The sequence below is a fragment of the Balearica regulorum genome, chromosome 5 (genome assembly GCF_011004875.1).
Source record: "Balearica regulorum gibbericeps isolate bBalReg1 chromosome 5, bBalReg1.pri, whole genome shotgun sequence".
NCBI lineage: Eukaryota > Metazoa > Chordata > Aves > Gruiformes > Gruidae > Balearica > Balearica regulorum.
This window is the reverse complement of record NC_046188.1, coordinates 12000796-12243853: the sequence shown is the minus strand read 5'-3', so window position 1 is coordinate 12243853 and position 243058 is coordinate 12000796. Positions and strand designations below refer to the sequence as shown.

General features: G+C 44.7%; 3 protein-coding genes and 2 long non-coding RNA genes across 15 annotated transcripts; 3 read left to right on the top strand and 2 right to left on the bottom strand.

Annotated features, from left to right (window-relative positions):
- Nucleotides 1-5931: 5931 nt before the first annotated feature.
- AMN (amnion associated transmembrane protein) lies at nt 5932-26826 on the top strand. Its single transcript, XM_010311353.2, has 12 exons — nt 5932-6033; nt 8274-8392; nt 8518-8562; nt 17407-17494; nt 18994-19229; nt 20823-20960; nt 21042-21150; nt 22230-22312; nt 23286-23472; nt 23728-23902; nt 26300-26402; nt 26527-26826. The coding sequence occupies exons 1-12, from the start codon at nt 5991-5993 to the stop codon at nt 26635-26637; spliced, it is 1437 nt and encodes a 478-aa protein (XP_010309655.2). The 5' UTR covers nt 5932-5990; the 3' UTR covers nt 26638-26826.
- Nucleotides 26827-32792: 5966 nt separating this feature from the next.
- On the bottom strand, nt 32793-127432 carry CDC42BPB (CDC42 binding protein kinase beta). 11 transcript variants are annotated; one of them, XM_075753500.1, is made up of 38 exons: nt 127002-127432; nt 98153-98244; nt 86093-86176; nt 82579-82674; nt 77998-78146; nt 75077-75170; nt 73625-73825; nt 71685-71933; nt 70312-70391; nt 69135-69301; nt 68916-69035; nt 66893-67026; nt 65079-65321; nt 62715-62825; nt 62017-62261; nt 61737-61842; nt 61031-61155; nt 60113-60218; nt 58372-58520; nt 57657-57751; nt 57490-57569; nt 54808-54897; nt 54288-54377; nt 53771-53876; nt 51623-51759; nt 50897-51036; nt 49244-49325; nt 45738-45954; nt 45265-45327; nt 41323-41919; nt 38633-38730; nt 38469-38553; nt 38196-38316; nt 37987-38104; nt 37016-37054; nt 36776-36884; nt 36613-36683; nt 34257-34539 (listed from the first exon to the last, which is right to left on the bottom strand). In XM_075753500.1, exons 1-38 carry the CDS (start codon nt 127177-127179, stop codon nt 34408-34410), a joined length of 5199 nt encoding a protein of 1732 aa, XP_075609615.1. In that variant the 5' UTR covers nt 127180-127432; the 3' UTR covers nt 34257-34407. The 11 variants fall into 11 exon arrangements, with proteins under 11 accessions (XP_075609619.1, XP_075609622.1, XP_075609625.1 ...); XM_075753501.1 differs by having other exon boundaries at nt 38196-38313; XM_075753502.1 differs by having other exon boundaries at nt 54288-54362.
- A 138-nt stretch (nt 127433-127570) lies between these two features.
- On the top strand, nt 127571-129494 carry LOC142601985 (uncharacterized). Its single transcript, XR_012835558.1, has 3 exons — nt 127571-127630; nt 128216-128337; nt 129356-129494. It is a non-coding gene; the product is annotated as an uncharacterized LOC142601985 (long non-coding RNA).
- Nucleotides 129495-175085: 45591 nt separating this feature from the next.
- LBHD2 (LBH domain containing 2) lies at nt 175086-199462 on the top strand. Its single transcript, XM_075753521.1, has 5 exons — nt 175086-175299; nt 184990-185092; nt 189360-189450; nt 194352-194550; nt 196208-199462. The coding sequence occupies exons 3-5, from the start codon at nt 189361-189363 to the stop codon at nt 196282-196284; spliced, it is 366 nt and encodes a 121-aa protein (XP_075609636.1). The 5' UTR covers nt 175086-175299; nt 184990-185092; nt 189360; the 3' UTR covers nt 196285-199462.
- Nucleotides 199463-211371: 11909 nt separating this feature from the next.
- On the bottom strand, nt 211372-213542 carry LOC142601902 (uncharacterized). Its single transcript, XR_012835475.1, has 3 exons — nt 213479-213542; nt 212124-212270; nt 211372-211479 (listed from the first exon to the last, which is right to left on the bottom strand). It is a non-coding gene; the product is annotated as an uncharacterized LOC142601902 (long non-coding RNA).
- Nucleotides 213543-243058: the final 29516 nt, after the last annotated feature.

The window sequence follows — 243058 nt, the reverse complement described above, 5'->3', positions numbered from 1 at the left end:
GTTCATCCGAATGCCCGTGTCAAGAGTCCTCGTGCAAATAGAGTAGAAATAATTGAAATGGCTTTTTGTGCATTTGCGGTACACTGCTTTCCCAAAGAGCTGTGGGAAAGTAGAGACAGAATGGACAGAATGTGCCTTGAATGTCTGAAAATGTAGATTGATTTTTTTTTTTTTTTTTTCTTCTCCAGTGTCATTAGTGACTCTTCTGAAACTCAGAAATGCATTTCAGGTGTATGTTTGAAATCATGGAACAGAGTGCAGTCTGTAAAAGCAGCACGCTGTTTTGAAATGGGTGAAGCAGTAATATTTTTTACCACATTTCAGATTCAGCCTAGTGACGCAAACCCTGATCCCTACACCTCTTTCTTACTTTCCCATTTCCCCTCTTTGATGTCACTGCAGGGGTAATACTGGGTTTAGCAATGTGGGAATGTCCTGCCTGTGCTCAGAGGCAGGACCGTGGTGTCTCTGCAAAAGCCACCGCCATGCCACTGGCACCCGGGTGTGAGTACTGTCCGTCCAGCCGGCACCGGCCTCTGCAGCAGGTAGTCTAAAAGTGCTTGGGTGGGCGAGTGCCTTGCCTTTTCTCTGGCATCCCCATTTTATCAAGAAAAGTGCAGTAAGGTGGGTATGGTGAGAGGGAAGGGTGGCTAAGAAATGCCGTCCTCACCCTGCGCGGGATGTGCTGAAGTGGATGTGCCTTCTGCTGCTGAGAGCCGTCACAGCTAAGTGACTCTCCGGATGCTCCGGCAGCCCCTGCCCTGCTCATCGCACTCTCCGCTCGTACTCCCACGGCTGGCACTCAAGCCTGTGCCACCTAAAGCTCTTCACATCTCACTGTGGAGTGTGAAAAGATGGTGAACTTCCTTGCCTTCTTAACAAGTGGGTTACCTTCAAGCAGAGCTCTCTTAAGGAAGAGCGGCCTTTGCTGTCCCCAGAGCTGCTCCTCCTTCCCAATTTTTTTGCTTGGTGCTGCTCAGACATGACACTTACATCAGACGTGATAGTTGCGTCGTTACGGTGCAGCAGGATAGGTGGAGAGGAAACAAGTTGCTTTAAACATGAAGGCAAACACCGATTCTCTCCTCACCTCCCTGCTCCTCCTCCCCCAGCAATGAATCATAATTGAAATGGTATGTGATGCTCTTCCTGGCAAGAATAACGTGTGACAGGAGTCGTCTTCGACAGGTCACAGAAGGCAGCTGGCACCTTGTGGCGTGCCTTCCCCCGGCGGGTGATGCGGGACTGGGGGTGACGGGAGCGGAGAGCCGGCTCTGGGGAGCAGAGCTGTCGGGGAGCGCTGGTGGGGAGCTCTCCTGGTCTACAGAGGGTACTGTGCAGACGCGTATGTTACCTGAGCCCGGACCTGCTGCTGGGGCCATCTCTTGAAAAAAGTGCAGGAGCATTTTTTAAATTTTTTTGAAGTCTTCCAGTGTTTAAAGACTTGGGTTGGTTTGTTGTCTGGTAAGGAGAAGCATTTTCAAAACCTCTGACTTCTTGGTCCTGCAGATGGACCTATCTCCTGCTCTCTGGGATAGCCTGCTTTGATGTGACCAAATCCTGGAACTGCCTGAAGAAGGCGGAAAGATCCAGTGGTCAAAACAAGTGGCAAAATAGGTGATTTCCCCCGTTCTTCCCCAAAGCCAGTTTTCCATGAGTCAGTTGTGTAGTTCCTTCCTGCACGCCTGGGCTGAGCCCTGGAGGCCGTCACCATCGAGTAACCCATCTGGCTTGTCCTTGCTGTTTGGCCAAAAGAGGTGATAACCCGAGTGTCTTCCCCTGCCCCCCTCAGCAAGTATGGGACCTGGGGAGGGTGAGCCCACCCCGCTCCTTCGGGGTAACCTCTGGCAGCGGTGAATGTTGAACCCTGATGCGTGCTCTCACGTGTCCCATAGGCTCCGGAGAATGGGGAATGGCCCAAGCTGGGAGCTCAATTCCCCCCCCCCCGGCTGAGCTGGCAAACACAGAAGAGACTCCAGGGACTGACTTCCACCCCGCGGGCTCCAACTTGGGTTAAGCAGTGTTTGGCCACAGCTTGTGGTGAAGGTTGTAGCTGGTGGAAATGTGTGTTTTGACAGCATCGCTGTGCTGGTGAGAGGCAGGAGCTGTTTGCAGACATCGCTATGGACACTCGATGGCTGTTTTGTGCCAACACAGAAGCTCCTGCAGAGGAGATTATTTGGATCAGCCCTGGCTGGTAGAAATGGCATCTGTCTCAAGGTACCTGCGCCATCGGCCAGCGGGAACGCAGAGGAGGGCTGAGCCTGTCCCCGGCCGTTGCCTCTTCAGCAGCTGTCCCCGGGGTAGGCAGTGGTGGCTGGTAAGCAGCACCCAGTCCTCCAAGGATGAAAAGAAACCTTACCCAAGCACAGGGGCTGGAAGAGGTGGGCTGGTTAAAGTGTCCGGCTCAGGACTTGAGAAACAGGGCTGGGTGCTCAGATCCCCACACCCACACAGATGTAGCACTGTAGCTGCCGCTTGCGGCCAGCCTCAGCAGGAAGCCCTTGTTCTCCTGCTTCAGACTACGAGATAAGAAGCGAGTTGGAGCGCAGCTTCCAGAGAGCTCTGAGATCAAATGTGATCCCCTCTGGTGACTTCTCCTGCCTTGCTGCTCCTAGGGGAGGGGACTGTGTGGCTGCTGGATGGAGCCCTGTAGGTGCCAGGTGAGTTCCTCTTGCCGCATCAGCGCAGCATCCCAAAGAGGGTTTAACTCCATGGGCTGGCTGAACACTCAGCTTTAGGTCCTGAGCGGCCCCGGCATGGGGCCGTGCCTGTCCTGGCAGCACATGCAGCTCCTCTGCCACTGGAGATCAGTCATAGCAGTATGGACCATGCTGTTGCACCTCAGACTTTAACATTTTCTTAAGTAAAAGGAAATCCCACATGGGACCTTATTCTGCTCCCTCTGATCGCAGCTCGGGGCTGCCTGCTTTCAGGACAGCCATGAGATGTAACAGCTAGAGGGGCTGTCACCTGGCAGGGCATTTCTCCCCGGTTATTTAAGACAAGCTTCACGTCCAAACCCTAAGCCATGATGCACCGTGCCAAGACAACTGGCACATAACATGTGTTTGGGTATAGCCCGGCCTGTCAGCATGCCCTGGGAGCAGCTTTGTGCCCTGGTACCTTCAGCACCGGGGGGTTTGGAGCCAGCTGGTTTTGGCATGCCTCTGCCCTCTCCCCTCTGTTTGAGGCCACGGGGCCTCATATGTTTATCACAGAACAATTTTTCTGTGTGCTTAATGACTTTCTGGGGATGGTGCTATTGCTGCTTGGCCGTTTGGAGGGTTGCAGGGAGCGTGAGTGTGTTGGGGTCGATCACCCACCTTAGGGACTGGTGCTCACAACCGTCGCTGCTTTGTGCTCGGCACTGGGCTCCCTTTCCAGCTGCAAAGCGCTGGGGCTGAGGGCTCGCACTGGAGAAGTCCCTTGTGTTGCAGGCTCAACTATTTTAAGTGGTGAGAAGAGGCATAGTTGTAAAACAGGGAAATTCAGAGAGGTGCTGGATGTCCCTGACGGGCTTTAGGAGGAGGCTTTGCCGACTGGCCAAGGGAAACAGTGTTTCTGGCTTTGACACCAGTTTATAACTCCATGCTGGGAAGGTCGAGCACCCGCTGTGCGCCATTTCCCCCTGTGCGGTGGCGATGGTGCTCGCCCTCCCCAGGGGCACCACGGGCCACCAGCGCCAGGGGAGCAGACTGGGGAGCAGAAGGGTGGGCTGGCAGCAAGGAGTAAAACGTGCTGATCTCCATGTTAGAGCAGCCGCTTTCATTTCTGGGGACCGATTTCTGCTTCCTTTCATCTTTGTTTCTCTCTCCCTGTAACCACCTGATCCAAATCTGGCTCCCTTGCAGCCTTCCGTTGTGCCTGCCTGGTCCTGGGGCGCAGCCGCAACTTGGGGCAGCAGCAGCGACAAAAGCTGGGTCGGAGATAGTGTGCTCCGGCCCCGGGGAGGGACCTGCAGCAAGGGCTGGGTTATTCTGTCCGCTTGCTCCCAGCAGTATCGCTGCAGTGAGCAGCTGTCCCCAGTAACAGGTTTTGCTGGGATTCCTGTAATTTCCCTGCCCTGCCTACCCAAACGCTAGAGTGACGGGAGCGGGGACTGTCCCTCCGGGGACAGGATTTCACAGGCCCTTTGCTGAAGGCAGGGCAGATTGGGTATGGCAGACTGGGTATTTTAGACCTCTGCCTGCTTGTCAGATGAATCCTGGCTCACTTAAAATCAAACAAGTATCAGCTTTGGTGAGACTAGAGCTGTAGAGCAGCTGAAAGGAGCAGCACCCAAAAGCATGGCTGCAGGGTGCAAAAAGTAAAAATAGGGGTCTGGAACACCCCCTGAAACACTGGGTGTCAGGGGCCATGGCATCGCCCTCTGCACAGGGTCCCGTGAGCAGTTTCTCCCCTCCTGGCTGTGCTGTGGGATGCTGAGGCCACGGACAAGCATGCACCCTGCCCTCTGCACACTGCAGTCCTTTCTCCAAGCTGTTATTGCTGACTATTCACGATTTATATTTTTTCCCCCTCTATTAAAATACAGGACATCTCACTGCAGCCAGCATTCACCCCGAGAGTCCCTTGGGAGAGATTTGTGAGTGGTAATGAGAGCGCGGGAGCCTTTCACCTCGAGGACGTCTCTCAGCATCCAGCGCTCTGCGCAGAAAGTGCTGACTCTCTTTTGGCTGATGCCCAGGTCGAGAGCTTTTTCTCTTGGCAATTCGCAGGCTACGCTTGTGACACTGATGGGGACAGAGCTCCAGGCAGGGGCACCTCCATCTTCCTGCGCAGGGCATGGTGCATCACCCGGGGCTGTGCCGGGGCGTCCTGGGGGCAGGACCCCCCCGCTGCTCTTCTCACCCCTGCTCTGGCTGCAGAGGTGGGAAACGGCACCAACTGGGCTAAGGTTTTGGGAGACAGAGAGAAGACTTCCAAAGAGTGATGGGTCCCTGGTCCCCACTCCCCACCTTCGTCTGCCTGGTTGGAAGCTGGGAAGTGGTGGGAACCTGAAGGGTGGGATGGGGGTGGCCTGTTCCCCCTCCTGCACTCCCAAATCCTCACTGGTGTCAGGTCAGAGCTGCTTGTGGTTTGCGGCCCCTCCACTGATGTCCCTTCCAAGCACTTCTCCGTCTTCTCCTGGGCTCCTGTAAACTCTTAGATCTACAAAGCCTCTGCCCTCACCCTGCTTCTACCAGTATCAGCCAAAGGGTCCCTGCTGGAGGGGTGCTGAGCCCTCCAGCTCTCCCCATGCTGTGGACCTCTGTCACCATCCCCACGCTGTCCTCTTCCCAGGCTGTCGTTGCTCTCCTGTCCATTTCTGGTCCTAACGCACCCTTGTAAAGACACGAGCGTTGCTCCATGCTGGGGCAGAGGGGTGGCGGGGTCCTTCCTCCTCCTCCTGCAGCCACGTGCACCGGTGGCACTGCCAGCTGCCCCCTTCGACCCCCGGCAGCCCCAACAAACGCAGTGTGGGGCTGTGCTGGCGCTGCCGCGGCGTGCGCCGGGTAATGAGCAAATCAGCTGGTGGCCAAAGTACAATTACAAGTTGTTGCTGGGAGCTGCTCTCTTCCAAGTGAGCTAATTGAAAATACATTGAGACCATTATTAGTAATTACAAGGTAGCTGGCGTTCTGCAGGGGAGAGTGGCACGGGACGGGCATGCGGTGCATTCACGCTCGCCACCCTTTAGCAGGCCCCGGATGGGTGGAGGAGGCGTGGATGGCGAGGAACGGCAAGCAGAGATGGGGGACCACCGCTCTCGCCTCCCCAGCGGCTCTCCCAGGCTCCCCACGGATGCCAAGGAAGTGGGGAGATTGGGAAAGGAGCTGAGAGCTAACCATCTTCTGGGACTGAGCAAGGCTGGGGGAAACCTGCCTCCTGTACTGGTTTACTCCCTTCAGCGTCTTCTGGGCTGAGCCCATCACGTGCCTCTGAGGAGGGTCCAAGGTCCGGCGGGGCAGGGGCAGTGAAAGCGAGAGCTGGCAGCCTGCTGCAGAATGAAGTGCCTGTTCTTCCTCCTCGGTGTCCTGCAGCTCCTCGGTGAGTGTGCCCAGGGCCTGACCGCCATGGTGAGCAGGGGTGATCGCTGGATGACTTCCCCATTTCGGGTGTGCTTTTGGCAATCCTGTTTCGGGGCAGAGCTGCCGGCTCTGTCACTTAAGGCGTACGCGTAATGCCAACGGGAACAGGCATTTCCAACCGGACAGAGAGAAGGCAGGGGAATGAGGCTGGGATTACCGTATTGTGCCTGCTGCACCTCCGCAGTTCGGGTTTTCCTGCTCTTATTTGAAGCCAGCAGCTTTGCACTGCAGGACACGCTCTCTGTTGAATATGCATGTCACTTTGACGTTCAAGGACTGCGCTTCCCTGGAGACAAGGCTGATTAAATAGCACGCTGATATTTCCAGGGCTGTGGAGGGTGCAGGAATGCATCAGCGCAGCTGCATGGGGGAAAAGGCTTTGCACCGGGAGATTAACCTCCGTGGCTCCAGAGTCACAGGCCGGAGGAGATGCCGGTGCCGCTGCACCCAGGTCGGCGCACAGACCCATCTCCGCAGTGTGGTGTGGCACAAGCTCGCTTGACACAGCACCTCGCAGCCGTGGGAATGAGGCGTGTGTGCAATGGGGCCGGCTGAGCCTTTCTGCTGGAGATTTAACCTCTCCGTTCTCCGGCTTCCCAGGACGTGAGGGACACAAGTCAACCGCAGCAGGGACAGAACAATTTGCAGTTACCATCTGGGGGCATTTTCCTTTCTTAAGCTCTTTTGGAGTCCAAGCCAGCAAGGTGTTTGTTCCCACAACCATGCAAGCAGCTGCTTGGGTCCGGTTCTTATCACTTACAGGGTTTTTTTCCCCTTTTGGTAGGTTTTAAAGTAGATATGGGGCGGGGGGGGGGGGTGTTTGCTGTGCCTGAGGGCTCCTTCAGGCGGCTGAAAGCGGTGGCTGCTGCCCGGCATGGGGCTGGGGGAGCCCCTTTGTACCTTGCACCCATGCTCCAGCACCCGTTCCTACCTTAGGACTTTCCTTCTGGTTCAAAATACATTGTTCCCTCTTTGCCAGGAAGCAGCTACATACAGCCAGTGGTCTCAGCAGAGCCCCTGGCAGAGTCAGTGCAAATTACACTCCAAGGCGATCGTTTCATGCTGAGCAAGTCTCCGCAGAGCCTACAGAGCACAACTGGCCACATCCCTCCCCCTCATTCGGACTAGCAGGGTCCAGACTTTCTGCAGTGCACCTCCTTCCATCAGCTGCAGTCATTCAGACCCCTTCCCTCCCCAGGCCGGGCTGGGGGATCCCCCCTCCCCCCCCCCCGACCTCCAGTGCCCCAGTCCCGCTCCACTGGCCAGTCCTCTCCAACATTGGCTTTTGATGTATTTTGGTAGTTTTGTGGGGTTTTTTTCCCTAAAGAAAGGATGATCCATATTAAAAGCCAAGGGGTTTTTTTCTTTTTCTCTTTTTTTTTTTTTTTCTCTTTTCTGTCTCATAGCTCACTTGCCCGAAGCCATTTAGTTCAGGCTGCTGGAGATCCATCTCCAGCTGAACGCGTCTCTCCCAGCCAAGCCCGGGCAATGTCAGGCTGGAGGCGTGTGGCTCCGCCGCGCTGGTGCAAACAGAGCAGCTCGGAGTGGAAACTCACCTCTGCCATGGCCCGTCCCTGGCCAGGGGGCTCATCCCTGTGGGGACCCACGGGCAGGACCACCACCATCCCAGCAAGCCCCATTGGGAAGACCTGTATTTCCCAACCTGCCGGTGCCTCAGGCTGCAGGGCACCCTTTGAATCCTCCCCCTCCATCCCCAAATACATGAAACCAGCCCATCTTTTGTGCTCCAGGTCCCATAACAAATGCCCTTTCTCCTCTCACCCTGTCCCCGTGGTCCTGCCGGCTCTGCATGCCCACTCCGTACCTAGTGGACACACCAAGGTTGAGGGGTGTCTGCACATTTGATTACTCTGTCACAACAAAACCCACTGCAAGGAAGGCTTAGGTACCAGGTGTACATTATTCTTACCCATTGCCTGCAGGACTCGCCTGCCTTCTCTCTGCCTGCCAAGTATTTGTCCCTTACTCCTCTTCCTACCTGGGTGGATAAAAACCATCACCCAGCCAAAAAAAATCCCTTGTGCAGAGGGAGGGCTGTGACTGCTCAACTGGGAGCACATAGGGGCTGCTCTGGGGTGGAAAATCCCCCAATCTGGCCCAAAAAGGCCAAGCCACCCCAGAGGGGGCTCCCAGTGCCTCCCACCGACTGGGTTACACTGATTTCCCTGCTCCTCCCAGCTGCCGCCGCCGCCGTGTACAAGCAGTGGCTCCCCAACACCAATTTTGAAACCGCCTCCAACTGGGATAAAGGAAGAGTCCCCTGTGCCAGCGACATGGTTCGTTTTGAGAAGCACAAGGTATTGGACATTTTTATTTTATTTTTCTTTTATCTGTCTTTTTTTTTTGCAAAACGCCGCTAGGCATTGGAAAAGCCCTTTACCTGCTGGGGGAAAGCGTGCTTTTATTTTTGCTTTTCTTACAGGTCATCTCAGTCCTCGTCGGGTGGCCCCACGCGCTGACGGACATGGTAAGGCAACGTGTGGTGCCGCGGGGAGGGCAGGGCCAGCGCTGGAGGACTGCCAGCCGGGTGGCATCTCCCCCTCTCCCCTCTCCAGGGACTTTGACGTTTTGCTCCGTGATCCAGCCAGGGTGGGGGACAAGAGTCACAGCAGCCTGGGTTTCTCTGTACTGTGGAGCCAAAAAAGCCCATTTCTAGATTTTTATTTTTTTTTCATTAGGGGAGGTGGGGGAGAGCACCCCAAAACCCACTGTCATTTGGAAGAAATTAATTTTTCCTCCCCAAAGGAAGGAAAAAGGCCCCTCCATGGGATTGAGACCTCGGCAGTAGTTTACGCCAACCCACAGCATTGCCGATGCGGAGCAGGTTTTAGCCCCGGGCAAAGGCTAAGTGAAGCTGACATCAAAATATCTTGAAATGAAAACAAACCATTTTGGGAAATCCCAAAATGTTGCTGAAGAAATATTTTTCTGTGGCATTATTAGCCTGGCTGTGGCAGGACGGGCACGACATCCTACTGAAATGCATGTGTTGAGTGAGATAGGATTGGGGGGGTCTTGCCTCGGAGGGGTTTCTGAGGAACCCGGTGTCCACCCAGAAGAGGACCCCTGCCCGGAGCAGGCTGACGGGCAGCTGTGATAGTGTGAGGTCTTGATCCCCGCAGTTTGGAAGGTCAAATTTAACAGGGAGGAATTAAAGGGAAAAGGAAACCCACTGCCCCAACACACTGGCATGGGACAGGTCACCAGCGAGCCCCATCCCAGCGCTGGGATGGCACGAAATGGGCTGGATCCCATTTGCAAAACCTCCCCCCCTTGGACAGGATGAGCTTGTGGCCGAGTTTTCTCTCTCGATTTTAGGGCGGTTTTGTTCTTTTATTGGCCATTAAATCCGAACAAGCCCTTGAAATTTATGTGGTGTAATTTGTTCAGGCTGTCTACGCCACTAATAGTTTTGATGCTTTAATAACACCATGCGCCACATTTAATCCCTCTACAAATATTTGGAGGAGTTACTTTATTTATATGGCATTTTAAATATGAATTTTTGAAGGAAAGAATGTACTGGGGAAATACGTACAAATATAATGTAATAAATGATGTGGAATTTACCCAGAGAAGAAAAGAGCAAAATATCACTCCAGTAGATTTTATTTTACTTACAGATGAATGTATAATATTTCTCAAGTAGTTTCAGCAGAGGCCTGCAAAGTGCATAATTGCAAAGCAGCGTTATTCATTATGGCGTGAGCCTTTCACAACCAAACTAAAGAGCTGAGCTGGAGCAGCGCTGCGGCTGGCTGAAGGAGAGGGAGGTGCAGCACAACCTTTGCACAACTAATGACATCCATGGCCGCGCCGCCGTCCCGTCGTCTGCCGGCTGCTCGGGTAGACGTTTCCTATCGCGGCTGAGTGACGGGCTCAGGGTGCTGGAGTGGCCCCCAACTCATCCCGAGCAGAGGATCCAGCGGTCCTCACGGGAGCCCCCAGGGACCATCTGCTGCCCCAGGGTTTCTCCGGGATCCCACTGCTGGGGAGCGGCCGTGCAGGCTCCAGGGTTACAGTGAATATTGTAGTCCCACCACTGTGCAGGAGGAGAGGAGGGCTGGGGGAACCCAGAAATGAATAAATCATCGCGGCAGCACCAGCTGTGAGAGCACAGCACTGTTTCCCTCCGGCCAAGGGCTCACCCCACTGCTGCACCAAATTGCACCGCACCACCTGCGAGCAACCACGCTCTTACCAGGCTATAACCCGACGTGCAGTTCGTGCCTTCCTTCTGACACTTCACCACAAACTGTCCCAGCGAGTTTCCTAGCGTGGTGGCTAATATTTCTTTTTGATTTCAGCTCAGCCACTTCCCTCCTGGGTGCTGCCGTGCTCTGTTGTCACCAGGTGATAAGGGGACTGCCAAGATTAGGGATGAAAAAGGACTGAAACCCAGCACCTGAGCCGGTCTGCCGCTTGTGGGGATGGCGTGAAATTTGGCAACCAGCTGGTTAGGAAATGAATTGGTCGTGAGGCTTTTTGCAGAGAGGCTGGGCTGCACCTGTTCGGCTGCCGGTCGCGCTGCACCGGAGCATTAATCACTTAAATCAGCAGGAATATATTAAGCTTTAGAGTCGCCATGGAGATGCTATACAGCCTTTGGCCAAAAAAAAAAAAAAGTCAGTGTTGCTTGCTATAGTAGCACAGGAGGAAATTCATGGCTGGGGAAGGGGATGAGCTCTCATTGACTTTCATGAGGACGGTGGCTGCGGGGGGGAGGGCAGCTCAGTGCCGGCATCTTGCCGGCAGAGAGGCAGCATGATACCTCCTATCCCAACACACCAGCTGAGTGGAGCAAGACCTAGGGTGCCAGGAGTCCTCATGTACCACTGTCTGCCCCCCCTAGACAGTTATATTAAAGGAAACACTTCTGTACGGTGAGCCCTCCAGCTCCCCTCCCCATCCATCCCACATGGCGCCAGCAGGGTGCCGGGAGCTGCTTTCTCAGGAGGAGGCCGGGGCTGTTGGGACACACAGCCCACCTCCCTGCTTGGAGGAAACCCGTTTATCGCCCAGCACAGTGCTTATTTGGTCTGAAGTTTTGAGTGGGTCCCTAATTCAGCCACACGCTAAATCCAAATCCAGCTTAAGCATAGGTGACTTTGAAGCACAACCGTTGTGATTAGGCTGGATTTTCTATGGCATTTAGCTGCCTAAAGATGCAAATCAGCATTTAGCTGGCTTTCAGAGGCACCTGGGAGTAAATCTGCAAAAAATGATGGAGGTGCTCAGGGTGGCAGTGCCTGATGCAGGTGCTCTGGGGCAAGGCGAGCTTTGGCTTTGCTTGTCACCCTGCTGGGAGAGAAGGGCTCCTCCGAGGGGGCTGAACCCTCTGGCTATGGCTGCGCTTCCAAAGGGAGCCAGGCCAGGGCACGGCTGCGGCTGCGAGCCCAGCGTTTGCCCCGATAACACCAGCCCCGGTGCACTTTGTGCCCGAGCCAGCCAGCACCGCAGTGTGGGCCAGGGGGTGGATGATGCTGCCTGCTATTTTCGGGGCAGCAGGAGCTGGGTTTAGCCACGTGGGCAGAGCAGCCTCGCTCAACCCCTGTGGTGGCAGGGTCAGGGCACTGGCCGGGGTTATTCAGCAGCACCGATGACAGCTTTCCAGCTCTGCCCCATCACTGAGCCCTGCCAGAGTGGTGGCAGCTGCCTGTACCTCCTCCCTGCCCCCCCAGTGAGGGGCTGCAAAGGCTAGGCGAGGGTTTGGAGCGTGCAGGGCACTGGGTCTAACCAGGGACGCCTCACCCAGCCTTTTATTTTTAGCTGCCTAATTGCGACAGCAGAATGTACTCGGCTTTGCTGCAGGATGCTCCCGCTCAGTTCCTGGCAGAGATTGATCTCGAAATGCCAATTGCTCTCCAGGGGCGCCGGCTCTAATGAATTGCCACAGTTTGCGCTTGTCCTAGGCACCAGCGCTCCCTTCCCCCTGCTTCCCAAACAGCAGGGTAACGAGACACCCAGAAAAGAAATTATTTTTCCTTCTCCTGAGATGAAGGTAAAAAAATTTCACAGGAGTGTGTGTGTGTGCGCGTGTGTGTGCCAGCACATAATTACAAGCCTGAATCCTGCAGGCTTTTCTCCGGCAGCGTTCCTGCTGAAGGTTTGCCCTAAGAAAGGAGTGCGGTAAAAACAGCCTTTTGCAGTCGCCTCCCCGAGTTTATTTGTTTCTTGCATGCTACTTTCCAGCAGGAGGAGTTGTTAAAGCCTGTGATGAGCGGAGCAGCTTGCCGGCATCCTGGGCTGGAGCGGATGCTGGGGTAGGTCTGGCTGGGCGGCTGCTCCATGGACCGGCTGCTGTCCTTTGCTGCCGGGGATGGCTCCTCTGCCCACACCTCGAGCTGCTTTCCAGCTCTCTCTGTCTGTGGAGGGAAGTTCAGGAAAATGAGCTGAACTAACCTGAAGTAGATTTAGCAAATGGCTTTAAGCCTCTGTGTGCCTTCTGCATCCATAACTCAAGTGTCTTGCGCTGGTTTAATGCGCTCCCCAAGGGGCTCCCAAAACCCTCACATCTCCTCAGGACACCTGATTTCTGCACCCTGCTGGGACCTCTTTGCTGCGCATCTGGAGGCGTGTGCTGTGGGGCTGCACTCAAATTCATGGCCTTTTTGGGCCCATTGCTTTTTTTTTGTCCCCCCATGGTTTTTATTGGGGTCTGCGAGGTGGTTTGGCAGGGGCCATGCCGGCCCAGCTGTGCTCAGACCCCCCCGGCCCCAGTAGGTATTGGGAAAAACCCCACTAGTCCCACGTGTGGGCAGCAACGGGCAGGGGCTGCCTGCCTGCTGCCCCCGCTGCCTGCTACCATCTGTGAGCTGTCACTGCCCCGGCAATGCAGGACCGGGAGAGATGATACAGAAATCGTTTTCCTTGCATGTTAACGCCTGTGATGGATTACAGCACTCCGTGCTGGAGAAATACCCCCCACCCTGCATCTTACCCCAGGAATGTTTTTCGATGGGGTGCCACCAGCACCGGCCCCAAAGCTGCCTCCCGACTGGGTGCTGGGCGGGGGGACGGATGTACCTGGGAGCCATGCACAGCCCTGACAGCTATCCACCTGCTCACCGGTGCACCCATGGGTGCAGCGCTGTGGAGCCCAGCACTCCTGGGCAGTCTTAGTGTTGCAAGATGGGGATGGTGGCACCGTCTCACCCGAGGAAGGAATTCAAATGTGTTGATGCTGTGAATTACAACAAGGCTGAGGGCAGAGCCGGCTACAATCTCAAGCATCAGTCACTCGGGTTTAAAGCAGAAGTGCTGCATTTTTTCCTGAGCTGATGATGGTGGCACGCCAGTCACACTGCTGCTGTCAGTTATCTCAGCCTGATGCTCATGAACCAAGCAGAGCCAGGATGTGCCGGAGGCCAGTTCAAAGCCACCTGCCTCAAAAGCCACCTCTAAGGCCTTTGCTATTTTTCTCCTTTTGCGTTTTGGAGGTTAGTTTCATTTTCACTTATGCGTTAGGGCAGCAGGGTTTCTTCTCAGTGGTGCAACGCTGGGGTTGCAGATGTGGTGACTGGACTGAGAGCCACGTGAGGTCTTTCCTCTTTATTTTGCTGACTTTCATGAGAAAAATGATAACTCTGTTTCAGTTGTCATTACACTTGATAACCATGACTGAGGAGATAGATAAGTCATTTACCAGTATCAGGGATGGGAAATGACTAATGGGACACTAAGCTAGCTGTATTAATGGCCCTGGAGTACAGGTTGGCAGGAGCAAGGGAAAGCAAATGAAACTGCCAGCTTTTTGGCTCCGGTCCTTTGGTACATGTCATTGCTCAGTTCAAAATGTACTTGGAAAGTGGCCCAGCCTATATGCAATTTCTATACTAAACTCCCAAATGCAGAAAGCCACTGCCCAACCGGAGTCTCCATTTGTCCTCTGCAGAGAGCTGAGATGCTTAACCTATGTTAGGAAAAAAGAAAGGGCAAATTATTTACAAACTAAGATCCACTGGATGGCAGAGCCACTTCTGAAATGCTGCCCAGTGGTGTGCATCTCAGGGAGGGCTGGTGGTGGAGGGGCAACACGATCGCCTCGGTGGACTAGGAGCTGTAGCTGCGGGGGGCAGCTGCAGAAATTCCTGCTACAAAGCAGAAGTACGGGGTTCTTCTTGCACTTCATGTTTGTGGAGATGAGGTGATTCCATCCCCTGGCTCGCATAATGTTGCATTGCATTTTAATTCCAGGACTGGTGCTAATAGCATTTGAACAGCCCCAGAGTGTGAAGGGGTCAGAAGCTGGGATGCTGTGTGTGCCGTGGGACTTTCATTTCCCTGCCACACTCATGTGGACAGTTTCTTTTGGGCTTGGAAAGTCCAGCCAGCCTGGGGTTTTGGCCTCGGTGGTGGAGGGGGATCTCCAATGGTAGCTGGAGAAGCTGCATCTTCTCTGGAGAGCCCAGAGGCCAGTGCCTCCAGAGCACTGCACGGGCGCTGCAGGTGTGGGGCAGGTTTAGCATGAGGCATTGTCTCCCACCTCTCCTCGTGGGCAGGATTGGTGCCGTGCACTGCTGACCCCGCGCCTGCTCTGCACCCCAACCAGACCCCGCTCACCTGGGCCCTCCCAGGCACAAGAGGATGCGACCTCAGATGGTCATCGGCCCATTTGTGTGTGCACGTGCATGCGTATCTCTAACCAAGCAAGCCCACTTCATCCCCGCTCTCGCCACACTGCGCTCAGCCACGCCATGTGAATCCTTGCCGGGTTTTCCTTGCTTTGCTTGTGCATGATGTGTGCACACAATGCTCTTGCATTGCTCCCTGGAGCATCGTGAGTGATGCAGCTTACAAATGTAGGCACATATTTGTCTAAGTGTTGTCTCTGTGGCTTTTTTCTCCCCCCTAGTTAATTTGTGAAGATCTGAACGAACAACCCCCTGGACAGGAAAGCTCATTGTGTCCTGTGTGGCCACCGCAGGGCATTTGGGAAGCTCAGACCCACAGCCATAGTCAAAGTGTTTGGTAACTACAGGGGAAAGTGCTGTCAGGCAGGCAGGGATGAGAGCAGGGACTTCCTAACCCGGTGGTCTTGGTCCAGCCACAACACTCACAAATGCCAACTTCTGCAGCCTGGGGAAGCAAGCAGAGGCCAGCCAGTCATGGCCCTGCTGTGCCACCCATCCCTGTTACCAGCAGCTGCTGTCTGTCCTCCACCCAAAGATCCCTGCAGAGTGCCCATAGGTGACTGCTGCGAAGAGCTGATACCCTGCCTTGTGAAATGATCCATTGCACCCCGTCCAAAACCCCACCCTGAGCAGCTCAGCTGGACCCCAAGCAGCCAGCTGGCCACCGTCTCTGCTTGGCCACATCATGCACAGGAGGCTGCAGGGTGGCAACCTGCAAACTGGGCAAGAGGCAGCGGTGAGGGGCTCCAGCCTGAAATGGTCCAGCTGGTCTGGGAGAAGGGACTTGGCCAGCAGTGCTGCTGGGACCTGCCCTGGGTGTAGGTGTTAGCTGACTGCTCCAAAGTGTCCTGCCACCCATAACTGCTTGGGCTCACAGGAAAACAAGCCAGGGCACTTCTGCAGTGAAGCACCTTGTGAAAGAAGCTGGTAGCATAGACCTTGCCCAGCTCAAAGCAGGCCAAGTCCTAAGCCTCAAAATGTCACTGGACACAGCTTTTATATCTGCAGCTAAAAGGCACGTTGCCATTCATATCCTGGCAGTCCTTTCAGCCTCTTTCAGTGCTTCAGTATTGGAACAATTGGCTTTACTCAAGAGTAATCGAAATTCAGCGAATATGATGGCATGGCTTGCGGGTAGGCATGACACATGCTGTGGTCTCACGAAGCAGTGCCCATAGACAAAGGTTTCTCCTGGCCAGTGGGCAAACTCCATACCCTTGGGGCAGACGTTGCCCAGACCTCAGCTATTCACCTCGTCATCCCCTCTTGTCCAGGCCAATGTATGACATTGCTGGGTCTGAAGCAGATGGTACACAGGAGCGCTGCAGGGTTCTTCTCGGAGGCAGCTGCCCTCTGCTCTCCGCCCTGGCTTCTCATGGCTCCTGAACCAAGAGGCAGACCTGTGCTATGGCCTTCAAAGCACCACACCACCAAGGCACTAAACTTCTAAACAGCTGCCCACAGCTTGGGATGAGGAGCTTTTTGCCATGTCCATTCCCCTCCTACCCCCCAGGTGGTCTCTGTGTGGGACAGAGCGTCCTCAGGCAAGAGGACAGAGAGCTATCACAGCCACCCACAGCAGTCATTCATAAGTCTTGCTTTCTCTAACCTACATACATATTTAAAGACCAATTAAGTAGATGAAACCTTAAAATCCCATCTAACATGCTTCTGCCTGCGCACAGGACCCAGTGCATCAGCATAACGCAGTCCTGGAGGGCTTCCAGCTGCTGTCTGGGGAGTGATGCTAAAACCCTGGATAGACCGAGTTAGAGGAGAAGGGAGCCTTGAACGTCACACACTCCTTGACATGTGAAAATACTGGGGGAAAACCTGACTTCCTCTCTGGCAATTTCTAAATGTAAAAGAAGATGAGCTGGGCTGAATAACCCATGTGCTGTGAACGAGCCGCCTGACTCAGTCATTTGCCAAGGCCTGTCCCGGAGTCAGCAGGGCTGGCTGGTGACCCGGGTGGCTGCAGCTCCTTGCCAAAAGGGCTCCCACGGCAGAGCTGTGCCTGTTGAGGTTTGTCGTTGTGCCCCCGAGCAGAAGCCTGGCCGGGATGAAGCCAGGGAAGCGTGGTGACCCTATCTGCTGGTGATGTCCAACCCAACAAGAAGAGGGTTTAGCTATGGCAAGCTGCACCAAAGGCCGCTGTGCGCTTTCCTTAGCTCGTGCAGAGCGTGAATCCAGCAGCTGACACCTCACCAAGCATTGCTTGGGTCCCTGAGTTATGTTTTGTGGAGCAAGCGCAGCCCCCTGAGGTGGGAACCCATTACGCGAGGGGACCTCAGGGCACTTGCAGAGTAAGGTTAGGTTTTTTTGTGGCATCCTGATGTAGAAAGCCATTCCTGAGCTGCTGGCAGTGTGTGCAAGAGGAGAAAGGAGCTGTCAAAAGACCTTATTTTGCTTTTTCTTTGTTCTTGCTTCCCTGAGCACTTCATGCTTTCTGTGTTACTGGAAGATAATGTCAAACTGCCTCTCCCCATCGCAGCATCCCCATCTGTAAAAACAGGAGCTGATACTTTCCCATTAACTCAGGGCACGGCGAGGGTAACTCCTAATGACTGTAAAGTGCCTCAGAGACAGCAAGCGTAATAGGCAGCCTAATAATTAGCACTGTTATTTGATTACAAGCCTGGGGACCGCACAGTAATACTCTGAATCCCTTCATCTAGTACCTGCCCCTGAACGGAGAATTCCTGCTGGCATCTGGTGCAGGATTTGCAGCTTTCGATGGCAGCTGGGATCCAGGCTGTGACTCAGGTACTTTGTGCCCAGACCAGTCATCCCATCAGCCCGTGATTAATCATGCAAATTCAGCCCAAACGCTTCTACAAAGGTCTTTGCTGTCCCACCTCAGAGCAAAGTGAATCACTCCTCTTTTAATACCTACCTTTTCTTTGATAAACTCCCTCACATCAGATCTCTTTTTTCCTGCTAGATCACCTGTCTTCTAAAAAAAGTAATTACAGTAGGGAAGCCTTTGAAGTGGTAGCAGAGAGGCAAATATTGTTTGTGTTTTACCCTGCCTATTAAGCATGTAGCCACATCAAAGCCTTCATTTTCTTTGCCACGGTATTTCTAAAGAAAACTGGTTAGGCATTGCACACCGGTGAGCTGAGCCGCAGCCATCGCAGCAAGCTGGCCTTTGGCCCGATGCACACAGGCATCTCGGCGCGGGCGCATCCTTTCCTTCCCTCTTAGCCTCCAGCCCAGGTTTGCCGTGACTGAGACAGCAGGTTTGTTTCATCGGTGCCTGTTATCATTCTGAAAGCTGTTTGCCAGGGAGATGTATTTTGGGTATTTAATAGCTACCTAATGTTTTCAGTGGCGACTAACTTTTTAGTTCGGCCGCAGGAAAGGAAGAGTCCAAGCAGAGCGCCTGTGCCTGTGCTCCAACTGAGGAAAAAAAGAGAAAAAAGAGAGAAAAAGCCCAAATGGGTCTGCCCAGAGAAAGGACTGTAGCATCAGGCTGTCAGGAGCCACTCTGAAATCTTCATCCCTATCATTTTTCTGCTTTGGGGCTGTTTACCCCTCATCAGGGATGCTCTGGCAGCTGCACTTTGCGCTGGGCTTTTCCTGCTGACCATGTGCTGCTCTCCTGAAATCAAGAGGTGTTTCTGGGACAACTTTCACAGATGGATTTTTTTAAAGCATGATTTTAAAACGAATGCAAATAATGCAGTCAACAAATGCCTGCATGCTAGCTGAATCGGTAAAGATTCAGCTGTTGGGGAAGGGTGAGAAGGAAGCAGGACACTGTGACCAGCAGGCAAATGGTTAATGGTTAAATAATTAATGTTTAAATGGGGCACTGGTTTTGGGGATACCCGCTGCAGGGAACAGGGCTGGTCACATTTCTGCAGGCCTGCCAGACTGCTTGGAAACCGGGACATGAATTATCATCCCCATTTTTATCCGGTTTAGCTGTTATTCAGCATTTGGGCGGCCGTTTTCCTCCCTAACCATAAGAAGGGTGAACCTTAAAGAACAGGGGAAAAAATGGGGGAGGCCTGCAGCCAGAAGTGGGGTCCGGCCTGAGCTGCTGAGACCCCAGCCCTGAGCGCTGGAAAGCTTTGCCGAGCTCCAGGAGGTGCCTGCGGTGGGTGGGTGATGCCAGGGCCAGCCCTTCGCTCCCTGCCCGCAGGCTGAGCTCCTCTGCCTTGAGCCAAACAGAGCCTGGTGTTACCAACCCAGATGCATCCCCTGGGGCTCTGGATGTGGGTCCAGGTCATGCTCAGCCTTTCCCGTTGCTTTTCCAGGTGCAACAGTGAGGTTCGCCGATGCCGAGCACCACGCGTGGTTTGACCCCACGCTGTGGCAAGCTGTGTCCCCTGACGGGGAGCTCGAGCCAAGCGGGCACATCTTTTCTGTGGATGAGGAACGCGTCCCGTGCCGCTATGATGATGTTATTTTCCAGTCCGAAACCTCCTTCCGGGTAAACGTCGACTCATCTCGGCGAGTGATTCAGCTCCGCAGCATCTCTCTCATGGGCCAGGTAACATGGGGATGATGAGAAACCAGCTCAACGCCTCCTCGCCATGGCCCCAGAGTAGGTCAGGAGAGGAAGGACCAGCCAGGGATGGAGGAGCGGTGCTGCGCAGGGAGATGGGGCACTCCCATGGTGCTGCAGCTTCATGGGCTGCTGCTGCTGTGGACGGTCTCAGTGATTTTTTTTTCCTCTACTGATTTGTTATCGCTTCCCTCCCTGCGGTGTGGGAGCACAGGCCATCTCGCTATTCACATTTAAAAAAAATGGCCAGTGTGCCTGGGTCAAACCACCAGCAAATGGCATCTCCTCTGGCACCCAGGGGCTGCCCCCTTCCCAGGCATGTGTCCACAACCAGGCTGCTCAGGGACCTTCTGGGGACACCTCCCTCCTGTCCCCAGCCTCACATGGCCAGTGGCCCAGTGATCGTCTCCCAGCTTTGCTTCGGTACTGCTCTTTAATTGATTGAGGGATAATTATAGAAACACTGGCAGCCTGCTGTGCTTCAGCCCGGGAATCAGGTGCACAATAAGCCCCGTCCCTTGCCGGTCAGAGGAGTGAAAGATCACAGGCGCTGCAGCAGTAAACACAGGCTCCTTCCAGGAGTGGGAGATGCGGCAGACATTTCATAAGTTATTTATTATTTCTGCTGCTGCACTGCCTGGCATCTGCCATTTCAGGGCCAGGCATTAGGTAACCGGTTTTTGAGTAATAATCTCGGTCGGTGTCCAGGCAGGTGCAGGCAGGTCTGGACAAGGCAGGACGGTGATGGAACTCACCTCGGGCACACGTAGCCCCAGGGATGCAGAGGTGGGAGGCCCTGGATGCTCGGAGTGATGCTGGTCCCGCTGATGCCTGGGGATCACCCCATGGCACATCACTCCCCCTGCCAAATCCAGCCACCTAGGGACTGCAGCTGGCCATGCCCTGGCATGAAGGCTGCTGCTGAGTGATGAGATGGAAAGAAAAAGTGCTTTGTATTTTTGTGATTATAGCATATTTCCTAAAAACTGACTGGTTACTTTGTCCCTTTAAAGCCTGCCCGCTCCTTGCTCTGTGTGGGGTATTTGCACCCCAGGGCCTGACAAATCCTCCTGCTGTACCAGGGCATGGAGCAGCCTCCCATGGAAGGCAGTGGGTGAGGGACCTACCATTGGCTTGGTAGGACAAGGCTGGTCAGTCCAGCTCAGCTTTTGCTAATGCCAAGCCCACTGAAACACTTCCCAGATTGAAGGAAAACACCTCAGATCCAGCCCCTTTCTCCCAGTAATTAAATACTGATAAATTGAATTCTTTGGGCCAGCAGAAAGTGCAAAAACAAGAAGAAAGAAAAAAAAAAAGCCCAGGCATCTCGTGATTTATTTGTGGTCCTTTTTGTTTGTTTGTTTTAAATTAGAAAGCGTTTTCCTGTTGGCCCCACAGAAACGCCTGAATGGGTGTAGCGGTCAGATTTTCCTGCTGCACTCACCACCTGCGGAGGGTTGCCCCAAGCTGGCTGTCAGACATGGCACTGGGCACCCAGGGACACGGCCGGGGGGCTGGGGACAGCGCTGGGACCTGGCTAGGGATGCTCACCAGCTTGTGCTGCTCTTCCCTGCTCAGGAGCTCAGCAGCCCCGAGGCCTGGGCAGCGTACCTGCGGGGTCCCTCCGCCCCACTGCAGTTTCACGGCAATGGCACTCTGCAGGTGACAGGCACTGGCTGTCCCGACAAGTCTGGCTGTGCCTGCGGGAACGCCCTGGTGAGTCCTCCCGTTGCAATTTAGGGTGGTGCCATGGCAATTTGTGGGGTGCGGGACTGACGCTGCCCTGCTCTCCTTTAGGATGGCCGACGCATCTGCGCAGCCCTGCTCGGGGCGTCGGAGGGGCAGTGCCCAGCGCCAGCATGCCGGAGCCCTTTGCAGCCCCTTGGCCACTGCTGCGGGGTCTGCGGTGAGTGGGGGCTACAGCCCTATTCCTCCTCCCCGCTGCGCCGGCTCCACGGGGGAAAGCTGGGTGCGGGGAATGCTGCTGGTCGTGGGCTGAAGTTTTGCTGTATCACTGCTCCCACGGGTCCCTTCCGCAGGTCCCATCCGCTTCCCACATGCCACCCTCCCAGGGCATCTCCCTCTGAAGCATCAGCCTGGCTTTTGGGAGTCTGTTCTGAGTTGCAGCCCTTTGTCCCTGCCTCTGGTTTATCCTGTCAGGATGTCACAGCTCGTCAAGCTAATAGGGTTCTGCTGAGTTTATGCAGCGGAAAACACTCAGAGGAAATGCACCTTTTTCACCATAATGTCAGCTTTCCAACAGCAAGTTCGTTTCATTTCATTTAAAATAAAAACATGCAGATTGACAGCGTTCCCTCTGCAATGGGCACTTCTCCATTAATTCACCTGGAAGGCTGCAAGGGGAATTTTTTTATACACAATTGTATGTAGATGTTTGGTATGTCGTATTTGGCATATTATACCAAATTCATTAAAAAGGCACTATATGTTTCTCCGACGTGATCCTAAAAGTGGAGCCTCTTAAAGCCTTTAGGAGAACTTCATATTTCAACAAATGCTTACTTGCATTTTTCCCAAGGAAAATATTTGACTCGATGACTGCAGTGCAGCCGTACAGGGAGCGCAGGTGTCCTCTCCTCTCTGCCTTCCCTCCAAAGCCAAGGTAGTGTTGCTGAATTGCAGCCTTGTGGCCTCGAAACCCAGGTACACGCAGAGCTTCCTGGGGTGGGGTGGTACGCAAGAGAAAGCTTTCCAGGGGAAACTTCTCTTCAGAATATGGTGGAACCCAAAAGTCTCTCACCAAAACCAGGAGATAAAAAGACCAGGGAGGGAGGGAGAGGTTTTTTGGGACAGCACTGCTCAGGCAGGGCTGTGAAGCCACCTCTCCTGAGCCCAGCCAGACCAGTTGCACAGAGGTATCGGAGGATCCCCAGTGCCTTTCGTGCCAGTTGGAGCCGTGCCGCTGTGGCAGCTCTCTGCCCGGGCTTGGTGACAAAGTCATGTCTGTCTGGTTTTGTGCTGCAGGAGCCACCATTAACCTGGATTTTACTCCCGATTTTGACCTGCGGAAGTACCGGGACAGACTGGTCCAAGCCTTGCTGAGCCAGGTACATCAGCTCACCAGATCAGTAGGGGCTAACGAAACCGCAAGCCACCGGTCACATCTGCTGGTGACTCAATGCTGGTGGGGCTGTCTGAGGGGGCATGCAGTCCCAGCAATGCAGGGGTTCAACCTCTCTCCCCACCACCCCACAGGGCTCCACCCCCAAATTTGGCCTCTTGGATGTGCCAACTTGCCATGGTGCAGCTTCCCTTGCTCCCCATCACAGCCATGCTGCCCCTCTCAACGTGGGGCAGAAACGGCTGCTGGCGTGCACATGGGGAAGGGTGCAGGAGGGCTTGTTGGAAACTCTGGGAGGTCAATCTGGAGGTAACGTCGAGAGAACATAGGAGGTCAGCCCCTGCAGCTGGGATCCTGCAAACCTGCTGCAGCACATCCCTCAGGCTCTGGGAGATCACTCCCAATGCTGGGCTGCTTTTTATTCCCAGTAGGCAAGCACTGGGTGGGTTACCAGCACTGGTCAGCACTCAGATGCATGCTCTACAAGGCATCACTCCGTGCTGCTGCTTGTCAGACACAGTGTGACATCCCTCCTCCTGGCTGGGAGCTGCCGGGGTGGGAGGCATGCTCTGGCATTACACCGGGAGGATCGATATCAGAGTATTGCTCTATTGATCCCGAGCTGAAAGCCTGCTGCCTGCCCTCCTTACAGCTGTGCACATCTTAATACAGCCTTTAATGGGGGTGTGCTACACGAAATTGCTTTCCCGGCACGCTTGCCTCTGCATGGAGATCGAGGGGATGCTGTGTGCTGGTCACAGCTTGGAAGGGAGCTATGAACCTCTCATTTGGGAAACCCAATGGCACTGTGGTAACAGGGATGGCAGCTCTGTGATGGGGCTTTCATGAAGATTAATAGGTGGGGCTTGCTGGTACATCCATTGTGGCTGTCTATAGACGTGACTAATTTCTGCCTACTGCTCTCATGGGCTTTATGTGTTGCCTTGTGTTTTGAAAAGCCCAAGTATGCCGGCGTGCAGATGGCCATATCCAAGGTGCACAAAGCACAGACCTTCCTGGGAGTCATACCCCGAAGCTCCACTCCTCTCATCCAAATCGTGCTGATCGATGATGGAGTGGGAGTGCAGACTGGCACCACTGCAGAGCAGCTGGCCGCAGACATCATGGAGGACATAGCACAGCACGGTAATGCCTCCATCCTCCTCGGCAGGTCCCCCACGGGTGCACCTGAAGGCATGGCTGTCCAGAGCTCCTTGTCCCCTGCCAGCAGCCCCCATGGCAGCCCCGTGTCTCTGCTCTTTCACCAGCAGCTTGCTGTGATGGGAATCACATGGGAATCAAGTGGCAGCTTGGTTGAAGCTCCCTGAGTTGAAAACTGCTAAAAGGTCCTTGTCCTTGTCGGTTTTGTCCTCACCACTATTTTTTCCTGCCCTTTCCCAGGTGAAGCACTTGGCATTTCAAGAGGCAAATTGGAGGTGGCCACTGGCAGCACTTTCAGTGGGCAAGCGGGGAGCCACCCATTGAACAGGATCACAGCGGGGACCGTCTTGGGGCTACTCTTCGGTCTCCTGTTGCTTGGAGGGATGCTCTTTCTATACAGAAAGGGAAAGCTAAGGTAGGGATGAGGCTTCTGCTGGCAGCGTATTGCCAGGCTTCTTCTGCCTGGGGGCAGCTATCATCCCAAGGCTGTCACTCCAGCCAGCCTGGTGGCACAGAGGCATGCAGGACTGCCCACAGCTCCCATGGTGGTGGGCATGGCCAGGTGGTCTGCTATACCCAACATTACTAGTTCATAGCATCACAGAATTGTTTGGGTTGGAAGGGACCTTAAAGATCATCTAGTTCCAACCCCCCTGCCATGGGCAGGGACACCCTCCACTAGACCAGGTTGCCCAAAGCCCCATCCAACCTGGCCTTGAACACTTCCACGGAGGGGGCATCCACAACATCCACAACACATCTGTTCCAGCATCTCACCACCCTTGTACTAAAGAATTTCTTCCTTATATCTAATCTAAATCTACCATGTTTTAGTTTAAAACCATTGCCCTTGTTGTCCCTCACAGTTAATTGGAGGCGGGGTGGCTGAAAGGCACTTCTGTACGCTTGGACTGGTACTTGGCTGGGAGGACTTGCTTCTTGGTGCCATGTGGCACCGTGTGCTCTGGCGGGAGTGGGGCTGCTGTGGCTCAGTTGGAGCTCTGCACAGCGTGGTCGTGCTGCCTGGGGACATCTCCTGTTCCTCGTAACTGTTAGTTTGTAGTCCTGCTTGGGGGTGGAGGACTGAAACTGCCAGCTGCTAAATAGAAATGCATAAAAATAATTCAAAGCACTTGTCCCACAGCTTTGTTGCCATGAAAGGCAGTGACAGCATCCAGAGGCAAACGCAGCTTCTGGTGCTTCAGTTGCTCACACTGTGTGGAGAGCGGTGTGCAGGTCCCAGGGGAGGGATGGTGGGATGCCTGGCACCTGACTGCACCCAGCTGAGAGCCGGTCAGAAATGCCCCTTCTCCATCACCTTTTCTCCTCACATCTTGGAGACGGGCTCCAGCAGTGAACAGGGCATCCCAGCCGTGCCCACAGCAGGTGCTGAGGGCACCCACCTCTGCTCCTCACTCATGCGCCCACCTTCATGTGGAGGGTTTTGTAGGGTTTACTGGTGGATGTCTTTGTGCATGAGGCCATCCACTGAGCTGCTACAGGTCGTCTCACCTACCCAGCTGCGGGCAAGTGGGATGAACCCTATGCAGTGTATAACCAGGGGACAGGAATTGCTTAAATTTGCACATGCAAAGTGCACTGATGTCTGCCAGGGGATGCTGAGCTCCCCAGTGCTTGGCCTGGCCACGTCGCAGGCTCACAAGTCAGGTTGGTTCTTCCCTCCTGATTCCTCTACCGGGGTTTTCTCACCGCACAGCAGCGGCCGTGGCCAGGGATGCTTGCCCTGCTGCTTGGCACGTGCTGACATGACATTTCCCAGCAATAAACCTGCGCCTTCATTTAATTTCTAAATAAAACTCCCAGCCCCATAATTGCTCCTTGATGATTTATCTTCCACTGATACTTCTTTGGATGCCAGACAGACCTTTGAAACCGGCTCCGTCAGCAGCAGGAGGGAAGTTCGTGCAGCCACAGGAGACAGAGCTGAACCTGACCCCCAGGCCACGTCCCCAGCTGACCCACTCCTGCTGCGTGTCCCCGGGTGGCTCCAGAGCAGGTGCCTTTTCGGGCAGCGCTGCCGAGCATCACGGAGACATCTGACACCGGCAGGGATGCTGCAAATTAGGCAGGTGGCTCTGGGAGCCTGCGGAGTCTGCCTCCATGCAGCAGAGCCGTCCTGACCAGAAGCAAACCAGTGAATTCAGCTTGTTGCCAGCGCAAAGGGCCTGGTACAGCCTCCCTGCAGATAACGCAGCTCCTCCGATTGCCTGTGTACAGCCTACGCCAGGGCGATCACAGTGTTTAAGTATTGGTGGGCTCTCAGGACCTGTGGTGACGTGTGTGGACCCACTGCTGAGCCCACCCACACCAGGTGCCCGGTGCAGGGGGTGATACTCGGTGACTGGGACCCTTGGGATAGGAGTAATGAAGAAAATAATAAAAGTGGTGATGGTGATTAAGATGATAAAATGATAACATGATAAAAGTAATGATAAAAGTAATCAGCGCTTGTTGAGATTGCAGTGGGAACAGGTGTCAGCTCTGTGGCAAATCATTTTAGGCCACGGGGGGGGGGAGAGCGATGGCTCCGAAGCAAAGCCTGTGCTGGGGTTGTCTGCCTCTGACAAGCTCTTCCCTCCAGGATGCTGGTCCCAGCCCTCTGGGCTTAAATGGTTTCTGCTGGGCAGGGCAGCTTTTCCCTGGGAAAGGGTACGAATATTGCATTTCAAAGACAGCCTGAAACCTTGCCCCCATATTTTCTCACCCACCTCTTGAAGATGGCAGTGTTTTGGCTGGGGGAGCTGCTGGGATGGGTGGGACATGGGTGGGTGATGCCCAGGTCTCTCCCCAGGCTGCCTGCCCTGCATGTTCCCCGGTCCTGGGACAAAGTGGAGGAGCTGACGTCCCCTGAGGCAGCCACTGACAAAGGCTTCGACAACCCCATGTTTGACGTGGTGAGTCGCTGCTGCCCAGGGACACGGGGATGCTCGGGGCCATAGGCAGGAGGTGCACCTAAAGGCATGGCTGTCCACATCTTCCCTTCTCCATCTGTTGCTTTTCCCTCCCTCACTGCTGCAGGAGCCACCAAGCACTGATGCTGGAGAGGATGTGCCACAGGAGATGGCCTCCAAAGACCATGAAGTCTTCTACCTCAACCCTCTGTACGATGCAAGCGAGACGGAGACCTAATGGCGTGGTCTCATGCTGGGGGCAGCCGCCACCTCCCTGGGGACACGGCTGCGTTTCCAGCCCTCACAGCCCATCACATCGCTCCTGGTGGGATCTAAACCACAAGCAAGCAGATACCACTTGAATAAAAGTATCCATGCAGTGAAGGAAACCACAGCAAACCTTCTCCATAAGGGTTCAGCCACGCAGGCATGGCCTCCCTAGTGTTGCTTCTGGGTTTTAAACTGTATTTTGTCCTTTTTAGACAGTTCAACATTGAGATTTGGGTCTCAGGTGATACCTGGGGAAGTCAGGGTCTAAGTCAGCACCCTGGTCTTTAGCCAGCACCGTGCTGGATTTGCCCAGGGCATGCAGCAGGTTGAAGGACACATCTCTGGATGCACGATGGAAATTCAGTGCTTAAATTAATTTCAAAATGTGGCTCAGAGCCTCCAGGGCTTGGACCCATTGGTTGGGCTTAAAAGGAAATTATCTGGCTTTCCAGCAGCATGCTCAGTGCCGGGGGATCTCTGCATGGAGTCCCCTGTCCCTCATCTCTGGGACCTTGCTCCCGTCCCCGGGCGCTGGCGTGGGGCTCTCTCCTGAGCAAACATTTCCCTCCCCTTCCCCTCTGCTGAGCCGCCTGTGCTTGCTCCTTCCCCCCCCGTGCCCAGGCCCATGGTTGTCAGACCCTCTTGGACCTACCTGGGGATTTTTCATGTGAACCCCCATGGCGAGAGAGCGCATCTTCTCGTGGCACACGGGGCACCCCCCTGTGCCAGTGTCAGGGGTGCCCGGGCAGGGAAGCAGGCCGGGACCGATGGCTGGGGACAGTCGCTCAGGCCTGTCTCTAACGAGGGTCGGGGTAGCAGCAGCACTGAGGGGGCCTCGTTAGCAGCGATGTTTGCAACCTGGCGTGTGTCAAATACCTTCAGCTGCCTGCAATGTCAGGCAGTGCTTCATTACGGGAGCAGGTCTGATGGGTGAGGCTGAAATTATGGAGATGTATGCAAATTTATGCAAATTTACACTCTACTGGGTTTTCAGTAGGGCTTGTTGGCATATTCCATAAGGAAGCAGCTATTTTAAGTTTATTATATTTTGTTCTAGTCTCTGGAAGACATAATCCCTTCTCAAAGGCCTGGGAATTCATCATTAGGTACATCAGAGCCCTGACGAAGGGTGATGGGCAGCGCAGTGATGAGACCGGCCCTGCCGTCCCCGTGCCGGCAGAGGGACCTCCGGTAACAGGCAACGTGAACAGGCAGGACACAAAATGCAAGGCAGGCAGGGCACAAGGCCACCGCCAGGCCCTGGTTGCTGCTGTTGCTTCGCGAGCCAGGGCAGAGCCGGGGCTGAGAGGAGGAGTGGGGATCTCATCATGCACGTCTCTCCGGAGAGTGCCCCTCCGGCAGTACTGGGATGAAAAGCAACTTGTCCGGGCAAGAGGTTCAGCTGCGGCTGTCAGGCACTTAGTGCTGAATGAAATGGTCACCAGCTGGGTCAAAAATGCAGAGGAAGCCATTGGCTGCTGCAGGCAGGTTGGAAATACCCAAGTCCCACCATCCCGTGGTCCTGCAATGAGTGCATCTCCGCGGAAAGCAGTGGCCCAAGGACAGGTCCCCAAAACTTGCCCCACAGTGCACGGAGTCACCCCCATGATGTGAACCCGAGGGAGACTCCCCCACACCCCAAACCCTCATCTGGACATTACGAGGCTGGACGATACCCTGCAGCCGAGGGGCTAGTGCAGAGCTGGTGCAGCACGGTCAGCGTGTGCATCGCTTGCCGGCGAGGTGCCGCGATGTTACCATGGTGCCTGTGAGAGCAGCCGCAGCATCCGCCGGCTGAGTCTCGCTGCGGAGGGGAGGATTCGTATCCATACGGGTGTTACTTGCTGCTCTTTTCCCCTTTCAAATTGTAAGTGACTGAAGCTCCTCTAGCTTACAAGCCTTCAAATACATGTGATCTGGTTTTCTCTGGCCAAGGCTGATGCAGTGCTGCATGCTGGAGGCCGTTGCGCCAGGCAGCCCATCACCCCAGCTCTGCCCCGTGCAAGGAGAGGGCTCAGGGCCATCCTCCAAGGAGCCCCTCGCCACTCGCTCTGGAGTGAAATGCCTCCCTCTCTCTGCTGTTTTTGGGCCCCTCACTCTGACATCGCAAGGAGTCTCGATGGCTGCATCCCCGTGATGTGTGCTGAAGGTGAGCAGCAAGACCATCCCATGGCTGCGTGCTGGGGAAGGGAAAAGACAACCCAGCGGGAACAGGGACAATCGGGCAAGATGGTGGCAGGATGGTCTTTGAGGACATCAGCTCTCCATCCTGCCTGGGCACCTGGGGATTTCAGCGTGAGCCGTGGGCAGGCGCGTACCCGTGCTGTGGGATGGTCTCCGGGGACATGCAGCCGACTGCACAGCCGGCACAGAGGGAGGCAGGCCGCCCTGCAGCACGGATAACTGCCCGGTAACACCTCCGTATTGGGGCGTATGGATCTGCTGCTGGTGAGGCTTCATTTTTAAAATGCATTAGCAGCTCGAGGTCACTCACAATAGAGGCTTTAATTAAAGTAGAGATCAATTTTTGTCAGCACACTAGCAGAGCACATTCTGTACTTTTCCTTCAGGAGCCACGTTCACTCGGTCATATAGAAAGCGTAGCAGGGAGGGGGGAGCTCTGCAGAAAAACTGAAGCACCAGAGTCAGTTTGTGATGCCGGGGCCAACAGCTGCTGGAAAACCAGCTGTGTGATCACCACCCTGCGCACCGGTGCACACAGACAGCCCGTGGTGCAGGCAGGGCAACACGATGGGTTTCAGTACGTAAGGGTCTCTCCTGGGATCTTGTCTAAATAAGGAATTTAATTCGCAGACATCTTTGGTAAGCAGCGCATTAGACAGGCGGTTTATGTGGGCGAGGCTGTGCACGGCATGGCTGGGCACCTGATGGCTTTGTTTTGCTCTTGGTCCTGAGAGTCAAGGGTCCCCCGCTGTGACAGACTAATGCAAAATGCATTAGTGTTAATGGCAGGATCTCAGGAGTCATTGCTTCCTGGAGCCTTAAAAGAAAAAGCAACCTGCATGCTACCGAGGGACACCAACTCGTATCATTGTGCCGTCCCTCCATGCGTTACAGCTTCTCACAGAAGTTGTGCAAATCTGGATTCAGGCAGTGCAGCAGGCAGCAGTGCTCAAAATACTACCGAGCCTACAAACAGACTTGGCCCAATGCATTTTTTTTTTCTTTTTTTTTTTTTTTCAGCAGGAGGTAGCAGCAGTGAAAGGGAGGGGATTTGGCAAGAGCTGGCCAAGGCACTGCAGGATGGCAGCAAAGCAGTGGCCATCTCCATCAGCACGCAGGGCTCTGCACTGCTCTTCCTCATGGGATCGCAGAGCAGGGACTGCGTAAGAAACTGGAAAGCAGACGATGCTGCAAAAAATCTGAGGATTTTATCTATAAGAAAACAACCAGTAAAGCTGCACAAACCTGTGCAGTCAGGTGACAAAAAAATGCTGCAGCTTATTGGGGAGCAGGGAAAATATTTGCTGCAAGAAGGGGGAACCGGCTGATTCTTGAGTTCATGTTCCTCCTCTGGCTGGAGCGCAGCACTGCAGCTCTTGCTTGCTGAGCACGTCCTGCTGTCTTCTGCTCCTGTCCTCAGCTAACCCCACCAGCAACACTAGTCTGAGCATCATTCGCCACTGAGACACGCTCTGCTGATGTTTGGCTTTCCCTGGCATCCCACAAGAGGTGTGCAGCTGATGTCCGGTCTCATCATCACCCCACATCCCCAGAAACATGTTTAGGAGGGCTTTGCAAGGGAGCGCCGAGATCCTGCTGGCTCTTTCCAAGCACTGCGCCTTCCCTCCTGCCTCCCTGATGCGGTACCTGTGCCCATGGCACCCCTTCCCCTGAACCAGAGCCCCTCTGACCCCACGCTGCGGCACTGCCCTGCCAGCAGCGAGCCCAAGGTCGCGGGGCGGCAGCAGCTGCAGCTCTTGCCCCATGTGCTGCGATGAGCCCAAGGCTGCTGAGGAGGGATGTAAGGGAAAACAGAGAGGGGAGCCACATTTACAGGGGTGCAAGCAGATAGGAGAAGGCGGTCCAGACTTGCTGCCACCACAACGGAAGGCGAGGGCTGGGCAGGTGAACGGTACCTTCTGGTACGTCCTCCTCACCCCTGCCTGCTGGAGCTGCTTCGCAGAGCAGGCAGGGTGCAAACTGGAACACGAGATGCTCCAGTAGCTCGGCATGTGAGAAAGCCATCTCTTTTACCTTTTCCTTTTAAAATAGGCTAAACTCAGCAGCAACAGAAGATTGGGCATGATGTGACACGTTCCTTTGGCTGTTACTTTGCTTAACTGTCCTAAGGGTGCAGTTCAGTTCCCACAACCATCTCTTCCCTCCAGCGCTTCCCTGCTTCGCAGTGCTTTAGGCTACCAGTGCCAGCCCTTCAGATTTTTATGCATCTGCTTCCTCCCAAGGATGCTGTGGACAACAGTGAGCGTGTCTGGACGTTCAGCATTTCCACGCTAAAGTCCCCTCTCTGTGCCCTCGCTGCATTAAGCGATTACCCTGCAAATGTAAAGCGAGTGTTTATGCATGCGCCCCCACCCCAGACTGCACCCACTTAGGAAACTGTTCTCAGCACATCCGTGCTGCAGACGGAGGCATTGGCAGATGGGTTTAAGTTCTCGGGTAGCAAGTGACACCAGGACATATTCCAAAATACACAGCCTTTCGGGACAAAGACCTGTGCTGGAAGTGACCAGCATGTTCTGATGAGCGGTTTGCCCATCGCCCCGGCTTCGCGACCTGATGTAATGCCTCTGTGAAAACAGAGCGGGCAGAGGAGCAGGCAGAGACCAAATTATCCTCATTCCTTGCATAACTCAATTTCTTACTTGCAATACTAGACTGGTAGCCATCAGGGAGAAGAAAGCACACCGTCAGAGGAACATTTCACATCGAGTCTTGAATTTCCGCATTTCCGAAAGTTCCCCTGAGGGCTTAGGAGGACTTTTTAGGTAACCAGCATCAGAGGCCTTAAGGGAATAGTTTTGCACAGGGCTGTGGTGGAGGACTTGGGGAAGAATTCTGCTCCACCAGACTTGAGGGGAAAAAAAAAAAAAAAAAATGTATTCATACTGAGCAATTAATTTATTTTTCTAGAAACGTTCTCTGCTTAAATTATAACCAAGCCTTGGCACTGCTGAGTGCTATGATTTAATACCCCCATAATTAAAGACTTTGTTGTCATCCAAAGTCCTCATTGTGCAGAGAAAAATCAGCTCAAGAGCAGTAGAAACGTTTTTTAGAAGTCAAAGGCTGATTAGCACGACTACTTGTGAGAAGGCTTCCGGCACCCAGCCCTGAAACCTCCCGTCAGCCATCACCCCCATCCCCAGGGCAGAGTGCGGGTGCACTTTCGCAAGCCGAGCCGACCCAGCCGGCTGGCCTTGGCCCAGGTAGGTTTGGTCAAGCAAGGAACAGCAGGGGCCAAAATATCAATCTAGGCCTTCCCCATTAAGATAACTTGGAGTAAGATGGGCGAGACAAATCAATTAGTAACCCAGGAGTGCTTGGGCACTCCGTAAGGGATGCAGGATGCTTACCTTACCCAGGACACGCTGGGGAAGACGTTGGTGCTGTTCTAACTAGTGAGCTCTGCAGTGCTCACATAGTGCAGCATGAGGGGAGCTTTAAAAAACCACCCCTGTATTAGGGGCTGCATCATTTGCACACCAGTCCTTGAAATGTTCCTAAGCGTTTCTTTGGGACTACTGCTTTGACAAGAAGTCAGGAGTCTTTATTTTATCACACTTTAGATGCCTGAATGGGTCCTGCAGCCTCCTTACTCTGCTTCGGCCATAAGGAAATAACCATAGAAATAATTTCAAAATGAATTAATAGGGTCAGCGACTCAATGAAATGACAACTCTAACGCAAACCGAGGGCACAAAATTTCAACACTGTATTCCACCAAAAGGACTTCCATTGCTCCTGAACATGCATTTACGTGCAGAAACACACACCTTTCTCGTAGCATTCAGGGACGGAGCTTCAAAGTATATTTCAGTTTATGTAAAACATCCGTGTGAACAAAGTGAATTTACCATGAAACTAAGGCAAGTGTCAGTGGTAGACTGTTTTCACATGTCAAGACAGACGACTATGAGCTTTAAAACCTCCCTCTTCTGCTTTATTGACAGGTAAATTGTTCAAAAATGTTCTCACAATTCAATAATTACAAAGACTTAGACTTACATTAAAAAAGTAAAAACCAGAAAACCCCCAAAGCAGTAGTGTCCAGCTCTAACTGAGCCCCTTTATCAAGAATCTGAGAAAAAGAGCAAGTACTGTCGAACACTTAACGTAACAGGATTAAATGTTGACTAGAACACTCAGTTTAAACTAAAGATAAGTGCACGTCCTATACAGTGTTTCAGAAAAGAACATTAGCCATTGGTATATCATTAGCCCATTTAAACCAAATTTTAAATAAGTGACATCCAACTGTCATAAAATTGGCACAGAAGGCACACTAGTGTGACAATGACAAACTGGATATGCCAGCCACTGAATTAATTACAAGCTTTTAATGAGACATGGTCACAAATCTGTGATTACTAAATGTATAATACATGGAAGCATGAGATTAAATATACACGCAAAACATCACCACTGCACGTGGGCCATAGCAAAATATACAGGAGTGTGTTGTGCATTTTTCTACATGATCAATACTTGATTAATAATCATGGGGTCTTCATGCAGGTGAGGATACAATTAATGAGAAAAGCAGCACCCCCAGTTACACATCCTTCACGTTCCACTTTGGTAACTGATAAAACAGACCGATGTTTTAGTGCGACAGAGTCTCTTAGATCAAGCAGACTTCGAGGGCAATGCGTCCACGAGAAGGCTTACTAGCTCAACAATGTAGTGTGTCCTTACACCAAAAAACCCAGGAGAAACAACTTCTCAGGAGGAGATAGGCAGGAACTAGGAGTAAAATTTTTTTTCACAGCAGTAATTAACAGTATTTTAAAAGCCCAGACTAATGGCTGATTGATGAGGACTAAAAAGCAGAGTATGGGTAAAAGGTAACTGGCAGTAGTCCTATGTACAAGACTAGAAAGTTGGTAGAAAGATAGAAAGACATTTATGCAGCTGAATACGTAATGGCTAAATGAATTAAAAGGCCACAAAACTATAACCAACTTTTACTGGACTTCCTGGTGATTCTATTGATGTTGGCAATAACCTACAGCTTCCTAGCATTCTCCTTAAGATTTAGGAAACAAATAGTTATGGGAAAAAGGGAAAAGTGTATCCATCTGAGGATGTAACTAGACCTGCTCACATTTCCTATTTAGAGGTCCAAATTGTGTCTAAAAGGATTTCCTGCTAATGAGACATTACATCATTCTATAGAAAAATAATATTCCTGATATTGTAGCAACATTATCAGTATCTCTCTCTATTTCTTTTTCAGCATAAGAATAAGACTATTTACTGGTGGCCTTAAATGCTCCTATGCAATAAAACTGTGTCACAGCTGTGCAGAACCGTAACTGAGCAGTGAACAATTCTGCATAAAAAGCTCAATCACTATTTAGTAAAGAATTTTCTTCAATAGTTTGTATCTACAATCTGGATATATAATTATTCTTGTACAACACTAGAGATTCAGTGTCAGTCTTGGCACTAGCATCTGAGTCAGCTTTGCCCTGCTCTTGAATACTCCACGGAGTAGTGGATGACCGAAGCCAGAAGGGTGAGAGCGGTAGTATTATGCATCACAGGTTGACTGATCCAGTCCGTCTAGCGTAAGCTGATTCCTATGAGGAGAGTTGGGACTCGGGGGACCACTTGGATTTGAGCTGTTAGATGGAGTAGAGTGTTTGGTGGAGTCTGAATCAGGCTGTTAATGAGAAATATTAAAAAAAAAAAAATGAAATACACTTACTTAAAATCAACTCCTCACACTTGAAAGCTTTCAAAGGCACTCAAAAATTAGGGTGAGCAACACCTATGAAGCAGTGTGCATTAGATTCATTTTATAGCTAAAACATCCATGCAAATACTTCCATTATCATCAATAGGCTGTAGTGCAGTCCTGAAGGTGACCTTCTGACGTAACAGGAATTATGGCAAAGTACGTGGAAATTGCTAAATCCTGGGCTCCTCTCCTTTAACCACTGCAAAGCTTTCCTGAAGGAACACACATATCTGTCCACCATTGTTCTGGATTTACCAGCCTGTGTTTTTAAAGCAATTTTTTATAGGCCAGGAGTAGATTTATCTGCCCATACAAACATGTAAACAATTATGGTCAAATCATCTTCAGTTTGGTGAGAAGGAAGGAAACAAGCGTATGAACTGTTTACAAAACAGCAACAGTGACAAGCACGTGAAAAGAGTGAAGGCTGCCAAGTATCAGGCTGGAGGTCTGGAAGCAGAATATACTTACTGGAGACACCCTATGTCAATATCTAATAAAGACAGTCTATCCACAGTTATTTCCCCAGTGTTAGACCGGTTGTTGGATATTTGCCTTCACAGGCTGGTCTCACTTCAACAGGACGGCTGCAAGTTTCCCGCTATTTCGGTGAGTTACAACTCTGAGCACTGCACATATTCACAGCTAAAGAAATACTGCACAGGAAAAACTGGCACCATTGCAGCAAGTTATTTTCAAGAAAAGGAATGTATATTTAGCAAATAGATTGAAAGGTAATATCCTTTAAGAATGCTGTTCACGAGGTTTTGCACGGCTCAAACAATAACAAGATCATCTATAACAAGATTATCCTAACACGATCCAGTTCATGCTGTGATAAAGCCAAAAGCTATGGGAAAAACAGTATAAAGCCAAGAGGTGGTATTAGAGTCTCCTTTTTCAAGTTTCAAATTACAATTTTTTTTTAATTTCAGAAATTGTAAGATCTACCAAAAAAGAAAATGTAAAAACCTTAGAATCCGTCACTACTTGTGCCTACAAACAGCACTTATCATTAGAGCATGGAATGTAACGGAATTTGGGAAGGATGCTGCAGAACAACTAAGCCAACTGACATAGGCCGTCATCAGCACCTTTGAAAATCAAAACAGTTTCAAAAATACCTGTGTTTAGAGATCCCCATTTCCACCTGCTTTTAATGGCTTACTCAACGTGAGAAAGGAAGTCAGAGCACGGCTGTGATCAGAAATCTGAACAAACGCTTTGACTTGGGGTGTATTGAGACATCCTGCAAAGGTCTGGCTTCAGGAAAACACCCTTCAAAATCCAGAATGTCACACCGGCCTGTAGTTGGGTACCAAAAAGCGCTAAAAAGATGCAAAGATCTTGATCTAGGAGTTTGCCTCCCAACAATAATTCCTAAAACTTTCCTTGCCCAGGCAGTGCTTGAGCAAAGCTTGGAAGAAGCTACACCCATGATAAATCAAGGAAACAAAAATCATCCATCTTCTCTCCTTAGATGCAGGGACACCAGTTTTGTACAGCCAGGACATTTTCAGTTTGGCGACTACTGGCACATACTTTTACTCTTGCTAAAAGCAGTTTCACGTATTTTAAAACGATTCCTTCTCAAGTTACACGACAAAATGTCTTCCTTAAGGCAGCACAGAAAATTACTTAACTAGTCGTATTACTTTGCTATTCCATGCTAATAGCCTAGAGAACATTTTTAGGAGCTTTGAGGACATTTCATCAATTAGTCAAATTTCCCTTGTCTACAAAGCTTAATCCAAGACATAATACTTCTTAAAATATCACCATAAAAAGATCTTTGCACAGCTTTGCTTTAGCGCTGGCGTGTCTAACTTGCAATCACATATTACAGGCTGGAGAAAACATTTGTGGAAGGAAAACATCTCCATAAATAACAAGGTCTTTATGAAATATTTCCTCAGAAATGTAATCTATTGGAAAAAGAAAACAATCTATGGCAACAGGATATCATCAGTCTCCATTTAATAAAAGCTACTTTACCTCTTTGTCAAACTCCTGGTCAGGGTCAGACATACTTCGGGAAGGCATGGCTCCTCCCACATCACTGCCACCTGTAGAGAAAGCAAGAAAAAAGGCAGGTTTACACTTTTTGTAGAAGCCATAAATTACAGCTCAGAACTGACAAGCTTGCTTCCAGCCTTACTTGATGAGGGCCATGAAATATAGGTTTTGTTTCTCTGCTGCTGCTGCTGCCGTGAGAGGTTAGCTGTAGATGGACATGGTTTTTCATCCTGTGCAGCAGGTAGGACACTCTACAGTGAAATGAAACACCTTGTTAGCCAGCAACAAAAGCTATCCAACTAGGAGTTGTTACTCATGAAAAACTTTACTGTGCTTTTGAAGCTATTACAACCCAGTGTTGGTAGAAAAACTCTGAACTTACTTGACCACATCCACATATTTTCAGTAACAGACACAAACCCTGAGAAAGACAGAGAAAGAACTAAGCCCCATAGCAGCCACTGGAACCTGTCAGCCAGCAAACCCTCTACGAAGGGGCAGGGACCGCACCAACAGCTCTGCTTTCTTTCCTCCTCCTGCTGAACGGACAAACACATTACCCTCATCTGGGCTAGCTGAGAAGGACAAGAGAAAGCCTGGCTAGCAGCTGTAAAGTAGAGGGTACAGAACAGAAAAGCATACCTTTGCACCTTCCTCTCGTGGATTTAACACTAAAATAGCTCACAAACCGCTGTATTTGTTAAATGCAAAATAACAAAAAATAATGCTATAAAGCACTGCAACTTACATGCACTTGAGTTACCTCCACAGCATTAGTTTTTCCCCCCTTGTTTTTGCTCTAGAATTGGCGAAGTGCCACAAGTACACCATTCCAGTTCCTAACAGTTTGTAGCTACTCCTACCCTTGCTAGGGAAGCAGAGGAGGGACAGGAAGAGGAAGAAAGCAGAGGGGAGCCTTGCAGTGAGGAATGGTCGCTCTGGAGAAAGATTTCAGCAGAGATAGGGCTCATGTGAGAGACGTGCTCAAGGCCTGTTGGAGGTGATATCAGAGCAGAATGTCGAGAGGATGAGGGGGAAGGAAATTCATTCTGTTATTTTAAGAAGACAAACAAGAAAAAGGAAGGAGGAGAGACTGATTATTTATAAAACTACTAACAAGATCCTGGCAGTGATACCTGTTTCTTTCAGTGTCTCATTTGTAAGTCAGCTAACAGTATTTCCTTGCACAGGATTTAGAAGCATTGCACATCAGGAAGGTTCACCTTTCTTAAAACGATTAGAAAAATAACTTGGTACAGAGGTAATACTTGACCCCTACACAGCTCATCTGCACAGTTTTTCTGAGCAAGAACAAATAGACATATATCTCCCTCCCTTTTAAATGTATTTTACCAGTGGGAGGTCCATGAGAACCTGCATTCCATCTCCTGGTCCCATATGAGCCACGTGGTTGAAATTTGTTGGGTTAGAAATCATCTTTGACCTTAGCTCAGGGTCTCTAAGCATTTCCCTAAAAGAACAGAGTGAATTTTGCTATTAGCAATCCCAGTCTCTGCATGTCATCATGTACATTAAGTTACATATTGCGATTAAATTCTTACCGCCTTTGTTGTAATCGCTCTTCCTCAGGAACCTTAAATACAAATCTTCTTTTGCTCCTAGTTCGAAGCATTTGCTTCTTGCTATTGTCAGACGTTTCTGGTACGCTGAGGACAGCTCCTGCTGTAATATCACAATACAATTTCACATACATAGATACATGTTGACCCAGATGCATCCAATACAAGTTTCATCTCACGCAAAGGTAACATTGCTTAAAACTACCCAGTTAGGCTTGGCATCATTTTCCATTTCTCTCCTTGCTCAGTACTCACCTGCAAACTTGTTCTTGAAATATATTAGTCTTGGTGGCTCACAGTTAAGGAGATTCAGTGTGCCGTCCATGTTTAATGGTCTGATCTGTTTTGAGGAAAGAGGCAGAGAATTAACACAAGCCTAGCATACAAAGAAAATTCTATATTCAAAGAAAATTACTTACCCTTCGTAGGCCAATGGTCTGGACCCATTCCATAGTGTTAACATCAAATACATCAACACCATACTCGCTATACACTGTTACGTATGAAGAATTGCAACCTGCATAGATTAAAAACAAACAGAAAACCCTAATGTGGTTTCAGTAGTTCAGAACTGACAGATATTTGAGCAAATTTCAGTAGTTACAAGCTTTTCACTATGTGCAAGATACATTTTAAAATACTTTTTCCCAGCCCCACTTTCGAACAGATATTCTGGTGATAATAGATTTGCTAACGACAACTGCCAGCATCATGGAAAGATTTAAATTTGACCCTTTCAGTATTTTTAAACTTCAAATTATGATTTCATGAAATTGTGAAGTGGCATCTGAAGTTTTCAGATGCATACAAATTTGCTACTTGGTAGCAACTGAGCAGCTAGCTCTTCTACAGATGCAGATTACTTCATTCTGGAAGCAGCAAACTAACTATACATCTGCTGTGTGCAGGGGAAAAGAGAGGGCCACCATCTGTGAGGTGGGTCATGAAGTCATGATGCGGATCTGTTCTCAATTTCCTTCCTCTTTTGCTAACAATTATCTAGCTTTAGATATTCACGTATGGGTTGCTTTCATCAGGTTAACAGAAAATTGTCACGATGCTTAAAGCCCATAACCCATTTTCTCTTTTCAACTTTTTTTTTTTAAAGCATAAAAGGTATCAGGAGACAAGTTTATTTTAGGTCAAATGAAAAGCAGAGATCCCTAGAGCTTCATATCAACACGCTTCTGCTCATCTAAAGACTGTATCCTGATATAAAGAGCTGTTACTAGAAATTTATGGGATTTAATAGAGAAAAGAGCTGCTTCAATAAACAAAGGGAAAATAGCCCAGTAGGACACTAAACACATCACAGAATCTTCTTAAAAGAACTGAAGTAATGGTTGTGGTGCTATTTTTTAAACTTGTTCACAGAAAGCCTTGGACAGCTGTCATAAATATGTATCCCAGAAGTGATTTATGGTCAAGTATTTGATGTCCACATCAAGGGAGACCACCGAGCATCAGACAGAAACACCAACTGCTTCTGCCCGGCCAGCTTGTAGCCAAAGGCCAGCACCTACCAGTCAGAGCTGATGAGCTTGGTCAGATCTCAGCTGGTTCCCAGAGGCATGTCAATGTCTGCACTGGGCTTGCCCACGCTCCAGCTTCAAGACCTGCTGGCTCCAAGTCTTTGCACTGTGCCATACTCAAGCTAAGCAGCCCCCCAACGCCTACACTGACTCAGCACAGAACCAGCACATTAAGCTGGTTTAACTGCAACCTAGGCAGGCCACCTGAGATTACAGAGCTGACCTTGGCCTCTCCTAGCGTGAGAGGACTGAATGCCCTTGAGACAAATTCTCCATCGTATCTTAAAACTGCTCTACAACATGGTCCTTTACCACAGCAGAAACTGCAACGGGGGGAGCCATTTCCACTTTGATGATCTCCTGATGGGACAGTTAAAAAAGCGCCACCATCGCTAGTGACAGACCCCAGGACTGAGGAGGGAGGACAAGGCTAATGAAAAGGGAAGTACTCCAGTTTCCTTTGGCAGTGGAAAAAGTTGCTCTTTCTACAAAAACAGCCGTAGGCCAATGCCACTCAGGATTGCACACACAAGAATGCTATAAAATAGTTTACAGTAAGAACAGCTTCTAATAATAAGAGACAAAACCATTAACTAGCAAGCCTAGTTTGCTGAAATGCAAAAAACTGTAAAGCTGATAAAGGAAAAGGAAACATTAGCTTTGGCTAATGGTGTTTTAAAGTAAATTTGCAACTACATTGTTTCCTTGGGCCTTTGCTTCAGAGTTCTGTACAGAACTAGGTCAGAGTAAAGTAAGCAAACAATTTCAGTTCAAGACAATTAAAATTAAACAAACTGCTATTAGGGCCTGATCAAACCAACACGCACCTAACTGTTCGCTGTACTATTTCAACAAAAAGCTATTTCTTGCCTTCAATCATTCAAAACATTTTAATTGCTATTTGAGCTCCAAACAGAAATCCCAGTTTTATCATGAACTGCCTTCAACAACCGAATACCGAAAAATGCTCTGCATGTGCTTCTATCCTAAGTAGCTGATAAACCAATGCTCCTGAAACAAGCAGAGCAGTTGAAAAATTACCCTCCACTTGCCTATGTTATTTTTGGAAATTTTCCCCCCTAAAAATAAAACCAAAAGGAGAAAAATTGCTACCAGTTCTGTCAAAAGCAATATTTTTACCTCTTATTTTGTTATATTTATGAACCTTTAGAGTGGCAGTTACATTTCTTCTTCAACTTTCTAGACATCCTACAGACAACTAGAACTCTACACTCTTTAGGGGAGCAAAAGTCTTCACAGAATTCCACAGACCGGTAGTCTTGCACTGTCCTGCATCCAGCACCACTCTCTGTAAAAGTTATTTTGTATTCCATTATTCGTTCTTCTGTGTTCTGTAACAAGACAGCGCTTCTCTTCTTGCAGCATCCAGGATCTCAGCCCAAGAGATGGCCAAGTCCAAAACTACTATTAGGGAGAACTATATATCCTGTTAACTCATCAAAACTTAAACTGTAGATATTGCAAGACAAACCGAAGCAAAATAGAATACAACGCTGATTATTTTTAGACAAGTAAAGCAGCAACAGGGATATGGCAACAGAAAAACATATACATACTACAGGCAACAGGAGTTGCAGGCCACATTAGTTCCTGCATGCGTGACCTTCGACCTTGCGAATCGACGTATACTCCCATATGGCTGAAGCAAAGCAGGTATTCCTCATTACTGAGCTCCACAGCACAAAGGGCATCAAAAGACTGCTGTGAGAGGAAGATAAGCGAGGGGTCATTAGGATTTACCAGGTTTATAGATTGTCCATCTCCCTGGATGGTCAACAGAGAGAACCCAGACTGGTAGCCAACACAGAGCTTGTCCTTGAACACTGTCATCCACTGTACAGTTCCTGGAGCCTGAATTTCATTGAATTTTTTGTGGAAAGGTTTAGTTCTGTGAATTTCATAGCAAAAAACCTGTCGTTTGACAGCCACAAACAAACAAGTCAAAGAACTCTTCTTTAGTGTTCCAGTTGTAATCAATTGGCAGCCTTTAGTTTCTGCAAGCTTAATGTCAAAGTTTCCTTCCGACCCATCCAGAGAGGCCCAGGGGTAAAGGTGAACGTGATGGTTCCGACCGCAGATGAGGATGATAATTTTCTCTTTGGGAGCAAGCTCTATCTGGTAAACCTTCTTGCAGTCAGCAGCTCGGACTATCACTGCAAAGGAAACAAGAGCTGCCGTAAGTTAAACAAGAAAACCATCAGGCCTGGAAGCATTGCAGTGTTACATACTGATGTCTGAAAATGAATCTAAACGCAGACACATACCAGATAAGAAAGAGCACTTATTACACATGCTCGATGCTCTGTTATTAATTCTCAGAGCAAACAATGAAACAAAGCATTCCTGTAACTCTTTCTATTGATACAAAGCCTCAGCAACACTTTGCAGGAAAAGGCTGCTACACACCTGGGAAAAATCGAGAAATTTTTTATATAATAATATCTGTACTATCTATACACTGCAAGATACTCTATCTTCTGAAAAGGGTCCCACCTTCAGGAAAATACGAGCATCTTCAGTAAATTATGGAGGAAGACCAAATTCACACAACACAAAGAAAAGAAACAAAGTATTTAATGCTGATAACTGAGGATACCAAATGCTGTACTGTTGGCAAATGTCTCAGCCAAGTACAAGAGCAGCACACTAGGTGGGTGTTAAACACCTATATGGAAAGGCAAAAAATACTGTGTGTCATGGGGAAAGGATAAAAAGGAATGGGCTTAAGCTGTAGGAAGAGCGGTTTATGACAGGCACCAGGAAAAGCCTTCTCACAGCAAGGACTAGTTAGGCTACCCATGGAAACTGGGGAGTTTCACTGTTTGAAGGTTTTTTTTAAAAAAACCTGCTTTTGGGATTGTGGGTATACAGGCAGTTTCAAGAAAGTAGTGAGTATTTCATGGGGCACAAATAGAAGAGATGAAGCAATTCCAAATGAGGAAACATAATACACATAAGCCAATAATATTAAAACATCACTTACATTTTTCTGTTAGCTGAATGCATTCAAAACATTTGTGAATTATAATTAAAAAAATATTAACTGGAAATGATATCCATTTTTTCAGAAATAGTTGAGTAATCTAGTCAAGTTACCAAATTCTGTAAACTTTGTAACAAGACATTAGCTGTTCAGATCACAAAGCCAAGTGCTTTTGTGGCATCCCCCCACTTGCACAGATATATGATATGTCTGAAGAAATGTTCTATGAAATAACCAGCTGTTGGAGCTAGAGGGGCGGGGGGGATCTTTGTGGCAAAGTTCCAACCGCAGCTTACAGTTTAGTTTATTCGTCAAGAAGTAAGTGATATTCTGACCAAAGACCTTTGATATAAGCAGCTGGCAGTTAATTAACACTGAAAATTACAACTGCCATAAAATGAAAAAGAGGTTACGATTTATAAAAATGCTATTAACTCACAGAACTGGCCATAGAAAACTCCTGCAAAGTATCTCTTAACTTAAAACCAAAATTGATAATACATTTTCACATTTATATATGACACGGTGATGCAGATAATTGTTCCTTTATGAAATGACCTTTCGAATTAAATGTATAATTTGCTTTTATGCAAGAAGCTGTACTGGAATCTCTGGAATTACTTCCATCTAAAGTTATGTTTATATCTAAGTACTTACAGAGTGGTGATCACTGGAAGTTTACTCAAAGGAATGGCATTTATCACTGCTAAAAAGAATTTCAAATATCTGCAGTTTCTCCTGGAATTGGGCAATGGCTTATTCTAAGCAAGAGGAAGCAATAAGATTTTGCTTTTTGCCACAAAACTACATCCCTGACTTCATTTGATTTTTTGAAAATCAAGTCTTTAAGAACCTGTATTCATTGCTTTACATCGAAATGCAAATTTTAGCATGACTGCAATCCAAACTTCAAATAGCCACAAACTAAACTGCATTGAAAATTCAAATTCAAATTCTTCCATTAAGTCTAAATTTAAAGAAATTTCTTCTTTGAAATTGGAATGGCAATAAGTAAAAAGAGTCAAAGGAATATTTCAGGACTGTCCCAGTAATTTTTCCAAAGTTGGAAAAGGGACCCAAAACCCTTTTAATTTTACAAATCTATATCACATAAAGACATCAGAAGAACATAAGCTCAGAGGTTACACATACAGATGAAGAAAGCATTAGGCATTAATGTTGGAAACAATCCTACCAGAGTACCAAGGCTGTTAGCTCTCACACCCCAAAAAGCATGGATTTAGATTTGTCTAAATTTAGAGTGCCTCAGGAGTTACAAGCAAGCATCGATTTCACAAGGTGTGTTTGATGCTTTTGAAGTCAGACAGAAAGAACGAACTAGTATTTCCTATGGTAACTTGGAAGAGGATAAACAGTAGTAGATTATTGCATTTTACATCTGCATTGCTTCTTAGAAATACATTACTTCTATAAATTTGGTTTAACTCAACTAGTTGTTTCATTTTTTTGTTCATTTGTTTGTCAAAATAAGAGTGTCTTATTTTGGAAGCAGATGGCAAAATTAACCAAACTTGTTCTTTGCTTTTTGATGTTTAAAATTGCATTTGGCATGGATTGACCCCAAACAAGCCCCATGCTCATGTGCTAGTAATCCTTTCGGCCTCCACACTTTGCCCACCACACCAAGGCATGTCTCCCACTGTTATCTGTAGCTGTGCTCAGCGTACCAGGTCAAAGGGAAAAATGCTGTGATGCCTAATAATTCAACGACAGAGGGGTACGCCTGTGCTGCGCAGTGACTATGCAGTATACACTTTGCTGTGGTACCTGTGTGAATTTCTGGAATGGACATGGTAAATCTTCAGAAAGAACAGGCTAAACTGATTCCACTTTTCCCAAAGCAGAGGGCAGAGTGTATTCAGAACAGAATCAAGAAAGCAGGTTCAGAAAGAAGCACGGGGTCAGGGAAGTAAAGAGATAATGGAAAGGGGCAACAAGGCATTTGCTTTGGCCACCATTGGTCTGAAACAGAATGTGAGTGGTCATCAAATTTCTGGAAGAAACAGACAATAATACATGGCAGCTTTAATGGAAAGTCTTGTGTTGCTTGCACTGCCTAACTTCTAATTCACAGTAGTTTAAGTCCTCTGATGGTGTAGGTTGAAGCAAGCCTGTTCCTATGTCGAGTTTTTCCTCACTCAATTCAAGTTCTATTTAGTAAGTGCCTGATAATTCACTATGCATCAACTGCTGCTGTGTGTGCTGCACGTGCTCTGTGTGCTGAAGCATTTTGCTACCTGCTGTGGGAACACAGTTAAGGTGACAATGTGTCAGAATATGCCCAGTAACCCATCCCTTCAATTTCAGCCAGTCAACTGAATGTAATGATAATGACCAAATTAGTGTTTACATCTCACATTCACTTCTCCTTCTCATCAATTAACTGAGTGCTTAATACTTACTATACATGAAGGGCTTATATTATAACAGCACTAAAAGTTATGGAGCTCATTATTCTGTATGTAATTACTGCATGCATTATGGCCTAACTTACCGTCACGGGTCACCTCTATCACATACAGTCCTTCTTCTGAACCAATTGCTATTCTATCTCGATCTAAACCAGGAAGGAAGAAAAAAGGCTATTAATTCAGCTATACTTAATCTTATCTTTAAAACAGACTGTTTGCTTTGAACAGCTGGAAAAATTTCTGGACAAATGGATTTTCAACAGCAAATCAATTTTGCTCATGCAGTTCATACAGTCACGCAGTCAAAAGCATGCTATGGAAGAGATATACCATATTCCTGAAACAACCTGTTAAACAACTAAATGGTATTATTTACTCAGAGTGGATGAAGAAATTTGAGTATCAATGCAAGATAAGCATTTTCTCCCCATTATTAAATTCCTATGAAGGAATTCAGCTGAGGAATTTATTTCAAGGTGTCAGTGCTCTCACTACAGAAGCCCATCTAAAAGCTCCAACAACCCTCACACACTTCTAACAGCGAAAACAAACATACCTACAATAGCAGCAGCTAAACTTGCTTTAATAAGAGGCAGTGTACTGTCATAGGCTTCTTGTGGAATATGTACAACCTGGTTTTTCAGTCTGTTTTTGTGCAGGATAGACTGCAACCCTTCTAGGATTCCAACCCACTTTCTCTTCTCATTCTCATTTTCCGTCAGGATCAGTAGAGAACAAGACTTTGAAGGCAAACCTAAGAGAGAAGCTGTCACCTTTTAACACACAGAGAAAGCAAAATTAATAAGAGTAATAAAAGTCCTTTTTGTCAGTATTATATACCTCACAGAACCGTGAAAGTAAAACAGACTTTGTCATAACAATGTGATGATGTATTCGAGTGGTACGCAACACAGCACGCAGCTGATATGGCCGCAGTGCTTTGAAAAAATGCACAAGCCTCAGTGGTTTTGTTTAAAAATACTCAGTCTTGCTTAATCATTCTGAATCCTAAAATATGGGCAAGGAATATTACATTCCTTTCCTACAATAAGCAATATATGCCAGCAAAAGGCTCCTTCCTGCTCTGAACTGGAATGACAGTAGCATGCCATAATTTGTCCCGAGCTCTTCCCTCACCATCTTTTAAAAACTTACTGAAAATGACACACATGCTTTCTGAGTCAGATGCATTTAAACCCAATGGCATTGCTATGATCGGTTCTAGATTTTGATTTTGCTACTTAATTTTCAAAGTATTTGTCCAGGGGAAGGAGCACATCATATCTGCATTAAAAGCTCTGGAGGAAAATAATCTTTTGAGACTGAAATATTCTCCCACTTCCCCATGTTAAAAGAAAATCACAATGGCTTCACTTAATTTTCAGGTAAATCGTCCTATAGATCTCTGTTCTGAATAGAAGAACTATCCAGGAACTTTCTGTTACCCGAAGTATGCATTTACTAATTCTTAATGTTAATTTTGTGTTCTGTATGAAGAGATCGAAGGGTTGTGAGATCACGGGAACTATGCTTTTAGCCACAAACAGGTCATCAGCAGGTATCAGCCCTCACAACAGACTTTTAGAATAACAATAAACAGAAAAAAGCAGCAAAAGGTGCAAAAGTGCAAAACTGAAGGCTGTAAGTATTCATACATGGCATAACACCCCTTCAGCCTATACGCCTTGATAAGAAAATCACCACAAAGATGGATGATGTGGTTACGCAACATACACTTCCTGAAAGAGTGAATTAAGCAATAACATTAATCTTAAAGAAAAAATACATCTGAAAGTAAACCTGGGACAATAGGATGTCAAAGACAGAACTCCTGAAGTAAGATGAAAGTGAAGAGCAGTAGGAAAAGAACCGACTCGTTTGCAACTGCAATTGCTCATAGCTCCTGTTACTCTGCATCAAGCTTTGTTCATGTCTAAACTATAACTAAGCATTAATATTTTAAAGATGGATGGTGGCATAATGGATAATATTTTTAAACTTGAAAACAAAAAGAAAACCAAATCAGACTTCAGCTATGGTTTTCCCTTTGAAGTACCACCATTTATTACTCCTCAGTCTTTTGAAGGTGGCATCTTACATGCAGTCAAATGCGGACAAAATGGGAGAAGTTGGTTATAATATACCTAGCATTATTCATCATACAAAAATCCATGAATATTTGCTATGAAACCCAAGGCTTCTTAACTCAAACTGCTACTGTGGAAGGACTCCACTACAGACACTCTCACACTATTTTTAAAAACGTATCGATGGCAGCACTTAGACTGCAGTGTCTGGATGCCAGGACAGCCTAACATCCAGGTTTAAAATCTGATTACCAAGGAGAGATGTTGAGACATCTCTGAGTCTGAGACAAGTTCTTCCTCTTCTTGATTTCATTGGGGGGTCAGAAGTGGCAATATTTTAGTGTTTGGCAGCATTCTGGTATTGCTTTCTGCTGGTGGAAGATCCAAAAGAAATGACAATCTGTCTTTGGTGGGCCACTGACATCATCACGTTATGTGAAATAACACATAGGAAAGAAGGACCACATTTTTACACAGATGATGTGAAGTAACAGTTTTAGCTGTTGTGTAGAAGCCACTTTACGTCATTATGTCAGCAAGATGCAAATGTAGAATTAAATAGAATTGAGAAAATAGTGTCCCTTGCATCAGAAATTACTGGTTTCCAGTTTTAGAAATTCCTTCTTTTGAAGGACATAAAACTGAGAAAAGAGATAGACTTTGGCAGCATCTTCTCTGGTCCCTGTCAACAGGGTATCTAAATAGATATACTCACACACCAGGCTTCTAGTTAATTCATCAAATCTCTTTAGCAGGGTATAATCTGATCAAACCGTGGAGACATTTTGTCATGTCTATCCAAACAAGTATTCTTACATGGGGATATTTGACAAAAGTTTTTTTTTCCTTAGATACCCTTTCAGTTAAAAACTGCAGGCAGAAATTAGAGCAGCAAGTCAGGCAGGCTAAACTGTATGGATGCCTTGTTCTTAAACGAATCAACCACCATTCTGCATAGCTCATTTTCTCTCCTCAGAAGTCCTTTCCCATAGTATTCCACCTTTGCTCATCTGAGAAAAGAGCAGGCAGATGGGAATAAAAAAACCCCAACAAAACCATTTAGAAATGAGATGAAAATGAAGGTAAAAAGTAGTAGAAAACTGAAGGATGAAAATCCACTGCAGAAAATATTTCTATAAAAAAAGCAGAAAAGCAGTCATAGAAGCATTCAAGTAGCCAAGACATAAGCCAAGTAAAACCCTAAAGGACTAAATGATTGGGATTGCATGCGACTGTCAGGTCTCTGGCTTCCATGTTCCATTGATTCGATTCCAAATGACATCAGAGATGCTGAAAACAATGAGTTTCTGTATTCAAATGCAAGGGATTGTAGATATTGGCTATTAATATACTCTTCTCTGTATTTTAAAATTCCAGATTAAATATAATTCACATAAAATTCTTAGGGAAGAAGTTTCTGTTGTTAAAAACTAGGTAATACAGCACTCGGATAGAACATACAACCAAGATGAGATTATAACTAAGGTAATTATTTTCTCTTATTCTGAATTTTTTCTGCAATACCTAAATATGAAATTAAGGAAATTGAAATTTCGAATTTAGTGCTTTTTTATACAAGACAATACATGGCAAACTAAAATCAATAAGCACAACCCAGCTTCAGCCTACTTTGTTACAGCATCAGTTCCTAAAACTAGAGTCCTCCAAAACTAAGATGGAAAAAAAGGGTTCTGGTAATACCAGTGGAAGAGGAGACGAAACTATTTTAAAGCAATTGAATTATAATAAAAAAGCACCAAACTTTATATATAAAGGAAGCAGCAAAAATTTGTTCTTTACAATTCAGTTATAAGAGGAGTAGAATATTGTTTTTCTACACATTTTGGCACCCCTTGTAAATTCTTATGCTTTTGCATGACTTAATAAACATTAAACATGAATAACATACTTCACTATGAAAACAAAACACTGTATTTAACTTGTATTTTCTTTAAGAGTAAATTGGTAATCATACCCTGAATATACAAGGGATGTCTTTACGAGTCGCATGTATTACATCCGATGCTAGGACAGAGCTCACACAAAAATCTTCATCTCTAGTAAGAAAGAGAGCAAGAGAATCACATCCATGCTACACACTAACATTATTCAGCAAAATCTACTTGATATCACAATTGTTCCAACAGGCTGCAATCTCCTAACACTGCACAGAGGTCACAACTGCCATCACTGCTTTGTTATGCTCTAACCACCCTTGATCCAAACGACTCACAAGCTTTAGTTATGTTTCTACAGCACTCAGTACGTGTAACTCGGTCCACCTGAAGTTAACTGGGGTGGCTTTGTGTAGTTTTGGTTTACCAACCACACCTATTCTACAATTAGCAGCAAGAATATTGCTCTTCCAGCCCAGCAGACACATTAGAAATGAATAATTCATACCTCAATGTGTAGCAAGAGAGGGGCCTTTGGAAAAAAAGAAAAATCACATAAAAAGCTCTTGGCAATGTAATTATAGTTTGTGGGATTCAAATAAAGGTTTTCAAAACAACTAGATTTTATTCTCTATTACAGTAAAATAAACAGACATCAGAACAACTTTTGCATTTCAGAGTGCTCCGCCCCAGAGGGCTTGTCTACACAAGCCTTTTTAAACTGAATTTGACCAAGTTGATCACCATAATTGCCAATTTTAGTGTGAGGATGACACCGATGCCTGAAACTTGCCGATGCTAGAATTCATAGGTGCGGTGGTTAATGTCTATTAAAACATTTAAGAATCCTCAGAAGACAGACTCAAAGAGGCAGCTACAATAAGCAGATGAAGTATGGGACAGCTGGTATAATATCTGGCTGAGTTGCTTCGAGCAACGTACTGACGTGAATGCTGTTATTTGCAATACATCCATGTTTCCGCTCCCACTGCCAGCAATTCAGAGAGAACTGACACTGATGGTTCTCAGAGAATAAATGTGAGAACAGAACAACAGTTCTGGTGCAACCCCATGGTACTACTGCCTAGAAAAAATATAAATCGAGGTGCTTGTGAATGCAAACTTCATATTCAACAGAGACAGAAGGTGCTGTAACAATAAAAAGTGTTACACTTCCTTGATATTTCCATAAATTGGAATTAAAAAAACCCCAACCAACAACCTTCTTGGTTACTCTGATCAATGAAAGTCTCAGATCTTTTGTAGACAGTGTTCTGTGGTTCAAATGGTTCACCACGAAAAAATAACTCCTGTGAGAAGGCAGGGTCAGATTCACTTGCATTGTAAATTAGTTGGTGCTTTTCTGAAGACTACTACAGTTTTTCTAATGTTCCTGAAATTATTGGCTATGGGATGATCTGTGACTCACCACTGAGGTCAGAGTGCAGGGGAAAAACCAATATACCAAAGTCTACTTGTTTTCCATGTGTGCATATGGAATTCTAGGAATAAGCATGGTAACACTGTAAATATGAGTGACTATACAGTCACTTACATGACTTCCCGTTGAGCCAATTCATTCAGCATAAACTTAGCTGCAGTCTATATTCAGAACACACAGGTATTCTCAGACCAGAGCTCTCATGATCTAAAAGTTTATTGTGTGCTATAAATAAATATACTTGTTAGGGAAGAAATACAGAGGATTTCTACTCTGTCATACTAGTACAAACCTGAGATCCAAGACTTGACTTGCAACAACTCCAGGCTGGGTGGATTTTCCTTCAGGCACATCATATAAGAACAGTTTACAGTCACAGACAACTGCATAAGCCCTCTGCCACCCTTTCTTAACTCCTGTAGGCTTTGGGACCTGCGTATAAATAACTGATTGCTTATTAAATGTAAGCACATGCAGTAAACACAGAAAGCAGGGACATTTAGAAAAGTTTACACTTAGGATCAACAGAATTAGAATACGTTCTACTTGCCCTTCAAAACAGAGTGAAAAATGTCAAGTAATCAAGCAATCATTTTTCCTCACTTTTCAACCATTCCCTGTTACAGTTTAATAAATATATTAGGTAATATTAGGACAAACAATGGGGCTTGTATATTCCACAAATGCCAAAATAGTAGGACAGTTTACCTTTTCTATTATGCTTACATGAACAATGACAGAAATTCTTCCTTAAAGCATGCTTCCCCCCTCTACCCTCCCCGCTGCTTATGAACATTGTAGCTACTAATCTACTAACCTTTAGCTCTTGCAGTAAAACCAACCGTTTCTCCCACATCTAGAGCAACGAAGGTTAAATAAGTTACATAGATAGCACACAAAGCCTTAAGGCTTGAGCACAATTTAGGAGATCTGTTTAAACATACTTAGAGGTTCCAAGCTGCACAGCTGTAAGTGAAATTTAGTATTCTTCTCTTGTCCAAGAACAAAAGACTATTACCTTGACATAACCTTTATAGGCGGTTCCTATTCCTCTTTGCACATCTACTCCAAGAGGCCTTTTGGCTTGCTCAGGGGGTATAGGGCAGACCTGAGGTGCGCTATCCTTGCAGGAAACATGGCATGCAAATGAACACACTAAGTACAAAAGAGAAAATTCACAATGAAATGCGTGTATGATTCAGTCATAACAGGAGATTAACATAGTCTACACTGATGCTCAGCAAATTAATTAATCACACTGATACTGGCAGTCAAATATTATAATAGCCCACTATGCTAAAGCAGCGAACACACCTAAATACTGTATGAGACTCTTCAAAGTGCTTTTATTTTCTCTTTTAAACCTATTACTTCCATAAAGGGCAGGGACTTAGTCCACATTTCAAGGCAACTTATGAAAGCACGTTCCTGAAGGAAAAGGTGTTGGTCAGCCTCACTGGTATTAAGTAGCAACTAACCCAGTCACAGAAGAGAAAAAGTATTAATAAAGGAAGAATAAAAATTACAGGGCAGTGGTAGGAGATAAGATAAATACAGTAGGTGTTTAATTTGATCCAAGTATGCAAGAATACTGCAAAGACAAACTAAAACTAAGCTGACCAAAACCAACCAGAATGGGTTAATCTATTAAACACAGGCAATAGACTAGAAAGCATAATAAAGTAGAAAACAGGGGACAAGGACTGAAATGCTGTGTGGTGATGGAGTTCAAATAAGGAGCAAACGGTCTACATTAATTGTTGCATTCCTTCTTACCATTTACACCACTTTGCACCACTTTGTGCTGCACCAGCAAGGGACAGAGGTCTCTTGCCCATAGAGCACTTCACACAGAAGCACTGCACAGAAAAAAAACCTCAGAATATATGCCACTTCACATGAGACAGACTAAAAGAACTCTGGAATGAATTAACATGTTATACTGAGGCATCCGACCCACAATTTATGGGCCAGATCTTTCCACAGATATTTTGCCTGGTTTGTCCCAGCCACCCTGTTTCTACCAGCAGGCTTGGGAAGGCAGCGGGAGAGCAGCACGGCACTGTGATCTCCCCTGTGCTTCCTCCTAACCACAGCCAGTTCCACAGGCCTCTGGAAGTGCAGCTGTATTTTACCGTAGCTTCCAGCATTAAAAAGAGGAGGAACTGGGAAAAGGAAGTGATTGGGAGTGGAACATGGGCAAGTTTTGTTTTACTGGAGTCATCTCTATTCTTATATCAATGTGATTCTATTTTTTTTCTGTAGCTATCAAGTTCTGGAGTAGAAGAGGCAAACTGGAAAACTAACGATGCAGAGCTTAATCAAAAACCGTAAGAAAAAAAAGAGCAAAGTTGATAGCTACACTGAGGGAAAAAGACCATTTCAAACTTGCAGGAAGAGATGCAAAACGAGAGTTCAGAACTGTCAGCAACAGGAGACAAAAGGCAGCCCCAAGGCAAGTGCTGGCAGAGCAATAGGTGCCCCTGGGGAAGAACCGCCACCAGAAGATCTGCCAGGAAAAAAGCCCTGAAGGGCAGATGAGGCAATCTGAATATGATACTGAAGGTGTCAGTGGAGAGAGTGTCACTAGCAAGAACTAAGCTGGCCAGAGAAATACAATAAGGTTATTTATACTGCAGTGTCTTCAACAGATTTGTGGACTACTTACTGAGTTCATGTGTCTAATCAAGATATATCTATATGGAATTCAATAGTGACACATGCATCAGAGAAAGCATTTTAAATAAAACTAATGGACAGCAAGATGGGCTACAGGCCAAAAAATCTAGCAAATAGTCCTCCCAACATATGGGGTTTATGATCAGGATAGCACAAAATAGACTCAGATTCATGTTACCAGAGCATTCCCATAGTCCTCTCCACCACAAAACCAGAAAACACTCCTGCCTTCCCTGCCTCCCCCCCAACTCATACTATAACAGCACTAATGGTGGCAGAATTAATCAGTAACATGAAAGGGAACCATGAGGGCTTATATTAAATCTGTGACTTTAGAAGTCTGGTGATGTTGCAGAAGAAAGGAGAACCATTCAGTGGCAGTCACCCCTCTCTCTCATTCCCTCTCCAAGGAAATGATTGCCTTAAAATGCATGCTTTGGGATGACTTTTTCAGGGACTTGCTGGAAATGTAAAAAGTTTAACTCACCGTCACAGGCATAACCTTGTCGAACCAATCCCACCATAAGAGAGGTGCAATGACTACACTGAGTAGGGCTTGTAAATGACTTGATATTGAGCTGGTGAGCTTTAGGCTGAAAGATACATTCAGGATAAAAAAAGAAAAAAAACTTTTCACTTCCTGTACTTATGTAATGCAAGCATCTCCCTTCGCCACCCTCCAGTATATCAGAGCACACATGATGAAACCTGGGCTTCTTTTAAGTAAGTGCAGCTTATAAAAGGTGCTGCAAGACAACAGTAAGTGTTTTATGTCCAACTGTGTAAGACACTCAAACCCAAACCTAAGCCAACTATTTTTTGTCATCCCTTCTGACAAATCAAAACCCATCAACTTGCATTTGGAAACATTAGATTAAAAACACAGACCTAACAAACAAACACATGACAAACCCAAACAGGACAAGAACAAACATGGAGAGCTAATTTATAAATGATATTCTTTTCCTTTGTTCTTTAGAATAAGGTTAGCACAGTCCCCCTACCTTTGGTACAGCTAGAGAAATGGATTGAATGGTGGGGGAAGGAGCAGCAGGCATCCTCTGAAGCCGAATTGGTTCCTGAATCACAAAAAACTGTAATTGAGCAAAATGAGGCTTCAAGAATTTGTTTCAGACTCGGGGTGGCAAAGCTTATTGTTTTCTGATTAATTTTTTTCCTTTTTTGAAAATTATCAAAAATTTAATTGTCACATAAACATCGCCATTCTGATTTAATAGAAACAGATTGTGTTTTAAAGCACTCACAGGAAAGCCTGCACACTAACAAACAAGCAGCAATACAGAAAACATATGAAAATGAGGTACATCAACATACACAGAGCCAGCAAAAAGGTTTCATTTGCAACTGTCCTCAAAGCAGGTGCAATTAACACTGACACATTGCAAATAAGCAACATTCAATCCTGCTTCTTCATAATGAATGCTGCAATACATATTTATCATGAACAAGACAGAAAGACTTCCTAGTGAATTACTCTTCAGGGTAAAATAACGGCTCTCTTACTTCTTGTTGTTGCTCTGCAGTTACAACTGAAGTAGATGGTGAAACTTCTGACTTGGGACCGTGCGTTTCCTGCTCACTAATAGAACTGGTCTGTAAAAGCGATAGCAAACATGTTAGGTTAGAACACCACAGATCTGATGAAGTGTTCTCACATCAACAAAATGGAAACAAAAACCAAGGCTGATTTCTATATGCAGTACACACATCTACCAACTTTCCACTCTGGGGGAAAAAAAAAAAAAAAAAAAATCTTTCCTCAAAACAAACCCTGCCACCTGATGGAAAAGCTGCAAAGCTGGAAGTACTGAAATGCAAAACCTCATAGTAGGCAGCATAAATGCTGTAATGGCCTTGTCCCAGTGAGACTGTGTCTAATCTCTTGCACACAGGTATGGAAGGATGTTTGAGAAGCTTGGCAATCATCCATAAATCAGCTTATTTCTCATGGTAGCTTACTACGCTAGGATTTTTCTAGCACACAGCAGCCAGCAATTCTGTCACAAGAAAAATTCTTAAAGTAGTATTATGCAGTCTTTTAAAAAGTTGTTTAAAAATGGTTGGCCTCTGTCATTAAAAGAACCATGCCTACTTAATCACATTGCCTTATATTTCACCAAACTTTAAGACCAGCATCCATTACAAGTCTTCTATTAATTTCACACTTACATTAGCAACTACTAATTGCCAGCACAAGGGGGAAGTATGCTACAATTCCAGAGCTAAAGAATTTGGGTGTGGAAGTAGGATACTGTATTACTGTACTCTGAGGACATCATAAAAATCATGATTAACAAACATCAGATTAGACTTCACATCAATGATGTAATTAGTACTAGAGACAACAAGTAATGAATCACTCACTTCCCAGCCAGTTTAGACAGAAAGATGGCTCAAGTTCAGTTAGCTCACTGAATATGTTCAGATATTTGTCATTTTTTTTTGTTATGAATTGATTTGTAGGGCTGGGCCAGTTACAACCAAATCGTACCATTATTTAATATGAACTATTTACCAATGCTAAGTGTGATTCAGCTTTAGCTGTATAAATAGTCAAAATATAAAATAGTAAGCCTGTAAAGAGGTATTAAAAGAAAACTAAACTAGCTCTATTTAGTGGATTAAGGAAGCAAAATATCTAGTTTTAGAAGGCCATTTTCACTATGACAGGTCACAACAAAATAAGGAGACAAAACTACTAGCAAAAACTTACTTCTTCCCAAAAGGCTAGCAGAGAAGATGTAGACGAGGTAGAAACAGAATCCTTTGTTGTAATGGTATGAGGGATAAAAATGATCACTTATCACCCACAGGAAAACTTCAGATAGAGTATTAGTAGGCTAGCTAAATAAAATGTTTTATATGGCCAAATGATATTTATTCAAATTAAATTAACCCAGAGCAGATGACACAGACTATCTTTATAAGTACATGTGAAAAAAACTGTTAATGGCAGTCATTAAGTATAGTATTAGCAATTTTAATGTAATTCATCAGAAAATGCCACCTGCATTTCCATAGCAACGATATATCTATTGCAGTATCTGTAGAATGGAATCTTGATTAGTTATGGGCTTGATATTCTACATGTTACTGTTTTAAGTATATCTGGTACTTCTTAAAGCAATGTTTTAAAATACCAAGGTCAGTAGATAAAAATTATTATTCCAGTAGTAGCATATATCATGTTTCTCTCTTTTCGCTCCACCTCATCCATATAGCACATCTTGCTGCTTCAGCAAGAAAGCCAGCATGGACATTTTGTGACTGGGAACAGCACATACACAAAGTGTATGTAAATATTAGAGCATGTTGATACACTTTCTTTTTAGCGACAAGGAAAATTTGGAAAAAAAATAATAAAAAATAGAGTACACATTTCAGGCATAAAATCTAAGCAGACTGATGAGGTTTTAACCTGAGCCCCTTTACCTCAGCTCCAGAAAAATAACAGATTATTCTTTCCAGTTCCAGCTCTTGGTTTTATCCTAAACTATGTGTTTTGCAAAAAAAAATCCCAGAAAATCTTCATGGATCAAGAGTTCATGAAGTAAGGAAACGTGATTCAGTGTTGCATTTCACAGCTGCTTCCTCAGGGAATGCACAAACCTTTTTAGCTAAAACGCCCACTTGGAGCTGTGATTTGTATCATTAGGTTTCTAAGGATCAGAGGGTGTGTCATGATAAACTTATTATACCAACATCTGCGGGTCCTCTGATTCTCTTCCCAGTTCCTTCTATTCTTCTAACCACTCCATTAAGATCTGGAGCCAACAATTTCACATATCTGTTTAAACACTCCTTGAACTGTGTGAATACTTTTCCTTGTATTAATCAGCATCTTCCAACTGCAAAGCATTTAATCCCTTATTTGTAACAGGGTGTGCCAGCCTTTCCAAAAAACCCTGAATATATATTATTCAGCCAAATGTTTGAGATTAACCTAAAGAAAGAAGCCAGAATGGGAAATAATTAATGTGAACTTCTGAGAATATTTCCAAAGGTGCCAGCTTCCCTACAAAATGCCAAGCAATCTGACATCTACTCAATATCCAATTCTGCATCATGCTAATTTGGCTAATATGCCAGATCCAAATGTGGCATACAGTGCCCAAATATTACTTTTATGTAATAAAAATATAATTTAGCTATCACATTTTATAGTTATTTTATGTAATAACTCACTCTGAAAGTCAGATCACGTGCAAGAGGAGAGGTGTTGAAATATTCAAAAATGGAATCTTGAAAGTCTGGAAGTTTGAGACCTAAAACCCAAAGCAGAACAGGCTTAGCTAAAAGGCAACATTGCAGGTGGTGTCAGAACTCTGTTAAGACACAGTAACTTTAATTACCTGAATCTGTTCTGTATTTCTCTTCCAGTTTTTTCTTCAAACTTTCCATCTCTTCCAATAGCTCCCTATTTTTTGCTTCCGATTCCTTTAATTTACTAAAGCAAGATAATATGATCAAAATGCAATCTGAAATATCTCAAAGGCAGGAATGCCAGTGCACAGGGTTGTTCGCTTCTGGTTCTACACCTCAAGAGTTTTTGAAATTTTTATTTTTTTTTTCTGAGGACTGGTGGTGGGTTTTTAAAATGCCCTTTTTTTTAAGGCTGATTAATTTTATTTTCCCCCTGAATAGACACCTCACTACTTGACTAGACAGTGAAAACTGTACTTGGGACTCCGGCTATTGTTGTGGTTATCTGCCAAACAAAATTATTCTAATAGTAGTTTGGCTTTTAATTCCCAAGAACATGTCTACTCCCCAGTTAGTCTAAGAAAAGGTATCGAATTTGCTTTGAATTTGCTCTTATGCTTTTTTTCCTCAGGTGCCCAAGATCCATATCTTATTACCAAGCTATTCACAGCAGTGAAATGTTTCCTTGAAGAAATTTTTACAGATCTCATTTGACTATGTAAGATGCGTGTAGCCTGTGGAATGGGATCTTTCTGGTGCAGTCCAATATCCCAGGCACAAGGCGCCATTTTAAGAAAGTTACTATTCTAACCAGCAGTTTAGAGCAGCACATGAAACCCCAAACAGAACCAAAGCCCTTATTACCTTTCAAAAGATATGTTTGCATCTTTAACTTTTCGTAGCTCTTCTTGAACTAGTTGTTTGGCACGAATTTCTGCATCAAGGGCAGACTGTAATTCCAGCCTAGCTGACATATCCAACTTCTGACTGCGTCGCACTTTCCAAAGTGGATCCTGTTGCAGTAAGTTACTGAATATTAATATCAGCTGTTTAAAGATATTTCTATTCTTGTTAAAGACATAAAACAACTTTCACACTGGTTCAGAGAATGCTCTTTTAAATTACTTATGGATGGTATATCTGCTACATGGAAATCAGTCCATAGTCAGAATTTGTTACACAAAAATAATGAGCAATTTTTATAATGGTTAAACCACTAACACAACATGCTTGAAAACAAAAAGCTGGGTCACTAAGCATGGAAGTCAAACTGAGAGAAACCATTGAAAATGGATAGTTTTTGTTCTCCAAACTAGAAAAAGAGTATAAAACTTGCACAGTTACATACTGGACTGTCAAACATTAGAAAAACATAAATATTTCATGTAAAACATACTAATTTAAAACATACCAAGAATGGCAAAAACATGAAAAAATGAAATAATCCGGATCTTGAGATACCCAAGATACCTAGAACCTTTTCCTAAACAATTCTTACACTTGCTAAGTGGCATAAGCTATCTCTGCATACACCATGCAATTCTGCTCTACTACCCTCAAAAGCTTATTTTCTGAGCTTTTCCAAGCATTTTTCAGTGTGGACTACATTTTTGCTATTCCCTAATGGACACCTCTTGCATGAACTTGCAAATAACAGTCAGGAAAATCAAAGGCATTTGTTTACGTTGAGGTTCTGCTGAAGTTACCAAACCAGTTGCAATATAAAGAAGAGACAGTGTTCTCTATTCTGGCAGTAGCTAAGAAGAAAATGCCAACTGCATTTGATCCGATCTTTCTTTCTATTAAGCCTCTCAACATTATAATCATCCCTTTATGATGTAGGCAAATGTTAGTTCATAGGAAGTCATAACTTCCTCTTATTTTCCCCTATTCATAAGTTTGGAAGGGATGAGTAACTTCTTATCTGTATCAACCAGCAGCAGATTGTGCCTTTGCATGGCAGACTGTGCAGACTGGCACTGCTAGGGACGTGGGCTTCCATGCTTAGCTGCAAATGGCTCTCCCTTTCCTTAGGTAGGTATCTAGTACCTACCAAGGCAAAACAGTATTTTCATTTTTGAAACCATACTGGTTCGTGAAGAATCTTCTATTTTGCAGATTTTTGGGGGAATTCATGTTACTACTGTATGGGAAAATTATGGCATAAAGGTCTCATTGTTCTGCATGTACATAAAGCTACATGCTCCCAGTGTGTCACTAGTTTGTAACAGTATCAATCACCTAATACTTGTTCACAAAAGAAAACTTACTGTTATCTTACTGTAATGGCAATTAAAATTATTCACTTGCATCTAAGGTGGCAAGGTACATTTCTGTACTCCCCATTAACAGTTCAAGTTATTGTTTCTTCTCTGTACTGTTTAAAGCAGTTTGTGATGGCAGGTATTAGTATGAAACAACTGCTTCCTAATTATCAAATTCTGATCAGATTACCTAGATGAATTTCACAAACAATAGATAAAAACTAGAAAGCAGAGCAGAGGATTTATTAGAAAAGAATTCTGATTATGAACAGACAGCTGAAACTAAAAATGTAGCTTCTTAGACAGCCCCAGAACAGCCCAAGCGGTTGCTATTTTCTTACCAGTGTTCGTGAGCCCAGACTGGAACTTCTCAATGATTCTAGTTCTTCTGTCATCTTGGATGCTAATGCTTGGAGATAGCCACGAGCATCCTTCTCATCGCTTACCCTGTTGGACAATTACAAAAACTGTTACTTAACAGTTTCATGGCTCGTACCACCAAACAATCAGAGTGTCTGCACTGGATTTAGGGACATCACAGAAATGGACAGAGCTGGGAAAACTCTCCCAGCAACAGAAAACTGAATACATCTTAGATTGCCTGCTTTAGATTTTTCTTTTATCTGATTCTCTTGATCGTGGTAGTTGCTAGGGAAACTGAAGTTTTCCTTCCACCATCAGCAAGATTTTCATTGTTATTGTTCGAAATATTATCTGCATATTTCTTGCTCAATTTTTATAAAGGCTACCCTCAAGTCTTTCTGTAACATCCAGAAGGGCAGATACCTGCATCCTATGAATCCCTTCACCGTATCCCCCTCCACTCACTAGCTGAAATACTATTTCAGGCATAAATATTAGCCAGAAACTAGAAATTAATCTAATTGAAAACCACTGCCAAGCCAGTGGGTTTCAACCAAGGCCTTGCCTGCAACAACATTCAACTTCAGCCAGCAGAAGAATTTCAAGCAGGAGACACGTATAGATGACCAAATGTCTTGCATGCTGAAAATAGCAGCATGCTGCTGGTTTAAACAGCACCTAACAGAGGGAAGGACTGATGAGCGAATTAAGTGCAAGTGCTTGTCAAGTACAGTTAGTGCGGTTCTATATGTTAACATGGACCTTTTAAATCATGACATCCTCCTGAATGAATTTATGAAAATTAATCAATATTCAGAAGTACAAGGCCTGGCTATACATTAAAAAAGACAGTCAGAAGTTGAAAGTGGCCATCTTGATCTCTACACAGCACATACCATTGAATAATTTCTGCAATCTGAGCTTCCCAGTGAGCAACAGACTCTTTCTTTGCTGCTAGGTCTTGGAGCTCGTCTTCTAGCTGTCTGTTCTGTGCTGTTAATTTGTCCACAAAGGAGCAGAGCTGAAACAAAAGATTAATTTCACTCATGGCTTATGTCAGTTCCAGACTTTTTACGTATGTGTACGTCTATACATCCATAGAATCTGAACAAACAGGACCACCCTGCGCTATCTGGATGTTCTAACACAGACCAAAGAACTGGAAGTTACTATTTTCTTGTGGAACTGGAGACTAGCTCCTGAGCAAAGAACAACACATTGCCAGGTCACACAAAACAATCCAAATCAAAGGAAAAGAAGTAGTGAGTGTAGAGGCCATCAAGAGGAATAAGGCTTATCTGTAAGCCATCAGGAAGGCAGGCAGTCTTTGTAAATGCTTCCCTCTCTATACAGCCTTCATGAAGAAATCAGAAGATGGTGCCTCTGAGTTGTGGGAATCAATCCCACAAAAAACCCAATGTATTGAGATGGTAGTTACTATTTAGCCAGATTTGACATTTGCATGGTGAAAACTACATTTGTTTTATCCAGATATTGCCTGAACATCCACAGATCTCTTCAGATCAATGAGTAGACTACTTCAACATCAGAAAGTAACAAAGTAAGAATGTTTTGCTTAAAATTGTTTCCTAGAATAATTACCCTCTCATTTTCTGTTGTTAGCTTTTTGTTATCTTCCAAGAGCATAGATCTTTCACGCTCGTATTTCTCTTTCATTGTTCCTACTGCTTCCTCCATTTCACTGTGCCTAAGGAGAAGGACAAGAAACAGAAACACTTATACTGTAACACCACTGACCCTGTAGAGGGGTTTTCAAAAAGGAATATAGTTAAGGTGAAGTACCATCCTGCACAGATACCTATGCAATGCAATAAGCACAAAAAAGAAACCCATAATTAATGACTCACACCCAAAAGCTTACCTCTCTCGCTTTGTTTTCTCTAATTTATCCTTTAATATCATGATCTCTTTCTGCAGTGCAAGCTGATGGCTCTCTGAATCATGTACTTCCTTTTTCACATTTTTTACTTCCAAAACATGTGATGCTTCTCGTCGGACCAACTCCTCTTCATAAAATAAGATTTTCTTTTCCAGCTCAGACTTAATTTTGGAAAGCTCCTGCTGATGTTCTAGTGTGGCACCTGCTGCCCGGCCTCCCTGCTTCAGCTGCAGAAGAAGAGGAGAAACCATCAGGAAGAGACTATAATCTTTATATTTTGGGAACATTATTTAAACCTAGAATTGTCCAGTTGGTGGCACCTTGGAAATTTATCGGGGCACTAAGTAATTTAAAAGGTGCCTATCTCCAAGCATTCAGCCCCATAACTGATGCTGTGATTACACAACTCTAATGGGGCTCAAATGGGTTGCAGAGATAACAAATTTTGGACCACATTGGTTTAGTATCTGCTTAGAATTCATAAACTGGACATTTTCAAGACATTAGTGTCCAATGAGATATTAAAGTACTTCAAGTAAAAAACCCCAAATAAATCTGAACAGGTTAGGTCAGGCTTCTAGTAATGCTGTAGTTTTGATACCAAAGGTATCAACAGTTGAGCAAGCAAAACTATTGCAGCTCCTGTGCTATGAGTAAAAATTTGTCAAAAAACATGTAACCTTTAGAGCTTCCAGTTCACTTTCCAGTTGTTTGGAGAAGACCTCACTGTGCTCACGAAGCTTGCGTTCTTTTGATGCTTCTGCTACAACTTCTTCAAGTTGGGCTTCCAGCTGCAACGAAGGTATTTTTAAGTCACTTCAACACAAGATAGTGCTATCTGTATCATTCCTCCATATGAACGAGCAGGAAGTTTTTTCTTATTTCTATTTTGCATTACACCACAATAACAATTATCTCAGAATGCCATAATTGTTTTGCCTTCATTGATCCAGGCATCCGTCTCATGCAGTAAAACTGTTACTGTATGACTTTTTGTACCGACATGACCTACACCAAGTATGTGCAGGGTAACTGCACAGCTTCTACTAACGCTAAGAGAAGGAAACGGCACTAGGAAGTCATTGCAGTTGTGAAAGAAGAAAGCCTCCCACATTTACAGGTCAGCTCCATGCCTCGGTCCACTACGGCAGCTTAAAAACACTGACTTTTGAGCCAAATTATTGCAAAGTACATAAAATACGAACACTGAACACTTTTACCTTGCAATTATGGAACAAAATAAGCTTGATCATCCATTTATTGACTTCAGAAAGCTTATCAGAAAGACAATTTAGTGACAACTAAGGCAACTGTTGCAGTTCTAGCAATAGTGGCATAGTTTTAAAACCTGACAGGAAAAGTAAGATTTGTTTTTCTGTATTCAAATTCAACTAGCAAAGTTGTTTTTAAAAGGATTGTATTTAGAATAGTGGGCCAAGATAATGAACTTATAGACTATGTTCTGAATAGAAGATTGATAGCTGTTAGGAAAGGGAGAGCAGAGGAATTTGTAAGACCAAAGACAGGAGATTATAAAGCCCTGCACAGAAATATTTAACTGACTAAGCAACAACACTTGAATGCCTGCTGCACTCTGCTCTAGAGATGAGGTGCCACAGCCCTACGCATCAAATACGGTGCCACAGACACCTTTGCCTTTCCCAGTTAACAACCACTTCTTATTCGTGATAAAAGTCTGAGAAACTTCATCTCTTACTACATTTTCGTAGACTGCTTTTTAATTTGCTAGAAGTTTTCTAGCAATGTTTATGAAGCTCTTGAATTTCTCTTCTACATTTCACCCAGAGAATACATAAAATTTGATGATTTTTCAGGGATTAAAACACTCTGGGTTAACCACAATAGTTGTTTCTTATGCCCTCTTCGGGTTATCCACTTCATCTTCTGTAAAACCATAAATTGCCTAGAATACTAATTGGAAATTAACTTGCTTAAAGATATTACAGACATTCTCTACAATGACTAACTACAGATGAAGGAAAACCACCTATTTAGTCTAAATCACTATTCCTCCCTCCAGCTGAAGAGAAAATGCAGTAGAAAAAAAAATAATCAGAATACTCCAACCTTAAAGCACATGAAGGCATTAAGCTATGAGTCAGAGTCTACAAGAATCAAAACATGAGAACTAAGAATCTGGTCATATAGTAAGAATAGTTTCCCCCCGATTAAAATCAGCCTAAGTACAAACAAAAAAACCCAACTCATTTTGTTTCCTGATACATCAGTAAAACATTTAGAAACAAATTCAAGATTTATTTTGTGAACTGTAGAAAAGTTATATGGAAGAGTTACTGGGGCAATTTCCTTGGGCAATATCTTATAGATGGACAGAGTAAACTATTGTTAACAGTCTCAATTTTTCAGTACAATCACCTGTGAGATACTGGATAAGCAGCAGCTGAAACACATTATTATTAACTATTTTATCAAGCTACCTGTCATGGTTTAACCCCAGCCAGCAGCTAAGCACCACACAACCACTTGCTCAGTCCCCCTCAGTGGGATGGGGGAGAAAATCAGAGGAGTAAAAGTGAGAAAACTCATGGGTTGAGATAAATACAGGTTAATAGGTAAAGCAAAAGCCATGTACGCAAGCAAAGCAACACCAGGAATTCATTCCCCACTTCCCATCGGCAGGGAGGTGTGTTCAGCCATCTCCAGGACAGCAGGGCTCCATCACGTGTAACCATTACTTGGGAAGACAAACACCATCACTCTGAATGTCCCCCCCGCCCCTTATATGCTGAGCATGACGCCATATGGTATGGAATATCCCTTTGGTCATTGGGGTCAGCTGTCCTGGCTGTGTCCCCTCCCAACTCCTTGTGCACCCCCAGCCTACTCACTGGTGGGGTGGGGTGAGGAGCAGCAAAGGCCTTGGCTCTGTGTCAGCACTGCTCAGCAGTAACTAAAACATCCCTGTGTCACCAACACTGTTTTCAGCACAAATCCAAACCACAGCCCCACACCAGCTACTGTGAAGAAAATTAACTCTATCCCAGCCAAAACCAGCACACTACCTCTTTTCTGATTTTCTCCGATTTACGGATGTCCTGTCGCATAGCATCAATTTTCTGCATGCTCACTTCCACCTCTTCTTCTTTGTCGCGGAGCTGACGGGATAGCTTCTGCTTTTGGGACCGCAAGTCTCCCATCCTCTCACTGAGCTCGGAGAACTCCTGCACAGCTAGCTTTCTTTGCTGGTGGGCATCCCTCAATTCTTTGGATTGTGTCTTTAATCTCTCTGAGGCTTCTACAAGTTGCTGGTTTAAATAAAAAAAATATAATTATAAAGTCATTTGAACTCCGTAGATTCTTTCCGAGAAGAAAGGAAGTGGACCTACATAAGCATGACTTGAAAGCTTAACCACCTCACATAATTTTTTAAATATTATTTATAATACTTAATTTACACAAAGGGTTGGAGTTTTTTTGGGTAAGCAGCAGCAACAACATACTAAGACAGCAGTTATTCTGCTTCTAGTGTGGCAGCTCCAAGAGTACCTTTGCTGTTCTAGAAGTCTTATAAATCTGACTACACAAGGCCACTTCACTGCTAAATAACTTAACTTCAGATTACTACCACGTACCTGCACAATAATAATCTTTTTATTAAAGGAATGTTTTAGCAGACAGCACATTCAATCAAATCCACTGTACCAGCACTGAGATGCTGCAGCAAATCTTGTGAAATTCTTCAGAAAACTGAGGAAGATTCCTTAGAACAAACTGTGAAGCTCTAATAGCTTTTATACTGTCAATTAAAGTGTTTCCTTTACAGCAAGTAGTTAACAAAAATTAAAAGGTTAAAATACAAATTGAATGTTCTACCTAAAATAATTTGAGAGAGAGGGGAAAAAAATTTAAGAAAAAGGGCAGAACTAGACAACAGAATAAATGTATACTTGCCAAGGGACTTCTAAAAACTTCTACTGACAGCAGGAATATTGCAGGAGCATTCATTAACCTCCCAAAAGGCATGTGTTCATATCAGGAGGAGGCGATTTGCCTTCTCCGCTACTCATACACCCTGGTGAATAACCCTTATAACCCTTATCCCTGATTAATGGACTGAAGAGAGACCGTTAAATCATAGTGGGCAAAAACCCCTGAGATTTTGGCCCATGGATTACTTTTGGGTCCATCTAAATGCCACGTGAACAATACAGCTGCTAGATTTTTCCAAAACTAGCTGTTTGAATATAGGTAGCTTTTTTGGTATTACTGAAAGTGGTATGGAGTATATGCAAACCCCTATTTACTTTACTGCAAAATATTTTGCTGACTTAAACTAAGATATTGTTCCATTTTAGGAAGCAAAGTGTAATTTACATAACAGTAAATAAACTCAGCATTTACACAGAAGTCATCCTCAGCCTTAAGCAATAATTAACCTTGTGGTATTACAAAGAGTAAGTGGGCTCAAGCTGGAGCAGTGACCTAGTCCTATTAACCCTTTCATATATATATATATATGAATGCATGCTTTTTTGGTATCTACAGGACTGATGACTAGCCATAGATCTGAATTTAACTCCTGTGTATATTGAAACAGCTAAGAATAATTAAACAGTTAAACTAAACCCATTCTTTATGTGTTTGTTCTATCTAGCAGAACACATTTGAAGTAAATAAGATGCCTATCAACTTCCAAAAAAGAAAGTGTGCTACTTTGGAAAACTTCTGTACTGCTAATGAAAGTAACAGGTTCATTAACATCTCAGTACAGTTTTTAAAAGCAGCATTTAAACCACTAAAATTGCAATCACAACAAAACTGTTCTATAAGTACTTTACCTGATCATTTTTAAACATATCTATCTTTGGATCTATACCTTATGAAGGTCCTCCTTTTCTTGCCGCAGTACTCTGCACTGTTTTTCTAGTCCTTTCAACTTGTGTATAGAGTCTTCATGTTCTTGTCGAAAAGCCACTGCATCTGCAAGCTGTCCTTCCAGTTTACTTATATCTGCAGATTAATACATATTAAAGTTAACTGGTCCCAAATTTACACCAATAAAGCAAGCAACTTTACTCGAACTGGCATCACTTTGCTTGGAAAAAATCAACTTTTTCCCCGTTCCCACAATTCTAGACAGTTTAACGTAATTTGAGGGCATTCACAGCTCCACATAATTTTAACTTTCTCAGCCTATTAAAGAAATCCTCCCAAAGACTGGGATCTCTTGAAGTGAAAAAGCCTTAGCACAGGGCTTTGTTTTGTTTTGAGGAATGCAACTCCTAGCCCTTGAAAACACTGAATTAAACTTGAGTTGTTCGAATTCCAGTTTTAGTAATTTATCTCCTAAATAGTTTTCATTATTTGACAAGCAAGGCTACTGTCATCAGTGCATACAGCAAGACAGGAGAGGACTATTTATTTCTCAGAGTAGACAAGAACTCACAATCTGGGAAGGAAATACCATCCTGCACAAGGCAGGCTGGAGACCCAACTGCCCATATTTATGGCAGTATGTTCTCCTGGTAGTTCTCCCTTTACTCTCAAATAAAATTAAACAAATTTGATTTGAAATTATCACCTCTAAGTACAACAGACTAACTACCTTTACATATTTCTGCTCATCTTAGAGCTGGTAAGAAAATTAACTGCCATTCTCCATTTGGTTTTAATTACTACCTCTTTTAAACAAATACATAAGAAATTGCACAGGGAATAACTGTCTCACTCAAGTTTCACTGACGTCTGTGGCAGAACAGGAAATTGGACCTATCTATTCAGGGATCCAAGCACTGCTGTAATGATTAAATTAATATTCCTTTTCTCATTTCAACACAAACATCCTCCCACTCTACACGAACCAATACTACTTCTTTTTAAACCAGACCATACAGCTAGTTTTTAAATTTAACAGGACACCATCGGCTGAAGAGCCAGATAAGCCTGAACCATTTCCAGAAGTAGCACCTTAATCTACCTATTTTGACTCAAATCTAATTCCAGAATACACAAGAATAGCTTTTTTTGGAAGGATAATCTACTTAAAGCTGAGTTGATTTTTGCAATGCATGCACCTACAAAAAGGGAGTATATCGCCAAACGGTAGAGGGGCGGGGGGGGGGGAGGCGGAAATCGGCATCAGCAAACTCAGCATCTGAACTCACTTAGGCTATACGATGGGCCCCTATAAACCTCTCAGCCAGGTCATCAGGATTCAAAACTACCATTTTGTTTATACTGATTTCCACTTAAAAATTAGACGCGAACAGAAGGTTTGTATGGATAAACTAATAGCATTGTCAAGCAACAGATTTTCAGCGATATGGATGAGTCAGTCTTCTCTCAGGACAGATGCCAGTATTTGTTTTTCTGCAATGCTCAGTTCTTCCTAATTAATGCATCACCAGACAGAAACACTAAGGGAGCAAGAGCTCAGAAATATTTAAATGTGAACTATTATTGTACATCCCCCCACCTATCCCCTTATGTTACTAAAGAACAACTAATCTTCTCTCCCTAGTGTCTCCCACACCTACCTTCAGTAAAACCTCTCCAAAACAATACTCCCCGCAAAGAGGAGGAGTAAGAGAACAGGATCTCCTGAAATTTTTAAGGAAACGAACATCACACGAAATATTTAACTGATCTCATCCACACAATTCATTGTACTCCCCATGCTAGTATATTCTAGTAGGCCAAGGAAGTGAAAGAAGTAGTGCTTATCTGGAAAAACTGAAATGTCTCTTGATATTGAAGGAGAATTTAAAAAAAAAAAACAACACTTTTTTTTTCAGCACCTCAAGAACGTTAATTCTACTTATTGCCAAAACACAGTACATAATGTTACTAGGAACAGCAAAATAAATTGCATTACTATAATTACCACGCCAGAGGCCTACCTGTTAATTTGTTCTTCAACCGTTCAATTTCTTCATTTAATTTTTTTATCTCCTTATCACGGCTTGTATTTACTGTAACACACACTGGACCTTGGAGGTTTTGCATTGTTTGTGTAGATTCTTAAAATCAGAAAAGGAAGGAAAAGATTTTCAATAAAATACATTCCAATTCCTCCTAATGAGCAGAGATAAGAATCCCAACAAATGTAAACCACTAACCTTGCAGCTTTCTGTTCAAATCCTGCTTTTCTTGCTCTAATTTCCGTATTTTCTTTTCATAGCCTTCTATTTGTGAAGTGTTCTTTAAGTCACGCTGTACATCCGTATCTTTGGTTACAGTGTCAGGCTGCATTGCACTCGTTAAAGTGCCTCTATCAGATAAAGAGCTGAAAACAAACACGTAAGTTAGAACATTTTAATAAATACTCACAGCAGTCTATAGCAGTGACACACTGGGATTCCGCCAAATACGCACCTTAAATTTACAAGAACAATTAGTGCAGTAATTGTTACTATTGAGACAACTGTCAGGGTAGATAAATTATTATTCCCTAGCTACCATATGTAACGCTGCAGTAGAATTAAGATACTTGCATTCAGGACATCAGTGATGCTGATGTACATTCACTTCACAAACTGCCTGAATGACTGAAAATGTTAACAGTCCTATGCCAATGGTTACTACTACCTGACAGCAAAGTAAGCAGAACGGAAAGCATACCTGCACTGAGAGAGCTGAGAAACAAACCCAAAAGTTTAGTTGCAAGTGTGACAAAGATGGATTTAAGTCAAGCCACGTGATCTAACTCTGAAAAGGATGAGATGTGTATACTGGGTTCTTTCTGAAATAGTACTGCATGGGGTAACAAACCCCAGTGAAGGGAAATAATGGAATAACAAACAGGGCAGAATAACCTTAAGATCAGAGACAAGTATATGTTTGAGGGATTTCAGAAGTCAGATGGAGGCCAGTTCAAAGACGTGCAAAGTGATCCACTTTGTCCATGCGCAGAACCATCTATGTTACCTTAGCCTGCCAGCAGAACTTTGGAGCAATGAGCTAATCCTGAACTGTTCCTGGCAGACATGCAATGTGGACCAGACTTGCTCTCAGCCTCTCAATGCAGGAACAGCAAGTTTATACCCAATTGCAAGTGACACATCTAGTCCCTTAACTTTCATTCATTTCAAATACATAAAATATTAAATACAAAAGCATCTAATCTTGGCAAGCATGATCAAAATATGTTCATTGAGGAAGAAAAAAAGGGTTAAAAGCTTATCCACGGGTACACTTATGGACATCAACCTTTCTACATGTTTATAAACATGAGAATTTCCTAGAATTCACTGCATTTGGGAAACAAGTTTAATGAACAACATATCTTTTGCTTACCTATCAGTTGTGTATGTAAACCCAACGAATGGTAAATGCAATCCAGAAAAGCCTGTATGAGAACTTGGTGGCACCACTTCCTGAATAAAAACAACATACATGAAAACCAGAAAGAGAACCCACCCGGAGGTAAAGGCATTTGATTTAGCCTCTATGGTTAAAGAGAGACAGCTAATGCAGAGATGTTTCTTAACACATACCAATTCAAAATTGGGAGTTACGCTTCATTGTATAGCCTTCCATTGTGCCTGGATGAATTTTATTATAATAATAATAATAATAATAATAATAATAATAATAATAATAATAATAATAATAATAATATAACAACCTGAATTTAGGAGCCTCTTGAATGGGCAGCTTTTCGACAAGTTCAAAGCACAATGCAACCATTAAAGAAAACCTGAAATTTCAAGCTCCTAATTAAAACTGACCTGGCACCAAAATGCATGCTGTTAGCTTTAGCATACTAGTTACTGTTAGTTATATAATCAGAAAACATGGAAAAGCTCTTAATTTCTTGGAATACAAGCTGATGGAAAAAATTACCACAAAAGCCCTCTGCTCCTCCTGACAGGAGTTAGCAGCTACTACACAACAGAAATGGAAGAGGGGAACACCAACATCCCCACTCCAAAAATCAACCTCCTGGTTCTTGAGTGAGTGGAGAAGTAGCAGCAAGCTGCATGGAGAATGTATGTGTATTTCTGAAAACGATTTTTTTCCCCTCACCTTTGAAAAGGAATAAATCCACATACAAGCTCCTTGTAAAGGTAAACTAAAAAGGCAACTGAAGTTTTTTTTCCACACCAAAATACATTTTCATTTTGATTGACCATGTTATTTAATGCTAAAATATGAAACATTAGTCATTTCAATTGTGAAAAATTAACGTTTTTTCCTTCTTCAGCATTTTGGGTTATCAGAAATTGTGAACTGCTGTTCTAAGTGGTAGCAATTGCCAAAATGGATTAGTTCAGATAAATGGCAACAGGTTAATGAGGTTCCATTCTTTTGAAATTTCTCAGAGTAGCTCTACTTGTGATCAGCTTTGAGCATTCCTGTCATTATGACTGCAGTAAGAACACAACATATGCCCTGTGGTAAGGCTGCACCACAGTGCACATCCATAAGGAAGTACAACTAAATCTGCTAGACTCAGGAATCTCTTTCATGACTTTCTGGAATTTAAAACAATAAACAAACTTATTTCATTAGCACAACTTATTAATGAATCTTCTACTTACTTCTTTTACTAAAACTAAAAAAAAACCCAACCAACCATTTATTCTGAAATAAGTTCTCACTACTATGTTATAGTGCAGCAAGGTTGCATACTTGCAGTAGTAATATTTAAAAAAAAAAAGACTCACTGGATTCCTTAATACATCATCATCTACATCAAAGTTTGAGGTGTCAGAAGGGCTGCTAACATCTGGAATATAAGGTGCTTCTAGGTTTCGGATGTTATCCCAATTCAGTCCTTCAAAAAATGCATGAGACTTAAAATCCTCTATTCCATTCTGTCCTAGTCTACGCTCCCTACTGCAGATAAGTCGCTGAATAAGATCTTTTGCTTCTTCAGATACATCTGTAACGTGGGATGGAAACTGAAATCGTTCCTAGAAAACAAAACAAAATGAGAAATTTTTAGAGAAGGAATCCATTTCATGACTTTCAGAAAGAATGTGCTAAGTTACACTAATAAAACTGGAAATGAATAGTCAAACATTGTTCTAGTTCCAGTGAGCAGCGGCAGAGCACAATGCAATACGTTCAGTGATAGACTCTTGGTGATAAAATGGATTTTGAGGACAGGTAATCATTTATCAATTTCTTTAATACAGATCTGTTTGAAACTCACTCTATTAGGAAAAGCAAACTTTTTTTTTTTAACTGGAATTTTGACACACTACAATGTATTAAAGATCATACGATAAAGGCAGACCCTCACTGGTATTCTCAGTCACAGATCTATCAACATTCTGAAGATGTACTCCTTGAGGTTTTATTAATTTCAACTCTTAAGAACCCATGATGCTAGGAAATTCTCCACAAAATATGATTATATTTAAGGATGCATTTTTCTAATTTATAGGTTAAATACCTGTTTACTTACCAAAATATAGTTTAGTAAAGATTTATATTACCCTAAACAAACACAATATCTAAAAAAGTACTTACCACGAACATCTGAAATTACTCTAGATAAAAAAAATCAGGAAAACTTTTCCTGTATTTTAGCTTGCTACTACTTCCACTGCATAGTCAAGAAGGGGTTTATGGTGTGTTTTTTCAATAAAGGACAATAGTATATATATCTTTTTATAATACTCTTTTCAAGTTTAAAATGAGATCATTAGGGACCAAGGCAATATAAGTCAAATTAAATGAGATTAAAATATAAAGTCTGCCGGACAACAGCTTCAGACTTCCTTGCAAGTAGCTTAAGTGCCAGGCAGTCAGAATTTACCCTGGTTACATTTGCAACCAGTTAGTTCATTGAAGAAATTAGAGCGAAAGAGATTCATAATCATCACAGCAAGGGTGTCAGCTCTAGCAAGGATTTAATGTCTTATCCATCGCCGCTTCACTGCGAGAGCACAGCACTGGAACCAGCAGTAAACTGCGCTCATTACACCAATACACCCTACACAACCTTCTGGCTACCTAGGATGAGTTTGCACATAAACACAGCTCTTGAAAGGACACCATGAACTGGTTTATTCTTATTCTCTACTGTTCAAAATGCACCCAGAAGTTCCAACTCTTCTCTACCACTTTGACCCTGGACAAAGCCCTGAACCTCAGGTTCTTCATGCAGCTCAAGTTCACATTTTTCTACCACTTCTACTCTGGGCAACTTCCTCCAACCTCATGTTCTTCATGTGGCTCATGCCTACCGTGGTTGGCTTGCCTGTTCCTTTTTTTGTACTGTTATCAGTGTGACAGAAAATGTGCACAGCTGTGTAAATAATGCATTACCTCATTTCTCCTGCACAGTCCAGAGGAAACTTTCAATAGGCCTAACACGAGAGTTGGTTTTAATTTTGATTTTGTGATGACTGCTTAGATTTTTCCAACCAGAACATCATCCTCATTTAGAGAAAAATTTCAATTTGACAAAGAATTCAATTTCTGCAGTTCAGAAAAGCAAACATTCCTAAAACCTCAACCAACAAACCTACACAATATGGTTCTAAAACATCAAGAAAAAGAGAACTACTATCCCTTCAATATCTTTAAGTGATAACAGTTTCTCTGTAAACATTATAAACTCAGTGAATACACAGAGATTTAATATAGCTCTTACTTCATGATTCATAATCTTCCCATAGGTTTCCACTAATGACTCTGCATAAAAGGGTGTTTCCCCATACAGCATTTCATACATGCAGACACCCAATGACCACCAGTCACATTCAGGCCCATATTTTCCCATTCCATCTTCCATTGCTTGTAGGATCTCAGGGGAGATGTAGTCAGGTGTACCCACTGCTACTGATGACTGTACCTTAAAAAGGCAGCAAACATAATTGTTGTAAATTTTCAGGTTCTCTCAGCAACTTTCACACTCACACACTAGTATTTCTGACAAAGAGAGACAGCAGGACATGATTTTGGAAGAAATTTATAAAATCACAGCAACAAAATAAAGAAAATATTAAGAAAGTAACAAAGACTGCAAAGATTAAGTTCCAGTCCACTTCTACATAAAATCTGTTGATACGTTTTATTCTGAACACAGTAGAAACCCAAAATAATCACACCTATTGTGAAAGCCGAAAGACAAGAGGAGAACACATTTTGCCTTTGTGTCTGTTTATACTTTAAAATTGCAATTGGCTGCCAGAAGTTGAAATAAAGAACGAATAAGGCGTTCAAGTCTTACGCCCAAGTTTTACAGTTTCATTTGAAGATCATAAAACAAGGTCCCAGGACAAGTAATTCCCTATTTTTATTATGTCAGAAATTGGTTTAATGCTTATTGCATAATGTGTAAGTGGATGCAATACAGGTGTAAGGTGGGGAATTGTCCTGTGCCCAAGTAGTGGGGAAGCCCTGACCATCAGGGCAGTGGCAGAGCAGCTCGCATCTCTAGGAATACTTTCTCAGGTTTCACATAGAGTTATAACGGCTCCTTCCAATTTATTCTGCCTTTTAATATGGTAAATTTTTGACAGGCATTTTATGACTACACAACACCACCAAGACCTGAGTTTGTGCCAAAATCAATGAATGATGTTGGATGCCATACTTTGGGAGGACTGGCACCTCTGGAAGCACCCTACACCAGGCAAAACACACAACAAACCTCACGAGTGATTTAGCTTTTAGGGATGTATCCAATGTGGTGCACAAGATGGCCGATTACCATAATGTCGCTGTTCCTTTTGTAAAAGGGATATCAAATAAATTGCTTATTAATTATCTCCTCCATTTTGGTAGGCCTATACTTGAAGTCTGTTATGACTGCTAGGTTCCTGGTCACCTATGATTCCAACACATAAATAACATCAAACTTCTATCCTTTTTTTAACACAGGATCTTTGGATAGTTCATAAAAATCTCATGAGAACTCAAATAGCTAGTAGGAAAAAAGGTAAAAGGTAGAAAAATATAGCGAAGTAACACTTTAAAAGGTAACAGTGTGTAAAACGAGGAGACAGAGATGTCAAAAGTGTTTTTTATAAATATGTTGAGCAGCAAATTACTTAAAAGGTCCCACTGCCAGCAACTCAATTAAATTTTGCTTCATACATACTGTGCCATCTTCACTCATCTTCAGACAGGACCCAAAGTCTGCCAGTCGTATGTGGCCATTCATGTCCAAAAGAACATTATCAGGCTTTATGTCCCTGTTATAATAGAAAGAAGTGAAAAGTTATAAATATATAATATTAGCTCTGCTTGTAAAGATTAATCTTGCATCAGAATAACAAAGAATTTTATGTTGGGGTACCCATGGATGCAAACTCTTTTCTTCCAGTATTTACAAACCTCTCCTCCCACTGAGCTTAGATTGTATCAGAGATTCAGCTCAAAGTTGAACTCTGAATGGTCAAATAACCAAACAGAACAATTACGGTGAGTCATACAACTGTAACTGATAGGTAGTTTATTTCATCAACATAATTTCCAGATTACATGCCTCACAATACATTGTTTAGGGACAAGAAAGACAAAAGAGAAAAGGTAATCTTTGCATCTCATGTTTTTCACCAAGATTGATAACCAATTTCTAACTTGTTATCTAAGAAGATTTTTTTACTGCTTCTCTAAATTTTGTCCAGCATTTCTGTTGGCCAGTATTTTTCACTTGCTGTTCAAGACTTTCTATACATTACTTACTGCACAGCATATTTTCTTCTATGGGTACCTAAAGATCCTTGGATCCTGTATACATGCAGCAGTTACAAATGACTGAATCCCTTACCTCTAGAACATCCAAAGTCTTGCAAGGTAACTCATACCAGTCTCCTTTCCTTTCTTTAGCCACACTACCCAAGATCAACTCTCAACATGCTACCATATCATCATGCCATTTTGAAATATTATTATTTATCTAAGCTAGCAAAAAAAGATAACAAGACCTATAAATGCGTTGATTTATTTAGGGGTTTTTTTGTTGGTGGTTTTCAAGGTTTTTTTTAGACATCATACTTATTCAAATATAATGTATTAGTAATAAATAAAACCACATGCACTTTACATTAAACCCACCAGTTTTGTTGCGCCATAAAACACTGTATTTCTTTTCAAATGAGAAGTTCCAAATGCCACTACATGTGCTCAAAAACTTAAAAATTGTAAACAGCTTCAGCTTTATTTTTGAGAAAGAGATTAGAGTCATTAGGAACAAGGGGAAAAATATGGTCAAATACACCTTGCTACGTAGATGTGGAAGTTGCCAATGTCTGATTTTTAAGGTGCTGAATTCCACAGTTTCACACTTGAGGAGACTTATGAGAAAAACCACGACAGGTTTAACAAAGGCTCCTCGTGTGTGTAAAAATCCTGCCAATCTGATAATTTTTTTCAACATAACCCAAATTTGAATTAACACTTTTTAACCAAGGGCTAATGCTTTGAAATTAATTACTGAATCTTCACTAATACTGTTGCTCATTAGCAGTATTAAGACAAAGTGGTAAATGCTAATCTATGCCTGTCGACAAAAATTAAATGCCTATATTCTTGTTATAATACAGAAAAATATGCACTAACCCAGAAAATTAGACCATCTCACTATGCTTTCTCAATAAACTCATTAGTAATTTTCTATTGTTAAACTTATTCCATACATTTCAGTTCCAGATATTGTCAAGATTCTCTTACAGTCCCATAACCACCAGTCAAGCACAGTAGGTGCAGAGGACTATTAAAGCCTACATACAACTACAGACCATTTTTTTTCCTTTGTTTGTTTTTTAAACACTGCTCACAGTGCCATTCGAAGCATGAGCCAATCTCATCCAACAGATCTCTGCTCTTCTGCTTTGCATGCAGATCTCGCTTGCCTAAGGGAACACTGTTTCTGTTCAGAAAAGCTTAATGCCTCGACTCCAAGCTCCACTGTTTCCTATCTACAGCTAACAGGTCATATAAGCCTTTAAAGGGTCCTTGAAATCCTCTCCAGAGCAATCATGCTTCCTCCTAATCCATTCCAGTTGCCAAGCAGTAATTTCTTGGGCATTCATACATCTCCTATTCAAAGCATTTGTTTTGGCCTCAGAGCCATTCATTCCTACTGCCACAACAGACATTCATTCAGCCCCATGCAAAGATGTAGCTCCTCAGTTAGTCAGGCCACCTTCCTCAGAAATGGGTGCAATGGTGCCTCTGAGTCCATAACATTTTAAAATCCCCACACATTGTCCACATTTACTCACAGGACCATTACAGATTTCATGTGTCTCTTCTCTTTTTAATTTCTGAACAGTGATCAAAGTCCGAACAGAAAAGTTCAAAGTGTTATAGCTTGAGAATTCACTGTGTCTTTTAAACATTATTTGTAAATAAAAATCATCTCATCTAATGGATTTCACCCATAAATTTCATAAAAGAGACAGTAAAACTGTCCTTATTTCACAGACTAAGAAATAAAGGCATAAAGAGGTAAAGGGACCTGCTTGGCCAAGATGTACCTGCCAAGTTAGATAGAAAGCTAGTATGAAGTCCACTTCTCCTCATCCAGGACTTTCAGTGAGCTATCATGACCCTGCTCGTACAGCCATAGGCAGTTTTTAGACAGGCACATGCCCACTCATCACAAAAACTGGTTTAGGACAACCTCAGGTAAACAGATGCACTGACACTATCATGTCTGCGTAAATTTTGCAGAACATCTAAACATTTGCAGAGAATTCAGTCTGCTTCAAACTTCTAGGTTGGCTTGGACAAAGGCAGATAAATATTCATGAAATGAATCGAGAATAAGTCAAGAAGCCTGATTAAAAATAAAAGCTTTAGTAAAAGGTTAGTCAGATAAATGTCACTGCTTATAATATCAATCCATCAAAACCTGATATTTAAAATGTAATAGCTTATACAGCTATTATATATAGTAAGCAACTACCCACAGCAGTTTGCTTGTGGCTACTGTGCCCGTTTGTAGATGAAGCAATATCTTTACAACTTTGTATAACTGTGCATGTATTTTTCACAAGTGAGACAGTATTTTACCTGTGCACATAATGCAGCTCATGTATGGAATGTATAGCAAGCACCATTTCACCAATGTAGAATCTAGCCATATCTTCAGGAAGCTTGTCTTCAAACTTACTGAGAAGCGTCAGCAAGTCACCACCAACATAGTAGTCCATTACTAGATACTGAAAAAGGAGAAATAAAGCAGTTAAGTACTGAGAGACAGGTGGTGAGAAAAAAAATAAAATTCATCAGTTTTCTGCTGAAAAAAATCCCTTTCACTAAGTTTTTTTCTATGCCTGGGGAAAATTGCCAAAATTAGTAATAATTTGCATTATTATTTCCTTATTTAGTGTAAACCTATACCATATTCCTTTAATAATCACAGTAAGGGTGACACATCAGCATTCAGCTCTTACTGTAAAAAAACCCACACAACCAAGATATGGCAGCAACAAACGAGTAAATCAGGGTGAGTTTATTTCTGTCTTAACTACAGAGAAGATTATCTAGTATCATCGAAACTCATGTAGGTTATCAACCCTTAAACTGACAACTTCCAGAGGATGCAGGAAGAAAAAAAATATAGTTAAAAACAACACTTGATGCAGCTTAGGCTAAAATATAGATTTTGTTACTACTTTTAGTTTTGTACCATTTCAGTACTACTAGTGGTTCCAAAAGTGGGATTTAGCACATCAACATCCTCAAACACTCATCTTGGCACATGCCACATCATGGATGCATAACATAGCTGGCAGGAGCTTCCTGACACTATACATTACGGATGCCCATGACAAGCCAGAAGCACTGTCAAGCCAGAGGTACAACAGTGGGGAATTTAAAAAAAAAATTAAAAAATCCAAACATTAATGTTCTTTTGAATCTATTTCAATGAAAAAGTAAGCAACCTCCTAGGCCATTATCCTATCCATGGGAAGGACCAACACAGATAGGGTAACATGAAAGAAAAGTACTCAGACTTACTATTTGTTTCTCATACCACAAAACAGGGATTACATTTTAGTTATTTCCTAGCAATAACAACCTAAATCCAGACCATCACTTCAAGTATAATGACTTTATCAAGTGCTACCAGTCTTGAGCCATTTTGTTCCATGCTTCCCAAGATGATTTGATACGTGGTTTTAGGAATAACTTTGGTTATTCTGGAATTAACTTTCCAAAGCAGTCATTTTCTACTCAAGGTAAAGCAACCTGCAATCCACTGTTCCTGCCACAGATTCACCTTCCACAAGGGAAGCAAATTAAAGAAGAGAGCAACACAAAGGAACATATAGTACAATACTAACCAGTTCCTCACTGTCTTTCAGCTTAAAAGAGTGACTCCAAAAGGCACAGGTTTTAATATTTTTCTCCATCTTATTCCAATTACAGCTTAATTTGATAGGCAAATTTCATCGCTTACATTGAAATCAAATCAGTTCATACTGCACAACCCATCAAGGAATTTTAAACGTGTGTTGGAACACTGTACGCATGCAATTATGTTTGAAAACAAAAGGCAACAGACAGGAACCAGCAATCTTTGAAAAGGAATATTGTATTTAAGTATTTTCTCTCAAATTCAAGGCTAAGAGAGCTTATACAGCCTTGTGTGAAAGCTGAAATATCCTGCCCATCAAAGAGACAACTTCCCTCAGCTCCCATGGCGTTCATAACTCAGTAAGAACTCAGCTGACCCATGAAATGAGGCACTTGGATCAGAGGAAGATGGTGAAACCTCTTCTATAAGAAAGTCACATCTTATTCATCTTCCAATTCACAACAATCTTCATGCCAGGAGGCACTTCTCCCTTCACATGGGGTTAAAATAAAGGCTATTCTGATGCTGAAATCTAGAGGTATCACATTTCTTCCAGGGAAGTGACTACATCAAACAGGGGGAGAGTAGTTGGAAATCAAAGGAAAAAAAGACATCAAAATACTCTCATGAATACTCAGAAGCCTTTAAGAGGCTGACAGGAAACAAACACACACATGCCCTTCTCCATGAATGAGACTGGGAAAGAAAATTTTTCTGCTAAGTCACAAGAAAACTAACAGATTTGCATCTGGAAGAGATTAAGAACTTCAGGTCCCATACATGTTTCTAACATTCATGAACTATGTTTCACCTACACCATATCTGCTACAGCAAAATCACCAAAGGCTTACTTAACCCATCTTGACTCAAACTGTCTCTACGAAAGCTTTCTAAGAACAGAAGAAAGTCGTGATAGCATTTCCATGTAATGTCATTTAAGAGTTGGCTGTCTAGAAAACACTACCACATGGTGTATTTACCTCTAAACCATTTTAAAACAGGAGCAGAACCAGAAAATGAACATTTTGTGTTTCTTGCTTATATTTACGTTCTGCATCATCACATGCTCTACTAATACTAAATAGAGGGAATAAAACCCCAGTTACTTCTAGACTTTCCAAGGGCAGCTACTACTTTTCTACCTTATCATCTTACCTTCTCTTTGTCTCATTCTGAACCCTTTCTCATGCAGCCAGAGGAGGATGGCAAAGCTCTAGGTGTGGGAAGACACCAAGGTTCTCTCTCTGCTTCAGGGTTAGCGTACGGGGTTTTGCATTTAAGAATCACTAGCTACAATGCACCAACATCACTGGGAGCAGATATCAGAACCTACAGCTTTCTCTTTCAGAGGACCAATATCCACTCTAGGCTGGAGAACCAAGCTCTGTTGTCTGTTCTTGTTTTGTTCTCAGCTTTGCATTTCATTCTACAAGGATCAGGGACGAACAGCACAGCTAAAAAGTAAACCCAATCTGCCTAGGTTCTGTAACATGGTAGCACCCTCCCAAGATGTGGAAAAACACGGCTATAGACTTCTTCAAGCTTAGCAGAGAATTGAACAAAGATCTTTTAGCCCCTGGACAAGTGAACCAATTACATGTTATGGAAAAGAATCTTCTGTCCAGGTTTTTGGATGAAAGTGTTTCACTTTTTCTTCATGCATCACTTACAATAGAGTGACTGAGATGCAGATTCACTCCATCTGCGAGCACCAGACATCTACATGAGATGGATGCTGAGTAACAGACCAAACTGGAAGGCAGCATCTCACCACATGCAGAACCAGACCTCAGGCAAGCTGGGAACCTGCTGACTTCGGCTGCCAGGCAGAGTTGCTGCCTTCTTAGATAATGGATCTTAGATGCTAGATGTCTAAATTCTGCTGTCAAGTGAAACTTCAACATCTAAATGTCTTTGGGAACTTGGGGGAAAAAAAGATGTATTATACTGCTATAGCTTGCTTGGAACAGATTTGTATTAAATTGTATTAGCAACACTAGATCCCTCTCTATAAAGTCATTACTAGTGCTTGCTATCTTGCACAGCTAACATTTTTCTCATAGGTAACTCCATTCTTAGAAGCTACTTGGAAATACTACAGTACAGGACATCTCAGGTTATTTTTATGCAAGGCTGAAGGCTGTTCGGTTCTGTGGGAATTTCAAATTACAAGTTATCTTCATGAGGCAGTGTCAGAGATCACTAAACTTAGAGAGGGTGAAAATCTGTCGCAAAGCACTCAATGGAAATAGCCTGCAAACGAGGGTCTGAGACCCAGCTACTTATTTGCTTTCAATGTGCTTGTTATTCTGAAAATACTTTTAACACGACACTCAAAATAATTTAATTTAAGCACCTGTGAAGAAGTTTGAGTATTTCCCAACTTCCATATGCTTACCTCCTGAACTCATTGGCAGCCTTTTATCAATACATTTTTTTTTCTTATTTATAATCACGAATTGCTACTGTGATACAATCTAACAAATGTTAAGAAGGTGAAAACTTTCACACTACAATGATGTCAGTTCTTACAGAAATAGCAGGTTCACAAACCCAGCCTCACGTAGCCACACGGAAGCTGTATGGTTCAGTATATTGTAGTACGTTGGGGGCTTTACTGATTTTGCTCCTGACCAGCTCTCTCCTGACTTCTGTGACTAAGGTAAACATAGCTTATATGTTACAGTTCTAGTAATCCATCTTTAAAAAAAAAAAGTAAGAGGAATAATGAATTTCTTTACAAACGGTTAAAGTCTCTCAAACTACTAAGACCAATGTGCTGATTTTAAAACATCTTTTATTTAGTTTATATTGAGAAATAGACTACTTTTTCCTGAGCCTTTTAAAATATCAGTTTAATCATTTTTTAAAATAAAATTTTAAATTACTTTTGTAATTTTTAAACAGAATCTCGCTTCAAAAAACAGTCTGAAAGTTTAAAGTAAGATAAAAATATTTCTTACTTTCATAGAATTAACACCTTCCAAATTATTTAATTGCAATGTTATCCAAAACATTAAACTTAAGCACAATATATTTGGTGCAAGGGTAGATTAGTTCATTTAAGGTGCTTAAATAAACCTCTATATACTATAGTACTACAAGACTTTCTCACTCTCCTGGAGTTACAGTCAGTCTTTTGAAGTTTTTCTTCAAGGAGAAAACAAGATGTCGAAATACTGCTGTGAAGCATGAGGTGGACTGACTTATTTCATTAATATCCTCGAATGTACCAAAAATAAAGTTTTTTCATAATCTAAAGCTTTTATTTGCTAATGAATCAAACATACCAAATAGTTCTCATCTTGAAAGGCATAGTGCAATGTCGTAATCCACTGACAATCTCCATTCACCAAGACATTTCTCTCTTCTCGGAAGCAAGCTGTCTAAAGGAAGAGAGGGGAAAAAGCCATTGTCAACATCAACAAGTAGTTTTCACAGGATTAATATATATGGATGTTTCATGGGATTATTTAAAATTACTGAACAGAGGCGTCTATTCACTGGAATTCAGTCTGCACTAGTGACAAGCCAGGGAATCTCTGCAGGCTTGTAGTCAGGCATTCAGTCACTCTAATCCTGACTGTGACCTTAAAAAATAACACAACACATCCCCAAAACACCAAAAAGCCTGCAAACAAGTTTGAGCCTACACTGAGTCTTTGTTCCATAAGGTATTTATAAATAAGACAGAAAAATGATAACTTGTCATTGAAATCTGTAGCAGAAAGAGAACGGCTCTAGGAAGTCAGTCTGGTTCTTGTGAAAAAGACCTTTGAAAAAATAAGAGTTTCATGTATACTTTTCTTACATTGCAGTTCCAGTTCCAGACACTGCCAACACACTATAGTAAAATCTACTTATTTCCTATTACTGTCTTACCTTTGTCCAGTATAATACAATTTCATTTTCAATAATCTTTCCTCTACTTCAAATAGCACACTGCAACACTTCAGAGAAGCAAGCTCTAAAAGGTTTTCTCAGCATCTTTACATAAAACCAACTTTCATAAACATCAAGCGAGTCCTCCTTAGTAAAAATATAATAAAGTTTTTATTGGATCAGAACCATCAAGATGCAGACCTTGGGACTCTTCCACTACTCTCAATCCAGAAAGCCATGATTAGGATATTCAGTAGCTGCAGATTCAAGTGTTGGGGTTCTAGATAATTTTTTTTATTTTTTTATTTTTTTGGCCATTGCCACTTGTCCAGATGTCCTGGAAATTGTGCTAAGGAAGGAATATTCCTGGGAAGCCCAAGCCTTACTATACACTGATTACATCTTCTAAAGGTATTTCAACCATTTTTCCCCCAAAGGAAGCAAAACTCAATTTACATTTCTGCTGAAGATGACCATACTACGGCCATGTTGTAAAGTCAGCAGTTATTGGTGCAAAGAGATTTAAATTGTAATTAAATGTTAACTGAGAGTGGTTTAACGGTTTATGAATACAAGGCCAAAGCATCACTCTACAAAAAGTTTGGCAGCAACAGCAGCTCCAAGTAATCCTATCCCTGCCCGCAGCACCAGAGCACAGCGCTTCTCAGTTCTTCTGGCACCATGACGCAGGGAGGCTGCCAACACAGAAAACTAGTTTGTTTATTTTTGAAGACATCAATTCCTTGATCCAGTTCACTGTGCAACCTCAAATAGCGAGGGAATGTTATGAACACTTCAAAACCAGTAATGCTGCTGAACACTTTGCATCATGAATTCAAAGTCTAAACCTCTCCTTTTCTGCTTACCCTAGCTTAAAAAGGCCTCGAGACGAGCTTTGAAAAAGCATGACAGGCTACCTAATCAGCCAGTCAGGACTTATTTGGAACTGTCAACAGTAATAGACTAATGACTATGTATTTTGCTGTCAGAACAACAAATACAAATGGTCCACCTTATCAACATAAATGGCATGCCTAGTTTTGCTTGCAAGGCGTTTAGGGATGTCAGTTGATATTCACTAATCCTTCCTGTATTTTAGTGGCTTCCAACCATATGGGGATTTTTCTTGCAGCTGGTACACAAGTAAGCAGTATTTAGATAACTTTTTACTATGTTTAATAAGTCATACAAACCAAACGTAAACCAGTATAACAACATGCTTTTTAGACCACTCGGACAGTGGATAATAAAACACCTGAACTCTGATTTTCAGTGGAACTGCCCACTTAAACTACTGTATTCTTGAAAGCCTCATTTTAAAAGCTAACAAGTTTTCCCACATTTGGGAAATTTTAACACCCAGATGTTTTATGAACTTGATAAGCAAGACTTTATAACCTGCATATCCAGAAAAGCCAAATCAAGTGAGCAAACACAGGAAAAGATAAAGGGCCACAGCAGAGAGGACAGTTCCTTTATTGTCCTTTGTAGATGGAGAAAATCAGTGGAAAGATAGCTTAGCTGGACTGTTACTTGTCCTAAGTGTGTTTTGGGAAAACTACTGCTCATTATACCTCTTCCTTGGTGGATAACCTTCCTCCTCTCCAGACATCTCTACATGTAAACGTTTCGGCTATTTAGGTTGGCCATTTAATTAAGTCACTTTAAAAATGACTGAAGTAAGCCAGCATAGCTGTATTTCCATTACAGTTTGGGACTCTCTTGCAAGTATTTATGTTTAAAACAATTCTATATTGACCAAAGAATTAACCCTATTGAAACTTGTGTAGAAAGGGCACCAAATTTCCCCCATATGTGGGAAGGCTTTAATGCAGAACCGCTGATGCAGCACAGCCAAGAGCGTGAACTCTCCTGATGGCTCAAAGAACAGCCGAGCGGCAGTGGCTGCCGCCACTTGTAAAGAAGAGCGTGGACCCATGGATGGAGTGTGACTAAATCAGTCAAAGGCGGTGGTGAAGAGGGGCTTAACAAGAGGGAGGAGGTTTATTCACAGGAAAAGAGCTGGCACTGACTCACTAAAAGGAAGGGAGGGACAAGGAAGGGCAGGCTGGGGGAAGGAGGTGTCAGGAAGGGGACAGAAGAATAGGACAGAGAAGGGTCAGCCAGCTCAGTCCTCGGCAAGCAGCTAGCCTTCGCCCCTTAACAGAGCTGCTGCACGTATCGATGGGATATGTGTATTTTCCCCTAAAATTTATTGCTCTTAACTGCAAATTTATATAATATTACATTTGCTGTAAGGTTTTCCTCTACAGTGCAGTAGGTATTCTAGGACTATGCCACTTCCCATGGCATATTCTCAGCAGGTCCTTTCCTAATCTGTGAAGTACCCAATCACATTTGCATAAGTTGTTGTGGCAATGTACATCTCCTTTCATCAAAAATACCCTTTTTAAACAGATTTACCTTTTTAACACATTTTCTTTTACAATCTGAATCTGTGATTCTAATGTATTTAGTTATAGTTTTACCAGTTATATAAATCCTGTTGCAAACTGTAGGATGCAAAAGCTCCTTAATGTATGCTTTCTGAATGCAAGAGAAAAAAGACCTTTTCATAATGTTTTTGTATACAGCTGTGAATGTCATAGTAGCACCAATCTCTGCTTTCATGTAGTCTTTAACTTGCCTTTAATGTAAACAAAAATCTGGCCAATAAATTCAGGGTAAGAACTAGGGCAGACTGTCTGGTAAACGAATACACAGTAATGCTGAGAACAACAGATGCCTGGAAGGGTCTGTCAGACTTGATTGCATTAAAACAGCTTAAGAAAAAAAAAAAAAGAAAAAAAGAACGAAGCTCCTATGCTCATGAAATAATTCTTACTAATCTGGAAAAGCTTCAATGTCATTTTCCTAATGCCATTTTAAAAACTCTCTGCATTAGAGAACCATATTACTTACCTCTGCCCTTTTAAGCATTTCCCATTTATTTAGAATTTTCATTGCATAAATGCGCTCTGTACACTTCATTTTAACAACTGCAACCTGAAATAATAAGATATCTTTATTTAACAAAAGCATGGTCAGAGAAATACAATATTTCAACAGCTTAATATTCACACAAAAGCATGGTCAGAGAAAGAGAATATTTAACAGCTCAATATCAGCAAAATATTAATAAGTTACTAAGGAGTCATCAGCAATCAGCTCACACACTGAAAAATTACAGGTCGAGTCTTTGTTCCTTCTATACTCCTCCTACATTACTGCTATGTACTTGATGCACAGTACACCATGTGTGGTCAAGTGCTCATGATCTAGCACATGGGGGATGATATAGGAGGAGTATGAAGCTTTTCATATGATGATGCGTAGTAAAGCTGCATTGTTTGCCAAGAACAAGTGATGCTTGTACACCATGCCTGCAGCCAATGAGGCAACATTTAAAAGGGCAGCCTGTGAAAACAAGGAAGGCTGCTGTCAATAAAAACACACTACATTTGACTAATTTGTTTTCACATTTCAGGTTTCAGAAACTTGATGGGTATTTGCAAATTAACATGCTTTTGTGTACTGTATGTAGATATTTAAAAAGAAGCAAAAACAGTATTCATTTACTTATTCATCATTTTGCTTGAAGCATTTTACTATGCATCCTGTGTATTAGACTTGCTTAGACTGGTCTATTACGAATGGTAGCTGTGCACATAGCTGTACAGTGGAAGAAAACACAGAAGAATACAAAAACTTCAAGGCTTAGGAATGCAAAGACTTTATTTTGACCAAGACTTGTATTCTCAAAGACCAAAACTAATTCTTCTTGTAGTAAAGCCATCATTTCCACAAACTTCTTCCAGCTGGCAAAAGAAAAGCAGGCATCATGACTAAGACAGCAACATTTTCACAGGACTATACATGGACTGCTTGAATATTTCTGCTGCTTCTCAGCTCATCTCTATTTCAGAAGTAGAAAACTAACCAGCATTCATTGCTTCCAGCAGAGCTCTGAATAGCAGTGGGAAAAGTAACAGGAATCACATCAGCTTGCCTCTTCTGTTGCTTAAAAATTCTTATACATAAGGGATTCAGCAGCTAAAGCAGCTCTAAGAAGATGCTGACTATAAACCAAAGTTGGAATAGTGTGTCAAGCAGAGCAATGCTATACGAAATCAGAAGTCCTGAGGAGGGAAGAGGGAAATATAACGCCTCCCTGCACCTTACCAGTAAAGAAGTTCCAGATGAGGAGCAGGGGGATGACTGCTCCTCCAGCACCATGAGAATGGGATATTCACATTTACACAGATGCATACCTAAGCCTCCCACCCCTCGGTGCGTGTAGCTCCGCTCACTAGGTCACATAACAGATGAGTGACAGCTAGTACACACCTGCACTGAGTGATGTAACAGAACCATATATAAAGAAAAGGACTAGCAGGTATCCATCACAGGAAAGACATGGGAAAGCGGCCCTAAACACAACTGGGAAGGACACAGCATGAAGAAGCTGCTCTAAGTTACATAGGACATCCACAGCTGCATCACATCCCAGTGTCTCCTGGTCTACAAGCACCTCCCGCAGACACTGCTCATGCTGCAGGGGAAGGATGAGTAAGATGAGAATGTCTCATCTGAACACATAAGGTTCTTTGGGACATATGAAACTATCCAACACTGACCTCCAGTAATGGCCTAAAACATTTAGTTTTGTTCCTGTCCTCGTCATGGCCTTGCAGTTAAAAGCCATTGTAACAACCTCTTTGCATACCCTTAATTGAATTATTTGCTGTATTGCTGAAGGTATGCTGTAAGTCAAACTGCACATTAAAAGCTTTGGGAAACTGCAAGATGCTGACATTACCTGCTATACATTGTAAACTTTGTTCCATACAGAACATGCTGACTCAGGAAATGTCCCCATCTCCACTGAAGGGAGAGCTGAAACTGAGCAGAAGCAATTTGCAAGCATAGCTCTGCGAGCCCTGAAGTAGCAACGTTCAGGTTTCATTACACCACAACACTAGAACTGCTCAGCCATTTAAGTACAAATATAGTGCACAAATCAGAATCCAGATATTCATCTACCACACTTTATCTAAGGCCATCGCTGTCTGAAAACACTGCAGACTGGCAGAAGTTTGAAGCGTGCTCAACTGCTGAGGAGTGACATGAACCTGGCATCGCGGAGGACACACACAGCTGAGGAGCTGTGCAAACATTAGAATAGAAAGTGGTGAATGAGAACAGGCCTGGACAAAGAAAAAAAAAATAGAAAAAAGTCAAATCTGTAGGAACTATTTAGCAATTCCCCAGTTGCTGTCTATGTTAGTGCTATTTATTTTCAACTGAAAGAACTGCTTAAAAAATATTTAAACTTTCTGGAGGAAGAGAATTGTCTTCTGTGGAAGAAAAAAGTGAAATGAATAAAAGGAAAGTTGACTCATATTTGCACAATAAGTGGTTATCAAGTTATGGCATCAGTAAATGCACTGCTGCTTTAGTTTTAAGGAGGACAGTGGGACAGCTGCTTGTGCCAGCAGAGAAATTCATGTAACCACACAGCAAAACAGGCAGTTCCCCAAGAACTTTTTCTCTGAAAGGAAGTCTGACAAGTGCAGAAGATGCTTCACAGAAGCAACAGAACTTCGGCCTGACTAGACCTGACTCCTCAACCCATTCTAATCAGTAGGATTTTTTTTTTCTTTAAGAAAACAAACAGAAATGCAAAACTCAAACCTCATTGATGTCTGAACTAAACCAAGGAAGCACAAACTAAATTATGCCTAATCTCAGTACTATTATAAGCAAGAATATAGTTGCAATACTGCAAAAAAATCCTACACCCTCTGTTCCATAAAAAACCTCAGTGTTTCCTTGAGTTAGCTGTCTTTTACTTTCTTCATCAGGTGGCAGTATTTCTAAGTTTACACTTGTCATATAACACGCTGTCTGCTTCCGAGATGCTGCGGTATAGTTGTTTTTTCTTACTTCTGTATTAATTCCTCTTTCTCTGACATACCTCAAATTCAATTACAATAACCACACTGACCACTTTGTGAGATCAAACAGAAACCTCTTATATTGCAATTGTGCTAAGCAAGCAAGATGTCAGGTTTTAAATACGATGGCTCCTATACTACATACCAATCCACCACATCTAATAACATAAGAAAAAATACACAGTTGGTGTTCAGATATTCCAAAGGATGCAGATTGGTACACTGCGGCAAATGTTTCCTTTAAGAACAAAAGCATTACTTCTGTCTTCAAAGTTTAAAAGTCTACTGGCTGAACAAGCGCTCATGTTATGCAACAACTGTAAAAGATCAGGATTTAATTTTGATGCTCACTGTTCATTTCCAAGGCTATTACAACTTACACTGTAATAGAAGTTTAAAAAAAAAGGTATGTTAAGGATAATGAAAGGAAAAAAGGCACAAGCAGAGGTATAAAGTAGCTTCTGAAGAAGATTTAATAACCTAAAATATCCCAGGCCTGGAAGAGATAACAGCTATGACAGGCATACAAAACCACGAATGTCAAGGAGAAGATTAACAGCGAATAATTATTTGCTGTTTCTCATAACATAGAAATTGAAACGCATCAAATAAAATAAAAAGGTATTATTGTCACACAACAGTTTCAGAACTCAGCACAGGCTGCTGTGGACACCTAAGTATTCAGAAAGTAAAGTACATGCTTAATACCAGAGTAACACACATAGGAGAAGTCTCAGAGACTACTGGCCACTGAGCTACAGGTGTGGTTAGGGAGTCCCTGAACCCCCAGCCGCTGGAAGCTGGGAGGGTTCAGCTCTGTTCTGGCCTTGGGCTTTTCCTAAACCTCTCTACCTGGCCAAAGGGATGGAATCTGTGCTAACTAATCCACGCACCCCTTCAACCCAGCGCAGCTACCTTTGATACCTGTGTCAAATTAAGAAAATTAGAACTTACCCAACTTGCACCTCACTATGCTAGGCTGGAATGGAGCATCAGGGGTTCCGAATACGCAGAGTGGTTTGGTAGAGATTTAGGCGATTTAGGTGTTTTACCAAGGAAGTCTTCACACTGATAAAGAAAAAATCCCCCTTCCAGGCAAGCCCCTATGGGTCTAAGCTGTCACCGGCTGATTTGATCACTGTTGCTGTGACTTGTCATGCTCAGGATTCACAGCAACAGGGATACTGCAATAAAGATCAAGGATGTTTCCTCAAGGACCTCTGAAAACCCAATGAATCCTACTGCCTACGCTTCAACCAACTTCAGATATATTTATGTCAAAAAAATGTATGAGAACTGAGGCTAAAGCATAAGTGAGAGCCAGCTGTAGTAACTACACGCCACAACACCCTATCAGATTTGTATTACTTCTGCCATCCATTTTCTTCCAGCACTTTTTGCCTCAAAGCTCTGTTTCACTTGTACTGCAATAAAAAACAGAACCAATATAGCTAAACCAACATTTTTAGACTTTGGCAAGAGCTAGTATTTTGCTTCCTGAATCGTTTTACAGAAGTATTTTGCTGCATTTTCATCTTCAAGAGCCACTTAATTTATTTAAGCCACTTAACATTTAGGGTTGCAATGTGCAAAGCCAGCCTAGGCCAAGTTCCACCTTTTCTTATGCCCCAGTGAAACCTACGGGGTTGGAATCTGAGCCAAATCAGCCTCTACAAACACGACAGAACTTCCCACCACTGTACTCTGCCCTTTGAGTGACATATCAGCATTACTAAGCAGCATCAAGTTACAAATTTTCTTTTATGTGAAGTGTAAGTATGGTGTAAGAAAGTGCAAAAATCATTTAAATCCAAGACTTGATATCCAGAAAACAATTAAGATTGTTAACAAAAAGACTTTTTACTGGAAAGTTTGTAGATTATTTAATGTTCAACTTCTTGGAAACCATGCTGGCATTCATTTCAAAGCAAAGATAAAGCTACCTAGCACACTATTCATGTTCATGGCATGTTAGACTTTCAGGTAAAGCTCATTCTCAAGGACTGGACTTTCAGGAATAAGGTGAAACTTAAGTGTTGAAAGTTCTCAGCTGAAAAGGAGATGGACACAGGTATATTGGTGATAATCCTCATGCAATCAGCTCATAATGACAGATAGTTAAGACAAAGGCAAACAACCGTGGAATTCACAGGCAGATACACACCTATATGAATAGGTAAACATCACTGCCCTGGAGAGGGGCAAACTCACTGGAAACTCCACACACAGCCACACCCCAGAGAAATAAACTATCTGGAGCAGGTGTGAAGGAGGACTGTTGAGATGATCAAGGAACTAAAGAGCCTCTCATACTACTATAGGAGTAGAAAAAGCTTTGCCTGGTTAAAAAAAAAAGTGAATATGATTGCTACCTACAAATAAAATTGGAAGGAAGGACATCAGTAATAAGGATGATAAAAGATAAAAGATCTGCTTAGGCTAATGGACAATAAAATTACATGGATAAAATGGTGTGAAATTACCATGAATTAACCTTTGGCAGAAACTTGGAATGGCTTTAGACATTTGAGAAGAGATTTTAGACAAGCCTTTCAACCAGGAGAAGAGACAAAATGCCATCTCTGATGTAAACAATTTATCTGTAATGTATTATTACCAGATTCATAATTGAATATTACAGTCATTTCCCTCAGTTAAAGCTTGTGTACGCCACTTTTAGTCCACTATTGCTGTCTCATGCTATTGATACCCTGGACACTAGCTACTGAAAAACACACTGCAGGAACTGCTTTATCCTCCCAGTATTCTTGGATATGAAAACTCTTTGATATATAGCTCATTAGTTAACAGTTTTAATACTGCATCTTTGAGGAAAAACTGGTCTGGACTGCTATATCAGGTTTCTTACGTCTATTTTCCATTTAAAATGAGCAACCAGAGTGTCTTTGGTATGGTTCATATGCCACGGTGCACATTTCCAAAGCAAAATCTTTTCTTTTTTTTTTTAATTTTTTTGTATTTTTAAACACAGTGTTCACATCGTGCAAGTAAGAAATCACTTACAAGTGCCGGCAGGAAAGGTTCCGCAAAAAAAGAATAAAGGCCTCGAGTAACACCTAAGCTGTTCCTCAGCCATTGGGGGATCGCAGAGACAACGGGCCGGGCTCACAGCAGCACCAACACGAACTGTGTCTCCCCAGCTCCTTGCAACCTGCCTGTCACCATAGTAACTCGGTGCTGCCATACAAACAAGCTGGGGAGGACTAAGACAGCAACCAGCTCTTCTGAAGCATTTTTCATAACAAAGCAGCTTCTTTCTCTGTCCGTTTCCACAGCAGAAAATAGCTTGCTCTGATTTATTTTTTTTTGTGAAGAGCATACTGTAGAAAAAGCAAAGGTAATTAAATATTTCTTCTGCATCGTATTCTGAACGCTTTGACTCTTTGAATAGCTGGATGAAAAACGTCATATGTTGTGTGCAATACGTACGAATTCTGTTAATCTACAACGTATGAAGGCACAGTCCCTGCCGGGTACCTAATACCAATCACCAAAGCTTCTGAATAGGTGAGACAGCCCTAATTGCAGTCTGTAGGTTCACTGTGCCACAGGTTAATTTCTAGAAGTACATAAAAACATTAAACTCCGTACCCTACAGCTGCAATTACAAGGTGGAGAAGGCACAGCTCTGCACCACATTGCCAAGCACGACCGTCCACGGGAAGCTTAGGTTTTGCATATTCACTTTGAGTCTCACTGCACCCTTAGCCGGTGTATCTCATTAGGAACCACGTAATCGATCAGAAACCCGTGGTACACAGGGGATCAGTCTTGTTCTCTCAACCATTATTTATTTTCTTCTGGAAACAGTTTTTTATGTCTGTTGATTCCAGCTAAGACTCTGACTAAGCATCCTGAGTCGAGGTGACATGTCCTATTACTAAACACTACACAGATCAAGTCTGTACACAACAGCATTTATATGGAAAGGTATTTCTAATCCATCCAGAGCAGTAATACTTAGGTGGGGCACATTAAGAGTTTTAGTTATTTTTGTGCTAAGCAAGACCAAGCAGTTCCACCCTTCCGCTGCAACCACAGTAAGTGTTGCTCATTCAAGAAATCCTTGCTAACAAACAAGGGAAGGAAAACAATTGTTTCAGTCCCATGCTGCCAAATTTCCAGGAGGTGTCAGCCACATTATACAATCTAAGTTCTCACACAAGGTACATCTTGACACGGTTCTTCCTTGAACAACTGCTCTCTTCATTAAAATGCATTAATCTACAGCAGCGTGCCTAAACGGTCCTTTACACAAAATGAGGAAAAGTGATCTTAAAGACTTACAAGTACATTACTAAGAGGTCAGATGAAGCTTGCAAAGGAGCAAGTGCAAGTATTTAGAGCCAGACAGTCCCGAAACACAGGATCCTCCTCCTGTCCCTCTCACCATACTGTAGCACTGGTACTCCCAGTTCCCTCGGCATGCAGAGGCAAACACCAAGCACACGGAAGACACTTCTTAGGCTGCCGTATGTTTCTCAGGTAGGCACAATCCCACCAAGCACAGGTTCTCAGGACATTACTTCCTTTCCCATAACAGTCCACGGTGTTTCTAGACAGAAGTAGTCAGGCACATGTAAACTTCAAGCCACAGGTGGGTTTGGTTTTTTACCTTGTTGTTTTAGTGTGGGTTTTTAAAGGTCTAAAAGCTGGAGTTTTCCATTCTGTGCCCATATTCTTTAAATCTTCTCCTAAAGAATGTGTATTTTCACTAGTTAACAAAGAACTTCACCCTATACAACATACTCATTCTTGTCTACAAAGACAGACTTCTACATTAATTTTATTAATAGAAACCAGAATTAAGATTATAGAAAACCATTTTAGTTCTAATTTTATTTCAGGGGGGCTTTTTAATTATTATTAGTTTTATTCCTCATGGATCTTGCCCATGACCTGTCTGCCTGTATGACCCACAAAAAAAGAAAGACTGAAACTAACATTGGGGTACTCAACAAAAACATTAGACCCAGGCAAATACACCCTAGAAGACAGGGAAGAACCACGAAGTTTATCCTTCTTACAGCTAGCATTTCAAATTATGTGCTATTCTAGCTGTCATGCACTCAAAGAACATTTCGAACTTTTCTTCATAACTATGAAACCTCTGAAGAAATTAAATTATGTTCTCAAGCCAGTGACTCCAGGAGTCAGAGCCTTAAATGTTGCTGTAAAGGATATTCAGACATTCAGTTTACCCTGTAGCTGGCTTAGTTTATGAGAAAAGGAGAACCGTGTGTTTTGGCAGGTGGCTAGAGAAGAAATTTTCTAGATTCTGAGCTAGGCTATTTCTGTCCTAGCATAATAATGAGAACTTTAAGACATTTTTTTTATTCCTCTTGCTTTCTTAGATCTCCCATGCTATAAGAACTTTCACTCGGGTGGTTTTGGATTACCAGTTGGGTTTTGTTCTCATATTGCTGAAGAAAGTCTAAAGAACCAGGTTGAGTTCTGCTGGTTTGAAAAGAAGAAAGAAAAAGGCACTGACATGCCAGTACAGATATGTGCTGGTGATTGTATCAATCTGCCTTAAATTAGATACTGATTTTGCAGTTCTGTTCACAGGGACAAGCTCACATGTGGTCTCAATCCTTTCTCTAGTCAAAGACCATGTTTCCTTGGCTTACATGTTACGTGGCAAAAACTGACCACTGATCCTGACTAATAAGTAATATCATGCCATTATTTTGTTTAAGCTATTTTTCTTCAAAGCCACTGATTTATGCAAAAGTTCTTTGGTAAGACTAAAGCCCCTGGCATTCTCTAAAAAGCCCAAAGTAGCTAAACGGAGAAGAATGGAATGTAATTTTCCTCCTTTTTGAAGTCTGGCTTGTTTAGCTGTTCAGCGTTTAATTTAAACTACTTAATTCTAACAGGAGTCTGTTTAGTTTAATTCTGATTAATTTCTTTATGCATTCTAACAAATATTTTACAACTATTTTTAAAATTTATTTCTAGTAGATAGTTGTGTTTGGGTTGTATTTTTTGAAACAAGAACTAATGAATAACCTTGTATCAATTAATTTCTAACATAGTTTCTATGTATGTCCCAACATCCTATGGAAAAATTACTTACAGCTCCCCCATTCAGTTTTCTGAAGTGTTGCTTTATACAAGTCAGATGCCACAAGTCCTTCTCAAGAAACTAGATTTTATTTTCTTATTATGGAATGTCAACCTTTATATAACTGCTATTTTATAATGCCTATAATATTTGGCAGGTATAGCAGCATAGTATACACAAGAGTCAAAGGATTCATTCATAAGCAAAAAGCATGAAATATTCTCTGGCAAGTGGGATTAAAGTATAATGAACTTAAAAATCAATGATTCTTGCATAATTTAAACTGATCAAAAAGTTTCAAGCTGCAACTATAAACTAAAACTTTTATAATTAAAAGATGAACAATACAATGTGATATTGACAGATAACTAACACCACTGATTTTGTGAGCACTCACAGCTCTAACAGAAGGATGAAATTAAGATACTTTCTCGTTTCACTTCTGTGAAATTTAATTTCAACTGGGGGATGGGATGTACAAATTGCTTTAGTTAAGTTTCATGCTTTTCCAAATGAAAGAATATGAAAGACATTGTTGATTTAAGCACTCCAAACACTATTAATATAAGTTTCCGCCCAGAATTTCTATCTTTTATACACCTTAAGACTCTTGATCCAAAGCTAAGAAAGGTCATCTTAAACTCCCTAGCAAGTACAAACTGAAATCTCTTGAAGTTCATCTAAATACTTCATCTGCTGTTATACTGAGATTTCTAGTTGGTCAATTCCTTAAGTGGAGAACATAATTTTTTTTTAAAAAGAACAGAGCAAGTACTATGGAAAACAGCCCTTCCTTAAAGTTATACTGTGTGAAGGTATTCCCTACACTGACTCCATCTGCAAGTCGCTATAAAGTGTTTCCTTGACCTGAAACCATTTTTGATAGCTATAGCATTCACAAGTCTAGTTCTGAAAAGATCCAGAAACCACTTCTAATCCTACCAAAAGACAAACTGCCAAAACACTAATCTAAAATTCTTTAGCTATCAGTGGTCACAGCCACTATAGCAAGTAATTTGGCACAGCAAGACCAGAACAACAGATGAAAGTAGCCTGTGCTGAGCCTTCCCATCTATACCGTATCCAGTTCAGGAATTTTGCTTCAGACTGTGTCTAGCCAGGTCTCCTGAACCAAACATGCTTTGAAGCTGTTAGGAGAGTCAAACCGAGTAATTGATCCTTATGTGCTCCTTGGGGCCAGAAGCACATTTGGTGCACACCTGGACCAGAGGTTCTGGTTTAGTTTCCTCCAAAGATATCCAGCTCATGCACAGCAAAATCATTCTGCAGTAAGTGGGGACACTCTCTTCAAAACTGTGCCTCTGCTTTGAATCAAATGCCTAATGGAGCAGTAGACAGTTATCTACTACCATCTTGATTCTGTAGCCCTTTTATCTACTGCTCAGACCTCTTTTCTGGAATTCATTTGCAGCTTTCAGCCCTTAGACTTACCAATTTTTTTCCCTATTTCTGCTATTTCCTGCCAAACCCTCTGCAGTAACTTTTCCTTCTAAAAGCTAGGTTCAAATAATACACACCAGCTAAAAACAAGGAGTCATGCAACTACCCTAAAATAAACCTTCCTTTTTTGTAACAAATGTTGCAAATCATCAAGTTCACTAGAAGGTGAACTTGTTGGTCTTACAGGTCAAGATCACATCATTAGATGATGGTACAGATTAAGAGATGTTCCTGAAACACTAAGTTCTGTCTCTGAAATAGCTTAAAATGATGTGGATATGATGCCATTACTTCACCCACTACCAAGTGCATATGCACACAGAAACCTCATTGCTTTCTGAGCCTAGGTCAAGTATGGTCCTGGGATTTTTCTAGCTTAGTTTCTGGTCTGCCTGTGATACCTCTGTCCCACAAACCCTACATGGAAGAGTTTGACATGTCCAGGACACACTACGCTTGGAAGGAAAGCCCTGCACAGTACTCACTCCTACTCTCTGCAGAGATAACCAGAGATTAAGATAAGGAAGCCCAGCCTTAGCTATGGGCAGAAGTTGCACTCAAGTGCTAATGGTCTGAAATGAGCAGCTAATGGCTGTCACTATATTTGACTTTAGTATGGTACTACTTAAAAGAAGCTTCCTGAAAGAAATCTAAGGGGTTTTTCACTTGCAGAAATTCTCTAGTTAATAACCTCTTTTGCTGACAGCTATCACTTTAGTTACAGGTAGGTAAATGCTGAAAGGGTTATCTTTGAGGTTCTCCAAAGTCTCAGGTATCCTATGCCTACTGGAGGGGACATGCTCGTGAATGCTTTTGCCAGTGGCAAGCCCTATCAGACTTCTGTGACTGATGAGACTTTCATCATGCATATTAAGAAGTAAAGCTTCAGTCCAGGGTCCTGGGACTGACGAGTCCTCAAAACACAAGGCGTTCCTATCATCCCAGCATGATTCAACTTGCTGTCCAAAAAACAGATCCAGCAGCCTTTGATCTTCAAAGATGACAGGGAACAGCCTTTGAGGCAGCCAAATGCGTCTTTCTGCATTACCAGATTGCTACAGAGACAGGCAGATGGGTGGAGCAGCCTCCACGTTCCTACCATAGGAGCAGCCCGGTTCTGTGTTAAATTATAGCAGCACAGAAGAGTACATATGGCAAGTGGGAGAAGAGATCCCAAATTCAGCTGTGCAGCTGCTAGGTAGGACCACCCGCTTCATACACATAGTGGAGAGACACTTGTTTTGCTACACAGAAGTCAGAATGAGCCCGTCACAGAAACAGCAGAACTGGACACTAAATACCCTGCTTCAAAGGGACCTTTCACTAGTACCTAGCTCCATGGCACATTTGCAAGTATTTTAACACATCTGTGTGAATCTTTTGTCTTTAGGACAAATGCAGGTAAACTGTAGCAAGAAGTCAGATGTATGAACGATGAAAGCTACATTATTACAACTCAGAGTAAAAATCTCTTACCTCACCAAATGCACCTCTTCCAATTACTTTTATAATTTCAAAGTCATCGCGATGGAGTTGCATTTCCTTTACCAATTTTGTAAATGGTCTTGCTGTTTAAGGGGAAAAAAAGAAAAAGAAAATTCAATTATCAAGAGAAATATTGTAAGCCAAAACAATCCATAAACCAGAGGTCAAAAGTACTCATTGCATACCCAGTGCAACAGTAATTTTTCAACTACTATTAGAACTATGAAGGAAAAATATTAATTATGCTAATTAACACCTAAATTTTTTCAAAAAGTTCAATCCTACAGTTGGTTCTGCCCTGCTGCCAGCAAGTAAAGAGTAAAGTAGTCTTTCAGAAGGAATTTCCCCGCCTCCCTCTCTTTAGGGTTTTGTGAATCAGTAAAGGACCATATGAAAGGGAGAGAGCTGATTCCTTATTGGTAAACCCTAGAGAAAATCTGTCCTATACTTCACCCGCTAGAATAATTCTCTTAAGCAGAGTTCAGCTTTACTTTTTATTATTTCAGCTAGTACCAGCTAAAGCTTTAACAACCCACTCTCAAGAGATAGCTATCTCTATGCAATAGCAATGAAACCATTTTCTACAAGATCTGTGGCCAATTTAAGATTTTTACTTTGAATTATCTTTTATATTAAGCAACATTCGCCAGATCTCAATTAGACCAAGTATTGAAGGACTCCAGCCTAAATGTGTCCAGCAATTAACTACCCTACACTTACTTTGTTCTGGTGGTCTCGCTAGACTCAAGACATTTCTCAAAATATCTGGTTGATAAATTCTACTGCACCAGCACATCTCATCAATTTTCTCCTCTCTAGTTCCCACTCAGAATATTTTACTTAGTTTAGATACTACATTTGTTACAATTCTCTCCTCTGATTACGAAGACCAAATCAATAGGGAAAAACAGTGGTGCAAGCTGCACAAGAGCAAGTATGGTGTCTACAAAGATGTCTATACTTATAAGAAAAAAAAAATTAAAAAATTGCTCTTCTCTACGTTATCACAAACATTAGTCTAAAAGACTGAAGTTTTTAAACAGGTGTATTTTTTTTCATTTGCAACTGATTAAAACATCACAGAATTACTACTTGTAATTCAGCCCAGACTCCCATTTTACCTCACCTTACTTTGCTATTAAGCTAATGAGTTACAAGCCAACAGAATTCCTACAAGAGGGATTGCTGCCTTGACGATATATTTCAGATGCTAACACAAACCAACCAAACCTTACAACCGCACAGAAGATACAGAAGTCTGAGCTGCAGATTACAACCTTCAGCATGAAGTCTAACCAAGAAAGCCTGAAAAACTCTCATCAAAAAATCATAAAACACCTAATAAAGTGAAGAAATAGCTGTACTGAAGAATAGCCATGCTGCTACTTTGTACTTAGGAGAGGTGTTAGTGGAAAGGTTTCCTCCACAAGTGATACCGCTTTCACTGGATGCTTCTCATCCATCCAAACTACAAAATTTAAGAACAAGACTCTACTGGATTTTTCTGCTAGATTCCCTATTTTGGCTGAGCAGAAATGCCTACCACGGTCTCCCCCACCACAGGGCCATTGAGACTATCATCCCAAAACCCCAAATCGTTTCTAACAAACTTACCCAACACCACCAACTCAAACCAGTTACACCTACACCAGTCCACTCAGACACCTACACAAGTAAATACCACTGCCGATGGCTGTGATATGTATCAATTATTTTACAAGGTTCTCTTGCCTCCTTCCCTTCCCATCAAATCAGGACAGATTGAGGAAACGCAACTACAGATAAGAAATAAATGTGAAAGTTCATAACATTATCAAGTTATGAATCGCTACTACAGAATGTAGGTCATTAGACTAATTTTGCAGAACACCAGGTTCTGTTATTAGAATTCAAGGGGAAGGGAAATGAAAGCCAGTAGTTTTACTTCTGAGGGATACTAACCCAAGAATAATTATTTTTTTTAAAGAACCAATTTTAGCAATAATTCTAGTCAGTAAACAGAATACCAAAATAATTGGTTTAAGTATTTATAAAAAATCCTGCTGCAGTAAATTGATCACAAGCAACTTTCAAAGCAGGAAGACACAAACCTACGCAAGTTAACGCTGTCTTGTACACTTAAAATAAAACTCCCTTATTTCTTACATTTTTCTTATTTGTCAACTGGTGACAAAATATTTTATTATTTTGTCTACAGTTTTCCCTGCTTTGAAGTGCATCAAACTTCAACTCTCTAAAACCATGATTCGGTTTAGAAATGAATTCACTCACTTCAATACAACTTAATGCAATAGTTTTATAATTTAAAAAATAATAAATATTATGTACCAAGCAGAGCACGTACTTAAATTTGAGTAAACAGAAGAAATAGCATCTGCAGAGAAGGGCATTAATGCTATCTTTCTAGGAATTGTATCCTTCAAGAAGGCAGGATTAGCAGACCTCACTCCCTTTACCATCATTTCAATTCAAAAACTGCAAAAGTCCTAGGTTGGTCTGGCTTCTTCCATCTCAATTGGTCATGTGAAGTACTATACATTAAAATTAATTTAATACATGTAAATGAAAAAAGTATTCCCTCCTAAAAGGAAGGTACTATTTCTACAAGCTATTTGTGCACTAAATTAATGTTGGCTTTTAGTATTTAGCAGGTGTTGAAGTTCAGAAACACTGCAACTTCAGCAGTCTCTCTCTTGGACAGCTAAGCACCAAACATGAGTCTTTGAATGTACAGAAAAAAATTTTCAGGACTTCCCCTGAAATGGAAAAATTCAAGTCTTTGTCAAAGCATCTAAGATTCCTTAAAAGCAAATAAAATTTGAAAATAAAACCTAACATCCTCAGGATCTCATAATCACAGAGACTACAACACAGGTTGCGCAGATCAGAGCTCAGAGGAGGGAACACACAAGTAATTCATTTAAACTGAAACGTACTTTATTGGCATTTTGAAGTAGAACCCTGATTACACCAGGATGTGACCTGCTGCTTTTAAGTACTGGATTGCACAATTTTTATCTTTTGGTAAGTTAAATCAAAAAATATTTCCAATTGGCTTTTTTCCCCCCCCCAGGAGGTTGCTGTCCCTCAACCCTTTAATATCCAGATGAGTAGCACACACAGAACTGGCAAAATCGAGGGAGCAGAAACTTGCACCAAAAAGTATCAGTGAGCTGTGCTGGCTGGGCTTGCCAGGATGATGTCAAGTGATATACCCACCACTATGGAACTGGTAAAAAGCACCAGCTTCTCGTTTCACATATCACTATTTTATAAATAGGGAACTCAAAGCAATTTTTTCTCCATATACTGGAATGAATAATTACACTTTACTGATCCTAATATTAAAAAACAGGACTTATGATTTGGAGTTGATTTAATACTTAGTGGAAGTATTTCATCCTAGCAAACAGCAGCATTAGCTGTACCAGGGCTTTTGTTGGCAGTGATTACTGAATTTTGTTATATATACTGTTGTCAGGGTAACATTAGTCAAGAGTAATTGCAGGAGTTTGTTTATTCATGACTGTAAGGCTGTAATCAGAATTTGGGATAGGTGTTCTACGTGCAATATATTTGTATGCATCACCGCCTTTTCTCTCAAGCTGATTTTGCATTATTGTACTTACACTTGTTTGGAAGAAGGGTTTTCTCCGTGAGGCCACACAAGGGAAAAAAAAACAAACTAATTTTAAGGAGCCAAGAAATGTATGTTCTCAAGAATATAATACAAAACAGTAACAGTCAATGTTTTGACCAGTACTCATAATGGCAAGTGAAATGCCAGCATTTATTTCTTCATCAAAAACCAGCATACGTATGAAAGACATAATTCTCCACCCACGAGCAAATTCTATTCCGATCATATTCTCCTCTTCACCTGATAGAAGAGACTAAGATATTCTATTTGCACAAAAAGAAAACATCAATTTGAATAATTAGAAAACATAATTTGAAGCACAGTCATAGGTAAATAGGTTTGTGATTTAGGTTTGTGAGCTGGTGCATCTACACCACAGTCAATTTGTATTATGCCACCTGATAAAAGATATTTGAAGATTGTTTCAGAAGGACTAAAAGCTGCAGGGAACACCAGCAGAGATGATCTGACACGGCAGATTGGGCACTCTGCACTGCTACCCCAGGAATGGGCGCACGTCAGCCTCTGTCAAGGTCAGAAGCATATGCCAAATTTCCTCTCATTTCTGAAAGCACGTCAAGGAAGGATGGTAGTATTGTCAACATCACTCTCAAAAAAATAATAGAACAACTTTTCCCAAGCTAGAATGTGGTTAAAAATGAGAAATATTGAGGTATGTTTTGGATTTTTATTTTCTGTTCAGATTCTGAATCATTCAATGTAGGTCAATAATCTACTATGTGGAATCACAAGAGCTTCACCTTTACATTACAGTGGACAAAAAGACTGCCTGCTGGGTTTATGGCAGCTACTGCTTCAGCAGTGGAGTTACCCAATGGCTCTAATTTGAGGACTCCTGTGTATTTTGTTAAGCAGTGCAAGTTTCCAGAAATTCAGAGTCACAAAAACCACTGAGTCGAAGCTGCCAAATGTTCAAGAACATCTGATGTTTTGTATCATTGGCAGCTTCAAGTTTTAAATAAATGTCACAACTGCAAGAAAATAATACACAGACTTACAGGTCTCTCTCAACAATTTAGGTTGAAAGGGACCTTAGGAGGACTCTAGTCCAACCTCCTGCTCAAATCACAGCCAGTATTGTTTTCAGACCAGGTTACTCAGGGTTTTGCCTGGTCAGGTCTCAAAAACTTCCAAGGACAGAGACTCCACGGCCTCTCTGGACAACCTATTCATATACTGGACTGCCTTGCACCAGATAATTTCACAGTTTAGAACAGATCTTGTGAGTGATTTGGGGTTTAAGTTATTATCTAACATGATAACATTGAGGCAGACCTACCCAGAAGGTACATCCAAACTGTCTGGTCATACAGAAATTCATTTGCCACCATGCTCCCTTTATCTACTCATCCCCTTTACAAAATGTTGTGGTAGGAAACTATGCGAATTGCAAAATGTTAATGTCAGGGAAACAACAAAATGACGCAGATAATTGTCTGTGGAGCCATACTCCCACCAGGCAGATCCAATATTTTATTTAAGATGTTTTCTTTGGAGGAAGAACATGAAAGAGCAGCAAGTTTTACCATTTCCCTCAACCATTCCTCTTCACTTACATTCTAGAAATCAAGTAACTTGTTTGCCCTTTGTGCACCCTTTTCAAAGAACCAGCATTCCTATGATATTGCTACTAAAACAGTAGGCTGACAGGTTTAACAAGTTAGCGCTTGTATACACGTTTTGAGAGATACCCACACCCAGGTAGCCCCAACCTGCTTACTAGGGTGATAAATACCTGTTACAATCCACACCTGAGTTTTAAAGAAGTACAATCCTCTTGCTACCTGATTGTGAAGTTTCCCCTGTATGTAAGAAATTTAAATTTTTGTTAATTCTTCCATCCTTTGCTGACTCCAGTCTTAATTTTTCCAATTATAGATCCTTGCTTGCCTTCTCCTGTGCTGGCCTGTTTCCTCTTACTGTCCACCCCTCTGAATGCTTTTTTTTTTTCCAGTCTGGTTTCCTAAGGAAATAAGGTATCTGTGATCACACTGTTAGGCAGTCCTAGTCCATTGCTCCTGCCCAGTACTTTTGATTCCAGTGAAGACCCTTAATATCCCCTTTACCAAATGTCACTGACGTTGTCCAAAGATACCAAGATGCTAAAAGTTTTATAAAAAAAACTGGCAGCAAATAGGAAAGACACCCACAGTATCATCTCCTCTAAGGGAAAGGCTGCAGCGGGAATATAGCAATCACCTGCTTAGCTGGGCAACCAACATATATGACGGTGCAAAGCAGATGTACCTTGCTGTCCCTAGTCACGGACAGACAGCAGAACAAGACTGAGACAGAAGAGGACAGAAAGGAAGCATACAGCAGAAAAGGGAAGGTAGTACAGTGGGAAGGGCAGGGGGTTATTCCACTAAGCATAGTAAAGGAGGTAGGTCCCAATTCTACAGGAAGCCAAACTTCAGCAAAGTTCTGCTGTTTACAAGCAAAAGGTGACAGGTTCTGTGTTTTCTGACATATTTTCTGCTGGGTCTTTGACTTCTGCCATGCCCTCCCTCCCATATTTATGGCAGACATACACACACTCCACTTACTCTGTCTGCTTCTTGCTCAACGATCTGATTCTTCATCATTCATCAACATCCATTAGACAAATAAGTTCAGTGATGCAAGACTTCAGTTATCATTGCAATGACACAAGCTCCACTGGGTTAAAAACCTGAGCAGCACGACCTGGTTACCTCTTGCGAAGTGCTTTCAGTCCTTGCAGAACAGCCTCTTGATACGGGACACTGCCTCACACACTGTCAGAGTCCCCTTTTTCCCCTGAGCAAGGCTGTTCAGTTTTATAGTACCTGGCCAGTCAGTACTTCCTAACCTTAAGATATTCTCTTCTAACAGTATTTATCTGAACTGAAATGGCAGTATAGACAGACGTATACACTAATATAACATCAAGAAAGTCTCAATCTTCGAGGCTGATTGCCAGCATTTTTCAAGAGAAAAAGTGAAAACTCTATTATTAAATTCAATATTGTATTGTGATACTTAATCTAATATTCCTTTAAAAAAAAACAACCCTCAAACTTTTCTGAAGAAGTAGCAGAGAAAGATATCAATTTGCAGCCATGATTATGGATTTTGCTCTGTTTTATGAAAGCCTTCTGACATATGTAAAAGAATGCTTGACCACTTTCAATCAGATACCTGGCTGGCACTGAACAGAACTATGGGTTTGGACACGATTTGGATTAGATAATTACATGCAAAATCCTCAAAGGTTTAAAAAGATAAAACCGTCATTACTTTTAAGTGTAAACCAAGACTGAGTGCTTGTAGCTTCTGCCTTTTGCCCCATGAACAGCTTTATCAGTTACAGAAGAACTGATCCTCACATTTAGAATTTGTATACTAGTTTGCAGTAACTGCATGAAAAATTTATCACCATGCTAAAGGGTAATGGCATTCGGAAATGTTTTGAAGAAAAATACTGAGTAGTAGTTCTGGTGCTGATCCTATTAGTGTCACTAAATTTGCGAGCAGAACAGCAAAGCATTTACCTTGACACATCACCCCTGTTCACTGTTATTCTTTTTGTGTGGTAAGCTCCAAGAGCAAGTACCACATAGGACTCAACCCGCAGCAATATGCTACTATTCGCCAGCTCGTTGATGAATGTTACCACAAACACTTAATAGCTGGCTATCTGCCCATTCACTGCTTTTCATGCTTACAATGAAAGGACACCAAAGATAACACTCAAGATTTATACAGACAAGTAGTGAGGAACACACAGATAGTTCTGAGTAGTCCAAGGGACAAAATGCATTGATTGCCGATTTAACTCCTGTCAGAGCCACCGTGCTTCTCTGAGAACTAGACTGCAACAGAGTTCTAGCAGGCGAGAGGAAGTGTTGGCTTACATATCCAAGAACACCAAATGACTATTTGCTGTACCCATAGATCTATGACAGTAGCCTACCTATGGAAAAATAATGGTCAGGTAAAATAAAAACCACAAGCCAATCAGCCCTAAAGGTAGCGGCTTGTGCTAATGAATGGATGCAAGCACAAGGGAGAGGAAGCTTGTATCCGAGATCTAAGAGAGGAAGAAGCTCACTGACCAATTTCTCATCTTCATGTTGCGTTACTGTCATGGAATGATCCGTAATTTAGGAAAGTACGACTTGGTCTCTGGAACCAATTCAAGCAGGGTTTGTCTTTTTTTTTTTTTTTTGATACTGAAGTTGACCTTGGAAGATGGAACTGTTAGTACCAAGACTGAAGAAAAACATGACTGTGAATAGCTTTTAGTCTGGAAAACCCAGAAGTGACTTAACATCCGCGCAAGCTTGGTGCAGCTTCATAATACGTAACATTTTAGCATACAGCTATCAGGCCACAGACAGACTTTTTAAAGCAGGATGACACATTCCGAACAAGAAAACTTGCACCTTTATGAGTACTAACCAGGGCATTTAAAAAAAAAACAAAACAGCAGCTCGAGATGAAGTTCTCGCCCAACTCTCACAGGAGAATTAAGAAAGCTCTTAGAAAAACTGTGTTCCTGACTGCAGTTTGTAGTCCATTTTTTCAAACCTCTTTTCAACTTGTCACATTTCTTTGGGAGAGGGAAAGCTGCCATGCCTCTCTAACCTTTCCCTGAGGTTCCCAGCTCTTTCAGCAGACAACATACCAACCATGGATTCCCTGGTGGTCTATCAGCCTCTTCAGCCTTAGAGACTTCACTGACTCATCTATTGTGCAGAAGCCCAATAATGTCTGCAAGTTGTCACCTTCTGAAAAGACTGAATTACCAGATCTTGCTTCTATTCGAATTTCATAAGGTTTTCAACGGCGGTACTTTCTTTCCTCTTAAGCCTTGCTAAAAAAATGCAAAGAAAAGATTACTATTCCACAATAAAGAATCTTTTCTGCTCTTGAGTAACTGTTGATATCCAATGCCTTCTTAAGCTTCATCTTCAGTCCTTTTATTTTCCTCAAGACGATCATATCCAGTCCAGAAGACACACACACATCAAGTCATATAGAGACTCTCTGAATCACAGATTTTCCCTGAGACTGACTGACATCCCAGACATTTGAGACAACTGAATCGGGAGCTACATGACCACTTTAATCCAGGAAATCCATTCTGCTGCTGAACAGAGTTCCTGCTTGTTCCTTCCCACCACACTCCACTCTATTGTTTGGATCATCATCAGCGTTCACATGCTGGAACCAAAGCAGGAAACATTTCCAGGCAAAAGCTAACTTGTCTATCCCATCCTCTCCCACCAAACAATTCACCTAATATAACTCACATACAGCTGTGATGTTGGAGCCCCAGCCCAAGGCAGCAGGACGAGGCTGGAGAAGGGCAAAATGGCCTTTTCTGGAATCAATGTGGATCTGCCTCAGGCTGCAGTGAGCATGGAAGTGCTGCGCAAGAGTCTGTTTCCAGCCAACCTACAGCATATTAGGACAGGATCTTCCAAGATACACGTCAAAACGTTTTAAGAAATGGATGGCAACAAACAGCACAGAATACAATCTCTCTTTAATACAGTTTTATTTGTACCTCAATTTTTCTGTACTTCTAGTCCAGGGCCAGGCTTTGCAGGTATTGGAGAGGCCATTTAAACCACAGCAAACAGTGATCACATATTGAAACACATCAGTAATGGAAAAATTGTTTCAGGCTTCTATATGAATCGCTAGTTCCAAACAGTAAATTTTCAATGATTCAATTTCTTTCATTCCATAACAAAGTCGTAAACGTTGGTAAAATCCACTTAGTTTACTGCATGATGAATAATCTAAAAAGCAGAGTTGTTAATTTTTTGTAGAATAGTTTGAGAATTATGGCTGCTCAGAAAAACCCTTTGACATTGTCACTTATTTTTCAGATAGTTTCAAACCAGAGATTAAGAAAACCTCAAACTTAAGCTCACTCAAATTTCAATAACAACATATGAGTGAATCTAAATTTCATCAGACCCAGCACCTCTTGCACACCCTGCAATAAAACAATTCCAATCTGATGACCACACTGTGCTGATAAAAGCTTACGTACACTTATATTAATTAAGAAACCACCACTTACATCAACGTATGAGCAAATTCTAGTTTACTGACTGCATGCTTTATTTCATCTTAAAAGTAAAACTTAGCAAGACAAGCAGCATAAATTTTATCAATTATTTACAGTAAATGCACATCTTTTGTTTTCTCCAGATATATGCAAGATGTTACCTCAAGTTACTAAAAACTTAATACATGCATTATGTAACAGAACAATTCATACTTTACATTGGTGCTGTATTTACCACATGCCACCTCTTTCATTTTAAAGGTTAGAGGTTTCTATTAATAACTTCTTCTTGACAAAGCACCCTACACAAATGCACTTAGAGTGACAAGAGAGAAATCCACCTTATGAGGTATCTCTTTTCTCTGCTTAGAAACTTAGAGTGAAGTCAAGGCGTAGTTCCATGACACAACTGAAGTGGATCCTGTGACAAGAGGGGCAGCATCACAGATCTGCTCTGTTCCTTGTATCAGCTTCAACAAATTCAGCTGGTCTCACCTCACTGACCTGATTCTGCTCACTAAACCAGCAGAAATCCAACCTACCAAGACACAGAACACATCATCCTGCAGTTTAACAAATTGAATCATCATCACTGAAGGGTTGGGAGAGGCTGCTACACCAGTACAAGTAAGAAGGATAAAGGAGCGCAGCCCTTTTTAGAGGCCATCATCTTGAGTAGCGCCAACCAAGGCGAGATGAACTGCCCACGCAATGGCCAGCGCAGCAGTTGAGTTGCTGCAGAGGTGCCCTGCCTCGGTGCTAACATCCAGGCAGCTGCACAGAAAGCTGGCTGAGGGAGCAGAGTCAAGTGACAATTACCTTTTTCCTGATACTTTAGTTCTCAGCCAGATCAACACAATAAACTAGGAAATATAAGATTAAGGGGATGGGGCATTAGATTAGCTTACAGTGCTACAGCACTGCACTTCATTTTTATTTCTTTTTGTGATGGCTCACGGCTGCAACACTATGCATATAAATACCCTGAGCTGTTTTTTCAATTTCAAGAGTTCAGATAGCAAGAGTTACTTTAAGCACAGGTGTGGCACATCTTTATCTTGACTCCACTTCCTTTTAAATGGCAGCAGGCAGGAGGACATTTTCTCAGACATTACTCACCCTGTTTCAGAACTTCCCTGGAGCTCCAGATCTAATTAAAAGGTCAATGAAAGTCAGATTTTTGCCACAGGAAAAGGCCACGAAGACATGTGACAAGCAATTACTGTACTCAGGCACTAGAATATTTGGAGCAGCTCAAGTTACTTAGAAGCAGAGAAGAGGGGGATTGTCTTTAAATCTGCAGAGAATACTGACAATTCCCATGCCAGGATTTGCCACACATCACAGCGAAAGGCTCAAAGTGGCTTTTTTATCATTATAAATACTTTCACTTCTTCAGCTCCCTCTCTAGACCCAAAGCCACTCTGCCTTGCCCAGCTCCTTCCAATGCCCCTGGCTGGGAGCGATGAAGACCATTTACAGCAGAACTATTTTCATTGACTCAAAGTGCTAAAAAGTCACTACCAACATAACACAGGGCATTAGAAACATGGTCAGCCATCTGCAACAGAAAAATCCCTGGGTTTTGACGTATTTGGAAGGTAAGCACATCTCCTGAGGGCAGGATGCTTCCTGACACTTCCTCAGAAAGGATGTAGAGAGAGTAGAAAGGGAAGAGAAATACATCTCAGCCTTCCAAGGTGCGATGAAGACTTTATCCGGATAAAGCAACGTGCTTCTAATTTCACTATGCAACTTTTCCTTAATGTCTGACACTGACTCAGCACATTACAAAATTTGTCTTTGTCTACCTCCAGGCTTTCCATATACTACAGTTAAAATTTAAATTAAAAAAAAAAGTCTCAATTGGGGGGGGGGGGGGGAATCTACTGGAAATCTATGAGGAGATCCTAACCAGGCCTTAGATGTAGATTTCTAGAAATGGAGTCAAGCTGTATGGTACATGGATCAATAGCAGTACAGATATTTTAAAAGGCCTCACGGCTCAAAAAAGCACCAAAAGTTGTCATTATTAAGAAAAAAAACGAGAAGCCTGCAGAATTCTGTTTTAGAATATTGCCCATTTAAGTTATCAGTTTGCTAAACAGCATCAACTAATTATTCTGAGGATTCAAAGTGACCAAGATCATAACATCTGCTGCTAAATAACAACCAAAGTCCATCTAGAGGTTACTTGGAAGCATGGAGGGGTTTTTTAGTACACATTGGATAGCCCTGAAAGAAAACATTTTGGATAAGTGTTTGGAATATTAGACACATGACAGTTTATACATGTTCAAATTTTAAACTGTCCTTTAAATCAAACAGTCATCCTTCCGGAAGTCAAATCGTGGAACAGTTACAAGTGAATTTTTAAAATCCAACTGATTTAGAGCACGACTAAAGAGCTTTAGCATTGCATGTATATGCAAAGCATACACAATACGAATCTAAAAACAGAACACCATGCCTTTTCCTAGAGACATTTCCAAGTCTCCAAGCATTATAAATTCAACTTTCTCTAGTACAGTCAGGATGGAGTTCTTCCTTCTTCTCTTCCCCTCATTCTGCATTTTTGTCACCCTTCTTATCCAACTTTTTGCCAATTTATGTGCCGTACACCAAATAAGCTCTTTCCCCCGTATCTCAATATTTTGTGTATCAAAGAACACATTTGCTTTTGGTTCTGTTTAGTATTTTAGCCCACCTTTTCCTAAAAATCTTTGCTGTGATATCTTTCAGAAATTCATAAATCTAGTTTCTGGATGATGATTTTAGACAAGCAGCTCTCAACAGACTGCCAGCCCACATGACACTGTTTAAGGGACATGCTTCGAGGCATTCCAAAACCTCTTGTAGGCTCCTGGAAGCTTACATCCACCACTTTACCATTCCAAACCAGAACGTACCTCCCGTTACAGCACGCCCCAGTGTGATCAGCAGCAGGCCAAGCTCCCTGGGTTCTAGCTTCTCCCTCTTTCTTGCATATGCTTAAAGCCAGTAGGAAACAAAAATCTGTTCGTTGTCCTTATCTGATACCAAAATTACTGCCATTAAAATATGGAAAGTATTTCAATCATTACACTCACAGTTGTAAATACCACATGTCGCATCTTTACATCTCGCTCCTCAGCTTTTCAAGGCAGGCATATCAAGTGAGGATCATCCCAGCAAGTTTTTACATCAGATGCAGTATCTGATAGAACATTCTGGTTTTAAGCTTATAGTTTAAACACAACTTTTCGGTTTTGTACACTCCTCTTTACTTGAATTTAAGAGTAAGATTATCCACATGCCATCTTTGTTTAACAACCACTACATCCATAATCCTTTTGCCCTAAGATTTATTTCCACGCATTTAAGTAAGGAATTCCTTTTCCTTTCTCATTTACAGCCCATCTAGACAGGGTGTCAAAACAGAAAATCAAGTACCAGGACATTCACAACAAGCTTGTAGGAGGCTGGCAATCTCAAATCTTCATCTATACCTCAGGCTCCATTCTGTTGGCTGCCAACCTTTTTCCTTTACTCATACTTGAAAATAACAACCAAATGTTTGGATGCTCCAATGCAACACCAGGGTGAGCACCTGCATGCCAGTACAGATGCAGTTGGAAAACTCTACCAGTGTAGATGTGCTTTTACAACTTTCCATTTCCAGAGCAGGAGCCAGTGAGGATGCATTAACTTCCTTCCAGAAATCTGACCTAGTACATGGCCTCTGAGGAGACCACAAGCAGAAGAAGGAATTTCTGCCAATCTTCAAAATACTTTAAGCTGTTGCAATGTAACTACAACTAGTACAGACATCGAGTCAACTATTAACACAGAGAAAGGCCAAATGGTTGCCTTTCTACTTCCTTACACATCGTTTTAGCTATACTCCATTCCCTTCTCTTTTTCCACCCAGAATTTAATGTTTTCCTTTACTAATTTATCTCCAGTGTCATCTAAGTAAACCTTGGCTACTTTGCCCATTCAGTGATTGTTTTAGCTCTTAAGTAATATTTTCCACTTGCATTGGCTCACTTTTAAAAAACCATTCAGTTCCAAACCACAATCTTTTAAAGATTGTCAAACTTTTCATCCTTGATACTGTAGTGCAGACACGCTAGTTTCATTTTTGATGCTAGTATTGTGGAGCTGAAGCTACGTAATCCTTTTGTTCCATAAACTTCTTTGGAATGTTCTAACAGAAAAGTCTGGAAGAGATGTAATCTTTAATTTTTTCCTTTACTTTTTCATCTCTTCAGATTCTCAATATTTATGCCACCTACATCATCGTTGTTTTTTTTTTAACCTACATGAACAAGGTGCTCAGAACTGCTTGTTTAGTGACACATCATTCCATCTTTGGGTCGCCACTGTGAATCCAGCAAGGACATGAATATTATCAAAAATGTTTTTAATCTCTTGGTAGTTTCATGGCCTTTAAAGTAGCACGCAAGCTTTGATCTAGTTCTTATGGGCAGGCGCACACACAACAGAAGTCTGTAACAACGGTCTCCAAGACAGAGATCTCATACAGCATTGAGGGGAAAGAAGGCTGTGCTTATAAAGCTTGCATTTTTGTTGTTCAAATCTTCTGTAAAGGAGTTCAAGTCGTGAAGACTTCTCTTTTGGCAACCATCCCAATGTTTATACCCTAACAGCCACACAATTTCACTTTTATCATAATTTCTGGAAGCTTAACTCATTTCCTATATACTTTGAATTTTAAAACCAGCCTCATTTAAAAAAATAATCTAGGTCCACAAAATCTTTAAAAAGAAATATCAGGAACAGCTATATGCTGAACTATTCCACGGTATTATTTACTTGAGCAGCAAGTGTCACTTTGTCACAATTTCTATTACAGTGCTCAGACTGCACCAGTAGTTACTTACACAGGAACAAAAACGTATCTAATTAATTTAAGAAATTTTACAATAGCTGAGTAGTTTGTGCAATTGCTGGAAAAAGTTCACCCTGACTGACTGTTCAGCTGTATTTTAAAGGAAGGAAAGAAGCCAAGAGTGTTCACAACTGTATTATAGGAAAGCAAAATATAAGAAGTTGTCCTTTTCTGAAGAACCACTTTGTAAGAAATGCATGTTCAAAAACCAAGAAGTCAATTTGGAGCCTCATCTTTCTCACGTGAACATATTTTAACACATCAAAAACCCTAAAAATCTAGTAAGAATCTTTTAGTTATCACATAGGAAAAAGTTTTCTTTGAGTATCATCAGTTCCATCTCTCTCCTTCAAAATCTTATTTAACAGACATTTTAGCACATAAGCCCAATTTAAAGTTTTCCTTAAAGTATAGGCTATCACTTCTGAAAGTAACAGGTAAAGATGTCTGGCCTGACCACTGTTTGTAGTATATTGATCAATATTTAGGATTGTACATGATGCTTTTCCTAGTCCTTTCTAATTCATGTACCTGCTTAATTTTTTATTCCAATACTGCAAATTTTAATTCAAATACTATGACTCCTCAACAATCTATTTCTGGACATGTGTTAAAAGATTACAAGTTGACAGTGTTGATTTCCTCTTCCAAGAATTGTTTTGCACAGTTAAATTTATTTCCTTGCCAATTACTTTTTAATTTTTTTTTTAAACACGAAAGTGATAACAGTCTTCACCTAAGTCCCTCAGAAAACACAGGACAGACTTTTAAGTGTTATATGAGACATGAGGGGGGAGGGAGAGATGAAGGCAAGGAGATTGAAGCAAGAAGTAGGTCTTGCCCATGCTTCTCGCAGAAAGATAATCCATTATCTTTTACCAGCTGTCACCCATTTCAGAGCTCCCCACAGAGTTCTAAAGGTAAACTACTGGAGCACATTTTCCAGTAAAGTCTCTGTATTATTTATTCTGTAGCTATCAAGCATATACTTGAAGAACTATGATTACCAATGTGCCCAATGACGTATTACAGCCACTGATGCAAAAGGCATCACAGCAATGTGTGCACAAGTGTGCACTGCTGTTTTAAAGACATCACTTCAAAGTGCCTTCTCCAAATACAAATAAGAAGTAAAAAGTCTGAAAAATGAAACAAAAGAGGAAATTAAGGACATGAGAGGAGGGGGATGGTATTTCTCAGTAGTTTTAGGCAGCAAGACTCAGTCCGCAAAAGAAGTTCTTTCCATTACTTCACTATCTGCTTTTCCCCCCAAGGTATCTGCACAATGTGCAGGTACCTCCCAAGAGGGAAGCAATACGCTGCAACTAGAACACAGCGTGAACAACTTCCATATGTCAATCACAGACACAGCTGAGGTCTCACAACCACAACATCCAAAACAACTATACAACACTTTGTTCAAAATTTCTTCTGAAAATTTCTTCTGAAAATTTAACACACACATTATAAACTGCTCACATACACAGTCCTTGCCCCAGAAGGGTAATGAACCATTACATTATATAGCACTGTCAATGAACGCCTTCATGACATAGCTGATAATGTATGTTCTCTGGCAAGAGTGTCTACCAGACTTCCAGGCATTTAGGCATCATGAAAATTTTTTAAAAATCTTATTATTTTCCCAGAAGTATGCTGCAAGCAACGTACTCAAGTGTCACTTGGGATATTCTATTAATAATTACAACACACCACTAATAAAGGATTCAGCTCTTGGTTTTTTGTCCCATTTGTACATTGTTACCCTCGTTGACAGCATTTCCCATGCTATTTTCCATATATCAATATGATTTTGAAAGACTGAATTTGTTGTGCATTCTGTTTTGCTAAGTGCACTATCACCAAGAAAGAATATCACTGTTAAAACTATGTTGCAAGTCCAACTTCATATAACTCATACAATATCTTATTTTACAGAGGAAACCAAAAAACAGCGAATATCTCCCATTAGATCTTTACAGCTATGAGGAAGATTTGTTTCACCCTGTTCTTAGCAACTGCTTAGTCAGACTCCTTTTAATGTCAGATATAAGGATATTAGGAACCCTACCAGATAGAGATCCCTTTGTGATAGGAGAACATATCTAGCAGAACAACTAAACCTGTATTTTTTGTAAAGGATGATTCAGGCTCACAGTCATGCAGGGATTGCAGGCTCTTCTGACAGCTCCATGGAACAAAGCTTTAAAATACTTCAACTGCTATCAAGGCTAACAACTAGACACAAGGAAATCACACTTGGGAAAAAGCACTAGACATAAAACATAGGTTCAAAGTTCTTGAAAACTGTTCTGGCAATTCACTTCCAGGAACAAGGAAATTGGTGCTTTTATTAAATACATGGCAGAACAACATGAACAAAATTTAGTTTCCCATCATTTTGCAACCCTAAAATTTAGTTAAAAGTTTGTCAATACTTGCATTCAGACTATGTGGTAAAATGCCAGTCAATCAGGTTAAACACTTCAGATTACAAAAAAATGAATAGTAAATTTTCACAAGTGTCAACTACTTTACAACAACACGATTCTATTTCAGATATTTCTTTTAATTCGGAGAAGTACAAAGAACAACTGTTCTCTATTAAAGCAGCCATGATGTTAAATAAATTTGCTAACAGGGGGAAAAAAAAAGATGATACTGAACCACAGCATAATTTTAGGTTGGAAGGGACCTCTGGAGATCAGAGTCCAACCTCCTACTCAAAGCTGAGATAATGTCAAAGTTCAATCAGGTTGCAGGTGGCCTTGTCCAGCTGAGGTTTATCTCCTAGGATGGAGCGACCATCGCCTCTGTGGGTGTCTCTCCAGTGCCTGACCACCCTCAGGAGGAGTATTTTTTTTTCCCCTTTACACAGTCAGAATCCTCCCTGCCACAGCCTGTGTCCATTGCCTCTCCTTGGCGGCACAGTCAAGAGGAGTCTGCCTCTGTGTTCTCCCTAACCACACATCTGGCAGTTCAGTATCATGATCAGATTCCCCTTCCCCAGGCTCACCAAACCCAGGTATCTCAGGCTTTTCTTGCACATCACATGCTTCAGGCCTCCAGCCACGTCAGTGGTTCTCTGCTGGATTCACTTCAGTTTCCCAGTGGTTTTTATGTGCTGGGAAGCCCAGAACTGGACACAGTACTCCAGAAATGGTCTCACAAGTGCTGTAAGGAGCAGAATAACCACTTCCCACAACCTGCTGGCTACACTCTTGCTGATGCAGTCCAGTACACAGGCAGCCTCCATTTCTACAATGGTACATCACAGACTTTTTCAACTAGCTGTTTATCAGGATCCACAAATCTTTTTCTGCAAGACTGCTTTCTAGTTGGTCATTCCCCAATTTTTCCACAGTGCAAGACTTCGCACTTGTCATGCTGAACTTTGTAGGGTTTTACAGTGTGAACAAAATATAATGCTGGTATGCAAAAGGTAAAGTATAGAATGTAATCTCTGCTATCCCTGCACTTAAAAAGTGTCTGAAACATTAAACAAAGCCTTTACAATGTTTAATATTACCCACAAGACCAGAAAGTTTATAAACTAGATTACCTGTAGCTCTGATTTCTGTCAAAAACCAGTGGCTCCTGGTTTGAGCCACTTGGATGCATGCACACCTTTAACAGTGAGGATGATTACAGAATCAGAGAATGGTTTGGGTTGGAAGGGATCTTAAAGAACATCTAGTTCCACTCTCCCCCGCCATTACTGCCAATCCCTTTCCTAAGAGTAGTAAAAGCTTCTCCATCATGTTTTTGTTGGTTTTTTTTGTTTTTTTTTTAAATTAAAATTCCCCCCCCAGCAAAGTGTCAGGTCTTTTGTCTCTACAATTCACATCAGAGTCAACTTCAGGATGCACAAGGACTGATCATTTCTAACCATGGATGTAGACCTGCCTGGGTCAAGCCTGACCAGTACGGCCCTGTTGTATGACACTACACCCAATCCAGTAAATCCTGCTGGCCTGCAGTAACATACACAGAGCGATAACCACAGCTCAGTTGCCTTAATAACCAGTAAATACTTCTAAGGGTAAGATAAAGACAGTCTGTAGGCCTGATACAGCCTCCAGTTAGGTATCCCCACTGTATGTTGTCCTACATTATGTTATCTGGAGTACCACAGTTTAAAAACAGCTGTTTGATATTGTCATTATTCCCAACTTAAATATTAACTGTCCAGGAAACCAAAGGCTGAACTTACTAGTAATGGAAATCTTCAGTTACATAACTTAAGTAAGTGTTAACTTACTCTGTTAATGCTTAAGTTAATTCCTCCACATGACTAAGGCATTTTGCTACAAGTAGTTAAAGCGGGTCTGGAAGGAGAATGTTTGTGCTTCTTCCCTGTGACACAACAGGCTAACTCATCTGCAACTTCCCAGAAAGTCTGCTCTGAAAAATGAAGTGTTGTGAGTTTAGGAAAAATACCATATTACCCATAAAAGGCAGAAAGATTAAATATCACAGACTCCAGCCTTCACTCTGCATTTATAACCCAACATCTAGCAGTTACTAGCTACCACTGGATCCAATAGGACTTTTAGATGACTTTTAGCCAAGTTCTTTCTCCCAGCCTCCTATAATAAGTCATATAGGGTGAGGTTCTGATTCACAAAAACGTAGTTTCCTTTTTTTAGGTAACTTGAGAGTTGCCGGGCAATAAAGCAACCCTAAAAGGAACCACTGATAGCAAGCACACAGCAAGATCCCCTCCTTGCCTTAAAGAACATACAAACAAAAAAGAAAGGAAATGTGGACAGATCCTACATTCCCACTTCGCCCAGATGCAGTGCAAATGATCACAGACTAAATAAGAGAAACCAAATTCCTTATTTTAAAATTTTCAGTACAAACTTCTTACTCAAGTATACCTAGCCATAGAAAAAATGCATTTGCTACTCCTCTTTGGATCCACAGTCCAAGAGCAGTGAGACGACTGCAGAACAAAGCCTGCAGAGCATGCACACTAGGCATCCATCTCAGTGCTGACAAGGAGACCACAGCCATGTAGCCATCATACACAGAAGTGGGGGTGGAGGGAACAATGACACGTGATGACCTAACTAATCCTATCAGAAAAAGAGCTAAATTTAAAGACTAAACATGCATCTTAAAAAGCAAACCTTTGGGAACATATTTCAAAATGATAATAGAATCTTCATGCCTAATGTCACTCTCCTGCTGTTTCAACTCTGCCTTAATTACAGTAAAATAAAAGACACTCAGAACCCTCCAGCTTTCGGTATTGATAATCCAAGTCACACAGGCAGCAATAAAGCCAGTAGCACACAGAAAAGCTCCGCAAAGAAGCTAACTCTTGAGGAAATGAAGATCACAGAAGTCATGCTGTAACAACAGCAGAAAGCCGAAGGTGTGCAAGGCAATGGAGACAATCCCCATCCATCCCAAGGTACGCATGGATCTCCGGAAGAGGGGGGAAACCAGGGACAGAGGAATTCCTCAAGAGTGGTTTCACATGCCCCAGAAGTATTACCATGCAATTACTAGAAACCTTGTCTTCCTCAGATGAAGACAGAGATTTCCCCCATCCCACACCCATTTACCAAAACTCTGAAATGGATTCAAGTTTTTAATGCCTTCAATTAAAAAAAAAAAAAAAAAGGATTCTTTGCTGGGAGAGGGTATTTGTTGTGGGTTTTGTTTTTGGTTTTTTTTTTTTACAGTACTACAGGGTTTAAACCAATTTAGAGCATGACCTATTTTTATACATTTGGAAAATTTCTAGTGACCCAAAGTTCTTCCTTAAGTCTCATCTATCCAGGGAAGGCATACGGTTTAGTTCTTAGGCTAAGGGACCAATACTAGCAGGGAAACTGTAATATACTAAACCCCCCCATACTTCTATAGTGGTTGCTACATTTTGGGTGAAGTTACACCATCTATGAAAAGGGTGAATCCACATCCCAGGAATTACATATCCCAAATAGAAGTACAATACTGCTAGAATATCTGCAACACTTCATTAAGACTGACTTCCACGTACCTACTTAAGTGCCTTTAAAACTGGTTTCATCTTACTTATTACTTCTTTTTTTTTTTAAATAAAATTAGAACAATATAACCCAAGTTTAAGCTGACATATTCATGTTTATTTTTATGTTGGAGAACAATTATAAACAGTGAAAAGAATTTGGGATATATCTGGAATTAAAGCTGTCCTGATCTCTTCTTGGCCTTTTTGGGAAAGGCAGCTACACATATTCAGCCCTCAATGGCACTGCACTTAAGCAAATTAAGAACTATACCTCAGCCTTCATTAATGCACACCTGATTAATAAACTCCATACATTTTCAATGATTCAATACTTGGGAAGACATCCCCACCATTTTCCAAAGCTCAGACTCCTTTATAGAGGTCTCAGGTTGGGCATCCAGAGGTACTAGTCACATCTGAAGCTTTAGGCCATGGTTAAGTAATAACAGGTTTCAGCGTTAAGACCCTGATGACATGAATGACAGAAATTAAGATCTCAGGCACTTCAGGATGCCTAAGGCCTCAGCTGGCAATGATGGATGCACACACTTAATCTGAATGCACTCTAAGTATATCTACAGACATGATTACTGAGGTCTATGCAAAATCAAGGCTTAAGAAAACAGTGTGTAGTTTCCTACTGAAGAAAGCTACATTCATTATATTGAACAAAGATCTTTATAAATGAAAGCTTGCATTCTGGCAATCTGCATATGCTGATGAGAAAAATAGAGTGGAATATTTTAGCATTAGGAGACAGCTAAAATGAACAGATCATATTGAACCACAGAGCAAATGTACTTAGAAATTCCTAGACCTGGTAAAGCTTTTTAAAATTAAATCCTTTTTCTTAGGAAAAAAAAAATACTAGAGCTTCAGTGAGATAAATCAGCAAGCATGATACAAGCTCTTTGGTAACTACATCAGGAATATATTAGAATTCTCAAGTGTACCTTATGAAAGACTCAGAAAATTGATCTCACCTCCATTTAAAGAATTATCAAAGGCAAAAATACAGTAAAAAGCTTTAACAAGTCCCTTCTATTTTTCTAAACAGATTTGCTTGTGTTTCATCATCCTATTCATCTTTTCAGACATGGGTAATGAAAAAGGATTAACCCATAAAATTTTTCCTTATCCTAGGCACGTTATGCTGTTAACAGCTCAGATAAATTTGCAATTGTTTAGGTAAGTATTATAATTCTTCCTTTTTGTAATACTCATCTAAAAACAGCTTGCATGAATTGCCTCAAATTACAAGCAAGGGATAACATGTAAGTCTCAAATCTGAAGCATCTGTAGTTAACATTCCCAACTAATCTCAGCTACAGATCAACATTTCTAAAACCCAAAACATTAATATATAAGCAACTTGCTAAAAAAAGCTAATGAAACAAGTCTCTTCAGTTCTGACTCACACAGTTAAAATCATTTGTTTCTAGTAGGTGTAGAAGAAACTGACTCACTCCCACATGTGAATTATTTGCAAAAAAAGGTTAGTTCAACTCTATTTGATAAAAAAAGTTCATTGCACTGAATCTGCTGATTAAACCAACATCCAAGCCATTTCCACTGATAACGCATAACTGTGCCAACCATGGAAGTTTTAAGGACGTAATTTTTTTTTTTGCAAAAATATTATAACTTAATATTACTTATGAAAAAGCATCATGAAAATAATTTAGATTTCTAAGTGAAACAAGTCAAAAAATGTTAATTTATGAATGCTTAGGAAACCTTACTTCTGCATTCTATACCTTATCATGTACCATGAGTGAAAAAGTATTAGCTGCAGATGTTTTTTCTAAATTAAGACAAATTTATGTATGACTTATTTACCCCTGAGTTTTCACATATAAACAAAATTAAGATACAAAATATAGGTCACAGCCTTTAACACACCATATAATTCCTCAAGCCCTCAGTAAAGACTGTTGCTATTTATTAGCAACTTTATCCACAGGAGAAAAGCGATACCAGCTTCCTTCTACGGGACAAAAGACAAGCTTCACCCAGGACATCTGTCATTTTAACAGCACACGTCAGCATATCTCATCCTCCAGACCACATTACTTTCCCACTGTCAAAATATGACTGTGGCATTCAATGCCAATGTTTCACAGCATAAAGTTTTACAGAACAACTCATTAAAAGATATTGCCTCATTCTAAAAATAAGAGATTAGAACAGATGTACTGTAAAGGCTCCATCATACATTCAGCAGCAGGCTTTGAACCTCATGCCTTCAGATCACTAGCCCTGACTACAATGCTAAAGCTAGCACGGCAGTTCGCGCTACTTCAACATTAATTAATCCTAACATATATTTTTTTGAAAGAAGAAAACCACTTCATGCAAAGCCCAGAAAGTGGGAATCTGGGATTTGGTGGCCATGCTCGCACTATTCTGCCAGATGACCATCAAAGGCTTCATTAGCAAAGGTGATCCAAGCTACAGTGCCCCATCCCTGATCACAGGAAAGCCCTCAGGGAGCAGGAAAGGGTTCAAAGTTGCATCCACACTGCACTGTGCACAAAGAAATGGCGGGCACCACCACGGGCCTTTCCAGAACCTCTGCAAGGCACCTGCAGCTGCCCCAGCGGGCCCTCATGCACACCCTCCTGCCGCTAGCTCTAGTACAAGGGATCGTAATGGACTTTGATGGGTAGAAGATGGAAGTACGGGAACTTAGGCCAGAATCTGAAATTCAATTTTCTTGTTCATCAGCTGTCTTTGTTATCCAACCACACTCACGTCACACATGTGCCCAACAGGCTTATTGCTCGCTGCTTCTGCCTGCCCAGAGAAAGACACTGTAGAAGCCGGCAGAGCCTAAGGTCCTGTCCTGGCTTTCTATGTGTATTTCTGCAAGCAGGGGAGGGGGAGGAGTGCTAAAGGGAAAGAAGAGAGGCATTTAGGCCCTCAAGTCAGGAGACAGATATGTTATCAAGTGACATTTTTCCTGGTGTAATCCAAAAAGGCCAAAGAAAAGATCTTCATAAGTAACCCTCAAAGTCTGAACAACTCTATGGTAATTTCAAAAATACTTAAAGATAGTTTCTACCTCCTATACTAGCAGCACAGCCACACACTGTACCCTCATCCTTACCCAGAACTTTTTCTAGTGCATCAGTGCCTGTGGCAGTCAGAAGACTAGTTTTGAAGATGCTGCTGCTTGCAGCTAGTTTTGAAGATGCTCTAATGTAGGCTGGGAAGACCTTTTCTCAGGTCCATATCTATGCTTCTGAATACAACTGCTTTCAGGCTGAGAAAACAGGCTCTACATTCTTCTGACAGACAGGCCACCCTGCAAGGTTCTCCCTTCCCTCACTTGTTTTTTTTTTTTTTATTTGAAAGGTTAAGGTGCCTTTTTAAGCAGAACTAGAAAGAAGAGAAAATAAGTCTGAGAGTAGACTTGCAAAGTTCACAGAGCCGCTCCCCAACAGCAAGATCCAAACTTCAAGCACCAGTCCTGACAGTGACCCGAAGTTGTGAATCCCTGCACCAGCACGACAGCAACCATTTCTGGTGAAATTTCTGTGCATCTACGGTCCAGCCCCAAGTGTAACACCTATACCCAAAAGTGGTGGCTCAGGGCTTGGCTAAAGAGGTTGCTTTGAGCACTCTGCATGCACATTTTCCCCTTCTCTAGCCCAGACTGGGAATATATTGTTGTTATTATACCAGCATCCACTGCCTATTAGACCAGACTGTCTTCAAGGACTCAGGAGCAGGTGCCCAGCCAGCCTACTTGTGCTAATCATCTGCAATCTTCTTTCTTTTCCCCACAGCTTCAGTCCCCTTAAAGTAAGTTCCTCTCAGGAAAAATAAAAACAAACACCCAAACAAGAAACCTCACCACCACCATCCAAAAGCAGAAGGCCAGTCTAGCTGGGTAGCAGAGCTTGCACAAACTGAGAATGCAGAAGGTAAGTCAGCATTTAAACAGACTGCCTGTAACACATCAGGAGAAATAGTTCACAGAAGTATCCCATGCACCTGCTTCAAGGGGGGAAAAAAAAAATCAGATCAGTCTAAGCTGCTCTGACATTGATTTTGAGGTGTATTCACAGAAAGGACTAGCCAGTACATAGTCCAGGAGTAAGACAACACTGAATGAACTATGTGGGGACAACATGTGCCATCTTGCCCTCTGTAGCATGCCAGCAGTACAAAACAGGGTCAGAGGAAACAAAAGCTGGAGCAAGAGAGTCTATGCAGCACCAAGAGCATTTTGAATACAAATAAGGCCCATTCCTGTTAGACTCTTCTCTGAACATGCTTGCCTACTGGCTGCAAACTGTGCCAAGTAGCTGTTCAAAAATGGAGCAGTCGGTTGCGCCAGTCTCTGCTGACTGGAAGTAAGGGACAGTAAGCACCAGCCACAGCCAACTAAGATAACTCCTGAAAAACAAGGTGATGTCAGATGAGCACAAATGTGATGCCAGCAAGCAAGGTGCCCTGTGAGCATCCATTCTAGCACAGGATTATGAAAGACTCAGATCCCTCAGTATGACAGAACAAGGGGCTCCACAGGGAAGAACATGCTGTACCTAAAAGCCAAAGGACAGGTGATGCATGGACACCTGAGCCGCAGCCATGCTGCTCCAGCACTCCTGTACTTCTCATCATGTAAAACAAGGGACAGCATACATTTTTAACAGCTTTAACAAGGGAAGTACCTCCACAGACTTCCAGAGCCATGCAGACTGTTTACAGGCTTTCTAGGATCCAGGACTGTCCAGTTCCAGCATCTCCCCAGAAGCCAGCTAGGTTGCTCTACTAACAACTGGAAGGATGAGCAGAGATGGTCAAGCAATTCGGCCTCAGAGGCACAAGGGTTGTAGAGGCACAAGGGTTGTAGCAGCCTAGTTTCACCGAAGACTTTCAGTGAAGAATGAGCAAGTACAACTAGAATAAACAGGCCTCCTCACTGTTAGGATTCCCCACTATTTCTCGCTCTAGGAGCAGCAGATGTAGCAACAGTTTAAAAGACACTAAGCACAGATTTGGGAAGTTCTTTCTGAACATGTAGACATGGGTCTGCTATCTAACAGACTTGGATTCAATTCCCACTAAGAATACTGAGCATTATTTCAATATCTATTATATAAACAATACAGTGATAACCAATTGGGCAAGACCTTATTCAACAGGAGCTGTAAATAAAAATAACTAGAAAAAAAGAGCTTTTGAACTCCTCACTTGTAGCTCAGCTAGCTCTTCTCCAAAGATACTTGGCATAAAGATATGCGTATTATACTTCCAGTATAAGGACAAAATATAGTCTCTTTGAAAGCTCCATTCACCATGGGAAAGCTACAATTGCCAAGGTTAAAATGGCAGATTCTTACATTTCTAAAGCGATGGAAGCCACAAGCTGCCTCAAGGCGAACAGCCCCACCCTACGCTCTTCTATGGTTAGCAAATAGGAAGAAGATTTTTAAGAAATAAGCCTGTGGCAGAACTGCCAGGAATCAGTAGCGGGATTTATAGGACAGAAGCAATGAGATCCACCATTTGGGGCTCACCAGCCTCTGCAGGTGAAGTGCATGGCTTCTACAGATGTTGAATAGGGAGAAGGTAGCATAAGTCCCACAGGATAAACGTGAAACAATTTTGTGGACTCCTCACTTCCTTCTCCCACAGTCACCAGCTCCAGAATACGACCTGCTGTCAGAGAGCAGATACACCCACATTCAGCAGCTACACCACACAACTCAGCATCTCCTCTGCACCCCACCGCCAGGAAAAAACTCTGCCTCAACTACCACGCCTGAACTCTATTTTCTCTTGGCAATTAAGAACCCAAGCAAGTCCATTAGCCATGCTGAATCATTTTAAGGGAATTTTATGTGTGTGATACCTCACACCCAGTTTTAAATCCAAAATAGAAAAGAAATGCTTGTTATATAGCTTGGCTTAATTTAACCTTAATACCTATGCAGCTTATTTCCACTGTCAGTGATAAGTCTCCATTTTGTCAAAAGGAAATTCCTTCTGTCTCCAGCGGATAAAGAAACACTGATCTTCAAAGTATATACCAAATGTTTAACCACACTCTCATGCTTCTACAGATGCATAACAGCACACAAAACTTGTGCACATCAATCCAGAATATCTTCTAACAGGGAATCAAGCTGTAATTAAAACTGCACATCATGACATGAGGAAGATTAGCGTGTTTGGCATGATATTTTCCTTATTAGCTGGAGGCAGAAACAAGTTCCTTGTCAGTGGAAACATACTGTGAGGGCATTAGGACACAGATAAAAGGTGTCTCGTTGTTGGCATTTATTTGTTTTTAACAGCTTGAAGGAAAGGGAGGAACACACAGTATCAACTGTAATTGGGTTTAAGGGTATTCCTTGTTGATGGAACACAAATATACAGCAGTCCAGATTTAGACCCATCCCCTTACCATCAAGAGCCTGGATTACAAACTTTTATCCCTACTCTGCAGCACCAGATGGTAGCTCACATACATTTCAATTATTTATTGAATAGGCACTTTGTTATACTAGGGTAATCCCACACTGCAGTGAGAACTACACACACTGTTTTTATTGCAAGCTATACTTTTCATCAAGTCAGTAACCTTTTCACATTCAGTGAACACAATAAACAGAATTAAAAAGAAGCGATTTTATAAACAATTGGATAATTGGCCTCTCCATCACACAGAAAATGACAACACAGGGATCAATCAGTAAGACACAACCACCAGCAGTGCTATAGGAAAAGCATATCATTCTTTGGCCTGCCCCAAATCCTCTCCTCAACTTCAGTTCTCAAAGTACTAACAGTTTGTAGGTACTCACTTGTTCAAGCCATCAGCTTGAAAACATGAGTATAAAACCAGATTGCACTTTGCAGAAGACATACAAAGCTCCCACCACAAAACAAATAATCAATGTTCCCCAGGCTGCTGCCTTGCGGGGCAGATGTGATAAAGTGGTTAATTATTCAGTTGGCAATCGCATTACTGACGTCAATAGAAGAGTCCAGGAAGTGAATCCTCTTAGTTTGTTAGTGTATGACAAAGAATGGTGGTCCCCACAGAAATTAAGGAGAACCAGCTGTCCCTACATGTTAGTGCTCGGGTCTGTAGCGCTAAAGACGCAGATTTGCATTTACTGAAGTAAACCGGCCCCTCCCTCTCCCTTAGGAAATCCTTTGTTTTGTTGTTGGTTTTTTTTTTTTAAGAGGGCTCTTTAAAAGCCTAATTAACTGTACATGCATGGAACAGCTGATAAACGGGACAATATACTCATGAGCAATGATCTCTCCTCCCTCCCCTCCAATTCTTATTCCATAGAGAAGTTAAGTCACCTTCATCATTATTATTCATAACTTACTCAGCTGAATAAACCAGTCAGCCACCGTGGCCATTTTAACATAAATTCATTTAGGCATGCAGCAGGGAAGGATCTCTCCTATCCACATACCTGTAGTCAATAGCCTTAACTGAACAACACTGGATAGAAAACTTTTATCCTAAGTATCCACGTTTTCTTTTGGCAGCACGCTCCGGACTATTGGAGGTTTCTCATTATCAGGCTGCTTAACAGTAGGAAACCATTAAACAAAGCTGTTATAAAGGCTGCCTAGAATTGCTCTGTCCTTCGGGGGCATGCCCAAATTAAAAAGACTGCACGACGAACGGTAACTGCTGCTCCTCCAAGGCACGCCCTCTCTAACAGCAACACATCCGGCACCAGAGCAGTATTTCAAAGCCGGAGCCCGCTGCTCTCCCCCTCCCCCAGGTAGGAAACCCTCCGAGGAGCACTGGATTAGCCTGACATTTCGGGTTAAGCCGAGCAGGGTTTCAGGCCAAGGACACGCCGGTGCTGTTCCTGCCGCCGGCTGCCAAGCGGTTCGCTTGGGACCGAGCGGAGCTGGGAGGAGACCCGCAGGGGTCAGGGCCCGGCTGGCGGCGGGGGTGTTCCCCAGGGAGGCTCCGCATCCAGGGGCGGCGTCTCCCCACCCCGCCCGGCTGCAGACGGGAGCGGCGACGGAGAGCGCACTCCCGGGGCCGGGCCGCCCTCCTGGGCCAGCTCGCCGCCCCTCGCCCGGGGATCAGGGCGGTGGGGATCCTACAGAACCCCACCACCACCACCACCACCACCCCCCCCCCCCGCCCGCTATGCGGGCCCCGTCCCTCCCCCTCACGGCGCCGGCCGGGCCCCGTCTCCCCCATGGCCCCGTCCCCATCCTCCCACCCGGGCTCACCCCACTCGAGGAAGTCGGAGACGTATCGGTCGCGGCGGAGCGGCGAGTCGCGGCTGCACTCGGCGTAGACGCCGACCAGGAGGTCGAGCAGGGTCTCCACGCTCAGCACGCTGTCGTGCTGCTGCGGCCCGTCCAGCACCAGCTGCTCCAGCTGCTTCAGCCGCACCTTGGCCGACATGGTGCCGCGGCGGCGGACGCAGGGCAGGGCCGGCCCGCTCGGGCGGCGGCGAAACCGGCGGACGGCGGCGCGCAAAGGCCCGGGGCGCCGCGCTCAGCCGCGCCGCACCTCCCGCGCCCCGCGCCGCCTCCCGCCCCTCACGACCGCGGCGCCGGGACCGAGCGGCTCCTTCCACGGGCTCCGCCTCAGGCCCGGACGGTCCATGGGCCGGACCCGGCCACTCCTCCCCCGGCAGCGGCGGCCCCGGCGAGCGCGGCCCGGCGCGTCCCACGGAGCAGCCCCGGCGGCACCCGGCCACGCCCACCACGCAGCGTCCGCGCGCTCCGACGTGGGCAGGGCCGTGCGAAGCCGCACAGGAAGATTGGGACGAGCGCCGTGCCGTAGCGGGGCGGGGCCGGGGGAAGCGACTGCCGGCCGTTCGCAGCGCCTCGGCGGATCCGCCGCGGAGGGTGTGAGGGGGATGCGCGTTCCCGTCCGCGCGTTCGGGGGCGAAGTCCGCTCCTCACCGGTCAGGCAGGGACCGCGGTGCTCTGGTAGGCCGGGCAGCCTGCCCTGAGCCACCCAGGCCCGCAGCAGGCTGTGCCAGGACGGGGGTGACCCCGGAGGCCGCCATCCCCCCAGGCCTTTGCTGGGTGCTGCCCGCCCAGTGCTGATGTGGGGCCCGGGGCGCCATGGCTGGAGGGGGCCTTCCCTTTCCCTGCCTGGGTCGCGATTCCCAGCTCTGCGGCCGGGTTTGCCTCGGTGGAGCCCCTGGCAACAGGCGCGGGGCTGGCAGGGCAGACAAGGCCCCACAGCAGGACATGGCGTCTGCAGCTTTCTGTGCCTTTCAAAACCTACCTGGCAATAGGGCTTTATTTCAGAGCAGCAGCTAGCCTGGGCAAATAGAGCCCTGTGTGTTAACAGCTGCTGTCCACGCTCCCTTGAAGGAGAAGGGAGCTCGGTGTGAGGTACTCAAACTTTCTGCAGTGCTTTATTTTTTTTATTTTTTTTTAACATTACAACTTATTCTGAGAACTGTTCTCTCCGGAGGCTGCAGCACCTTAAGGCAAGATGCTGAATAGCTTGAGATGGGAGTTTACGTCTCTAGGAATGCAGCCAGTCAGGTCCTGATGCAAAGCTGAACTGGGAAGGATGCCGTTTCCTTGCTCATCTCCCCTGGCAAGTAGATGGAGTGCTGTGTGCTTTCTGAAAATGATCCCACCAGAAGGAGCGGCAGCTGAGTGCTGGTTCTGTCAGGGTTGGGAAACCCCCTGCCTCCAGGAGCTGGAGCTAGACGAGGGGTTGCACCATGGCAGCTGCAGTTGCAAGGGGTCCTCCACGGTCAGACATGGCATGTTGGTCATCACTGAAAGACCTGGATGTTCTCAACTGTCACCTTCAGGGCCAATGGCTGGGCCAGACCCAACCAGTGCTGCGTACAGGGAGCTGCCCTTTTCAAAGGGTCAGGGGCACAACCAGACAGAGCTAGATGGAGTATTGTGTAGCAGAAAGTATTGCTCCCATATGACAGAGAGGTCCAGCAGATGATTATAGAAGTACTTGTTTGTAGGAGCCCTTGCCCCTCAGGCACGCCTGATAGATATCTCTTTGACACCAAATACCTGTTATATCCGAGAGCTTTTCAGGTCGTAATAATTCTGTACTCTGCGCTTGGATCTGCTACCTGGATCAAGAAGGTACAGGCGCGTTCAGACCTGTTAATTCTAAAAAATGCGATTCGATAGAAGATCCCATGAATCATACTTTTATACCAAGAACCTATAATTTTAAAACAAAGAAAAAACCACAGTGGACTAGAATAGTTTTGTTTTTCCTAAATGACTTCTATCTCTTTGTACTTCCTTCTGCAAACATCCACTTGAAAAATATTTCACAACGTATCTAGAAGTTTTCATTGTTCTCTCTTGATGTTCCTCCCTGGTTACAGTTGTTTCACTTGACCTCAGACTGTTTAATATCATAGATACATTAATTTGCAGGATCCTTAGCATTTTAACAATTCCAATTTTATTTCTGGTGCTGGTGCTTTGTTTAAAAGGAGAGTTTAACATTTTCCACTTGTTACCGCTTTGGAGACTCATTTTTGGGCAGTTGATCAGAGTAATGGCTAGGGAGAACAGAGTTTTAAAGATCCTGTTACAATATCTATCTTTCCCCTTCTTATCTGTTCCTGCAGATGGTGATTATCACCACCTCCTTCAGCAAGGAAGAGATTATAAAGGAAACTGCAGCTGGATGAAGAAATAGCCATTTTCTGCCTACCAATGGCTCAATATTTCTAGTCTCCTCAGTCTGTTTTACATTTACATTCAGGGATTTCAAGTTATTCCTGACTAACACCAGTCACAGGGAAGAATCAGATCCTGTGCTGGGAAAATGACAGATGGGTGACAGATGATATTGTAGCCTGCTTTAACAACTATGGAAGGTTTAGTATATGAGACCAGCACGTGCAGGATTATTTATGAGCGATACTGTAGGTATTTCCAGAATTAGTTGAAAGATTTAAAAAACTAGTGCAGAGTTAAAAGCCTTGTGTATTGTAAATAATGGTGGGTTTTCACAGCAAGGTTTGCAGTTACAAAAAACCTACCTAGCTGAAAAATGATGTTTGATATACATGCTAAAAAACGTATGTGAGCTTGAAAATGTAGCTGAAGGTATTCTGCTTCTGTTACGCATCTGTGCCAATTCCATGTACTAAAAATAAATGTGATCTGGCTAAAATGAATTAAGTTATCCATCTTACCAGTTCCTTTTTCCTGTGGTATATTTCAGTGGAAAAATACAGCCCCTTTTTCTGGGACTGATCTGATTTAAAAAATCTTGGGTTTTTTTATTGTGAGAGAAAATGTAAGCGAACAGGTTCTCACATGTATTTTCTGGAATCATTGTAGACTTGCAGAGCTGAAGACACAAAGTCCATATGGCTACTGAAAAGTTTTTTTCAGATCAAATCAACTTAGGTCCCTTTTTTTTTTTTTTTGTTTTGGCTGTACTCCAAGTAACTTAGGAACTAGTAGAGGGAGAAATTCTGTTACAGAATTTTGATGGCAACAGGAAATAGCTGTGTCACCACTTTATGACTTCAGGAAAATCCACCCACAGATCATTTTGGAATTGAGATGACTGAAGAAATACAAAGAGTGTGGACAGAAATTGCAAACATAGCTCATTAACAATGAAGACACCTCCCCACTCCCCATACTAAAAAAAAAAAAAAAAAAAAGAAAAAAGTGAAGAAGATGTAGCAAATATCTACCTTGTCCCGTTCAGGCAGATAATTCTAGAAAAAGAGAAAGAAACATCAAGTTGCAATCTATTATTTGCTTTTTGTTTTAATTATTTTTACTCATTAGTAGGCAAAGGGGAGACTCTGAACAGCTAGAAAACTTAGCTAAAAGATCTAAATATATTCTATGCATGAAGGAAATTACATGAGAACTGAGAGAACAGTTGACTAATGTGGAGCAAGGGAGGAGTTTTCTAAGGATTCAGAATGCAAAATATAATTAAATTGAAACTGGAGACAGCTCCTAGTAATGAGTTCCAAAGGTAGAATATAAGAAAGAGTTAAGCATGCCTAAAGGCAACACAACTGGTTTATATCTTGTTGTTATCATAGACTTTCCTTCCTGGAATTATTTTTTAGCAAACTGTCACCTTTCCAGCTCTGTTTGTATTTGGCAATATTCTAAAAAATTCCTTCTTGCCAAAAGCAGTGTAAATTTACAGCTGCCATCCATACTGGGAGCCAAAAATAGCCTCTGAGTGGGGGCTGTCTTTGATAACATTGCATCATGTAAGCCTGAGGATTGAGCTAATACATTCAGTATTAAAAACAACAACAGCTAAGCCACTATTGGTGTGATGTTAGCCACAGTGGGAAGTACGTGGAAAAATTCTCAAAGAAAACAAAGTATCTGCTCTTTTGGTAGGGTGGTGAATGTTACAACTCTGCTTCAGCTTCGCAGGAGCTCTGTCTGCTCCTCCTCACTGCTAATGCACTAGCTGAGTATGGAGGTTTCACAAACCATGCACACAATGATGAGTGAAGTGGGAGGAAAGAAAGGGCAGTTGCTCATGGAGAAGTGCTAGGAAGGGCTGAGAGTCTGGTCATTTCCAATTTTCACTAAATGCTTTCTCATTACAATAATAAAAATAAAAAAGCAGCAAAGCCATTTGGCAGGCTACCTTCTGTTAAGTGCATTCTGCCATTAAGTGCATTTGTTGGCAGTGCTTCTGTTTTACTCTTGTAAGTACCTAGATTTTAGTGATGGTATAACCCAATGTTTTGAACTGAAGGTGAGGCAAACTGGGATATGAGAAGATCTTGCACTTGCCGCATGCTTTCTTAAAGAGAAAAAAAAAAAAAACCTAAGGAAGCAAAATATATTTAGGTGTATTAGTGGAGACTTTTAGGGATACAATCGCTTCTGACTGGTTTGCTTTGCAGGATTTAGGGAGCAGAGTGACATCATAGGCAAAGATGATGCACTTCTTCCAGTCTAGATGCAGCAGGTTCCCAAACACATTGTTTTTTTCCTCGGTATTTTTTCTTACTCATATAGTTTTCTTTCTCAATAGTTTATGCCTATTTAAAGTTCACCTGAAAGAAGGGAACTTGCCTCCCTGCTGCTGTTTCAGGAAACCATCAGTCTTATTGATCAGTATGTTTCCTGATTACAGGCGGTTTAATACAAGGAGCCTGACATAGATCACATCAAATTAACGGGCTTCCCATTCCATTCACACTTTGAGAGCAGCATTAACTGAAGTGGGCAGCTGCTTCCATCAAAATCACTATGAGGCCACTTGTTTGTTGGTTTGTTTTGGTTTTTTTTTTCAGAATTTGTCTGAAAATGACTGAAGTGTAGGGAACTAGGGGTTTAGATGAGGTCATTGTCATGGACATCTGGAACAGAATGTCATCACCACATTGAGGCAACACAACAGCTTGAATTTATTTCAGTTCTGATTTCAAGTCCACAATATCCCAAGGAAAGCGTTGGCTCAATGATCCGGTCTGATTGGGCACATGGTGATGCTGAAAGACTGGCAAAACAAAACATAAGCCCCTCCTTAGCCTCATGCTGCTGCAGGGATCTTCAAAGGAGGTGGCAGCAGTGGTACAGGGACGATAGTAAAAAAACCAAATACTCATCGACAATTATGACATCTTGCAAGTAGCAGTACCATAGCTTGCTCTCTGTCCAGCTGCCATTTTGTCATGTAATAGTGTTGTATTACTGCAACTTCACATCTGCCAGACTTGGTCAGATCAATCTTTGAATGAAATGTGAAAAGCATTGTGTTGCTAGAGGCAATTTTTTGCGCCTGAGTTGATGCTAGACTAAGATTATCCGATTTTGTTTCGTGAGCTTTTTTTTTTTTGGCTATATACCCTGGCACTGTGGTTCAGCCAATCTGACAGTAGTGCTGTTCGTTGCAGAGAATAAGACGAGTTTTAGATGATATGTGCAAAAAATAGATAGGAAATGCATTCCTTTTTCTTAGCTAATCTGTAGGATTAGTTCTCTTGGGTTGCTGAGAGTAGCTGTGTTATTCGTAATGCATTTTAAATTAATACTGCATTTTATTAATTTTTTAATGTCTTGAGAGGAATGACTGGAGATGAAAAATAAAACTTCTCCAGTCTTCTTCCTTGAACCTTTAAAAATCTGTCACTGACTTTAATAGGAGTGTTCCCATGGAGATAAGCACAACTAAGTGTACCTACAAGGAAAAGAACTAGTCTGCTTTGAATGAAATATTTTTGCATTTTAAGTAATGTTACTTTAATAGACACTTCATTCTTCTATGACAAAGTGCTCTTTGATTTTCAGACACTGTATAATCAAAATAAAAAGCAAATTCTATTGTATTCTCTTCCCTGGTTCTCTCTCCACAATGGACAATCCATAGATAATCATTTTGTGGTAATGAGAAGTTGAAATCAGAAAATATTCCAATCTATTTCTAAGATACAGGCAGAGCATAAATAGCATTCAGGAAAAATACAGTTGTACACTCCCCTAAAAGCAGCAGGAGATACTGTGCAGAAAACACTTTTACTTCTTCAGCAATGACGACCTGGCAAACCATCCTCAGCTGATGGTTCTTTATTATAAATTTCCGAGCACTGTTCAGAAAGGCAGAGGTGGGACCGAAATGGCTTCAATTTAGTCACAGTATCCTGGGACAGTGAAAAAATAACCATATCAGCTTCAGCATCAAATATCCTGAAAGGCTGCTTCTGATAATTATCACTTTTCTGTGCAATAAAACCTCTTCCAAAACCAAAGGGATTTTCCTGACAATGTGCAAAAAAAGACATTTTGCTCCTATTCACTTGCTCTGAACAAAGATTTCACCTGAGCTTCAGGCTGATCTTGGCTGCACCATTACACATCCAGAGGCACTCAGTCTGGATTTACACAAATGCTACTATCTTTGGCTTCCACCTTACCCCGTCTTAGCAAAGCTGCGTGGAAGCCCTCCGTCTCACACGTTATGCCAGCAATTACTGTGATTTGTAGCAACATTGACAGCAATTCAGAAGAGACCTGAACTTCACAGCACTGCAGGCAAGCGTGCATGCTACCCCTGCCTGACCCCTCCCAGCCACTGCCAATTCCCATGGGAAATATTTGATCCCCCCCATTCCCACCTCCCTGCTGAGAGCTGCCTCACTGTCATCCCCCACGCCGACCCTCTTCTCTTCGGGACTAGCGATGAGCTGCTCATCCTCCAGGAGCAGATGCTGCAGGAGCGGGTGGTGGCACCCAACTGGACTGCTCAGGGGTCTGTGATGATCATGCTGCCTGTGGAAATCAACGGGAAAGGGAGACAAAAAGCCAGGGAGGACCCTGAAGAGCTGGATGTGCACCTGCTAATTTGGGGCTGAAGGTTGAACGGTGGCTGGCAATGCTCCTGGGAGTGCGTTCACCCTCTCAGGAGGAGTAGCAGCCAGCCTTGCTCTCCAGCTTCGGTGAAGGAGAGGACAACTGCTGGTCCTGCAAGGGCCTCCAGCTCGCTCTGTAGTCACCAGCCCTCAAACACTCCTGACAATAAAAAGCTATCATCTGCAGTCCCCACACTTTTCTTGTTTTCGTTTTAGCCCTGTAGAGTTGTTGGATATAATCCACACATTTTGGAGCAACCTGAAGTTTTGAAAATTGAATCTGCGATGAGATGCCTCTGTTGGGATTTCAACTTCACAGACAGACCAAACCCAGCGTTAGAGGAGTGCGTGCATTCCTACTAACATGGGGGTAGAGACTGTGCCCACTAGTGTGTGTGACAGTGTCAAATATACATTTTACGGCATCACACATCTTACCAAAACCCTCTTTTCAGTGGCAAAAGGCCAGGCAGTGATTTCCCCATGGTGCCAAGGCGAGGAGGTCCTCCAACTAACAAGTGCTGTGGGAAGAGCAGAAAGGAGGGATTCCCCAAGCTGCATTGGGTTCAGAGAGCTGCTTCTCTGGCCCTGAGATATAAGAGCAGATGTATAGTGTAAGAGGAGGCAGCAGCTGTGGTTATCTCTTGTTCTGAGTCCGTTAGCTGTGATGGGGAAACAGGAACCTTTCCAAGTGCAAAAATGAAGACTGCAGTGGCCATTGCCACAGGCTGAGTGCTCAGGCTGGACAACCCAGAAGAGCATGAAGTTTTGATTGCTCTTTCTGAGAGGATTAATGATTTAATTGATACTGTTTCTGTTCCTGACATTAAGCAAGAGGGGGGGTAGATCCTCAGCTACACTAAATTGTCATGACTTCATTGGAGTCAATAGCAAATTGCAGAGACTCATGATGTCAATAGCTAAACTCCCCAGGGCTGATCTTCAGCTGGTAGAAATGGTCATAACTTCATTGAAATCCACTGATGTCCAGCTGACCCTGAGGTTTTGCTATTGATTATGCTGGGAGTAGGACAAGACCTAAATTTAATTTTGTGATGGCCCAGGAACAGGATATATTATTTCAAAGCATCCATCATTATTGCAATTAGTTGGTGCCTGTCCTGGGCAAGGCTGTCTCTTTCAATCATTAAAATGCCGCTGCTAATCTATGATTTGCCCTGCAGATATGAAAATCTGCACTGACATAATATATGTAAAGCAGAAAGGGTTTGACTATTTCAGGTTTCATTTAGGTGTGTAGCCTATGGTTGCCTCAGGTAACACTGAGGTACTACTTAATCATGATAACATGATTAAGATGCAAATCCACATGCCTAATTTAAATACATTTTTTCTCTGAACCATCCAGCTGGGTGTAGTTTCTAAGAGTAAATGCAAAGTACTCACAGCAGGCTTCAGCTCAAGCAGAATCTCAGGGCCAGCTTCCAAATGTAATCACTCGTTGTAGTAGCAAGTTGAGGTCACCTTTTTAAAAGTGCTGGGAGTCCAGATGTTACGTATGATCCTCACTACTTGTATTACAGAATCACAAATCACAGAATGGTTGAGGTTGGAAGGGACCTCTGGAGGTCATCTGGTCCAATCCCCCTGCTCAAGTGGGGTCACCTAGAGCAGGCTGCCCAGGACCATGGTAAATATCTCCAGGGATGAGAAAATATCTCCAGGGATGGAGATTCCACAACCTCCCTGGGCAACTTGTGCCAGTGCTTAGTCACCTCACAGGGAAAATGTGTTTCCTGATGTTCAGATGGAAACTCCTTTGTTTCGCTTGTGTCCATTGCCTCTTGTCCTGTCACTGGGCAGCACTGAAAAGAGCCTGGCTCCATCCTCTTTGCACTGTCCCTTCAGGTATTTCTATACACTGATAAGATCCCCCTGAGCCTTCTCTTCTCTAGGCTGAACAGTCAGCTCTCTCAGCCTTTCCTCACAAGAGAGATGCTCTAGTCCCTTGATCATCTTAGCGGCCCTTCACTGGACTCTATTATGTCCATGTCTGTCTTGTCCAGGGGAGCCCAGAACTGGACACAGTGCTCCAGGTATGACCTCACCAGTGCTGAGTAGAGAGGAAGGATCACCTCCCTCAACCTGCTGGCAACACTCCTAATGCAGCCCAGGACACCTTTGGCCTTGTTTGTCGCAAGGACACATTGCTGGCTCATGTAACTGCCATCTTTTCTGAAGGAAACAGGCTTTGTGCAGGAGTGGAGAGGATGTCACCCCTGAAGCCAAGACTCGCAGTTAGAGAACCTGCTGAGATACTGCTCAGCAAGGCTGATATAGTCTCTCCTCTGAACATAACAAAGAGTGCACTGAGTTAACCAATGGATTTACCTTGTCAGGTCCTCACTAGTCATGTCCACCCATCTATCTTGCCCTAAAACTTTCTGGTGTGTTATTACTGAGAAAGCCTCCTTGAGGAGTAGCCACCTCTGAGCAAGGTGATATGCAGCTCCCATTGTGGGATCCTGCTGGACTCCTAGCAAAGCATGAGGATGGCATTGGCTGATGACACACACAGGAACATGGGGCAGAAACCCAAGATCTGAGCCATGCTGAGTCCTGGATGGACACCTACCCCAGGATTTTGACCCTGACATCATGTAGGCATTCTCTCATGTCTGAGACACCTTGTAGCAGCTCCTGACTTGCTGAGATGCAACCTAGTCAGTTTGGCCATTCCTCTTCTAGCTTTGTCAGTGTTGCTGTGAGTAGCTGTCCTGTCTGTGTGGGTTAAACCCAGATGTTTAGCAAGTTAACAGTTTGTCCTGCTCTGCCTGCACGTCCTCCTGTCTACTGCATTTCCACTTGAGAACAAATCCTGCGGCTCCACTGAAGGTTTGCTTCATTTTCTCTACCTTGAGGCAGGGCTGTGGGCCTCATTCATCACAAAGTATGAGCTCTAATAGTGTTTTAATGACCCTTTCTAGTTAGCGTGTGACCGCGCAGAAGGCCTTTTTGTATTCCCATGGGTGCACAGCTAAACCTCCAGTAGTTTTGTTTGCAGACTCCTTCTCCCATCACGATGAAGGAGAGTGGCCAGATTAAGAAGCCTGGTCCTTTAGACTGCAGGCTGGGCATATGCTTAATAGCTCATTCCTATAAAAGCCCTGATTTCTAAGAAACTCAAACACACCTTGGAAAAGCACCAACTATAATACGTGCAAATGACTTATGATGGAAAAAGGCCTAGAAACTTGGAAGATGGAATGTTTTGATCTTACCCAGTTCAGGCTACCTCCAAAATACAGCATTGCAACCAGAGGAGTGTCATAGCCATGCAAAAAATGAGAGAGCTGGAAGTCTGTCTGTTAAAAATGAGCAAACCCACTGTTTTGTAGCAGAAGCAAGCCAGTTAGATATGCAGTGTGAGCATGTATTATGATGAGCTTGGGTTATTAGCAGTCACCAGGTTGGAAGCCCTCAGTGAATAAATTTGCTGTTTCAGGATAAAAAAGTGAGCACAGTATCTGCTTCGTCAGTAGTCACTGCAGAAGCAAATGATGAAATAACAGGAACCGTCCATGAAGAACTGAACTGATATATGCTGGTTTTCTCAAGTTTGTCATAAGAAATGGGTGAGAGAACTACAGCGCTGAAACAGGGGAAGAAACCTATCACATGGTAGAAGACTCCATGTGCTATGAATAATTACAAGGGAATGAGATCAGCTAATTGTGCCACACTTAAAGATATGGCTGTACAGAACTCCAGAGATCAGGTCACTCTTCATCATGTCAATCAGCCAGTATTGATCCAGGATGGAGAGGGTTCATGAGCAGCAGAACTAAGGAGCCTTTTTCCAGTGGATCTGTGCCCTGTGCACTAATGCTCGTTCCTCCCCTTGTCCTCTCTGTCATCTCCACAGCAGCATCCTCAGGTCTGCCCCACATCCAGCACTCCAGCCCAGTACCGGAGGGCTTCCCCTGCCTTTACCCTCCAGCCCTGCAGTATGCCAAAGCGTTTAACACTTCCTTCTGGCTAATGACAGTATTTCCAGTTCCCCTCTTGTTTCCCATCTACCTCTTGTGGGCTCTCAACTGAGCTCCATGAGCATCCTGGCTGTGTTTGTTGCCAGACCAGGTAGTGAGGGCTGGAGCCGGTCTTGCCTTTCTGGGAGGGTGCACGTGCAGCATCTCTCTCTTAAATCACCCATTTGCACAGAACTTGCAGGAAGACAACATCTTTGCAATTTCTGTGCTTTTGCCAAATCTTGTAGAAATCTGGTTCAGTAGTTGCTGGTGCAAAGGGAGCAACAGACACAACCAGAAGACAGGTTGCTAAGGAAATCAGGAATGACCAGAACACTGGGTGCCTGAGGAGCTCTGACTGTGACTTGGAAGAATGCCGATAGCAGAAATTCCTGCATGATGAAGAAGCAGATGAAGAACAGCCGTAGATATACCCCAGAGGCTTTGAGGAACCCAAATCTAGATAGGGATGTCACAGAAATGCTAAGAAGAGTTTGAGATTTGACTGAGTGTTGTATGAGAGTCATGAGAGATGTTGGCATCTACAGGACACACACAGCACAGGGAAGATGACACAAAAGCAGCTGAGGATTAATATGCAGCGTGATGGATTGTTTGCATTTAAAATCCAACTCGGTGTCTTGCAGAGGGATATGATATTGCTGAAAGTGGGTAGAGAAAGCTGATAGGATGAAGCAAAAGATATTTCTTTTGTGGCTTGCTGGACATGATGGGGCAGAGTAGAAGTCCTAACAGCATGTGAGCATTTTACAAAAGCGGCAGTGAAGGGACTGGGAGTGAGTCTGATAAATAACAAAAATGGGAGCTTTTAGTTCTAAAGAATTCAATTGTGGAAAGGCAGAGGAACACTTTAATGAGCTCCTTAACAGAGAGGTGGGCAAAGGTGAAGAGTAAGTGGCTGTTTTCCAGACAGCTGAGCTGTTTGCAGCAGAAATTTTGAAAAAAAAGATGCAAAAGATGCTTGGGAAGCTCAGGACCAACAAAGCAGCAGGGCGCAGAGTGTTCCTGCTGAATTAGTAAAAAAAATGGGTGGTGGAGATAAGTTGAAAACCTTTACAAGCTATTTTTATTGGCTTGAAGGTTTGAAACAATAATGGAAGGGTTGACCGTGACCTAAATCGCATGGTTGGTTTAGAGAAAGGAGAAAAACAAGAGTGTGAGAACGTCAGGAACTGCCTGTGAAATCTGACTGTGACACCCAGGAGAGGCAGACCCCTTGTGCCAGGGAGACAGTCAGACTTTCCGAACACAGGACTGAAGACAGGTTTTCCTGCCGACCGCCCTGGAGGCCTCTCAGCCGGTGCCCTGGTGCGAACGGGCAGCTCTCTGCTCAAGCTGGGCAGGTGCAGAGACGCACAAGCCCCGCACTCTCCCCGCTGGCTGCTGAGGCTGTGTTTTTCATCTATCTTCTTGTGTCCATTTCTGGATGGCCTGTGAGTTTCTTCTCTATCTCTTGGCCCCTGTCACTCAGCCTCAAACACTACCCAGACAAAATCACGCTATCCAGAACAGTCAAATTCCTGAGCAGTCTCCCTTATAAGAAACATATGTTTACTGTGCTTAAAGATCCCTTAAATGGAAGAGCAGCATGGAAACCTACTCATGCTCATCAGCTCATGAGATTTAACCCAGTCCTAAATCAGTATTTGTGGACCTACTGCTTTTTTGTCATGCCATAATCTCAGCAAAATGCACCTACCACAGGCCGTGTGGTGCGGATTCTGCATTCAATACCACCAGCGACGGCGTTGTTTCTCCCAGTTTTATTGCAGCTGCATACAATGCTGATGAGCTCAAAGGTTTTCTGAATAGGACTCACGCATATTTGGCAGTGTATTGCATGACGGTGCTATTTGCAGCTTGGCACTTCTCCCTGATTTATTGTTTCACATTAGTCATCAACATTAAAGCCCATCTCTCCTTTACTGGCTTTGGGTCAGAGACTGATGCCCTGATTCACTTTGAGAAGCACCCAACTCTACAAATATTCCCATTAACGTTCAAGGATCTCCAGTTCAGTTTGCAGAGCAGGTGGTTATGAAACTGTCATTTGCTTGTACATGAAATATAACTGTGTAAAAAAAATACCAGTATGTAATTTTCACAGTCACCTTTCAGAGCAGAGCTGAATTGCACACGAGACCAGCTCCCTTCCTGCTTATTAAATCCGAATGTTGTCTTAACCTGCAAATTTTGGTAACTAATATTTCATATCCCAACCTAGTCATTTAAAAATACAAGACATTACAGATAATTAAAGTCTTAAAATCAAATGCTTGCTGGTTTGCTCATGTCCTAGCCTCCCTTCATAAGCTGTTTTTAAGCCAGCTGTCTATCTAACTAGATGCTTTACTGCATTGTCATACCACAGCCAATAGTTAATTAATCTTTAACTTTTCTTTTTATGAGGTGCTTTTTAAAAATCTTGGCACAAAATATCCTCTCTATTTGCTCTTACTATCATCCCACTAACAGCTTTGAAACATTGCAGCGAATTAGTTATGCAAGACTTCTCATCATTTCACATCGTCTCTCTCATCATTGTAAATAAGGCACTGAAGCGCTGATTTACCAAGACCTGTCTCAAATAGATTACTGCATCCTTCAGAAATAACAGTATTTTCTTCCTAATACATGTTTATGATGGGTTTCCCACACCCCCCTATATTTGACTGCATTTTTCTTTTGGAAATATTGTCTCACTCCAACAGGATCGGTTCAAGTATTTTTGAACTCTGCAAATTCTACACTGACTCGCCTTTAATTGCCTCTGATGTCTTTTACCTTTTTGCTGGGTTGGCTGGCAAGTTCAACCAGCTCTGCGTTCCCAAGGTAGAGAAAAACCAACAGATTTCTGCAGCTTCTGTAATCATCCCCTCAGCAGAGTTGCTGAAAGGCTGAAGAACACCAGCCTTCGTCCTGGCAGCATATCATTGCTTAAGCACGCTTTATAGGTACTTCAACTGTTAGGACATATGGTGCAAAATATGTGCCGGCAAATCATTTCCAACTGTCACGGTCTTTAAGGCCCCAAGATACCTTGTGCAGCGGCCCAGGCTGCGGCAAGCACTTACTGTGTCCTGTGGCATCCTCCTTTTCCCTGACTTATATCCACTTGAGCAGAAGGAAAACAGTAGCAGCAGATTGATTGCAATGTAGTTACTGCTTTTCAACACAGAAGGTTTTATTTTAAAATTACATTTGCTCTTTATCTTGTATCTTGCTTGTACCTGTCATGTCGATAGTTACCAGGTAGGGAAAGGAAAGAAATGCAACCCCAGATAACCCAGCAAACAAACCTGTGATGGACTAATTTCTACCGAAGAACTTTTTCCACTTTGCAATGATTCAGCTGCAGCTGCCATAAAATCTTTGAATTTTTTTTTTTTTTTTTTTTTTTTTTTTTGTGATAGTGGAATAAATAAGGAGTTATTATCGCTCAGGAAAAAACCAAAACCAGATATTTTTCAGCTTGCTAATAAACCTGGCAGTTTCCTGTTCCAACAAAAGCAATATATCCAGGAAAGCAGCAAGTACAATTAATTCACACTTGACCTGACACAAGTATCCAAAGATGGAGAGTGATCCAAGCTGCAAGGCCCAAGCAACTTAATTCTTGCTTTTAGGACACTACAAAGCTAATGAAGTGCCCTGAAATGGTGTTTATAGGCAGGACACAGCCAGGCCTGCCCGGCAGCCACCCGTGGCACTTGGTAGGCGTGCAGTGCACAGGGGCTCATCCTTCGCTCCCACTTAGTTCACTCAAGGCTGGCCGGGCTCCATCATAGCCGGTAAAACAGCAATCCGCTTCTCACCAGGACACTGGCACACTGTGCCGCACGGCACAGCACGGACGGCTAGCGCTGTCGGTGTGGCTGGCAGCGGTTGTCCTCTGGCAAGCTTCTGTGCCAGCGTGGGGAGAAGCGTCTCGGAGCAGGAGATGGCAGCCCAGCTGCTGCTCCTCATTGCTGGCTCTCGCTCGCCGCGCTGCCACGGCAGGTTTGGTGCTGCTGGGAACAACCTGAGCCCTGGAGAGCCCGGGGCCATGTCCTCACTGGTGCAGACTAATGCATCCTCCTTCCCTACCCCATGCTTTCTGTACAGGTGTCTTTTACTTCAGCTTGAGGAGGGTAGCAAAGGAAATCAAAGTCAATACTTTGAAGGAAGGGAGGGAGGCTGGGCCGAGGTCCCTGTGCACAGGTCTGCAGCGTGACGGCTGCAGCCAGCAAGGGCAATGCTCACAGCTCTGCTCCCTCCTAGGAGGAAGCCCAGTGTAAAGGGGAGATACTACCAAGAGCTGGCACAGCCCAGAGGAGGTTCTTGAGAGCCCGGGTGTAACTCAGCGGGCAGTAGGTAATTTTTTCCAGTCCGAGGCAAGATGGGCATCTGTGAAGAAGGGAGATGGGGTGGTCCAAGTCACCCCACGGCCAACACGAGGACTTGTGCCTGTGCACGGGAAGGGACAGCAGCCGGGGGCTGTAGAAATGGAGGAGTGTGGGGCAGCTGCGCCTGGTGGGGCCTGGGCTGAACCCCAAGCTGCAGCCTCCGTCTCCTGAGACTCTCTCTGCTTGCTGGAGAGAGACAGGCTCCTCTGCGGCTCAGCCAGAGCAGAAATCCCATTTGGATGGCCAGATGTGCCCTCTGTTTGTCCTCCTCTGTGGGCATGGAGGAATCCTGCTTCCTCCAAGCGTGTGTGTGTGTACGTGTGTGTGACACGGGCAAGCCAGTCTCAACAAACGCTCAGGACCTTTGAAACATTAATCTGTGCAGTGAAAAGTAGATACAGAAGAAGATACAGAAATACATAGAAACACCCCCCAGAAATACACAGAAAATAGCTAGTCAAGAAAGCTACAGATGGGAGCAGTTTTGAATTAAATACCACTTAAAAGTGTGATGGTTACTTTAACCATGAAAGGGCCGGCAATTTGGTCTTATGCTGCAATGGTCGCAGCGTCAGAGCACGTGAGAGGTGCTGGCAGTGAGCACATACGATAGAGCTGAGTTGTGGTAGGGAGACAGAGAAAAAAAGAGAAAGATGGATTTAACCCTCAGGTTGTGGTTGAATAGTACCAGACCTCCAGCAGCAAGACCTCCTCCTGCTGCTCACCCCTGCGTGGGGCTGGATGCGTGGGGCTGTGTCCTGCAGCCCTGCTAGCGCCGTTATGTGTAGCTCCTCCATCCGTTCCATGGTGAGACCGGGCAGGGATGGGAGCTGTCGTGTCTCAGGGCCAGGCGGGAAGCGAGCAGAGGCAGGGAGATACCTGCAGTAGCACCGCTGCCGGAGGCCACGTGTCCTGGATCCCTGGGCTTGGCAGGATGGTTTCATGGAGAAGTGAGGCACAAGGCGTAGGAAAATATCTGACTTTTCTCCCCCTGGGTGACGGAGAACATTTCAAGATTAAACTGAAAGAATTCTTTCATAGCAATTGGAGTGACAATTAGTGACAATGGCAGGCAGCTGTTGTACTGTGACCGCAGCTTATTAAGCTAATCATAATTGTCTCCCTGTTACCTTGTGCTCCTCCCTGTCTGTATGGGGCATCCATCTGTTGTGGCTTGTTCAGTAATTAAGCCGGAAGCTCTTTGGGGCAGGGACCATCTTTTCATTATGTCTTGCACAAGGGGGTCCCAATCAGAGCCTCTAGCTGCTACTCCAGTGCAAATAAAGTGGAAATAAATAAGGGAAAATACGCTACTTCTCTTTGATTTGAATACCAGTTACAGCTTAGAAAGCATTACTGCTAATGAGATGTGGTTTGTGAGAGGGAAATGTGCTTCATCAGAGGAGGGAGACACGCGCTTTGCTGCTGGTGAAGGCTCGAGGGTCGTGGTGAGACTGACCCTCCTGTGACTGCAGCGTGCGAGCTCTGCCGTACCGTGGAAGGGCGAAGGCTTCGTCCCCAGCCGAGCGCTCAGCTGTTGGTGGAGGAGCATCAGTGAATTTCCCACAGGTCGCTGAGCCCCTGGGCCAGGGCCGGCCCCACTCAGCTGGGGGAACCCGGGAGCTGTAACCCTCAGTGCCCCTCACAGCCTCGCTCCCCAGAGCCGTACCCTGCTCCAGCTGCCTGCTGCTCCTGGGGACGTGCCAATGGAGCCCTGCGTGCTGGGGTGTGTGTGTATGTGTGTGCACACACGCCTGTGGGCAGGACACGGGGGGAGGACCTGGCGTGGGGCATCCTGCAGCTGGGGAAGTGCAGAGCACGGCGCTGAGCCAGGGGGACTGGCCCATGGTGCCTGTGCCGAGGACAGTGGTGCTGCTCCGGCTTGGGACAGTGCCTGGGCAGTGGCTGGACCCTCGGCTCCGTTGGGGACACCAAAGCCAGGGCAGGACACCAGGAGCCTCAGCGTCAGGTCAAAAAAGGGGAAAAACCCCCTCCAAGTGAGGCCTGGAGTGCAGCCCCTCGATCCAGGCAGTTCATCACTCACAGCTCCTCTTTCTACAGGGTCTTTTCCAGGTCCCTATAGAAGTACGTTACTTCACTGCTGCATTAGTAATCTGCTCCAGAGGCAGTAAACAAAAGCCCGCACTGCTAGTTCATACTTCACCAGGCACCAAGCTTCAGAGGTGTCAGTACTCTTATTTTATTTGAAGCTCCAGGAGGCTGGGAGTTTGCTGCAATTAGCACTTTATTGAAAGCCCTGCGGGGCCAGGACCCATCTCTTTCCTGCACCGCTTTGAGGCGCAGCAAGAAAGGGTCCGACGTCTGGTGGGCGCAGCAGCCTGCGCAGCACACGCCATGCACACGCCGTTTCTGGCGCTGCCATCAGCCCCTGCGGCATCCCCTCCGAAAACAGGCGCTGCCTTTGTGATCACTCCTGCTCCCTGCAAACCAGCTGAAAAAAAAATTCTCCGCTCCCCATAAGAGAATATTGCCAACCCGCCCCAAGAGCGTGGCGCATGTTATGAATATTAATACCGAAGGCTCGGTGGAAAAAATAACCTGAGTGCCCTCTAGTGACACAGGATCCGAGCCATGCCAGGGCTCCAGGGGGATCAGTGGACTCGGGGAGCTGGGGGTCTGGCTGAGGGGTGGTGGTTGGAGCCCAGGGAGGACTCGAGGGGTGATTTGGGGAAGAAGCCTTTGCAAGGGTGAGGATTTATAAAAAATAACCTGTGGCCTTGCCACTGTAGCCTGCTGGAAACCCCAGCTGTCCATGGCAGCCGTGCAGCCCATACATGCAAGCTGACCACCGAGAAAGCCCACCAGTGAGATACTGGTGCTGCCCCTGACCTGCCTTTTCCCAGGTGCCCTCGCCCAGCGGCAGCAGCGCTGTTACCCAGCTTTTCCAATTCTTCAGCTTTTTCCTGCCTTGAATTCATACTCCCCTGTGACACAATACTTTCCATGGAAACCAGCGATAAAGTCACAGACAAATGTTCCTCGCAGTTCTGTCACCAGCCGTCCTTTCAAATAAATGAGGCCAGAGAGGTGGCTGGCAGTACCTCACCTCAGCCCGCTCCCCTTGCGTCTGCAGCAGCAGGGCTCCGAGCCAAATCCCTGAGCACGGGCACCTCTGCCCTCCCTCCATGGAGCCCTGCACACAGCCAGGGCAAAGAAATCTCTGTTCTTCCAGCTGTCCCCTGCATGGGGTCTCTATCTGTCCCAGGCAACTCCCTAGTTTTTATTGGGATTTTGGTGTGGCTCTCCATTTGCATTACTGCGACTGCGGCAGGCTCGGGTAGGAGCCTACCTGTTCCTTGGCTTCCCAGTGGAAATCTGTTTTCTGGGATAAGTCAAGTGAGGAGATGAACAACTGAGCAAATTGCCAGTGTCCTCAGCTGGCAGGCCTTCGCTCTGCGTGCAGGCTGGACTGGCGCTGCCATTGCTAAGATGAGGGAGTCAATTAAAATGGGCGGCTTGACTGCCAATACATCTTCCCGATCCAATGTGGTTGCTTGGAATAGAGAGAGGCTCTCATGTGATAATGCAAATTATCATCATAAGTCAAATAACAATAAAAAATAGCTAAGGTGCTAATGCTGATTGTAATTATTGTGTTTATTATGGCAAAGCAAGTCAAGAATGAAATGCCGCTGAGCTGATCTTGTAAACTGTCCTCGGCCTAAGCGGGCTGCAGTCCCGACACACAGCCCTGCGCAGCGGCAGAAGGTTGGGGACGTTCAAACCAGCCATGCACGACTCCTTGGGAAAGTTTGCAGGTTGCGACCTGCTCAGTCAGAGTCTAAAGCACTCCAAGTATTCTGATGGTTTTCCATATTTTGTTTTAAAAACAAGCCTAAAATAAGTGAGAGCAGAGTGGATTATTACTTGCTTTAGTCTCCTGAAGGATGAGGCTTTTTATACGCATGACCAGTTTGCAGAGCTTTTTCTTTTCCATTGCTTTTTTGCAAAGCATTTAAACATACTGACCTGGAACCATAAAGCAAACCCCCAGACATGAATTCCAGACAAAAAGCCTTTTTTGTCCCAGGAACTGATGGGGAAGATGTAGCCAGTAGATGCATTTGATTTATAAAAGAGCATCCTTGCGGCTCTGACCCGTTGAATATTGCAGCTGCCTTGTGAACACGATTTTGCAAGCCCTGACTGCCTGTGAGAGGCTGTGGCTGCTGGGCCAGGTGTTATCCCGGAGGAGGACCCCAGCGCGGGTCTCTCTGGGGTCAGCAGCAGCGAGCCTGTCGCTTCCGAGCCGTGGGGACCGCACAGCAGCGCTTTCCGCCCTTCAGCTACTGCCAGCTGCAGCCTGCGTTGCACTGCAGAGAGGAACAGGCAATTGCTATTGCATGTCTGTCTCCATAAACAGGCTCATACATCACCCCAGCAGCAGCCCAGGGAGGGGACAGGACCTTCTGATAGTATTTGTCCATCATTTCCAGCCAGACCCTTCTTTCAAAAGGGCCATTTTCCCCACTCTTAAGGCCCACCAGTGGCCTTCACATTGGTTTGCTCAGTGCAAGCCTGGGTAGAGCACAGTATTCACGCTGTGCCGGCTGATTCCGCTTGTCTGCTGCAGACCCAGCTAGCTGCAGCAGGAGCCCGTGACCGTGCCCTCTAACCGTGATGTGTATCGTAACCGCAGCCCTGTGTCGTAACCGCAGCGGGAGCAGGAACCATGTCAGCAAGGCTTCTGGCCGCTTTCCGCCTGTCAGATGTTATGTCTTTCCAGGATGTTTCTCCCTCTGTGATGGTTATTGAATAAGATGAATGAATCAAGCAATAAGATGCCACATTGCTGCCTGTGACTGGACTTCTCCAGCCTGACTAATTGCAAATGCTCTCCTAAGTCAGCGGCCCGCGAGTCCCTGGGGAATTAGTCAGAGTTTCCAGCACTCAGGACGGCTGCAGATGAAGCCACGGTGCCACTCCTGGTTTCGTGCAAGCCAACGTGTGAGCACAAGCCTGGGCGTGGGGACGAGTAGAGCATCCAGCTTGCAGCCACCGGCTCTTCTGAGGAGCCCTGAACTTATAGATTCAACAGTCTGGCTTTGCAGCTTGCCACCAAAGATGTAGGCTGAAATAGTTTACTTTCCCCACCTCCTCCTTGCAAATTATTAATAAAAAATAAGTATAGAAAGGAAGGAAAGGTAACTTTTGTGCTGCATGATAAGATCACCATAGGCTATGCCATTTTGCGTCTTGGTTCAGAAGTCTTCCTCCAGCCAGACCCGAGGCTCTGTCTTGAAATCATGCACCCTGCTGTGTCCCCCCTTGGCCACCTTGGCTGCCCTGTGTAGGCAATATTGATGTCTGATTTGTGGTCTTCTGCTGTTTGTGGTTATGCTCCTGCCTCCCCCCTCGAAAGCTGCTAGAAAGCCCTCCCCAAATCCGCCTGCTGACTGCAGCCATCTCTCCTAAGTCATCTCCAAAATTTTCTAACAGAGGTTTTGTGGTGAACTGGGACAAGTGGAGAGGAGTTTAATGATGGGCTGCAAAGGGGCTGGTTTTGCTGCTGCCTTCTGCTTTGTGGCCATACTGAAGTCCGCCGTCTCATCCTTTGGCATGAAGACCCTGGGGGAGGAGGGGACCGTCCCTGGGGGTGTGTGTGCACAGCACCTCACCCCGCATGACCCACCAAGGAGCCCACCAAGGCACAGCAAGGGTGGGTGGCATGCACACCCAGCAGGTTCAGAGGGACCACCAAGGGGGGCCAGCGCAGAGGTCTGGGCACAACCATCGACAAAGTCCCAGAGCTGCCGGGCGAGGAAAGCACATGCTTGTGCCTCCCCTAAGTTCCTGCTGGTTGCCTCTCCTGGGCACAGGCTAGAGGGGACCTTGTTCGACCATTTTGTTAAGTTGAAAAATAAATAGAAAAAAACCCCAAACAAACCTGCCCTTGAAACAGGATCAGTGCTACAGTGGAGAATAAAAGTAAGCAATCGTCCCTGGTTGGGGCTCCAGGCACCTGGTGAGGAATGAGTAAACTCTTACCACCCAAATGAGAAGTGAATAAACTCCATTTACTTGCCTTCACCTTTGACTTTGATATGCAGAATCAAAATCTTCAGACTTCCTGCACTGATGGAAACAGCACAAAGATGCCAAGGCTTCCTCAGGACGCTTATAGTCCCCTCCTTCCCCTGCTCTCTGCCCCTTTGTCCGCTGATCAAACACCTGAATTCAAAGAGGCTGATCCTGGATAAGCACCATGTCTTCACTCATTTTTTTAATACATCAAGAGAGTATCTGGTCCTCTGAAATAAAAATGGATCCAACAGCAAAGGAATCAAAAGGCAGAGTTCAGCTCTGACTGCAGCCTTTCTCCAAACGGGAGACCAACACCCAGCCCCTCACCACTGCTCCTGGGCAATAAATAACTCCTGCTGAAGACAAAGGAGATGGTGAGAGGCAGACAGAGAGCACCTGCTGCTTTGCTTAGCTGCATATTCCCAACTTGAAATGCACTGAGCAGCCAAGCCACTGGCCAGCATTCATCCCTCTGAGGAAAGAATCTGTTGGGAAGTGATTGCAGGCTGCCAGGATGGAGACGGAAGCGACGTGAGTGACTACTCTCTCTGGCAAACATTGGCAAATGTATGTCATGCGCCTTCCCCCGTGCCCGAGCCGCACGGGGGTCTGCCACAGGGGTTGGTCAGGAGCGGGAGGGCAAGGAAAGGGGTTTGCTGGCTGCTGCTCTTGCAAGGGGCTGTGCCTCGGTGCATTCGCTCTGGCAAGGGTCAAGCCCCGTGTCAGCAGACTGCAGTGGGAATCTAGCGGCTGGACTCAGTGGGGGGCCAAGCCGATGCTTTAAGCTAGTAGCCTGGGTCCCCTCAACATGGCCAACTCTGAGCTGGAGCCCATGCCATCAGCACTCACAATGAGCCCCACACCGATGGCAGTGACGGCAGGAGCAGGGTCCTCTGTCCCATCTCATGGTGGTATCTCATGAGCGATGAGAGGCATCCCGTCTCTGCTTAAAGAAGGAGTCTGCACTCTCACGGCAGTGGCTGGGCAGTGGGCAGTGGCTGGCGCTGTGCTGCCTGAGGTCAGCTCTCCACTGGTGCTGCTGCTGGTGGCTTTGGAAGGAGCTGTTGGAGAAAAGGGCTAGCACCACGTGAGGGGAAAAAAAAGGCTGAGTCTTTCTGTTCACCCCTCTTATGTCCTGCACTTCTTCAGGCTTTGATTGTTCATTGGGGTGGCTGGAAAGGCATACTTATCCTGCCTGCAGCCCAGCACCTTGTATCTTGTCTCCTTTCAACTGGCAGAGCAGGAGGCCAAGGCTGGGTGCGAGGTGTCTTACTAAGATGGCAGCTTTCTGTTGAGAGGGAGCATGGAGGTCAAGAGGAAAGGATGGAAGAAGAGAGCCTAAGAACAAGGAGACAGAAACCCAGAAACAGAAGAGAGGACTGCCAGAAGAAAGAGAAGGAGGAGAGGAAAAGGTGGCGTTGTGAGAACAGACAAAACAAAGAAAGACTGAGGGAAGAGACTTGCAGCAGATAGATATTTATATTGCTTTGACCTCCAAAGATTTCAAGCCATCTTCCTACTGACTCATGGTGATGGACATGCTTTAAATTACTGCCTGACCTTCCTCCTTTGCCCTCTCACTAGTCTTCTACCACAGCTGGCTGCTCTTGTTGCCCATGATGCGTAGAGCCCTCCGGGCCACGGGCAGCTCTTGCCAGAGAGGTTGGCCTCATGGGGTGGTGGAGTGCCTGGGGGCTGCAGAAACAAAAGACTTCATCCTCATCGGAGTGACGGTGAGCTGGGGAGATGCTTCTTGCCTGTGCTCTGCCCTGTGCAGACCCTGTTTGCTCAGGCCCAGCTAGTTCATCTGCCTCTTGGTCTGGGTGTGCGGGTCAGCTCACTCCCATCACCCTTTCCTTTCTCCTCTCCCAAAGGCTGTGAGGTCTCCTGTTGTCTCTGCTTTTGGTCTCTTTCAGGCAAGTCTAAAGGGAAGTCAGATATAGCTGTTCCTTTCGCAGCCCAGCTCAGCTCTTCTCTCTTGCTCTCCATTTTGTTGCAGGCTACTTCTTTCAGATCCTGGCAATGCCACTTCACTAAAGAATGTATATGATGCGAAGAGCCACATTGGCTTTCTGATCCTCATGCATATGTACCTTTGTATGCAAATATTGGCTTGTGCTGTGGGAGGACATCACTGGGTCCATTGGGTGGACATCCATAAGCTGCCCAGCACTCTACCCTGTATTTTAATAAAATTTTGTCTCAGCTTTTGGCTGGTCCCACAGGGTGCACAAGACTGTAAAGGCGCATAAAACCCTTGATATCTATTACATGGGCTTAAAAATTTGGGTTAGGGCTAGGCATCTCTGCACCACCTTGTACAGGGTTGGTCTCTGGTCTCTAGCAAAGCTGGGCCTGAAAGTGCAAAGCAGAGGGCACCTGGACTGGGAGGGGACAAGGTGTCCCCAGGCATGCTGAGCTGGAGGGGGGGGGCAACAACTTTGCAAGCTCTCCTGCTCAGCCACCGATGTTTGCTGACATTTTCTGCACAAGGACCTTGTTTCCCCCCTGCGAGCTCTCCCCAGAGGAAATCCTGCCTCTCACTGAGTGCCTGACAGCCTGCATTGTCTTTTCAACGGTCAATGAGTGAAGTCAGCACAAAGGCATTTCTAGCCCCACGACAATTGATGTTGCTGAGATCTGGATGACCAGACTGAAGAGGCACCAAACCAGTCAAAGCAAAAACGATTTCCTGTGTCAGCTGTGAACTATCTTGCTATCTAATAGCCAAGTTCCACCTTGATGGGGAAACCCACCAGTCTGAATGGCAGCGTTCAGAAGTAGCCTCGCTTTGTTTTCCAAAGACTTCCGACATTTCTAACACATGCAACCTTGCTAAATTTGCCAAGCAAGTGACATGTAAATAGTGACTCTTGCAGAGAAAGAACGTGTGTTTTCCACTTCATTTACACCCTTTGTACCGTGACGCAAAGGAGCTCCTGGGTAGATCCGGGGCATGGAAGACCCAGCTGCAGCCAGGCACGCTCCTCCTTGCTTAAACGCACCAAAGAAACCTAACCATTGAGAAGGACAAAGCAGAAGCATCACCAAATGGTATCATTCTCTATAAATTTTCAGTACTCAGTGATTTATGTTTCTGAATACAGCACATCGAGCATATTGGATGGCTCAGTGGCTGTTCTACACCAAAACGCTTTCTAGTTCCTTTTTCACATACTATCACTACATCTTACAGAGTATCTCGCAAGTGGAAAATGAGGTGGAATTGAAATAAATTGTCCTGGAGGCAGCTGCAGGCTCTTGGATGTTTAGTGTGTAAAAATCTAGGAAGCATCATTCACTTACAAGATATCCATTTGCCAAAGGTTTATTTTACAAGCTCTATAGGCTGCTGTTATCATTTGTGTTATCAGGCCTTAGATTCGCACAGAAAATAGGACCTCTTTGAATCTGACGCCTTACCGCAAGAGAAAAAGAAATTGTCCTGCACTCGGCAGCTTAAGTTTGAAATATAGAGGCCAGATGAGGGAGGGCAAGAAAGGGAAGGTTCGGTTACCTACCTGAGTTCATGCAGCAAAGCAGCAGACCCTAATTCACAGCCCTGCAGCTGCAGGCATGCCCAGAGCTTCACACCAGCTCCGTGTCCCCGGTGCAGCTTTCGGTGGTATGGCTTGTCACTCTTCATTTGCGTCTCAGAATGAGTTGTGGCTGGAATAAGAGGTACAGCTGGGACTGAAACATGAAAACGTAAGAGGGGAAAGAATAAAAAGAAGAAGTGAAGGAGGATAAGTGCATTTTCAGGTGACTTGGGGTCACAGGAAGGAGTCGGGCGACAGAGGCAGACAGCGGTGCTGACAGTGCCCTGGCAGGTAACAGCTTAGAAGGTGCCGAGAGAGAAGGAAGAGGGATGAAAAGGCTGCCAAGCAGACGCAGGACCACAGCTAGTGAAAAAGGAGGTGAGAGCCAGGGTGAAGTGGGTCGAAAAGGGGCAGAGGAGTTGGCAGACAGGCTGGGAATGAGGAGGAAGGTGACAGCTCTGTGAAAGTGCTGCCAGCTGAAGACTTAGATGAAGATTTAAGCCAGGTTGTGGGGTAGATGGAGGATGCTACAGACAGGCAGGCCCAACCCCATGGGACAGAGGGAAGCAGCAGGGGAAGGAAATGCAGCGACACTGCGAGGAACACAGCTACCACAGACTTTAGATTGAGGGAGTGCAGGAAAGGGCAGAGGAGTGACAACTGTGGATGTTCTTTTTGCTTGGGAGAAAGCACATCTGTCCCTAAAACTAGTGGCAAGGCATGAAAGCAAGAGCATTAAATGAGCAGCTGCCCATAGCTGTGAGGCCAAAACCACCCTGGAAAACTCAAATTACGGTATTTTACCTTGCAACCAGAACGATGCAGCTGGCCGGGTACCGCAGCCCAAACTGCAGCTTCATTTGCCAGCCACCCTCGGAGCCCCCTGGGCTGAATGAGGGCCAGGAGACGGGAGGGCTGCCGGGCTGCCCGGGGCGGGGGGATCCCCGCCGGCGGCCGTGGGGCGCTCCGGCCGCGGGGCAGGAGCTGCGGGGCCGCCGAAGTTGTGCTTTTTGGGGAGGCCCACGAGAGGGAGCCAGGAGTACAGGAAAGGCGGCTGCTGCCTCCGCCGCGGCCCCCGGAGCCCCCGTATCCGCTCCCGGCGGCCGCGGGTGGGGGGGGCTCGGCGGGAGGGCCCCGGGACGCCTAGCACCCCGCCGGCCCCAGGCGCACCGCGCCATGCACGGCCTGCACGGCTGGGGTTTGGCCCTCAAGGGGTTAATAACATATTTACACATCATTTGGTGCTTTAAGCTCGGGATAAAAGCTGCAGGCCGGGTCGGTGACATTTCTGTGAATACCCACGGAATGAATTTAGCACGCAACCTGTGCTGTCAAAGGCTAAACCTGATGCAAGTGGTAACGGTGGACACCTCTTGTGCTCACCCTTCTTCCTCCCAGGTCGTCAGGGAAATGGGACTTTGCCATCGCAGGAACCTGCCTGTCACTCGGGTGCAGCCTCAGCCCAGCCCCCAGCACAGGGGCCAGCGGGTTGGGGATGGTCCCGCCAGCGGCCCTTGAGCCAGCATCTTCCCCCTGCCTGGCAGGATGAAGGGAAGATGAGATAAGGAGGTCAGTGCGAGACAGCTCAGCATTGCTGGTGCGGATGAAAGCTGCTTTCTCAGCATTCACAGAAGTCTGCACCTTTTCACTTTGCTGGGAACTAAACAGGGTTTGGACTTGTCCAGGGATGATCCTTTGAGCTCTAAACTAGTGAGGAAGGTGAGCACATGCTTGTGTTAAACCTCCATTTAAAGCACTTTGCTGATTCTGCACCACAGCACCTTGCAGGGGGAGATCTGGACCCAGAGGAGCTACATGCACTTATTTGGGGATTGCTCCTTGTATCGCTGAAGTCTGTGGGAGATGTGGTGCTGGCCCAGAGAGCAGGGAGGGCATCAGTACCTGTGCAAAACACCGTCTGTGCTGCAGCAGCTCAGCTGACCAGAGCGAAGGGAACTCTTGAGGCTGCATCGGTAACCTGGCACATAGAAATTGCTGTTTTAAAAAGTGTCTACAAAGGAAAAATACAGCCCTTATTGAAAGGCAAATTAGCAGCAGGCTTTCTCCAGTGAACATTCAGGGAAAGCATACAGGGCCTGTGTTGTTATTACTCTCCTGAAGCTTCCTACCACACTGAGAGAGGCATAGCCAGGGCTGAATAAATAATACATCATAATTTTCAAGTCCCAGAGAGGTGACTTGGAGGTAGTTCAAAAGTTCAATGAATTATCCGTTTCCCTCGGGTTCTTTATTTCTCTTGCAAAGGATGCTATCAATCTTGATAACTCACTAGCTACCAAAAATTGTAATAAGTAAAAGATCATTACGTTGAAATATGTGTTGTAAAGCAGCATAGCAATTTGGAAGATTAATTCAGTCCAGAAGGGGCAATAGCTGCTGGCTAGAGATGGGCTGGACACCAATTACTGCTCTCACTCATTACTTCCATGGACAGGGATCGGGAAAACACCTGCAGTGCATGAATAATTCTCCTTGAGTTAATATGCTTTCATTCAGTGCTGATTAACTCTATTTATACCTCATCTATGGTGATGAGAGCAATGTGATTCATTCCTTTATTTCCATAACTCTCTGATAAACTGCATTTATTTGCTACCTCTGACCTCCTCTGCCTATTAATCCTTCTCAGCCTGGAGTTGCTGCTGCCATCCCAGGCCCTTCAGTAGCCATCAAACAGCTGCTTCTCATTTTCTTTCCTTCGTTTAAAAGCACCTGCTACAAAAGTGTGGGTTAAGAGAGAAAATTGTCTGGAAATTTCACTACGATGAGGGAGGAGAGAGGGTATATTTTGTGCATGTAATATCTGGCTCTGTAGAGTGCTTGTCCTGTAGTGAAGTCTCAAGGTACTTCTGAAGAAATAATGATCAAATGTGATCTGTTTTGGGTATTCAGTCCTGGGTGACTGACAGCTGCAAGGTAAGGTGTCCTTACCTTGATGAGTATGCATCGATATGCAAGGCATGACCTGCTTGAAATAAAGTGTTGCTATTGGTGTCACTGAGGACTAGCCTGTGTCATGGGATATTTCTTTTTCCACTTTTATTTTTCAAGTTTATCTTAGTTTTTATTTCTCTAGCTCCTGCTCTGAGTCAGGGCTACAGAGTTCATGACCTGGGGCTTGCTCTTACATCAGGCTGATTGAAACACGTTATGGCCAAACACTGTCTCCTGTGGCAAGCAGGATGAAGTCTGCAGAGATCTTGAGTGTACAACATGTTCCTGCTTCTCCTCCATCAGCACAGCACTACCCAAACCCAACATTAAATCTTGTCTTAAGATGGGATGTAAAGTAAAAATATCTGACTGCTCGCAAGAAGTAGAGGTACTCTTTTGCTCGTTTTCAAGTGGAGATGCATTGCCCGGTGGAAATGCTGGCTGCTAAAGTCCCTCACATTCGCAATGAGAGCATAGACATGTAATCCACCCCAGTCTGTGAGCAAACTCTGGGGAAGTTTGACTTTGGTTATCAGAGTAATTCTAGGAACAGCTTTGGTTTTGCTGAGCTGGCGGATGGCCTGCGTTTTCTTGTAAGCTCCCTTCCAGCTCTCTAAGTCCAGGTATTGCAGTGCTTGGTCTTCTAGTACAGCAGGTTTGCCTTTAAAATATTACCCTGAGATAATTTCAGATCATAGAATTACAGAATCATGGAGCAATTTAGGTTGGAAGGAACTGCCAGAGATCATTTGGTCCAACCCCCCATTCAAAGCAAGACTAACTTCAAGATTAAACCAGGTTACCCAGGGCCTTTCCCAGTTGAGCTTTGAAAATCTTTAAGGATGGAGATTGCACAGCCTCTGTAGGTGACCTGTTCCAGCATTTGACCACCCTTGCTGTGAAAATGTTTTCCTTTACATATAAAATCTTATTTTTTACACATCCTTCCATGCTATCCCAGATCCCACGCTTAGCACCTGTGGCATTTCCCATAATCTAGGCAGGAGGAAACTTGGCCTTTCTGCTCAGCCCTGGCCATGCTCTCCCTGCAGCATGAGCGTGTGCTTTCCTGGTGTGGGACAGGCTGGATTCCCTGGAGGAGCTGAAATACCTCCTCTAATACCTGATCCCCACTGCTGAGCTATGAATCTTTTTTCTCTGACTTTCTGAGGGCATGTTCCTCTTTTGCATTTTCCTTTGATCATTGTTTCAAAATCTTGAGGGGATTGAGCTGCCTGCTCTGTTTATCTTGCTACCCTTTCTTCTCATTCAAGGTCTCCAAACACCTTCCCTAGGAATGAGATAAAAGCTTGCACTGAGACCCTGGCCCTTTTGTCTAATTCCCCAGTCTGCCTGGATCTCCTCACCAGCCTTGTCAGGCTTAAATGTCATCATACAGTTCATGTAGATGCTTCAAGATAGCTCGCTGTCCTCCCTTTCCCCACGCTTCAAACCACACTTTTATTTCCAGTGTGTCTGAGATCTTTCCTTTTCTCGGTAGAGAGCTGTGCTCAGCAGACCACTCTGCTCTGGTGGCACTTCAGAGCCAGGTCACCCTGGCCAAGCCTTTGGTGAAGAATTTGTTGTAAATGGCCTCCAGCCACTGATGGCTATGGTTCAGGCAGTGTCTCTGCTGATGCTTTTTGTCATCATCTGGTACTCATTGAATTATAACTGGACAGTGGTGGAGGCTCATTGCACCTGGCACGTGGGGGAGTTTGGGAACAAGGGGGTCAGAGCTGGCAAGGGTGGGTTAAATCCATCCTTTGTCACCACTGTGGCAGTGATGGGTGTTCAGCTGCAGGGCTTGCTGGCTCCAGAATTAGCAGCTTTGCTCCCTCTGTGTAGGCTAGAAGGGAAGATATCCCTTTACTGCTGCTCCCCCCCAAATCTGAGAGGACCCCTGAGATGCCAGCAGGCCATTTGGGGAGAATGGGTTCAGGCTTCAGTCCTGTGGATCAGGATTGGTTTGCCATGACATTCTGCCTTTACCTGCTTTGGAGGCTGAACAGCAAAGTCAGTCTCCCTTTGGTTTCTCTTGGCTTATTTCAGTGTGAACTCTTCAGTTTTGGCTCTCTTTCCTGAGACTTTTCTCATTTGCAAGCCATCGCAAGGCTCCCCAGAACCAGCCCTCCCACAACACCACGGAGGATTAGCTCCAACAACACCACTCCTCATTCGCCGCCATGGGCTCCCAGTGCTCCTCTCCCCACAGGCTTCCAACGCTTGCCCGGGCTGCCTGCTCTTGATGTGGTCCAGGCGAGGTCAGCAGCGGGTGCAGGTGAAACGCCGTTTGATTACACCAGTTTGTGATGGCCGAAACTGGGACCTGCTGCCTACTCCTGCCCCGAGCAGCTCAGTGCCACTTGCTAGTGTGAAACAGCACCAAGTCAACCAAGAGCATATTGCAGCTGGAGATGGTTTCTGCCTCCGGAAGATCAGCAGGATGTCAAAGGCTTAAATAAGAAAAATGAAGGACCTTAAAATGAGCTTTTGTAGCCCCGCTGTTGTGCTTTGGTGTGGCAGAGGGAAGTTTCAGGTGTAGGTGAGGTCAGATAACTGCCAGCAGCACGCTGGGTGGCCAAGGAAACACTGACAGACTGGCCAGGAAAGGCTGCATCAGACAACACTGAGATTTACACTTGGGAAAAATACCATAATTTGGAAAAATTCACATAATTCACTTTTCCCAGGCATGCTGTTGAAGGAAAGTCACCAGTACTGAGAGACAGTTAGATTTGCGAGGCAGCACATCCGTCTGCAGATGGACGGACATTGGAGTCAGGCTGTATGGGAATTAATTGCTGCGAGCCCAGAAAATAACCGTAAACGGATAACACAGCTGCTTCTGTAAAAAGCAAACCTCTTGGCTTCTCAAAGTGCCCCGCATGCGGTGTCCCCCTCCCCTCCATCCCTCCCCGCTCCCCGTGCATGCTGCCATAAGGCACGTCCTGGAGCCGCGGTTAATGGAGAAGTGATTTGTCTCATAACTGCAGCTTTACACAGTGTGCTACTGTGGGCGTTACAAATTGCTAAGCAGATTTAAAGTGTTCTTTGAGTTGCAAACTGCAGTATTTCTCCACATAGTGATTATTATTCATCTTTTCCAAGACACCGTGGGCCTGATCCTGCAATCTGCACTCCTATTAAAGTCAGTGCTGTGGGAGTACTGCCAGCGTACAGACAGCAGGAGTAAGACCCAATTAATTTAGCCACAGGGAAGAGCAGGGCAGCAAATAAGCTTTTTTATTTCTTTTTTTTTCTTTTTTTTCTTCTTTTTTCCTTTTTTTTTTTTTTTCTCCCGTGTGTGTATGTGAATTTTCTTGTTCTGTGGGCACTTAGAGACGTATGTCCTGGTGCAGACTGCTGGCCAGTGCACTACAGATGTGCTTGCAAACTTCCAGGCTCTCTGGCGACATGTCCTCCCTTACTCTGCTCCTTTTTCCTCTGTTCCTCCATCCCTCCTTTCCTGTCAGATGACCAGTCTTTCTCAATGGAAATGTCATCAAAACTGGTTCACAGCCATCAAAAGTTTTGCTTTGGGCCAGCTGATATTGTCCAACACCACCATGTTTGGTTTAAAACAGGCATGCCTGTTGTGCTGTAGAGCTGGTAATTCTGGTTCTTCCTCCTCAGTGTGAGTGTGGTGGGAAGGGGCACAGGCACAGATTTAAAATGCTATGTTTGGAAAAGCTGGAGGTCTAAAAATGTGGTGTGGATGTATGCCTTGAGCCCTGACCCACACCAGTGGCTCTGCAGGAGCTGGTCCCCACCAAGAGCATCCCCCATGGGATGCTGCAGAGAGCATTTACCACTCTGTTCCCCACTCAGCACCAGGGTCTGTCCATGGGCAATTTGGAAAAAGCCTCTGACCCTCATTCACCCTCTTCTCCTAGGAGAACAGCTAGGACGACAGCTCAGACCTCTTCTGAAGGAGAAGGCAACTCTCTTTCGGTGACCAGCCCCCTGTGCTCTCCCTTCCTGGAGGTGGTGGCACCAAGGTGGTGAGCTACTGCTGCACTTTGAGGAGCATAAAACCCAGGACAGCTGCCATGGTGGCCCAGTCCTTGGGCTGTCCCACTGGTCCTTGTGTCACAGGAAGGTGGCTGCTGCTGCAGGACATGGCAGCAGGGAAGGGGGCTGTGCCCATTACCTCCATCCAAGGATGGAGACCTTGCATTGGCTTGGCTGATGAGCAACGAGGCAATAGAAAACCTCGTGGCATGAGGTGTTCATGGAAACATGTGTTGCTAAGCAAAGAGGATACTGTGCTTTGTACAAACTAGAGTGTTTTTTAGCTTGTGAGATTGCATGCCTGGAGGAGAGTTGGAACAGCTGAGTCTAGGAGTCACAAAGGAGGCCAAGGATGAGCTGGAGTCGTCCCACCAGGAGGAGAGTGTTTGTGTGTCTGTGACAGTAGGGCACTTGTCCTTAGCAAGGGCTCCTCAAATCCTGCTGGGCTTTGGATGAGAGCTTCCACCATGCTGGAAAACCTCTGCCCCCTTGCCCCAGACCTCAGCAGCACAGGGTGATGCCTGGGCAAAACCTAACATCTCCCCCTCACTTGCTTCTGAAACCTCTCTGGGATTTTTTCTGGCCTCACAGAGAGCCATGACAAGTCTTCTGTTCCCTCCCAGGGAGGCAGTACCAGACAGGAACATCTTAGGGAGTGAAAAACATAAGGAAAAGCAAGTGGAAAAAGGTCATGATTAGTTACTTTTCTGCCATGTGGATGTATAATAATGAACCTTGGGAGTGAGGCCATGTTAGTCCTAATTACAGCTCTTTAAATATTTATATAGCCTAATCTGTTCACCTTGCTCTTTGGCATGGTCCAACATATCTGTAGGGCTGACCTTTCCAACTCAGCCCCATTTGTATACTTTACAGGCCTCTGGGTAGCTATTACTTTGCTTTATCTGAGAGGTGGAAAATGCATCACACCAGAAGAGTAAATCCCAGGTAATAAGAGTACAATGTTAAATAAAACCAAGAGGATATAAACACAATCTCCTCTCTCAAAGTCACTTATGCAGATTCTTAACTAATGCAAAACCAGGAGATTTCAGGAAAATTAGCTGCCAGGTATGCCCTGAAGAATCAGCTGAGACAACCACACTTATTTTCATGTGTGACCTCCATCAAATTGGAAATGATATCTCCAACAGTAGCAGACTAGTACATTAACCCCCTCTTTCACCTCTCAATGCTTCATTACAATGGGTCTATTTAGATGTAATGGGAATGGCTGGGAGATAGATGAGATGCTCATGGCTATGATGTGGAATTAGCTGTGCAGCCAATCCCTTCTTTAGCCCTCTTCTTCAAGTCCTTCTTCAAATACCTTTCTTTCAACAGACCTACGAACCCCAGGCTGATTTCCAAGAACTACTTGTGAACTAGAGGAGTGAAAATCCAAAATAATGCTAGTCCTCCAACCTTAGATGATCCCCACTCCCCATTCTACACACTGACCATCTAGGGGGTAAGTCCTTGTAGAAACTGTCCCATAATGAGTCTGTGAGGAATTTGGCAAACTATGGGCAGTTTATAAACACCACCACTGAAATCACAATCAATACGTACAGAAGACTTGCAGCTCTGAGGATGTTGTCACCCTGGCAATTTGAAGAACCTCTAGTGTAGCATACTTCATCCTGAGCACCCTTATGAACCTATTATGCAGGTAAAACAACACATCTGTACCTCCAGGTGCTTCCATAAAACCTTCATTAAGGAGATGTTACCCCAGAGTAACCAAATTAGTCTGCATAAAAAGTGCCTGATGTCCTCATGCTGCTTACTTCTATACCAGATTTGCTGGCCAGTATAGGTCTGAAATAAATAAAATCAGGCAAGGTCCTGAAGCCAACTGGCACAGATTAGCTACTTCCAGTCCATAACACATGTGATTCTGGGTCTCATCGAGTCCCCATGTGCTGCCCCTGTGCTCCTAATACAATATTACTATTACCATCTTTTTTTTTTTTCCTTTTTTTTCAGTTCAAAGCATCTGAACTAGTGTTGCAGTTGAGCAGGGTGATAATTTTTTACTATAAAAATGGGGGTATGGAAAAAGTGTGGCACTGATGGACGAGTGTACACAGAAGATGGTGCTGAAGCCACTGCAACCTGGCCCCTGCCACCCATTTGGGAACAGTCCTGGGTGCATGCTGCCCTCCATGCTGTGCCAGGGCACTGCCTGGCACCAGGGAGCAGGACATAAGAAACCTCCATGAATAGGTGCTCGTTGACTTCCCACTGAGGCCATTTGGTCTCTAGGGCTCATGAAACTTCCTTTCAAACTGAGGTTGGCTGGAAACTTTCCAGTAAATTTTGAAGAAAGCAGCTGTTGGGTTGAAATCTTGTATGTTTCATGTAGAACGTGTTACGTTCAGCCGACCAAATCTGAGGCCAGGCTCTGGGGTGCCTTCCTCTGGATCCCTAACATCTCCAGGCTGGGGGTACTACAAACTGTGGGGGCAGAAAGATATATTTGGGAAGCCTGTTCCTGGGCTAAGAAGCCTTGAGGTTATGGGTCTTTGGCTCCAATTTGCTGAAACTCTGGGGGAATAAAAAAAGACAAGAAAAATGTAATTTTTGGTGAATCAGAACTCCTGATCCTCAGCCAGCTCTGATACCAGCATTGCCACATCTGGTAGGTTTCCAAACATTACCCCAACGATACTGCTCCTTATTGGGACTGGACTCCATGGTACCCTTGTGTGCCCACCACAGCTCCAGCGATGTCTTGACTAGATGCCAGCTCTCTGGTGTTATCGTTTCCCAGTGCTTGAGAGGAGTGTGTTCATTTAGCAGCACTGCAGAGCTCCTCTATAGACCCTGCAGGGGGTCTCACCTCTCCAGAGCTGCATGGTGGGTCTCCACCTGGAGAAGCACCACCAGGATGAGGAGAGCCTCGGAGAATGAGTAACCCTCCTGGAGCCATCCCAGTGCTGCAGGAAGGCAAGACCACTCTGGCAGAAGTGTTTGCAGGCAGACAGCGATCCCCCTCTTTGTTCAGCTTGTGAGGAGCTGGGCTATATTTCTGCAGATAACATCCCTGATATTACAGGTGTGCTGTACAGATTATGCTGCCAGATAGGACAGTGGTGGAATTGTCCATTTTCCCAGAACCACCCTGTTGCCAGTGAGTAGCAAGACAAAAGTAACTCCTGGCATCATTTTTGACTGGGGTCTGCCAAGGTGGATGTTAACAAAGGCAGGCAGTGATGGGCAAAGACCTAGTAGATTTGGGCAATGCACTCAAATGCCTTGAGAAGAGCTTCACTGAACACAGTGCAGAGACAGCTTCCAGTAGTAGATATGTATAAATACATATAAATTATATAATTCATATTTAGACAAGATATAAAACCTCTGTTCTCCAGGTACCATCTCTCTATTTGCTTAGCATTCAACCCTCTTTCCCTCTGTACATGCACCATACAACCCAAAATGAAGTCATCCGAGACATACAGGTTTGCTGCCTACCGTGCCCACCCTGCAGTCGCCAGCCAGACTCGCTGCCCTCGCAGCGTTCCTGTGTTACCGGCAGTTTGCTCAGCCCCATGCACCCACAGCAGCTCACACAATGCAGGGTTCAATGCGCCAGCAACACATTGACGAATAATTAAGCACAGTGAAAACCTGTTATGTGTATAATAGTAATACATCCCAGGCAGGAAAAACTCTCTAGAAAAGGTTCTCTAGCTCATTATTTCACTCAGCTGATGAAGAAGGTGAGCTGTCAGCGGTGAGCTCCTGTGACCAAGCTACTGAGGCTGACCAGGCATGCAGATTTTAGGGTGCTGTGAAGTGCTTAGGAAGACAGCTGGGAAACTCAGTTAATTATTAGCAGTGCGCTTGTGCTGGTCTATAGGCCTGTTTGGGATCTGGGGAGTTTGTACCGAGGTGATGTCCTCCAGCGGGCGCGGGCAGAGCAAGCCTTTGCCGTAGGGGTCTGTCCTTGGGAAGCAGCTGGGTAAGCATCGCCTCCTCCTGAAGGGAACTGAAGAGTGGGAAGAAAGGAGTTGAATGGCATTCCTGAAATGTGGGGAAAAAAACATTTTATCACGGTTGCCATGGAAACTGGGAATGGACAATAAGCACTTAAGTTTTTATCATTTCCCTTAGCACTTGTAGCGCGCAACCTGTGTGAAGGGGAGCATTACCATGCACAGGGATGCTGACAGATACCTGAATGGGAGAAAATGTGTGAGAGAATCTCAGGGCCAAGTGAAGACGTCCCAGCAGAGGGGCTGCAGAGACAGCAGGGAGATGGCACTTCCTGAGGTGGTCCCAAAGAATGGGAACATGGCACCCTGGAAGGAGGGATTTTGCGGGCAATGCAGAGGCAAACATCTGGGGAGACTGGGTTTGGCACAGAGAACCCCACGCAACCCAGGAAACTTACCATCCTGGGGCTCTCGTTACTGCCAGCCCCACTTTGGCACCTTTCTGTGGTCCTATACATCCTTAGTCCAACTAGGCATCTCCTTCGCAGCTGTTATGTTTGTGCGTTTCCTCACTGCAGTCTTTGGGTTTTTATTCAACACATCATATATTACTTTCGTCACTCAAATTCATTTTGGTGCATTTGACTGGAAAAGGTCATGTATAACCAGCTCAACCCTTAAATGACAGATCATGCCCACACACCATCAACACATCAAACAGGAAGGCATTTCCTTGGTTACAATGCATTCGTAGGCCAAAAATCACTCTCTGTCCTCAGCACACCAAACATCCATTATGTTGTGGTCATGACTATTTCAGTCATTTAACAGAGATGCTTTCCCCATCTGCCTAAAATATTAAATTTCTTCCTCCTGCTCCCACTTGCATTCCTGGGCCAATATTTCCTTCAGGATGGCTCTCTTCTTCTTACGGATGTGCAAAAAAACTGCAGGCACTTATCACATGAGGTACATCATGATGAGAAACACCCACCCTTCTCATGAAGTACCACCTCCCTCCTGTCCCTCTTCCTGAAGTACATGCCAGCAATCATCTGCAACCATTCCGCACAAAGCTAAATAATTCTTCCTTCATGCTGAAACCACCAACAAAGAGCTTCCTTGGCCAGGGAAACAGAGCATACACTGAATCCAGATGCCCAGAACAAGAAGAGGAACTATAATGTTCATATCCTCTCTGGAAGCAAATAGTCCCTCTCCATTCCAGCACCCAGACCCGATTTTTGCAGTAACACAGCATCACAGACCTTTCCACTTCACGTTACCATCAGTGAATATTTTATAGTGATCAGTCAGCCTCTGCAAACCCATGGCAAAGACCAGGCATGTGTGTCTATCATTTACAACCCTTTAAAGCCAGCACCAACTCTTACACATTTCCAGGCTTATGACATGATGGAGCAGAAACCTCCTCATTTCAAATCCCCACAACAGCATTTGCTGTAGCTGATCTCCCAACCCCAGCTGGTGAGCTCCTGATCAGCAGTAAGACGCCAGAGGCAATGTTGGTATGGTTGCCTGCTTAGATGGGCACACTCCTGGCTGTGTTTTTCTCTTGTAGCTCGGGGCGCTGCTCACATCTCTAATTGGTCTTTTTCATCCAAAACCTTTGCCACTGGCAGTGGCCATCCATAGTTCTGCACCGCTACCTGTGTCCCACCAGTCGTTGCTGCCTACGTGAGCCCTGAAATAAAAATTTTGTCAAGTAAAACTGCTTCACATAAGTGCTCCACAAAATTTGATCTCATCTTCCTACAGCATCATTTCCTACAGGTGTATCACCTCAGTATCCAATGTCTTAGGAAACCCCAGATGCAAATTCTTCTGCTTGCCCAACTACAAATGCATGTGCATAATCCCATCCATATTAATGAATCTCATAATCATAGCACTTAGCAGCATGTCCTCCATCTGCTGCCCAATAGTAATTTGAAAATGGTGCCAGGAACATTAATGGATGGCAGGAAAGGATGTGAATCACGGGAGTTTGGCAGTTTAATACATTTGCCCCTCCAGACCAGTATTCCTGTAGTTTTGGAAAGGCAACCCACAACAGATGCCAGTAAATCTGTAGAGCACAGAAGAGAACGAAGGACCACTGGACCTCAGGACATCTCCCAAATACTGAGCAAACAGTGTATGCACAAGGACTGTCAAGAGAAGCATCTTAGACTATCATAACAAGAAAAGTGGACAAAGGAGTTTGGTATACTGTGTACAATGTACATATATATCTCTCTCTCTCTCTACAGAATAATACCATCCCTGTATAGATGTGGCCAAAGCTCTAAAAAAGTTAGTGTCTGTTCTAGTTGGTCCAAAGACATCCTTCAAAATTTAGAGAAAGAGGTGAACATTAGAGAGGGAAAAACTGCAACCTATCTTCCCAATTGATAGCTTGGATTACATCCTGAATAGTTGTTTTTCACCACTGAGCTATATGACCATATGGTGACAGGTTTACCATTTGAATATACTCTTTCACGGTAGGGAGAAACATAGTTCAATTGCCTTTCTGTGAGTGTACAGTCTCTCTCTGGGTATTTTAATATATATACTGGCATACAACAAACATGATTTGAAGCAAATCAGAGAATTAATGTTCCAGATAAACACTTATTTTTGCCTGACGCAGCACCAGGATGAATGGGCTGTTGTTAGGTTGAATTCTTTGCTTGTTACCAAGCAGGTCTCCCAGTAGCACTTGCAAAGATAAGGGGATCAGATCTCCAGATTCAGGGTGAAAGCTGATCACTAGATCATGATGGAAATTATTCTCTTGCTTTCAAGGTATCAGGTAGTGGCCGTTAGTTAGGAGACATATATTGTGTTAGTTAGGAGACATATAAAATACCCTATTTTCTTCATTCCTAATACCAAGATTGTTGCCATCCCATTACTATGCCCTTCTTATCTTTTTTCACTTTTCTTAATTTTACATGTAACTTACACTTTGCTTTGCTTGACAGTTTGCTGTGTAACCTATATCCCAAGAAGAACATAAGTGACTGTGGGTCATATTTGTTTGGTAGCAGGTCTGGCAGCTGATCGTCTTCCAAGCTGTCCATACAGGGATACGTAGCTGGTTGGCATATAGCGATTTCTACCTTGTAAATCTGAGGTCTCCTCCTTTATCACGTTGCTTCACAACAGAGATAAGTGTGTCCTGCAAACACATTTCTGTTCATCTGAATCTTTTTATGGATTTGCTTTGACTGTGTTCCTTCCTTTTTTGTGTTTGCTTTCCACAGTTATCCTAGGGAACACATTTTCTGGTAGGAATACTCACCAAGTGTGAATTTAGCGTGAAAACACATTTCAAACTCATAATAACAACCACTTACATCATAAAATAATTCCAGAAAGTTACACTCACCCACTTGGGAACAGAAACATATCACATCATCAGAATATCAACATCTCCCAAGGAACTGGCCACAAATGAGACACAGAGCACAGATTATTCCAATAAATTATTTAGCAAATAAGTCTGAACAATAGGTCCATATGTAAATATTGTGATCTCTTCTCAGATAATCTATGAAGAGAAATTATTTAGTTATGTGTCAGATGAATTATTCAGCTGAATACTTGGAAAATAAGTGAGATGCAAAACATTTGCTCTTAAAGAAGTCCTCCTTTTAATCAATTAATCTTGTTAGCAAGTTGGCTTCTGACATAGGAAAAAACAGAAAGAGAATGAAACAGAACAGTGTCTTCCTGAAGAGCATTGATTATATGTCTGCAACGTCCTTCTTTTAAATCTCTAGAAATAGTCTTTGAATGCTAGTAACTTCCTTAATTTTTTTTTCAGTTTTGTAAAGTTATACCTAGGATCTAGATGTTACATCTCAAAATTTCTGCAGAGATGCTCAAGGTCATAGTTAACATGTTTCTCAAAGAGATGCAAGAAATCAGCAGAAAAGGTTCCTCACACAGCTCTGTTTGTTTCCTCTGTTGGATCACAAACTGTATTTTCCTCTTCTTGCACCTCTCCCGAGTTATATCACAGCACCCCACTAAGGAAAAGATTAATATATCTAGTGACTCTCTCTTTCAAAACCACATTGAAATGCTTCTCCAAGAAAAGCAGCCTGCATCCCCCTTGAGCAACGAAGTCTGCCATCTGGTAGGTTTGTTCTTTACAGTCATTTAGAGGATATTAAATCTTCTTTTGTATGCAGAGAATTAGGTGGTGGAGGGGCTTAGCATTCTATTTAAGAAAAAAAAAAAAAAGGAGGAGAAAAAACAGTTCAGAAAGTCATTGTGTCCAGAGAAGAATATTAGAAAGACGTTAAGTAGAAAGACAAAAGGCAAGCTAGCATCAGCTCCTTTGAAAGCTGTAAATCATTCTGACTCCTCGGGTGGTTGGTTAAGTTCATTGTTAGTTGGATGATTATTGTCCTTTGTTAGCATCTAAACTTCTAAACAGATTTTTGAAACAAAATCATCCAAAATGAGCAGCCAGGAAGACCCAATGGTGTCAAGGGGGAGTCATGGAAAAAATATGTTCGAACAGAGCCTTTAAAGAAACCCATAACTTTTCATTTGCATAGTTAAATTGCTTATCATTGGAAAATTAGGGCTTTTTCAAGTTGTTCTCTTTCATCACTGAGGAAGTGTTAAGGTAGCTGGTTCCTACAAATACAAATACAGGCTGGGTGGAGAGGATTGAGAGCAGCCCTGAGGAGAAGGACTTTGGGGGTCTTGGTGGACAAGAAGCTCAACGTGACCCAGCAGTGTGTGCTTGCAGCCCAGAAAGCCAAGCGTGTCCTGGGCTGCATCAAAAGAGATGTGACCAGCAGGTTGAGGGAGGTGATTCTCCCCCTCTACTCTGCTCTCATGAGACCCCACCTGGAGTACTGTGTCCAGCTCTGGGGTCCCCAGTACAAGAAAGACATGGTGCTGTTAGGGCGAGTCCAGAGGAGGGCCACGAAGGTGATCGGAGGGCTGGAGCACCTCTTCTATGAAGACAGGCTGAGACAGTTGGGGTTGTTCAGCCTGGAGAAAAGAACGCTCTGGGGACACCATCTAGCAGCCTTCCAGTGCCTGAAAGGGACCTACAGGAAAGCTGGAGAGGGACTGTTGGCAAGGGCATGTAGCGATAGGACAAGGGGTAATGGCCTTAAGCTGAAGGAGGGTCGATTTAGATTAGATATCAGGAAGAAATTCTGTATGTTGAGGGTGGTGAGACACTGGAACAGAGAAGCTGTGGATGCCCCCTCCCTGGAAGTGTTCAAGGCCAGGTTGGATGGGGCTTTGGGCAACCTGGTCTGGTGGAGGGGGTTGGAACTAGATGATCTTTAAGGTCCCTTCCAACCCAAATCATTCTATGATTCCAAAGGGAGAAAAAGCCTCCAGACAAGATTTTTGGTTTACCTTGGGGACTTTCAATGAGCCTCTAACCTGGAGACTAATGGAGCAGGCTAATGCTTCCAAATCTGTTGTTTCAGCAGGTTCCAGGAGCGTTTGCCTGGGTGGAGTGCCCCTTCTGTGAAGCGGAGGCTGTTTGCAGACTCTTCCAGCTGGAAGGATCAGGTAAATCCAAACAGAGAGTGAAGAGCTAGCAAATCTATGGGCATGCTAGAAATTCAGGAGCCTTGTGCAAGATCTGATAATCTAAAGCAAATGAGATACAGTGATTGATGGCATGCTATTGATTGATTGCAAAGACATAGACCAGCAGCTTCCAAAACAGGCTTCACAACCCTAGAAGGTTTAAGCGGGGCCATAAACCTAAGTTAGATTCAGGTTAATTTTATTTTAATGCTGATAACTGTGGTTGTTTTAAGCATTCTGTCTGTAAGTAAGGATTCAAGAAAAAGAAAAGTTGAGAACACTGAAGTGGACAGTGTCACCACGAAATGCAGGAGAGCCCTGAAATTGAAACCCACTGTAGCACCTGCACCGGTGAAGTGTCCAGTACCACACAGAGCAGCCCTGAGCTAACTTCTCTAGAAATGTAGGGAAAAGTAGTAGCAATCAGGAGTGCCATTTTGTCCCATCCTGTAGCCTCACACTGCAAACTCATCCAGATTTGCAGGACACAGCTGGCCCAGCTGCCTACCTGGGACTACATAGTCACCTCAGGGCTTGTGTAAGTCAGAAACTCTCTAAAATGGAATTCAACTGTTCTTGAATCATGGCAAAGATACCAGAAGCTCTCAGAAAAATACTATACATCCATTTAAAGTGCTCACCAGAAAGTAGATCCATGTAAGCCAGCTGGAAGAACCAGATGCAAATTGGAGGCACCCCCTGGCTCACATTGCTACCTGTAGGGCAAAACAACCCTGTAACTAGGAGCAGCAAATCTCCATGCCCTTCCACTATTCCTCCAGATTCACGGACAGTCAGATTCCTACCAGACTCATGTGTCAGCAGGTCATTAAAAAGTTTTAAGCCGCCTTTTCTTTTCCTGGCGTTCTGGAAGAAGTTGTACTAACAATGAGCCACTGCTTGACAGCTCTGAATCCCAAGCTGTTGGGATAGAGTGTGACTTCCAACATATTGCTTCCAGCCCCCACCACCCACCAGGAATGGCCTGGCAGGGGGAGCGGCACAGCCTGTTAGGAGGAGCCTCTAACAAAGAGATCCCTTAGCCCTGCGCTCAGCTAAAGGGCAGCACCCGCATCAGGCAACGCAAGGAAGCCAGTTCAGCTTCTTGCAGGTCAAGAGAGCAGAAGAGCGGTGGTAACTTTATACATGTTTTGTGCTGCGTGGCCTAAATTAAAGGATGCGGAATGAAAGATACAACATCCAGAAAGGATGGAGGGGTTTTTTTTACCTTGAACTGCAGCTTCAAACCCATGCAGGAAAGCTAACCCTAGAGGGCTGAAGAAGGAAGAAAAAATTAAATGCCACCAACTGCTGTCGTTGGACCTGGCTTCGCTCCAAGGTCTGTCACAGCTGAGATGGATTAGGATATATGGTATCCTGAAAACAGTCGGTACCTTCAGCTGGTTATAACGCCATTTTAATTGTCTCACTACCACCATGGCAAACACACTCCCAACCACAGCCTCCAGGAGGGGAGACGGGCTGTTGGAGGACAGTCCTGTGCCTATAGACCACATCTGATCATGATGCAGTGTTCAGACAGATAAAACCTTACTCCAATGCCAGAGGGGACCAAATTTGGAGAAGGAAATGAAGCCAGTACTGTAATACATAGCAACTCATTATCATAGCCAACTTTAAGCATAATAATTTAAATGAACCGTTGCTATTATACAAGGAGGCCCTCGTTATTGGCAATCCCTGCAGGTCTTATCCCACGAACAACCCTGCAGCGTTGCACACCCACTTGTGGGGTATACAGGGCCACGATCCCTGCACAGCAGCGAGAGATGAAGATGTGTGGCCTCAAAAGCATATTGGGGAGTGAAGCCTGAAGGGATGGGGAAAGGGTGTAAGTAGGAGCTCTGAAGCCAAGGAAAGATGGGTGTTTTAATAAAAAGTTGCTCTCCTCCTTCCAGTAAGTTTTTGATATTTAATATCAGAAAGCTTTGTGTGATTCTTTATTATTTTCTCAGCCCGAAGCCCTGGCATCTGAAGCCTCTGTGATTCTCATGCTCAGTGCATGTTAATATACCTTACCTTCTCCTGTTCAAGCAGCACCACGGCATGACCAGATTTTCTGACCCAAAAGCCCTTGTACCGAGGGGGGATCGATCCGTTTTGATGCTGCCTGATCTGTGTGAGAGCTGAGCCTGCCGTGGCCAGCTCGCCCATGCCTGCTTGGACTGAGGAGCTGTGCTGCCTGGGTTTTCCTTCAGGATATGTAGCCATGGGACTTTACCTATTACAAGATGCTTCACAAAAGCATTAAAATAATCAAATATCTGCAAATGAATTGGAAACTCTTCTCTCCCCTGTCTCTGCAAGGACATTACTCAGTCAAATGCCACCAGAAAATTGAAGGGCTGAGAATTTTCAATCAGGACTGGGGTGATTAATTGTCTTGGAGCACTCACAAGGTGACCTGCACAGCAAACAAGGTATGACATCTCACGATTCACAACGAGAGGTGTGTCCAGGAGGGACAGCAGCGATCCACAGAGAGGAGAGACATGGGAGAAGAAAGGTCAAATTTACAACATTAAATTCACAAGGTTAATAACGCCTTAGCATCATGCATGTTTATCTGATTCCTTCACTTTGGCTGATCCAGCATGGCTGTCCCTGCTTCTCACTTTACCCTGCAAAAGAAATCGGTTTCTTTTAATCTATAGCAAAAAGGTTTATGGTAAGACACACCGTTGTATATATGCTGTGCGGATGGGCATTTCCCACTGCTCAGCTGATGCCCTGACTTGTTAAGGCACGTGAAAAAAGCAGCATACACACCATGAAGAAGCCAGGTGATAGCTGCATCTCTTGCACACAGCTCTATGGGCAGATACAGAGATGGACACATACGCGTGCAAGCATGTAGACATCCACCTTGTGGAAATTGCACGTCTAACCTGGGTGCCTTTGGCCATAATAACCAGTCAGATTTTGGCAAAGGCTCCAGGCAGGGGCTTCTCTGATGCAGCAGTGCTGGCACCGGGGGCTTGCACGTGGTCCCCTCCTGGAGGCGGCACGTGCAGCGGGTGTCACCCAGGGCCTCAGCACCGGCACGTCTCGCCAAGCCTCCTGACCGCGGGTTTTCATCTTGATTTAGTGTGCAGGATGAGTGCCCTTCCCACACCAGTCTTACTCCAGATCTTAAAATGCAAACCCCTTCTCTTGCAGCCAAGAATTATTTCCATGATATTTATTTAATAAAGGCACCTATCCAATACTTGGGGTCTCCTGGCATAATTAATTATGAAATTAAATTCAGTCTTTGCAGTGTTCAAATCAATTCCGCAGGAATAACACTGGCTGACTGGCACTTACCCTGTTCATCATTTAGAGATCCTTTGCTGTCCAGTCTATTTTAGAAACTGCGGTGGGCTTCAGAAACCACCACTATGGGGCTTCCAGGAGCCCACATGGAGGATATCCCATCCACATCCTCTGCTTTCCCAACTGGTGTCGGATCAACTTGCCCATGGAGGGAAGTGAATTTCCCTACTCGAGGCCTCAAAGGCTGCAAACACATCTCCAAAGCCCTCCTGAAGAGCACCAGGTAGGTGCTGCTTGCTTCATCTGAACGTTTTCACTAACTACCATGGACACATCTTGAGCCAACAGAGGCATGGACCATATCACAAGTGTTCATATGAGAAAACATACATGGTAAACAGCCAGTGGAGAAATTGCTGCAAGAGGACCATCAAACAGCATCTGGGGTTTTCTCATGATTCAGAGGGACCTCAACCATCCTCTCTGGTTGTCCACGTTGTTCCTCATTATCCCTGCTGCTCTATCTGGGTAGCGTCCCAGCCAGCTGCTCTTAAATCAGTCTCAGCTAGCAGTTGCCCATTGCCCAGTGATGTCCAAAGAAGGGAAGAGAGCCCTCAACTGGTGCCCAGCCCTTGAAGGCCCCGACACGCTGGTGGGGAGGAAGGACAGAGAGGCTCTGAGCTGTACCTGTTATCTGAAAGCCCCTCAGAAAGAGGCACAACTGCCCACTTCCCCGCCACGATCTCTGTGAGGAGCAGGAGCGAAGCCCACCACACTCTGCAGGGCACCGTGGGGGCTGAAGGCAGACAGCGTGACCCACAGCACCCACAGGGCTGGGTGCAGCCCCTGTGTCCCACCGAGGCACATCTGCCAGCCGGGACTACACAGATCCTGTGGTGGAGACAGAAGCTTGTTCTTTTCTTCCTTGTGGCCACAAAACCAAAATAAACAGTTGTTTCTGCAAAACTCAAAATAGCTTTAAACCATCTTTTTTTCTGACAGCAGTCACCCGCTGTCCCCGCTCTCCACCTTTTGCAGCTACTGGTGAAGCAACTCTGGAAAAAGTGCAGGCAGGAACCTGCTCATGGGGAGTGGAGAGTAGAAGTGGAAGCAGAGGGAAAGGTCCCTTGGTGCCACCGCACTGTCCCCACCAACCTGATGCCATTAGATACGGAGAGCAGCAGCAGCAGCAGCAGCAGTTTCTCTGTTTCGCCCAGCGCAGCAGCTTGCCCAGCCCCATGGCTGGATCCTGCCACGTCCCAGCCATCGCCTGCACTGCACAAGTGCCTGATGGGGTACCCAGGCTCCCTAATATCACCCTGGGGTTCTAGTCGCAGGGAGACTTTCTTCCTAAAGATTTCCTGCAATTCCCAATGTTATTGCGAAGTCAATTTTAACATCCACCCCATAAATCTCCCCTTACAGCCGTTCTGTCTTCAGACAAGAATAACTCACTATTACGAGTCTGGGAACGAAAACTGCCAGAAAGAAATGGCCAGCCCATCGCCACGGCAGAGTTCATTCTCAGAGCACCATGTCTTTATACGCTGAAGCTATATATTGTATATATAGGTTTAAGCTGATAGCTACATTTTATACACACTTGCAAAAGGAGTGTGTAAAAAGCACTCAGTGTGTGAAAGCTCACAATTCAGGAGCAGCTCCTGAAGGAGAGCCGACACAACCAGGTTTTGGGTGGCTGTTGAGTTGGGGTCCATGCCCATAACCCTGGCACTGGAAAATATCCTGTAGATACACTCTCTGCATGGAGTCCGTACATATATCTATATATATATATATCTTTTGAGAAGGAGCTGCCTTCACCCCCAAATGGGCTGACTGAGCATGGGCACAAGATCCCTCCGATCCACCATCCCGGGTGCATGAAGAGCTGAACGCAGCTGTGCCAGCACTGTCCCACTGCCCTAATTCAATTACCTTTCAGCATTGCCCACAGAAACAGGCGGGTGTCTTCCCTTAAGTCAGCAGCAGCTGACATTTTTCTCCCCACCAGCCAAGCATGAATCACCCTGAAATGGAGGCCGAGCCCCTCGTTTCCTGACAACTCACTATTAGCCCGAGCAGAGGAGATTGAAGGGGAGGTTACACATCACCTCCTCTTCCCCTGCCTGCTGCTGGCCGGCCTGCAGCCGTGCCTGCCCTGGATGCTCCACGCGTCCCGTGCTGTCCGCACATGCTGGCACTGGTTTCGCAGGACCTCACACGAACCGAATGCTGGAAGAGCCTCCTCTGGTTGACACTCACCTCTCCTTCAGTGCTCACACTGCTCCATCACGCTCTCTTGTGCTCCTGCTGGAAGTGCCTCTCTCTGGAAAGGCGTCAAAGGAAAGGCCTGTTCCGGCAGCCGTGGCACGTGTCCCTCCCCGGAGCCCCAGCGTCCCTGGGGCCAAGCAAAGGGGGGACCCCAGGGGCTGCATCTCTGCGGGCTGAACCCGCAGCTCCAGTCACTGGATGTGCAGAGGGAGGAAGGCACATCTCAGCCCCCCTCACACCCCTCAGCGCCTGTGCTTCAGCTGCTTCCCAGGGGATGCGGAGCAGCAAGGAGGATCCTGCTCCTTTGTACGGCCCTCTGGGACCACATCCCTCCACCACTGCTCCCCAGGCTCCTGCCACGGGAGTGCCTCACCCCACTGCGGGTGTTCTCTGCCGCTTTCCCCAGCATCACAAATACAAGCAGAGCTGCAAATGGTCCCCTGACAGCCTCTCTCCCCTGGGTTTGGGGTGGGCTCCTGACAGCACCCAGGCAAGGGGAAGCCCCTTATCACAGTCCTGGCATAGTCTGCCCACCACCCCCAGCTCCATGGCCTCTCTGGACGAGGTGGGGAGGGGATGCTGCCCCCAGGAGAGTCCGTCCCTGCTGCGGGCAGGGAATGTGCCTGGGAAACTCACCCCGGGGTGGAGCACCCACCCCCTCTCAAAAGACCACCCCCCAAAAAGAACCAAAAAAAGTTTGTGCCTCCTGAATTCAGGGTTTTCTCAGCAGAGACTGCTGCGGGGAGGGGTCGGGACCCCGTGTCAGCCCCACACCCGTGAGTAGGGCAAGCGGGGGGGAACTGCTCCGAGGGACTGTCTCGTCCCGGCACCCTCTGTCCCTCGCGTGGGGCGCTGCGTGAGCCAGGGCTGGGTGGGGCCCTGCGGTTCCACGCGTGTCAACAGAAAGTGCCGGGACCGCGAGGGCGGCCGGGGCGCGGCGGGGGGCCGTGCCGTGCCGTGCCGTGCCGGGGGGGGGCTGTGGCTGCGCACCGCCCCGCCGGGGCTGCCGGGGGAGTGGTTTCCCCGCGCCGGCAGCGGCGGGGCCGGTCTGCGGGCGGGGAGGTGCCGCGGCGGCGGCGGCGGTGCCAGCGCCCGGCCCGGGAGGATGCGGACGCACTGACGGAGCTACCGGCTCCCCTCTGCCGCCGTGCATGGGCGGCGGGCGGCTGCCGCCTCGCCTCGCCTGCCCCGCCGGTGAGCCGGGCCGGAGGGCGGGGAGGGGGGGGGTGTGCTCTCCGCCGGGCTCGGGGGAGGTGCGGGTGGCGGGGCACGGCGGGCGGCCGCCCCGAGCTCGCCTGCGGGGTCCGGCGGCAGTCCGGGGAAGAGCCGCCACCTGTAAGTCCTCCGCTTGCAGCCCCGCGGCGGCGGCCCGGAGCCCGGGAAGCTGGTGCCTGGTGCCGTGGGGCAGCGCGCCCGTGGCGGAGCCGGCAGCCGGACCGAGCGTTGGGGCGGCGGGGCGGGTCGGAGCGGTGCGGGGAGCGGGCTGCGGGCTGCGGGGTGCGGGGTGCGGGAGCCGTCCGAGCGCCGTCCGGGTAAAGTGTCTCACTTCCACGCCTGGCTGCGGGGAGTTACGGGAAGGAAAGGCAGAAAGTGCCTCTGCGCTGGCTTGCTTCTCCAGATGGCTTTTTTTTTTTTTTTTTTTTTTTTTTTTTTTTTTGAGTAAAGGATGTTTTGGAGAATTCACTGAAAAACGAGTTCTTCTTTTAAAAAACACCAAAGAACTTGTTCGGCAGCCGAAAGGGCTGTGTGAAGGAATCCTCATGAATGAGCGTAGCACTGAGGGAGTTGTTGGTTTGTGGTCTGTGATCGCCTTAGCTGTTCGTTTATTACGTTTTGTTGGGGTTTTTTGTTGGTTTTCTTTTCTTTTCTTTTTTTCTCCCAAGGCAACTTTTGAGGCGAGGAAGCAGGTAACAAAGCACAAGTTTAAGACAATGATGCTTTTGCTCGCAGCCTAGCTGAACTGGGTAAAAGAACACTGAAATCCTGCTTTTCCCATCAGGTAGCAAATACCACACCTACGATTACTTGTAGAGAAAGAAAGAAAGAAAGACCCTACTTTGCTCTGTAAATGAGGACTATGTTTCAGTCTGCGCAAGGGGTGTGAATATTTTCCTACTGCCAAATGAACATACCACAAAAATTTTCTTTTCATCTGGGACAGAGACGTGTTTGTAGATCTCTGAATATAGCTACAGTCGCAGAGGGGAGTTAGGTTAGGCTGGATGTAGCATTAACCCCTCAAGCCACAGTAAGCAATATACACAGAGAAATTTGTTTCCATTAGTCTTTTCCTGACTGAGATCTTTACTGCGGTGATATAGTCAGCGGTACAGTGAAGGAAGCCCTCCCGGCTATAGGTTCAAATCTTACTGAAAGACCCAGAAGTTGGTGTTCGCGCCTGTCCTGCAGCCTGGCTCTCTGCACAATGCCTCCTTATGAGTAGCCTGAAAATGAAGGTGATGTGCGGAAATCTGCCTACACACAACTAGGCTCAAGCCAGTGTTTTCCATCTCTTAGATTTAATGAGCAACAAATTTTGTGCCCAGAAAAGAATCCAACTCACAGCTCAGGATTTCAATAATTAATATTCCATTTAAAAAACATGTTTTCAGAGTCAACATTATGATTACAGAGAGAAAGCAAGCAAACAGGGAATGACTTGACCTGGTTTCCTTGCTTTCCCGATCTAGCCTGACAATTTGTCAATCAAGTGGAATTTCCTCTGTCGTCTCTGGTACATTACTTTAGCAGAAGAAATTAATGTGCAAATATAGTCGCTGCTTTCCCTCCCTTCTCACAATGATCTCTTTGTATTAAGCAACAGGCTTTTGCATAGATCAGGTATCAAACCCACGGTGTCACAGGCTGAAATTGCTCCTTCTCTCTCATTTCTGAAATTATGCCCCTGTGCTTGAGCCTATTTAACCAGATCTGTCTATTTTGGAGGGGTCAGTCAGAGAAGCCTCGATCCGGGGTGGCTCCTATGTCATGTCAGGCAGGAGGAGCCCTGCTGTCCGTGACTTCAGCGAGACCAGCAGCTGCCTCTCAGCACCAGCCCTTCCCTTTGCTCCTCAGACATGGGTACCTTCTTTGGAAAAATCTGTAAATGAAACAATTTCTTGAATTTTTCATTTTCAAAGGAAGGCTTTATTGCAAACCCCAGGAAAACTGCCAACCAGTAACATCCAGGTAGAATGAAAACGACTGAGGGATACCAACAGGTCCTTAAAACCTTATCTCAGCTCCCTGTTTCAGCCTTTGTCCCTCTTTGATCACAGGTCCTTAGGGGCTGAGATCACCTCTCCTTCACGGTTTGGGGAGAGTGTGACCAGTATTGTCCTCTACAGAGCAGATACCAGTGCTTGAAGAAGCTGTGGTCAAGCAGGACAAGCCCCTGCTCTCATCAGGGCGCATTGAGTGATCCCACAGCATTCTGCCCCATAGTGCCCGTGTCCCCATAGGACTAGGAGAGAATAGTCCAAGTCCAGCTCCTCTATTGAGACCACTGCAACTTCTGTAAGATGTAACCTGAATTTTCAGCTGGGTTCTGTCTCTGACATGCACACGCATAAACTGCCTGTGTGCAAATATTTAGGAGACCTCTAGATCCGGAAGGTACGTGTTAATTGGTTGGCAGGAAGACTCATAGCTTTATTAATGCATATCTGCTTTCAGCATTAATGACTCATTCAAACAACAACAAAAAATTACTGCATTTTAATTTTTTAAATAATTTCTTTATTTTTAGCCGCATGTTGTCCTTGCCCTCCATTGTGCCCATCCCTACTGTGACAGCACATGGTGTTCTCATATCCTCTGTCTCAGCCTGGGGCAACTTCCCATACTTGGAAATTCAATTAAGGTTACGGAGTTTTAATTCCTAGAGAAAACCAGCCGCATCCCTGGTGTTAGGTTGTGATGTTGTGACACCTGCAGTTGTGCTGTTAATTACCAATAGGGAACATTAAAAGTCTCTTCATTATCTTTGTTCTCTTAGGAGTGTCTGGTGGATTTTTGTTTGCTTGTTTTTTAAATCTAACACTTTTGCTGCATTGACTTTACTAAATTCTGTACTAAATGCTCAACATTTCATCATATTACAGCACTGATAGCACCATATTCCAATTTCGGCAAGGTTACAGAGAAAAAACTAGTTTATCTTTTAAGTAAATACTCTTCTACCTAACCATACCTAACCTCTTATCCTACTCTGTTACCTAGAAATGAGCCTAGTGATAGACTATCCGGAGTATTCTTTCACAGCGCTAGAACGACATCAGACATTTCACAATCCATTTCGCATGACATTTCCATCTAACAATCACCTACTCTGCATTGATATTCTAAGATACTTTTTTCCCTGCTCATCTTCTTCTTGTGGGACTCTGGCCTGAATTCAGGACCATCCAGAAATACCTAGGGGATAGTAGAAAGAGCACAGGAAGCTAATTTTCATCTGTCACCAATTCCCATGGGTGCTGTAAGGTGAGGGACAGTCGCGGCATGAAATCTGAGGGACGAAAGAATTGTCATCTTCCATGGAAGATCCCAGAAGCAAAACCGTTTCTTTCTGAGACTCTTTAGTAACGGTTGCTCTGAATTAGAAGGAATGATGTACTTATTTGTAAGGTGCTGGCTTCATAGATTGTTTGGAGAAACTGAAGCAATGTAAGGTTCACTACGTGAGCAGAGCTCAGAAACACTCTGCTCAGCACAGGCATTTCTGATTCCAAAAGCAAGCTCTCAGATGAGAGAGTATTTGCACAGCAAGTACCAGAAGAGATACCTCTAAAAACATTTAACAGCTTGTTGAGGCTTATCTCTAATTTTGATGGGGCTGTTTTCTTAATGAGGTCCTCTCACATCAATTAGCTGCTGAATCCGATGTTAAAAAAAAATAAATCCAAACTTTCTCTTGGCACACAGTTCCATGAGGACTCTGTGGAGATTTCCATGATACCGAGGTCTACCAGCATTTGGAGGAGCTGGCTTAGTCATTCTTCCCATCTGCTCTGCTTCTTCCTCCCTCCGCTGCTCTGCACATGCTTCCTGGCTGTCTGCTCCTCATCCCTATCTCCGAGCATCCTGGCTGGCTGCCCCGCTCTCCTCCCTTGCCATACCTATCCCTTGTGGCATCCTCCACGAGGCAGCTCAGGTAGTTAAGCGCTGAGATCAAAGAGCTGAAATAAATGAGCTTCTCTAAAGCAGCCAGGAAAAAGAAAAAGAAGAAAAACCCACCAAGGAAGCACCCAGAGCAAGCAGCACTACAAACATCATTTGCAAAAAAAGTTGAGTTAAATCACCCCCAAATCATGAGATTGATTTAAAAATTGAGATAGTTAAACACGGGCACATTTTAATTCTTTTTCCTCCTTCTGTGACCATTTCTGAGTCAAGTTTCTAGCTGCTTTTTGCAAACAGGGCCATTAGGAACTTGGACAACTATGACAAACTGGAAGTTGAGGTTTGTGTGTAGTCACGGCACTCCAGGAGCTGGGGATGCAAGAAGAACAACGGCTCCTCAATGCCTCACTGTGCAACACCAGGAGTCAAGGAAGTTGAGTTAGAGTGATCTGCCAGTACCGTGCCCTTTGCAAGCCTGTGTTTTCTAGTGTTGGTAGTCCACAGATGAGTATTTGAGAAATTCCCCAGGGTGATATTTACCCCAGTAGCTTCTTTGGAGCAGGAACAGTAAAAACTGCAGCTTGCTGCGAAGTTAGCGGCAAGAGGCAGCACGGTCTGGAAATAGCAGCCTCCTACCCCTTTTCGCTCTCCCAAACTACGTGCTGCGTCTCATGCTGAAATGCCTGCTCCTCCACATCGAGAGTCATTTCATCTCTCTGCTTCCTGAGAGAGATCGACATCTTCTGCAGAGCACACGCCGCTGAGGAGAGGAAGGCAGCTTTGGCCTGTGGAGAGCAGAACTCAAGTACTGCGTGGGTGGCCGAAGACAAGAGCTTCTGAAATGAGGGAACAGAACAGATCTCTAATCTCCAGACTCTGACACATATCGCACTTTTCTCAGTTGCTTAGGAAAAAGATTTGCATCCAAAAAGAAGTGGGAGGTTTAAATAGGAGTTCATACACACACACATTTATCTTCTGTGGTCCATGTGATAATTTAAGTTTCGCTAGTCCCATGGAACCCACAACACTTGATAAAATGCATCCATTACAAATGCGCAACCAGGGGAAACGAAGAAGCTGTCCAAGTTCCTATCCAGTGTCCAAGAGCTGAGCTCAGTAGGCACTCATGGAAACTGGAGGCTGCAGAGTGTCACTGAGGTAAGCCCATATTTTGGATTGTGCTAAGATGCTGAAGTTAGTGTCCCACCCCCAGCAGAGGTACCAGGCATGGTCCTACCTCTGGATGGCCCAGGCCAACTCATGTAGACCGAAGCACTGCAGAGCCTAAGCCGTAGCTCCATCCTCCTAGGACACTAACATAAGACCAAGGCATAGAAGAGTTGGATCCATGGAAACACCTGGCCGTAGAAAACACTGACTGACATGTTTCCTTGCAGGGACGTGCACGTTCTGGTACCACATGAGCAGCCCCTTCCTGGCTTCGTCTGCCACAACAACCGTAGCTCTGTCCTGGATCACTCACACACCCACCCTGGCTGAACTGACAGCCTGATCTGCTGCAGGGAAGTTGCCCAAATAAGACACTCGCTTTTCTCCTGGGTGGAAAAACCTCCTTGGACTTGTCTGTTTATTGGGAATTGCTGAGCAGGGTTCACTGTGGCTTGTCGAAATTTTCCACTTTGCAAAAATCAAGTGGTAGACCATTGCTTCTCCTGCCTAACACCATTCTTATGCATGCCCTGTCCCAATTTTCCTTGTAATCAATAGCAGGGGTTTCTTTTTGTAGCACACACAAAGACCAGAGTCCTTGAATGAAGAAAAGTTTGCATTTATCCAGAGGCTTTAGTGGGGTGAAGCAGGGGGGACCGGATGCCCAAGGTTTGTTTGAGGCGCTATCTGAAATCAGTGGGAACCACATGTGCGCTGCGATTGCATGGACGAGCTCCCAGAGCTCGGTGTTTACAGTCCTCCCGCGTGCGAGGCTGAGCCCGCAGAGCTGCGTGGGGGATGTCTCTCCAGCACAGTTTAAATATAGGGCTAGTAAAGCCCTTGGGATTATCCCATTGAAATAAGAAGGGGAGGGCTCCCGTGTCTGCGATGCCAGAAAAATGAGAAATTTGCACATGGAGCAGAGGTTCAATGCCAATTTCTGCTGCCTATCTACACTTATTTGTTAGAAGGTATACCTTCAATGTGGTATTGTTAGGCTGTTATCATAATATTTCCATGCGTGCTCATTGGGGGAATGATTAACTCAGGAAGTCAGGGAGGGGAGGAGGCTGTCCCACAGCCTCCGCTAATCTAGCAGCACCCCTGGCACCCCAAGGTCAGGTCTTCCTCTGCTACACAGTCGTCTCCAGCACTGGGGCAGCTGGCAGAGGAGGGATGGTGCTTTCAGAGTAGGAGGCATCTCTAAATAAAAGTGCCCTGATGTCAGAGGTGCCGCTGCCTCCTGGGAAGGCGTTCAGCACTTGGCACCTCTGAAACATGGGGCTGCTTTATCAAGTGGCCAATCTGCGGGCTGCTAGGATTGCAACCTGTGGCCAGGTCCTGTTTCTATTTTGCCCAATGGAGCGTGGTCACTTTAAAAACATCTACTTTGCAATTCACAGTGGGTTTATCCCAAGGAAAGGCCTCCGCTGCTTTGCGTGGTGTCCTCTCTTCCCATGGCAAGCCCAGGCACGATCCAGGAGAGACAGCCAGGCTGGGCTTCCCACACAACCCATTTGGCCAGAATTGCTGCACAACATCCTGCTTCAGCACCCTGGTGCCGGTTGTCCTCCCGTGGTTGGTGATACCACTCCACTGGGACAGACCATGTCCTTGTGGAGTAGAAACTCCAAACACACAATGTGTCCCAGTTCCTTTCCAAAGTGGGAGAGAAGCCTGGAGAGCACCTTTCGGTGCCTGGGCTTTTGGCCCGTGCCAAGCAGAACAGGTGGAAATCCATCCCTTTATGTGGGATGGAAAGTGGGAGGTCCTTGATCTGGGCAAAGGGGCCACCCTGAGGCGTTGTTTGGTCTCACTGGTGGAACCAGCTCTCCTATCATTCCCTGGATTGTATCTCCTCACTCTTCTGCTGGTGCTGTGGCTCCTAAAGAGGCTGGACATAACCAGCTCATTGGACTATTCCCTAAATCAACTAGGAAGTGTAGCAGGGCTCCCCAAGCCCAAGGGATGGGTGGCAAGGCAGTATCTCCGGTCTCTGAGACTTGTGACTTCTTGGTCGCTGTTAACAGCAGCACATGTGCACACCATCGTATGGCTCTGCTTGGCAATGCCTCACAGGCTGCGTGAAAATGGTTATTATTTCTGTTGCAGTCAGGCACGAACGCTCCTAGATCCCAGCCCAGCCCCAATGTGCAACACGTAACACATCATAATATGCTTTCCTCAGAGACGTCCCACACTGGCTCATGATGAGGGCATGTGACAAATGAGCAGAGGAGCAGGATGATGCGGTGACAACATGGGTACATTGTCCAGCTGGTGCACAGCTGAACCATTTCAGGTGATTCATGGGTTTGAGGTTTCTCTCAGGAGAAATAAAGCAAGAAGGGTTGCCTAGCTGTGTTGGTACCCGTGGAGCCAGAGAAGCAGCTGGTTATCAAGCAGAGGCAAAGGAGAGTACATTAATTTGGGGCAGCAGAAGAGGGGTAGCTCAGAAGAGGGTGCATAGAGCAAATGGGATCCAGGCTGGACTAATCACCAAAGCAGCAAAAGTGGGTAAGAGTAAGAAGGAACATGAAGAGATAAGCAGAGAAAGGCTTTACAAGAATCATTCCAGACTGTTTCCACTGCAGTAAAGCCTCGTTGCACAGTCTCAGTAGCCATGCCTTGTTTTTAAAAGATTAAGAAGTATCATAGAAGGAAGGGTATTAGTTTACGTTTCCTCTAGTGTTAGCCAAAGCTCATCACATCTATTAGGTAGATAAAGTGAGTATTTCCTCTTCAGAGGATAAATGCATTCTGGTAGTTTTATACACTGGAAACACTGAGCTCTTCAACAATCTTGACTGGGAAGAAGTTTTTCTGTTTTTAAATAAAACTGTGTCAGGCTGTGGGAAGGGACTTCCGCACTGCAGTCCTCAGGAGATTTTCTTTTTGATACAGCTTTCAAGTACCTGAGCCCCAGGGGCTGACATCCCCTCTGAAACATTGTGTGCACCATAGGACAGAGTTGCCCAAAACTTTGGAGAGGAGATGGGTCTTAGGTCAGTTCAATCTGGAAGTCCTTTGCTGAGAGACTGGAAAAGCAATGGATGTGGGTTTAATTCATTCAGTACTGAGTGGTTCCCTATAATCCAAGCAACTGGCCTGGCTTGGATTCCCACCAATGGCTGTGTGGTGCCCGGTTTGTTATCTCTTACACCATTTTGTCTCTCATTGAGAGATGACTCAGTGTAATAACTGTTCTTATTACATCCAGTATTTTCTAGAGGAGAGATTGAAGGTAGACAAGTTCTTGCTGAATTTTCATGGGTTTAATAGCAGCAGTTTTGTAATAGGTAGTGGGATAAAAATCTTCTTCCCAGAGTATTGGATAACATGGTATTGGATGCTCTCTGGTTTCCATACAAGAGACAAGCACTTGAGTGTAGTCATGAATTTTTAAGGGACAAAACATTAGCCTCTCTGAAGTTGGTTTGATCATTGGTTAGGAAGGAAAATTGCCAGACAAGAATTAAACCTTCTGAATTGAATCCTGGGGATGGAGATGTGATTTCCTGCTTCCCTAATTTGCAATAAGCATGGTCTGTGGCATGAGAAGAAACTCCAGAACGCAACGCACAATTTTTCCTCTGTCACTGTTTTTGAATAAAATCAGTGTGCAGTTAATCCAATGTTATAAATCTTAGTAGGAAGGCCTCCAGAGCAGGTAGATTTGTTTAATCACTTGGGCTGGAATCCAAACCACTGGAGGATATAAAATATATACACTGGTGCCATTCACTTCACTGAAAACACCTTTTTCCCATCCAAGGAAATAGCTGTGGCTGGCATGAATATATATTTGGCAAGCTGCAGGGCTAAACAAATTTCTCAGAAAATCATCTTTGGCCAAGATACTGACTGTATTTCAGCACTGTAACTTCTCAAGCTCTACAGCTAAGACTTTCTGACAAAGAAGTCATAAGAAATTGGTGATTCACCCTTTGAAATGGTGGGATCTTCACGTCTGTCACTTGGCTCCCTGTCCTGATACCAGTCAAAGTATTACCTTCAGTTTGGAGTAGACCTTTGCAAAAATCACTTCTCCTGCAACATCTGAAAGAAACGTGCAGTAATGTTATCCTAAGGTGTCCTTCTTTCAGTATATTTTGTCATCTTTGTGTCTTGACCAGTAGCTTCTTGAGCAGGAATCTCATTCGTTGATGTTTTGAATGTGTCTCACTAAGCACACTGATCAAATAAGGGTATACATTTTTGTTTTCTGATTTTCCAACTATCATCAAAATTCCTTTATGGGAGCATTTCAGAGCGTCCCAGTTTCAGCAGGTTTTACGTAGCTTACACTAAGGACTAAGGTCTATCATCCCAAAAAGAGTCAAATTGCAAGGTATTTCAGCTAAGAGCTTTGGGTGTTTTTGGAACATTAATGGCCTTGGTAATTCACTAGGTATGCGATGAGCTTCGTCATTAGTGAGATCAATTCCCATCTGGCATAGAAAATGATACAAACCCTCACAGTAGGAGTTTCTGCAGCAAGTTTTCGGTAGTACTCTTTCACACGGGTTGCTGCCAGCGTTGTCGTTTTGGTTGCACGCTCTGACTCTGTTGTGTTGTCTCTTTCAGGCACTTTTAGGATTTGACAGCATTTGCACGACACTTCAGCAACGACGTGAACGTCTGCAGCAAGGAAAGTTTTTGGAAGCAACATCCGTTGATGTGATTGAAGGTAATGCAGTCTGTACATGCCATTTATCCCCCATGGAGCCTCGTCCTCTGGCTGCGTGTCCCCTTTGCTGCCCATCCTGGTTGGTGAGGCGCAAGCAGGATCAGGCCTCAGCTTGGTGCATGTCTGAGCATCCTCCAGCCTGATCCTTGCTTTGGGTAACAGTTGTTCCCAGCCGTGGCTCAGCCTGTCCCATAAAATGTGGTTTTGCCCCTCTTCTTAAGGAAATCTTTGCTTGCATCATGCAACCTGCCTGTTTTCCATAGCCTCATAAGTGCTTCACGTTTTTGAATCCTGAGGCTGGTCCTCAGTCAAATACTGGTTTGCCACCAGGAATTTCACAGGTCAGTTTTGCCCTCTGTTCAAAAGTAAAAAAAAAATGCGTGCATTGTTTCTGAGCGCTTTCTCATGGTAAGTGGTTTAGCACTCGTCAACCTATATATTGCTCTGTATGTTACTGACCTTGTTAGCGCCATCACAAACAGCAGAAAGTGGGCTGTGCCTTTGCTCTGCGCCCCTGGAAAAAGAACAGCATAGCATGGTCCTGCAACTGTTAGCAGTTGCATTTAAGATAATCTTCTCTAAATGTAGCTTTCTCACAGAAAAGCAAGAACAAATTTTGCTTTTCTTCTCCCATAATTGGTATATTTGAGCTTAATTAAACCTAGGGGAAGTAAATGCATCTCTTAATTCACTGCCACAAGAATTTTAAGGTTCAGAGTAGGTGACTCATCCACCAGAGCAGAATTTATTCTTTGTTTGTAAATGCTATTTATTGCCTTGTTTTGCATCACTATGGCTACTGTATGTCATCGGTGATATCAGTACCTACCATACATAAAATGAATGCAAGACCGAATTTAAAAAAGATACAGTTCTTAGAATAATTCGTTTGTATCAGCCACTTTTCTGTTGTATGCACTTCTTACATAAAAGCAGCAGCAAAAGTAGCTCAATATTTTTCCATGAAAACAGGCTAAAAAGTAAAAAATTCTCCTGCGCATAAATCATATCATAGTTAAAAAAGCCCTAAGCAGCACCTAAACCCCTTTTTCAGATTCTGTGGCTTTACAAACAGTTCAGTGATGTCCCACAGGTAATTTTGAAGTTTCAGATGAATTGATTTGCAGCAACATTCTCAATTATTTTACTTGTAGTAATTTTTATTGTTAAATACCTAGTTAAGCTTGTTAGAAGCATCACTGCTTTCACAGCCCATATAGATTCTTCTCCTTTCTTTTACTGTTCCTAAGTGGAGACTGAGAACAATTAATCTATTCCAGTTAAAGCCTAATTCTTTTGCCAATTGCATGGCCCCATGTTCTTTTCTGAGACACATCAAGTACAATCACTTCTGCCATCCTATTCAATCAAACCCTTAAGTTGCACAGACTTTGTGAAATGGCCTGGGCTTCAACAGCTTGGGAGCTGATTCACTGAGGCATCTGCTGTAACACTGGCAGGACTGTCACCATTTTCCTAGCCAGAATCATTTGTCTTTGTCATTTAGAAATAATCTGCGGGGTATAATGTGGTCTTAGGGAAGCACGGAGCCTGTTATTGCTCAATAATAGAATTTCATGAGGTCTTAACAACATCTTTGAGCTTATATGACACATTTGACAGTGCATGTGTGGATGTATATCTCTAATGTCCCATGGAATAAGGACAGAGAAGTGTTTTAAACACTTGGTATGTATTGAAAGGCTGCTAAAATAAACCAGCCAGCTGTGGGCAACTGCAGGAATCTGCTGCTGGCTAGTGGGGACGAGCCCCCAGGACACACAGCAGTGGGACATGTCTTCTCCCTGATAGCCAAGCCCAAGACTTCATAAATCCTGCCCCCCCCACAAAGCCTCCAAGATTATTTCCATCAAGACACACACTTTCTCATTTCCATTTCCCTGCAATCCAGGACAGCTGGGGATGGGGCACTGAACCCCAAAAAGGATCTGAAAAGAAAGACGTTCATTTTGGACATGGTCAGAGCGGTGGGCCCTGTGCTCCTCCATGCTCACAGCGGGGTCTGGCTGACAGGCAGTGTGAAAGCCCCCCCAGACCAACTTTTCCCAAAGAATTGAGGTGGGAGAGGGGGCCCGTGCTGTGGCCCAGCATGGTCCTCTGCAGGGGTAGCGGTGGAAGGGCAACAGGAGGGATGCAAAAGGTTCCCTCTGGGACCAGAGACCAGGACCAGGATGTGGAAAAAAGGCAAGAACTGCATGAGCACCAAGGATGATCAGAGAGAGGAGGCAATGGAGGGAGTGCTGCTTTCCTTTTGGACAAGGAAGGGTCCAAGGGCACAGCTCTGTCCTTTTAAGAGCTGCCTCAGGTGGCGGGAACAGCTGCCACAAATGGGCCCATGGTCACCACTCTGGGAAAGGGTCTCCTGTTTCCAGATCACCACTCCCTCAGTGCTGTCGTCAGTGGGTGCCCAGTGGTATGGCCTGCTGGATGCTGCAGGAATAAAAGCATGTGTCCAGAAAATAAATGTATTTTACTGGTTAGATGGTTTGTGGTGTCCTGATGTGGTGTCCTTGGGGAGGGGTGCAGGTCCACGCAAAGGCAGGGAGCTCAAAACTCTCTTCCTAGCAAGCAGAATCTGTCCCTCTTCTACTGTGCTGTGGCTCTGGGAGGATTCAGGCTGTGTAAGCTGGGGGATGCCCAGATCAGGGATTTGGCTGAGCCTCTTGCTGAGTTTCAGAGCCTGGTCCTGCTCTCCTGGTGTGTGTGTGTGTGTACCAGGAAGTGTGATGTTTAATTCGGCGTTTGTTGGGTCCAAGGCTGGCACTTCAGGGCTTTTTCCTAGGCTGGTGGATGCCTATGGGGTCGGGTCCTGGCCCACAGCTGAGCTGAAGTGTCTCCTGGGTCTGCCGTGCTCTTTTTTCAATGCGATGCAGTGGGAGTGAAAGTCTCTGCGATATCACGCTGCTCTGTGCTACAGCTAATTAAAGTCATTGTGAAGGGTTTTGTAGTAATTGCAGATATTGTAAAATTTAGTTTTGTGGGGTAATTGGTAATGTAAGCCTGAAACAAGTTATCCTTAAGATGTTTTAGTTTGCATTTCTCAGTAGGAGCAGCCTTTACAAAGAAGGCTTTTGTGTGTGAAGCTGGACCGGAATTAATGGCAGCATTTAGTCGTGCCTAAAGGGGTGCTTGCTGTGGCAGGTGGCAGGGCGGTGTAATTGATGATGCCTACATTCTGCGTGCTGCAGGAGGCTCCGGCAGCCAGTAGCTGCTGTACCTGACGAATGCCAGCTAGAGAGAGTGAAAGGCCCAGGGCCAAACCCATCCAAGGCTGATGTATTCCCATCCAAAATGAATATGGCCCCTTCGGTCTGTAGGTCAAACAGTGGTTCCAGCTCTGTTTGCTCCTATGCACTTAATAAGCATTTTGAAGTTTTCAGCCATCCTCAAATTTTTCAATAGAATGCTGTATCTATAAATCTCAAATGTGAGGAAAATCCTAACGCCATAGAGACATGCAGTTACCCAACCATGGGCTGGGCTGAGCTCCCTGCAGTGAGGACTGCAGCCAGCTCTCATCCCTCTGCCCGGGGTGCCGAAGTGCCCAGCGGAACAAGGAGAGTGCATAGGCCAGCACTGTAGTGCCTTGGGTTCCAAACAGCACATAAGCAGCTCCTAAGTCCCTGATTTAAATGAGACTTAGGTGCCAAACCTTCCCTGATGCGTTTGAAAATCCCACTCAACACCTCTCTGAACACTCAGGCAAGTAAAGACTACTGAAAATCTGGCCCTTAGACACCGATAGAGCTGGTGTGTCTGGAATTAACAGTTTAGAAAGAAGTGCTGGCTCGTGACTAAATGGAAGAGACATCTGGGAAGAGCAAATATTGAAGACATTATGAAGAATCAGAATGAGAATTTAATTCCAGGCTGATATTTCCATGAGTAACATTATTTGGTCAACAGATGCAATTTCTGAGCTCATATATCAGGTTATATATATATAACTGGTTGCTGATAACATTAGAGAACTCCCATTTTCCTGCTGATGACGCTAGGACTCTATGGGGGTCCTCTCTGCTGTCCCAGGGGGGCAGCTGGGGTCGATGCCCTGCTCTGCATCATGGCATGCAGCGGTAGCAGTTCGCTTGGAGGGCCAAGGAAACACTTCTTGGTGGGCTGTTTAAAAAGGACAATCTGTAACACAATTATTTTAACAAATATGAAAAGTCAATGTCTGTTGTTTAATTAACTGTGGGGCCAAAGCTCAGAGCTGAGTTTTCCCATTCTGCTTTAATATTCACAGCATGACAGAGGTGATGAACACACGGGAACCAGTGATGGAGGAATTTGCGCTCAGCCAGACTCCTGAGGAAGAAGAAGGCCCTTCAAGCCAGGTAACTTTAGAAAAACTGGAAAGTATCCTGAGTTGCTTTTCAAATGGAATTTAATGCAACTAATAACTGTCATACATGTAGATATTGAATTGCAGAGCACAGCTGCCAGAAGAACAAGCCCTCAAATACGTGTGTGATCCTACTTAGGTTTTATTTTTAAAAGGTAAGAGTTCTGGCAGGAGAGTTTTGTCAGGTGCCAGGTCTCCGGGGCATGGTGACAGTGATGCCCGGCCCCTGTGGGGATGCAGGCAAAGATGCTGTTTGTCACCAAGAGTTCAGATCTGAGCAACCATCGTGTGATGAAGACATCCAGCCAATACTGTAACATAGCTTTTATACAGCCACTCTTGTAATGAGCTAAGTTTCCTCAGGCTCAGGGGGATGCTCCCTTTTTTAGAAAAGAGACCATTTGAAACGATTGTGTAATTCACATAAATGGCTGTGGCATCGTAGCAGCAGCGCTGGTCAGGGCCATTTGCTGGCAGGTGCAAGAGCATTTTCTGTCCCCAGGCAGTCTCACACACCCACTTGTGTACCCGCCTGCGGTGCCGATTCCAGCAGGAGGGATCACGATGTCCCGAGCCCCCCTTGCGACAACCTCCGTGTCCCAGTTTGTGCTCCGTGGTTGTGCTCGTGAGGCTCAGTGTCAGTGCCAGGGACAAACTGCCTAAACGTGTCCTGGTGGACCTGTGTTACTTCTCAGCACAAAGTGTATTGTTGCAAGCAGACTCAGAAAACTACTCTAGGAGCAGCCTATTGCAGGTTAAAATCAAGCATTTGAAAGTCAGGGAAGTCAGAACTGAAATTTTGCAAATTCCTTTCAGATCACTTGTGCATGTAATGAAAGGCTGTATGCAATTAAAGAGTGTACCATAGGCTTTCCCATGCCTCATTGACCGCACAGGATAGATGCTGGTCACTCAAAGAGCACATTTTCAATATTCTCTTTCCTCTTTTTCACTGAGTCCCAGGTTTTCATTATTGTGTTAGTGTACACTGCCCAAACTCTGTGCCAGCTCCAACTCCACCTATGTATTTAGGGCTGTTCTATGGTGTGGTGGGTTGACCCTGGCTGGGGGCCAGGTGCCCACCAGAGCCGCTCTATCACTCCCCTCGTTCACTAGACGGGAGAAAACATACAACGAAAAGCTTGTGGGTCGAGATAAGGACAGAGAGAGATCACTCACTAATTATTGTCATGAGCAAAACAGACTGAACTTAGAGAGGGAATTCATCTTATTTATTACTGAGCAAAACAGAGTAGAGGAATGAGAAATAAAACCAAATCTTAAAACCCCTCCCCCCACCCCTCCCATCTTCCTGGGCTCAACTTCACTCCTGGCTTCAACCTCCACCCCCCCCTCAGCGGCACAGGGGGACGGGGAATGGGGGTTACGGTCAGTTCATCACACGGTGTTTCTGCCGCTTCTTCATCCTCAGGGGGAGGACTCCTCTCATCGTTCCCCTGCTCCAGCATGGAGTCCCTCTCACGGGCTGCAGTCCATCACGAACTGCTCCAGCGTGGGTCTCTTCCATGGGGTGCAGACCTTCAGGAGCAAACTGCTCCAGCGTGGGTCCCCCACGGGGTCACAAGTCCTGCCAGCAAACCTGCTCTGGCGTGGGCTCCTCTCTCCACGGATCCACAGGTCCTGCCAGGAGCTTGCTCCAGCGCGGGCTTCCCACGGGATCACAGCCTCCTTCAGGTGCCTACACCTGCTCCGGCATGGGGTCCTCCACGGGCTGCAGGTGGAATCGCTACACCCCCTCATCCTCCCTCCATGGGCTGCAGGGGGACAGCCTGCTTCACCATGGTCTTCACCACGGGCTGCAGGGGGTCTCTGCTCTGGCGCCTGGAGCACCTCCTCCCCCTCCTTCTGCACTGACCTTGGTGTCTGCAGAGTTTCTTACATCTTCTCACTCTTCTCTCTGCCTGCAAAAGTTCTCCCTAACTGTTTTTTTTTCTCTTTCTTAAATATGTTATCACAGAGGCGCTGATGGGCTTGGCCTTGGCCAGTGGCAGGTCCATCTTGGAGCCGGCTGGCATTGGCTCTATCAGACACAGGGGAAGCTTCTAGCAGCTTCTCACAGAAGCCACCCCTGTAGCCCCCCCTGCTACCAAAACCTTGCCACACCAACCCAACACTTATGGTGTCCCTGATCATATGCTCCAGAGGTTTTCCCCCAGCTCCTTTACCTTTCCCCTCTAGGAGAAGGTGGTACCATCCACGTTTTAGTGATGGCCACCTGAGGCAAAAAAGCAAGAAGAAATGAGAAGTAGTGCAAAGTCAGTGACGCAGTGGGAAAGCTAGGTTTCTTCCAGCAACTTCTGAGCACTGTGGCCAGGAGACCGGTCCTTCTCTTCCTGCAGTCTCCTGCCCACTCATCACATACTCCAGCTTCCGCAGAAAAACACAGCGAGGCCCGACAGGCAGTTCTGCTTCCTGCCAGTCCTGACTCATTCCTGGAGGGACGTGGTAAATACTGGGCTCCGGTGGAAAAAACATTATGTGATTGGTGTGAGAAAGGACCATGTGAGAATGACACAAACAAAAATAGCCAAGCTGAGGCTGCACAGGTGCCTTTCCTAAGTTTTGTTGCAGCTGTACTAATTGGCTTTTAGCACATTTTTAGATCAGTGTGTGTCATTTCCTAGGGCTTCAGAGTGCAGATGAAAGAAGCAGAAATATTGTTGTATTGGATCTCCCATCCCGGGGTTGCTGGCAGGCTTTGGGATGGGGTGGCTGTCGTGCAGCCCTCTGCCACCCAGGCAGGCTGAGCAGCAGCCGAGGGAAGAGGTCACTGTCACCTGCATGTGCAGCCCTGGGAGGAAACAAGGCAATTTCCCCACAATTTTATGGCTGTTTTCTGCCAGCTGAGCCATTTGGCTCAGGGGTGTGAGTGCACTGCTGCTCAGGGGTGTCTCTGGACCTGTCCTGGCCAAGGAGGTTGTACTTTGTTTTATATTTGGAAACAGCAGGATCGTATTAGCAGCTTCTTAAAAATTCCTCCCAGTTAAGATGGCTGCCATGGAAAAGTCTTTCCAAATTGTACACAGCTCAGGAGGAGGCTGTGTAATGGGAAGTTGGGGGGAACTTTTCTGATAGGCAGCGTGAGCAGCATTGATCGGGACGAGTTATGCCCATGTGGTGCAGCTCAGGGAGGCATTAGGAAGGTTTACCTTCAGTGATTCACTTGGTCTAGTTGCACTGAGGGGGCTTTCTCACAAAAGAAATTTCTTAATTGTGTCTCACTTTGCAGCACCAACATTACACATTTTTTCACCTTCATGTAGATTTCCAAAGAGTAATGAATCTCCACAACACTAACATGGGGTGCGAGGGCACAAGGATGAGAATTATTGACCTTTCCTGTCTCCAGCCACGCAGTCAGATACAGATAAACTGTGCTTGCTGCTTCCCAGACACATAGGAAGAGAACTGCCCTTCCCAAGGGCTTACCTCCCCGTACCAGCTCTGATGCCAAGTGGGACAACTAACCCTGAACTCTTAGAGAGAGCAGTTACTGGGATGAAGGAAGGTTACAGAAGCCACAGAGCAAACACTTCCATGTGGGTTATGACACCTCCAGGTCCCTGGCGATGTCCTGGGGAATGTGCCCACTTTTAGGGTGGTTAGGGAATGTCTGTGGATTTCTGCTTATAGCAGGAGCTGTGCTGAGACTGGCTCTTTAACAGCAGTGCTCGATCTAACCAGACACCCTGATTCAGTGGTGAACATGTTGCAGATGTGTGTGTGGGGTTCCCACTAGCACACAGCAAACCTGTGGCAGTGCCTGGAGTTAAACTGGGATGGTTCTTGCTCTCAACCCCTAGTTCAGTCCCCTAGTCTGCACCTTGATTTTATTGCTACAAATAAAATAAAATAAATCTCAGCTAGCATGGAGAAATTTCCAACCCATTAGTGCAGGTGTATGGAAGTTTGAGAAGCCAGGAGATAAGGTTTCAATGAAGCAATAACAGAGTTTGTCTTCTGTTAACATCCTGGAGGAGCTGGAATGATTTTTCCTGAAAAAAAAAACCAAAACCCAAAAACAAACCAAAAAGCAAAACAGAAAAAAACCAAACCAATCCAAAACAAAGTACCCTGAGGGATTGAAACGAACCAGCAATGTTGAAAACAAGAAAGCACTTTTATGTGTTACAGTATCCTTCGCTAAACAGACCTAGTTCAGCTTCAAGCTCTAATCGCTGCATAGCGTTTGACCTGCAGCTTCAATGTAACAAATGAAAATAATAGCTGGCACCATCCTCTGTGTAAAGATGATCTCTGAGGCTACCTGTTTTGCATGAATGCATCATAAAATACAGCGTTTCACGTTACAGCAAATAGCTCTGCAGAATGGTGGCTTCTTAATAAACTGTCACTGCAAGAAAACATGAATATCATACCAGAATAAAAGGACAGCAGCTAGCAGGGCTGCAGCAGCCATTTAGCTTACCATTACAGCAACGACCTCTGCGTCCTAAAAACCCACCAGAACTGAAACACAAGTGTTTGACAACATAATGAATTTTGTCACCTAAATCTCCATTGTTACTACACATGTCGAATCACACAAGTCAAGGCAATCATCTGCCCGGCACGCTGGTGAGCAAAGTCAGTTCTTTGCCCAGTGAGGGACAGCATGTGTAGAGGAGAGTGTGCTGGGACCTATAGTCCCTCTGCGTCCACGCTTAGCCAGCAAGGAGCTGGATTTAGCTGCCTTAGAAATCCTCCCTGTGCGGGATTGCTGTCCTGCACCAGTTTGAAGGGGGTTTTTGGTGGACATGAGAGTGCATGTCAGATGTAGAAAGGATGCTAAGATGGAGGTGTACTCTGCTTGTTCTGAATATGCATCCCTGGGCAAGGCTTTGACAGGCACATACCCACATGTCTCACCAGGCCTTCCCAGATTCACGTGAGAAGTACCCCAAGCTGTCCAAAAGACTGCCGTCGATCGTGGTGGAGCCGACCGAGTCTGGGGAGGTGGAGAGCGGGGAGCTGCGTTGGCCTCCTGATGACCTGAAATCAGCAGAAGACAAGGGTGTTCACGGTGACCAAAGAGTCTGTGTCCAGCAGCAGCAGCAGATGGATCTGGAAGGTCTGAATGAATAATTTTCATCCTTTTTCCCACAGGAAAATAGCAATTTCAGGCCATACCATGCATTGAAGTTAATTGTGTACCAAAGACCAGTAGGTGCTTGAAGGTGCCCAGAAACTGCACTGGAAAGGGAGTCCTGTGGACTGAAAATTTCCTTGTAGTTTTTGAGCACATGGTGTTTACACCCACATCAGGCTCAGTGCTGGCCACTCGCATGGCCAACAGGCAGTTTGCTGCACATTAGCAGTTCACTCTAGGAAACAGTGATGCTATTCAACAGCATTCAACCTCCCAGTCTCCTAGCCTAGAAGCAAAGCATTTAACGGCTGCACATTTTCAAAGCATCATGGTGTCCCAGGAGGTCATTAATGTATGAGAAGCTCACAAATTTGTAAATATGACTTGTAGTGTCACTGTGGGGTAAATATGACTAAAGATAAGAGCTTGTTGGGGTGTAGCTTGCACAGTGAGTGCTGCATTGTGGAACTAGTCTATTTATTTCTGTTTTTTTGATCTCAGTGCTCTCCTTTTCCCTTAAAGAGTGTCACAGTTTCCATTTCAGCGCACCAACATTTGCCACCCAAACACCCAGAGACAGCAGCCAGGGTGGGGTGCAAGAAACGCCTTCCCTTCCCTTCAAAGGGGTGATGACAAATGGTCTCATCTCAAAGTGTCAAATCACCTGCTATTCCAGTTGGCGTTTCTGGGTGGTGGCGACCACAGGGTTTAATCATTCAAGAAGAATATGAGCCAAATCTATGGCCTGACCTCCAGGTTGCACATTATGGCCTCTGTGTTGGTTTTGTACGTTGATGTTCGGACTCATTATGTTTTCAGGACTGAGAGTTTGAGCAGATTTCACCAAGACAGCAGGTAGCCCTCCCACTACAGTGACTGTTCATAGGGATCATCACCTCATCTCACTAATATCTGTCCTGAGGTCTCAAGTCCCCTGTAAAGTCAGACTGCGATGCACTCAGAATTCCCTACTCTGGGTTTAACTACTGGTTTGCAAGTAGAGCAAATCACTCATGCCAGGTCTGATCCCCCTAACAGATCAACTGTCTGGTGGAGCAGGGAATCAAATTAAGGCTGTTGTACCTGTATGGGGCATACAAATACAATACCCTGTATGGGGCCCCAGTACAAAAAAGGCATCGAGCTGTTGAAGAGAGTCCAGAGGAGGCCACGAAGTTGATCAGAGGGCTGGAGCACCTCTCCTATGAGGACAGGCTGAGAGAGTTGGGATTGTTCAGCCTGGAGAAAATAAGGCTCCAGGGAGATCTAATTGCGGCCTTCCAGTACCTGAAGGGGCCTACAGGAAAGATGGTGAGGGACTTTTTATCAGGGAGTGTAGTGACAGGACAAGGGGTAATGGGTTTAAGCTGAAGGAGGGTCGATTTAGGTTAGAAGTTAGAAAGAAATTCTTTACTGTGAGAGTGGTGAAGCACTGGAATTGGTTGCCCAGAGAGGTTGTGGATGCCCCATCCCTGGAAGTGTTCAAGGCCAGGTTGGATGGGGCTTTGAGCAAGCTGGTCTAGTGGAGGGTGTTCCTGCCCATGGCAGGGGGGTTGGAACTAGATGATCTTTGAAGTCCCTTCAAACCAAAACCATCCTATGATTCTATGATAAATACTGATGAGCCATTTCTTTGCAGATACTTTAGTGCACCCAGCTCAAGAAGTGGAAGACAGTACAGATACTCTGGAAAGCAGAACTGAAGAGGATGAATAGGGACTCCATGGCCTCAGAAGTGAAACTTCATTGTGAATGTTGTTGGGAAGCTAACGCACTCTGAAGACATGTCAAAGTAATCTGTATTTAAATCTGCAAGGGTTTTATTTAGTTAGTACCTGGTAAGAAGCATCTGGGCTTTAGAACTGTTCTTTTCAACATTTTGATTTTCAGGCTGGGATTCATATTATTTGTTTAATTTTTCCTTGGGAGACAATGGGACGTGTTAGGAAATACGAGATTATCAAGGAAAAAAAATGATCCTAATTTCAATTAGCACATTTCATTACCTTTTTCAAGCAAGGCTGCTTTCAGGTATCAACAGCAGGACAAAGGGGTTACATTTCTACAGGAGGGATGTCTTAAATCTAAAACATTTCTTGGTTTTAGCCATTTAAAACTAGCACTGTGATATTATGGACAATAGATGTAATATAATGTCACCATTTGATTTTGTAACTTTTGTATAGAGACACAAGTGTAAGATTTGCCTCCAGGCTGCTGCCCTGGGGCGGCCTAGAGCAGTTCTCTCCCTTTGGCTAACCTGTGCAAATTCGGACAAACCAGCCTTTTCTTAAGCCGCCTTTTCAATAAGGCTCACGCCTTTCGGAAACGCTTTCTCGCTGTACATTGTCGAAGCAGATTAGCTAGTCACTGGTGTTTGTGGAGTGAGGCTGTCTGTTGTAGGCTTGGTCGGGTGGATCGTGCTGTTCGTGCACTCTTCAGGCCCAGGTCCTGCCATGGCGTGGTGCGCGCTCCTCTCCCTTGAAGCCGGTGAGATGGCTCCCGCTGCTGCCAGGGCTGGATTTGTCCCACGTCGTTAATAGAAATTGTTGTGACAATTCTTCTTTTGGTATGTTTGGTGTATAATGTAGGTGCAGAGGCCCAGCCGTTCCTCCCTCAACCCAAGCTGGGTGATGGTTGGGGGTGGGTGATAGGAGCTCCATAGCACAGCCTGAACCTGCCCTCCATTTCGCCTGACGCCAGGTCCCCCCGGTCACCGGCAATAGGAAGGGTGGAGAAGGGCCAAGTGATGGGACGCAAACTCACCGGTGCCCTTGCCCACAGCACAGCCCCCTTGGCTTTGGTTGCCCAGCCACCTCCTGGAGACCAGAGCTCACGGTGCGACAAGCTGTCTGTGGACACCTCGGGCATCCAGTGGATTTTCTGTAGGGATTTGGGGACCATTTTGACAGGGGTAAATGTGTTCCTGCACAGGAACCTCCCAGAGACTCCCTCCCACAGTCCCAGGAGAAGCACTGATCTCGGCCCAAAACACTACCCACCCTTTGGACAGCGTTGGTGGAGGTAGATAATGCATGTATTCAAAAGGGTTTGGCTGTGTCACTGGCGAGTGTCCCGTAAGCTACAAAGTTGGCTTTCTCCATCTCTGCAGGGCTGGATGGGGTCTGTACTTCCAATTAATGTTGCAGCCGGAAGAAGCCACTCACTGTAGGTGGAACGAAATAACAGGATTTCTTCCAGCGTTAACTCCTAAGTTGACTTCCAAGTGCTTTCTTTTCTCCAGTAATAATTTTCTTTAATGGCAACTTTTAATTGTGTGATGGTGGATAAAATTTATTGGCCAGATGTATTAATAAGATAAGTTTATACCTTCTTTGCAACCAAATTTAATATATTTACTTACAAAGAATTCTGTGCAATGAATGTTTAATACAACGGAAAGAGACTATTTTACTTCAAAGCAACATTAATTTATGTACAAAACTATAGCTCATTATTTGGGGTGTTTGGGATCTAGAACCCTTTTTATAAGCAGTATAATATAGTATAATGTGATACTTAAGTTAAACTTTGCTCTCTGAACCTATATAACAATCTGTTTTGCCTTCTTGATGTAGACTCTCTTACCTACGCTGTCACAGAATTATTTTGTTGGATGAGTGGGATTCTGGTCAGAGCACTGAATTTCACCAGGGTAGCTGAAGGTTTCGAGAGCACCTCCTAAATCTGGCTGCCGCACCCGTCACCCCCTTCACTGGTGACAGGTTTCTGGTAAAGCCAACGAAGCGAGAACAAGCTCAAGCTAAGGGTTTGGGTAGCACACGAGCAGCGAGAGGAGGTCCCCGTTTTGGACCTGTCTGCAGCTGGTTGCGGCAGGAGGAAAACTGTGCTGGCGAGGCGGCCGGGCAAATGCGAGGTGCTCTTTAAATGCTGCTTTTGCATCGACCGTCAAGAGTTTTACAAAGCTCTGGGGGAAGAACGACGACGGTGACAACATATCTTTAGCTGTGTGATTTCTTTTCAATCTGCATCTGCCTAGCTCCGTGAGGAATGACGTTAGACATATCACTTAATTTGCTTCTTGCTTTATAAAAGGAAAAACAGTTGTTTGAAACACTTCCCTCAATTTTATGTGCTCTCTATCTGCTTTCAGACGCTCCCTCCCTTCCTGCTCTGGATGGCCCTTATCCTATTTCCACCTGAGGTCAATGGCACTTCCCTAAATAAGTTTCCCAAAGAAACAACAAAATTCTACATACACCCTGAAAAACAGCCACGCAACAGTACTTCTTTCATCCTAGTACATGAAGCTACAGCCCATATGGAAATGCCAGATTTCCTCCTTCCAGCCTAATTACTCCTCTCTTTCCTTTTCCGTCTTTCACGTTGCTCCCTTGAAGTATTTTACCTGAAGCAAATGGATGCTTCAAACTACAACTTTGTCTTAAAGTTGTGTGGCCTCAGCTTAACAACCACACAAAGCCAAACTCCTCCTCCCTTTTTTATTTTTCTGAACATGGGCCAGAGGCCCTAAAATAGGAGAGCAAGACAGAGAGAAAATTGTTTTATACGAACAAGCCCTATTTATTCAACTTGCAGGTCTATGAATGTCCACTTACTTTGTCTGTGTGCAAGTGTTGTCTCCCTAATAAACTCAATAGTTGTTTTGTATTTTTTTCTGGATTAAAAGCTTTGTAGAAACTAAAAAGGAAAAAAAAAGACATTCAGTCATATTTTTCTAGTCTAGCTTGTAGAATATTTCATGTAGTGCAGAAAGGAAGTTTTATGGAGTAAGACATTGTTGGATTTTGCTCTATTTCAGTTCTTTCTAATTTTGTAAAATGCCACTTGTACATAACACTCGACTAATGTATGTCCTGTAGATGTATTACACCATTTAGCCTATTAAATGCCTATACTGGAACGATTGGAAGAAGTTGTGTACCCACAGTGTCTTGGTTTAAAAATGCAGAGGGTTACTTGTGGTGGTGTGCAGCTCCTGTCCTAGCCCTAATACAGGGAATGAAGCCTGCTCTAAGCCTGCCTTTGTCTCACGGCATGCAAATAGTCGCGCTGGCCCTCCATCCCACATGCTCCTACACAGATAAATTCAGATTTACATCAATGGCAGTTGCTGTCCCTGTCTCTTTCCTTTGAGCCCTTCCTAGACCCAGGCAGCTCAATGCTCACTGCTTCTGTCTTGGGATTTTCTTGCTGCTCTGCTTGGCGCAGCCCCTTCACCCTGGGTGGTACCCTGCCTTGTGTGCTGTGCTAGCAGCGAGCCAGCTGGCTCATCCTCGTTCACCTTTTAATGCAATGCACATTTTTAACATTTTCTGGAGAGGTTATTGTGGAGCCCAGCAGGAACTCACATTACTAGAAACCTATACCCCATGCAAGGAGAGCAGGGTCATGTGGCAGAGAAGATGAGAGGCAGAGACAGTCTGCCACTGAACGACCAATTTTTTCCCCAAAATGTCAAGTTACCAAAAAGCAAAGGATCGGATAACTGGAGGGTGAGACTCCCTCTTACTTTCCCAGTTCAAAAGCAGCTGCTTCTTACTGACATGGGTATATCAGCATGGCAAAAACCTTCACTTGGGGTCAAAGCCAGATTCTCCCCAGCTGCTGCAGGGCTGTGCTGGTGGGCAGTGGTGGCATGGTTAGGGAAATTCTCTGAATCCCAGGCTGGAAGCAATGAGCCCAGCTTTGGCACTGCAGCGCTTGCAAACCTGATGCTTAATGTCACTCAGTACTGGAGTTTCCATGCACTGGGCATGGAAAAATCTGATGTCCAGGCATACGTTACCCTGGGGACAGGGTGGTGGAGGGGCTGACACTGCTTCCTTCTCACCTCCTGAGGAGCCATTCCTTCCTTCTGGGGTTTTCCTGCATGGTGTGTGGTGTTCAGCCATGTAAGGATGCAACAGGTGCTACCTGACAGTTCCAGGGGATGCAATTTCAACTGGTGCCGATTTTATGTCGCTGTGAGATGGGTGCTGAATCCTGGCTGGTCTTTTTCATTGAGTCTGAGGGCAGGGGGAGTTTATCTGTAACCAGTTATACAGGATGAGCATGGGAACACTGTTGTTTTGCTCCTAACATTTAAATTTCAAATCCACTGGATCCTCAGGTTCATTTAAAGTTATCCCATTGACATATTATGACATATTTTCATTTATCTTTAATCAGACATCTACTTAGTAGTTTTTTTCTTTTAGATGTATTCTCCTTAAAACTCCTATCTAAAGGAGAAAAATAACATTTTCAGAGGAATTGGCCTTTATTTATTTAAACCACTAGTAAGAGATGGAAACTGGCTTTTATGACGTTAAACTGAGAAATGTCACGTCTAAATCAAATAAATCTCGATTTGTGTTTTTACCATCTTTTTTTCTTTCCAAATCCAATATTTGTGTGAATTCTTTTGTAGAGAAAGGTGATCCCTGGCAGCTCCAGGGAGCCATGACTCCCATAACTAACAGCACATGCCTCACATTCAGGTTATAAAAGCTGTTACTCATACGCACTTCTTGCACCCCGAATTAGAGCAGGGCACCCATATTTCCTTTCTCTTTGAAAACACATTGTGGCTTTCACTTCAGAGACAGTAACTTCCAAAGTTTAAATTCACTCAGTTCTGGAAAACTAGGATTTGAACAAAGTTTCTGGTTTTGTCTCTTTAAAAAAAAAAAAAAAATCATTGAAAAAAATAAACTTGAAACATTAAAAAGTTGCAATTTTCCTCTAAGAACGCTGATAAAATATTTTCCTCCATTTTCTTCAAGATTCCTGCCAGGAACAGTCCAAAAACTTCACACCTACCCTTCCCTGCCTGAGGCCATCCCTGAGCCCAGCTGGGACGGTGGGCAGGAGTGAAGGAGCATGGACCTCCAGGGATGTGGGGACACAGACCGGTAGCTGTTCTACTCATGCTCAGCTTTCAGACCCCGGACCTTACCCTACAAAGGACAAGGATCTTTTCATGCTGCCTGACGATTCGTGCCCACACACCAAAGGAAATCTGTTTAAAATGCCTGTGATTGCAGTGAGTCCAGCCATTAAATGGATGTTTGCAATCAAGCTGGCATTCAGCTCCGGCATGGCTCCTGGAGTGTGACAAATTCTCTTTATGAATTAGTCATTTAATTTATGAAACATAGGTTGGATATTGTCACATACCCACGTGTCCTCCATACCGCTGACAACTGTACCCCACGTATTGCTATTCAGTAGGCGATGAAGCCATGAAAACCCCTGGGACTGGGATGCTGCTGGGACGTACAGCCAGACCCACAGCTGGGGAAGGCTCCAGAAACCACAATGCTGGAAAGCTAAGAATAATTTATTGTTGCTGTTATCTATTCACTGATGATGATTTGAGCAGGAAGAAAAGGCACAGGCACCTATCTCATCAATCCAGCCTTCCCTTGGCAGCCCTGTATGTCCTCCTGGATTAGCTCTTCAGGCTGGTGAAGTCCTGCAAATATAGACCTGCAACTGAAAACACAGTGGTAGAACAAAATTAACTGAACATGAGATGAAAAACAACAACTCAGGTGTTATTTCACTGGTACTGGTCTTTAACCCCTAGCTCGGGTGTGTGTGGGGAAGCAACTAGCTTTTTTCTCAAAAAATTTACAACTGAGGCTGAACAAAGTGAATTGGACACAAAAATGGTCTATGTGCAGCTGTGGAGTGCACTGGCTGTGGAAGCAGCATGGTTGGCTTTTTAATTCTTAATGGCCATGTCCAGCCACCAGCCCTCCTGTTCCGAAGCTGGGGTGGCTCATCCTCCCCCTCCTAACGAGCCCAAGGGCTGGGACCTGCTGCAGAAGGTTTCTCTAAATCTCAGGTGTTCCTGTCCATCCTGGTTTTGGTTAATTTGGCCCAGTGGTGCGGCCCGGAGGTGCTGGGATGGCATCCCTCAGGGGAACAGGAGCTAACCCCACTCATGAAGGGTCTTTGCAGAGAGGGAAAAGCAGCTCCTGGAGCCTTTTCCACCATGAAGCCCTCTAGGTACCACAAGGATGAACAGTCACTCCCACCGCATTGAAACTAATTTTGCTCCAGTAGGAAGAAGAAAAAAGATGAAGAAGGGGTTTGGGATGCTAAATACTAGGAGGACTTGGTGCTTAAAGCACAACCAGAAAACACCAAGCCAAGGCAAAACAGCCATTTGACTTCTGCTGGCCCCAGCACCTTCCTTCTAGCTCAAGGTCTTTCTTTGGACCAAACCCGGTGCCCTCAGTTACCTTTAATGACCCTTTAGCGTAGGGCGACATCTCAAACTGAAGCTGTGCCTCTCAAGTGTGATCGTAACTGAAGGAGAAACATCTGAATTCCTTAGTTCACATAGAGGCTAAGGTGCTGCTTCCTATTTATAGCCAGGCTGGGTTAAATAAAGTGCCTTATTCATCCCTGAGGTTTTAAACAAATTCCAGAGAGGACAAAGGGCCTTGTGTCTTTTTCCCCACCCTTTTTTTTTTTTTTTGGCCTAGTTTGTACATGCAGAGCTAAGACTTGTTCCAAGAGTGATTCAAAATAAGACTAGAAAATTATTTGCTGGCTCAGCATGAGCCACTGTCCTGCTAGAAATCATCTGTACGATTTTCATATGCATTCTGAGAAAAAGAAGCTGTTAAAATAATATAAAGTTTTGACATGTGGGTACAAACCCTGCTTGCAGATCCACTGATAAAAATCCTCTAAATTTGCCAGCATTGCTTTTGGTCCACTTCAGCTGAGGGATGAGTTTGGGTACCAAGGGGAAGAAAAAAAGGAATAAATCAAAATATTTTAAACCCCCTGCTTTATAGAAGTGCTCAGTAAAATATTGAAATAAGCAGAGCAAGAGATGGTGCTTATCACACTAAGACGCTGTCCAAAGCAAGTCCAGCTTTCTGAGTCAGTACAGATTTTATTGCATTCATCAAAGTTTTTCTGGTTTCTAACAGCAATACGTGCCCTTCTCACCATGCCGAGCCACAGGGTGTTTGAGTAGCAGTGCTGCTGGAGGTGCTTCACTGTTTGAACAACACAGCAAACCACATTGCTTAGGTGCTTGCATTTCATTTCAGCAAATAGGAAAGAACTGATTCGACTCACAAATAACCCAGACGTGTAATTACCTTGTTTTCGCAATAGGTGATTTTGTCACAACCCAGCATCTGGCTCCGGTCATGAAAACCGCTGATGTAACCAAGCCAAAGCTTTCTTTCCGAGTGATTCGATTTTAAACTCTTTAGAATAGAAACTGCCTTTTGGTTGCTTTGTATTGGAAATACCTGCACCGCACCTATGGCAGCGGACTCGGGACTGTGAGCAGGAGGTCCCCTGCGGCAGGAGGAAGCCAGCAGGAGATGCTTGCGGTGCCTGTACCCACACAGAGGTGCCTGTCCATACCCTGCTTGGGCTGCACCTGCCCCACTTTGGGGCAGCTTTTGGCATATCACCCCTCTCCCTGCTGCCACCAGCCATGCTCCTCCCTGCAGCCTGCCCGGGGAGGGGGCTGCCGGCAGAACCCAGCTGGGTGGGCGAGCTGGCTCTGGCAAGGACAAAATCTGCAGGTTTTTGCTCCATTCCCCACTGCAAGTGCTCGGGGCCAAACTGAGAGTGGGCTGAGATCAAAGGAGTCAGGTGAAATGGTCCAAGAGCTGCCCAACACGTTTGCCTAAAAGTAGAGTAAAAGCAACAGCTCTGAGTCTCTCCAGTTATCTTTCCTGGTTACTCTTGAGTTGCCAGGAAAACCATAGACAAATTAACTAATTTGTTCTCTTTTTTTTTTTTTTTTTCCCTCTCCAGAAAAGCTCACATGCATTTAAATGAAGACATAAAGTGTTTCTGCTGTACAGAACTCTGCCAAGACCTGTGCTTGTTATTCCAGATTTACAATAAAAATTGTTGTGCAAATGACTTAGATACATAGAGTATAGCACTTAAGTGGGGATTTGGCTAAATCCAGCACACATATCTAATCAGAAAACATATACAAGCTTGGGAAAACACCGTGCTATGATCTTACAGAGTCAATATATGGGTGTGCATAGTTACAGGAGAAAAGACAGGCAATACTGCATTAATGCTGAAAACCATCTTTTTTATTGGTTTGTAACATCTATTGGCAAAAGGAGAGAACTAAGAGTATCTTGAGATGTGAATCAACCTGATCCACCAACTCAGTGCCTGAAGTCATTTGACCTCTTGTGCCTCGGGCTTAGAAAATTGGATAAATGACTGATTCCCAAAATGAGAACCAGATGCTGCTACATTTTAACAAAATCTTCCCGCTCATGGAACTATTCTTACTTAGAAGGAAAATTCCACAGGCAACACTTTTTTGTGCCTTGAACACAAGAGGATGTGAGCTCTTAGCAGAAGCATGACTGCAGATAGCAGGATGAGGCCCATGCTTTGGACCAGAGCAGAATACAGCTATCGCCACAACGTGTTCACGCCTGGCGTGTTCATCAACAACAGAGCTTCTGTAGCAACATATGCTATAGGCGATGCATCGCAGTAGGTAGGGTTGTAAGTACTATACCACTACAGAGTAGTTAATTTACACAAGTTAAACACACAAATTGAATGAGACATACTGGCACAGAGCATATGATGTCAAACAAATACTAAACATTCCTAGAGTGACCATCAGGCTCTGTTCCAGAGAAAGATTTCAGAAGAAACTGGAAGAGCTGATTTCCACTCCAAATTTACTGTGATTAGCCCTGTGCTTAAGATACTCATTTTGATATTTCAGGCTTTACACGGCACCATTATATATTCTGTTTTACAATGTCACCTTCCCTTTCAGTGCATTTTAATAAACTTTAAGACCATGACTAGAATTCACAAGTTGAATTTTACCAGGACTTTATATGTCAGGACCAACTCAGAAAACTTGTTTATGCTGGTCTTTTTACAGGCTACCAGGAATACATAACACTCTGTACACTGAATTATCCCATAGTTAAGCTAGATCTTCTCTTTGTGGATTTATTTTTTAACCTTGAATGACACCATCCCCTCTGAGTAATCGTTCGCTACCAACTCAGAGCAAAATGCTCTGGACCCAATACACATGAAAGAGCAGGAATCCCCGATGTCTAATATGAAAACAGCTAACCCAGATATTCAACTTTTATCACAAAGGCGTAAACCAACCCCAGCTGTGTCCATGCTGCTAGGCTAGGTCTGGTGAAGTTGAGTTCATGAACCTTCAACCCAATGTTTCTCTGAGATCAGGTATGTACAGAAGTAATTCCTTTGACTTTGTGGACCTGCTTCTAGATGGATAATACACTGAATTTGGGCATTTGGCCTGTTATTGAGGCTTACTTTTTAAGTGGTTGTGGCCCTGTTCATCTGGTGTGCATTTCCCAGCAGCTTTGCTGGGCCTTCACTGGGAACTTTCCTCATGAGCTGCATCTTCTTGGAGAGACAAGGTAGCTCAAACAAAGGAAGGAGTGAAAACGCAGAATGGGATCTCTCACGGAGCTGATGTGTTTCCCTCTCCTGTTTGGAAAAATTTTGCAAAAGGGCACATTAGCTGAAGCTGGTCTCTTCTGCACCAGAGTCTGGTAGATTTGTCCCACAGCCTGGAGTAGAAGTCAGCTAATATGCCCCATCTTTGCTAAGCAGCTTATTTTCTGTCTTTGAATTCCTACATGACAATCACACAAAGAGCATATTAAAGATAAATGCAAAAGGCCCTGAAGATTGGAGCTTCCTGAAAGGCATCACGCAGCAGGTCTTCGTTAGTGCACGAGAGCAGATGGACACACCGCCGGGGGGCTGACAGCACACACAACGCCTCTCTGCACTTTCTTCTCCAGCCTAATGCCTCTGAACTTCGTAAGCAGCCTCAAAACATCCATAAATGATTCAGAAGAAGATGGATTAACCAGGGGGGAGAAGTGTCATTTGCCAGGTTGTAGGGGTCTCTAGACCTCCGTTCTGATTCTTGTTGCACCACAAACCTAGGCATAGCCACTTCATCTATCTGAGCTGAAGTCACACAAAGAGATTTATATGTTCAGTCCCCAAATTTTCAACCCCTCCAACTTTACTCTCCTGGGAGTATCTATCTTTCCTCAGTAAAGCACTCTGCATTTTTACATCTGACATCCACAGTCATGTACACCTGTGGGATTCACAAACTTTCACATCGGTGGGGTCTGGTTCAAGAGACAATGTCCCCAACAGACAGATTTTGGCTGCCTTTTCTCAGGGCAGGAGGAAGGTTGCTGAGCAGTTGTTAAGCGTTCCCCACTAAGACCATGGCAATGAGATGATACGCCAGTTAAAAGCAGTGACATCTTCTCATTTTTTTCCCTTTTCACCCCAAACTTAAAAGCAGAAATGTATACGCCTAGCATTTCAGAAATGTTTAAAATTAAAAATGACTACCAAATAATACTTCTAATGCCTACACAATGTGACACTGAACACTGCTGCTTAGCAAATTGGACAAGAATCATCATACGTGATATAAGAACATGAGTATAACAACAGTGTTTTTACTTGCAGCTCCTGGAGACAGTAACAGTTTGCATAAAACATACTGTGAGGCTGGCAAGATTTAGGGATTACATCTTCAAACTAATGGGTGGAAACGTGCACGTAGTTACCAGAAGCTGTTACTCTTCAGTTCTTGACTCTTCTCCTTTTTGACATTTCTTTCGTGTTGCCTTTCTGGTGCTGATGCTGAGCTTTACACACAAAAAAGCAAAATAGCTCAAATATTCTACATTCCTATCAGCAGTCGCCTGATGTTGCTACACACCCATCTCTCCTCTCCAGGACGCAGCTGCCTCTGTTGGATGCAAACAGCCAAGAGAGAGCTGAGGAGCCAAACCTGCAGCTGTAGACATGGTCAGCCAAACCCTGCTGCTGGCAGTAACCTTGCCGCTTGCCCTGAGCAGGTACCGGTGCTCAGCCCTCCCCAAGTGCTACCAAACCAACACCTACAAACCGAATTGTTGCCCTTTCGCAGCCACTTGTACCTAACACCTTTCTGCTCTGCCTTCTCCTCATCCCCATCTGCCAATGGGGCTGACACAATGGCAGTCACCCACCACCAGAGTCATCGGCAGATGCTTGTGACGGCCCTGGGACCCCTCTGGGGTTGGCGTGAGCCATTGCTCCGGACTACAGCAGAGAGGGACAGACAGCAAACCTTTCATCAGAGCTATGATGGGACCTGCTCCTGTGCCTTAATGCTGAGATTTGCTTCATGTGCTGTTCAGTCCCAGCACCACCCAGCACCCTGCACGATGCCACGAGCTCTCTGTCCCTCTGCTCTATGGTGATTCACCAGAGCTGCAAACTCGAGCAATGCCCAGTTGTTTTCTGAACTTGCATCGGGTTTTGTGGCAACTCCGTATCTTGCTGAACAATCAACCAGCCATGCAATTTAGCCCCCAGCCTGTAGCATCATGCAAGTGAATTTTTATTATCAAATGTGCAAAAGGGATTTCATTTTTTTTCAGAAGAATGTGTTTCAAAACATATAACAATCTCCACTTTCTTCAACACAATGTTTCCAAGTGGAGGAAAAAAATACCTAGCCCAGCTTCCAGAAACACACTATTCACCATAGAAACTATAAACTAAAACAACCCTATTAGTGATTGCAGCTCAATGGAGCATTTTAGTTAATAGGTTATTTGAGTAAGAGGGATATTTGCAAAACATCGCTGCTAATCCTACCATTTGCTGCATGCAGAAGGGCTCCAGCCAATTTCAGTGAAACTCCGCCCAGGCAGAGTAGGCAGCAGAACGGGGGACACACAATGAAATCTTGCCCTTTATACCAAAATAACCTGTCAGCAGCCATGTTTCAATGTAAACTAATCAGGAATAAACATGGGATTGTTTGTCCATAGCAGTTTAATTTTTTTTTTTTTGTTCTCTCTCCCAGCAGAACAGTTCAGGATTTGCTTTCACATCAGCTACCATCACTGGCTGTGGGGTAGCCGAGGCTGGGTGTGAGTCATGGGGTAACCAGCCTCTTGTGCTGCCTCAGACCACCTTATCCTGCTCTTTCCCCTGGTCAGTACTGGGAAAACCTCTCTATTTTTCTTGGCACAGGAGCAAAATTATTGGAGTGCTCCAAGCAGGGTATTTTAGCCTGCTTCCTCTCTGCAAGTTGACTCTACTCCTACTCACAGCAGCTCACCTGGCTCAAGTGCCACCAAACTCACGCCAGAGGGTCTTGTGTGCACAGAAGAGTGAAATGATAACACTGGGTTCGAGCTCAGCTCAACTCCACAACTAGAACAGGTCCTTTGGACCAGATTTCTCTTTCTGAAGTCTTAGCCATTCCATTTAGCACAGGTTGATTTATACCTACCCGTCCTCTGTTTCCCATGAGAAGTCACAAGCTGAGTTTTAAAGGCAAACCTCTAAGTAAATTTATAGCCTACATAAGGTTTTTCATCCTGGAAGAAGCAAAGCCATAAATTTCCCATACAAGTGCTTCAAAAATCATCCCCTTTTTGATTCATTGTGCTTGAAAGTCTTTCTGAGCCAGAAAATGCAGACCTCTCTGGGATATTCATTTTGAAAGTTGAACAAAGGACTAAGGCATCATTTAGGAAGTCTGTTCAACACTCCAGAAGATGAGCAACCCAAATATGCAACTGCATATATTATCTTCCTTCTGACCGAGTGACAGCAGCCTCTCCATCACACAGACAAAAAGCACATGAATACTCCAAAAGAGCCCATTGCTTCGGAATGTGAATGTTCAAGGTATCAAGTGCCTGTTTCAAGAAATTGAAACAGCTTTTGCAAAATACATTACAAATTGAAGAGACATGTATCTGTGCAGATATTTGCAATGGGTGGGTGGTCTAGGCACAAGGACCTCTGGGCTGTAGGATTGTCAACTCCAGGTGGTCAAAAGTGCTACAACTGGCTTAAAATTAAAAGATGTAAAACAAGTGGATCTGAGCTCCCTAATTGCTTTTTTGCAGCAGGGGAAGAGGAGAGGTACTGTGTTTTCAGTCATTTCTCTGCAGCACAAAGGGCTGAGAACATCCTTTAGAAAACCCCCAAATTGAGATTCTCTGAGAGTCTCATGACTCTGGGTGCTGGAAATGGGAGAAAACATGATCTAGTGAGCAATAAACCCTAAGTCAATGATACTACCGCAGAAGCCCACATTTCCCCACCTTTTCAAGCCTGCTCTGTGATGCTGGGCTGGTTGCTGGGTCCCTCTGGGCTAAAGCCACACAAGGACATCAGCTCCAGGGCCAGACTCCTGTGCATCCTGCAAACCGGTAGAATCACCAAAGGAGCCAGGAGGCTCCCTGGGAGGCACATGGGAAGATGTAGTCCCTGGGAAACAGGACTCATTACAGCCAGCCGATACTCAGAGGGAAGCCCAAGTTAGGCTGCATGAAATCCTGAGGAAGGGGGTGGTTCACGTTCCACCTCTCCCAGTGATTAACACACCGGCGTCGAGGGGTGTTTGCCTCTGCTCAGCGCTGGCAGCCAGGAGCCTTCTTGGGGCCACACCAGCCTTCCCCTCCTCCCAGCACAACAGAGGGGTAGCCCCAGCCATCAGGGAAAGGCATTTCAGGGCCTCCCCTCCAGCAGGTCAGCTGGAATGAGCACAGCTCAGGGGCTGGTGTCTGGGGAGATCTGGGGACAAGGAAATTGAGAGTCCAGGATTTCAACCCTTGCTCTAACGAATCCTCACTCCAAAATATCTTTTAATTCACACTTATCTCCCTAAGCAGTAGCCTACAGGGTCTTTCTCTTCCCTTCTTAGATGAACAGCTGTTTGACATTGCATGCAAAGTGCAGTAGGTGTTTTGCTTTCTGAAGAGTTGAAAATAAACTGCAGCCTCACAACTCCCTAGTGCTTTACAGAGCAATCACCTCTGAGGCGGGAAACGTGGTCAAATCCCCTAGGCAGATGTGAAAACTCCTGAGGCTTCCTCACATCTCACTGTGTGCACCAGACAGCTGAGCCCCTGGGTCTGAAAGTGATGGCTTCGTCCTGATGCTGCCTCCTGGGGAAAACACTGAGCCACTCAGACAGGATGGGTAGCATGACAGCAACCTTTTTAAACTCAGAAAAATTGTGGAATAATTTAAACTGGGAGGGATCTATACACCTTATTTGGTCCAACCCCTGCTCAAAGCATGACTACCTTGGGTGGTAGACCAGGCTGCTCATGGCTGTATCTTACTGAATCTTGAACACCTTCAAGGATTGAATCATCATGTCCTCTCTGGGCTCCTGCTCTCCTGCTTGACCACCCTCTTGGAGAAGTTTTTTTTTCATATGTCCTATCCCTTGCTGCAATATGTGGCTGCTACTTTCTGCCCTTTCACTGTGGACACCTGAGAAGAGTTCGCCTCTTCTCCGTAACCACCACTGGTAATTAGACAAGACAAGACAGAAAGGAGATCTCCCGTTAGCCTTCTGAGGGTTGGAAAGGTGGGCTTAATAAAAAGATGAACCATTCACCCAGGACTGGTGCTCAGGATGTCTTGGCTTAGTGACTCACTCCAACACCATCCTCCCTGACACCATTCACAGGTAATCAGAGGAACGCAGCTCCAAAGTGTCCAGCTCTCACAGGAACAGCTCCTCTATGTTCCTAGAGGTCAGTTTCTCACTGCTACCATCTGGACACTCTGGAGCAGATTTTTTCCATGTGGTGATCACCTGCCATGAAGACCATGTTAGAAAATACAGGTGGTTCTTTGACATCTAAATGGCATTTTTTTAAAAAAATACACTGGATGTGATAAGTGTGGAGCAGATGGTCTCTGTGCTTAACCTCTCCAGCCATAAACTGGACGCTATAAGACTATCTTTCTCTTACCTTTATCTGTCTTCTCCAGGGACATTTTCAGTGTCTTTGGGAAAGGGCTGTCTTTTCTGAGTCCATACCGCGTTTAGCAGAAGGAAACTCTGGTCCTAGTTGGGTCCTGTGTGACATAAACCATAGAAGGTCAAAGCTGAGACTTTCTCTTCATGGTTGTTGCTGTAGCAGTGCTACCAGTGACTCACAAATCAATACGCTCCACTTCCACCAGGCTTTTCATGGGCAAAGGAGGTGTTTCCACAACACAGATATGGAGGAAGCCATGGTGACAGTGTGTGTAGGCGTGGGGCTCTGCAGGCACCTCAGCTGCTCCTTGTCACACCAACCACATTGTGCACTGGCATTGCTAAAAAGCGCTGGAGGACAATAGCTATTGCTATTTTCTCCTGTTGGGACAAGTACTGCCTTGTTTAAAAATCCACACCTCTATGCACACCGACACAATACTCCAAATCATTGCAATATGTGGACTCAGATGATATGAATCATATAAATATTCCTTTTTACTCGTTAAGAGATTTAAGCTCTCCCTTCCACACCCCCACCACTGTGTGCCCCTATATATCTGATAATAAGGGATTATAAAACAGTGCTATTATTCCGGTGGGGTTTGATTATTCAACATTGTACTGAGCCAAGTTATCAGAGCGATCCTGATGGACCAAAATAACTCTTTGTTTCTGATGTGGTGCTTGCAAAATGGAGCCAAAAATAGCTATTGGCTAGTTGACTTGAAATATTGCTGACCTTTCAGCACACCCAGCGAATCTGCTAGCGTAGAAATGCCTTTGCTCTCAATGTGCAGAGCCAACCACCCTCCACTCATCTCTTCCATTTGACTCCTGGTGAGCTTGGGTCCAGTCCCGTTTGCTTTCAGTCCTCCTGGGTCGCATGCTGAAAGGGAGAGAGATGACAGCTCCACCTGGGAAGATTGTCTGGTCTTCCAGGAGACAAGAGGTCTGTAAGAGCATGCCACCACCTGCCCCATTTCTGTGACTGTTTTGGGTGACCCAGAGGTAGTCACAACTGTAAATATCTTTTGAGTTGTTTCCTCCTCCATGCACGGAGGCAGACCTGGACCTGGATGCCAGATGGGAGCCAGGAGATCATTCCCAGTTCCACTTGGACAGGGTGTCCAGCTTTCTGACCCATGTGCCCCCTTTTCCTCCCCAGTTTGCACTTCTCCGTCAGCTCAGGACTTTGCTGGCCAAAGGACTGATAAACATCTAACACCCCTGAAGAGGCAAAGTGTGTTAAATGTTTATCAAAGCTGAGGTCCATGAAGCCCTGATCCCTACAACTAATTTCTTCCTATACGACCAACCTTCCAACTCTTCTCTTTCCCCTATGGTTTAAGATCCTCCCTTGATCAGGGACATCAGGAGCAAGTTCAGGCAATAGCCAGAGAAAAGGGGAGATGTGCTCCTTGTCCAGCGGTCTGTTCCTGCCTTGTCCCATGGAAGGGAACCAGTGAGCAAGTCCAAGAGGTAGGGAAGACCCTGTTGGGCTGACCGAGCCACACTCAGAAGAGAAACCTTGTGAGAAACAGCTCCAACTTTTCCCTGACCACCCTTCCCTGACTTGCCACAAGGCACACTGCTTGGTTTGCAGGATACAAAGTGATACAAAACACAACATCAAGCAAAAATATCTTTGCTGGCCATGTTAGAAGAAAAACGTCTGCTAATGCTGGATCTTAAGGGAAGTTCCAGCCAACACAGGCTGGACCCAGAGCTCTGGTGATGTTCAGAAGTGGTTGTGGGGAACTGAGAGTGCAACACTGCTTTAACAGTTTCAGGGCAACCTTCCCTGCAGTGCACAGAGCTCGTGGAAAGGAGAGACTCTTGAGGAATTCAGCTGTGAAATTCCTGCAATCCTTTCCTGTGCAAACTGTGATTATTTTGAAGGTTCACACATTTAGCTCCTTTTAGGGTAATTTTCACAGAGAAAAGTGGCCTTGATACAACACATCCATCAAATTTCAAATTACTCCTGCAATCATTTCATAAAATGGGCAAAACAATATGCTTTTTTATGCTTTATTCTCAGAAACAGTTATTTTAGGTTAACATTTTTTACATATACAGTAAATATCAAATTACCTGGCTCAGTCCGAATGCTCTTAATGTTACATTTCAGCCCAAACAGCAAAAGGCTGAGAACTGAACAAAAGGGAAAAAAGGCTCTTATAATCGGAAGCATCAGGCATGCAGCTTGAATAACAGGTAGCATTAGCAGGACAGCTTGTAGCAGAATGTCAATGGGCCTTTCCAAAGATGATGTATTCCTAAATGTGCTGTACAGTACAAAAGAAACAGCAAAAAGTAGGAACCTGAAAATATTAATAAATTCTACTGATTTGGATAATACTTACTGCTCTGTAACACTGCAAGAAGTGCACAGGTACTGGTCAGACACTGAAAAATACCTTACCATGAACCTGCTGGGAAGGGACTAGTCCTACTTTAAAATTAATTTCTAATGGTGTTGGGATCAGACTGGTTGTTTAAGGGACGTTCCTCGCCAGCAACAACCCCACTAACCTACCTCAAATTTGTTTTTATGTAGAAGAGACAAAACTTGGGGAAAGAGGGTGAGAGCAGAAAGGGATCAGCATATAACCTTTGAAACTCAGCCAGTTTTAAACCTGGGTTGATTCACATTGGTGCTGTGGATCACCATGGCAAAGTCGTTACTCCCTGCCTGACACCCCTGCTGACACCAGTAGGTATTTTGCTTGCAGAATACGAGCAGGAATGTGCAGCAGATAGATACTTCATTACAGACTGGATCTTCCATTAACCCTTTCAGCGGTTATGACAAATTCTTGCTTTACTGCTCTGATCACAAGTTTGTTCAGGAATTATCTGCAGCAGGATCTGGCTCAGGCAGCATTGATCTCAGATTTGACCTGCTTGTCTTTTGTTGCTTCATATCCTTATTTCATCATTCTTCAAAGAAAGACAAGTATATTTTCTCTGTAACAAGACCATCTCGTAGAGGGTTAGCATACAAAGGACAGATTACCGGAGAATCAAGAGCAAAGCCCTTTGGGACACTTGTGCAAATTGCAGCTGAAGCAGATGGTATTTAAACAGAAAGTCTGGGCAAAATTAGGGAGGAAAGAGGGAAACCACAGAGGACCTGGAAGGCAGACTGACAAGATCTTGTAGCCTTGGCAACACTTTCTCCTGATTGCCCACATCAAATGCAGAGGATAGGGCATGAAGGAGGTTCCTAATCAAGTGCCATCTTTGACGATCTTCTTCGTTTCTGCCATTCTGCTCTGAAGGGCTCCTGCCTTTCTCCCAGCCCGTGGAGAAATGGTGCAGATTTGCCTGGAGGAGCAGCGAGCAGCTTAACTACCAGAATAAATAACTCAGGACCTCCAAGGAGCTGCATGAAATCGTGCCGATGGCAGGACTGAAATATAAAGGACACACAAACACAAAAGTTTTCAGACCTAACTGTGGTCAGGGAGGGCTTTCTCTCTGCATACTTTGTTTGCTTACTCCCTGACCCATGGTGACATGCAGTACCTGGCCACTGGCTGAGCTGGAACCAGCAGCACTCACAGGTGGCCGTGCAGTGCACCAGCAGCTGGGAAGAAAGGCTGCTGCCAGATCTGCTGCTCAGGCATCAACGGGCTGGAAATAACAAACCGAGGCGAGCTTTGCCTTCAGCAACTGCCTAGGGAGGGACAGAAATAGTTTACTGAAGGTCTCAGGCTTTATTATCTCCAAGCACATTCAAACATAGTGATTTTTTCCTAAGAGAGATGGCTCCAAAACACACACAGCAAAGCAGAGTCACCCTCCCTTTAGTGCCTTTGGTAAAACTGATGGTTGAGATATGGAGCTAGCTCTTGGAAAGCAGGTAAAGAGGAGCCCAGAGAGGGCAAGTGTCCGGGCGGGCAGGCAGGTCCCCTGCATTAACTTCAACAATTTGCACACACCAAGCTGTTCTCTTTGTAGTCAATGGAGAAAAGCAGATGTTTGTAGAGGAAGATCTATCTCATCTTCAAGTAGATGTTTAAAATGAAGGGGAACAAAGAGGCTCACTACATAAGATACAAAGAAAACTACATGCAAAACTTGTGACATCAGGGGTCTTAAGGGATTTCCAAGAAAACTGAAAAGAACACAGAAATATTTTCTCTCTACCCTCTCTGGCATAATCACCTTGGGCATTACATGGAAAAACATTCATTTAGATGACAGAAAGACGTCATTTTAAAATTTGATATCTCTAAATTTCAGAATAAAACTTTCAGTATCACCTGCCAACATACTTAAAATGTGTAGCTTCAGTATTTTACCTACAAAAGTGTTTCTAAGGCTTTGTCTGCTAAAGAAAGCAGAGGATAAACAACCTGAACTCTAATGTAAGCAATTCTTATCACCCTGGGATTGAAGGAGAAGTAAATAAACAAGGAAGATCTACGGCAAGGGTAAGTGTTCAGGGGAAAAAAATGGGTAAATAAGGAGCTGAAAAATCTGAAAGAAGAAAAAAAAAAGATTTGGTTCTTTTCAAAATCCTCCTCAGCTTACACAAATCAGTTGAAGGGGATGTTTAGACAAATCAGTTGAAGGTCTCTTCTGCAGGCTGCAGTCCCTGCAGGACCAAGGAGCCACTGCTCTTCACCTCTGCTCTGGTACATATGGTCCAGCACCTTCTGGCCAGCACAACGATAAACATACTGCATGAAAGTTCCTCATACATTTGTCTTTCCTCCTTTAGTGACATCTGCCCTGATCTGCTCCTCTTCCCCCACAAGCAGCATTTTATCAGCAACATAGGTGAGCACATTTTGCATTCCACAAGTCCCAAATGGGGAATCTTGGTTGGCATCTGAGCTCTGATCTTCACTTTGGTCTCACCTTTAGGACTCTCCTGCTGCTCATTTTTACGTGTGGCTTACAGTGGCTGGGGGGTGCTCTGAGCACCCTGCCACACCTGCCCTCCTCCAATACTTTACTGCTCGAGCCACACACAGCTTCAAACAAAGCCTTTAAACCTTTTCTAAGAGCCAATATGGCTCTTAGAAACAAACACAACTCTTTTTTCCCTCCCGTTATGGACTACTGACATAGCTGTTCTCTTTCATTGCTCAGCCTATAGAGGAGAAGTATAATTTCACCATGAAAAGTATATTAATAAAATTTTTTCCACTCCTCACTAAACTGGTCTCCCATGTTAATGATCTGCAGTGTTAGATTTGAGTGTCAGTGTTCGCAGCGCCTGGAGCTTGGAAGATGGAGGATCCAAGGAAGGTGACAGGCAGGACGGCATGGGAGCGGGGGCAGAGGAGGAAAGGCTGCAAACACCTCCTGCAGCTCAGGGCCTGCCTGTACACAGCTTTGTGTGGCTTAAAATCCAGGGGGGAACTGGGGAGTCGTGCCAGCAGACGCTCACAGGCCCTGTGTCCAGTTTGACTTGGGACGTCAGCTTCCTCCCTTGCAGCAGTGGCCTGGGGCTGTCTGCATGGAAAAGGGGTTAAGGACATGAGCAATACCAAAAACGGGTGCTTCGTTAACAAGAGCAGCTGCGCATAGACCTATGTCGAAACAGCGAGCCAGGCAGCTCACAGCTGATGGGTACTTCTGCGAGGCCGAGCTGCAGCTCTGTTTCTGCAGATGGAGGATTCAAGAGCCCCGTGCATCCCGCTCTGCTTTCCCTCTCCTGCCAGTTCCTTGGGCACGCTGCCGCCAGGCAGAGAGCGTCCCTTCATTCCCTGGGCACCTGCACTGCCATACCCAGCATCTGTGTCCCTGTTCCCAAAGCAGGGTGACACCCCGGATGCCATGGGAGCAGGAGTAGAGCTGAGCTGTCACTGTTTTCTGTGTATCTTATCAACTCTTTATTTTTAAAATGTGAGAATAATATTTCTCTTTGCCTGTGCTGGGAACGATCTGGGTGGGTTTGCAGCGCTGCTTCTGGGAGAGCATCCAACGTCCTCTGCCGTGTTTGGAAAGGGTGGCTCCCGCCCCACCGCCAGGCCTGACGTTGATGACATTGGCAGCTGCGGCACATTTGGCCCACAGACCTTGCTCTCCTGGTTGGTTTTTGTCCCATCTCTCTTTTTTTCTTTTTTCCACCCAGCCACTTCCCTCCAAAACAAAGATAAGTGTCTCTCTGGCTGCTCCTCACGGTCCCCTCACGCATGTGTCCCCAAGTGCTGGGAGCCACCATGGTCCCTGTTTTCCGGTGCAGCAGCCAGCTGTGGGACACAACCTGAAACCCCTCAGGAAGCTCACGCCTGTACCCATTCCTCGCTAGCCAGGAATCGCCTGTTTTTAGCAGCTTTCTGCACCCCAGTGGCATGAAGGTAAAGAACAGCCTCTCCCCAGCCCAGGACTGATCCAGGATCCCACATCTCTCCGGTTATAATAGTGTGAAAACACTGAGTAACTGGCAGTCCACAGCAGCAAGAGCAGCCCCATCCAGGCAGTGGGAGAGCATCCCTGGGAGGAGGCAGAGAGCAAACACCGGTCAAGCAACCTGCAGCCTGTCCAGGACAAGGAGCAGGGGGGTAAGGATGGAGACGTGCTCTCTGCAGGCACACTGCAGTGAGGAAAACCAGAAAAAGTGGATTAGCTCCTACACCAATGGCTCTGCAAGGCCCCCCATGAGAGCATGAACATCCTGCCTCCCCTGAGGGGCTGATGCTGTGCCTAAGCAAGCACACACAGGACACCCGAGAGCCCCGAGCACTTCCGTGCCGGTGGCAGAAGAGGCCTTGCAGTCTGGCTGTTCACAGGGCTCTTGGCCACCTAGAGAAGACCTGTCCTTGCTGGTGCCAGTGTCTCTCATGGCAGCCCAGCTTTGAGTCACAGGAACTTTCAAGGGACCCTCCCAGGCCTTTTTCCCATACTGAGCTCTCCAAATAAACCATTTAAAATTCAGGTTTTGTGAGCAGAAGAGTACAAAGAACCCTTTCGCACAGAGAAGAATCAAAATGAGTCAGAATAAAAGTAAATAGTGTTTGCAATTCAGACTGCTGCTGCAAAGATGGTTTTCCTCTCCAGGTTTCCCCAGCCCAGCAGCTGTGTCTCCCTGCACAGAGACCAGCCCTTTCTGTGGACCAGCTCTCTCTCTCTCCATCATCTCCAAGGTGATGCGGCCATCCCTGCCCACACCAAGCAAACAGAAAGCTTTCTGCTCTGTGTCATCCCTCATAGGCTTTGTAGGAATATAACATAGGACCAGACAACTCCCTGTGAAAAAAACTTCAATCATCTGACATATCTCTGCTGCACCTCAGCACAGGTTTAGCCTGATACCTGCTGGTAGCTGATCCCCTTCACCAGTGTAAGCAGTTACCTGTGTTAGCTGCTGCTTTGAAACCACCTAATTCTCAGACATTTGCATTTCTCATGACAGCAAACCTATGTCCCTTCTTTCCCCAGTTTGGCACTCAAACCTGCACTGATATATAGTCCAAAGAGGTAAATCAGCATTGCTGCCCACCCCTCCTAGGCAGCCACTTCTCAGCATCTTCCAGGTGATGCACTGATGGTGCAACCACCACTGCTCGGAGCAGCTCAATGCCTCCAGGCTCATTCCTGTCTGATATGCCACATCAGCAACACCGAAAGTCCCAAATCTGTCCTTCAGAGTCATGGAGGTGGCTTAAAAAACTTGAGGTATGGTACACTGGGTTTGATTCAAAAATACATTCAAGTTCTTTTTAATTTGATGGTTTGGTTTCTGTGCAGTTAGGAGCAGTGCTTTATATTTTATACAACTCTGATAGCTGGAAACTTCTTTTTCATTTAAACAGAAGTGAAGCTTCTGCATCTAGGGACTGGGGTTTCAAGAAAACAATAGATATGAAAATCACAAGACTAGGTAACACTCTCATTAGTAACAGCCATTTTTTGAGAACATCAAATGGTTGGGTAGCCAAATGCCAGGTTACGAGATTCATGTAACGAAGGCATCACCCTACTCACAAAAACACACACATGTCTCATAATTCCTTTTTGTGTGCCATTTGGAAGGTTCCTCTTGTAAGGAAGATACTTACCTGGATTGTTCAACAGCTCAGGATTTGATTCCCAGCTCCGCTGCAGATTTTCTCACTGAGCTCAGGAAACTGATGTTCAAACTCTCCCTGCTTCAGTTTCCCCATTTGAAAACTAAGGAAACTAGTGATCTTTCAAAATGGCTAAGACTCTAAAACTATGTCTCATTCTATTCAAATTTCCAAAGAACTTAGAAAATGTCACATAGACAGAACTATAAATAACAAACCATTATTTTTTCATATGAACTTTGTCTCGAACCAAACTCTCCTCTTTGACTCACTGTCCTTAATTGACACTGGCATGTTCCTACCTTCACGCCTTTAATTGCTTCAATATTTCGTAACTACAAGACTCATAGAAATTAATTAAAATGGAAATTAAATGATAGCTTGCGGGAAGATTGCAATTATCATGATTTCATCTTTTACTGTTACATCCCATGGTACCAACAGGCCTGTGCAACAGGTGTGCCAATTAATAGCAGTCGATAGAGATGTCTGCAGTCACTTACAGCTCTGTGCTTCAGGTTACTCAGTAAATGCTATCTATCTTGTGCAATTACTGTGCAAGTACTATTCCAAGTCTCCAGCTCCATCAGATTGAGAGGTGAGAGAATGAGATTCTCATTCAGCAAGAAAAGAAGGAGAAACTTGACCAAAACAATGGGCAAACCTTTAAGAAACCTTACAAATGATTTTCCACATGGTAAACAGATGGCTGCTGAGATAGTTAAATGAAGCAGCATATTTAAAGTTTTATTTTGCCACCACACCTTCACTTCGGTCTGAGAATGGATCAGCTTTTCCATTATATCTGTGTATTTAGAGCTGTTGAGTTCAACATGTCTTTAGGCTGAAATTACGGAGTATCAAAAAGAATGTCAGTAATTAACTTGATTATGCCAAATCTGAAAACAGAGTTGGGGGAGTCATGTTTTTTCTTGCTTACCTAGAAATGGAAAAGAAAACACTTCTAACAGGGACATGAAAAAAAAAAATCACCAGGTCATTTCCAATGACTCTGAAATAAGTGCAGTTTATTGACAGTCATCATAAACCTCATCAGTCTTTTTGAGAAAAGGTAGTGGAAATCACCTTGGATCCCAGAGCTTGTGATCTTCACTGTCTGACAAGCCAGCGGAACAGCCGCAGCGCCGGCAGCATGCCTTCAGCAGGCGATAGCCCCAGCCAAGGGAAGCGTTTTCACAGGGAGCTGGCTAGAGACAGTGCACAGGGGTTTCTGAAGCCACTCACAGAATGGGTGAGGCTGGCAGGGACCTCTGGAGACCATCTGTCCAACCCCCTCTGCGGGGCAGGGTCACTGAAAGCAGGTTGTGCAGGGCTGTGCCCAGTCAGGTTTTGAATATCTCCAAGGATGGAGACACCACAACCTCCCTGAGCAACCTCTTCTGGTGTTCAGTCACAGCCAAGGCTGAGCTTAGGAGAGCGTGGGAAGAAACAGATGTCTTGTGTGCAAGACGTCTTTTGATAGAAATCTATGAATACAGAGTTAAAATTTCCTGGTTGCAGGGTGTGGAGAAACAGAGGTTCTGACTGCAACACAGTCCTGGAGATGCAATGGTGAAACTACAGGAGGTGAAGGTATAGATTCTGGCCATGCTGTGAAAGACTAGAGAAATAAGGAGACAGAATACGCAACAGAGTAAAAACTGGCGGAGTCATATTATTTTAAGGAATGATGGTCTACCACAACTGTGTTGGGCCCCTACTGCAAACTGATCTGGTCATAGACAAATATTGCTGTAATGATACCAGGCAGAGACATGCTGAAAGAGTCATATCGCTATGGGAGGGCCTCCTGCCCCAGCAGCAGCCTGGAAAGTAAGTGCAACTGGTGATGATATTTCTGACTGTCATGGCTCAGAAACCACTCAGGACTGCCAAGAATCAGGCTGAGTTAAACATTGGACAGGAAATAATAATACAGAGGTCATTCAGGTACATTAAAAAAAAGGACAATAAGGACAGAGCTGTTCTGTTATGTGGTGAGAGCATGGTAGATTAAAGGTAACTGAGGTATCTCCCCAAAACCAAGCGAATGGTTTGCTTGAGTGAGAACATTGATGCTGAAAATAACAGAGAAGGTGGGCTAGGTAATGGGAATAAAGACAACAAAATGAAATCATACCTAAAGTAAAAGCATAAATCTAAGATGTTGCTATGTTAGAGTCAGCAAATGTAGTGGGAGGAATGGACAGAGAATGAAAACAAATAATCTCCACTGGAGCCTTCTGGCATGTGAAATCATTGTCCTAGTAGCAAGGCTCCTCAGGGAAGTCAGGGCAGTCACACCTGACTCGGCAAGAGCCAATGTAGCACGTATATGCCTGGATGTCAGGATAGTGGGAAAAAGGGTATGAAAGGCACCCGAACACATTCTGTAGAAAGGAACTATTAAATATATGGATAAAATGGCATAAAAATGGAATAAAATTATTCTACTTAACAGTGGAACAGACTAACCTGACTGCTTCCATTTGTGTAAGATTTTCCAGCTATACATTTTATCAGGCTGGAGAGCAGCAAACTGTTCTTACAGAATCACACAGAAAATACAGAAAATGTTTAGGGCAGACAGAAATCAGCAGAAGGAAAGAAAGGCCATTTTTCTTGAAAGACAGTTCCTTCCAAACTGTGGCAATCCACCACAGAAACAATCCCCACTTCTAAAACTGCCAGAAAATAGACTTGTCTTCCTATTTATATTTTCTGTACTATTGTAGTTCAACAGCATTACTGTAGTATCCTGGATCCCACTGTCCACTGTTTGCAGGAGAACCCGAAAAGAGGAAGATGTCTCTTTATGGGTGTTTATCACAAATGAGAGGGCGAGAAGGGATAACTCATGGATATGCCAGGTCATGGTTTTTTGAGAAGGCCACAGAGGTCAGCATCAGTGATGTAGCCCTTGAAAAAGAAAGGGGACCCGCTTTTCTCCCTTGAGAGCTATGAAGGACCTCACAAGGGAAGCCAGGCAGGTCAGATGCAGTGGCACAGAGAAGAGTGAGGCATGAGAAGGATGCCAAGGGAGTGCCCTACTCAAAGCAATGGTGAGGACGGTGATCTCTGCAGCAGCAGCACGAATGGATCAGGGCAGGGCCACAGACCATTGTCCAGATCAAGCAGAAGGGGGCTTGCAAGGAGCAAAACACAAAAGAACGTATGTCTGGGCAGAAGCTTTGGTCCTAGCACGCCTGGATGCACCCTTTTGTAGAGAGGTCACAGGAGAAGAAATCCAGAGGGTTTAGTCATGACCTGGATGCTGAAGCCAAGAGAGATCAACAGCAAAGACTATGTGCTCTCAGCCATGGCCTCTGTGGAGGCAAGATGTTAGAGAGGTTGCTAAAGCAACTTAACCAAGTACTTGATTAAGCACTGGAGGACAAACAAATCCGACCAGGGTAGGCAGTCATTTCAAGTGGCAAGAAACTGAAGAGGCCTCTCAAGAACCAACGGCTGGACTGTGATTTACAGCAGTGTAGTAACAGCAAGATTTGGCCAAGTAGGATTAGTTGTTATCACCTTTTATCTGTCTCTATATAGAACATTTTTCCTGTGAATTGTGAAAGCTTTGGTGCAATAAGCTTTCCCTGATGTCTTCATTTGGTACTGAGGAAAGGGCTGAAGATGAAAGTACAAATAGACTTATAAAATGCAGTAGCCAGTCTACAACAAACAGCTTGCTCAGACATCATAAAACCCGGTGTGCCTTCCCTGCTGCACAGAGCCACCGGAGCAGTGCCAGGGCACTCTGGAGCCATTTACTCTTGTGCTACCACTGCACAGAAGAGCTCCACGTAAGAGCACTGAAGTGTTCAACAGGACCTACCACCCATGAAGTGATTGATATGTAAAGAGCCAACATTAAGACAAATAGTGGTTGAGAAATAAGACTAAAAACTTCTTAGGGAGCACCTATCCAGGGAATACTGGATCAAAGTGAAGGATGATGGACCGCAGGGGTTACCACAGAGCTCACATGGGGACCAATGTTTGGGGCCATGGGCTGAGTCAGGAGGTGGCTCTGTGCAAAACACCATTCAGAGGCCCAAACATGCACCTCTGCACCTTGGCACTTGCAGGGCACAAAGAGAAAAGCCATCACATTTATGCACTCCCATCTGAGCAAAACGAGACCTTCAAAGAAGCTGGCTGAGTTAGGATAAAATACCCGAGATGTTCCCCTCCCTCTCCCATCCTCACCCCCGCATGCAAGGAGCTGCCTCCTTGCTTCCCATTTTGCAAAACAAGGCAGGAATTTCCCTCCATCAGGAGGATGGGGCTCCTTGGTTTGCTGGGTTTTAGGAGCATAGACAGGCCTTGATCCAAACTGGTGCAGATTTCAAGGAAGCTTGGGATGTAGCGTCTCCATTCACATTCATTTTATATTTTTAACCAGAAAATGTTTCTAGTTAAGATGTCCTCTAAACAGCAAGTAAGGAAGGAAAAGGAAGAAAAATAACCCATAAATAGCTTCTACCTGAGCCTGTGGAATGGTAGAGAGCACGGGGACATGGAGAAATACTTCTCAGAGACACCATCATTAGATACTGGGACCTACCACAGTGCAGCCCATCCCACCACACTGCACTGGTGCAAACTGGGACTTTGCAAAGTCTAACTTGTGTTTCAAGGTGACAAGGGGTGGCCCTGAAATTCTGCCACCCCTACAGTCATCCTTGCAGCACGGGCAGTGTGGTGAGTTCTTCCTGCAGGAGCGTGGGTTGTACGTACAGCTGCAACCTTTAGCGCAGGGTACACAGGCAGCTCCGGCCACATTTCCAGCAGGTCTCCCAGAATAAACACTCAGTGCCTCTGAGTGCATGTGTCTGCTCATGGAAAATCAGCATTGGTGCCATAGCACTATCTATGTATGCCGTAATTTGTCCAGTCAAAAAAGCCTATTTTTGTAGGGCTGCTGAAAATGTGGCCCTTAATTACTGCTTTCAGCAGGGAGCAGGATTATCTGGTGGATGAGATTAACAGCCTTGTTACTCTTCGGGATGACAGGTTGGCCAGCTGGACTCCAGTCAGCAGTCCTGCCCTTAGTAACACTTTGTGCCTTCTCCAAAAGTAATAGTGCTGTTTTTGAAATTTATAGAAGAGTCTATTCCTTGTACTTTTGTAATCAGTTCTTTCTTGGCTCTTTTTGCATAAAACAGTAAAAAACCAAAACCCTGAAAACTTCATACTGTGGTATGGCCAGTGAAAACCCTTAATGCTGCTGTGGCATGAAAATTATGTATTTAGTCCTACAGAGATGGGAGAGAAAGGGAGAGTATGCCCAAGACCTCTCTCTCCATCACAGGTACCCCCATGGGAAGCAGAACCAAACTGAGGAGATATAGCCTGCCAGATGAACCCCGTCAAGGAAAAAAAGGGGGGAGAGAGGGGAGAATATCCACCTTTTTCTAATTGTGAATGTGTTTATGCATTGCCATGTCAGAGCAGAAAATCTCCCCTTCCCTGCCTTTTAATTAATATTTTCCAAAACCCTTGGAAGCTTTTGCATTGCTTTCCCTTCTTCCTCATTGCTTCCTCTTGGCCATTGTATGACATTAATGTGGTTTTTTTTTCTTAACTAGGACTCTTCTACTTGAATCTCTGCACAAGAATGGCTCCATACATGTCCTAGAAAAATCAGCATTTTTAGTTTCACAGGTTTTTGGTGTTGTTTCCCCCCCCATTCTTTAACTTCTCCAAACTGACATTTTGAAAGGTTAGACAGTGGAAAAAGGAAGATTTAGAAAGAATATCTAAACATTGTACTTTCCCTGGCAAGCAGATGGGGGAAAAGTTGAGGGAAGGTGGTGAAGAAAGTAGGGAGTGGAAAAGAAAAACCTGACTAAAAGGAAAAAAAAAAAATTATTTTGAAAATTGACAACTGGAGACAAAAATCAATATTTTCACATTTCCTGAAATTTCTCATGAAGTTGCTGTTTTGCCAAAAACGAAACTTTCCCATTACTTCCCTCCCTCTTGGCACAGCAAAGTATATTCCCATTGGAAAATATGTATGTATTGAGTCCAGGATGAAGAGCAAAACAATGCTGGAGCGCTGTGCCCAGGGAAGGGGGTGAGTTTGGGGTGGGCTGGGCTGCTGCCCTGCCCATAGGACAGGGGGCCAGTGCAGCAGCCGTGCTGCTTGCCAACACTGGTGGACTCGCAGCTTCCCTGACTGGGTCAGCAGTGCCAGGGTCTGGGAGACCCCTGCAGTAACCAAACAGCTGTAATTAAGGGGTACTGTTACAGCAAAATCAAATGTAACCAAGACTATTGCTGCTAAGAACAACCGTTGTATAGTCCTACCCCTGTGTTAGTTAATGTTTATCCAAACAATGTACTAATTAAGATGTGATTGTCAAGAAGTAGAAGCATAACTGATAAATTGTTAGTTTGACCAACAAACCTTGAAGAACTATTTGGACTTGCCAAAAGTACCAGGGAACTAAGGGAAAGGTAATTCCGGTGGGGGAATTGCAACCACCAACCCATGGACCCCAATTATACCACCTACTCAAAAGATAAAGGTGGAGAAAAGAACTGAGCATGTGTTCTAGTTTGCATGCTAGATGAAGAAATCTAAACCAGTAATTTAATAGAATAACAATGCATATATATTAGAAAGATGAATATCTTAATGTTTTATGTATAAACAACCACTGATTTGGAGCTTTGGGGTGCTGTCTTGGGACAGACACTCATATCTGCACAAATATGCAATAAAATACCTCTGCTCTGTGTGTATATTGGCGTATTGCACACCAGGTAAACGAACCCCCAGTTTTGGGACAACAGTACAACAGTCAATGACTGTACGCAACTGTACTCGGTGGTAGTTGCTCACTGTGAGACTGGAGGTATTTACAGTTCAGATCATGTCTTTGCAAGGTCCTGCATCCTTCAGTATCTGCATCAGTAACTTTAGTAATGGCATAGAAAAGATGCTTATTATATCCACAAACAAATTCAGCATGGGGCAGGCTGCTCCATGCTGGATCAAACTGAACATGAAGTAGCCTCAAAAAAATCAGAGAAATATTCTAAAAAAAAAAAAAAAAAAGTTGGATGAAATTCAATGAGGACAAATTCAAAGTCTCAACTGTAGGAAGGAACAAGCATTCATGTTTATGGGAGATAAGAAGCTAGTTTGCTATCAACTGGACAGGAAATCATCTGAAGGTTTTAGTGGGTCACAACTTGACCTCGAATCAACATTGCTGTTGCAAAAAAGTCAAATACTGTACTATGACATACAAACAGGATCACTGCTGATAAGACACATGAAGTAATTCTAGTCTGCCCAACACTGGTAAGATTTTAGCTTGAGTTACTGCATTCAGTTTGGAGGCAATTTAAGAAGGTTGTGAGCTTGCTGGAAGGAGTTCAGAGGAGACAACAGCTGGGTGAGCAAGGACCCAAAAACACGACTTATGTGGGAAGGTCAGAAGCCACCTGTTCTGCCCAGAGAAAGGAGGACAAATTCAAAGGACAAAGAAAAGAAGAACTACATTTTTCCCCATTTCTACTGTGGGTAGGACAAAAACAATGTCCATAAGTTACAGCAAGGGAGACTTGGACTAAATCCAGCATAACTTTGGGTCAGTGGGAGCAGCAAAGCACCAGAGCTGCTGAGCCAAGGCACGTGGGTCTCCATCTCTGGACATTTAAGAAGAGATTGGACAAGTATCTTGAGAAATGGCAAAGGTATGTCACCCACGATAACACCCTGTCAGTGCCCTTCCACCCAGTTTCCTGTGATTTTTATGACAGGTGCCATAACAGTTCAGCAAGCAATTTTTAAAAGTAGCTCCCAAAAGGCTTGGAACTTCCAAAGACATCCAAACCTTCTATCTTTCTGCAAGCTTCTCCCACTACCTCGTATTTCCACTGGCTTCAGTGAAATGAGGGTTTGCTGGCTGCGGCTCTTGGACCACATCAATGACTGCTCACAGTCAAACATTTAATTTAACCTCCCAGCCACGCTCAGAGGCTCTGGAGTGAACAGCTATTTTAAAAGCCACCATCCTGCCACACTGGAACATTTGCTCGGCAGTAGAGAGTGAGCTCGAAGAAATAATGACTGCCTTTTTATCCGAAGACTATTATAGCTAATGTTTAAAGTTCACTAAAAAACATGTTTTTGTATATTTGTATGGAAGGTATATTTAAAGCAAACCTCCCTCAAACTCTACTCAATAAGCAAAGAGCACACAGCAATACTCCACTCCTGACATTTTAAAAAGCCCTCTGATACTCTTTTCTTCCTTTAACAATGAGGCAAATTTTCCCTTTCCTGGCTGCCAGCCTGCCCTCACTTTTTCTTTTAACATCTCTTGAAACTACCTTGACCTCACCTTTAAGCACACTCTTCTTCAGGACACTGAGCTCAGATGGGGTGGGAGGTGTTGCTGACAGAGAAATGAAAGATCAGACATTAGCATAACCATGAAAATATTATCAGCACTCACCGTTTTCTCTAAGGAGGACCCAGCAACCCCCTGGGGCCATCATTAATACTGATCATGGGCCTCGCCTCTGCCCCTTCTCTTCCCAGGGCTGCAAATCTCTGATGTTTTCTAGCCATCGTTCTCCACAAAGGACTCACTGGATGCTGCATGGGCACCTGTGTTTGGGAGAGGAAAGCAAATGAACCACGTTCAATCTAAGCCCCGTCCCAGCCATCACCTTCATGATACAGCTCCATCTCTGTCAGGTCAGCAGTGAAACAGCAAGAGACAGAAGTTGACTGCTGCTGCCACACACTTACTCTTGCCAGAGCAGAGGTAGCTGCATCTCACAGCTGGAAAATAAACAGTTTTCTCACTTAGATGTTTAAACACCACCGGAGAAAAAAAATATGAACCTCTCCCTGATAAAAATAGAAAAGTCATCTACTGAGAGGAGCCCAAAACTGTGTGCATCTGTCTTGAAGGAGTTGCATTTCCAGTTCACAGGCACAGGACCAGCACAGATGTCCAGCTGTGGCTGCCTCGCTTCAGGTCAGGTCTGCTACAGGTTTGTCACTGCCCAGGGGCACCTGGGCAATGGACCAGGTGATGGGCTTTGAGACCAGGAGCAAACAGCCATTCTCTACCCATAACTGCTTCAGTAAAGGATTGCAATGAGGTCATTTGCTCATCAGTAAGCCCTGTTGCATTTAAAAAAAAATATATAAAAATTGGCTTCTAAAACAAATAGCACAGCCCTATAGCTGGTGAGTGACTTCTCCTTCACCATCCTTCTGAATGAAACCCTCTATTTATCTCTCTGACACCAAGCACCACAGATCCAATCCCAGCAGAGCTCAGTCCTGCTCCAGCAAAGGCTTCCCTCTAGGGCAACGGTCTCCACCACTCCATAGCTCCTGGCCTGACTTTTGGGCCATGCCTGTACTTGAAAGGCAAATGAGATTCAAGTAGGGTGTTAATTGTAAGTGCAATCCCCATTCTTAAATATCTCAAGTCATCCAAAGTGTGTTACGCAAAACAGAAAAAGGCATACTAAAAAGGATCATGGATAAAACCAGGTAGCTACTGTGGAAAAAAATAGTCCTGAGTTACTCCGGACAAGCCCTGAGCATGCCAGTGAGCTTGGAAAATGGCACATTTGTGAGGTGTTGGCCAGAAAGGAGATCCAGCCCATATTCACTAGAATGCAGAAACTTTGTAGGCCTGGAGGAGAAATGCTCTGCACCCTGTTAGCAAGCAATCAATGCACTTCCAAGGGCGGTCTCCTGAAGGTAATTAGCAACTCCCACCTTCCCAAGGCTCAGACAAATGGATTAGCCAATTTTTTTTAACACCCTGGCCCTTCTGCAGAATAACTTAGGGGTATTGTCTACAGACAAATGCTACAGCTTGTTCACAGTGGGGTGCTCCCTCACCACCAAACATAGTGAAACATCAATCAAACATGCTAATGAAGTGCTACATGCACCTTTTGCCATAGGTGACTTACCCTCCATGGTGAGCCCCATGCATTGCCCCACTCACTGCAGCACAGGTTGTGGCTCCAAGCCACCATCCTGGCAGTGAGCTATGGCCAGACCTCTCCTGTCCCACCTGCACGTGCCGCTGCCTCCTTTTCTGGGAGACCCTTTCTCAGCGTGAGCCAAACCAGCTCGAGAGGGGCCGTATTTTTGCTCCCAGGAATGAAGTGCTGGCAGTTTGCACATTGCTCCCAGGAATGAAGTGCTGGCAGTTTGCACAGCAACTGCCTGTGCAGTCTGAGCTGGGCCATAGAGCTACTCCATGCCCGGCTTTACAGAAGAAGATGGGAAGAGGTGAGGAGGGAGGACAAACCTAGAAAGCCAGACAAGATTTCCACAGCTGCAGAGTCACTTTATCACGCACTCAGCTCTCATGAGGTGCTCAAGATGCAAGCATAAACAGAGCCCAACCTGTAGGGAGTCACTAGTCTCACAAACATGGAGAAGGCAGAAAGCCTGGAGAGACCCAGCAGATCCACATATGATGTGAGGTTTGGGTAATGTCACACTGTGGGTGACAGCAGAGACATGTTATGGGGACATCTGGGCAGTGATACTTCTGTGGCTTAATTAATTATCTCTCTTTTCACTAGACAGAGGCAACACCCCACTCCAGAGAGCTCAGATTAGGGCTGTGAAAATAGCTGAGGTTTTTTGGCTTTGATCCCAAATCAAAATATTTTAAGAAATCAGAATCAGAACAACCTGAAAAAAAATTTTGTTATTCTTTTGGGCTAAGTAGACTGGTCTGAGCCACCCATCCCTCTCCTTCTCTCCAGTGATACTGCAGAAATATTTGTGTATGGATGCATTTATTTTAGCACACTTGAAGGGAAAAAAAAAAGGGAAAAAAGGGGAAAAAAAGAAAGAAAAAAAAAAAGAAAGAGGGTTGTCTTTCCCCCTGCTGAAAAAAACTGCAGGAACTTTCCCTCCCTGAGCTCTTCATGGCAAGTGGCTGGTGTCTTGGGGCTCTTGGCCCTATCAAGATTTTACCAACATGCAAATCAGGGTCAGGTACACTAGAGCAAGGGCTAAACTCACAAGCATGTAGAAGGCAATGGCAACCTTGTAGGGAATCCAGAGAAATGGAGAAATCAAGACTGAGCACATGCTCAAAAGGAGGGCCTCATCTCACTAATCCAAAGACTGATAAGTTCTGTACTGACTTCACCCAGGAGTTGTTGCAGGGTGATTATATAGGACTACTGGTGTGAGGATGTCAGAACTGGACCACCTGAGGAAGAGAGCTTGTCTACTGGGCAGGAAACCAAAAGTCTGCTTTGTAACAAATGCCCTATTTAAAAATCTCAAGAATAGACCTGATTTTAGTCACAAATTTGAGTTAAATATTTAAGAAAGAATTTTAGGGCATTCATTGTGATATAAAAAACAAATTAGAGAACAAGGTTTTTCTGAACCATTCTCCACCCTCAGCAATTCCATTCCAGTAATATCAGTTAGATTATCAAAATACTGTCATTAAGAAAAAAGCATTCCTGCAAAAAATTTCATTTTTCTGGTAAAAAAATAATCTATTGGTATTTTTTTCAGCTTGATCTAACACTGAGAGTTATTTGCTCTTCTGTATGATGAATGTACAGCACAACTGGGAACCCATGAGAAATGCATGCCTATGATCTAGTCAAGAGGAAAATAGTATTAGGAAGAGGGAAAACCAGGTACAAATTTTATTTGCATTATCATGAATTGTGGTTATTTTTATGCAGTAATAGAATGCTAGCCACTGCACCAACGAAGCAGTGAAGTAAACTGCACCCACTGGAGCTACATACAAAAAAACCAGACTGAAAAATAGGAAAACTGTCCTTATATGAAATGACTCCCCAGTTCTAGTGATGCTGAAAGCTGAAACAAGAAAAATAAACATTGACCTCTTTCATAAAGATCTTTGAGGTCTCTCAAAGAGGAAAAAAAGCTCTATAAGTGCTATTTACATTGTTTTCAGAGAAGTGTGATTTTTACCTCGTCAGCAGGCTCTTATGCCCTCAGACAAGGCTTGTTTCAGTTGGAGCTTTACAGCCCTGTCACTTAGGAGTTGAAAAGGGACAGTTTCTTCCCTTCTCACCAGTCCAGTAATGACAATGGATGCTTAAGACTAGGGGAACAAAACGTTTTTTCTTCCAAACATCGTATTTTGGTTAGGGGAGGACAAACAGCTTCAACGCCTTCCCCTAAAGCAGCATTTATGGTCCCTTTGCGTTGGTCCTATTTATGGACCCCTTGGGGCCCTTTTTAATTGCACATCCGTCATCTCCTCTTCTCCCAGGCATCGCTGTTCCCCTCAGACAGCTTAAACAGTCTGTGCACCTTCTCCACGGGCACCAAAACTCCTTCCTGCTCCAGACCCGCCTCACCTGGGACCCCCACCCACACCCTGCCTGGACCCAGCTCATCGCTCTGGGACCATCGATGGATCTCACGACCAGCTGTGCTCTGCTCTTGCCTTCAGTCCCCAGGTGACCGTGCTGTTGGGGACAGCACATCCCACCTGGGGCCATCTTGGCTCTGCTTTCCTTGCAGGCATCCTGGCTCTGGCTGCTCCTTGACACAGGGAGCACATTATGAATGTTTTTATATCAGGAGACTACCGTACACAGCACCAACACAGTCTGAATTACAGATAATTTCAGATTGCAGAGGGAAGAAAAATATTTAGCAAAATTATGTAACTGAAGTTCAAAAATAGCCTATTGCCATCTGGTTGTGCTATTTTGAAGACCAAAAAACCCTCAAGTCTTTTTAAAGCTAACTATACTGTTTGCAAACTCAGCCAATTTTTTTATGAAATCTCAAATTTCACATGCTTGATTTACCTCCGTAGTTTTTTGAACCAGCCTTGCCTGCGCACAAGCCGTACCCAATCATAGAGCTCAGTTCCATGTCTGCCATGTATATTTTAAAGCCCTCTCACATTCCTGTAAAAGCGGGTGCACAACATCAGGAGGCAAAAAAAATAAAACAAAACAACATACAACCCTCTCAAACACTATGGATTAATCCACAACCCATTGTCCTGCCTTCATTGGGGCTTCCCTGGGTAAAGGCAGGAACATCAGGAGACGGCTATTTTAACAGCCTGTGCTGCAATGAAAACATCATTCCCTAGCTGTTAACATTTGCTAAAGCAACTGGGAACTGCAGAGCGCCTGAAACTGCCCAGATACGGCCTTCCCCTTTAAACAGGGGCTAACTTCACGCCATGCACACCAGCTGAAACATCAGCACAGGAAGGGAAGGGAGCATCGCCCTGAAACCCCTCCAGGCCAGCAGCTGGCCACCACAGGGATGGAGCCAAGGACATGGCAGTGTAACCAGGTGCCAAGAGGTGAGATTATCCAGCCTAGATCAGCCAGATCAGATATTTCTTAGTTACAGTATTCAAATATCCCTACTGACTACTAACCTTACCAGCAAATTCCGAGAAATCGCCTTCTTACAACTGCAATTGAATCTCAAAATTTCTGCATTGAGAGCATTGTATGGAAACCTTCAGCATGCATTATTGGTTATGTATCATTCTTCAGTATACAGAAAAAATAAAAGCAATGCTTTCCAATGGATCCTAACATAATGTAGCCTGAACCTGACCCCTGCAGCAGGGACAAGTGGCAACACCTACCTACTCCGCTCTCAGACTTGCCACCACAGCGCTGAGCTAATGACTTCTACAGCCAACGTGCCAGGGAAAGACTGTTTCCCTTCAACAGTTTTATGTGTAGTGCCTTTCAGCCTCATATTACATAAGGTTAATTATTTCTGACCTGCTTCCTCTGTACAGGTTGGCATTATGCACTTATTGCCTGCCCTGATGCTTTGCAGTCCTGACCCCTTTTCATGCTTGCCTTCCAAGATAGGGACATGGGGCAGTGTCCCAGCATAGACCTTTGTCACCTCTGGAAACATCATCTGCCTCCATTGATACTCCCAAGTGCTCAAACCTAGAGGGAAACCTGGCGTGAAGCAAAGCCTAGGACCATGCCATTTACCTCCAGGAGCCTGGTGGAGGTGTTCCTGCAGGAAGCATGGTCATGGAGCTGCACACCCATTTGTACTTAAATGCTGAAAGCAAGTTATTAAATAGCATTATTACAGTCTTACTCTCTTGGAGTGAACTATTAGCTAATAATCAGGACTTCATAGGGTTGTTCCTTCACTAAAAAATGAGAATCAAATTAAGATATGTCCCAGGTGCAATTCTGTTTATTTACAGTGACTGAGTACAAAGCCTAATTTTGTCAAGTGTGGAAGAACAAAAAAAGACAACAACAAAAAGAGCAGTTTTCTTGCTCCCATTTACAAAAGGTGCCATTCATTTGCCATGACAGCTCAAAACTGTCTAAATGAAGGGCTGCTGCCACCCTGCCTCCTGCCATCCTCAGTCCCTGGCTATGTGGGGCTGCCCACCTTGTCTAGGATATGTAGGATCTGATCAGACTGCCAGGAGGTTCATGAAGGAGTTGGAAAGGATGTCAGGATGGACGTCAGGATGCCATAGGAGTATCAGCTTCAGCTGTCCAAAGGTGCACACCATTAGATCTGGCTTTCCAACTAGGTCTATCCCTGATGGACAGAAGAAGTATTTCGTCTGCTTTTTTTTCTCAACCACATGAGGCTATGACTAATTAATCCCTCAGACCTTGTGATTACAATCCCAAAGGAAAGCCCTGACACTCACTGCTCCCCTGGACAAAGGTCCCACCAGCCTGGGCTTGACTTGTGAGGCCACTCTTGCCGGTCATGTTGGCCATCGGGTGACAGTGCCTGGCCATGCCAGGCTCTTGGAGGTGAAAGAGCTGCTCAGCGCATCCATCACCCCTATCAACCTGCGGATAAAGATCAAAGACCTGCTTGATCACAGCCATTATAAACCCTGCAGTGCGGTGTTTTTTCAGCCTCATTTTCCTCATCTCCTCGGCAGCCTAACACCCTGCTTGCTGCGCCCACCTCACTACTGCTCAGGGAGCCGGAGCTGGCTATCCGCAGCAACACGCTGGTTTATTTTCTCCTTGGGCTGTCACAGTTAATTGGGAAACCAAATAAAGTATAAGCACTTCAAATTAATCTTCTGAAGAGCCATTAGTTAGCCTCTGTCAACACTAAATTTCATCTGAGTCTTATTTGGTCCCTTGCTAACCTAGGTGCAGAGCTTCGCCAGCTCCATCCTCGCCCTCCCTTGGAGGTCACTTGTCAAGATGATGAACACAAGCCCGTGCGACACCTGCTCTCACCCTCCCATCACCCCGAGCACCAGCCACCTGGCCTGGCAGTGTGCCGTGCCATGCCGTGCCATGCCTTGCCGTGCTCTCATCCCGGTCATCCCAGGGACCGTGCTGCTCCCCTACCTCGTTAGACTCTGGTACAGAGGCTCTTTAGTCAGAGCAGGTCAGAGAAACATTATTCAGTGAATTTTAAGTTTGACATATTGTGCCGTTCTGAATGAAAACACACTGAGTTCAAGTCAACAGTTACAGCTGAAAAAAAAGTATTTTAAAAAAAAGAGCTTTATATCAGCATTTCTGACAAAAAGCATCAAAATGGTATTTTTAGTTTGACCTTTTTTTTTTTCTTGAAATGAGAAAGGCAACAGGTGAAGAACCACATGGTCAGATAGAGGGTTCCCTCCCTCCATCCGTCTTCATTTTGTGCAGCCTTTGCAGTACATCACCCTATAGAGGGTAGAGGGAAGAATCCGAGTTACCCATTTAAAAAAAAACAATTAAAAAAACCCAAAAACTGACAAGGCACTTGTTTCATAAGCACATTATCTTCCCAGCAAATGCTCCACTGCCAGTGGTGGCTCTTAAAGTTCCTGCTGAAGTTTGTTCTTCAGCCCAGGACAGAATCTCCCATCAAAGCCAGAGAGCTCCATGACAAACCCACATTCAAGCCGCTGTCCCTCTGTGGGTGTGGAAACTCCACACCATAACCAGGGTATTCCCTGCCCTGAGCTGGCTCCTCTCAGAGCTTTCCAGTCCCCTCTGTCTTTATTTTGTTTCAGAAAGGAATTACACTTTCCTTCTGGTTTCAGGCTAGATCCAGTCCACGTCAGCTCCATGCTCTGTAACCACAGCGTACATCGCTTCTCCCTCCGTAAGGGACCGTCATCTCTTCTGCTTGCAATTAAGATAGATGAGCGGCAGTTAACAGTGCAGAGGTTAATGGCAATTCAATTCTCCGTACACCACAGGCAGTGCAATGGCGAGTGGATGGATGTAGCCACACACTCATCTGTCACCTCCTCCACCAAGCAGCCCACTCCTGGTGAAGGCATATGTACAGTGTGATACCATCTTCCCTTAACGGGGCTGAGTGTGTTGGGTTAGGCACTGAACAGGGTGCCCCAGCCAGAGCTATGCCTGACTTGCACCCCCTCAGGGCTGAGCATGGCAGGCCCCTCTCTCTCAACCAACTATACAAGGCAACCCTGCTCCTACCTTTAAGTTTGGTGCCTAATCTTAGGCGGGATGATCCCAGGCCATACATGAGGCTCAGTCTCCTATCTTCCCCCCGGTCCCTGCTCTGCCCTCCCCCAGCAGGTAGGTCAAAACAGGAAACTCAGGCACACAAGGGCTGGATGCAGCACCCAAACTGCATCTGCGCCTCTGCCGAATTGCAGAGGAAACTATCTCACCACTCCCACTTGCTGGCCACTTTATGCACCAGAGAATTGCATTAGCTCTCAGTCATCAGCACAACATGCGCCCACACCCCCTTTTTTTATTGTTCACCATGACCTTCCCCTCTGCATCTCCAGCAGCTTTCAGAAGCTCTGGCCTCCCTGAAACCCGCTCCCACGCAATAAGCCTGGCCTGAACTCTTTGCTTCTGGATGAAGGTCCCTATATTTGGCCGTGCTGACATAAACAAACTACTTACTTTAACCTAATTTACCAAGGGGGTCACTCATTGTCAAGGTCCTCTTCATGAGTTACCACTCTCCCAGCATCTACACCTGCAAGCTGTCAAGGGTGTCTTTGCAAACTACTTGAAAAGTTAAATAGCACAGGGCAAAGCCCCAGGACTGTCCTCCTAATGTAGTGACCAGCATGATTTCCAGAGAACAGTCAACTCAGGAAGGCAGCAGCCACCACCTCCCATCTTCAAACTGGAGCTTCAGAGAAAGCATTTCCAGAGAGGGGCTCTTTGGACAGCCTTTGTGATGGGGAAGAAGGGTCCTACCACTGGTGCAACTTGTCAGCGAGTGGGGAATTTTTTGCCCATGCTTCCTAAAGTAATGAAATTTCTGTAAGGAGTTCTTGTGTTTAGCCTGTAAGATGCCCTAGAGTGGCATCTGAATTGTCCTAGGACAGGTCTGGGAGATGTGGGATGTTTGGCAGGTTGCACTATTGCTCATGGAAAGGTTGCAGAAGTCAGGCTTGAAGCAGGTTTTGCACAGTGGGACCATGGGATTCCAACGGGTATTTGAGGAGAAAGTGGAAGAGCAGGAGATGCTGGCATTTTATTTTCAAGCAGTAGAGACACTGAGAATTGGACATGAGCTCAATTCCTCTCTGCATTCCCTTGCTTATGACATGTTAAAGCTTTCATTTTGCTTTGCAGCACCCAATGAGGGGGTCTCATGGAATTTTGATGGATTCACACCACTTTGTTAAGAGTTGACTGGAAGCATTGGTATTTCTTGACTGTCAGTCAAACTATGGTTGCAGTGACCCTGTGAGGGAACAGTAGCAAGACAAGGAGATTGGAAAGCCAATCCATAGGTGTGTGTCAGATTTCTCATGTGAGAAAGCCTCCCATGACATCCTTCAGGATGTTTAGAGACTGAAAACAAGGAAGACGTGAGCCCACCTCCCAAGTAAATCAGCTTTGAGACGTCCAAGACTGTCCCTGCAGCTTCGGCTGAGCAGGGACCAGTTGTGCAGCATGAATGAGATGCTGCTCAACTGTGGCTGGTAAAGGGTGGGAAGAGGTAACAGCCTTCCTGGAAGCTGTAGTCTTGTAGGTAAAGAAACTTGTGGAAGAAAGAGCTTTTGGAGGTCTTGTCTGCCACCTCTGACATTGCCTACGTGTCAATGGGAACAGGATTTAACTTCTCATGCATGGTAGGAAGAAAGCAAGCCTGGCTGCTGTTAGTGGTTAGGAGCCTGCAGTGAAGTTTCCCAACTGATTAGCAGGTTTTAAGGAAAAGAGTTTCTAGACAGGAAAGAAAAGCAAAACAGGCTCATAAAAACAAGTAGTATTCCAGTTTCCTGCCACTGGCTCTGGCCTGACATGTGCAGGCTGCTGCCCTGCAGACTGCTCAGTGGCCCTGGCACAGGCATCACCCCACACCAGCCAGGATCTAACTGCGCAGGGCTTGTTCAATTGTCCCAACTGAGACCTCACCCATGGGCTGGCCGGGAGCCTGGGCTGGGAGCCTCTTCCATTTCCTTCTTGCAGACTTTGCCTACAGTAGAGTGAGGAGGCCAGTTCCCAAAGCCTGGGCACAGCCCATTTCACCCCAGTACAGCCTCTCCCTGATGCTGGCAGGTGAATGTGGGGCAGATGCTCTCTGCCTGCCACCTCCTGGGCAAGCCCTTGGGAAGTCTGGCCATGCTCTGCTTTGGAAAAAACCCTCCACACCCACAAATTGCATGAGAAAAAGTTAATGGCTACAGAAATGATGACTACAAGGGAGATCCAGAGTCTTCACTGTGGGCTGGTGGCATTACTGAAGAGTTCATCCCAAGCTGTCAAAGACAGGATCTCATTTGCTGCCAAACACTCAAGAGTCTGGGAAAGTCCTTGCTTTGGTGCTCACCCTGAAGAACAGCTTCACATTGGAGATAGCCTTGATAGTGCTCCTGCCAGAGATCCATAGCAAGGCTGGTGGGTAGAGCATGTAGCAGAGTGCCTTGGTTGCCTCTGCAAGAGTACATGTTCAGGAAATATGGGAAGGGAAACAAATTGGACTTGTGCCCTGTTCTGATTCTTTGTGTATGGGAGGCTGGAAGTGTTTTGTTTTCTGCTTTTTCTTGCTTAAAAAAAAAAATCAATCAAGTTGTGTTTTGGCAGAGGTCTCCTCAGAAGATCTAGAGAAGTAGAGTGGGAGGTTTTGCAGCTTCTAGTGAAAGGGGGAGAGGAGGAGGTGTTGAACTGCAAAGATTTTCCAACTGCTGGTTAGGAGTGGAGTTAGATAAATGTTAGCTAAATACAGACTGCTTAAAACATTTTATGGGAAAAGCAATTCTACTCAAAATTCGTCAGCTTTTACTTGCACTGTCATAATACTATTAGTTCTCCAGTGAAGAAAAAACAAACAGGGTAGACAAGACCTGAATTGCTAATGTAAAAACATGCAACAAAACAATTTTTGTACCATCCTCACACAAAGAAGTTGACCGAGTGCACATTTCTCCTTAGCTTTGCACATTCTTTGCTACTTCTTCCTCTTACCATAACTGTAAGAGAAAAGAGAACATCGGACTTAGACTTTGCTTAATTGCAGTGCAAGATGCCTCGCTCTCCTCATACTCCCAGTGCACAGGACCAGGTGATTTCTGGCCTTGACAGTGTCAGGGGTCTAGGAGATACAAGCATACAGGCCAGGCAAAACTGGTTTCTCAGGTCAGGAAATAGAGATGAGATTGGAGCCTCTAGATGGAGGACAAAGCTGACAACTAAGCCTGTCAAAAGATATTTCTCAGGTGGAGGAAAGAGCATACCAATGGCTATTTATGAGCCTCGGACCAGCTAGTGGTCCTCTACTGACTGGTCCTAACCAAACTGCCTTGGCCAGCAGTCAGGGCCTCAAAGAGTAAGACTGGAGCAATAGACTTACTACAGATACATACCTTTCCAGAATGTACCTACAGAGACACCAGCTGGAAAATCAGCTCAAGTCATAGGCAAGATGGAAAGAGCAGTGATCTGCTCAGCATGAGTGAGTGCAGACAGCCAGGAGTAGGTTGCATCAAAGTGAAGAACAAGAAAGTGATGAACTTCTGAGGCACCCCAGCTGGAGGAAGAGGGGACACTGCCCTGCCTCTGAGCAATACTGTGCAAAAAAGGACCAGCAATAGATGCAAGACTCTTCACATGGATTATGCTGTTGAAAATCATCCAGCACTACACCTGAACAAGAAGGGTGCAGTGAAGAAGATAGAGACAAGTGCTATCATGTCAAAGACATGTAGGACAGCAAGGTTATAATACCAAACCTTTCATGGACAAGGTGACTGTGCAAGTAAGGATAGATAAGGATGAAAAAAGTAACATCAATGGGCCACACGGAACTGTTTTATACATTAGAAATAGAGACAGGAACTTTGCCAACAAATTACTGGCAAATTCTAACTTTTCTCCCCAAGAAAAATTAAAAGTGAAACATCTGTGAATATGTATTACCAGTTAAATTTTCTCATAATTATGAAGAGTTTGTGTCAGCATACAAGGCAGCTCTGGAAAACATTGCCAGAAATTCACTTCTCTCTCCCCCTTCCCCCCCCCCCCCCCCCCCCCCAGTAATTTTATAAAAAGCAAACAAATAACATTTCTAAGACATACAAGAAAACTTGAATTTCAGCCCTCAAACAACTTATCCACATGGGATCCAGTTCTCAATAATGTATGCCAGGCACACACATATGAATATGGCAGAGTTTTGTGACTTCCTGAGGAAAGTACGTAAAAGGTAAAAATTATGTCAAAATACCATAGGAGAAGTCCTCATGAAAATAAACAGGCTGGTCTGAACATCCTCACTATTAATAGATAGGAGAAAATGATGAAAAATATGTTCCAAACTGATCCTGCAAAAGATCAGCTAGAGAAAAGAGCTAAACATTATTGACAGGTTTGCCCAGGAGCATGAGGTGGTGAGCACAAAAGGGTATGTGAGATCCCTTCCAAACCTCAGAGAGCTACAAGTGAACCAGCTGCAACTAGAGTGACTCAATCACAACCAACATGGAAATATTCTCTCTAGCTGTAAAGGACAAAGACAACATTTACTAGACGTTTTTATTCCTTATGTTGAATAGATATTACTTGAAACAAAATTCTGCTTTATCACCAAAAAGTTAGAATTTGATATTAATCACAAGCAAATATCACCTTAGATGATTTCAAAGCAAAGTAAAGACTCAGAGCAACACACCAGGATAAAATTCCTGCCATTTTCTTCCAGCAGCTCCATAAAGAAAGCTTCAAAATAAAGCTACATCTCCTCAGCTGAGCCTGGGAAAGGAATCTACCCCTAAGGATGGGAAAAAAATATGTTCAAAATTTCCTCAGCAGATTTAAACTACTGTAACAATCAGGATGGAAACATGCTGTTGCCTGTTCCAAGGCAATTCTTTTTGCATAACAGCACTAAGCAGAGCCCACAACACCGTTAAGAACAGGCTTCCAATGCAACTTTGGTTTTGTCCTATTCTTGCATTGACCATATTTTCCACATCATTTAAACAAATGGAAGAATAGCAGCTATCATGTGTCCATATTACATTGGCTTTCAGAAAGTCAGGGCAGACAGAGACTTTCCATGGCAGGGATTCTCCAACACCACAGCAGTCACACTGGGTCCCACTGAAGGTCCATCTAGCCCTACATCCTAGCTGCAACAGCAGCCAACAAGAGATGTTTAGGGAAAGAACATGGGTATGGAGAATGACTATTCTCCCCACCAGCGTGTACTTCCCTCATTCCCTACCCCAAACATCTGTGACTTGAGGTCTTACTGAGCCAGGAGACCATAATTGTATTTAATTGCCTTAAGTGGATTTTCATTTTCCTTGACTACCTACTCACTTTGTGAATCCTCATAAAATTCTGTCATCTACAACATCCCCTGGCAATGCAATTCACAGCTGAACTGTGTGGTGTGGAAAAAATTAACCTCTTTTACATTTTGAGCCAACCTCCTGCTAATTACACTTGATGATCTTCAGTTCTTGTACTGACAGAAAAAAAGGTATGATCATACCACATTCAACTCTTCCATTACCTCTTATGATTTCATAGACCTCTCGTACATTCCCCCCCATTTCTCTCTTTCAGGCTGAAGATTTGTGGTCTGCTAGAAATCTTTATTTACCTAAATCTAGAGGAATCATCCAGACACCAAATGTGATCTCCATTCATGAGTTAAGAAATGCTCAGTGCTACCACTAACAAAATCAAATGTTTCTTCTTCCCCAAGTTGGCACCAATACTCACTTCTCTGAAGGAACTGGCCTTTTTCATTGCAACTACAGTTCCAGGTTTGGACAGCATGGTTGGCAATCTGGGTTTACCTAACAACATTTATCTCCTGTGTGATAAACAGGATGCAACAGCATACAGACAGCCTAGTTTGAACCAGCTAGCAGCAAATAAATCTTAAAAACAGAGGGGAAAAAAGGTCAGTGTGTCCTCATACTATCTCCTAGAAACAGGATCCTTGAGAATTTCTGATGCATCTACTTATCTAGGCAGTAGTTTTCCTAAATCTGGTGGCTTCATCCACAGTGGATAGCACTTTTTTTTTTTTTTTTTGCAGGATCAGCAGTGGAATTCCAGCACCCTCAGCACCAAGCTACAGCTCTTTAGCAATAGTATGCTAAGCATAGGTCAGAGTCTTAGAAGAGAGGTAAATCCAGCCAAAAGCAGTTAAATAGTTTTTATTGTGAATTCCTGCAGCAGATTTTCAGAATAAAATGGCCAGCCATAATGAAAACTGCAGAGATCTCATAGTGCACAAATCCACCCACGACTGTACAAACAGCACAGGAGAGAAGAATTGTCTTGGATATGTCCTACAAAAGCTGGGCAACAGGATCTCTAAGTAAAGTCTGTTATAGGCAAATCCCAAATGAAAACCAGCCTGGTGTGATCCCTGCAATATAAAAACAACTATAGCAGTGATTTTATAAGGGAACAGTTTAAGAAAATTAGAAGCATTTGTCCATTACAGGGCTGTCTGGCAGGGACAAACTCTGCCTCCTGCACCTGGCAGATGAGATGTGCGTCACGATGATCAGAAGTTGGACTGGAGTTTACCAGGAGCATCAGAACCAAATGGATCTCAAGTATCATGATCCCTGCAGTATGAGCAGGGCCCTTACATACTGTCTGATCTTTCCGGCTTGCTATAACCTCCTTATTACAGTTTTTGGGCTTTGAGATGCCCCAGGCCTGTGTCCCATCTCATAACACCAGTATTAGTGATACTGTAATAAAAAGTAAAAAAAGCAAAAAGTACCATTTTATTTTTAAAAATAAAATTGCATGTAATCTTAAAAAGCCCTCTTTTTGCCTTTGAATTGGTGCATTGATGTTACTTTGACTTGTGTCTCATGGTATAGCATTACCCTTAGGAAAGCAAAGGGAGCCAAGTTTTGAAATATTTTCTATTGCAGGTTTGTATAATTTCACAAGATAACATTGCTAGACAACTTCATGTAATAGTTTACAGACTTGTAAGCTTTTTAATAGCAGTCCAAAATTATTGTCTCCTAATATCGCCTGACTTTGGAGGAGCCTTGCCAGTTTCCATCAGCCAAGAAATCTGTTCCCTGGGCTCATTCACAGAACATTTTGAGCATCTCTGGCAAAACATTGGCTTAAACAAGAGAGGAAGAAGTTACTCTGAAATAAACTCAAAAGTAAGTGTACAGACAGTAGTAAGCAAAATTCCAAG

Bases quoted from the DNA above. Each gene is read 5' to 3' on its own strand.
- AMN (XM_010311353.2), top strand. From the start codon at position 5,991: ATGAAGTGCCTGTTCTTCCTCCTCGGTGTCCTGCAGCTCCTCG. The intron at 17,495-18,993 runs GTACTTTGTGCC...TTGCTTTTCCAG, and splicing joins GGATCCAGGCTGTGACTCAG to GTGCAACAGTGAGGTTCGCC. The intron at 23,903-26,299 runs GTAGGGATGAGG...GTCTCTCCCCAG, and splicing joins TACAGAAAGGGAAAGCTAAG to GCTGCCTGCCCTGCATGTTC.
- CDC42BPB (XM_075753500.1), bottom strand. From the start codon at position 127,179: ATGTCGGCCAAGGTGCGGCTGAAGCAGCTGGAGCAGCTGGTGCTGGAC. The intron at 70,392-71,684 runs GTGAGTCTTTTT...GTTTTTATTCAG, and splicing joins ATGATGTATTAAGGAATCCA to GAAGTGGTGCCACCAAGTTC. The intron at 49,326-50,896 runs GTTTGTACTAGT...CTTTCTTACTAG, and splicing joins AGTCAAGTCTTGGATCTCAG to AGATGAAGATTTTTGTGTGA.
- LBHD2 (XM_075753521.1), top strand. From the start codon at position 189,361: ATGACAGAGGTGATGAACACACGGGAACCAGTGATGGAGGAATTTGCG. The intron at 189,451-194,351 runs GTAACTTTAGAA...ATGTCTCACCAG, and splicing joins AAGAAGGCCCTTCAAGCCAG to GCCTTCCCAGATTCACGTGA. The intron at 194,551-196,207 runs GTCTGAATGAAT...ATTTCTTTGCAG, and splicing joins GCAGCAGATGGATCTGGAAG to ATACTTTAGTGCACCCAGCT.